Source organism: Pholis gunnellus (assembly GCF_910591455.1).
Source record: "Pholis gunnellus genome assembly, chromosome: 12".
In the NCBI taxonomy this organism is placed as follows: domain Eukaryota; kingdom Metazoa; phylum Chordata; class Actinopteri; order Perciformes; family Pholidae; genus Pholis; species Pholis gunnellus.
The window spans coordinates 24,706,356-24,993,855 of NC_136539.1; the positions used below are offsets into that span (position 1 = coordinate 24,706,356).

At 45.2% G+C, this 287,500-nt stretch overlaps 8 protein-coding genes across 13 annotated transcripts in view; 1 reads left to right on the top strand and 7 right to left on the bottom strand.

The window, feature by feature from the left end:
* Nucleotides 1–15,030, bottom strand: part of LOC306704115 (myosin light chain kinase, smooth muscle-like) — a gene marked incomplete at its 5' end in the record, with an annotated part of 34,953 nt that extends 19,923 nt beyond the window's left edge. The window contains 14 exons of the mRNA XM_079170327.1: nt 590–691; nt 2,562–2,606; nt 2,738–2,945; nt 3,204–3,401; nt 4,210–4,341; nt 9,148–9,239; nt 10,554–10,624; nt 10,780–10,939; nt 11,969–11,990; nt 12,098–12,263; nt 12,381–12,546; nt 12,729–12,774; nt 13,749–13,956; nt 14,878–15,030. Of these exons, the coding sequence (XP_079026453.1) occupies nt 590–691; nt 2,562–2,606; nt 2,738–2,945; nt 3,204–3,401; nt 4,210–4,341; nt 9,148–9,239; nt 10,554–10,624; nt 10,780–10,939; nt 11,969–11,990; nt 12,098–12,263; nt 12,381–12,546; nt 12,729–12,774; nt 13,749–13,956; nt 14,878–15,030 (1,769 nt within the window). The remainder of the gene's footprint in view (nt 1–589; nt 692–2,561; nt 2,607–2,737; nt 2,946–3,203; nt 3,402–4,209; nt 4,342–9,147; nt 9,240–10,553; nt 10,625–10,779; nt 10,940–11,968; nt 11,991–12,097; nt 12,264–12,380; nt 12,547–12,728; nt 12,775–13,748; nt 13,957–14,877) is intronic.
* A 6,436-nt stretch (nt 15,031–21,466) lies between these two features.
* On the top strand, nt 21,467–36,321 carry LOC306704116 (bone morphogenetic protein receptor type-2-like; the record flags this gene model as incomplete). Its single annotated transcript, XM_079170328.1, has 18 exons — nt 21,467–21,551; nt 24,505–24,693; nt 24,776–24,985; nt 25,146–25,253; nt 25,338–25,429; nt 26,669–26,896; nt 28,601–28,715; nt 30,910–31,070; nt 31,150–31,297; nt 31,493–31,629; nt 32,886–33,022; nt 33,116–33,293; nt 33,381–33,453; nt 33,562–33,641; nt 33,718–33,837; nt 33,918–34,097; nt 34,597–35,848; nt 36,026–36,321. The coding sequence occupies 18 exons, from the start codon at nt 21,467–21,469 to the stop codon at nt 36,319–36,321; spliced, it is 3,789 nt and encodes a 1,262-aa protein (XP_079026454.1).
* A 6,640-nt stretch (nt 36,322–42,961) lies between these two features.
* On the bottom strand, nt 42,962–156,024 carry ttn.1 (titin, tandem duplicate 1). Of its 5 annotated transcripts, none has more exons than XM_079169873.1 (165): nt 155,928–156,024; nt 155,323–155,605; nt 155,056–155,239; nt 154,518–154,598; nt 153,635–153,902; nt 151,474–151,539; nt 151,158–151,214; nt 150,992–151,048; nt 150,292–150,504; nt 149,823–149,912; nt 149,648–149,737; nt 149,327–149,472; nt 148,978–149,284; nt 146,861–146,947; nt 146,576–146,668; nt 146,326–146,385; nt 146,075–146,152; nt 145,843–145,932; nt 145,317–145,352; nt 143,196–145,106; nt 142,675–142,725; nt 141,518–141,916; nt 141,060–141,338; nt 140,005–140,274; nt 139,766–139,905; nt 139,543–139,669; nt 139,119–139,385; nt 138,740–139,006; nt 138,129–138,392; nt 137,898–138,037; nt 137,686–137,812; nt 137,043–137,309; nt 136,445–136,711; nt 135,894–136,160; nt 134,633–134,772; nt 134,421–134,547; nt 133,803–133,945; nt 132,859–132,982; nt 130,988–131,254; nt 130,344–130,441; nt 130,075–130,243; nt 129,349–129,618; nt 128,868–129,134; nt 128,506–128,784; nt 127,875–128,283; nt 127,492–127,616; nt 127,154–127,420; nt 126,792–127,061; nt 126,379–126,678; nt 125,991–126,293; nt 125,724–125,911; nt 125,516–125,630; nt 125,139–125,426; nt 124,742–124,893; nt 124,244–124,391; nt 123,977–124,154; nt 123,773–123,894; nt 123,107–123,394; nt 122,522–122,818; nt 122,141–122,327; nt 121,937–122,052; nt 121,564–121,863; nt 121,050–121,349; nt 120,421–120,526; nt 120,125–120,321; nt 119,724–120,032; nt 119,376–119,654; nt 118,838–119,137; nt 118,249–118,551; nt 117,954–118,156; nt 117,677–117,860; nt 117,069–117,371; nt 116,674–116,973; nt 115,971–116,089; nt 115,699–115,876; nt 114,930–115,214; nt 114,487–114,780; nt 114,080–114,379; nt 113,784–113,968; nt 113,445–113,574; nt 113,165–113,355; nt 112,021–112,450; nt 111,186–111,491; nt 110,885–111,066; nt 110,653–110,782; nt 110,382–110,533; nt 110,150–110,297; nt 109,833–109,998; nt 109,120–109,271; nt 108,738–109,034; nt 108,239–108,538; nt 107,549–107,863; nt 107,319–107,467; nt 107,079–107,229; nt 106,709–106,990; nt 106,325–106,627; nt 105,742–106,044; nt 105,283–105,564; nt 103,972–104,159; nt 103,709–103,820; nt 103,153–103,455; nt 102,714–103,022; nt 102,319–102,600; nt 101,900–102,199; nt 101,452–101,745; nt 98,380–101,349; nt 97,945–98,265; nt 97,508–97,792; nt 97,088–97,393; nt 96,810–96,973; nt 96,360–96,594; nt 95,872–96,147; nt 95,479–95,778; nt 95,057–95,359; nt 94,656–94,955; nt 94,217–94,504; nt 93,739–94,041; nt 93,185–93,487; nt 92,789–93,094; nt 92,100–92,387; nt 90,487–90,777; nt 90,110–90,397; nt 89,539–89,821; nt 89,092–89,399; nt 88,902–89,006; nt 88,239–88,436; nt 87,861–88,157; nt 87,160–87,747; nt 86,720–87,022; nt 69,240–86,573; nt 68,835–69,131; nt 68,018–68,605; nt 67,575–67,877; nt 67,152–67,448; nt 66,770–67,057; nt 66,341–66,646; nt 65,792–66,094; nt 65,403–65,708; nt 63,513–65,276; nt 63,049–63,342; nt 62,597–62,881; nt 62,191–62,490; nt 60,022–62,088; nt 59,606–59,908; nt 59,213–59,518; nt 58,687–58,977; nt 58,283–58,582; nt 57,846–58,151; nt 57,423–57,725; nt 56,896–57,177; nt 56,176–56,769; nt 55,601–55,888; nt 55,176–55,475; nt 54,774–55,076; nt 54,302–54,604; nt 53,619–54,203; nt 53,237–53,539; nt 52,708–53,007; nt 51,992–52,567; nt 51,596–51,901; nt 50,817–51,422; nt 45,622–50,678; nt 45,351–45,507; nt 45,045–45,254; nt 42,962–44,349 (listed from the first exon to the last, which is right to left on the bottom strand). In XM_079169873.1, the coding sequence occupies exons 2-165, from the start codon at nt 155,544–155,546 to the stop codon at nt 44,276–44,278; spliced, it is 69,903 nt and encodes a 23,300-aa protein (XP_079025999.1). In that variant the 5' UTR covers nt 155,547–155,605; nt 155,928–156,024; the 3' UTR covers nt 42,962–44,275. The 5 variants fall into 5 exon arrangements, with proteins under 5 accessions (XP_079025999.1, XP_079025998.1, XP_079026002.1 ...); XM_079169872.1 differs by having other exon boundaries at nt 151,474–151,542; XM_079169876.1 differs by lacking the exon at nt 143,196–145,106 and having other exon boundaries at nt 151,474–151,542.
* LOC306704117 (titin-like) lies at nt 155,896–174,353 on the bottom strand (the record flags this gene model as incomplete). The annotated part of the gene is made up of 27 exons (XM_079170329.1): nt 155,896–156,224; nt 156,712–156,999; nt 158,117–158,407; nt 164,616–164,894; nt 165,016–165,297; nt 165,377–165,655; nt 165,769–166,056; nt 166,161–166,439; nt 166,522–166,803; nt 166,893–167,171; nt 167,530–167,811; nt 167,984–168,262; nt 168,349–168,636; nt 168,725–169,003; nt 169,084–169,362; nt 169,443–169,715; nt 169,795–170,076; nt 170,159–170,437; nt 170,526–170,813; nt 170,905–171,183; nt 171,323–171,601; nt 171,755–172,033; nt 172,605–172,886; nt 172,981–173,259; nt 173,352–173,639; nt 173,723–174,001; nt 174,080–174,353. The coding sequence occupies 27 exons, from the start codon at nt 174,351–174,353 to the stop codon at nt 155,896–155,898; spliced, it is 7,644 nt and encodes a 2,547-aa protein (XP_079026455.1).
* An 88-nt stretch (nt 174,354–174,441) lies between these two features.
* On the bottom strand, nt 174,442–183,723 carry LOC306704119 (myosin light chain kinase, smooth muscle-like; the record flags this gene model as incomplete). The annotated part of the gene is made up of 8 exons (XM_079170331.1): nt 174,442–174,725; nt 174,812–175,093; nt 175,271–175,837; nt 176,047–176,325; nt 181,198–181,248; nt 181,632–182,129; nt 182,379–182,864; nt 183,693–183,723. The coding sequence occupies 8 exons, from the start codon at nt 183,721–183,723 to the stop codon at nt 174,442–174,444; spliced, it is 2,478 nt and encodes an 825-aa protein (XP_079026457.1).
* A 309-nt stretch (nt 183,724–184,032) lies between these two features.
* LOC306704120 (titin-like) lies at nt 184,033–190,979 on the bottom strand (the record flags this gene model as incomplete). The annotated part of the gene is made up of 13 exons (XM_079170332.1): nt 184,033–184,229; nt 184,383–184,502; nt 185,196–185,480; nt 185,788–186,019; nt 186,340–186,508; nt 186,592–186,733; nt 187,205–187,465; nt 187,613–187,873; nt 188,819–189,079; nt 189,164–189,427; nt 190,196–190,456; nt 190,541–190,801; nt 190,931–190,979. 13 exons carry the CDS (start codon nt 190,977–190,979, stop codon nt 184,033–184,035), a joined length of 2,763 nt encoding a protein of 920 aa, XP_079026458.1.
* Nucleotides 190,980–191,418: 439 nt separating this feature from the next.
* On the bottom strand, nt 191,419–212,279 carry LOC306704121 (titin-like; the record flags this gene model as incomplete). The annotated part of the gene is made up of 26 exons (XM_079170333.1): nt 212,110–212,279; nt 206,341–206,444; nt 205,087–205,290; nt 204,714–205,001; nt 204,388–204,473; nt 204,094–204,302; nt 203,288–203,564; nt 200,999–201,217; nt 200,435–200,548; nt 199,542–199,763; nt 199,008–199,070; nt 198,659–198,917; nt 198,405–198,474; nt 198,047–198,256; nt 197,471–197,613; nt 197,163–197,287; nt 196,680–196,907; nt 196,341–196,582; nt 196,031–196,263; nt 195,774–195,938; nt 195,510–195,678; nt 193,453–195,149; nt 193,084–193,362; nt 192,414–192,680; nt 191,806–192,078; nt 191,419–191,720 (listed from the first exon to the last, which is right to left on the bottom strand). The coding sequence occupies exons 2-26, from the start codon at nt 206,441–206,443 to the stop codon at nt 191,419–191,421; spliced, it is 6,447 nt and encodes a 2,148-aa protein (XP_079026459.1). The 5' UTR covers nt 206,444; nt 212,110–212,279.
* A 31,291-nt stretch (nt 212,280–243,570) lies between these two features.
* Nucleotides 243,571–287,500, bottom strand: part of gtdc1 (glycosyltransferase-like domain containing 1) — a 44,903-nt gene continuing 973 nt past the window's right edge. Inside the window, exons 2-12 of one of the 2 annotated variants that reach the window (XM_079169946.1) lie at nt 279,151–279,341; nt 278,629–278,796; nt 271,839–272,009; nt 266,311–266,379; nt 265,452–265,595; nt 261,254–261,363; nt 252,951–253,092; nt 246,185–246,255; nt 246,013–246,104; nt 244,575–245,276; nt 243,571–244,544 (exon numbers count right to left, since the gene is read on the bottom strand). In XM_079169946.1, coding sequence (XP_079026072.1) covers nt 245,202–245,276; nt 246,013–246,104; nt 246,185–246,255; nt 252,951–253,092; nt 261,254–261,363; nt 265,452–265,595; nt 266,311–266,379; nt 271,839–272,009; nt 278,629–278,796; nt 279,151–279,341 — 1,233 coding nt within the window. In that variant the 3' untranslated portion in view covers nt 243,571–244,544; nt 244,575–245,201. Of the gene's footprint in view, nt 244,545–244,574; nt 245,277–246,012; nt 246,105–246,184; nt 246,256–252,950; nt 253,093–261,253; nt 261,364–265,451; nt 265,596–266,310; nt 266,380–271,838; nt 272,010–278,628; nt 278,797–279,150; nt 279,452–287,500 lie in introns of those variants that run through there. The other variant, XM_079169945.1, reaches the window with a different exon arrangement.

Consider the following 287,500-nt stretch of genomic DNA (forward strand, 5'->3'; position numbering starts at 1 on the left):
TGTTGGAGACTGTTGTGGTGTTGATGGTTGTGGTGTTGATGGTTGTGGTGTTGATGGTTGTTCTGTTGTTGGAGACTGTTGTGGTGTTGATGGTTGTGGTGTTGTGACGTTAAAGCTCGTAGTTCTGCTCTGTGTGAACGAGCAGCTGGAGCTGCTGTGAGCCCCTCAAAGCTCTCACAGGTCAGTCTCACAGCAGCCTCGCGCTGCAGTCAGAGCAGAGAGGAGACGCTCTCTCTGCGTATTCATGTATCTGCACTCTGCAGTCAGTGTGTTTATAGGTGTTGAGCTTCATTTTTACACGAAACAAATAACCGTAGCGTCATAATGAGGACAGCACACCGGTCTCCCATACACTGACTATATGATGTTTGCTGGCTTGTATCCCACTGTTCTTGTTGTTATGTCTATGTATTGTCTCGCAATAAAAAATGATTTAAAAATATATATATATATATATATAATAATAATAATAATAATAATAATATTAATGAGGACAGCAGTGAAGGCCCAGGCATAAAATGCACGGCCCACCACTGAAATATTAACTTTTAAAGTGTTTATAACGTATAAAATCAGAGTGAAGCTTCACCTGTTGTCTTCTCCAGCTCGTCCTCCTCGTCCTCTCGTCACGTCCGTCCCTCCATCAGTGACAGACAAACAGGCTACAGCGCTGCACTCCCCAACCTTGTTCCTGACACACAGACGGGCAGAGGCTCAGTACCCGGACCCTCAAAGGGGCCTCCACTGAACTCCCCTTTCTCTGCAATATATACCAATACTACATACTCATACCTGATGCACTTTACAGTACCCTCCCTAGGTCCGTAGTACCCTCCCTAGGTCCGTAGTACCCTTCCTAGGTCCGTAGTACCCTCCCTAGGTCTGTAGTACCCTCCCTAGGTCTGTAGTACCCTCCCTAGGTCTGTAGTACCCTCCCTAGGTCTGTAGTACCCTCTCTAGGTCTGTAGTACCCTCCCTAGGTCTGTAGTACCCTCCTTAGGTCTGTAGTACCCTCCCTAGGTCTGTAGTACCCTCCCTAGGTCCGTAGTACCCTCCCTAGGTCTGTAGTACCCTCTCTAGGTCCGTAGTACCCTCTCTAGGTCCGTAGTACCCTCTCTAGGTCCGTAGTACCCTCCCTAGGTCCGTAGTACCCTCCCTAGGTCCGTAGTACCCTCTCTAGGTCTGTAGTACCCTCCTTAGGTCTGTAGTACCCTCCCTAGGTCCGTAGTACCCTCCCTAGGTCCGTAGTACCCTCTCTAGGTCTGTAGTACCCTCCCTAGGTCTGTAGTACCCTCCTTAGGTCTGTAGTACCCTCCCTAGGTCTGTAGTACCCTCCCTAGGTCCGTAGTACCCTCCCTAGGTCTGTAGTACCCTCTCTAGGTCCGTAGTACCCTCTCTAGGTCCGTAGTACCCTCTCTAGGTCCGTAGTACCCTCTCTAGGTCTGTAGTACCCTCTCTAGGTCCGTAGTACCCTCCCTAGGTCTGTAGTACCCTCTCTAGGTCTGTAGTACCCTCCCTAGGTCTGTAGTACCCTCTCTAGGTCCGTAGTACCCTTCCTAGGTCCGTAGTCCCTCTCTAGGTCCGTAGTACCCTCCCTAGGTCCGTAGTACCCTCCCTAGGTCTGTAGTACCCTCTCTAGGTCTGTAGTACCCTTCCTAGGTCTGTAGTACCCTCTCTAGGTCTGTAGTACCCTCCCTAGGTCTGTAGTACCCTCCCTAGGTCCGTAGTACCCTCTCTAGGTCCGTAGTACCCTCTCTAGGTCCGTAGTACCCTCTCTAGGTCCGTAGTACCCTCTCTAGGTCTGTAGTACCCTTCCTAGGTCTGTAGTACCCTCTCTAGGTCTGTAGTACCCTCTCTAGGTCTGTAGTACCCTCCCTAGGTCTGTAGTACCCTCTCTAGGTCCGTAGTACCCTCTCTAGGTCTGTAGTACCCTTCCTAGGTCTGTAGTACCCTAGGGAGGTTAGCACTAGCTTTGTAGTACCTTACCAGTTTTTTTCGGTAGCATCACGTTTGTACATAACTTTGTGCCACATGAGTAAATGTTCTTTATCGTGTTATCCAGTAACCCTGAAAATGATGCTTTCCATATCTCCGCTCCGTGTCCACATTACGTACATTTTGTATTCTTGTGTTGTCAAAATGTTTTGCCCATCGATAAGCACCGACTGAAGAATGTCGTACAAACCCAACCAGGTTAGGTTTGTTGGTTTCAGGAACCTTGATTCTGTTTTCTTTAGAGACCGAGCCCCTCCATGACCAGTGGGAACTCTCTATGTGTTCGTATTCTGACTTACATTAAATGAAGAAGTGAAACCATTGGGATGAATATGATGGAGGACCATGGAGGACAGTATGTGGAGAGGAGGATGGATAGATTATGGATGGATTTATGGATGGGGGAGGGCTGGTGTTTCCTCTTTGACTTTAATCCTCACTTCAAATGTATACTGTAGAGGATTATTTTAGCATGTTTCTGTCCAAAACCTCCATTAATACTTGTAGTTTAGTCAATATGTTGACTACAATATACATATAAATATATACAGTGTTTGTTCTCTGACCTGAGGGTGATCAGGTAGTCCCCAGCATGATGCTTTTTAACTTTCCTGAAGAAGAAGAAGAAGACAAAATAGAAGAAGAGGAGGAAGTATTACTATATTGACAGTATTGAGTATTGATTAGATCCTTGTTGGTCCAGGATCTAAAGATCTATTATCTGTAAGTGTAAATGTTTGACCTGATCAGCAGGGATACGACGTCCTCTTTCTGCAGCAGTTCGTAGTTTCCTCCGGAGGTCAGAGGTCGGCTCAGGCAGGCTCTGGTCCAGGTGAACTGGGGGAACGGGTCTCCGGCGACGGCGCAAGACAGGAGGACGTGTTGTCCCACGATGGAGCTCACTGGTTTGGGTTTGGTGATGAACCAGGGTTGGACTCCGTCCTGTGGTTCTGTAGCAAGAACACAACCAAGACCAGAACCACGATGACACGTGACACCTTTATCTGGGTGGTCCCACCAAACCGATCTGTTTCTGACTAAAATGTCTTTGTAGGTGTAACTGTTGTGTAGCTAACTCAGCTAACTGATGTTAGCTTGCTAGCCATTAACAGTAAAATAACTTGTTTGGATGCTGTTTAATAATGAGGTCAATCTGGGAGTAAATCTCTAGTTTGAAACTAGTTCCTGAAGAAGGACTTTGTGGTTACCCTCCACGGTGAGCCGGGACTGGGTGCGGTCCTCTCCGTACTGGTTCCAGGCCCGACAGCTGTAGGTCCCAGTGTCCTCGGGGAAAACCTCCTGGATCAGCAGAGTGCAGCGGTTCTCCTCCCTGAGGAGGTGGAAGTCCTCTGACTCCATCACCTCCTGCCCATCATGGAGCCAGACCACCTTTGGAGGGGGACGACCTGAGGACCACAAAGACTTACGTCAAGACGATCAATACTTTCAGCAGATTTCACCTCCACTACAGACAGAAACACTGCGAGTCTGGTTTCATCTTCAGAATTGAACTTTAGAGGAAAACAGTGAACAATCTTCACTTATAAATAGATTTATTCTGATCCTTCTAAAATGAGGTGAAACGTTGAAGCACTTTGGTGACAAACACAGTTCTCAGGTAGCAGCAGACCTGATCCTCACACAGCTTATATGGAGAAAACCCTCTGTGGAAAATAATTATGTAACACACACACACACACACACACACACACACACACACACACACACACACACACACACACACACACACACACACACACACACACACACACACACACACACACACTCTCTCTCTCTCTCTGCTGGGTTCATAATATGGAGCGTTCAGCTATAGTTCACTTCTATAGTACCTGATAACTAACCCATAACTCAAACCCAGTAACTAACACCCACACACACACACAACCACACACACACACAGAGGAAATGAAGAGGCCGGACTTGCACAGAATAAATCTGTCCTCATCTCATCTCCAACATCTCCCTGGAGATCTGACAGGAAATACCACAGCTAGCACACACACACACACACACACACACACACACACACACACACACACACACACACACACACACACACACACACACACACACACACACACACACACACACACACACACACGCACACACGCACACACGCACACACGCACACACGCACACACACGCACACACGCACACACACGCACACACGCACACACACACGCGTGGTCGTACCGGTCAGCTCCACCGTCATGGTGACTCTGCTGCCGTCCATCACCTTCAGGTCTGCGAGGCGGCGGAGGAAGCATGGAGCCTCACACACTCCTCTGACCTCGATGACCTGCGACCTGCGACCCTGCGGTCCGCCTGCAGCACATGAAGAAGAAACACATCACATGACACAAAGAAGAAACATCACATGAAGAAGAAACATCACATGGCATGCTCATTAAAACGTCTTTTTACAACAAAGTGACGCTGATGAGGCAGATTTATTCAATGACAATAAAAACATATGACATCATCAGACTAAGGACACAAACATGTGGACTCAGTTGCTTAAACGGATCAGTCAGACTGATCAGTTTAACTTTATAATGTACAACATTTTCCTGCCCCCCCAGGACCCCGTAGAGGGTCTCACAGAGTCCGGTGGAAACGCTCTGATTGGTTCTATGATGTTTCCCCTCCACAGAGTAAAGAGCTCACGGTCTGTTCTTAGTCTCCAGTGTTCGGATGGACTGAAATAATCTGACCACGCTTTCTACAAAGAGACAAAGTCCTCCTTCCTCTTCTCTCTTGTGTGAATTGAGGATTATTAATGATGTGTCTCCTCTCTGGTATGCCTGATATGTACACAGAAAAAAGCCTGTTTAAGCACACAAACACACACACTATCTTCACACATGCACACACATGTTAACACACACACACACACACACACACACACACACACACATACAGAGATGTTGACAGAGAGAAAAGGAAATCCAAACTCCATATAAGGAGGACGAGTGAGGATCAGACTGGAAACTCTCTCTCTGACACACACACACACAAGCACACACACTAACAGAAACTCTCACACACAAGCGCGCACACACACACACACACACACACACACACACACACACTTTTTCAGGCTTCTGAGTTCCACTGAAGGGAAATCCATTTGTCTTCTTCAACAGTTTATTCATGTTAAATCAGAGTCACAACCGATCACAGGTGAGCTGTGTGACGTAATGAAGCAACAATGTAGCCAATCAGACGACTCGTATTCTATCGATTCAATGAAGCAGCTCAACAACAAACAAAACAAACCTCACTGAACATTACATTACAAGTCCCGACTCGGTCTCACTGTTTATCTGACCTGTGGTCTGTGGGAACATCCTGGTATTTCACTGTGATGATGATGATGATGATGGTGATGAAGGTGATGTGATGATGATGATCGTGGTGACGATGATGATGAAGGTGATGGTGATGAAGGTGATGATGGGGATGATGATGATGATGATGGTGATAGTGATGAAGGTGATGGTGATGATGGGGATGATGATGATGGTGATAGTGATGAAGGTGATGGTGATGATGATGATGATGGTGATAGTGATGAGGGTGATGGTGATGATGATGATGATGGTGATAGTGATGAGGGTGATAACTCATCATAACTCATATTGATCTCTAATTGTCTTTACTTTCATAAGTTCAATGAGACTGATCACAGGTCAGTCAGACTCAATGGCAACATCACACTTCCTGTTTACATACCCCAAAGCATGATGGGAACTGTAGTTCCAAACCTTAGAACTTAGTTATCAATCAAATAGAAAGAATAATAAGAGGAGTAACAGAATCGTTATTGCCATAGCCTTTGTATTCATTATTTACCTTTTCACCTTTAGCAGGCTGTTCATTAGAATGTATTTAAGACAAAAGAACAACCAGTCAACATCTGAATAACCTCTGACCACTGACCTGGTCAAGAACAGACATCATCACCATCATCTTTGTATTATGAACTGCATCATCATCAAACACAGCTTATTTACATAGAAGGTGAAGAGTAAAGGGGCCCAGGATAGAACCCTGAGGAACCCTGATGATTTACTAAAGACAGTCAAACACTTTAAATATCATGTTTCCACGTTGTTTTCCATTGTTTGAGCTTCAATCGCCTCTTTTACCCGTTTGTAGTACATGTGTAGTAAAAGTGTAGTAAAAGTGTAGTACTTGAGTTGTACTTGAGTTGTACCTGTGCTGTACATGTGTTAAACATGTGTAGTACATGTGTTAAACATGTGTAGTACATGTGTAGTACATGTGTTAAACATGTCTAGTACATGTGTAGTACATGTGTAGTACATGTGTAGTACATGTTTAGTACATGTGTTAAACATGTGTAGTACATGTGTAGTAAAAGTGTAGTAAAATTGTAGTACTTGAGTTGTACTTGAGTTGTACCTGTGCTGTACCTGTGCTGTACATGTGTTAAACATGTGTTAAACATGTGTAATACATGTGTTAAATATGTGTAGTACATGTGTAGTAAAAGTGTAGTAAAATTGTAGTACTTGAGTTGTACCTGTGCTGTACCTGTGCTGTACATGTGTTAAACATGTGTAATACATGTGTTAAACATGTGTAGTACATGTGTAGTACATGTGTTAAACATGTGTAGTACATATGTTGTACATATGTTGATGTGTCTTTGAGCAAGACACTTAACCCCAAAAATTGCTGAAAATCTTAATTGTAAGTCGCTTTGGATAAAAGCGTCTGCTAAATGACTAATGTAATGTTTAGAACTTGTGTAGTACTTGTGGAATGTAGTAAATGTGTAGTACTTGTATAGTGTAGTACTTTCACAATGTAGTACATGTATAGTGTAGTACTTTCATAGAGTAGTACGTGTATAGTGTAGTACTTTCATAGAGTAGTACGTGTATAGTGTAGTACTTTCATAGAGTAGTACGTGTATAGTGTAGTACTTTCATAGAGTAGTACTTGTATAGTGTAGTACTTTCACAATGTAGTACATGTATAGTGTTGTACTTTCATAGAGTAGTACTTGTATAGTGTAGTACTTTCATAGAGTAGTACGTGTATAGTGTAGTACTTTCATAGAGTAGTACTTGTATAGTGTAGTACTTTCATAGAGTAGTACGTGTATAGTGTAGTACTTTCATAGAGTAGTACGTGTATAGTGTAGTACTTTCATAGAGTAGTACTTGTATAGTGTAGTACTTTCATAGAGTAGTACGTGTATATTGTAGTACTTTCATAGAGTAGTACTTGTATAGTGTAGTACTTTCATAGAGTAGTATGTGTATAGTGTAGTACTTTCATAGAGTAGTACGTGTATAGTGTAGTACTTTCATAGAGTAGTACTTGTATAGTGTAGTACTTTCATAGAGTAGTACGTGTATAGTGCAGTACTTTGATAGAGTAGTACTTGTATAGTGTAGTACTTTCATAGAGTAGTACTTGTATAGTTTAGTACTTTCATAGAGTAGTACGTGTATAGTGTAGTACTTTCATAGAGTAGTATGTGTATAGTGTAGTACTTTCATAGAGTAGTACTTGTATAGTGTAGTACTTTCATAGAGTAGTACGTGTATAGTGTAGTACTTTCATAGAGTAGTACTTGTATAGTGTAGTACTTTCATAGAGTAGTACGTGTATAGTGTAGTACTTTCATAGAGTAGTACGTGTATAGTGTTGTACTTTCATAGAGTAGTACGTGTATAGTGTAGTACTTTAATAGAGTAGTACTTGTATAGTTTAGTACTTTCATAGAGTAGTACTTGTATAGTGTAGTACTTTCATAGAGTAGTAAGTGTATAGTGCAGTACTTTGATAGAGTAGTACTTGTATAGTTTAGTACTTTCATAGAGTAGTACTTGTATAGTGTAGTACTTTCATAGAGTAGTACGTGTATAGTGTAGTACTTTGATAGAGTAGTACTTGTATAGTGTAGTACTTTCATAGAGTAGTACGTGTATAGTGTAGTACTTTCATAGAGTAGTACGTGTATAGTGTGAGGAGAGGAGTCCCCACAATGTGATGAACACACACACACACACACACACACACACACACACACACACACACACACGCACCCACACACACACACACACACACACACACACACACACACTGAAGCCGACCCATTAAGGGCATTACCCGGGGAATCTACACTGTGTGTGTGTGTGTGTGTTCACTGCAGCATGTTTTGTCTTTATATGGTTTCCAGCTCTCATATTTGTTTAACGGTCGCACGACACCAGAGAGCCCTGTCTCTCTCTCTGTCTGTCTGTCTCTCTGTCTCTCTTCCTGTCTCTCTGTCTGTCTGTCTGTCTGTCTCTCTGTCTGGCTGTCTGTCTCTCTGTCTCTCTTCCTGTCTCTCTGTCTCTCTGTCTCTCTGTCTGGCTGTCTGTCTCTCTGTCTCTCTGTCTCTCTGGCTGTCTGTCTCTCTGTCTCTCTGTCTGTCTGGCTGTCTGTCTCTCTTCCTGTCTGTCTCTCTGTCTCTCTTCCTGTCTCTCTGTCTGTCTGTCTGGCTGTCTGTCTCTGTCTCTCTGTCTGTCTGGCTGGCTGTCTGTCTCTCTGTCTCTCTTCCTGTCTGTCTGTCTCTCTCTTCCTGTCTGTCTCTGTCTCAGAGTGTTCTGCCTCCTGCTGGTGATGTATCTCCATCACAGTCTGAGTCTCTTCACATCATCAGCACACTTCAGATAAAAGGTGACTCCTAGAGGCTGAAAACAGTCATTACACCTCCTCCTCATCATCATCATATGAGAGGTATGAAACCAACTTCATGAAACAAGTAAAATATAAATCAATAATCCATAAAGCTCTTGATATGATCTTGTTATTTTACATCTTTTGTCTCTCATAAATATTCATGTATTTTATAATTCTAGTTTTGCTTTAATTTGGTAGAATACTGCAGGAAAGATTGAGGACAATGTTGATATTTTGATCCTTCTTGCTCTTCATGTTTATCAGTTTTTATAATCTGACTGAACCCACTGAGGTTTAACTGGACAGTTATTTAATCTATATTTACACTTTTACTCACTTAATTTAACCTCTGAACACAGACACGTGTGCCCTTCATGCTAGGTCTCCACACATTTAAATGAAATTAAAATCAGAACTTTTAATTACCTTGGCAGGTGAATGTGACCTGTGCTCCCTCTGTGGCCTGCTGGTCCAGAGGAACGGCCTCGAACCGCCGGTTGGTCCCCGACACCGACCTCCTGTTTACAAGAAAATAAACATAAACAACTTTATATTACTTTAATAACAATACTAATACAATAAATAGTAACATTGGTGAATGTAACATTAGCTACAGTAACATTAGTAAATGTAACATTAGCTACAGTAACATTAGTGAATGTAACATAAGTGAATGTAACATTAGTGAATGTAACATTAGCTACATTAACATTAGCTACATTAACATTAGTGAATGTAACATTAGTGAATGTAACATTAGTGAATGTAACATTAGTGAATGTAACATTAGCTACATTAACATTAGCTACATTAACATTAGCTACATTAACATTAGCTACATTAACATTAGTGAATGTAACATTAGTGAATGTAACATAAGTGAATGTAACATTAGTGAATGTAACATTAGTGAATGTAACATTAGTGAATGTAACATAAGTGAATGTAACATTAGTGAATGTAACATAAGTGAATGTAACATTAGTGAATGTAACATTAGTGAATATAACATTAGTGAATGTAACATAAGTGAATGTAACATTAGTGAATGTAACATTAGTGAATGTAACATAAGTGAATGTAACATTAGCTACATTAACATTAGTGAATGTAACATAAGTGAATGTAACATTAGCTACATTAACATTAGTGAATGTAACATTAGTGAATGTAACATTAGTGAATGTAACATTAGCTACATTAACATTAGTGAATGTAACATAAGTGAATGTAACATTAGTGAATGTAACATTAGCTACATTAACATTAGTGAATGTAACATTAGTGAATGTAACATTAGTGAATGTAACATTAGTGAATGTAACATTAGTGAATGTAACATAAGTGAATGTAACATTAGTGAATGTAACATTAGTGAATGTAACATAAGTGAATGTAACATTAGCTACATTAACATTAGTGAATGTAACATAAGTGAATGTAACATTAGCTACATTAACATTAGTGAATGTAACATTAGTGAATGTAACATTAGTGAATGTAACATTAGCTACATTAACATTAGTGAATGTAACATAAGTGAATGTAACATTAGTGAATGTAACATTAGTGAATGTAACATTAGCTACATTAACATTAGTGAATGTAACATTAGTGAATGTAACATAAGTGAATGTAACATTAGCTACATTAACATTAGTGAATGTAACATTAATGAATGTAACATTAGCTACATTAACATTAGTGAATGTAACATAAGCTACATTAACATTAGTGAATGTAACATAAGTGAATGTAACATTAGCTACATTAACATTAGTGAATGTAACATTAGCTGTTAGCTTTGTGTTGAAACAGGTCTGATTCTGCACCTGCTGCTGTCTGAGCTGCTCTGCTGGACTGAACTGGTCTGAACTGGATACTGACTCCTGACTGACTGGACCTGCAAACAGACACAGATGTTAAAGTCACAGTGAAACAGAAGTCAGAGCGCAATTGGTTCAAGTAAAAAAAAATCATAAAAGAATGAAAAATAAATAAATAAATATTGACCGGAGCAGCTGCAGTTCTCCTCTCAGCCACCAGAGGAAGCTGTACAGGAGATCTGCTGCTCCAGGAGGGGGCTGCCTGAGACGGGAGGCTCTGCTGCTCCTTCCCCCTGGACCTGTGCTGCTCTGCCTGACTAGCAGCACTGGGAGCACTGGGAGCTGTCAGGTGATGTCCACTGGTGTGTGTGGTCTCAGCTGGGCGGACGGTCCTGAAGGAGAAAATGTAAATTTTAACTTGTTATTGAAGCATCTTCTCATTATTGTGTGAAGATTCAGTGTTGACATGTTGATGGAAAGATTAGGTGATGGCGTCAGGAAGTAGGTCACGGCGACAGGAAGTAGGTCACGGTGACAGGAAGTAAGTGAGAATGACTAGAAGTATGTGACAGGCGACAGGAAATAGGTGAGGGCGAAAATAAGTAGGTGAGGGCAACAGGAAGTATGTGATGCTGACAGGAAGTTGGTGAGAGCAACAGGAAGTAGGTGACGGAAACAGGAAGTAGGTGACAGCGACAGGTAGTAGGTGAGGGTGACAGGTAGTAGGTGAGGGCGACAGGAAGTAGGCGACGGTGACAGGAAGTACGTGACTGCGACAGAAAGTAGGTGGGGGCGACAGGAAGTAGGCGACAAGAAATAGGTGAGGGCGACAGAAAGTAGGTGAGGGCGACAGGAAGTAGGTGAGGGTGACAGGAAATAGATGACAGCGACAGGAAGTAGGTGAGGGCAACAGGAAGTAGGTGAGGGCAACAGGAAGTAGGTGAGGGTGACAGGAAATAGATGACAGCGACAGGAAGAAGGTGAGGGCAACAGGAAGTAGGTGAGGGCGACAGGAAGTAGGTGAGGGCAACAGGAAGTAGGTGAGGGCAACAGGAAGTAGGTGAGGGCAACAGGAAGTAGGTGAGGGCAACATGAAGTAGGTGAGGGCGACAGGAAGTAGGTGACGGCAACAGAAAGTTGGTGAGGGCGACAGGAAGTAGGCGACGGGAAGTAGGTGAGGGCAACAGGAAGTAGGTAAGGGGACCAGGAAGTAGGTGAGGGTATCACCTACATCCTGTCGTGGTCTACTTCCAGGGTATGTCAGGTCAGGGCAGGTATGTCATGTAGAGTTCTCACATCATTGTAATGTTACACCAAAACCAATTGGATCAAATGTTACATTGTAACAAATGTGTGAACAGAAACTGATCTTTGGTCTGATTCTGTTAAACAGTAACTTATTGATGATAAAGGGGACTCACCTGGATGAGTCATCAGGACCACCTGAGAGGAGAAAACAGGAAACAAACATGACATCATTCAGTGTTTGTCTTTGTTTTATCCATGAAAGAACCTCAATCACATGTCTAACTTCTGATTGGTCGGCTCACCCAGGACGTGGAGTGCGGTGGTGGCAGTCGCCGTTCCGGCGCTGTTGGTGACCAAACATGTGTAACTACCTGCGTCCTCCAGAACCACTTCCTTTATCTCCAGGAAGTGAAGGCCAGAGCGCTCGTACATACTGACCCGCCCACAGCACTGAAGCTCCGCCTCCTCCTGAGGTGGAGATGATAAAGCAGCATCCATTAACAAGATGGCTGGTAGATAAATAACCCTCAATAATAAAAACCACCTCACAGTCTGAACACCTCATCCCAGTTAGGCTCCACCCACCTTGTACCATGTGATCCAGGGCGGTGGGCGTCCCGTTGTTTTGAACGTGAACTTCCCAGTCCGTCCCACCTCGGCGAACACTTGACTCGGTTTGGTGACAAACTTCGGCGGACTCTCGCCCCAAATACTGGGCCTGCTGTCCATCGCCGGGACCGGAGGGCGACACCTGGGGGAATTATGGGTGACGTAGTTCTATGAGCATCATTTACTTCCTATAACACAGAGTCACTTCCTTCCTGATACCTGATTCTGATCGTCCAATGAGAGCAAACATCTGATCTCCTCCAACACACCGAGTCTGAACCAGGATCTCCTCCAACACTTTAACGAGATGACAGAAGAACTCACCCTGTTTTCATTGAGGACAGGAGGCCATATTGTTTCCCAGAATTCTCTGCAGGTGGAAAAACATGAACATGTAAAATTATTTTTATCTTTATTCAAAAAAGATTAAGAAAAGACAACTTTATCTGAACAGATCATCTCTTGGAAAACAAGATATTTCAAAATATATTAATATATATATATATATATATATAATTTAAAGAAATTCCAAAATCATGAACACAAAGTGACCAAAGCTTTAAAAGAATGAGAGTTAAAAGTGTTGTGTGTTTTATGAATCTAACACACAACGAGTCACTTTACATATTTTCTCTTGTTCCAACTCAAGATATTAAAGAATTAATGAGAGCATTCATTATGACAACCTTTGAACACAGGAAGTTGATCTTAAATGAACTCTTCGTATTGAAATTTGGTTCAGTTTCACTGAGTGTGAAGAAACTCCGAGTCTGGTTGTGTTTAAAAAACAGGAAGCTGCTGTCAAGCTGTTTACGACGCAGTAAAACCTCTCTGTCTCTCTCACTCACACACACACACACACACACACACACACACACACACACACACACACACACACACACACAGGTTTCTATCAATGAGGTCATGTTTGGACCGTTAGAATCAGAGTTAACTGAGAGAACAGCTGACTGAAGACTTGAAGATGAAAGTTTGGAGCTTCATCGTAGTTAAATATTTATCTGTATAGATTTCATTAAAAAACAAAACACAAAAGATTATTCAAATTCAATTTTACACACAGTTGTCTAAAAACTGGAAAACTTAAAGAATTGTTCTAATTTACATCAGTTGTATTAGTATTATTAGTGTTATGAGTAGTATTATTAGTATCAGTTGAATTAGTATTAGTAGTAGTATCAGTATATTATCAGTAGTATCAGCAGTATTATGAGTCAAATGAGTACTATTATTACTAGTATTAGTAGTATTTAGTATCAGTATTATTAGTGTTAGTAATTATAGTAGTATTATAAGTAGTATCAGTAATATTATAGGTATTCAAACCTTCCAGGAGGATCTCCACGGTAACCCGCCGGCTCCCGGCCTGATTGGTCACCTGACAGGTGTAGCAGCCTACATCCTCCTCTCTGACTCCGCCCACCACCAGGCTGAAGTTGCCCCGCCCACCTTGCTCCACAACGCAGCGCTCCCCACCAATCACAGCCCTCCCCTCTCTGTACCATGTGACCTGAGGCTCAGGATGACCTCGCACCTGAAAGACCAACAAAGTGTTTTTATAAACAAAGGAACGAATTTGTGTCTCTTTGCATTTGTTTTGTCTTTTTGTAGTTGTTTTATGTCTCTTTGTAGTTGTTTTATGTCTCTTTGTAGTTTTGTGTCTCTTTGTAGTTGTTTTATGTCTCTTTGTAGTTTTTTATGTCTCTTTGTAGTTTTGTGCCTCTTTGTAGTTGTTTTATGTCTCTTTGTAGTTTTGTGTCTCTTTGTAGTTGTTGTATGTCTCTTTGTAGTTGTTTTGTGACTCTTTGTAGTTGTTTTATGTCTCTTTGTAGTTTTGTGTCTCTTTGTAGTTTGTATGTCTCTTTGTAGTTTTGTGACTCTTTGTAGTTGTTTTATGTCTCTTTGTAGTTGTTTTATGTCTCTTTGTAGTTGTGTGACTCTTTGTAGTTGTTTTGTGTCTCTTTGTAGTTTTGTGACTCTTTGTAGTTGTTTTATGTCTCTTTGTAGTTGTTTTATGTCTCTTTGTAGTTGTGTGACTCTTTGTAGTTGTTTTGTGTCTCTTTGTAGTTTTGTGACTCTTTGTAGTTGTTTTATGTCTCTTTGTAGTTGTTTTGTGTCTCTTTGTAGTTGTTTTTTTAGTGGTTTTGTGTCTCTTTAGTTGTTTCTGGTCACATTGTGTATGTTAGTAATCGTTTAGCATCACATTTTGTAAGTCTGACCCCCTGACCGTCTGCACCCCTGGTCTTGTCCCCGGGAGGCCCCTTTAGTGATCCATCCATGCACACACACTCACATATGTGTGTGTGTGTGTGTGTTTGGTTGACTGCTTCACATCAGGATTCAGACGATCACAAGACTGAAGATTAATCCTTCTGATCTCATATCTGCCTGTTCTTTCCTCGTCTCTTTCCTTGGTTACTCCCTTGTGTCCTCCTCTCCTCTGCTTGTTTCCTACCTTCCCCTCCAGTCGGGCGCCCCCCCCCAGGGTGACCCGGGTGTTTCGGGGGGGGAGGATAAAAGCTGGAGGCTCGTTGCCACGGGAACCGCATCCTGATGACAGACCTGTTACCGTGGAGACGGTGGAAGAAGAAGCCGACCGAAGGTTCATCTCACCTGAGAGAAAATATATATAAATATATATTAGTGCTGGGCAAGTTTACGCGTTATTATCGTGTTAACGCATTCATTCATTAATTATATTATAGCGCGTTAACGCAGTTTTTAAAATTTATTATTAAGCGACATTTTTAACACAAGAACTGGCCGGCAGCGAGCGGTGAACAGCTGTTTGTGTGGCGTCTCTTCCGTCTCTTCCTGTTTCCTTCCCCTACATTCCCCTGGGTCCTAAGTCCCTCCATGTACAGCTTCTCATCACCCTCTATGTACCAACGTACATTTATAACAAACACCACACATATTACGCTAATCAGCGTTACATAGTGTCTGACCAACATACCAACAAAAGCTAAAAATAAATTATTCATTTAAATTTTTTTTTAGTTTTTAAAGTGTTTAAAATGTAACAAACACAAAAACAAAAAAAGAGATAGGTTTGCAGGTTTCAAGATGTATATTTAAATTCATCTCTGACACACATGAAGATAAAGTTGTGAACACCGTCTGAATATCTATGATCAGAATCATTATAACTGTGTTATAACTGCTGCTGTGTGAAGAGAATCCTGCTGTTAACAAGAACCTGATGAGTTTAAAGTGTTTAAACCAAATGTTGTTGACCTTTAGTTCATAGAGCAGCACTTTAACATAGAAGAGCTCAACACACTACTTTAGATTCATTATGAACTTTAACATAACAATGAGATTAATCATGTTTAAAAATATATAATATATATATATATAAGTGTGTGTGTGTGTGTGTGTGTGTGTGTGTGTTGAACAGATCAAACACATGAAGATAAAAACATCATGTGAACATCATGTGACTCTTCAAATGTTTGACCGTATAAGGAGATCAGAGTCAGTTTACTTCCTCTTTTTAATAATAATAATAATAATAATAATAATAATAATATTTAATAATAATATAATCATTTACTTTCTTCTGTTCAGAGACGCTACAGTTATGACTTATTGATATATTGGTGTATTTAAAGTTCCTCCTTTAGTTTGTGTCAGACTCAGCTTTCAACCATTTCAGCTGTTCTTCTTCGTCCTGGTTCTGTTGGTTCCTGATGATGTCACAGTTAAAATATGCTGTGGCCTAAAAGGCTTTAAATACACAAAACTAAATCTGAGACATCATTAAATCCACATTAGAAACCAGAAGTCTGAATGTTAAAGTCATGAAGTGTTTCTGCCTCCAAAGTCCTGCTGCTGTCTTCTAACAATGCTAGCTATGCTAACAATGCTAACAATGCTAAACCAGCTCTTAGACCTTGAGGGCTACACAGATCATTAACAACATGTCAGTGTTGATCAGGTGAAGATTACACATCTACCACGCTCACGATCTGAGGTTAGCTAATGTTAGCATGCTAATGTTAGCATGCTAATGTCTGTCTGTCTGACCAGTGAAAGAGGAAACAGAGTTCCTGAATGAAGTTAAACAGTTCAGCTGAGAATCAATGAGACAGTTTGTCCTCAGATAAGAGACAACCTAACTACACACACACACACACACACACACACACACACACACACACACACACACACACTGCATCTGTTCTTCTCATTAACACTTTTTTTAAATTGTCAGGAAATAAATCAGTTCACCTTGATGACATCATCATCATCATCGTCATCATGATGAAGAACAGCTGTTCCAACGTTCTTCATCGTGTCATTATGATGAAGATGATGTTCTGGTCAAAACTTCCCAGCATGCACCAGAGTTCAGACTTCAGATTCCTTCACGGCAGCCGACCGTTTCACAAACATCCTCTAAAAGGTTCCCACAGTGACCAGTACAGACCAGGAGAGACCAGTACAGACCAGGGGAGACCAGTACAGACCAGGAGAGACCAATAGAGACCAATACAGACCAGTACAGACCAGGAGAGACCAGGAGAGACCAGTACAGACCAGGAGAGACCAGGAGAGCAGTAGAGACCAGTACAGACCAGGAGAGACCAATAGAGACCAATACAGACCAGTACAGACCAATAGAGACTAGTACAGACCAGTACAGACCAGGAGAGCAGTAGAGACCAGTACAGACCAGGAGAGACCAGTACAGACCAGGAGAGACCAATAGAGACCAGTACAGACCAGGAGAGACCAATAGAGACCAGTACAGACCAGGAGAGCAGTAGAGACCAGTACAGACCAGGAGAGACCAGGAGAGACCAATAGAGACCAGTACAGACCAATAGAGACCAGTACAGACCAGGAGAGCAGTAGAGACCAGTACAGACCAGGAGAGACCAATAGAGATCAGTACAGACCAGGAGAGACCAGTAAAGCTCAACCAGCAGAGCTGCAGGTATTGATTAATATCATCTGTGATTTTAATAATAACTTTAATAAAAACATGTGTTGTTGTTGAATCAGCTGATGAATGAAAGTCATTGAATATTATTGATGTATTAAAACATATTAACGTAATAAGAGGTCTCTGAACGTGTCATCATGAACCCTCTCGTGCTGTTTAGTGTCTCGTGCCTCACTAAACTACCGATCAGCTGTTTGTATCGATGAGAACCGACGCGAGCCGCAGTGAGCGCGCTGACTCCGCCCACCTGAGAGTTTGTGTCAGAAAACGAGGAAAAGAAAAGTTTATAAACTTTATAAAGTTAAAAACGCGACAGAATCAACACGAGACTGATGAAGAATGTAAACAAACTCACCTCCTCCTCCTCTTCCTCCTCTTCTGCTCAACTCCTCAACTCAACTGAGGAGCTTTTGTTTCTCACCACGTGGTTTTCTTCACCTGAATAATCAGAGCATTCATCACCGGGAGGCTCCTCCTCCTCCTCCCCCTCCTCCTCCTCCTCCTCCTCCTCCTCCTCCTGCTCTTCCTCCTGCTCTTCCTCCTCCTCCTGCTACTGCTGCTTTCTGCCTTTATAATGGGTGTGTATTGCGCAGCTTAGAGTGCGTGATGTCAGGCTAGAGTGAAGAGCAGCTTGAGATTCTTGTGTTTTTTTCCACTGACTCCACAACGTTCACTCTTCATGCATACTTTTTGGATGGAAGCTAATCTTGTCGTAGACAAATGACAGATTAACACATTTGGCACAAAAGCCTTTAATTGAGAGGAAAACCAACTTCCTGCTCCATAGAGACCAATGTTACATTTTACTTCCAGAACATCTTCCACAGAACACGGTACCCCATTTCTACATCGCCAGTTAAGCCACATTGTTTACACTACAGACACCATTTTCACACGATCTGTTCTTCAAGTCATCCTTCCTCTCCAGTTTTGGTAACGAGCGAGGACCATTTGGGGTTCCAGCGAGAAAGTTTAGCGAAGAGAGTGTCGTAGAATGCATGTTTCAGAAACGAATATAATGAATGTTACACATGTTATATACCCAGTTAAAGAAGAGAGTCTAGGCAACAATATTTGTTATTGTTACACACTCCAAACACAATTCTACTCAACTAATATAATCAGCTAGAAGATATACCGCAATATCACATATTTTTCGCCATGACTCGGCGAGCTACGCACTCCAGACAAAGCTACGAACACAAAGCTAAAGGCTAACATGGACAAACAATACATCAAAGCACGAGAATCCGACACAGATTCCAGAGATATCTTCAGAATTTCTCTCCGTGAAACCGTTAGAGCTGTGAGCCAACAAACGCCAGAACAACAAACCGATCGCCAGAAAGTTTGGCGCGCTTCTCCTCAACAGCGTTTCCAACACCTGCGCAAAAAATACATCAAATCGTGCGGCCTGATCGAGAATCGTGTGCAATTACTTGTATAAGAGATTCGCCCAGCGGTTTTCCCAAAAATCCCCAAAAACGGAGCAGAATGTCTCCATTCACTTGATGGGGTTTCGGCGTGAAGAGAGCTAAAAAAACACTTAACTTTGGGCCCACATTGACTAGCCGTACTTTAACATAGAAACATGATTCAAAGTTTAAAACGTAGAGAAAACGCAGCATTTTATTGAGCCAAATGGACATTTTGATAGCTAGCACAGTTTTTATTCAGTCACAGATTAAGTTTCAGGAACATTTTGGGTCCGTTTCAGATTTTATAATGGGTGTGTATTGCACGGCTCGTTAAGAGCTAGAGTGATGACATCACGGTCAGAGTGGAGCGGAGCAGGAAAATATTCTGTGATTTTTTCAAACAAATTGCTCCAGCTCCCACAATGTTTACTCTTTATACACCATTTTTGGCCCAAAAGCATAGAAATGTTGTGCTGGTCGCAGTCATGTGTCTGTGGAATCCAACAGAGTTACACATGTGGCTCAAAGAGCCGCAGAGCGACATGAACTCAACCAGCTGCTCCATCAGACTCCATGTTAAACCTCACCACTCATCTCAGAGAAAGCAGACGGTACTAGTTTTGTATATTGCTCTGGAGCTCACATTTATAACACCACAAACATAAAAAACACATCAGCGCGTTCGGCAGAGTCTTATCTTTCTCACGGTATCCATATTTTGGCACTCAGACTCCTGCTTTTTGTTAAAAGGAGGCAGGAGCTTTGTTCAAAATCACTGTTTACTGAAACGTTTCTTCATCAGTCTGCTTCTCCAACCAGGTGCGTCCTCACCATGGCAACTGTCTGTCTGTCTGTCTGTCTGTCTGCCTGTCTGCCTGCCTGCCTGTCTTTCTCTGTACCTGTCTGCCTGCCTGTCTGCCTGTCTGCCTGCCTGTCTGCCTGCCTGTCTGTCTGTCTGTCTGTCTGCCTGTCTTTCTCTGTACCTGTCTGCCTGTCTATCTATCTGGAAGTGGAGTATAGTTGCTTTCAAAATAAAAGAGCAGAATTTGAGTCAGTAGAGAATATATATTTTGGACTGTAAAGGCACCATGCACATATATACATATATATATATGTATATATGTATATATGTTATTAACAATATATACATATATATATTAATAATATATACAGCATATATGATCAATTGAATTAATGACCCTTTGTATATGTACCACGTGCTGTTTGAAGCAGCAGCTCGTCCCTACAAACCGGAAACACGCCGACGTTGCTGGGGCTTTTATTGTGACAGGGTCCACCGGAAGCTTAGTGTGTGGTGTCGTCAGGACTGTGACGCGTCTTTGAGGCTGCAGACAAACCCAGCCTCATTCTGGCTTGAGGAGCCTCTGGTTCTGGTCCACAGACCTGATCCACAGACCTGCTGCTGGATCCGGACTGATCTTAGAGAGGAGAGTCCGAGCCGAGCCGAGCCAGACCCGAACAGACCCCTAACACAGACAGAGACCAGACAGGCTGCTTCATCTCCTCCTGCAGAGCCGACCGGAGTCTTCCTCCCGGTAAGAACCACACACACACACACACAACACAAACACACGCACACTCACACAGTTAACGTGTGATGGACCGGTGAGTGAGAGTGTGTGTGTGTGTGTGCACGCGCCACTCCCTTCCGTCCTCAGCTGTCAGAACGCCGTCGTTAAATTTACCTGCAGACGAAGATCACAGGTGATCAATAATCTGATATCAGTGACTCTACGAGACACACACACACACACTCATACACACACGTATAGACGCACACACGCGTATAGACACGCACACACACACACACACACTCACACACACGTATAGACGCACACACACACACACACACACACACGTATAGACGCACACACACACAGAAACACACACACATACAGACACACACACAAACACACACGTATAGACGCACACACACACACAGAAACACACACACATACACACACGCACACACAGGTGTGTATTACAGGTGTGTTAGGGAGAGACAGATGGATCATGAAGGTCAAGCTGAAATATTAAAATCACAGCTGATTAAAGGTCACGTGATTATTGATGTGAATATATTAGTTTTTAAATATTATTATTATAATATGTATTGTATAATATTGTGAGGTCACTATTGAGTCCTTTTAGTCCAATAGAGGGATAATAATATTATAATTATAATATATTATACTAAAGTCTATTTTATTTATTTAGTAGACCATAATAAGAATATTAGACCGTATGTTTCATATAAAACAAGCTCACTATGAAGTTTTAATATTAAATGTGGGAATTCTATAAAATGTACCCTTGGCTAAGCCCCGCCTCTCTAGACTGACCAATCACAGCGTTGCGTTGTCATGTTGAACGTTGTGTAACAGTGAGACTAGCTAGCAGAGCACGTTAGCATTAGCATATCTATGCTATGCTATGCTAGCTACTGAAGGTCTACTGGAGAGACCCATCTACGTCCATGAGGATGTCTGGAGGTCTCTGCTAGACCTGGTTCCAGATAAGAGGTCCAGAATCATGGATGGACTTTAACTTTGTTTATAAAACTATTTTGTTTGTTTGTTATTTTCTCTGTTTTCTTTCAGGATAATCTGGCCCAGGATCAGTAATGTTTGTGTGACGTCTACGGGGACTCGAACATGCGAGGTGGATCCAACATGGCCGCCGTGGGTGGAGCTTCATTAACAGTGTATCTGTGTGTCCTGCTGCTGCCTGCTGTCACTGGTCAGTACAGATAACATAATATCTTCATACCTTTTATTACAATATACAGACTAATTTAGCCTAGCTTAGCACTAACAGGAAGCAGAGGGAAACTGTTAGCCTAGCTTAGCACTAACAGGAAGCAGAGGGAAACTGTTAACCTAGCTTGGCACTAACAGGAAGCAATAGCTTGGTCTGGATAAACTGCTAGAAGAACTTCAGCTCCCATCATGCACTGGTGTGAGCTCACAGAACCATTAGTTCGTCGGGTGTGTTACAGGAACACAGCTCACATTCCTGTTTATTCAACTAATTCCTTCTGCAATTAACTAATGATGCACACACACACACACAGACACACACACACACAGAGACGCACACAGACAGACAGACAGACACACACACACACACAGACAGAGACACACACACACACAGAGACGCACACAGACAGACAGACAGACACACACACACACAGACAGAGACACACACACACACAGAGACGCACACACAGACAGAGACACGCACACACACACATACATACATATATAGACACTGTCGTCAGCCAGTCTGTCAGGTTTTGTATTTTTCTTGTGATGTATTTGATAAGACACACACACACACACACACACATTCCACATTCCACCTTCCTGTCTTTGTATGTGTGTGTGTGTGTGTGTGTCTCTGTCTGTGTATGTGTGTGTGTGTGTGTGTGTGTGTGTGTTACAGTAGACTAAACAGTGACAGGGAGGGTCAGTCAGATTACTGAGACTGAAGGATTTTAGAATTTACAGAACAAACATGTGATGCGGAGATGAATGAACAGTTTGTCCTGATGGTGCCGTTTTAATTGTGCGACAGTTTCTGTAGTTAGTGGCACAGCGAGCTCATTATAAAGTCCTCTACATAGAACTCTACGGATAGTGAGAAGGAGTGATTTCAGACAGTGTGAAAAAAATGACCCAAAAAGATGGCGACGGTCATAAACAAAGATGGCGACGGCCATAAACAAAGATGGCGACGGCCATAAACAAAGATGGCGACGGTCATAAACAAAGATGGCGACGGTCATAAACAAAGATGGCGACGGCCATAAACAAAGATGGCGACGGCCATAAACAAAGATGGCGACGGTCATAAACAAAGGTGGCGACGGTCATAAACAAAGATGGCGACGGTCATAAACAAAGATGGCGACGGTCAAAAACAAAGATGGCGACGGTCATAAACAAAGATGGCGACGGCCATAAACAAAGATGGCGACGGTCATAAACAAAGGTGGCGACGGTCATAAACAAAGATGGCGACGGTCATAAACAAAGATGGCGACGGTCAAAAACAAAGATGGCGACGGTCATAAACAAAGATGGCGACGGTCAAAAACAAAGATGGCGACGGTCAAAAACAAAGATGGCGACGGTCATAAACAAAGATGGCGACGGTCATAAACAAAGATGGCGACGGTCATAAACAAAGATGGCGACGGTCATAAACAAAGATGGCGACGGTCATAAACAAAGATGGCGACGGTCATAAACAAAGATGGCAACGGTCATAAACAAAGATGGCGACGGTCAAAAACAAAGATGGCGACGGTCATAAACAAAGATGGCGACGGTCATAAAAAATATTTTATATCACAGCTTATAAAGTTTTATATATAGTTATATTATATATACAAAAACTACAGTTTGTTGTATTTATGAAATTATAGAATAAGAATAAAGACAATTCTTGACATTTTATTGCTATTTTACCTGTTATAACAATATCAAACTCTGATGAAGAGGAGAACTGCAGCAGTTGAGAAATCGCTCTTCATCGTTCATCTCCAGCGTGATACTTTTCAGCTCATGCTGTGTTTGTTCTGGAAGCATCTTTCAACTTTACATTTCTTGTTGTTTGCCAATTTCTCACCACATATCAAGCATACAGGTGAGCCAACATCGTTGGCAGTGAAAGCTAATTAATACTTCCAGGCAGAATTAAACTCTATTTTCCTCCGTGACTTGTCTTTTTTTGGATTTATCCATTGATAAAAATGCAAATCATGATGAGCCACCTGCAGAGAAAGGTGCTCGACAGCGACGTAATAGGATGTGACGCACATTTTAGTTGACAAAATATGAAAACATTTTTTATTTTCAGTGACAGAGTATCACCTCAAACTCCAATATAAGAGGTGTTCCCTTTGAATGACTGTCCACTGTGGAAAGAATTCAATAAACGGAGGACGTCCTGTCATTGATGCTTCTGTTGTTGTGAAGTCCACACATAAACTGTAAAGGAACAAAAGCAGTAATTGCTCTCCAGTAGGACGGAGACTTCAGCCTCCAGCAGAGCTACGAGTGAGAGACGAGTGTTGACCACAGTTATGATCATCTAGTCAACCTTTGTGTGTACGAGTTCATATTAAAGTAAATATGAGGTGAGAGATAAAGAGATAAAGACCTGCAGCGCTGTAGCTACGTCTGAAAAATAAAACGTTCCACTAAATGTGTGTCTGAGTTCATAGAGGAAGATTTCAGAGAAGATCTTAAGTATCAAACACAACCTTTCATTATTAAAGACTACTTCATTATTCTGTCGTATTATTTTAACTAAGCAACCAATCTACTTCCTGTTGACACGGCGCCATCACGCCCAGTGTACGTGAAGAGTGTTTTCAGGCGTTTTATTCTGGACGGAGATGGTTTCCGTATTAAATGGTGTTCGTGTGGCTGTGGCCTCAGGGAGCCTCTAAACCACTTCCTGTACAGAGCGGAGCTCCTCTGGTTCAGCGCTGCTGGTTTGTTGTTGACAGTGAATGAACTGGACAGACGATCGTTCTGTTGAGGGAACGTTCTCACTGAGATGTTGGGACATCGGACTAATGGAGCTCTTCAGCCTGAGGCAGGACGTCCTGTCGTCCTTCAGACAGAGAGGCTGCTGGGAGTTTTTACTAGTCAGATTATTATTATTAACCCTTTGTGTTCAGGTCTACAGTCAGAGGACAGACAGTGTGCCTTCACTGACCAGCTCCAGGGGGCGGAGCCTCACAGCGAACCGGCCAACGAGCTGCGAGGAGTGGTGCGAGACAACGGCACGGTCCGCTGCATCCGCGGCTCCCGCTGCTATGGATTGTGGGAAAAGAGACCAGATGGGGAAATACACCTGGTCAAGCAAGGTGAGACTCACACACTCACTCACACTCACACACACCTACACACACTGTCACACACACACTGAACAGGTTGCCTGTCCTCCAGGTTGCTGGACTCACACTGGCAACGAGCAGGAGTGTCACAGCGACCGCTGCCTCGTGACTACGACACCGTCTCAGATCCAGAACGGCAGCTACAGGTTCTGCTGCTGCAGCCGAGACCTCTGCAACGCCAACTTCACCGAGGCCCCGCCCACCGCCGACACCCCCGCCCTGCGGCCGATGAAGTCGGACGGGCAGGACGACAGACAGACAGGTGAGCGGTCACTGAACTGACCAATCACGCGCCTCGTATCGGTCGGGCAGAAGATTCCATTGGTGGTCTGATGCTAACGTTAGCTCAGCTTGTTTCTCCGATAACGTTTCTGTCTTGAGTTGTGATGTCATAGTGATGTTAGTAATGATGTCATCATCAGAACACCAGCCGCTGCGGCGGGAGGAGACGGCGCTCATCGCACTGGTAACCGTCGCCATAGCAGCCGTCATCATTGTGGCGTTGTTCCTGGGATACCGCATGATGAAAGGTGCTCACCCACACACACCCACACACACCCACACACACAATGGATTAATAAATACTAACCGTGTGTATTTGTTTGTGTATTCAGGGAAGCAGAAACACGGTCTGTCGGCTCTGGATGTGATGGAGGCAGCAAACACAGATGCTGCTGTCGACCTGGACCATCTGAAGCTACTGGAGGTACGCACACACACACACACACACACACACACACACACACACACACACACACACACACACACACACACACACACACACACACACACACACACACACACACACACACACACACACACACACACACACACACACACACACCCACCTTTTAAGTTGATATGTTGAACTTTATAAACATCAACACAATGACTCATCAGGAGTCTTTGTGTTTGTGTCACATGATGAATGTCGATCCAATATTCTCTCTTTTAGCTCCATTTTTGGTCCCCACCCCCTAAAACATGCTCCACTGTGTTCACCAGCTAGTCTCTGAGTCTGTCTGCTGTTTGATGCTGAGGTAGTGAACAGAGTACCTGAGCAGGTAGTGAACAGAGTACCTGAGCAGGTAGTGAACAGAGTACCTGAACAGGTAGAGAACAGAGTACCTGAACAGGTAGTGAACAGAGTACCTGAACAGGTAGAGAACAGAGTACCTGAGCAGGTAGTGAACAGAGTACCTGAACAGGTAGAGAACAGAGTACCTGAACAGGTAGAGAACAGAGTACCTGAACAGGTAGTGAACAGAGTACCTGAGCAGGTAGTGAACAGAGTACCTGAACAGGTAGAGAACAGAGTACCTGAACAGGTAGAGAACAGAGTACCTGAACAGGTAGAGAACAGAGTACCTGAACAGGTAGTGAACAGAGTACCTGAGCAGGTAGTGAACAGAGTACCTGAACAGGTAGAGAACAGAGTACCTGAACAGGTAGAGAACAGAGTACCTGAACAGGTAGTGAACAGAGTACCTGAACAGGTAGAGAACAGAGTACCTGAACAGGTAGTGAACAGAGTACCTGAGCAGGTAGTGAACAGAGTACCTGAACAGGTAGAGAACAGAGTACCTGAACAGGTAGAGAACAGAGTACCTGAACAGGTAGTGAACAGAGTACCTGAGCAGGTAGTGAACAGAGTACCTGAACAGGTAGAGAACAGAGTACCTGAACAGGTAGAGAACAGAGTACCTGAACAGGTAGTGAACAGAGTACCTGAACAGGTAGTGAACAGAGTACCTGAACAGGTAGTGAACAGAGTACCTGAACAGGTAGTGAACAGAGTACCTGAACAGGTAGAGAACAGAGTACCTGAACAGGTAGTGAACAGAGTACCTGAACAGGTAGAGAACAGAGTACCTGAACAGGTAGAGAACAGAGTACCTGAACAGGTAGTGAACAGAGTACCTGACCTTCTCCTTCCTCCTGACAGCTGATTGGTCGAGGTCGTTACGGCTCTGTGTTTCGTGGCTGTCTTAACGAGCGCTGCGTGGCCGTTAAACTCTTCAGTTCGGCCAACCGGCTGAACTTCTCCAACGAGCGCTCCGTCTACCGTCTGCTGCTGCAACACGACAACATCGCTCGCTTCCTCACCGCCGACGAGAGGACGGCCGCCGACGGACGACCAGAGTTCCTGATCCTCATGGAGTTCTACCCACATGTAAGAGTACTCTGGTAGAAGTATTCTTGAAGTACCAAAAGTACAAGTACCCACTGTGCAGTATTATATGATGTTATAATCATTGATGCATTCATGTGTTCATCATGTTAGTGTTGCAGCTCATTTATAGTGATCAGGAGGCTGTAATGCTCTCTGCAGCCTTTAGGGGGCAAACAGCCGTCTGTCTGACTCCTGTAATCCTGTTATTGTGCTGGAAGACGGCGCCTTCAGTCCTACTTCCTGTCTGGAACACACACCCTCACATACACACACACATAGATAGACACACACACACACACAAACATCAAATCTTCATTATCACTATCTCTCATTCACAAACTTACACATAAACAATTTTAGCTTCCTGTTTATAACCACACACTGTTTATTTACACACAAACACACACACACACACACACACACACACACACACACACACACACACACACACACACACACACACACACACACACACACACACACACACACACACACACACACACACACACACACACACGGTTGGTTCATTGCATTCGTCTGCAGCAGTAATTACCAGCTTGACCGTCTGTCTCACTTATTATTATATGTATATACATAAATATATATATATGTATGTATATATATATTTAGACACAGACACATATTTCAGCTGTTTAAAGTGTTCACACCTGTAATGCCGTGTTCACACCAAACGTGATGAACGCAGCGCTAATCGCGTTAATCTCGTCATTCGTGCCGCCGGTCTCTCCGGGACTATTTGTGTTCATCGCGTGCATCGCGCTGGACGCGCCAGAGAGGGGGCGTGGCTTATCGGCCTGAAAGCCGTTCAACTGTCCGCCATCAAATGTGGAAAAAATCACCTCTATTTCTGCTCAGTACGTGTTGTGGAAGTCCAGATATCACGGGGAACTAAACGCCGTCATGTCTGGTTCATAACATAGTCTGGAGGAGCTCCGTGGATTTCATCGAGCTCACTGTGTCTAGCGAGCCACACGTCTGTTTACTAAAGCTGTATGAACACACAATAAACTGACTTGGCTGTGATTTAACGGCAATAAACCGACAAAAAGGGACTCCGAAATAACTACGTAATGATGCTGATTTGTATTTGTTTTCTCAATGAAGCTCGGATCGATCGGTGCTAGGCTATGCTAACATTGTAGCAGCTCCATCAACACTCAACATAACGTCATCTAGACGTAAATACGGCAGCGTCTATTCATTGTTTGCACCATATGGTTTACACACACACACACACATGTACACACATAGTTCTGTCTCTACTGATATGAGGGGTCGTAGAGCTCTGGGTGAACACAGACGGCTACAGCGTTTATTTCCTGATTCAACAACAGCAGGACGTCAGTGATGACAGAAACATCTCAACGCTGATAGACTATTGCGCCACAGCGTCACGCCATTTTTTCACCGAAGTTTAAAAATGTCAACTCACGCGTTTCGCGCGAATTTGTGTCACTCCAGTCTCATCGTGTCTCTGCATAGACTTTGTATGTAATCTACTTGCGCGAATAATTCGGCCGTGTTTGGTGTGAACACGGCATAACAGACAAACAAGTGTGTTCTCTTCATCTATAGTTACAGATTTTTACATACAAACTCTGTCTGTCTGTCTGTCTGTCTGTCTGTCTGTCTGTCTGTCTGTCTGTCTGTCTGTCTGTCTGTCTGTCTGTCTGTCTGTCTCAGGGCTGTCTGTCTCGCTACCTGTCTGTCCACACAGTGGACTGGTCTACCTGCTGCAGGATGACTCATGGCGTGACGAGAGGACTTGCCTTCCTGCACACTGAACTCTACAGAGGAGGTATTATAATAATCAGTATTATCACTATTATTATTATTATTATTATCAGAATTCATATATTCTCCTGTGTTCAGGTATTAAATGAACAAACTTAGTTAATTAGTTGTAGTGTTTCATGGTGAACATCACTGCTCCCCCTGCTGGTGACTGGAGGAACTGTTTCTGTTTCTTCTTTCTCCTCCACATTAAAAGTTCAGTATTATTTGTCCTCTCAGACCAGTATAAAGACTGGTCTCTCCTCTGTCCCCCCTCAGACCAGTATAAAGACTGGTCTCTCCTCTGTCCCCTCTCAGACCAGAATAAAGACTGGTCTCTCCTCTGTCCCCTCTCAGACCAGTATAAAGACTGGTCTCTCCTCTGTCCCCTCTCAGACCAGAATAAAGACTGGTCTCTCCTCTGTCCCCTCTCAGACCAGTATAAAGACTGGTCTCTCCTCTGTCCCCTCTCAGACCAGAATAAAGACTGGTCTCTCCTCTGTCCCCTCTCAGACCAGAATAAAGACTGGTCTCTCCTCTGTCCCCTCTCAGACCAGAATAAAGACTGGTCTCTCCTCTGTCCCCTCTCAGACCAGTATAAAGACTGGTCTCTCCTCTGTCCCCTCTCAGACCAGAATAAAGACTGGTCTCTCCTCTGTCCCCTCTCAGACCAGTATAAAGACTGGTCTCTCCTCTGTCCCCTCTCAGACCAGAATAAAGACTGGTCTCTCTGTCTCAGACCAGTATAAAGACTGGTCTCTCTGTCTCAGACCAGTATAAAGACTGGTCTCTCCTCTGTCCCCTCTCAGACCAGAATAAAGACTGGTCTCTCCTCTGTCCCCTCTCAGACCAGAATAAAGACTGGTCTCTCTGTCTCAGACCAGTATAAAGACTGGTCTCTCCTCTGTCCCCTCTCAGACCAGTATAAAGACTGGTCTCTCCTCTGTCCCCCCTCAGACCAGAATAAAGACTGGTCTCTCCTCTGTCCCCTCTCAGACCAGAATAAAGACTGGTCTCTCCTCTGTCCCCTCTCAGACCAGAATAAAGACTGGTCTCTCCTCTGTCCCCCCTCAGACCAGTATAAAGACTGGTCTCGCTGTCTCAGACCAGTATAAAGACTGGTCTCTCCTCTGTCCCCTCTCAGACCAGAATAAAGACTGGTCTCTTCTCTGTCCCCTCTCAGACCAGTATAAAGACTGGTCTCTCCTCTGTCCCCCCTCAGACCAGAATAAAGACTGGTCTCTCCTCTGTCCCCCCTCAGACCAGAATAAAGACTGGTCTCTCCTCTGTCCCCCCTCAGACCAGTATAAAGACTGGTCTCTCCTCTGTCCCCCCTCAGACCAGAATAAAGACTGGTCTCTCCTCTGTCCCCCCTCAGACCAGAATAAAGACTGGTCTCTCCTCTGTCCCCTCTCAGACCAGTATAAAGACTGGTCTCTCTGTCTCAGACCAGAATAAAGACTGGTCTCTCCTCTGTCCCCTCTCAGACCAGTATAAAGACTGGTCTCGCTGTCTCAGACCAGAATAAAGACTGGTCTCTCCTCTGTCCCCCCTCAGACCAGAATAAAGACTGGTCTCTCCTCTGTCCCCCCTCAGACCAGAATAAAGACTGGTCTCTCCTCTGTCCCCCCTCAGACCAGAATAAAGACTGGTCTCTCCTCTGTCCCCTCTCAGACCAGTATAAAGACTGGTCTCTCTGTCTCAGACCAGAATAAAGACTGGTCTCTCCTCTGTCCCCTCTCAGACCAGTATAAAGACTGGTCTCTCCTCTGTCCCCCCTCAGACCAGTATAAAGACTGGTCTCTCTGTCTCAGACCAGTATAAAGACTGGTCTCTCCTCTGTCCCCTCTCAGACCAGTATAAAGACTGGTCTCTCCTCTGTCCCCTCTCAGACCAGTATAAAGACTGGTCTCTCCTCTGTCCCCTCTCAGACCAGTATAAAGACTGGTCTCGCTGTCTCAGACCAGTATAAAGACTGGTCTCTCCTCTGTCCCCTCTCAGACCAGTATAAAGACTGGTCTCTCCTCTGTCCCCTCTCAGACCAGTATAAAGACTGGTCTCTCCTCTGTCCCCTCTCAGACCAGTATAAAGACTGGTCTCTCTGTCTCAGACCAGTATAAAGACTGGTCTCTCCTCTGTCCCCTCTCAGACCAGTATAAAGACTGGTCTCTCTGTCTCAGACCAGAATAAAGACTGGTCTCTCCTCTGTCCCCCCCCAGACCAGTATAAACCAGCGGTGGCCCACAGAGACGTGACCAGTAGGAATGTCCTGGTCCGGTCCGATCTGTCCTGCGTCCTCGCTGACTTCGGTCTGTCCATGAATCTGACAGGAAGTCGCCCCTGTCGCCCTGGAGACGACGACACTGTGGCGATATCTGAGGTGAGGTCATGTGACAGGTGTCAGGTGATGTCCACAGGTGTGAGCAGAGACGTGAGGGCTCACCTGTGTGTGTCTACAGGTGGGGACGGTGCGCTACATGGCTCCGGAGGTTCTGGGCGGAGCTCTGAACCTCCGGGACTGTGAGTCGGCGCTGAAGCAGGTGGATGTTTACGCTCTGGGGCTGCTCTACTGGGAGAGCTTCAGGAGGTGCTCCCACCTGTTCACAGGTGAGTCACACAACACAGTACCATGTATTAAAGTCAAATACCACAAGTACTTTGTCCTCAGCTGTTCTCACCTGTTCTGTCCTCACATGTAAATACATAGAATCACACGTGGATCATGAGTCAAAGTACAGACGTATTGATGAAACTGAGTACTAGTATCAGTACTACATAATAATGTACCTGATGTGTGTACAGGTGAAGCAGTACCTGAGTACCAGCTGGCGTTCCAGGCCGAGCTCGGGAACCATCCCAGTTTTGAAGAGATGCAGATTCTCGTCGTCAGAGAGAAGTTCAGACCCAGATTCCCTGAAGCCTGGAAGGAAAACAGCCTGGTTAGTGTTCCTGTCCTCACCTGTCTTCACCTGTCTTCACCTGTCCTCACCTGTCTTCACCTGTCTTCACCTGTCCTCACCTGTCCTCACCTGTCTTCACCTGTCTTCACCTGTCCTCACCTGTCTTCACCTGTCTTCACCTGTCCTCACCTGTCTTCACCTGTCTTCACCTGTCCTCACCTGTCTTCACCTGTCTTCACCTGTCCTCACCTGTCCTCACCTGTCCTCACCTGTCTTCACCTGTCCTCACCTCTCTTCACCTGTCTTCACCTGTCCTCACCTGTCCTCACCTGTCCTCACCTGTCTTCACCTGTCCTCACCTGTCTTCACCTGTCCTCACCTGTCCTCACCTGTCCTTACCTGTCTTCACCTGTCCTCGACTGTCTTCACCTGTCTTCACCTGTCCTCACCTGTCCTCACCTGTCCTCACCTGTCTTCACCTGTCCTCGACTGTCTTCACCTGTCTTCACCTGTCTTCACCTGTCCTCACCTGTCTTCACCTGTCTTCACCTGTCCTCACCTGTCCTCACCTGTCCTCACCTGTCTTCACCTGTCCTCACCTCTCTTCACCTGTCTTCACCTGTCCTCACCTGTCCTCACCTGTCCTCACCTGTCTTCACCTGTCCTCACCTGTCTTCACCTGTCCTCACCTGTCCTCACCTGTCCTTACCTGTCTTCACCTGTCCTCGACTGTCTTCACCTGTCTTCACCTGTCCTCACCTGTCCTCACCTGTCCTCACCTGTCTTCACCTGTCCTCGACTGTCTTCACCTGTCTTCACCTGTCTTCACCTGTCTTCACCTGTCCTCACCTGTCCTCACCTGTCCTCACCTGTCTTCACCTGTCCTCGACTGTCTTCACCTGTCTTCACCTGTCCTTACCTGTCTTCACCTGTCCTCAACTGTCCTCACCTGTCCTTACCTGTCTTCACCTGTCCTCGACTGTCCTCACCTGTCCTCACCTGTCCTTACCTGTCTTCACCTGTCCTCGACTGTCCTCACCTGTCCTCACCTGTCCTTACCTGTCTTCACCTGTCCTCGACTGTCCTCACCTGTCCTTACCTGTCCTCACCTGTCCTCACCTGTCCTCACCTGTCCTTACCTCAGACAGACTCTCACCTTGTTCACCTAATGAGTAGCTTCTTTCTGTAGACCTTTTCTTTGTGTGAAGCTGCAGTACATGGAATACTACTGGGTCGTAGTAATGTCAGTAGTACTGTGTCAGTAGTACTGTGTCCCTGGCTTTGTGTATTTGTAGGCGTTGCGTTCCCTGAAGGAGACGATGGAGGACTGTTGGGATCAAGACGCTGAAGCTCGACTCACCGCTCAGTGTGCTGAGGAGAGACTGAGTGACCTCACACTGCTGAGTACACACAACGCAGTACACAACCACAGGTACACACACACACACACACACACACACACCAGTACACAACCACAGGTACACACACACAGAGTTAAAAACTACTTTACTGGTTTCTCTCTCAGGAATCTGTCTCAGGGCCGATGGCCTCCTCCGGTTGGCTCCGCCTCCTCCTACATAGAGGATCTCCAGGTGAGCGTGGTCAAGAATCTCCAGGGAGACGTCGTCAAGACGACCACGAGTGCAGCAGAAGGTTCTGAAAAGAACAGAAACTTTATAAACTATGAGAGACAGCAGACACAGGTAACAAAGCATCATATTTATTATATTTCATTCTATTTCATCATTTTTATTATATTTATTATTCGTCTCTCTCTCCGTCTGTCTCAGGCTCGCTCGTCCACTTCAGACATCAATGTGTTGACCAGCACCGCCTCCACCCTCTGCACCATTATAGAGTCCGGTGTGTCTCTCTCTCTCACACACACACACACACACACACACACACACACACACACACACACACACACATTGGAGTGTCCTCAGTAACTGTGTCCCTGATGTCCTCCAGGTGTCCCCGTGTCCAGTGGTCCAGTCTGTTTGCAGCTGACAGAAGAAGACCTGGAGGCCATCAAACTGGATCCCAACGAGGTCTTTGTTATTGATTACTGTAGTTTCTCCTTCTGAGCCAACACATCGATAACGTGTCCACTTTCTGTCTCCACAGGTTGAGAAGAACTTGAGAGAAAGTTCTGATGAAAACCTGATGGAACATTCACAGAAACAGTTTGGTTCAACGGAGCATGGACCTACCGGCCTGCTGTACCACCAGATTCTCCAGACCGAGGTCCAGTAGTCCTCCTACCTCACTGAACGCTGTTATTTAACGTTCGTAGTAACCGACCTCTGGTCCTGTCGTTCTTCTAGGTGAACCACTCTGTGCTGGTTCTTCAGGGTGATCGGGGGGTTCTTGGTCGGGTTGATGCCCCTCCTCCCTCTAAACAGCAGAACCTGCCCCAGAGACCCACCAACCTCCATCTTCTCCACAAAACCAAGGACACCTCCTCCCGACTTAAGCTAGGAAAGCTCAAGTCAAACCACAGACAGGTACAGTAGGAAGTGACCATATTAGGACTGAGGAGTGACGTAGAGACCTGTCAATCACTGTGTAGCCCCGCCCCTAAAGCATCCCCTGCTTTATGGTCTGTGTGACTCTAAATGGACCATCATTTACTAAATGAACATCATGCTGTATTGAAGAAGACTTGAAACTAGAGATTGAGACCATAAACTCATGTTTACAATGTTTACTGAGGTAATAAATCAAGAGAGAAGTAGAGTCATTTTCTCATAGACTTCTATACAACCAGAGGAGTCGCCCCCTGGTGGACACTAGAGAGAATGCAGCTTTGACACGTGAAGCTTTGACTTTAGAGAACCAGAGGTTGTCTCCTGATCGCAACAGGAAAGTAAACAGTATTGTAGAGAAGTGAGCCAAAGATCTGACACTAGAACTCCTTTCTGGTTTGGTATCACAACTTCATTCAAAGGAATCTCACACCGTATGTTCAGTTGCGTCACTGATCCAGAATGTTCTGTGTTTCAGGTGGAAACAGGTGTCGCTAAGATGAACACGGTAACGGTCGCCACGGCTGTAGAGCCCCATCAGGTAACCACAGTGACCAACAACATCGCCACGAGAGGCAGCGTCGAAACCGGTGGTCGAGTCGTCTCCAGATCGATGGTCGCCAACGGCTACAGCGCCGGCGTCCCCACCCTGGTGATGAACGGTGCGACAGGAGGAGGTCAAACCAATCCGGCGGGGCCGCAGCTGGAGGAGGAGGACAAGATGGAGGCGGCGGTGATCGGAGGAGAGGACAACTGTATGAACCTGCTCAACTGCAGTCCGGATGAACACGAACCGCTGCTGAAGAGACAACAGCTGCCAGCTGAGAGCGAGCCCCTTCCTCATCTGCATCATCATCGTCATCAGTCACAGACTGGCAACACCGTGTCGGGACAAGGCTCGAACTCCAACAACAACAACAACAGAGCGGCGTTGGGGTCAAATGTGAAGATCCAGGGTTTGAAAGTTGAACCCGAAAGAATGATCGGTTCAGAGGTCCATCAGGGTCGGAGCATCGACAATCCTGAACCTGAGCCACATCCACCAAGTCAGCAGAGGAGTGAGTCTCCTGTTACTGGTCCAGCTGGACCCGCTACATCGGAACATGACCCAAAACCACAGGATAGAGGTCATGGTTCAGATACATTCCCATGTGTCCAGAGAGCCCGTTTTGCAGAACCAGTACTGACCCCTGAATCACCCAGAAGCCCAAAGGCTCATCATCCTGTCCACTCTACTGCCACTGCACTGGTACCGGACCGTAGAAATACAGATTCTGGCTCAGATCCGATCCTGGCAAAAGCTCCAGTGCCAATCCCAGAGGCCCCAGGATCCCCAGCTTCACAAGCACAAGCCCCGGACACCTCAACCTCACGTTCAACAGCCCTGCTTTTAAATGCCCTAACCCTTAATCCAGAAGTTCAAGTCCTAAAACCTCCAGTCTCAGATCCAGAAGCTCCATTCCGAGAAGCTCCAATCGTGAATCCAAAAGCTTCAGTTTTAGAGTTTCAAGTCTCAGCAAATCCAGCTCCAGAACCTCCAGCTTTGGAATCTCAACATTTAGGAACCACAGCTCTTGCAGAACCTTCAGCTCCAGAACCTGCAGCTCTACAAAGTCCCGCCTTAGATCCAGAAACTCCAGGTCTGCTGCAGACCCAGATGGGAAAGGCCAAAGCCAAGAGGCGTCAGCGTCCTTGTTCCCTGGACCTGTCCTCCTCCTGCATTTCCTCAGGTGAGTCAAGATTAAGTGTTGAAGAATTGATTGGCGCCAAAGTAGTACATGCACAGAATCAGGGGATAGAGGTTCAAACTCCCAAAGTACCACTCAATAAATGTTGTGTATCTGTAATTTTAACTCTAATAATGTTTCTTCCTCTCTCTTCCTCTTCATAAGATTTTTCCCTGACAGATAACGACAGTCTGAGCGCTTCAGGAGAGAAAATAAAACGTCGTGTCAAGACTCCGTACACCCTTAAGAAATGGCGTCCGGCCTCATGGGTCGTCTCCATGGATACAGCTCTCGACCCGGACTTCGACTTCAACCCCAGTGGCAGTAGCAGCCAGACCCATTCATCTTCTGGTCTTCATGGAGCAGGGAGCATCTTCAAAAGCAATCAGTCCAAATCCAGCATGGCTGTGTTTCTGGTCGGAGGCAGAGCCACTGCGACCACGACCTCCGAGCCCGATGGAGTGACCTGCTTCTAAAACTGTCCTTTGATTAAGAAGGAGAGCAGATTCATTTTTTTCACTTCTTTGTCTTGCTTCTCTTTTTGTTTTGGAAAATGGAGTTCACCATTCAGCCTCTCCAGAACTGAACACTCTTTGAAGGACTGTTATCGAGCGGCCGAGTCCGGTGACCGCTTCACCCCTCTGACTTTCTAGCTGTGACCCTGTCTGTGTAGCATAAACGTCCATGATGTCCAACAGATGTTTCTGTTCGTGGATTCCCGAACTTCTAGATGATTGGTTTCTGTCGCGAATAGTCTTGTGGTTAATTGAGTATCGGTAAGGCCTTGACCCTACTTGGGTCACAAATTTACCTAGAAGGCCACTACAGTATGTTCCTCTCTAGCAGACGTCTGGGGTCCACTACAGTATGTTCCTCTCTAGCAGACGTCTGGGGTCCACTACAGTATGTTCCTCTCTAGCAGACGTTCGGGGTCCACTACAGTATGTTCCTCTCTAGTAGACGTTCGGGGTCCACTACAGTATGTTCCTCTCTAGCAGACGTTCGGGGTCCACTACAGTATGTTCCTCTCTCGTAGACGTTCGGGGTCCACTACAGTATGTTCCTCTCTAGCAGATGTTCGGGGTCCACTACAGTATGTTCCTCTCTCGTAGACGTTCGGGGTCCACTACAGTATGTTCCTCTCTAGCAGACGTTCGGGGTCCACTACAGTATGTTCCTCTCTCGTAGACGTTCGGGGTCCACTACAGTATGTTCCTCTCTAGCAGACGTTCGGGGTCCACTACAGTATGTTCCTCTCTAGCAGACGTTCGGGGTCCACTACAGTATGTTCCTCTCTAGCAGACGTCTGGGGTCCACTACAGTATGTTCCTCTCTAGTAGACGTTCGGGGTCCACTACAGTATGTTCCTCTCTAGCAGACGTTCGGGGTCCACTACAGTATGTTCCTCTCTAGCAGATGTTCGGGGTCCACTACAGTATGTTCCTCTCTCGTAGACGTTCGGGGTCCACTACAGTATGTTCCTCTCTAGCAGACGTCTGGGGTCCACTACAGTATGTTCCTCTCTAGTAGACGTTCGGGGTCCACTACAGTATGTTCCTCTCTAGCAGACGTCTGGGGTCCACTACAGTATGTTCCTCTCTAGTAGACGTTCGGGGTCCACTACAGTATGTTCCTCTCTAGCAGACGTTCGGGGTCCACTACAGTATGTTCCTCTCTAGCAGACGTTCGGGGTCCACTACAGTATGTTCCTCTCTAGCAGATGTTCGGGGTCCACTACAGTATGTTCCTCTCTCGTAGACGTTCGGGGTCCACTACAGTATGTTCCTCTCTAGCAGACGTCTGGGGTCCACTACAGTATGTTCCTCTCTAGCAGACGTTCGGGGTCCACTACAGTATGTTCCTCTCTAGCAGACGTTCGGGGTCCACTACAGTATGTTCCTCTCTAGTAGACGTTCGGGGTCCATTACAGTATGTTCCTCTCTAGCAGACGTTCGGGGTCCACTACAGTATGTTCCTCTCTAGTAGACGTTCGGGGTCCACTACAGTATGTTCCTCTCTAGCAGACGTTCGGGGTCCACTACAGTATGTTCCTCTCTAGTAGACGTTCGGGGTCCATTACAGTATGTTCCTCTCTAGCAGACGTTCGGGGTCCACTACAGTATGTTCCTCTCTAGCAGACGTTCGGGGTCCACTACAGTATGTTCCTCTCTAGCAGATGTTCGGGGTCCACTACAGTATGTTCCTCTCTAGTAGACGTTCGGGGTCCACTACAGTATGTTCCTCTCTAGTAGACGTTCGGGGTCCACTACAGTATGTTCCTCTCTAGTAGACGTTCGGGGTCCATTATGTGGCTCTTGGGTTTGGTAGGTCGGCGTGGCGTAGAACCCCCGTCCGAGGACTGAAATTGACTATTGATTATATATTTTTAAAGCACTTTAATAAAGAAAGTTAGCATTATTTAGAGAACTACACACTGGTGTGGTTACTATAGTTTTTGTATGATTTTGAAGATGTGTTCTTGCTTTAAAGCCTTTACTCTATGCAGTCAGTTCATGACTTATCAACACACTACTGTTGTGTGTGTGTGGGGGGGTCTTTGTTATTTATTCTCTAGTTTGCACTCTTTTGTGAAGTTTTTTAATCTGCCTTGTGAGGTCTGCTGTGACCGCCATGTTAGAGAAAGGAGAGAGGAACTGAGGAAGAAAGGAAAGGATAGATGAGCCTTGTGACCTTCGTAACCTCGGCCACGTTCAACCTCCTCAGGAACCTTTAACAGCGCTGATGAAGGCCGGAACCCTCACACATTTATTATTATTATTATTATTATTATTATTATTATTATTTAAAACATATGAAAAGTTGAGCAGAAGAAGAAAATAGACGCCTTCAAACGACTCGGAGCGGTCTCATATTTAAATGTTGTTCGTCATCCAGAGTCTAAGTGGGTTTAAGGAAGTATCATGTAAAGTGAATTAAAGATATTCTAGTTGACGCCTTCTCATTATAATAAAGCCCTCGAAAAAGTATTTATAAAAGCATTCAGTAGCACATTTCTACAATGTCGCATCTGTTTTAATGGAGTTTGGTGTGACTGTTTAAAAAAAAGAAAAGAGGAATTTAGTGAGAAAATAAACCCGACTGAATTCAAAGTCACTCCATTTTCTGCTTTTTTATATTCATGTTCTGAAATGGGTTTTTTTTTTAATGGCTGATTTCATGAATACCAAGTTGTGAGCTGATGGTTTGAATATATATGAGACAGACCTGTAACTGCTCCTTTAAATTAATTATTAATAATTATACTGATCATTTAGAGAATATTACACATTATTTCTCCTTACACTTATCAGATCTGTTTCTCCTTCCTTCCTTTTCCTCAACATTAATATCATCATACTGTTATTTTAATGTATTTTAAGATGCTTTCTAAAATGTTTCTGTTTTGTTATTTTTGTATTTTCTACTGTTTGTACTGTTTTTAAAAATGCTAATGTGTACAGATGACAATTATTTGTTTTACATGTAAATGTGTGAAGGCAGATGTGTGTGTGGCTTAGCTAACTCTCGTTTAACTAACTCTGGTTTAGCTAGCTCTAGTTCATCTGGTCCTGGTTTAGCTAGCTCTGGCTTAGCTAACTCTGGTTTAGCTAGCTCTGGTGAAGGTAGTTCTGGTCTAGCTAACTCTGGTTTAGCTAGCTCTGGCTTAGCTAACTCTGGTTTAGCTAGCTCTGGTGAAGGTAGTTCTGGTCTAGCTAACTCTGGTTTAGCTAGCTCTGGTGAAGGTAGTTCTGGTCTAGCTAACATTCAGACTGAGTGCGAAACACATTTCCACCTCGCGGTCAACGTGCAACTTACCAGTTATTAGCTGCAGCTAGCTAGCAAAGTATGCAATGAGTGTGATCAAAGCTAAATCTAAAATGTGCATCTGAACACACTCAGGCTGGATGTTGTGGATGATCCCTTTAAAGTAACTGTAGCTCACATCGTTCCCATAGAGCTCAATGGAGAGGACCTACATTTAGAAATAACATACTTTAACCATGTTCAGCATCCTGCATGAAATATCTCATTAAAATGTTTTATTTCTGACGTCTCTTCAGACGTTCTCTAAACTCTGAGTTACTGTATAATATTCTATTTGTGTATATTGTAGATATAAACAAACAAACATATTTAACTGCTATAAGTCTTCTGGGATGTTTGCCTGTCTGTTGTTGAATGTTCTGTGTATTTCTTTAGTTATCCATTTGTGTTATTGATAGTTTTTGACTTTCCAGTGGTGTAAATACTGTGTATCACTACTTTCATATGGGAACCACCTGTACTACTACTAGTGTGTTATACATAATACACCTGTACACAAAGCATGTAATACAGTCCTGTAGATCTCTGCTGGTTCATAACATGCAAACTTCAAAACATGATAACATCATAATATCATAATATCATATCATCAAATATCATAACATCATAACATCATATAATATAACATCATAACATCATATCATCATAACATCATAATATCGTAACATAATATAGCATCATAATATCATATCATCATAACATCATATAATATCATAACATCATCATAATATCATAACATCATATAATATCATAACATCATAATATAACATAATATATCATAATATATCATCATAATATCATATAATATCACAACATCATATAATAATATAACATAACATCATAACATCATAATATCATATCATAATATCATAACATCATATCACATGCCGGAGCTCATCATTGAATAAAGAGTTTTATTATGTCTCGTCTGGTGTGAAGCTTCTATTTGACTATAAATCAGAGTAGTTTAAGTATTCTCATATTATATATATATAATATATATATATATATATATAATATACTGTGTCGATGTACAGCTAGTATCTACAAGGTGTGGACATCAGGGCACGTGACACTGGTGTGATTTAAACATCTCTGAATATCAGATATTGTTGTCAGAGACAATAAGGAATCCTTCTCCTCCTCCAATATAATTGGAAGGTATTGATGACAGAACATTTATAATTTAATTAATTTAATAAGTTAATAAGTTACTTAGCTCATGTTTGTTCACTTCAGTTTTAAAATGTCTAACTTTTAAATGGAGTTCGGTGTGAAACCCTCTAGTGGCACTATTTATTAGACATCATGAAACAATAGATATGTGATGCAGATCATTACCATCCATGAATATGATTTCACAATAAGTTGCTTTTGACTTTTATGTGTAACTTTACCTTGTTTTCTTGCTGCTTCCATCTTTTCTAATCCTCTCAGTCCTCTCCTGGAGAACCACTCCACCTTAAATGTGACCATTGTTAGCAGAGGTTTGGTATATAAATAGATGTAATGTTTTATAATCTCAAATTTAGTTTTATTATTATCATGGTGTCAAAACCGTTAATCTGTTAAAACCGTTAATCAGCCGCACGTGGCATCAAATTAGTGTCAATGTCTCCTAAACCCCATAGACCTTCATGTACACAGTCTATATGAGTGCTGGTTTAAATATTAAGATTCCTCAACAAATAGATATAAATCAGCATTTCATCAGTTTTAAATTGACATGTATATGTATATACATACATATATAATATATACATATAATATATATATAGTGGTGGGCCGTGCATTTCATACCTGGGCCTTCTGTGCTGTCCTACTGAGCTACGGGTATTTGTTTCTAGGGGTGTAACAACACACGTATTCATATTAAAGCGTACGAGGCTTACGAACCGAACAATACATTTGAATAATACAGAAGCTTAAATTGTGGGAAATATAATGTTTTCGGTGGACTGCGCTCACGTAACAGACAACGGGCTGTGTGACCTTTTTAACCCAGAACAATAACAAAAAACAGCTGAGGCCCCACGAGTGTTCAGGGAGGCTAAGCTAAACTAGCTTATAAGCTAAACTAGCTTAGCGGGTAAAGAACAGCAGTTAGCTGTTCCCTACTGATTCAAACAGAGCATCAAATGTCCGAACCTAACCCCGCGATGACGGGATGCTTCGTCAAGTCGGACAAGTCAGAATCAATGTATTTAACACAATGACAAGATCAAACTCACAAGAACCAGTCACATATATTTATATGACAACAAATCAATCCAGCAACACTGCAGCGCTAGAGCACGAGCATTCATATGATTCATAAAAACGACACGATAGACAAATGAACACAGTAGTAACGCTGCTGCAGATGTAAAAACACAAAAGCAGTTAACTTACCAAAGCTGCTGTTCACTTCAAGACAAAGTCCATCCTCCTTTCTTTGTTAAAGTCAGTAACTCACAAATCCATTCTCCTCCTTCAGCCATTGAGTGTTAAAAAAACACAGCTAGTTGAAATAAAAGAAAGAATCTACACCAAGCAAAATGCTAAAAATGTCATAACTTCTCTTACATATGTTTCAACCTGAACTCTTACTAAACACTGAGATCTGCTAGCTAGCTTTCTGTTTGACAAAAGTCACGCTGGCCCACTGACCAATCACGGAGCATGTTAATGCAGACGTACTTAGAGGCTACCTGGGTGCCACTAGCACGTCATACGCCCAACATCTCAAACTAAAGATCTGATTGGTTGAAGAATATGACAATCAACATCGTCCCCATTCACTTAAACTGCAAAGGCTCTCTAGCAGGCAACTCTCCTTACATAGACATAGAGGCTAAATCTGATTGGATAACAGCTCTCCTTAAAACAAGCTGCAGGCTGGAAGCAGAGCAACAGAGGAAGACAGTAGCTGTGCAATGAGAAAATAAGATAATGGGAAATTATAATACATGTAGTGTATTTATGAAATATTATTAAATTATAAAATAGCTATAACTTTGTGATTCTGTTTAGGCCAACAGAGAAGGCTTTGCAGGCCCTGACGGCCACCACTGATATATATATGTAATATAATAAAGTCATGTGAACGTCCTCATTTAAATAAAATGAATCAGTGTTAATCGTGACGATAACAATGTGAATGTGAAGCTTTCGGTTATTTTACTAATTTAGCAGCTCGCTAGCTAGCTAGCTAACGTTAGCTTGCTAACTCCACCACGTGTTCAAGCTAACGTTACCCCGGTTACAGTAAATGAGCAGAAAACACACAATGAACAGCAGAGACGCGATGAGTAGTGCTGAAATCATGCTTTATTAAATCAGAAATGCATAAAACTCAAGGAGGATATGAAATATAGTTCTACATCAACAGATCAATAAAATAAATCAAAGAACAGAGAATATTTACTGGTCTCACAGGAGATGGAGTCGCTGTGGAGAACCAAGAAAACCCAGAACACAGACATGGTAAAACGACTAAAAGCTACAAAACACTCGCACTCTTTAACACGCAAACACGTTAGCTAGTTAGCTAGCTAGCTATATATTATATGTATGCTAGTTAGCTAGCTAGCTATCCTCCAAGAGACGGCGCTGCTTCTGCACCGCAGAGCCGGCGTTGGTTTCCTCTTTTCTTTCTTTCTTTTATTGCCAGAAGATGTTTTGTTTTAGAAGAAGCCGACCCGGCCGTCCGGTGCAGAAAACATCGCTCTTTTTAAAATAAAAAGGATCTCTAAACGCTGAGAGTGCAGGCCGTCGCACTCTGCTGGTCGTCAGATCCCGGTGGTACGACGCAGTCGGTCTGAGCTCAAGGCCGCTTATGCTGCTTAAACATGAGGGTACAATGCAAACAGCAATAGGGGTCTTAAACGCTCACGGTACAACTCATAGGAAATAATATCGTTTATATCCAAAGACAATATAACGTAGTCTTTGTGTTTGTAACGTCAACAGGGAGCCTCTCTACCTGTTGAGGCGATCTTTAGACTTCAACGTATCGTTGAGGCACAGAGTTTAGTTTCTCCGTTCGACAGGGTATTCGTTCCTCAGGGAACTTTCTCCTGTTTAAACATTTGTTCTTTTTTCAGTTTCGCTTCATATTATTGTCATAAATAACAATGCATACATTTCCCATAACCGTTAAATTCGGCTATATACATTATGTACATGTGTCACAGAAAAGTTGTTCAAAAATTCCTAAGTCATAGTTATCCAATATGGCACATTTTATAACAACGTTAGACTCTGAGTCTAGTTTGGCATAAATTAATGTCAAGATTGGTACAAAAATAGTTCATATTTACAAGAACAGAAATCCAGATCTTTAATCACGTAGATTATCGTTGCTAATTCACTAAATAAAAAGGTTCTGGAAGAGGGAAACGGGGGAATAAATTAACTTTCTTTCTTTTTTCTTTACATGGACCGAATGTGAACGTTGACGGTGGCGGAGTCGGAGCCCAGTTGGTTGGAAAGCCGGAGGGTGTACTCTCCGCCGTCGCCCTCCTTCACCGCATGGATCACCAGGGTGGAGAGGTCGGCGGCGTTCTCCACGTGGTACCGCTCGTCTCCGTCGGGTAGAGTCCGACCCGAGCGGACCCACTGGACTTACGGAGCCGGGTCTCCAGAGAAAACACTGGCACTGACATCGTGGGGAAGAGCTTCGATCTTTGGTGGAGCGCCTGGAGACGAGGAGAACAACGAGGTCAGAGAGATATATATATATATATATATATGTTATATATTATGCTATACAAGAGAGTTGTTTTGTTTTATAATATATAACGTTGTCTTATTTGTCATTTATCTATATTACTGTTATATACAATTATTTAACATTTAATGTATAATAAGAGTTATAAGTTTCCCATCATCACTGAACCGTCAAAAACAAGTATTAGCAACTTTGGTGGCCTTGAATGTTTTGATAAATTGAGTACTTCTGGTTGCCGTCTTTGTTTGGTTGATGAACGGACAATAAAGTTTCATCTAATCTTAACTTAGCTTCCCGTTTGTAGACTTCAACATTTTCATGTCAAAGTTTCAAGCAAATTCACTCACTTCCATTAAAATCTATTTATTTCAGGCCTTCGAGTCCCAGTTTGTGAAATGAGCCAAAAATCTGCTTCATTGGCAGCGGACTGATTATTTGTTATTATAAAAGATTACCAGCACTATGTGCTTCTTTTCAACATATTACAACATCTTATTTTTGGTAAAAACAAAGGCTTATTGTTTTGTAACCATCAATGCAAAAGTCAGGAATCCATCTCACATCACATTCATATTTACCTTCCACCTTCACTCACACAGATGCTCAGATCTTTACATCCTGTTACTGAAGTTTTGAAGTTACCAACAGATTGATGCATCTCACCTCTTTTAACCACGGCCTCAACATGCGAATGAGCAGACGTTTCCACCATTTGGCTGCTGGAGCTCATGGAAACCATGGAAACCATGGACTCAGACGTCATGGCGGACATGCGAGACGCAGACGTGCTCTCAAACGAATACTCGGCCTGCATGGAAGCCGCCTCCATAAGAGCCGATGAGCCAGATACATGTTTCTGCATGCTTTTGGAGCCTAGAAGGGGAATACATGTAAAGAGTTCATGTTAGGAAACAGTTTGAATGGTTTCAGCTGGAGGTTTATGAGGGATACTTGGATACTAGGTCTTACCTCGTACAGTGACTGTGCAGGTTGTCGACACCACTCCAGCACCGCTGGTAGCGGTGCACTTGTACAGCCCGCTATCAGAGACCTCCATTTCATAGATCTCAAGAGAAGCTGAGCCATTCTCCTCAAAGATTTCATACTTCCCTCCCTGAGACAGAGCCTGTCAATCATGACGATATGATTCAGTTCCTCACCAACGCAAACACAAACTTTATATATCCATAAATAATTGACAATAACAGTAGAACAGTTTCAGTGTTATAGAATCAGTTACCTGTCCGTCCTTCATCCATGAGATGGCAGGTTTGGGCTCTCCGGTCACCTTCACGGAGAGCTTGACGACAGATTCAGCGGCTGCAGTGACGTCGCTCAGCCCGACGGAGAAGGACGGCTTCTTTTCAACAGTTGGTGACATCACTCTCTTTGGTGACTTGATTGGAGAAGTCCCTGATTCCTTCTCAGTTGGAGCTGGGGATTTGGGAGTAGGGGACTTTGTTGAGACTGGAGACTTTATTCTCTGAGGTGACTTGAGTGGTTCAGGGGACTTGACTCTCTGAGGAGTTTTGACCGGTTCAGGGGACATGGCAAGAGGGGACTTAGCCTCTGGGGAGGTGATTCTGGGAGGGGCGACTACTTTCTCCTTGGACTCAGACTTGCGAATGGTCAGACTGAATTGGGCCTCTTGTTTGCCTCCAGCATTTTCCACCAGCAGAGTGTAGCTGCCTTCATCTGACGTCTCAACACATGAGATCTCGAAGGAGGAGCTGTACTGAGTAGAGATGATGTGGTGATGGGCAGAGGAACCGATAACTGCTCCATCATGCAGCCAGGTAATAGAAGGTGCTGGTTCGCCATCCACATCACACCCAAAGCTGGCGAGGCTTCCCTCCTCTACAGTCAGGGACCGTGGTTTGGTCAGGATCTTGGCAGGAACACCAGGCTTCTCCCTTGGCTTCTCAACAACAGTGGTGGTCTTTTTCACACTTTCAGTCACACTTTCCTTCACTGTTGTTTTGGAGGAGGAGACGTGATACACCTCTGTTCTGGTCATTTCTGGCAGATGGGAGGATGGAGGCTCCTCATCTTTGCGGAATGAAGAGAAGGCAGCATATCCTTCTCCTGCTACATCCAATGTGGCATAGTCGGTAGTCTCTCCTTTGGTGTTCTTGCAGACCACGCGGTAAGTGCCGGCATCTTCAGTCACACAGTTGCTGATCTTCAGAGTCAGAACCCCACTGATGTTGGTCATGTGGTACTTGCTTGTCTGATGAATCTCTTTGTCATTGTGGAACCACTTGACCTCAGGATCTGGTTTGGCCTGGACATTCAGGGTGAACTTTGTGCTGGACCCATAAGGTACGCGATGAGATCGCAGCCTGATGGTAATTAGTGGGCGGTGGTCAAGGCTGAATGGAGCCTGTGTCACCACCTCAAAGGTCCTCTCCACTGATCTCCTCTCTGATCTCAGAGCCTGCTTTCTCTCCTCATACCTGGAAGCAAAGTCAACTTTAGAAATGGTCACTTCAGTCTTGGCAGCCCGTTCTGGGGTAGGAGATCTCTTCACGAGTTCAGGCATTTGGAGCTTCTTGATTGGTTTAGGAACATATTCTGAGGTAAAAGATGACAGGTGCTCAGATTCAATGCCCTCAGAGTATGTTGCAACAGTGACAGTTGATTTCTTTTTGAAGGCTCGAGTCTTCTCCTCAAACTCCATGCGCTTGAGTTCACTCTTGTAAGCGGACATTCTCTGAGCAGTTGTGTGTGGGCGCAGCAGCTCCTGATCTTCCCTCTCTTCATACACCTTCTGCCTTGGAGGTCTGTATGTGGCTTTGTCGTGACGCTGGCGGAGGTCAACAAAACTTGGGCCAGCCTCGTATTTTGATGGAATTCGGTAGGAGTCATATTTGTGGATTTCGTCTTCTTCGTCATCGCTGTAGACTTTTCTTGGAGATGAAGGACGCAGGGCAGACAGCTCAAAGCGAACTGGGCTGAGGCTGGGTGGAGCAGCTGAGTAACCATACTCCAGCTCTTCCTCCAGACGAAGCCTGTCCTCCTCGGTTCTCTTCATGGACAGGTACTCATTAACAGGCAGCAGTAGCTCCTCATCCGACAGGTCACCCAGGGACCTCCTCCTGATCCTGTGGTAGGCGTCCATCTCAGGGGAAGGAGTGCGATGCCTTGCAGGCCTCACAATCTCCAAGTCATCCTGAGCCATGTCCGAGATGCGCCACTTAGGCTTATAATGGTCCTTGATCCTGATTGGCACCTCATAGAACTGCTCCCACCTGGAGAGGCGGATACGCTTCATCCTCTTCTGCTTGATTTTGTCCATTGGCTCAGGGAACTCATACTGGTCCCGCAGCTTCTTGTACCATTTCATGTCAGAGAGTGGCTGGAAGTGTTTTATTTCCACGTCCTCCTCAAGAGCAGCTGGGTTAATGACTCGAGGAGGGGGGACGTCATAAGGCATACGCAGCCTCTTCTCATCTGCCCGTTTCTTCCTCTCCTCTTTTTCTCTCTGTATCTCAGCCTCGGTCTTCTCACTTTTCTTTGTCGTCACAGCAGGTGTGAACATGGTGGCTGCCTCCCTGACAGCTTGTACTGCGATGGGTGGTAAAGGTATAAAGACGGTGTCAGACAAAATCTGAGACAGCCTAACCTTTTTGTCCAATTCCGCCTTTCCAGCCATCAATTTTTTCTCCTTTTCACTGGGCTCATATTCCTTCTTTACATGAGTGACGCGTTCTACTTTGAGCGTAGCCTGGCAACTGGCAGATCCAGCAGAGTTGGTAGCAGTAACTCTGTACACACCAGAGTCCTCAGGGAGAGTGTCTTTCACGTGAAGGATGAAGTAATCCAGACCTTCATGCACAACCTCAATAGATGGTCCAAAGGCTAAAGGCATACCATCCTTCTCCCACTTCAGTTGGGGATGGCCCGATACTCTAATCTCAAAGCGTACGTTCTGGCCCTCCCTGCACTCGACATTTGCGAGCAGACGTTTGAACATGGGCCTCAGGGTGAGGTCTGCCGGTTTAGGTCGAGGAACAACAGTAAGACGGGCCTTGCAGCTGTCGTCTCCATACCTGTTACGGGCCACAACGCTGTACTCAGCATCATCCTCATCATCAAGTTTGTGGATAATCATCTGGTACAGACCCTTGTCGCTGATGAAGGTGTATTTCTTGTCATCTTCTCCAGGGATGAGCTTCTGTCCGGATTTGTGCCAGATGACACGAGGCTCAGGGTGAACAGTGATGGTCACGCTAAAGCGCACATCCTCACCAATGTAGGCTGTACAGTTTACCAGAGGAAGGGTGAACTCCGGTGGCTTCTGAAGCATTCTGGCAGTGTCGACTCTGCGCTTTGTTTTCTTGACGACACGGGTGGTGAAGAAGTCACGGTAAGATCTAACCCCGTTGATAAACAGCTCTGCGTAGGCACTGTCCTCACCATACTCATTCACAACCTTGCACCTGTAAGTGCCATCATCTGCTCTTGTGACCTTGTTTACCTTGATTACAGCCAGACCATCCTCATACTCAATTTCATATTTGTCACCAGCTTCAAGTTGCCTGACGCCACAGTACCATGTCACTTCAGTAGTGCTATCATAGTTTTCAATGTTGCAGATAAATTTCACATTGTCGCCCTCATTCACCACTGCATGGCTGATCTGGCCTCCAACAGGACCGTGTTCAAACGGAGCGATCTTCACCTTGGCGATAAAGACACCACGCTGGGATCTGATGGAGCCCCCGCTGGCCACACGAGCTGCAGAGACAACAGTTTTCCACTCTTTCTTCACCATTGTCTGGTAGTATCTCTTGTGCCTCCCTGATGGGATGGCTCTGGTGCCGATCTCCTCTGTGGACTTGGTCAGCCATGGATGTGCCAGAGCCTCAGCAGCAGTCATACGATGCTTACGTTCCTTAGTCATTAAGCGGTCGGTGAAGTCTAATGCCTCGACACTGACCTGCTTGAAGGACTCGTCATCGTAGCTGTAAGCTGCATTTGAGATGTTGTCAATCATCTGTTGGTTGGTCTCAGCTGTGAATGGATTCAGTCCACTGAGGAGCACATAGGCAAGGACACCAACTGACCACATGTCAGTGACGGTGCTAACCATGTCACACTGGTGGATCTCAGGGGCAGCATACTCTGCAGCGGTATACTGGATCTTGATTTGGTCTCCAGGAGTCAGGTGTCTGGACTGGCCCAACTCAATAATCTTCACATTAGAGCTGGTTCTAGTTGTGTACACAATGTTCTCTGGTCTGATATCAAAGTGTCCATAGCTCTCAGCGTGCAGGAACTCAAGAGCTGAGCAGATCTGCCTGATGTAGTTGACGATCTCCCGCTCATTAAGCTCAAACTCAGCTGTGTTGAGGCGCTCAAAAATGTCTACACCGGAGATGAAGTCATAGATCATCACCAGCTCCTCAGGGCTTTGGTAAGACTCGTGGAGGAGAAGGTAGTTGGTATGTTTGGCCAGATTCAATGTTGCAATTTCCTTTTTGACAATTGCTTGATCAGCGCCTCTCACCTTGAAGAATTTAGCCATGTAGGTTGTCTCAGAGCTGATGTGGACACAGCGGTGGACAATGCCAAACTGACCTCTGCCCAATTCCTCTGCAATGGCATATTTGTTGTGCATGTTCTTGGCATCAGAGTGAGCCTTGCCCTTGGGGACACGTCCAGTGTCGTTAACCTCTCTGTCATAGAGCAGAACTCTTGATTTGTCCTCCTTGGTCATGACAGGTCCACTGGTCTCAGATGGAGCACTCTGTCCAAATTTGTTCTCAGCGATGATTCTGAACTGATAGCTGGTTCCTCCAAAAAGATCGGTAACGGTGTAGTGGGTGTCACGGGACTGGACAACGCGCTCCCACCTCTCAGCAGTGGTGGGGCACTTCTCAATGATGTAGCTAACGACCCTGCTGCCTCCATCGTTCGCTGGGGCTACCCAGTTCAGTGTGACCGAGTCTCTGGAGACGTCACTGGCTTTGAGACCACGTGGAGGATCAGGAACGTCAGCTACATCCAGCTCAACTGTCTGCTGGTCAATGCCAAATCTGTTCTTGGCACAGACAATGTAGAAACCTGCATCCTTCTTCTCGACTCCGTTGGTGAACACCAAAGAAGTAAATGATCTGGTGACAATGACCTGGTAGTGGCCATTGCTGTCAATAAGATCTTGTCCCTTCTGCCATGTGATGACAGGATCCGGTTTGCCGCTGAAAGGAATCTTGATATTGACGACCTCTCCACGCAGGGCAGGGATGGCTTCCTTGTCCTTCAGGTTCTTTGGCAGGTTAATCTTGGCAGGGACTGGAAATGAGAGACATTATTTAAGTCATGTTTTAGTACAAATTCAAAATTAGTTTAATATGTTTGAATTGGTCAGTGTTAAAGTCAGCGTGTAAAAACAATGATCAGGTTGGAGAAATTTGGTATCTGTGAGCTTACCTTCCACATCCAGAGAGACTGTAGCACAGATGGAGCCTCCTTGATTGGTGGCCCTGACCTGGTACACAGTGGAGTCTTCGTCATCCGCCTCTGCGATGACCAGCTGGTGGTAACCTCCCTTGAACTCCTGTATCTTGATCTTTTTGCCATCAGAGTGGATCTCCTTTCCTCGTCTGAACCATTTAATCACAGGCTTTGGCTGCCCTATGATCTTGCAGACAAGGGTAGCATTGCTCTTGTACTTGACGCTCATGTTCCTCAGCTCTTCCTTGAAAGCAGGAGCACGAACCTCAACTGCTGTGGCTGGAACGATGGGAGCGGTCTCCTCGCTGTAGTCGCTCTCTCCCCCCAGGTTCTCGCACTTCACACGGAAGATGCACTCGACGCCCTCGGTCAGACGCTTGACGGAGAACACCGTCTGTTTGATCTCGTCTGTGGTCACCGGACTCCAATCGCTCCATTCCTTCTTGTCCTTCTTGTGCTTCTTCTCAAGGCAATAGCTCTTGATCTTGGAGCCGCCATCGCTGAGTGGAGGTTTCCAGGAAACCACGCAGGAGTCCTTGGTGACTCCAGAAACAACTGGCGACACAGGTGGTGATGGTTTCTCTGTGGACCGGAATATATAAATCACAAACCATTGTCAGAACTTCTTCAGTTTACTGTACATAGGTATCTCTTAACATGTAGATTGATGCAGTGTATTACATTTATCTTGCATTTGAAGTCATGAATTGATGAAGTATTGAGAAACATTTATTGGATATTGGTTTAAAACTTACCCAGCTGGCTCTTGATAAGGATGGGGGATGTGAGTTCCAGTGGCTCACTGTTGCCATAGCGATTCTGGGCGTACACTCGGAAGAAGTATGCGCCGCTGTCAATGAGGTTGGGCACGCGGCAGGATATGCCATTAATGGATGACGACACCAGTTCCCACTCGGAGCCCTCCTTGTCCTCACGTTTCTCCACAATGTAGTTGGTAATCATGCAGCCTCCGTTGTCCTGGGGAGCCTTCCAGCTGATTATGACGGAGTTCTTCAGGAGAGCTTCCAGCACAATGGGACCCTGAGGCATCTCAGGTTTGTCTGGAAACAGGATTGATATCAATTATAAATCTAATACTTTCACTTTTATAAATCCAGTGCCCTCACTTCAATAAATACACAGTAACATACCGTAAATTTCGACATTGAATGCGGTGTCGGCCCTGCCAAAGTGGTTGTGCAGTCTAATCCTGTATTTGCCTCCATGAATTCTGCGCTGCACATTCTTGATCACCAGGTGTGTGTAGTGCTCAGTGGTCTCAATGCTGATGTCCTCTGAGTTCTCCAGGGTCTTTGCCCCATGCAGCCACATGATCTTTGGCTCAGGACGGCCGATGTAGACGGCATGGATACGCAGAGTGGATCCCAGGCCGGCGTAGTAAGTTTCCTTCAGCGGGTAATCAGGGTGGAAGGATGCTGCAGCCTCCAACACCAGAACGCCTGTGGTCTCGGCTTCTCCGGCTTCGTTGATGGCCTTGCAGGTGTACTCTCCCTCATCCTCCGTCTGATCCGTCAAAATAGTCAGCGAATGGTTGCGGCCATCAGAGCTCATCTCATGCTTGCGAGACTCAACAATCTCCTTGCCGGTATGGTACCACTTGATGTCAGGGAGAGGTCTGCCAATAATCTGGCACTTCATGATACCAGCCTGGCCAAGCTTGGCAGTCACTTCATCCATTTCCTTTCTCAGGCCTGGTTTAGTTTCAACTATACATACAAAACGAGGATGAATATTTTGGAAAGGTTTGTTACATTTAGAAATGTCTCATAGTAAAGGTCACTTTAGAAGAGCAAGTTGGGTAAATGCTTCCAAATAATGTTCACACAATATACTACAGTGTACTCACCACTCAGTTTGGTCTTGATGCATGTGGCAGTTCTACGAGGTCGACTCATTCCTGTCTCATTCTCAGCAAACACTCTGAACTCGTACTCTGTTGCCTCAGCCAGCCCAGGCATGGTGAACTCCTTTTCCTTCAGTCTCTGCTTGTTGGACTTCATCCAGGTGCTCTCAATGGACTTCCTGTACTCCACCCAGTAGCCCAAGACCTCCTTTCCACCATCGCACTCTGGAGCTTGCCAGCGGATGGTGATGAAGTTCTTTGTTACGTTCACTGTGTCGATCTCGCCTGGTTGACTTGGTTTGTCTGGAAGGAAAGAAACAACAACAAAAAACGTATTAATTCATTGTGTGACTTGCTGACACCAACAATAACCACTTTGCCTTTTTATTCTGATGTTGTTGTTTGAAAAACTTTGCTGTGAGAGAGTATATGTTCTAGCCAACTATTGGAAGTTGTCTTGATTAACTAATTGATTGAAGAAAATTCCAGCAACTATAGTGATGCTATTAATTATCAGTAAGTGGAGACTCACCGAATGGATCCTTGCATGTGACTGGGTCAGACACAGGACTAGCCTCACTCTCGCCGATGTTGTTGACGGCAACAATGCGGAACTGGTAATCTGCGTCAGGGGTGAGTCCAGGCAGAGTAAACATGGTAGAGGTGATCTTGGTCTGGTGTCGGGACCACGTTTCAGCGGACACTACCTTGTACTCAACAAAGTAGCCAGTGATGGTAGAACCACCATCGTGCTTTGGTCTGGACCAGGCCAATGCCACAGAGCTCTTGGTGACGTCCATGATCTCTGGTGGGGTGCTTGAATGCTCAGGGCGACCTGGTTTGAAAAATGCAGTGTTTTCATTACTAAATGGTCTCATACTGCTCACTTAAGACTGAAGAAGAGGAATACTTACAGAGAGGAGTCTTGGGTACCAGTGGCTGCTCTGACTTCAGAGAGGCGCTGATACCGAAGGAGTTTTCAGCCGTGACCTTGAAGTGGTACTCTGTTCCCTCCTTCAGGCCCTTGACAGCCAGATGAGTGTCAATCACTCTAGAGTCCACGGTGTACCAGGCATTTCTGGCTGCCTCGCGTCTTTCTACGATGTAACCCAGGATCTCTGAGCCACCGTCATCCGTGGGCGTCTTCCAGGACACCTTGACAGAGTTGGCCTGAATCTCTTCAAAGACCATTGGTCCATTCGGAGCACTTGGGCGGCCGATGACCTTCACCTTGATTTGGACCTTCTTCCTGCCAACCCTATTCTCCAGCAGGAGGTCGTACACTCCAGAATCACTCCTCTCGGCTCCCTTGATCACAAGCTCACTGGCATCCTCCGTGGAGGCAATCATGGCCTTGGTGGAGACTGCACCACCATCCTTGGACCACTTGCAGGTTGGATGAGGTTTACCCTTGATGGGCAAAGAGAGTCTAACCACACCTCCATGGCGTACGACGTACACGTCTTTGTATTTCAGCTCAAGTTCATAGTCAGGAGATTCTGGAGGACAAGGATAGTTATAAAAATGTGTTTAATTCTACATTACTTTTAAACAACTACAAGTGACAGCAGGTAGTTAATGTAACCTGTGTACTCACCAAGCATCTCAGTCACAGCCACAGTTCCAGGGACTTCAGCAGGTTCTCCAGAGCCACCAGCATTGCAGGCCATCACACGGAATTTGAACTCCTCTCCTTGTGGCATTTTGGTCAGTGTGTACTCGCAGATTAAAGATGGTGTGGTATTGCACTTGATCCAAGGCATGGTGCCCACCTTCTGCATCTCAATCAGGTAACCGTCCACCCTTGCATCTCCCTCATCATCGGGAGGACTCCAAGCCAGCGACACGGAGGATTTGGTGGTATCGGTGATCCTCGGGTTCTGAGGACAGCCAGGTGGCTCTGAGCGGGGAAGAGAAGCATGTCAGCATGTTTAGCTGCTGCTACAAAAGATACTATGAGTCTGTGCTTTCTCTTTTAAGACTTCTGGTACCACGCCACTGTAATTATGAATTCAGTTTTGTCTAAAAATCTAAATATAACAAGGCTTTCTTTGAAACAGTTGTCTTACCAATGGGATCTGTTGCCACTGCTGGTTTGGATAGCAGACTTGGTTTGCTAAGTCCTCTGGCATTGAGGGCAGTGATTCTGTGTTCATACTCCAGGCCCTCAATAAGCTCTGTCGACCTGTATCTGGTCATGGTGATGGGATTCTTGTTGGCTCGCACCCATCTGTCAGACCTGACTTCTTTGCGCTCGATGACGTATCCAGAAACCTCAATGCCGCCGTCTTCTTCTGGCGGGTTCCAGGCCACGGTCATGCCATCACGAGAAACATCAAAGATGGTTGGACGGCCAGGAGGTCCAGGCACATCTGTGGAGGAGGAGAAACATGTTACCATACCTCTGTTGACATAGTTCAGTCTGTATAATCATTAACTATTTCTGTAACCTTAAACACAGCAAGTCTTACTCTTCAAGCTCCTGCAGGTGATGATCTCAGATTGAAGGAATTCTCCAGTGCCGTAGCGATTAATGGCAGCTGCACGGAAGACATACTCATCTCTCTCAATCAGGTTCTCAAACTTGAAAGTTGGTCGGCTAACAGAATCGCAGACGGGCACCCAGCCGGGTCTGTGAGCATCACGCTGCTCCACTGCGTAGCCACTGATGGGAGCTCCGCCATCTCTGGCTGGAGGATCCCAGCTGCAGCTGACGGTGGTAGCATCAATCTCATCAATCCTGAAGGGTCCCGTTGGTTCATCAGGTTTAGCTGGTAAAAGGGGATTTACAGGATTAATTGTTACAGTCAACGTGATGGCCTGAAACAATGACTTTATTGCAACATGCTCTTGATGAGCATCAGTAATACTTAATAACAGAGAGGTGGTTCCTTACAGAGGATGATGACCTTGATGACCTCGGTGATAACACCGACAGCATTCTTCACCTCCAGGGAGTAGTCACCAGTGTCATCGATAGTGGTCTCAGACACAGTCAGTTTGGAGAACTTGCCAGTGCTCTTGATCTTGACGCGATCTGTGACTTTCATCTTGTTATCTCTGAAGTACCAGGAGCAGATGGGAGGAGGCCTGCCAATGAGGGGCAGGTCCAACTCCAGAGTCTTACCGGCCAGAACATTGACAACTTTCTGAGGAATACTGGAGAAGTCCACCACAGGCATTACTGGAGAAGGAAAAAGAGAGATGGAAAAACTATAGTTTACATCCCACTTTGGTTGGTAAATAGATTTGAGCTGAGCTGTGATGTTTTGCCGAATGTTGCTGCTGGGCAGAACATCTTCAACATTTCTGGAGCCCAAAGTAGCAACTTCATGTTTTCCTTGATAAGTATGTATTTCTAACTTTCCCTCTTTCAAACCCTCTTCGTTAAAGAGCTAAATGATAGCAGTGTTTTTAGTAAATGTTTCTGCTTTAAACATTTGTAAAAACATGTTGTTTTTGACTAGTTACCTCTCTGTTCCTGTACAGTGATGGCAGTAACAAGCTCTTTGGGCTCGCTGGCTCCTCTGCTGTTGATCGCTCTGATCCTAAACAAGTACTGCTCGCTCTCGTTCAGCTTCTCGATGGTGTGCTCAAAGTCAGTGGTCTTCAGCGTGGCCACCTTCATCCACTTGTCAGTGCCAAACTTGCAGGCTTCGATGACGTAGCCCGTCAGTCTGCTGCCACCATCGTGCTCGGGCTTCTCCCAGCCCAGGGTGACAGTGCTCTTGGTGACGTCGATCATCTCCAGCTTTTGCGGCTGCAGAGGCACCTCGCAAACCAGAATGACGTCGGGAGTCTCGCAGGGCTCACCGATGCCATAGATGTTCTCAGGGAGGACCCGGAAGTAGTACAGCATGCCCTCCATGAGGCTGTCGATCTTGTAAGAGGTCTTACTGCATTTGGAGGTGACGGTCTTGTAGGCTCTCATGGAGGCCTCACGCCTCTCAATGATGTAGTTGTTGACAGGAGCACTGCCATCGACAGTTGGGGCTTCCCAAGAAATGGTTGCAGACTCCTTGGTCAGCTCCTTGATCTTAATTGCTCCAGTTGGTCCAGGAGTATCTAACAATAAAAACAATACTTTGTCAATATATCACATTTCCAAGAGCTACTGTATCAGTCACATTTAAAAAATCTGTGCCCTATGTAATATGAAGATTCTGTTCGGTGACATCTTCATTAACTTACCATAGACCTTGACCAGAATGTTGACTTCCTGTTTCCCGGCAGAATTCTCGGCTACCAGCGTGTACTTGCCAGCGTCGTAGCGGTGGACCCTATCGATGATCAGCGTGGTAGATGTGGTGGTGACATCAATGAAGCCTCTGTTGTGGAGTTCAACACCAGGTTTGCTCCAAGTGATGGCGGGAGCGGGACGACCAGTAACGTTTACGAACAGGCGGAGGGATCCACCAGCGCGCAGACAGATGGTCTTCTTCAGGTCATCGTGGAGCTCAAAGTCAGGAGTTTCTGTGTGAAAAGGGAATAATTCATATATGGCAATATAAATGTTAACACACCATGAAAGACATAATAATATTTACTTTATTGGAAGAAGAAAAGTCAAGACTGAAACCAAGTTTAAACCTGTGCATGTGGATTTTGTATGTGAATGTGATTTTTGTCATAGGTAGCTAGTATTAAGGGACATATATTTTGTCTCTCATCTCTTTCTCTATAAAGGTATCAGATATTTGCTTTTCCAGATTCCTTACCAATTCTCTCTACTGGCTCAGTCTCAGCGCACGGTTCACTGAAGTCTCCTGTGCCGTTGACGTTGATACCGGCCACTCTGAAGCAGTACTTCTTGCCTGCTGAAAGTCCGGTCACCACGTGCTCTGCAGCACGTAAAGTCTTCTCATGGGCCTTCTTCCATTCCTCTGCTCCGGCTTCCTGCATCTCCAGGATGTAGCCCATCACATCAGCTCCTCCGTCATCCACGGGCCGGGACCAGGCCAGGCTGATGCTGTCGGCGTGAGTGTCGGTGATACGAGGGATGGAAGGAGGAGCAGGGGTGCCTGAGAGGACAGCATACAGGAATGAGGATCAATAGATCTGTGATATCTATAAGGATCTACTGATGTGTTTATAGACATTGTTACCCATTAGTCATGTTACAAAAGACAAACTGGACTTACATGTTGGCTCTCTGCAGACGACGTACAGAGAAACCTCGCTGGGTTCGCTCTCTCCGGCCTTATTGATGGCCGTCACTCTGAACTGGTAGATGTTGCCTTCAGTCAAACCGGACACCTTCAGCAAGGTGTCCAGGAAAGCTCCGTCTCTGTTCACCTTCACCCAGCGGGCACTCTTTCTCTCGCGCCTCTCCACCAGGTAGTGGATCAGCGGGCTGCCGCCATCGCTCTCTGGCTTCAGCCACTCGATGGTGGCAAAGTCCTCTCCTGACACCAGGATCTCTGGAGTGCCAGGAGGAGTTGGCACAGCTGGAGGGCAGGAAAGGTGTTCGAAGTGTTAGAAGTTATGAGAATTTCATTTGTTGTTTTATCCTAGTGGGGTACTTGTTTAAAGATAAAAGAGCAGTTTCTTTGGAATATTATCAACAATAATCCCTTACTGAAAGTGTTTCTGGCTACCATGGCCTCGGATTGCAGGAGGACTCCAGCTCCGTATTTGTTGACTGCCCGGACTCTGAACAGGTACTCTGTGTTCTTGAACAGTGCTGTGATGTTGCAGGTGAGCTCTTTGCACTCGGCATGCATGATGACCCAGTTGAGTCTGTTGGTGTCTCTCCTCTCCACGATGAAGTGGGAGATCTCGTCACCGCCGTCCTCGAGAGGAGGCTTCCAGCTCAGTGTGCACGACTCCTCTGTGATCTTGCTGACCTCAAGGCAGCCTTCACACACTCCAGGGGTGTCTGGAAAAAACCAAAAGGTGTGCTCATTGTAATACTCATAAGATAACTTTGACAAACTAATAAGTGTAATCTGCAATGCTGAAAAACAAAGCTCTCTCTCTTACCAAGCACTTTGACGTTAACCTCAGCAGTCTTGGTTCCGCTTACGTTCCTGACCGTGAGGATGTACTTTCCAGTGTCGTCTCTGTCACAGAACTTGATGATGGCCATGGCCTTGGTGGAGGTGTACTGCAGGTGGTACTTTTCACACAGCTCCAGATCCCTGCTGCCCTTTGACCAGGAAGCCTTGGGGTCCGGCCTGCCTCCCACTGCAGCGTCCAGAACCAGGTCTGAACCGGCTCTGACCCTGACGGTTTCAGTCAGGAGTTTGCTGTCCAGCTGGGCCTTTGGAGGCTCTGTTGGGTGGAAAAGGAACATGATTATGAAGCAATTTTTGATAAGATAGGACTCCTTTTCTGGGACTGTAATAAATGCACATTGAATTCATTCTACATGTTTAAGCCTTAAGGTGTTGCTCACGCTAACTTAGCAGGGCACATTAGACTGTTACATCTGAATGTTATTTTAATAAATACTTTTCATTCTGATGTATTGACGGTATTGTATCACAATCCCAGATGCAGATCTTACCGAAGTCGGTCTTGCACTGCACAGAGCCAGTGGACTGCGAGGGGATGCTGAAGACCTGGTTGGCGTTCTTGGCGATGACTCTGAACTCATAGGGCTCTCCTTCTCCCAGGGCGGTAACGGTGTAGAAAGTGTCCACCACATTGGTGTAGTTACACTTGAGCCAGTGGCCTTCACCCGTCAAAGTGTACGGCTTACGCTCAATGATGTAGCCCACAATCGGACTACCACCATCGTTGAGTGGAGCCGACCATTTGAGGGACACAGTACTTCTTGTAACATTTGTGACTTCTGGCTTACTTGGTGAATCTAAAAAAACAGATCAGACATGTTGGATTTATGGATTATTACCTAAAAGGTCACCGGATAGCGAGATCCTAAACTGTCAAAACTTACCAACTGGGTTTTGAGCAACTGCTCCCTTAGAGGCCTCGCTGGCTTTGCTTAGTCCACCACTGTTCATGGCATAAACCCTGAACTGGTACTCTAGGCCTTCAACTAGGCCTTCCATCTTGCTGTAGCAGTCAAAGCAAGGGATCTTGTTCTCCCTCACCCACAGGATATTGTTCCTCTCCTTCTTCTCGATCCAGTAGCCTGTCACCTTGCTTCCGCCATCATGGTAGGGCTCCTCCCATTTTATGGTCATTGTGTTAGCAGTGACATTGAAGGCTGAAGGCCTTGTTGGAGGGCCAGGAGGTGCTGTGATAAAAAACCAGATTGTGTCATTATGTCACAGTCATCTTAAGGCCAGCCTGATTCAGTAGAAGACTTTTTCACAGATATTAACAGTCTAAGAAATGTAGAGTACTTACTGAAAGGATGCTCTGCAACAATAGTCTCAGACTCAGTGTGCTTGCTGACACCAAATCTATTCTCAGCAGAGACCCTGAATGTGTACTGCATGTACTTAGTCAAGTGACTGACATCAAGAGATGTGCGCTTAACGCTGGAGTTGATCAGCTGCCAGGCGGTGGAGCCAGACTCTCGCTTCTCCACGATGTAGTTGGTGATTCCAGTGCCACCATCATCCTCTGGTGCTTGCCAGTTGATGACACAGGACTCAGAGGTGATGGATGAGATTTCGATGGGTCCGGTTGGAGGTGTGGGTTTACCTGTGACATTAACTTCAATAGTGAACGTCCTGGTTCCGGCCACGTTCTCCAGAGTCAGGTAGTATTTACCACCATCTCCTCTCATTGCCTCCTTGACTGAGATGCTGGTTCTGTCCTTAGTTGTTTGAATGGAGACTCTGTCTGAGTTCTTTAGCCTCATCTCTTCCAGCTTCCAGGTGACCTTAGGAGCAGGTCTACCAGTAATGGGAACATCAATGATGAAGGTTCTGCCAGAATTACATGTGATGAGCTGGTTGGTAATCTCACTGAGGTTAGCAGCAGGTTCAATATGAGGCTCTTTGACCAGCACAGGAGCCAGAGTTTCTCTGGGTTTGCTGGAACCCGATTCATTCTTGGCCTTCACGCGGAAGTCATACTCATCACCCTTGTTGAGCTTTTCAACCACATAGGTGAGGTTATTGGTGTTGCCAACTACTACCCATTTGTCTGCACCCTTTGGCTTAGCCTCAATGGTGTAACACTGGATGCGGCTGCCACCATCATGCTCTGGTTTCAGCCAGCCCAGAACCACAGAGCTGTCTGTGGTATCCAGGATGTCCATTCTCTTTGGAGATGCTGGCTCTGCGGTGGCAATGACAGGCTCAGTGAGCTCAAACGCCTCACCCACACCGTTCTGGTTCTCGGCTGAGACCCTGAAGAAGTATGGCACTCCCTCCAGCAGGTCCTGGATCTTCAGGATATGTTGCTTGCATTTGCCACCAGACTGCTGCCATGTGCGTCGGCTAGCCTCGCGCCTCTCAACAATATAGTGATGGATTCGTGCCCCACCGTCATTGAGAGGAGGCTCCCAGATAACTGTGACCGAGCCTCTGGACACCTCCTTCAAGTCAACACCTCGTGGAGGTCCAGGAGTGTCCAAAACCTTTACAGTGAATGTAATGGCCTTGCTGCCACTAGCGTTCTCCAGGTTAACAGTGTATTTGCCTGTATCATTTCTTGAACAGTTTTCAATGCTTAAAGAACTGTATCCATCTGTAGTTGTGACCTCTGACATGACACCCAGCTCGCCTTCTTCCTTCACCCATGTGGCATTGGGAATTGGCTTTCCTCTGAAGTTGATGCCCAAGCACACTGAGCCTCCAGGCTTGACAATGTGTGTCTGCTTGAAGGTGGCGTCAATATCCACGTGTGGTGGTGTTAGCCTGTCTACAGCCTGAGCAAGCTCTGGAATCTCCTTGTCATCGCCTCTACCCACATGGTTTACAGCTGCAACACGTAACTTGTACTCAGCTCCCGTCTGTAGACCAGTCACCGTGTAATTTGTTTCTGCCACTAGCTCCTCATTTACTCTCTTCCATTCGGTCTCTTCTCCCTTCACCATTTCAATAATGTAGCCCATGATCTCCATGCCTCCGTCCTCAGCTGGCCTGGACCATTCCAGGCTGATGGAGGTGTTGGTGGAGTCGGACACACAGACCACAGATGGAGCACAAGGAATATCCTTTGGCTCGGCAGCTTTGATAGGTATAGAGATGCTGCTAGGATCTCCAGCACCAGCATCGTTCACGGCCATGACACGGAACTCGTATTCCATATCCTCTGTCAGGTGGAGCACCTTGTGAGCACAATCGATGATGGGCTTCTTGGTAGTCACCTTGTAGAATCGGACAGTCTTCTTTTCCCGTTTCTCCAGGAGGTAATACTGAATGGGGTTTCCTCCGTCAGATGTCGGAGGAGTCCACGACAGTGTGATGCTCTCTCCTGACGTTTCAGTAGCGTCAGGAGTGCCTGGAGCCTCAGGAGTAGCTGAGGGAACATTTTTGATGGATTAGTTCAATAATTGAAAAATATAGAAAACTAAAAATATAATATTAAATTTAAAAACAGCTTTTCCAACTTTCCACTTACTGTATTGCATCTGTGCAATGACCGGGCTGGACTCCAAAGGTCTGCCAACTCCAAACGTGTTAACAGCAGAGGCCCTGAACTGGTACTCATTGGTCTTGATGAGCTTGGTTACATTGAACGTGCACTCTGTACATTCGTCAGACACCAAAGACCAAGAAATCTTGGCAGTCTCACGCCTCTCAATGATGTAATGCGTAATCTCTGAGCAGCCGTCATTCTCCGGTGGGTTCCAAGTCAGAGTGCATTTACCCTCTGAGATGTTGCTGAACGTCATGGGTCCCACCGGCTCCCCAGGTGTGTCTGTATCACATGGGAGTGTGAGATTGAAGTTAGAACATGAATAAGTAAATAAAGCGGTGTACAACTGCAATGTATTATAAAGAGTAAAAATGTCAGAACTGCGTACCTTGGACTTGAACAAGGATTCCCTCCTTTCGGCTTCCAGATCCGTTAGTAGCCTCCACAGTGTAGTGGCCACGGTGTGTACGATCAGCGTCCCTGACAAACAGGGTGCTGGATCCAGCTACATTGATGATGTCCATCATCCTTTTGGTGACCTCCACACCGTCTCTGAACCAGACGACCTTGGGAACAGGGCGTCCGGTGATGGTCGCCTTCAGCCTGATTTTATCTCCTGCTTTCACCGTCAAACCCTCAAAGTACTCTGGGCCAAACTCAATATTAGGAGTAGCTAGTTTAAAGGATAAAGGAATGGAATTAGTACAGTACTTAGCTTAAAACCTGACAACTCAACATTCAATGACAAAGAAAAGATGAAGAACACATTCAAGCTGCTAATATAACTCATATATTATTACTCATATAATATTAGTCATTCTCCGAGTTCTTTTTACTCACCGTTCTCACTTCTGACCACAATCAAGCCAGAGGAGTTGGAGGGAGGACTGACGACACCGATTGCATTTCTGGCAGTCACTCTGAACTCGTAGCGTTCATTTGTTGCCAACCCAGTGACGGTGTACAGGCAGTCATGTACATCAGACAAGTTGGCCTTGAACCAGCGTCCATGTCCTTGGCGTTTCTCAAGGCTGTAGCTGGTAATCTTGCTACCACCATCACGTTTGGGGGCATCCCATTTCAGTGTCACTGAGTCACTTGTCACGTCGGTGTAGTCGGGCTGACCAGGAGGATCTGGAAGACATCAGATGAATCTTTGAATTTATTTTTGTTAAAGTGCTGTCATTCTAGTCCAATTTATGAACAGAAATTATTTTGCTGAACTTGCTATTATTCCAATATTCTGCATGTTAGAAGTGTAAAAAATAAACAAAAATAATGTCATGGTCTAAATCTGCACTCACCAACAGGACTGACAGCCATGACTGGCTTGCTCTCGTCACTCATCCGGCTGAAGCCAGAGTCGTTCTGGGCGTAGACTCTGAAGGAGTACTCAAGACCTTCAATGAGCTCCAAGATTCTGAAATCCGTTTCCTTGATCAGCATAGTGTTCACCTTTTGCCACATGATGCTGTTCTTTTCTCTCTTTTCCACATGGAAGCCCTGGATGGGGGCACCGCCGTCATAAATGGGCTGCTCCCACTGGATGGTCATGCCATCGTTGGTGACGTTGTATACAAAAGGCTTGCCTGGCGGGCCTGGAGGCCTAAACTGGTGCTTGGCAATGACCGTCTGGGATACAAGAGGCTCGCTGACACCGTATCTGTTCTCAGCACGCACTCTGAACTGGTACTGGACACCCTTGATCAGGTTGGGGACCTTGAACTGAGTATCCACTACACTGGAGCAGGCCATCTTCCAGTCAGACTTGGAGGTGTCGCGCTTCTCTACAGCGTAGCAGGTGATGTCTCCACCACCGTCGTCATTGGGTTCATCCCAGGAGATCATGATGCTCTCACTTCTCACTTCATCCAGGCGGATGGGTCCAACAGGCTTTGATGGAGGTCCAAGTGTAATGACATGGATGTGGACTGATTTCCTACTGACTTTATTGTCAAGGGTCAGAGTGTATTTACCCTCATTCTCCTTGGTTACATTCTTAATCATTAGAGTGGCTTTGTTTTCTGTCTTCTTGAAGCGGATTACGTCACTCTCCTTCAGAGGCAGGTTGTCCTTCAGCCACAGGATAGAAGGTTTGGGTTTACCTACGTATGGCAGCTCGATGTGCACATTGTGACCCAGACGAACATTGATACGGCTACCTGGGTACTCTGCGAGGCTTGCCTCAGGTGTGATAATGTAGTCAATAACCGTGATAGGCCCAATCTCAACGAAGTCGCCCTTTCCCTTGTCATTCCTGGCAGCAACTCTGAAGAACACGTCTGAGTGCTCCTTGAGTTTCTTGACTTCAAACTCACACTGTCTGCTGGTTCCTTCCATTGACCAGTCCTGGTCCTTCAGCTTCTTCTCAATGACGTAGTCAGAGATGATGCTGCCGCCATCGTAATCAGGCTTCAGCCACTGCAGAGTGACGGAGGTCTTTGATGAATCCTTCATAGAAACCTCCTTCACTGGTCCTGGAGTCTCTGTGGCCTTCACAGGGTCAAGTGTTTCACATGGATCACCAACACCATTCTCATTCTCTGCTAACACGCGGAAGAAGAAGGATGTCTTCTCTGAGAGGTCTTCAATGGTGTATGTTGTGTCCGTGCATTTGCTTGCCACTGCAGAGAAGGATCTCTTGGAGGAGTCCCTCTTCTCAACAATGTAGTGTGTGATCTCAGCACCGCCGTCGAGAAGTGGAGGCTCCCAGCATAGAGTGACCTGTCCACGGGTCACGTCCTTCAGGACCAGGTTCCTGCACTGAGCTGGAGTATCCTGGACCTTCATGGACAGGGTTAGCGACTTTGGCTCTCCGACGCCATTCTCGAGCTTCACTGTGTACTTTCCGGTGTCCAGCTTGGTCACCTCACGCATCACAAGAACTGTGGTGGTGTGTGAGTGGTGGAACTCGTATTTGGGGTCACGGTCAATGCATTCTTCTCCCTTACTCCAGGAAGCAGTGGGAGCAGGTCTGCCCTTCAGGGGAACAGACAGCTCCACGTCCTTGCCAGCCTTCACAATATAATGAGTTCTCATGGCGACATCCGAGTCGATCTGGGCCTCCTCTGTGAAAATCATGAATACACATCGTCACACAGGGACTATTATATTTGAGCAACGTAAAAACGAACTAGACATATATGTTACATACTGAACACGCTTCACATTTTCAATATCTGTGATTAATTTACCCAGGATATCCTTAGCTTGAATGGGCTCCGTCATGGACAGAGGCTCTCCGAGGCCAGCACAGTTGACAGCAGAGACTCTGAAGAAGTAGTTGACATCTGGTTTTAAGTCGTGAACTGTGTATTCTGTTGTCTTGACCTCTCCCCTGGAGGTTATCAGAGCCCATTCTTCCTCTCCCTCTACAAGCTTCTCCACCATGTAGCTGGTGACCTCACTGCCTCCATCCCATTCTGGCTTGGACCAGCCCAAGGTGATGGATGTCTTGGTGGAGTCCACCACCTTCAGCTTGCAAGGCTCATCTGGTGGATCTGTAAGCAGAATGTATTTGTTTAGTGGCAGTGTTCTGTATTTATCTCTCTTGTTATGGCTCTGTGAATGTTGGACCACTTACCAACAGGGTCAGCAGCCTTGTAGTAGTCTGACGTATCAGAGAACGGTCCCTCTCCGGCCCTGTTAATGGCACAGATGCGATATTGGTACTCGTTTCCTTCTGTCAGATGGTAGACCGTCTGTTTGATGCCAGTGACAGGGTCTTTGTAGACTCTGATCCAGCGTAAGCTCTTCTTGTCGCGTCTCTCCAGGTAGTAGCCCGTCACGGTGCTACCGCCGTCTACACCTGGTTTGTCCCATTCTACCACCATGGTGGTCTTGGTTGCGATGTTCACCTCAGGAGTACGAGGCTGTCCAGGAGTTACTATAGAAATGTATGACAAAACATGTTTCAAATGATAACATAAGTTACAATCTTTTTTTTCTCATGAAATCAAAGAATTTGGAAAAAGACAATAGATAAGTTCTGCAGAGAAATGTATTTAGTTTATAGAGAGTGTTACCTAAACAGGAAACCTTAGAAAACTGAATCACTCAATCATAAAATCTCCTCTGACTTCACACTCACATCAACAATCAAATTCACAGCATCCTACAGCCCAAAACTTACCAAACGTGTTCTTAGCGATGACAGGCTCCGACACCAGTGGCTCTCCAACTCCGTACTTATTAACGCCCATTATGCGGAACACATACTCATTTCCACGCATTAGCTTGGTTACGCAGGCATATGTCTGCTCGTGGTGGTCGGAGATTGTCGTCCAGACCACTCGGCTGGTTTCACGCCTCTCAACAATGTAGTGGGTCACCTTGAAGCCTCCCTGGTCAGACTCAGGCACAGGCTGCCAGCTGAAGGTTATCCTGTCTGCCGTGACGGAGTTGAATACAATGGTGCCGGCTGGGGGTCCAGGTTTGTCTAAGGGGGGTAAAAAAAAATTAGTGTATATGATCATAAAATACAGGAATTGCATCTCCATTTAAATTGGATATGTACAGAATTATGGAAATATGAAAAGGTGAGGCAATAATTTGTAAATACCTAGGATTTCAATCCTAATGGTTGCAGATGCTGAGCCCAGAACATTCTTGATCTTGACCTCATATGAGCCCGTGTCAAAGCGAGCTGCATCCTTGATCAGCACAGCAGAAGAGTCGGTGGTGCTTTCGATAGACTTGGTAGAAGTTGCTATCAGCTCGTTTCCATCCTTGAGCCACTCAATGGTTGGCAGAGGCTTGGCGATGATTCCGACTCTAAGCTTAACTGAAGCTCCAGCCTTGAACTGAACCACATCCAGATACTCCGGAGGAAGGTCAATAGCAGGGGCACCTGTGGGACACAAGAATATCGATATAAATAATGTCCATATAAATCCAACAAATCAAATAAGACATGCAAACACAGATCTCAATCAAATACTCACCACACGCGTCAACACAAGTGACTGGGCCAGCAATGAGAGACGGGTTACTGACGGACCCAACAGCATTCTTGGCGTATACTCTGAACTCATAAGTCTCATCCTGGCTCAGTCCAGAAACACTGAAGCCCAGTTCAATGATGTTTGTGAAGTTGGCCTTCACCCATCTGCCACTGGGAGCTTCCCTCCTCTCCACACTGTAGCCGGTAATCTTGCTGCCACCATCGTACGGAGGCCTCTGCCAGGCCAGTCTGATTGAGTTCTTGGTGACTTCTGTTATATGGACATTTGCTGGGGGCTCTGCAACATTAAATTGTGAAAGATGCAATTTGAGTGAAACAACAGTCTTAGTGTAAGCTCTTATACCATTTAATGCTATGGGTCCCCTTAAAGCTGGTGAAGGAGATCCAAATTAAAGTCACTTACCGCAGGCATCAATAGCAAGCACCTCTTCAGAGGTCTTGCTCAACTTTCCAATACCGGCGGCATTTTCAGCTGCCACCTTGAATTCATAGATGAGGCCAGGGCAGATGTTTGCGACTCGCCACTGGTTTCCTGAGATTGGTGTCTTATTGACCTTCTGCCAGAGGATGCTGCTCCTCTCCTTCATTTGGAGATGATATCCAAACACAGTGTTTCCACCATCATTGACTGGCTCATTCCAGCAGACTGTGAGGTTCTCTCTGGAGACATAGCTGAGCCATGGTGTGGATGGAGGCCCAGGGATGGCTGTAATGAACAACACGTTAATGTTTATTCAGAAAGATCATCCATGAAACAAAAGTTGTTAAAGGAAATGGATAATTAAAAGAATAAGACCCCAACACACACACACACACACACACACACACACACACACTATTACTTACTGAATGGAAGCTTTATCATGATTGGCTTGGTGTCAATATGGTCACCGACTCCGAAGCGGTTCTCAGCCTTGATCCTGAACTGATATTCCTCTCCCTTGGTCAGCTTATTCACCTTGATTGAGCTTCGGGCAATGCTAGTTGACACCTCTGCCCAGTTAGGAGTGCTGGTTTCACGTTTCAGAACAATGTAGTTGGTAACAGGACAGCCACCATCATACTCTGGAACAGCCCACTTCAGACATACTGTGGTTTCTCCGACCTCACCGACCTCGACTGGACCAACAGGAGGTCCCGGTCTGTCCATCACAACGAAGATGAGGAAGATCTTGGTGGTACCTCCCACATTAGAGGCAGTGACTTCATATTTGCCATTGTCACTTGCAATGCTTTCATTTAGGGTGATGGTTAAAGTGCCCGGAGTCACTTCAGTTAGCAGCCTCTTGGATCCCTTGATGACAACATTGTTCTTGGACATAGTCACCTTAGCCATGGGCCTGGCAGTGAGAGGAATCTCAAAGGTTAAGTTGGATCCTGCTCTCACGTAAACTGTATTCTTGGGGTAATTCTTCAGGTCAAATTCAGGAGCCTCTGTTTAAGAAGAAGACATCAATGTAAAAATTCCATTGCTTTTCAAAAATACCTCTAAATATGCATTTTCATTACATGGAAATACAGAATTCCTATTCATTATTTTATATCATGTATACCTTTTAAAGAAAATAAATCAATTAGTTAAAATATATCTAATTGTATTCTATTGTAATTGTTTTCTCTGGACAGTAATAGTAACCAATATCAAATTGTCAAAAGATAATACCGTGTATTTCCTTGACGATAACGGGTACGATCATCTCCTTTGGTTCACTGAGTCCGGCATGATTCTCGGCACGGACTCTAAAGTAATACTCTGCACACTCCCTCAGGCTCTTGATGGTGTGGGTCATGGTCTTCACAGTGGCACACTTCACCCACTTGGTCTGTCCCTTCTCCAGGGCATCAATAAGATAACTAGTGACTCTGCTACCGCCATCGTATTCTGGTCTTGTCCAGGCAATCGTAACGCTGTCCTTGGTAACATTTGCAACTCCAAGTTTCATGGGAACACTTGGTACCTCTGGAAAAGACAGTGGGAAATTTCATGAGGCAAATTTTGTCAAATGGTAAAGATCGTATAAAATCTATTTCACAGCTGCTAAATTTAAACTGTGAGTTCATATATTACCTGTAATCTTTGTTCCAGCCTTGGCCTCCTGAGGGACACCCACTCCATACTCGTTTTCTCCAATAACTCTGAAGTAATACATGGCTCCCTCCTGCAAGTCTCTCACTTTAAACATCAATTCGTGACAGTTGCTGGTCACAGACACCCACGCTTTCTTACTGGCCTCACGTTTTTCAACATGGTAGGCCTTCACTGCATCACTACCATCATTCTCTGGAGCTTCCCAACTGAGGGTTGCAGAATCCCTGGTCACTGCTGAAACTTTAACGTTGACAGGAGGTCCAGGAGAGTCGAGCACCTTGACAACCATGGGCAGTGTTGCTGTTCCCAGTGGTGATTCAATAGTGACGCAGTACTCTCCAGAGTCGTTTCTGGTTGACTTTTCAAGGGTGAGTGAAGTGCTCGATTCTGTTGATTCAATGGTTCCTCTGACCTTTAGATCAACGCCCTCCCTGGCCCATGCCACTGATGGCACAGGTTTGCCCTTGAATGGTACCTTGAGAGTAAATGCTGTGCCATGCTTGACAACAAGTACTTTACGTAACTCAATGTCAACATCAAATGATGGCTCTGCAGTTCTATCCATTGCTACGGCTCCATCTGAATATGGGCTACGCACACTGCTGCCAACTTTGTTTATTGCCTTGACACAGAATTCATATTCTGCATCTGTCTTTAGTCCAGTGATTGTGAACTCCAAGCTCTTGGTAAGAGGGATAACCTCAACCCATCTTGCAAGTTCTTCGGGGGATTCGGTTACCTCCTCTTCCTCCTCCTCCTCCTCCTCCTCATATTCTTCCTCTTCTCCAACAACCTCAGGCTTTGGTTTGTGGATGTAGTCTCTGTATTCTACACTGTATCCAAGGATCTGAGAACCACCATCATGTCTTGGTGGTTTCCAGACAATGGACACACTGTCCTTGGTTGAACTGACAATCTTTGGCTTGGTTGCGCGAGAAGCAACAACTAGAGGATCGGCTGCTCTGAATGATGCAGATCGTTCACTTGGAAGACTCAGACCAGCCTCATTTTCAGCATAGACTCTGAAGTCATACTCACAACCCTTGCGCAGTTTGGTTGCTACTGTGGTACATTCAACAACTGGTTCTCTGTTCACACGGATCCAGCGCATACCAGTCTTCTCACGGCGCTCTATCACATATCCAGTGAGAGGGCTACCTCCATCACTGGCTGGCTTGCACCAGGTGAGGGTCATTGAATCAGCAGTTATGGCAGTGACATCAACACTAGTTGGAGCAGTGGCAAAAGTATATGGATCTGTGATTTTTACAGCATCACATTCCAGAGCCTCACCATGTCCATGCTTGTTGACAGCCAAAACCCTGAAGATATATTCGTTGCCCTTGAGCAGTCCTGTAACTTTGAGGAATGTTTTTGTGACGTCTCCCTTCACCACTGTCCATGCCAAGCGGCTTGTCTCACGCTTCTCAACAATGTAATGTGTGATGTCAGCACCACCGGCTTCCTGAGGAGGACCCCATGACAGAGTGCACGCCTCAGCTGTGAGACCTGTGATCTGCAAAGGTCCTGCTGAGGGTCCTGGCTTATCTAGAATCACACAGTGTATTGGCATGGTAACTGTTCCACCAATATTCTGTAGAGTCAGAACATACTGTCCAGAATCTGTTCTGATGCTATCCTTCACAATGACAGAAGTGCTGGTATCTGTGGAAACAATCTGGATTCTGGCTCTCAGCTCAATCTCTTTGCCATCCTTGGTCCAGGAAATGACAGGGGCGGGACGTCCAGCAAGATCAGCATTAATCTTCAGAGTTTCTCCTGCTTTCACAAGCAATGTCTCTCTGAACTTGACATCCATCATGATGCGTGGTGGGTCCACATCATCCTTGACAGTGATGGGGCCAGTGGTGTCAGATGGTTCACTGAACAATCCAGCTGCATTCTTAGCAATGACACGGAAGTCATACTGACTGTCCTCCGTAAGGCCTGTTGCATCATAGTGGGTCTCGGGCACATTGGTGAAGTTGCACCTTGTCCAGCGTCCCTCAGGAAGGTCTCTGCGTTCAATGGAGTAGCCAGAAACCTTGGCTCCACCATCATACTCTGGTTTATCCCAAGACAAGGAGACAGATGTTCTGGTAACAGCAGTGACCACAGGTGTGCCCGGTGGGTCACAAGGATCTCTGGCTGCTACAGCTTCAGAGGACTTGCTGCATTTACCAATACCAGCAATATTTTCAGCATAGACACGGTATTCATACATCAAGCCCTCTTCAATTCCATTGACTTTGTATTCTGTGTCTTTAACCATTCCTCTGTTCATCTTTGTCCAAAGAATGCTAGTACGCTCCTTCCTCTCCAGATGGTAGCCCACAACAGGACTGCCACCATCAGCGACTGGCTCATTCCAAGTCACCAACATGTAAGTCTTGGTGGCCAACTTCACTATAGGTGTGGAAGGAGGTCCAGGTTGTTTGAAGTTGTACTGAGCAGTGATTCCAGGTGAATCCACATATGTACTCTTTCCATAACGGTTGACTGCATAAATACGGAATTGGTACTCTGCTCCGTGTGTCAGGCGGCCAGCCTTGAAAGATGTTCTGGCAACGTTACTTGCTATCATCTGCCATTCTTGGGTGTTTGTGTCTCTCTTCTCCACAATATAGTTACTGATGGAGCAGCCACCGTCATAATCTGGTGGAGACCAGGACAGTGTGATGCTGTCTGATGTCACCGAATCCACCGTGACACCTTTAGGTGCACCTGGTTTATCGAGGACAACAACTCCAATATCTGCTGAGACAGTTCCTCCTGCGTTTGCCAGGGTGATCTCATACTTGCCAACATGTTCTCTGCTAGCCCCTTTGATGATAATTTTGGACAAGGTTGCAGTGTTTAAGATAGTAACTGATGATGTTTGCTTCAAGGGAAGGGCATCCTTCTTCCAGGATACAACAGGCTTAGGCCTGCCTCTGACTGGAACCTCAAAAGTGAGGTCACCTCCAGCCTTCACACTGTAGGTGGTAAAGAGTAAGTTGACCGATGGTTCAATTGAAACATCCTTTGTAACCACAGGCAAACCAAGATCCTTCGGCTCACTTTTTCCCTTCTCATTGATTGCAACAACTCTGAATAAATAGGCTTCATTGGGAGTCAGATTAGGAATAGTTGCTTCAGTCACCTTGACTGTGCATGCTGTGCCCCATTTATCTCCACTCTTGGGCTTAAATTCTACATTGTAGCACATAACTTTGCTTCCGCCATCATGTGCAGGTTTGTCCCATGTCAGTGACACGCTAGTCTTTGTCAAATCTACAACGCTGACGTTGTTTGGTGGCAGCGGTACCTCCGACACTTTGATTTCTTTGGTTTCAACCATCTGTCCTTGGCCATACGTATTAACAGCACAGACTCTGAAGTAGAAAGTTCCACCCTCAGGCAGCTCTTCAATCTTGAATGAGTTGAGCAAGCAGTTGCTGGTGACAGTGGTATAGGCCTTCCTGACAGACTCTCTTTTCTCTACAATATAGTTTGTGATTTTAGAACCACCATCAGTAAGTGGTGTATCCCAGGCAAGAGTCACTGAATCCTTCTTGAGCTCCTTCACAGCAAAGTTTTGAGGTGCACTTGGAGTATCCAAAATTCTCACTGCAACGATAGCGGATTTTGCACCACTGCTGTTTTCTAGTGTTAGTGAGTATTTACCACTGTCAAAGCGATTAACATTGTCAATCACAAGCATGGTATATGAACTGGTGGTGTCAATTCCAGCACGCTCTGTGAGAGCACCCTCAACTTTCTCCCATTTCACAGCAGGTTCCGGTCTTCCTCTGATGGCGACAAACAGACGCAGAGTTCCACCTGCACGGACAGATACCACCTTCCTGAGATCAGCATCCAGCTCAATCTCTGGTGCTTCTACCCTGTCAGAAGTAACCACTGTGCTGTGGACATTAGCAGCCTCCCCAACTCCCTCAGAGTTGATCGCACAGACGCGGAACTGGTACTCTCCGCCCTCCTTCAGGTCTGTGATAGTGAGTTTAATGGCTTGTGTGCCGGTGGGTGGAGTACACATGGACCATTCTTTTTCAACTGGTGCCTGTACTGCCGGTGCTACTTCTGCCTCCTCTGCCACTTCGGGCACTGGTGTATACTCCCTCATTTCAACAATGTAGCCCTTTACATAGGCACCACCATCAAAGTCAGGTTTGCCCCAGGACAGAGACACAGACGACTTTGTGTAGTCTGTCACCTTGGGATGGTGTGGAGGTCCAGGTGGTGTTGTGGCATCACGCGCTCTATGAAGTAGGGACATTTCACTAAGATCTCCCATTCCAGCCTCATTTTCAGCAGCAACACGGAACTCATAGAAGTGGTCCATCATCAGACCTGTGACCTGGAAATGGTTGTCAGTCAGCTTTTGTCTGTTGCATTTTGTCCACCTCACACTATCTTTGTCACGTTTTTCAAGGTGGTAGCCTTCAATTTCAACTCCACCAGTCTGTTCTGGAGCCGTCCATGACAGAAGCATAGATTCATTTGTGATCCGACTCGCTTCTGGAGTTCCAGGAGCACTCGGTGGCTTGTAAGGATTGCGTGCAACGATGGCTTCACTCTCGAGACAATCACCGACACCATATTTGTTGACTGCCCTGACTCTGAAAATGTATTCATTTCCAGGAAGCAAATTTTTTAGTTTATGGTACAGACCCTTGATATTTGGTGCAGCTACTGTCCAGGACAACCTGCTAGTCTCTCTCTTCTCCAATACATAGTGAGAGATACTATCCCCACCATCCAGAGTTGGTTCAGCCCAGGCAATGATGCACCTGTCAGCCATGATTCCTGTCATTCTCATGGGTCCAGCAGGTGGACCTGGTTTATCAAGGACTTTGACAGTGATAGGGAAGGTTTTTGTACCTCCCAGATTTTTGAGGACCAGGTCATAGTGGCCACTATCAAGCTTGGTTACATCCTTAATGGTAATGGCTGCACGTTTCTGTGTCGTTTTCACTTCAATGCGCAGGGCTCTGTTCATTTCCTTGCCCTCTTTTAGCCAGACAACATCAGGAATTGGTTTTCCATAGATGTCAGCATCAAGAAGCAAGTGTTCTCCAGCATTGATAATAATAACATCCTTGTATTTGGGATCCATTGAAGCCCTTGGTGGTTCAATTTCATCAGTAGCAGTAATAGGTCCAGAGCTGTCGGATGGCATGCTGAAGACTCCGGCTGCATTTCTTGCAATAACTCTGAAGTCATATTGCTCATTCTCTGTCAGGCCAGTGACGGTATACTCAGTCTCAATTATATTGGTGAAATTAGCTCTTACCCAGTGTACATCAGGGGAGGAAATATCTTTCCTTTCCACAATATATCCATTCACTTTGCTGCCACCATCATACTCCGGCTTGGTCCACTGAATCTTGATTATGGTCTTAGAAATAGACACAGCTTCAGGAGCACCAGGAGGATCACATGGGTCGCGAGCAACAAAGGACTCAGAGACTTTACTGCATCTGCCAATGCCAACAATATTTTCACCAAAGACTCTGAATTCATAGCCAATACCCTCCTCTAGATTGGAGATCTTGAACTGAGTGTCAGTGATAAGCATCTTGTTCAGTTTGTTCCACATGATGCTGCTTCTCTCCTTGCTTTCTAGATGATACCCAATAACTGTACTTCCACCATCATTGACCGGCTCATTCCATTCAACGATCATCATTTCCTTTGATGCAGATTTGATAAATGGTGTTCCTGGCGGCCCTGGTGGTTTGTATGGATATTGAACAACGATGGACTTGGAGTCCAGAGATGCACCCTTTCCATATCTGTTTTCAGCTAGGATTCTGAACTGGTATTCTGCACCAGTCTTCAGCTTGGTGACCTTGAAAGCTGTTCTAGCGAGCTGTGTGGTGACGGACTGCCATGTTTGGGTGGTGGTGTCCCTCTTCTCCACTACATAGTTCTTTACCTGGCATCCACCCATGTACACTGGAGGCTCCCAGGAGAGATGAACAAAGGTGTTGCTCACTTCGACAACCTTGACTGGACCTTTCGGTGGACCAGGCTTGTCAAGGATAATGACAGCCACATCCTTAGTGATCGTGCTGGTATTATTGGTTGCTGTGATGGAATATTTGCCAAAGTCCTCCTTGCATGCCTCAGTAATTTGAATTCCAGTTGTTGTTGGTGTCCTTATGACATTGATTCTGGATGTCACCTTTAAAGGCTCACCATCCTTGGTCCAGGAGACTTTAGGTTTGGGTCTGCCAAGCACAGGGAACTCCAACTTCAAGTCCTTTCCAGCTAATACATTGTAGGTGTTAAATTGCATCGTAATGCTGGGCTCCATTGTTACATCATTGGCAACAATGGGTGCAGCAAGTGCCGTTGGCTCACTCTTTCCCTTCTCATTGTAGGCAATGATACGGAATAGGTATTCTGCTCCTGCTGTGAGGCCTGTGACAGTGCCCTCGCATGTCTTTGTATTTGTTGCAACTCCCCACTTATCTGTACCCTTGGGTTGCATCTCAATTAGGTAGCCACCAATTCTACTGCCGCCATCATGCTCAGGTTTCTCCCAGGCCAGTGAGATACTGGCCTTGGTGACATCAGTGAGGGAGATTTTTCCAACAGGCAGTGGTACCTCGGAGGCCTTGAAAGCTCCCTTTGTTTCAACAGCCTGGCCGATTCCATAGTCATTCTCAGCCATGACTCTGAAGTAGTACATAGCACCTTCAATCAAGTTCTCAACTTTGAATGTTGTCCTGGTGCATTTCGTTGACACATTTGCATATGTCTTTCTGGTTGATTCACGTTTGTCAATGACATAGTTCTTGATTTTGGAACCTCCATCAATCAGTGGGGCATCCCATACAAGAGTGACAGAGTCCTTTTTGACTTCTTTAACCACAAGGTTCTGTGGGGAGCCAGGTGTATCCAGGACTTTAACAGCAACAAACTCAGACGCAGTGCCACTGCTGTTCGTCAGGCTGAGGGTGTATTTTCCAGAGTCACTCCTGTCACATGAGTCAATGGACAACTGTGTGAAGTTGAGAGCTTTCTCAACCACTGTTTTTTCGGTCAAGTCTCCCTCATCCTTAGTCCACTTAATCTCAGGTGTTGGCCTGCCCTTGAATGGAATATGGATTCTAACAGATGCACCAGCTTTCACAGTGATGCCCTTCCTCAGCTCAGAGTGTAGGTGGATCTGTGGTGGGTCCAACCTTTCCTCTGGCTTAGCTGTTCCAGAGGGAGCTGCTGGTTCACCAACTCCCAGCTTGTTCAAAGCACACACCTGTATTTTGTACTCCTGACCCTCAGTCAGTTTGGTAATTTCATACTTGTTGACACGCAGGCCAGTGGGGGGCGTAACCATGGTCCATTCCTCCTCCTCAGCTTTGCAGACTTCAACAATATATCCTTGAATCGTGCTGCCACCGTCAGACAGAGGCTTACCCCATGACACTGTAATTGAACTGTTTGTGGAGTCAATCACATTCACATATGCTGGGGCGCCAGGTTTGTACTTGGGATCGCTGGCCTTGTAGTATGAACTTGGAAGGCTTGGTTCTCCTGCTCCAACTATATTCTCAGCAGCCACTCTGAATTCATATTCATGGCCGGTGGTTAGGCCTGTAGCTCTGAAGGAGAGATCAGTGACTTTCTGTCTGTTGCATCTGGTCCATTTTATTCCATTTCTGTCCTTCTTTTCAAGGATGTAATTGATAATCTCGCTGCCACCATCAGTATCAGGGGCTGACCAAGTGATGGTCATACCATCATGAGCAATGTTTGATACATCCTCAATATGAGATGTACCAGGAGGAACAAATGGAGTCTTCATAACCACTCCGCTAGACTCCAGTGGCTCACTGACTCCAAAACTGTTAACTGCCATGACACGGAACATATACTCATTGCCTTCCAGTAATTTGGTGACTTTGTAGGATGTGGTTTCACAGCTGTTGGAAACAACAGTCCAAGCTAGACGGCTGGTCTCTCTTCTCTCAATTAAATAGTGCTTAATAGGACTACCTCCATCATGTAGAGGGGCACGCCATACCAGTGTGCATCTATCTTCAGCCACTCCAGCAGTGTGGAGGGGTCCTTCACATTGGCTAGGCCTGTCCAGGACCACCACCTTGAATGGAACAGTTTCACTGCCAGCCACATTTGTCAGCAGGAGTGTGTAAATTCCACCATCAATTCTAACAGAGTCCTTAATGACAATCATTGCATGGTTTTTAGTGTTTTTATTCTCCAGTCTGAATGTATTCTCTATTGGTTTTTCATCCTTGAACCACTGGATTGTGGGGAGCGGTTTGCCATGGACATCGGCATCTAGCTTAAAGGTCTCTCCGGCATTAACGGTGATGGCCTTGATGAATTTTGGGTCAATGGAGAATTTGGGTGCTTCCAACTCATCACTTACAGTAATCGGTCCACTGTTGTAGGATGGCTTACTGACGGTGCCTACAGAATTTTTAGCAATGACTCTAAAGTCATACTGTGCATTTTCAGTCAGACCAGTGACAGCGAACTGGGTCTCAATCACATTAGTGAAGTTTGCCCTTACCCACCTGCCCTCGGGCAGATCACGCCTCTCCACAGTATAGCCAGTTATACTACTGCCACCATCATACTCTGGTTTAGTCCACTGGATGACGATGGTGTCCTTGGTCACATGGATGGCCTCTGGTGCGCCAGGAGCATCACATTGGTCACGGGCAACACAGCCCTCTGAGACTTTACTGCACCTGCCAATGCCAACTATATTTTCAGCATAAACCCGGTACTCATACTCAATACTCTCTTCCAAGGGGTGACTCTTGAAAACAGGCTCATGAATAAGTGTCTTGTTGATCTTGATCCAGAGAATACTATTCCTCTCTTTCCTTTCCAGATGGTAGCCCAGTACAGGGCTGCCTCCATCTTGGACAGGCTCGTGCCACTCAACAATCTGGTGGTCCCTAGAGACAAAGGAGATGAAGGGAGTGCCTGGTGGGCCTGGCTCTCTGTATGGGTACTGAGCAACCACACTAGATGAATCCAGACCATGACTCTTGCCATAGCGGTTCTGAGCAATGATCCTAAACTGGTACTCAGCTCCAGTCTTCAGTCTGGGCACTTTAATGGTTGTTCTGGCATAGTTGATGCTGACATTTTCCCATGTTGCTGTAGTAGTATCTCTCTTCTGTACAATGTAGTTAGAAATCTGGCAGCCACCATTGTGCTTTGGTGGATCCCATGAAAGAGTAACACTCTGTGTTGTGATTTCATCGAACCTCACAGGGCCGGATGGAGGCCCAGGCTTGTCAAGTACAATAATTTCAACTGTTGTGTCTTTCTTTCCAGCTGAGTTAGCAACATGTATACTGTACATGCCACCATCATCACCTGCTGCCTCCTTAATGCTCAATGTTGTATGTGTTGGTGTGCTGAGAATGTTGACTCTGGTAGTGAAGTTCAAGGAGGCTCCATCTTTTGTCCATGAGACTGTTGGTTTAGGTCTTCCAAAGAAGGGAATGTCAATTTTCAGGTCTTTGCCCACGTTGACACTGTAGCTGCTGAATGCTGGTCGAACATCTGGTTCAAAGACTAAGTCCTTGGTCATCACTGGACCAGCAAGGACTTTGGGGTCACTCTTTCCCTTATCGTTGATTGCTGTAACTCTAAACAGATACTCCTCTCCTGGGTTCAGTTTAGTAACGGTAGTCTCCATTGTCTTAAATGTGTTGACACCAGACCACTTCTCCTGGCCCTTAAGTTGCACCTCGAGCAAGTACTGCATGACTCTGCTACCACCATCATACTCAGGCCTCTCCCAAGCCAAAGATATGCTTGTTTTGGTTTGATCTGTAACAATCAAGTTCTTTGGAGACTGGGGCACCTCTGAGACCTTAAGAGGATCGTTAGTTGCTGCAGGCAGGCCAACACCATGTCCATTCTCAGCAAGGACTCGGAAGTAGTAACTACAACCTTCCTGAAGTGGCTCAATCTTCCATGAAAGAGCATGACAATTTGTTACAACAGCTGCATACGTTTTGCGTGTGCTTTCTCTCTTTTCAACAATGTAGTTCCTGATCTTGGACCCACCATCCAACAGAGGTGGCTCCCATGCCAGGGTGACAGACTGGTTTGTTATTTCTTTCACTGTCAAGTTAACAGGAGCACTAGGTGTGTCGAGAACACGGACAACAACAAATGCGGATTTGGTTCCACTGGTGTTCTCTGCAGTGATGGTGTATTTTCCGCTGTCATTTCTGCTCATCTTGTCAATTACAAGGGATGAGAAACTGCTGGTCACCTCGACCTGAGCTGTCTCTTTAAGTGCAGCTTCATCTTTGTCCCACTTTATGGTAGGAGTGGGCCTTCCTTTGATAGGAATAAACAGTCTGAGGGAAGCTCCAGCTGTAATGGTCACAATCTTTCTCAGTTCTGGGTCAATGTCGAGGTCTGGCTCCTCTGCCCTGTCCTTGGCAACAACAGCTCCAGAAACATCGGCATGCTCACCGACTCCAACTTTGTTGATAGCACATACTCTAAACTTGTATGCCTGGTTTTCCTTCAGGTTTTCAACTTCAAACTTGGTCTTCTTGACACCTGTTGGAGGTGTGCACATTGTCCATTCCTCAGCAGGGGCATCTGTAGCGGCTGCCTCGGCAGCTGGGGCTTCAGCAGGAGCCTCGACTGACACCGGTGGCTCTGTGGTAGTGCAACACTCAACAACGTATCCCTGAATCTCACAGCCTCCATCACAGACGGGTTTGCCCCATGACAGGAATACTGATGTTTTAGTTGTGTCAGTTACTCTGGGATTGTGTGGTGGGCCAGGCCTGAAGATGGGATCAAGTGCTTTGAAGTACACGGTTGGGGAGCTTGGCTCACCAAGGCCTACAGCATTCTCAGCTACAACTCTGAATTCGTAACTATGGATTTCCATGAGTCCAGTGACCTTGAAAGTCAAGTCAGTGACTGTTTTCCTGTTACACCTGGTCCATCTTACACCTTCTTTGTCATGTTTCTCAATTATGTATCCAGTGATAGGACTGCCTCCATCTTCAGAAGGAGCCTCCCAAGTGAGCACCATTGAATCTTTTTTAATATCTGAAACTTCCAAGCTCTTGGGTGTTCCAGGCACTGCAAACGGATCTTTAATTGTGGCAGCAGCAGACTCAAGTGGTGCACCCACTCCAAACTGGTTGACAGCATGGACTCTGAAGATGTACTCATTTCCTTCCAGCAGCTTTGTGACCTTTAAACAAATCTTCTCCACTTTTGGATCAACAACAGTCCAGACTAGCCTGCTTGTCTCTCTCCTCTTTACAATGTAGTGAGAGATCTTGCTGCCACCGTCTTGTAGTGGTGGTTTCCATGCAAGGCAGCATCGGTCTTTGGTTATTCCTGTGACCATTAAAGGTCCCTGTGGTTCGCCAGGTTTATCTAGAACAACAACATTGACCTGTACAACCTTTTCTCCCCCCGGATTTTTCAGCAGTAGAGTGTATTGGCCTCCATCGGAAAGATTAGCTTCCTTGACAGATATATAAGCTTTGGTGGGTGTGTTCTTAATTTCTCTATGAATAGTGTTGCCCAGCTCCTGCTCTCCCTTCATCCAGTGGATAGAGGGCAATGGTTTGCCACGAACATCTGCATCAATCTTGAAGTTGTCTCCGGCATTAACTACCATAGTCTGTGTATACTGTGGGTCAATGCTGAGGCTTGGTGGATCAATCTCATCCCTGGCAGTAATAGGACCGGTACTGTAAGAGGGCATACTGAAAACACCAGCAGCATTTCTGGCAATGACACGGAATTCATACTGATTGTCCTGCACAAGTCCAGTTGCAACGTATTCTGTCTCAATGACATTGGTGAAGTTAGCCTTCAGCCAACGGCCTTCAGGAAGCTCCTTCTTTTCCACAATGTAACCTGTAACCTTTGCACCGCCATCATATTCAGGCTTGGTCCAAACAATGGTAATGGAGTCCTTGCTGATCTTTGAGGCCTCGGGGGTGCCAGGGGGATCACAAGGATCTCTAGCAACTCGTCCCTCAGATACTTTGCTCACTTTGCCTGTTCCGACAATGTTTTCTGCATAAACTCTGTATTCATATTCCATTCCTGGTTCAAGATCAGCGGTCTTGAAGGTTTGGTCAGTAATAAGAGACTTGTTGAGTTTGACCCAAAGGATGCTGTTTCTCTCTTTGCGTTCAAGATGGTAGCCCAAGATAGTGCTGCCACCATCAATCACAGGTTCATTCCAGGCCACCACCATGCTGTCTTTGGTGCAGACTGCAATGGATGGTGTTCCTGGTGGTCCTGGGAGCTTGTATGGGTATTGAGCCACAATACACTCTGAGAGAAGAGCTGGGCCTTTTCCATATCTGTTTTCTGCTGTGATTCTAAATTGATACTCAGAACCAGTCTTCAACCTGCCTGCCTTTATTTTGGTCCTTGCGAGGTTAGGGGATACAACCATCCAGGCAGTTGTGGATGTATCTCTCTTTTCTACAATGTAGTTTTTGATCGTGCAACCACCATCATATTCCGGTCTGGTCCAAGAGATGGTTACACTGTCAGAAGTGACCTCCTCCACCTTCACTGGACCCCCCGGCTGTCCTGGTTTATCTAGTACAACGATACCAATGTCTGCTGTTGTCTCTCCTGCTGTGTTGCTAATAGTAATACGATACTGTCCAATATCATCTCTAGTAGCCTCTTTTACATTGAGGTTCAGCATTGTCTCTGTTGCTCCAAAGTTTACTCTGGTAGTTCTCTTCATAGGCTGACCATCTTTTGCCCAGGAGACAGTTGCTTTGGGACGTGCAACATAAGGAACCTCTACTGCGAGGTCTTCTCCTGCTAACACACTGAATGTGTTGAACAACATCTTGGCAACAGGTGCAAACACAAGATCTTTTACGATCACAGGCACACCAATCTGTCGTGGGTCACTTGTTCCCTTCTCATTTCTTGCTGAGACACGGAACATGTATTCTTCACCTGCATTGAGTCCACTAATAGTAGCTTCTGTTTCCTTTACAATCACAGACTGGCTCCACTTATCGACACCCTTAGGCTGGATCTCAACAACATAACAGCCCACTCTGCTGCCACCATCATGCTCTGGCTTCTCCCAGGAGAGGGTGACACTGCTCTGAGTAACATCCTTAAGAGAGATTTTGCCAGGTGGCTGTGGTTTCTCAGACACTTTAACTGATTCACCAGATTCAATGGGCAGGCCAATGCCATATTCATTCTCAGCCAAAACTCTGAAGTAATAGTTGCATCCTTCCAAGAGATGGTCAATTGTGAAGGTGGTGTGATGGCAGTTAGCGCTGACTGTGGCATATGCTTTCCTTGTGGACTCACGTTTTTCAACAACGTAGTTTTTAACCTTAACTCCTCCATCATTCACAGGTGGTTCCCAAGTCAGAGTGACAGATTCCTTTGTTATAGCAGTAATCTTGAGATTCTGTGGGGCACTTGGTGTGTCAAGCACCTTGACTTGGACTGTAACTGTCTTGGATCCAGAGCTGTTTTCAACTGTAAGATTATACTTTCCACTGTCAAATCTGTTGACATTTCCAATTACAAGTGAGGTGTATGATGTTGTGCTGTCAATGGTTGCCCTCTCAATCCGCTCACCATCTCCTTTGGTCCATTTAGCCTGAGGAGCTGGTCTGCCTCTAATAGGCACAAACAGCCTGAGTGTGCAGCAAGCTCGAAGACTGACAACCTTACGGAGGTCAGCATCCAAATCCATCTCAGGTGGCAGGAGCCTGTCCTCTGCTTTGGTATTGTCAGGTACAGATGCTGCCTCTCCAACTCCTTCACTGTTGATAGCAGATATGTTAATCTTGTACTCCTGGTTCTCCTTCAGATTAATAATGGTGAATGAGGTGGCAATGAGTCCTTCTTTGGGTGTCACAATGGTCCATTCCTCCTCTTCCACCTTTTCAGATGGGATGCAGGTCTCCACAATGTAGCCAGTGACGTCAGAGCCACCATCATATACAGGTTTGTTCCAGGCGACAGTAATTGAGGACTTGGTTGTGTCCAGGATTCTGGGGTTGCATGGGGCCCCTGGCGTGTACAGTGCATCAGTGGCCTTGTAGAATGGGCTCGAGAGACTTGGACCACTCACTCCAGCAGCATTCTCAGCCATAATTCTGAATTTATATTCATGTCCGTCATGAAGGCCTGCTGCCTTGAATTGTAGGTCTTTAACCTTCCTCTTGTTGCATTTGACCCAGCGGAGGCCCATTTTGTCTTTCCTTTCAACATTGTAGTTGGTGATGGGAGTTCCACCATCACTCACAGGCACTTGCCACATAACAACCATTGAATCTTTAGTAATAGCTGTCACCTCAGGAGTCTGTGGAGGATCTGAAACCACATATGGGTTGTCTGCAAGAGTAGGTTCTGAATCAAGAGACTCGCCAAGTCCATATTTGTTTACTGCCATAACTCTGAAGATATATTCATTTCCTTTGAGCAGCTTGGTCACCTTATATTGTGTAACTTGCAAGTCTGAAACCACATTGGTCCAAGCCAGTCTGCTTGACTCACGCTTCTCAATCACGTATCCTTCAATCTTGGCACCTCCATCATCTGCAGGTGGAGCCCAGGTGAGTACACAGTTGTCAGCGTTGACATTGGACACCTCAAGTCCAACTGGTGGTCCAGGTCTGTCAAGCACTTTAACATTAAAGATGTGCTTAGCAAATCCACCAACATTAGTGGCAGTCAAAACAAATTCTCCTCCATCTGATCTTATAGAGTCCTTGTTGGTCAGAGTAGTTTCCAGTTCTGTGAACTTTACATCCAGTTTCATTGTGTTCTCAACCTCCTTTCCATTCTTTGTCCAACCCATAGATGGGGTTGGTTGACCAGCAATGTCAGCATCAAGCTTGAAGGACTCTCCCGCCTTCAGTAGAATAACATCCTTAAAGATGGCATCAACCATAATGCGTGGCTCAATAATGTCATCTTTGCAGGTAATTGGGTCTGAGGGCTCAGAGGGCAAGCTCACTGCACCTAATGAGTTTCTGGCTACAACACGGAACTCATAGGAGGCATCTTGAGTCAGTCCGCTGACAGTGAATGTAGTCTCAGTGATGTTGGTGAAGTTGGCTCTAATCCAGCGCCCTGCAGGCAGTTCTTTCTTCTCCACTGTGTAGCCAGTGATTTTAAAACCACCATCGTACACAGGCTTTGTCCACTGAACGGTGATGACATTCTTGCTGACAAATATTGGCTTAGGCTGACCTGGTGGGTCTACAGGGTCCAAGGCCAGTATTGGTTCTGAGGCCTTGCTGGCCTTACCAATTCCAGCCATGTTTTCAGCCATGACACGAAACTCATAGGCAGCTCCATCTTCAAGCCCCGTGGATTTATAGAGGTTTCCTGTCACAAGACTCTTGCTGATTTTCTGCCACATGATGCTGCTTCTTTCTTTCCTCTCAACATGATAACCAATTACTTCATTTCCACCATCAACCACAGGCTCATTCCAGCCAACTGTTATGGAGTCCTTGGTAAATGCAACAACACCAGGAGTACCAGGAGGTCCAGGGACTTTGAAAGGATAGGCAGCCACCACTGACAAAGAGGTGATGGGAGGTCCAACACCATATCTGTTCTTAGCCTTTACTCTGAACTGGTACTCTGATCCAGTGTTTAAGCGAATGGCCTTGAACACAGTACGGATGACCGTGGAAGACAGTTCTGTCCATGTTTGTGAAGTGGTGTCTCTGATCTCAACCACATAATTGTTGATTGGAACACCTCCGTCATTCTCAGGAGAGTCCCATGCAAAGACGCAATAAGTACGAGCTATCTCCACGATGTTAAGTGGTCCCTTGGGTGGCCCAGGTACATCATGTACTTTGACAATGATGTTGTCTGTCACAGAACCAACAATGTTCTTTCCTGTCATAGAGTATACACCACTGTCACCTCTGTTGCATTCACCTATGCTGAGGATAACAGTGGCAGCAGTAGTTTCCACATTGGTTCTCTGTGTGAGCTTCAGGGCTGCGCCATCCTTTTGCCAAGAGACAGTTGGTCTAGGACGTCCCATAACTGGAATTTCAACCTTGATATCATCTCCTGCCTTGGCAATAACAGTCTTCTGACATACACCACGGAGGTCAAACTGTGGCATCAAAGTAGAATCCTTGACAACAATGTGTTTGCTCTCACGTGGAGCGCTTCTACCTGAATGGTTGACAGCCATTACGCGGAAAATGTACTCCTCCATCTCATTAAGATTCTTTACTGTGAAGTCCATGGTCTTGACTGCTGTTACATGTGCCCACTGATCAGTTCCTTTCTTCTGGGCTTCAAGGACATATCCCGTAATTCTACTACCACCATCGTGCTTGGGTTTGGTCCAGGCCAGGCTCACAGAGCTTTTGGTGATATCAGTAGGAATAATGCTCTCTGGAGGAGTTGGTGCCTGTGATGCACGAATTGGATCAGCAGTTTCAGCCGCCTCACCAATGCCATACTCATTCTCGGCAGACACTCTGAAGTAGTACTCACAGCCTTCACCCAGATCACCGATCCGGACTGAAGTGGTTGGGCATTTTGTAACAACAGTAGCAAAAGCCTTGCGTGTTGATTCTCTCTTTTCAATGATGTAGTTGGTGATCTTGGCTCCACCATCAATGAGAGGAATCTCCCACTGAAGAGTAATGCTCTCCTTGTCAATCTTGACTGGTTTTAGGTTAAGTGGAGGTCCAGGTGAGTCCAGAACTCTCACATTTATACCGGCACTCTTCTTTCCAGCAGAGTTTTCGAGGGTCAGCTCATATTTACCCACATCAGTCCTTGAACTCTCTGGGATGATCAGCATTGTGAATGACTCTGTGCTGTCAATGACTGCACGTGGGACAGGACCACCCTCCTTAGTCCAGGTGACGGTAGGTGTAGGGCGTCCCTTGATAGGCACAAAGAGGCGAATGGAGCAGCCAGCCCTGACGACAAGGGTTCTTCTCAGGTCAAGATCCAGCTCCAAACCAGGTTCAGCTGCACGCTCCACAATCTCACACAGCTCCTGAGTTTCAGCAGGTTCACCTGCTCCCTTAGCATTCACAGCGCTAATCCTGAAGTGGTATTTTGCACCAGTTTCCAGCTTGGCAACAACAAACTCTGTGATCCTAAGTGGATATAAAGGGGTGTCCTTCACCCATTCTTCCGTTCCTTCCTTCTTGTGTTCAATCACATATCCAGTGACTTCAAGTCCACCATTATCAAGAGGTTTCCCCCAGTTCAGAGTGGCAGTGCTTCTGGTTGTGTCTGTGACTCTTGGATTGATTGGAGGTCCGGGCACATCTGTCAGACATAATAGAAGTGGTTAGTGTTCTTCACAACTAAATATAGCATTTTATAAAAAGTTATTCTAAGTATCTTAGCATAAGAATTAATGTATTATTGGATTCAGGTTGGCTTTCCACAGCTGAAACACTCTTTTTACTTACAGGCAACAACTATTGTTCTGACAGGCATAGATGGTTCACTTGGTTCTCCAAAGCCAGCTCTGTTCTCAGCAAGAACACGAAACTCGTACTCGATGCCCTCAGTGAGACCGCTGACATCATAGCTGAGCTCAGCAATGGATTTCTTGGATGCCCTGACCCATCTCATGCCCTTTTTCTCCTTCTTCTCAACACAGTAACCTATGATGTCACTTCCTCCATCCTCGGTTGGTCTCCTCCAGGTCACAGTGACTGAATGTCCATCAACGTTATTAACTTCTGGTTTAGATGGTGGACCAGGAGGACCTACATGCAAAATTAGAAGAAACACATTCATGAATCAAAGTGTGTATTCCTCTTCCAGAGACATTTGATCTGTATACAAATGAAGCACAAATGTAGGATGTAAGATGAATTAAGAAACATGAACTAACTGCACATACCGAATCTGTCAACCATCTTGACTGCCTCAGAGTGAGATGGCTCACTGGCGCCGTACTGGTTCACAGCAGAGACTCTGAAGAAGTACTCATTGCCTTGGATGAGCTTGTTGGCAACATAGTGACAGTCGATGACCTTCTCTTCCAGGATAGTCCAGAGCAGGCGGGTGGTTTCTCTCTTCTCAAGGGTGTAATACTTGATAGGAGAGCCTCCATCTTCCATAGGAGCTGTCCAGGTAAGAGTCACCTTTTCAGAGGAGACGCCACTGGTTTCAATGGGTCCAGGAACTCCAGGAACATCCAGAACTGTGACTTTGACGGTTTCTTCCTTTACACCGAAGGGATTGCTGGCAGTGATGATGTAGTCCCCAGAGTCCTTCCTGCCGGCATACTTGACGGACAGAGTGGAGGAAGTTGCAGTGGTCTCAATATGAACAAGATCAGAGGGTTTGAAATACTTTCCTCCCTTTGACCAGCATGAGGTCGGCGCAGGTTTGCCTAAAATGCTTGTGGCAGTGATGACAATAGTGTCACCGGCTCGGACAGTCAGACCCTCCTTCACATGAGCTTCAATAATAATGGTTGGGGCAGCTGTTGGACGAAATTGGAAAGACTTTATTGATCATGCATCATGCCAAGATAATCGTTGAAGGTATATTGAGATGCGAGTGAGACAACATCTTAGTGTTAGGTTTATATCTCACCATATTCATCTGCGCAGATTATAGTATCCGTCTGCTCAGAGGGCGGGCTGATGGCGCCAGCGGAATTCTTTGCCCTGATTCTGAACTCATATTTGCAGCCCTCCAGCAAATCGGTATCAGTGAATGCAGGATCCACAACATTGACGTTGTTGGCCTTCACCCAGATCTTAGAGGGCAGGTCGCGCCTCTCAACGATGTAGCCGGTCATTCTGTGGCCGCCATCGAACTGTGGCTCGGTCCACTGGAGGGTCACGGTGCTTCTGGTGATGCTGATCACATCAGGTTTCCCGGGGGCATCTAATGATACAGACACAAATATATGAATGCATTGTTGCATATTTTACAGAATGTATAACTTGTTGCCACTCTTACACTTACCAATGGGATCCAGGGCCACCTGTGGATCGGTGGGAGCACTTGGTCTGCCAATGCCGGCCAGGTTGTTTGCCATAACTCTGAACTGGTATTCCAGACCTTCAGTCAGACCAGTTACCTTGTGTTCCCTCATCCTCAAGGCAGACGGGCTCGCTCTCTTCCACAACATGCTGTTCCTCTCCTTGAACTCAACATGGTAGCCTGAAACAAAATCCACATCAAGCTCCATTTCACATTTAAGGCAGGGTTGGTAATCTTTTGTTGAAATGCTCATTACATCCTGAAAGCAATCAATGAATCAAATTGCTCTGACTAGAAAAATAAGAAAATCTGTGGAGGAGTGTAAGAAGCTGTCCAATCATTTCATTCAGAAAGACTGTAATGATTGGACGCGCTCCCGGCCTGTTGACCTGCCTGCACTTATTCTGTCCATTCACTCATTGCTCATTGCGTACTAACAGCAGCCATGTTAGTTGTTTACGTTCATAATGATCATTTTGGAGGGAGGCTCTTGGTGTTGACGACGTGAAGACTTTCTTGCTAGAATTTGCAACTTTTTCAGCAACTAGATTTAGTTTTTCAAGATTACCCTCGATTTAAAGTGAGTCAAATAATACAAAATAACAGACGTTTGACAGGTAAGTGAAATGTTCAAGCTGACTGCACCTGTGATGGGAGACCCTCCAGTCTTCCTGGGGTCAGACCAGGCCAGGTAAGCAGAATTGTGGCGCATGCTCATGATCTGAGGTGGAGGAGGAGCATCGGGAACATCTGTAGGAAAACAGCGATGTTGTACAGTCAGTTCAACATTTAAACATCCATCTTTTAAAATAAAATAAAAGTTTAAGTCACTTACTGAATGGATGTTTGGCAACGATTGGATCAGACTTGAGTCCCTCTCCAACGCCGTACTTGTTCTCAGCACAGACTCTGAAGATGTACTCTGTGCCCTCGTGGAGACCCGTCACCCTCATGGTGTTGGTCTCCACAGTGGAGCACACGGTGACCCACATGTTGGTGACTGAGTCCCTCTTTTCTAGGATGTAATTTGTGATCTCTGAGCCGCCGTCGTCCTTAGGAGCGACCCACTTCATGGTAGCACCATCGGCCGTAACATCTTTGAACTTAATGGGTCCGATAGGAATGCCAGGTTTACCCACCACCCTGAAAGGAGACGAAACATTCAAGTCTTTTTCTACCGTTGTTGCTTTTTTTTATACACAGCCAGTAATGTATGGATATAATATCCACTTATTCTTCATGTTCAATGATTGTCTCTGCCCTGGTACAGTTTGATTCCTACCTAATGAAGATAGTGGACTCCTTGCTTCCAGCACTGTTCCTCAGGGTGATGGTGTACTTGGAAGCATCACTCCTCTGGCAGTCCCTGATCAGGAGGGTGGTGTTGACTGCAGAAGACTCTGCGCACACTCGGCCGGTGTCTGTCAGGTTTTCCTCGTCTCCCTTCTTCCAGGAGACCTTGGGAGTAGGTTTGCCCATGATCGGGATCTTCAGACGGACGATGCTGCCCTCTTTGGCAATGTAACACATGTCGGGCAGCTGCCTCAAGTCACAGCTGGGAGGAACTGCAGAGAGAAAAATGGTACTTTAAAGGTTCTCTAAATGATATTTAGATCATTAATATCTCACCAAACAACTATTATCTGTGTAAATATATAGAGGACTAATCCTCCCTCGTGCCCACCCTCCAGGTCTCCCTCAGGTAAACACTGTTCGCTGCTACCCACTGGCTCAGCCATCGCCATGTTGAGAGCCGTGTAGAGGCAATCTCTATGCTCTGAATTAAGAACCTTGAACCTTTTAACAGTTCCTCAATAGTTATTTCTCTGTAACTTTTATGAATATAGACTTACTGATCTGGTCCTTGGCGACCACTAACAGCTCCTTGGCTGCACTCTCTCCTGAGTCATTCACAGCCTTGACTCTGTAGTGGTACTCTCTGCCCTCCACTAGGTCCTTGGCGCTGTACTGCATGTTCTTAGACCTCATTAGCTCCTTGTACTTGTCGTCACCGTTGAGAACCTCCAGCACGTAGCAGATGATGCGACTGCCACCATCGGTGAGGGGTTTCTTCCAGCTTAGAGTGCAAGAGTACTTGGTAACCAGCAGAGTCTTGAAGTCCATGACCGGCCCAGGCTCCTCTGGAAAAGTACAAATTTAGCGCAGTGAGTATAATATTTGCAAGAACAAAAAACGAAAGAAGCACAAAATCTGCTGTCATCAAACCCACCAGATGCTTTGACTGAGTCGGCTGTCTCGCAACACTCTCCAGTACCGAGCTGGTTAACTGCCGACACTCTGAAGCAGTAGCACCGTCCGGCGTCCAGGTCCTCCACCTTGAATGATGTCTTGGTGCAGTTGTTGGAGACGATGGACCAGGCCTTCCTCTCGGTGTCACGCTTCTCCACGACGTAGTGGGTGATTTCAAAGCCACCGTCAATCAGAGGAGTGTCCCAGTAGATGGAGGCGCTGTCTTTGTTTGACTCCTTCACCATCAGGTTGACTGGTGGTCCGGGAGTATCTGGAGAGAGACAACATCACGTCATAACAGTGTCTCAACCTCTTAAACAAGAGCCCTATTTTTAGGCCTCTGCTTGAAAATGTCATATCTATACTACTAAAGAGAGTGTACATCTCGAACTACAAGGTCTATTTGAATAATTTTGATGTTATAATAACAGAAACACTTGTGAGATTGTATCAGATGTGTAAATATCAGAGTATATGTTACTGGTTAATACTAAATGAAGATGGAACACAGCTCAAATTGAAAATGTTCAGGTTCGCCTGAAAAAAAGCACTTTTATTGATATTATTTATTTGAAATAATGCAGCTGAAAGCCTAAAAACTCTCCTAAATCATCGCACAACATGTCAGTAGTCAAAGTGAAGCAGGCCAAAGTTATAGAGGTTTCAGTACGGAGAGGTCACGCGAGGTCAAGCCAAATTCTCATTTTGGAACCAGCTGTTGCAGCTGTTCTATTCTAATTTTATATACTCTATAACTATATAATTCACTTGTTTTATCACTGATAGTGTTCAATCTAACCTAATACAGCAGTTTGGCATCATGTTGAGAGCCTGAATCCTCTCTAAGGCTGTAAACCATGGATCATCTCGTCTGAGCTCCAGTCCTCATGTGTGTGTTGGAAGCTCAGGAAGCCTATGATTGGTCAATTTTAGAAAATGACACCATTTCAGATGCGTCAGTGTCTTACGAATGCGGTAGTGAAAGCCTGGTGTTGATTGAGTCTTTAGCCAGTAAAAATCGAAAAAAGGTCCCCGAGCCTAAAATTCCATTCGCCAAAAGTCTGACCCCTCCCCCCGGGTCCCACACGTTAGGTTGACCCCCCTTTCACCAGGAAACAGAGGAGAGAGACACAGAACATATGTAGGAGCAGTGTTGAGCAGACAAACGGGGGATTATGCCGGTCTTTTTGTGATTCTTCGTGAAGGTAAGGTCCTGCTTGGAATCTTTTTTGGATAAGCAGTTTGTTGTTCTGGTGTTTGTTGGCTCACAGCTCTGTACTGGTTTCACGGAGAGAAATTCTGAATATATCTCTGGATTCTGTGTCGAATTCTCATGCTCTGTGATGTATTGCTCGGCCGTGTACATGTATACATGCATTTTTTTAGCTCTCGATATGTACATTTTTTCGACGGTATATGCTCCCCCCTCTGTCTCGCGTAGGAGGTTAAAATGTGGACCTGAACCTAGAACATGTTCCTTTTCCTGATGTTTCCATCCATGAGTGGCTAGTCAGTCAGTCTCTGCAGTCAATGCAAGCAAACTGAGATGAATGCAACCACTTAGTGAATAAACAATGAAAGTCCTTCACTCACCAAAGACCTTGACCACGACGGTGTAGATCTTTATGCCAGCCAAGCTCTCCAGGCTCAGAATGTATTTGCCAGCATCATATCTGTTGACGTTCTCCACCACCACCAGGGAGTCAGTGTTGGTGGATTTCATAACAACGCCCAGGCGGTCCTTGATGTTGCTGTTCATCTTTGCCCAGGTGCTCCTGGGAATGGGAGTGCCCTTGATGAAGGCATGCAGCCTCATGGTGGTTCCAGCACGCAGCTCCAGGCCTTCCTTCAGCTGCGCACTCAGCTCTGCCTCGGGAGGAACTGCATGAACACACACAGAGGATAGTTTTATGTGTGACTGTGTGAGAAAAGGCTCTTATTGTTATCTTATTCTGTTTCTATTATTGTCTTTTCTGTGAAAGCCTCATATTATACATGAAAATGGAGCAAAAACTGCTCATTGTGTGCTCTTTCATCATAAAAACATTATTATAATACATGCTTTGCTCAAGTGATACAGTGTATATTAACTATTCTATGTTGTTAATTGAAATACACCACAACCTTTTGATTTGGGCTAACATGATGGTCATAACCCAGCTAACTAGGAATAAGCTAAACCTTTAGATGAAGAGCACAGGTTGTATCTTGTATACCATGTTATGTCGATGATACGTCGTTCTACTTAAAAAATAAATGCAGTTCAAGAAAGTCATACGTACTGATGATGTCCTTGGCAACATGCTTGCCGGGTACTTCAACTGGCTCGCCGAAGCCGACCTTGTTGACAGCAGTGATTCGGCACTGGTACTCGGCCTTGTGGATGAGGTTCTGGATGGTGTAGCTGGTGTCATGCAGGTTCCTGGGGACGTTGCAACGGATCCAGTCTGTGGTGTCGGTCCTCTTGCACTCCACCAAGTATCCGAGGATGGGACTTCCACCATCGTTGGCGGGGGCGGTCCAGGTGAGGCTGATGGTGCTGTTGGTTGTGTCCGTCACACTGGGGTTCACAACGGGGCCAGGAGGAACTGGGGAAGAGCACATTTACACAGGTTAGTTTACATCCAGACAATCTTTTATTTCAGTAAGAAAAACACTAAGTGGTGTGAGTTACTCACTGATAGGATTCTGTGCAGTGGTGCCAGCAGAGGGCTCGCTGGGTTTGCCCTTTCCTGCCACGTTGACGGCACGGACTCTGAACTCGTACTCGGCTCCCTCTGTGAGGCCTGTGACTTCCAGGCTCCTCTCTGTCATGGGCTTCCTAGTAAATTTGGTCCAGTCCATGTCCTTGACCTCTTTCTTTTCCAGCAAGTAGCCCAGGATGGTGGACTTTCCATCATCGGCAGGCTCCTTCCAACTCACCGTCATACGATGTCTGGTCACATTGGTGATCACTGGGGCCTCGCAGGGGCCTGGGACGGCTGGAATCGACACCACAGTTCAGGGTTTAGTTTAGATATCAAATTGAGTATTTCAAGTTTGAAATCAGCAACCAAGTCTGGACTCATTGTGATGAGAAGCTTTAGATGTTGACAGTCAGCTGGTTTGGTGTAGCTGCTAACTTACATCGCAGGATGAGACCCAGTTTCAACTGTAGCACTGATTTCTAATATTCTTCACTGTCATTGATGTTGTAATGCAAAACCCAGAGAAAATGGTGGTAATGACTCACTGAATGGGTTCTTGGCGATGACGGGGTTGATGATGAAGGGGTCTCCGACTCCCCATGTGTTTTCAGCACGGATTCGGAACTGGTACTCGTGATTCTCAATCAGCTTCTCCACATTTAACTCAAAGACATTGCCTTTGATCTTGGCGGAGACCTGGGCCCAGTTGGCTCTGCTGGTCTCACGCTTGTCCACAATGTAGTTGCTAATGGGAGCGCCGCCGTCCTTCAGAGGAGCCTCCCAGGACAGCTTGATTCTGGTGGCAAACACCTCAACACATGTGGCACTGGCAGGAGGGCCAGGCACATCTAGGGAGACACGAAATAATGAAATATCACCCAACGGAGCACAACGTGTTGACGGTGCAGCTGTGTGCCCATCATGCATTAATGTGAATACAGCTATTAGACTGTAAAAGAAAGTTAACTTATATATTGGTAGAGTTTCAACAGACACTTCTAAAGAAAAGATGAAAGCACTCACCCAGGACGTTGACCTGGATTTCAGCGGTCTTGGAGCCACTAGCGTTAGTGGCCAGGATGGTGTATGTTCCTGTGTGCTCCCTCGTGACCGCCGTCATCTCCAGCTGGAAGCGATTCCTCTCCTGGCTGATGATCTGTCCTTCACCTGATTTCAGGCTGTCATCAGCTCTCTTCCACGTCACTCTGGGCATCGGCTTACCGAACACGTCGGCCTCCAGGAGGATTGTGGCTCCGGCCTTCACCTTCAAACCTTTCTGCATCTTAGCGTTGATCTCCACCCTCGGAGGAACTGTGTTTGTAACGACGACAGAAAGAAGAGTTCAGACTCAGATCTGTGAGAGAATCTTTGGTTTTTTGTTTCAAAGTCACAAGCTTAGTAGTTTAGCTGAAAACACAGTAATGTTGTGATTGTAGTGACTGGTTTAGTAAAAACCTCTCACCATTCTCAGCACAGACCAGGACAGGGTCTGAGGCCTCAGAGGGTTTGCTTATATTGACAACGGTTTTGGCGATGACTCTGAACTGGTACTGCAAGTCTCTCTCCAGACCCGTCACCGTGTACTCCTCTCTTGGGACATTCTGGCTGCTGGTGTTGCAACGTATCCAGATGTCTCCTGGCAGCCGCATGGCCTCAACGTAGTAGCCAATGATCTTGCTTCCGCCATCATTCTTGGGACGGGTCCAAACCAGAGTGACCGAGCTCTTGGTAACATCCAGGATCTCAGGTTTACCTGGAGCATCTGTGAGACAAAGAATCAAATATGCACAAGTCAGGAAACAAGATTACATGAATAGAATAAAGCTTGTTACGTGGGTGGTGTTGCGTTGGTGACAAACGTACCAACAGGCGTTCTAGCCGTGACAAAGTCGGTCTTCTTGCTTGGTTTGCCCTGGCCAGCACGGTTGATGGCGGACACTCTGAAGGTGTATTCCAGGCCCTCGATAAGGCCGGCACACGGGTACTCAGTGGTGCGTACGACAGTGTCGTTGGCCTTCACCCACAGCAGGCTGTTCCTCTCCTTACGCTCGATGTAGTAACCTGTGATGGGACTGCCGCCGTCGCTCTCGGGCTTATCCCAGGCAACGAACATGCAGTCCTTGTTGGTCTTGTTTATACGACAGTTGAGAGGCTCACTCGGCACATCTGGTGACAAAAGAAACAAAAAAAATGAATATTGTCTATCATGATACAACCTGTTAACTTTAGCCAGATGCTAACATCTGAAGCTAATCAAGGACTGCAAGGTGACATAATTCACTTACCGAAGGGGAACTTTGCAACCATCCTGTCGGACTGAATAGGGTCCGACACACCGAAGCGGTTCTCAGCACGGATACGGAACGCATACTCCTTCCCAGGGACGAGTTTCCCAAGCCTGCAACTGGTCTTCTGACCAGAAGAGGTTGCCATCACCCAGTCGCCTCTACTCACATCGCATTTCTCCACCACATAGTTGGTGATAGCGCTGCCTCCATCCTCCAGTGGTTTGTGCCAGGACAGGGAGCAGGCGTCGGAGTCGATGTCGCTGATCTCTACGGGGCCTTCGGGAGCACCGGGGATGTCTGAAACACAGAAACGTCGGATTTAAACATGAAGAATCTCCATCACGCTCAGTAATTTTATCCTCACATTATCTAATTGTGGGTAAAACTGACCTCTAATGATCATCTTCAGGGTCTCGACCACCTTTGCGGAGCTGTTCTCAGCCACGAGGCTGTACTCTCCGCTGTCAGTCCTCGACACGTCTTTGATGATCAGGACACACATGCTGCCAGACTGGTGCACGGCCAGACGGCTGGACGGGACCACAGCATCCTCACCACGCATCCACTTGCAGGTCGGGGTGGGTTTTCCGGAAACCAGCGCCTCCACCCTGAGCTTGGCTCTGGCTTTGGCACTCACCGTCTCTGGCATGACGATCTTTGGCTCCACTGCAGGTGTGGAGAGTTTGACTCATTAGAGATATTATCTAGCTTTGAGATCATAAACAGCGTACACACGTAGTGATGTTCCTGTATATCACTGTGCTACATGCTACTGCTATCAAAAGTACAGTAACCACGAATAATTAAGCCCTGATCATGAGAAAACTGGACAAAAGTATTTGTGAATGGTCTTTCATGAATCTGATGTAATAACTTACACATCTGTTCCTTGATCTCGATTGGCTGCCTGGTCGCAGTGAACGAGCTCTGGCCCATGATGTTCTTAGCAGCCACTCTGAACTTGTACCTCTTGCCCTCCTTCAGGCCGCTGATGCTGATTGTCAAACCTTTGACTGTAGTGTAGGTGTTCCACACTTCTCTTACAGGTTCTACATCCTCCTCCACCACTGGAGGCGGTGGAGGCGGTGGAGGAGCTCCCTCTCCCTCTGGAACCTGTGGCAAGTTGATGGTTGAAGAGTAATACTTTAAAATGTACTCAATAATATAAAAAAAGACTAAATTACTAATTTCTATAATATCATATATATTTGTAAAATGGCAGGGAGGATCGGGGTTTTTAGCACATGCGTCCTAACTTAAATACTTAAAGTACAAAAACAAAACAGAACAGGTTTTTGAAAATGTAATTAAATGATCACAAGACAAACCTCCACAGGTGCTGGAGGCTCTGGAGGAGGTTTGACCTCGATGTATTCAATGACGTAACCATCTATCTTGGCCCCACCATCTCTTGCGGGCTTCACCCAGCCAACTGTGGCACTGTTCTTAGTGATCTCCAGAACCTCAATCTTCTCACAAGGATCGGGTTTGCCTGAAAAATTAAAACAGACGTGTGTTCAAGTGGTTCTAAAGGAAAGGGTGAGGCTGTGAGCTGAGCTGCTCTGAGTTCTGGTGTCACATCGTGTGACTAAGAGATGATACGTACTGACAGGATCAGAGGCCAGGTAGGAAGTGGGAGACACCCGAGGAACTCCAGAACCATACTCGTTGACTGCTGTGACTCTGAAGTAGTACTCGGTGCCCGGCACGAGACCGCCGACTTTGAAGGGAATCTTATCCTTCTCAACTTCGGCCTTGACGGTTGCCCACGTCTTGCGGTCGATCTCGCGCTTCTCAACAATGTAGTGAGTGACTTCGCTGCCACCGTCGACCTCTGGAGGACTCCAGGCCAGCATGGCTGAGGTCTGTTTGATGTCGGTAGCTTCCAGATTCATCACAGGTCCCGGAGTGTCTGAAAAATACATCATGACATTTGGATTTAGTTTTGATTCCGCTGTTACATGACTTCAGCGCTTTTTGTGATTGTTGAGCTTATCAGCACAATTAAAAGAAAACCAGGACTCACCCAGAACCTTAACGTTGACGAACACAGCCTTCTCTCCGGCAGGACTGCGAAGGGTCAGGCAGTATTTGCCAGAGTCATTGCGGGTGCTGTCGGGGATGACCAGGAAAGTCATGGTGTCAATGATGTCGACTTTTCCCTTCCTGACCACGTTGTCAATACCCATCCTCCTCCAAGTGATGGTGGGAGGGGGTCTACCCCTGATGGTGGCGCATAGTCTGATGGGACAGCCGGCTCTCACTGTCAGGCCCTGCTTCAAATTTGCGTCCAAGTCAATCTCTGGTGCCTCTGTTGGAAGGAACAGTGCGGTTGTCAGCTTGATGTTGCAATTACAGATCACATATTGATGTTAATCTTTAGTTACTCCACCATATTATTAAGAGGGACTATGACCTCATCTAGTTATCATAAACACAACTACAATTCAACAAAGTACTCACCTAGAATCTCCCTGGGGATCACACCACCCTCCAGGTCACAGGGCAGGCTCATGCCCACCTGGTTCTGAGCCGACACTCTGAACTCATACACAAGCTGGTCATCCAGACTTGAGACTGTGAACTCGCACACGACCAGCTGAGCTGCCACATTGCACCTCTTCCAACCATCGTCTCCTTTCTTGGCACTTCCCTGCGCCCTCATCTCCACAACGTAGCCGATGAGGGGAGCTCCACCGTCGGATACGGGCTTGGTCCAGCCCAGGGTGATGGAGGACTTGGTGCTGTCCAGGACCTTCATGTTGGTAGGAGGTGCAGGAGGCTCTGTAAGAAGACATAAAGATGTTTAATGATCAAGCCGTGGATTTTGCGCATCCCACCATGAGCTATATTTGTTAACATGTGAACACAATGAAAGATGTATTAATGGGTACATACCAACTGTGTCCTTGGCAGTGATGGCACGTGAAGGCTTACTTGGGCTTCCAATGCCAATTTCATTGACAGCCTTGACTCTGTACTGGTAGTCGTGGAGGGGCAGGAGTCCAGTGACTGTGAAACGAGTTGTAGGGATTGGATCCTTGTTGACAGCCGACCACCTAACGGCATGCTCTTCCCTCTTCTCCAACAGATACCCTGTGATTGGCTTTCCACCATCTCTCTCGGGCTCTGACCATTGCACAGTCATCTCTTCCTTGGCAATCTTGGTGACCTCTGGTGCCTCAGGAGCGTCAGGTACACTGAACTGTGTGCCGGCGACAATGGCTTCACTCTGCACTGCAGGGCCAGGACCCATCTTATTCTCAGCACGGACTCTGAAGATATACTCATTGCCCTCAACGAGACGGGTGACGTTAGCTTTATTGGTGATGACAGCGTTGGAGTGGACCGACCAGACTCCCCTCTTGGTCTCACATTTCTCAATAATGTAGTTGTAGATATCGCAGCCACCATCATCCTCTGGGATTTCCCATGACAAATGGCATCTGTCAATGGTGATACCGGACACCTTGAGGTCGCTGATGGGGCCGGGTCGATCCAGTACATTGACCTTAGCATGAGCAGAACTGGTTCCTGCAGCGTTTGAGGCAGTAACAACATATTTACCGCTGTCAGTGCGCCTGGCACCGGTAATCAGCAGCTTTGAGAAGTCAGTACTAGTTTCGAGCTGAAGCCTGGGGCCCCTTCTTATCTCGTCTGTGCGCTCATCTCTGGTCCATTTGACATCAGGCTGTGGTTTGCCCTTCACTGTTGCCTCAATAGGAATGGAGTCTCCTGCCTTGACCACGAGTGTTCCATCCAGTTTTATCTTGATTTCAGGCATCACAAGCTGTTCCTTAACCAGGACTTCAGGTGTGGTCACCCAGTTACTCTCGCCTCCCTCGTTCTTCGTCTGAACTCTGAATTGATAGAGCTGGTTTTCGATGCACCTGTCAGCCATGAAGTAAGTCTCCTTGATAGCACCCTTATGTAGCCTCTCCCACTCCTCAGCCTCCTTTGGTTTCTTCTCAACATGATAAGCCAGGTTACGACTACCTCCATCATAGTCTGGCTTCCTCCACTTGAGGAAGCAGAAGGTCTTGCCAATCTCAGAGATTTGGAAGTCAATGGGTTCACCAGGCTTCTCAATGGGATCAACTGCCAGCACAGGTGTCTTGGTCTCAATGGCTGGACCAGCACCAATCTTGTTCTCTGCACTGACACGGAAGAAGTATTCACAGCCTTCAGTTAGAGGGGCCTTTATTTGGCGCTTGGTGCAGTCATTGGACACCACAGTCCATGCTCTCTGGCTGGGCTGACGGCACTCAATAATGTACTGGTTGATCTCAGTGCCTCCGTTGTCTTCAGGGTTCTCCCAGGAAACCATGCAGGAGTTCTTGGTCACATAAGCCACTCTCAGGTTCTGGCAAGCCCCTGGTGTGTCCAGGACATTGACAATAATGGTGGCTTGTGCCTGTCCACTACTGTTCTTGGCGTTGATGGCATATTTACCGTAGTCTGACCGGACGGCATCGCTGATGACCAGTTCACACAGAGGGTAGTTGTTGTTCACCTCAATGCGCTTGTCCCGGGATATGGCTCTGGCATCCTTGGTCCATGTGATCTCTGGGTCTGGTCTTCCTTTCACTCTAGTGATCAAACTTATGATCTGACCTGCCCTGACAGTCAGAGAGTCACGGCAGGATGCGTCGACAACGACATCAGGGGGCACCAGGATGTCCTTTGCTAAGACAGTCTCAGCCAGCTCCCTGGGTTCACTGTCTCCAACCTTGTTAGTGGCTCTGATGCGAATCCTGTACTCTAGTCCTTCAATGAGGCCTGGCACTCTGTAGGCACACATCTTGATAAGGTCCTTGTTGATTCTGTCCCACTGAGTGGATCCTGACTTCTGAATCTCAACAACATAGCCCAGAATAGGACTTCCTCCGTCTCTTGTAGGCTTGGTCCAGCAGATGTCAGCATAGGACTTGCTCCAGTCTTTCAATTTCAGATTGGCAGGGGGTCCGGGTTTGGTGATGGCACGAGCGGCCTTGATGGGATTAGAGGTGAGAGAGGGCCCGCTGATACCAGCAACGTTCTCAGCAAATACTCTGAACTCGTAGCTGTTGCCTTCAAACAGGCCTGAGACTCTGTATCTGAGGTCCAGCACCGGTGTTTTGTTGACACGGATCCACTTTCCTGTCAATTCTCTGCGGTCAATTACATATCCACTGATGGGGCTGCCTCCATCATAGTCAGGCAGCGTCCATTCCACTGTCACAGCATTCTCAGTGATATCAGAGCACTCTGGCGGGCCTGGTGGACCAGGAGGGTTAAACATGTGTTTGGCAATAGTGGGAGGACTCTCAAGCCCTGCACCGAAGCCAATCTTGTTCTCTGCACGGACACGGACAATGTACTCACGACCCTTCTCCAGCCTGGACACCTTAGCCTTGGTGCTGGTGCTGCTGGAGCTAACAACAGACCAGGGCTCCCATGACTTCTTCACATCCTTCTTTTCCACCACGTAGCTGGTGATGGGTGTGCCACCATCATCTTTGGGTGCCCTCCATTGGATTACCATGTAATCAGGGGTAACCTCCAAGATATTGATGGGTCCAATGGGTGGACCTGGAAGATCCAGCACCGTGACATGCAGGGCGACGGTCTTGCTGCCTGCAGGATTGGCCACAGTGAGGGTGTACTCTCCAGTGTCTCCTCTCTGGGTCTCAGGGATACTGAGGACGGTAGAGTCTCCAGCTGTCTTAATGTTATGGCGGCCCTCAGATGTGATTTCCTTGCCATCGGTCATCCATTTGGCAGTGGGAATGGGAATGCCTGTCATCTTGGCTGGAAGGGCAATAGCTGTACCAGCTTTGACAACAAGACCCTCAATAAGCTTCACATCAACTTCAATAGTTGGTGGCACTAAAAGAAAAAAAACAATATTATGATGTGTTCAGGCCTGTACATGAGAACAGGAACAGCATTTGCAATGAGAAACAACTCCATCAGAATAATGTTTCCTACATGTCTTTTCCTGACAGGTGACGGGGACGCTGGTGTCAGGACTGCTCACACCGATGGCGTTCTGAGCCTTGACCCTGAAGCGGTACGTCTTGCCCTCCACCAGACCAGTGACGTGGGCATGGTTGTTGCTGACGGTCTTGAATGTGACCCAGTCGATCTGGCCCTCTTCCTGGTGCTCCACAATGAAGCCGGTGATTTCACTTCCACCGTTGCGGTCGGGCCACTCCCATTCCAACCACACCTCTGTCTTGTCTGCATCAGTGTGGTGCAGGCTTTTGGGTGGGCCAGGAGGATCTTAAACATGTTCAAAAACAAAGTTATTTGGAAGCAGAAACACTGAGAATGACACTGTGGATCGTCAAAGAGAGTCTTCACAATTTACACAAAGTGATGAAAAATTATTATTTTGTTTAAAATAATAGGCAACATAGTTATAACTTTTACTCACAGAGAGGATCAAGAGCCTTGATGGGTGACCTGGTCACCACATAGTCACTCCTGCCGAACTGGTTCTCAGCAGCCACCCTGAACAGGTACTGGGTTCCTTCCATCAGGTACATGGCCATCAGACTCGGCTTCTTATTGGACGCAGCGACGGGAACCCAGTTCTCGGCGGCCACGTCCTTCTTATGCACGACGTAGTGGGAGATGACGGCACCGCCGTTGTCTTCGGGAACCTTCCACGTCAGGTAGGCAGACTCACCGGTTATCTCAGAGATCACCAGGTCTCTGGGAGGAGACGGCTTGTCTGGAGGAAACAAAAGCCAGTTTGAGTCAAATTTAAGCTTTTCTAAATTCAAACATCATCTTTAGAAATTGTTTCCTATGTTCAAAACCCATATTTGTGTTGGTGGATCTTTCACTTACTCAGAACAAGTACGGCAACGGTTGCTGATTTCTTTCCAGCAGCGTTCTCCACAGTGATGGTGTAGTTGCCGGAGTCGGCCCGGACGCTCTTGGGGATGAAGACTTTGCTGTTGGTGGGGGTGACAGCGACGGTGATGTGAGAAGGAACGTCGCCGTCGTTCTTCTTCCAGCTGACGGTGGGCGTTGGTATTCCCTTAATGGTGGCGCTCAGCGTGATGTCAGTGCCCAGCATGGCCAGGTGGTCGCGTGCCATGTTGGCATCCAGTAGCAACTCTGGCTCCTCTGTGGAGGGATAAGTTGATTTATCAGTTCTAAGGGTGTTTATGTTTATCTTTCTCTCATCCAATAATGCTAAACTAAACATAAACATGAATTTGTTGAAACTGTTGCCTTACCCAGTCTGTCATGGACCTTGATGGTCTGTTTCACGTATGCAGGGTCAGATTTGCCGGCGGCATTGACGGTGAAGATCCTGAAGTTGTAGTCCTGTCCATCGGCCAGGCCCGTCACCACGTAGTGGAGGTCCGGGCACTGCTCCGGGGTCTCGTTGGCCGGATTCCACTCCACGGCACCGGGCTTCTGGTACTCGACGAGGTAGCCGAAGATCCGGCCCTTCCCGTCATGACGGGGCAACTTCCACTTCAGGCTGACGGAGTCTTTGGTCTTATCGTAGGCCTCGGGGGTCACTGGAGGGCTGGGACGCACTGTGAGGAGAACACATCGTAGACCATAAATCAAACAAAACCTCGACACAAGCATTACTTTAATATAGAATAATATGAATGTAGAATAAAGTCAAATATGAAGAATGAATATATTTTGCGCTGCACTGACCGATGGGATCTTTGGCGAGGATGGGTTTGGAGGGGACACTCGGGTCTCCGGTTCCGAGCTCGTTCTCAGCCATCACCCTGAACTCGTACTCGCAGCCCTCGACCAGGTCCTGGACTCGGTACTGAGTGGCCGGGTACAGCGGGTCTCTGGTGGCTCTGGACCACCTCTTTGAAGTGGGCTCCTTCTTCTCAAGGACATAGTTGATGATGGGCTTCCCGCCGTCGCGAGGCCGGTTCCACAGCACCAGAGCGTTGGTGGCGTACACCTCCCTGACTGTGGGCATCTCAGGGGCCTCAGGAACTCCTGCAGGAGAAGAACTGGGTCATCAGGGCTCTTTCTCATTTAGAAAGGAAGGCAGTCGTTCTTTGCACGATTATGTTAAAGGGAATCTTTATTGTTGAATTTTGTATTCGTAAAATGTTGAATTAGATCAATTTGAAAATAAAATAAGTTCCTGTTTTGTTTAAATGTGATTATTCACAGTGATGAACATAAATAAACTCAAATTGAATTTCCTGAATTGCGTTCAGGAGAACTGAAACAGGAGAAAACGTACTGAAGAGATCTTTGGCTCTCATCTCCTCGGACTCCAGAGGGTCACTGATGCCGTACGTGTTCTCAGCGAAGATCCTCATGACGTACTCCTTGCCCTCCGTCAGCTTGGGGATCTGAGAGGAACAAATCACGCGTAAACATCTCTGAATGTCAGCAAACCCCCACCGCTGGGAAGAAACAGGTCTTTTTGGGGTCAGGTAGACCTTTCTGGACTCCTGCAGAACTAAAGTAACACAACAGCCAACTGGAGCTTGGCTGACCCACCTTGCATGTGGTCTTGGTGGAGGCAGACGTGACCGTGATCCAGGCGTCTCTGTTGATGTCTCTCTTCTCGATGATGTAGTTGGAGACGTCGATCCCGCCGCTGTCCAGAGGAGGTTTCCAGGAGATCACCATGTACTCCCTGTGCACCTCCTCAAACACCACGGGGCCAACAGGAGGAGATGGACGGTCTGCAGGGATGAAAAACAACGTCAGCGTGAAAAATACATCTCTCCGGTTGAGAACAAGCCTTCATGAGCAGAGCATTCTATGTTAGACCTGTTCTGTTATCTAAATCAATAACTGCTGCATCTTCACCAGACGTACAGCTGTGAGTTCTGCTGAGGACACGGGCTTCTTTCTTTCTACCTTCCATGTTTTATAGAAAACTTTATATTTCTCAGGTTCAAAGATCAATGTAGGTGTAATTTTCTCCTTCTGCAGCGTCACAAACTCAAGTGAACATCAGCAGAAGTTGAAATCAATGATTTAGTTGCTGCATCTTCATCTACAGCTCGTCTATAGACGTTTTGCAGAGGATACTTTTAGCTTTTATGAGCCTCTAGAATAGAGGCGGTCCGGACCCGGACCCAGGACCTAAAACCGATAGATAATTGAGAATTATGACATTTTGACGGAGCGCTTCTATTTTAACCGGCGCAGCTTTTCCAGCATTTACGGCGCAGGAAACACGGCGACCAATGCGCTGTAAATCACATCACGTGATACAGCTCAGCCAATCAAATGAGAGTATTCTGACAAGTTTCCTGAGATGTATACACACCGTGACATGCGACGAAAGAGAAAGAAGAGCAGGAACACGGTGATGTTGGTCTCTAACAGAGAGACGAGTGGACAAACTCGTAGAATTCTTCCAACGAGCAGTTTTTAAACCGTCGGTCTGATTCAGAGCAAACGTAAACCTGAGAGCCCGATGTCATCAGAATCTAACACATGATGTTAGCAGAGAGGATCGAGCTGAAACAAGTGCTTTAATAATCACAAGTCCATGAACACACATTTAGCTTTTAGAAGATGAGAAGATAATATCACTTCAACCTGAATGAAGTGAATTTAAATCTGCAGGATTCAGTGAAATTCTTTTTTTCTTTCTTTATTTGAAGATGCACGTTTTTAAAAGCTTCCTGTTCATCAGTTATTCTTTAATGCAGACGTCATTTTACTTTATTTATGTATTTCTATGTATTATTTATAATCCATCCAGTTACATGTGAAAGCTGAGATTGATAATAGTTGAAATATGATTGATGTGTAGAAGTGAACATCCTGCTCTAGAGAGTTCTAACGACATACCGACAACCGTGATGTTGCAGACGCCCTTCCTGGACCCGGTGCTGTTCTCCACCACCACCACGTATCTGCCGCTGTGCTGGCGCTCTGCCTTCATCAGGCCGAGCGACATGGTGGTCAGCGTGTTCTTGAACATGACGTGTTTGTCCGCCTTCAGCTCCTCGTCGTCTCGGTACCACATGATGGACGGGGAGGGTTTGCCGGTGTAGCGGCCCTGCAGCAGGCAGCTCTCTCCCACGCGGATGATGATCTTATCGCGGAAGTCCAGTTCGATGGTCGGCGGCTCTGCAAGACCAGAATAAAGTGTGAACACGAGGATTCTCCTTCTACCTGCCTTACATGTTGCTGATGGTTTGTTTCTATCAGCACGGATTCCTGAACTACAATTGTTTTATAGATTTCTAACAGAAAAGAACTCAAACAATCTAAAAAACCATCAAAACAAACACAACCGGTCCTCACCCAGTTCGTCCCTGCAGGTGATCGGTTTGGTGGAGAAGGACGGCTTGCTGGGTCCGACCTCGTTGACGGCGAGGACCCGGAGCTCGTAGGTCTCTCCCTCCCTCAGCCCGTCGTAGGAGAACTTCCTCTCCATCAGCGGCTCCTTCGTCACTCTGGTGAACTTGTCTTTGCCGATCATACGCGCCTCCAGGATGTACATGGTGATCTCTGAGCCGCCGTCAAACTTGGGCGCCTTCCAGGTGACGCTGATCAAATCCTTGGTGACCTTGGTGACCTCGAGCTCCTCTGGGCGGTCGGGAACACCTGAGATGAGCACAGACAGACTTTATATCTGAAGATGGGAACTCGTTAATGAAGACTATCTCATCTAAAAATTCACGTTCTGCCATTATTACCCTTCAGAATCAAGACTTTATTCTTTTGTTCACGTTCTAACTTTTGTGTTTAAATTATCTTCAAAATGACTTTATTCTCTATAATCTTATTATTCTGAATATTCTTAAAATGACTTTCTTCATCCTCCCATCTTTCAACTCTTCGACCTTCAGAGACCAGGGGTCACCGTGATTTAACTGAAACTCACTGATTGGTTCCTTGACGATGAGCTCGGCTGCGGTCTCCATGAAGGGTCCGACGCCGATGGCGTTCTCCGCGGCCACTCTGAAGAAGTAGCACTTTCCGATGGTGAGGCCGTGAGCCACGGCGTTCTGTCGGCTGGCGGTGAAGGACAGCGAGGTCCAGGCCTTGCGCTCGGCCTCGCGCTTCTCGATGACGTAGTTGCTGATGGGAGAGCCGCCGTCGTTCTCAGGGAAGAACCAGTTCAGCTTGCAGGAGTCGGCGGTCAGGTTCTCTGCGGTGAAGGGGATGCCGACGGCCCCGGGGACATCTGAAGGACACAAACGGGTTTTACTCTAAAGAATAACAACGATAAAGAGTCTCAAGACGTGTAGTCAAGACGGTGTTTTACCCAGAACTTCCACGGTGATGTTCTTCTTCTTCTCCCCGCCAGCGTTCTTGGCGGTCAGCGTGTAAACGCCGAGGTGCCTCCTGGTGCAGGGTTTGATCACCAGAGACGAGCTGATGGCCGTCGTCTCCACTTTGGCCTCGGGAGGCAGCGCGGCTCCGTCTCTGCTCCAGGTGACCTCCGGGGTCGGCTGGCCCGACACGTAGGCGATGATTCGGATCACGCCGCCGGCGTGGACCACCATCCGCTCCTTCACGGAGGCGTCCAGGTCCACCTCAGGGGGAACTGTGGGCAGGAAACGCAACGTTACAACCAAACAGGATGCATCCGTGCATGAAGGTCACGTCGTTGAGAGACTTTCAGACCGACTCACTGTTTCTGTCGTTGACCTCCAGGACCTCCGGGACTTCTCCTGGCTCTCCGTTACCGGCAGCGTTGAACGCAGTCACCCTGAACCTGTATTTGCCGCCGGTCTTCAGACCAGCGATCACAAGTCGGGTGCCACGGATTTCCGTTTCCTTGGCCTAAAGAAACACAAACATGGAGTTTATGAAGTCGCTCTCTCTAAAAACCATCCTGTCCCGAGATCAAGAGGATATAAAGACCAGCTCACCTTGACCCAGGCCTCCGTGCCCTCCTCCTTGTACTCCACCCAGTATCCGATGATCTTGGAGCCTCCGTCCTTCAGAGGAGGGATCCACTCAAGGTCCACCGTGGACCTGGTCCAATCAGAAACCTTTGGGGTCGGAGGAGAGGGCGGGGCTACAGGAGGAGGCAGACAGTTAACCTCCTGCTCTGTGTGTTTAAACATTAACTTGTGTGATTTCCATGTGCAACTCTTACAGATGGGGTCTCTGGCAAAGATGGGGTCTGTGGGGGGGCTGGCGGGTCCGGGTCCTGCGGCATTGATGGCGGATACCCTGAACAGGTACTGCGAGCCCTCAATGAGCCCGCCGACCACGAACGACTCGCCCATGCCCATTGGACGGATGGGGTCTCGGGAGACGCGGGTCCAGCGTTTGCCCGTCGTCTCTTTGCGCTCCAGCCAGTAGCCGGTGATCGGCGTGCCGCCGTCGTCCTCGGGCTCCTCCCAGCTGACCGTCATGGAGTCCATCGTGATGCCGGCGACCGTCGGCTTCTCACACTGACCGGGGACGGCTGGAGGGAGGAGGGAGGAGGGAGGAGGGAGGAGGGAGGTGAGAGGAGGGAGGAGGGAGGAGGGAGGAGGGAGGAGGGAGGAGGGAGGAGGGAGGAGGGAGGTGAGAGGAGGGAGGAGGGAGGAGAGAGGAGGGAGGAGGGAGGAGAGAGGGTTGAAAGAACCAAAGAGGTCGTACTCACTGATCTGTTACGAGTCTCTGCTGCTTTAAGCTCTTTTTCTTTTGTTACCTTCTGAGGCTCTCCTGGTTAAATCCATGTAAAAACACTATATTTGTTTTTTTATTAGTACATTAGTACAGTATTATATTAGTACACCTTAATGTGACATCAACGTGATGAGAGACTGAAGTATTGAACATTATGTCATAAACTCACTGTGGAGGTTTCTGGCGACCTCCGGCTCGCTGTCCAGCGGCTCTCCGACCCCGTACTTGTTCTGGGCCATGATCCGGAACACGTACTCGTGTCCGGCCATCAGATTCTCCACCGTCCAGATCCGGTCTTTGGGCTCGCTGGTGACGGGGACCCAGGTCTTCCTGTTGGCGACGCGCCTCCAGATCACGTAGTTTGTGACTTTGGAGCCGCCGTCGTCCTTCGGAGGAAGCCAGGACAGCGTGATCCTCTCAGAGCCGATCTCCTCGAACTTGATGGGAGCGGAGGGAGGACCGGGTCGGCCTGAAAGAAAAGCATCAGGTTCAGAGGGTAGCTCAGTGTGGCCTCGTGTTAACTGTCTCACTGAGCTTTCTGTTGTTGGTATTATTGTCAAAGCACTCTGTAAACTCTGTTTTTAAAGGATTCATGTATAAAGGAAGTTATTAAGCGGATAAACGCTGCGGTGTCTGGTCCATGAGCCGGCGTGGTCGGTGTTCCGTACCGAGCACGTTGAGCCTCATCTCCTTGGAGGCCTTGCCGAGGCTGTTGGAGGCCACCAGCGTGTAGAGGCCGGTGTCGGGCCGCTTGCCCTGCTGGATGAGCAGCGTGCAGCTGTCGTCGGACACCATCTTGTTGATGTGCTCGTCGTACTGGACCTCCGCCTTGTCGTCAGACTTGTGGGGCGGAGCCTTGTACCAGGTGAGCGTGGGGAACGGACAGCCGCGGATCGTGGCCACGATGCTGATGTCGGAGCCTTGCTCGGCCTCGATGAACTCCTTCAGCTCGATGGACGGAGCGCCTGCAGCACAAACATCAGGTTCATACATCTGAAGGATTCTCTGACTTCCTACAATGCAGACATGTCATCAGAGCGCTGGTCTTACAGGTCTGGTCCTGGACGACGATGGGTCCGACGGTGGCGGACGGTCGGCTGGGTCCGGCCTCGTTGTGGGCCACCACCCTGAACTCGTACTCGTCTCCCTCCGTCAGGTCCTCCACCCTGTAGCTGGTGGTGTCCACGTCCCTCCGGTTGCACCTGAAAGGTCACAGACGGTTCAACAGTCGAGCCTCCAAACTAAAACTCAAACCTCGGTGCTGAAGATGTTTCACAACGGAAGGAAACGGATCCGACTCATTCAAACACACGATGTTCAGCAGATTCATTTATGATTGATTCAAAACTCAAACAGAAAACGTTGAGAGGACCACAGACCGAGTGAGGAAGAACTGTGAAGGACCAGAAGATTCCAACAGAATCAAACATTATTCTTGAACACATTTCATTTCATCATATATATATATATATATATATATATATATATATATATATATATATATCATATCATTTCTGTCAATATTAAGATTCTTCTGCTCCAGATGTAAGTGGACAGATGTCAGAACGATGGATTGTTAATATATCTTCATGAAGTGATCAGTACAGAGACCTGGTCTGAAGTAGAGACTTGAACCTGAACGCCGTGGACCCAAACAGAGACAATAACAGAACTGAATATAACTTGGACCTGGTTCCTACTCGGCCCCCCCAGTTAGTAGGACCCAGGTGGACCCGTGTAGACCTCTGGGGTGCAGGGTTTACCTCCTCCAGGACTCCTTCTGGGCGCTGCTGGCCTCCCAGCAGAGCAGATCCACGCTGTAGTGGGTGACGGGTGAACCGCCGTCGTTCTTTGGAGCCTTCCACGTCAACTTCACGGCTCCTTTCCTCACGCTCTGGATCTTCAGCCTGGTTGGAGGGTCGGGAGGATCTGCAGACGAAAGAACGTCACATGTGACTCCTGAGAGGAAGTGTGTGGTCGGAGGTCTACGCGTTTGGATTTAAAGATTCAGTCTAAAACTAGAGAACAGATTTATAATCCAGCATAAAGAAGGTAGAATGAGTTCAGAAGGCAGACGTACGGATTGGATCTCTGGCTTTGGTGCCGTCGATGGTCTCAATGTGCGGGCCGAACCCGAAGCGGTTCTCAGCCCGGATGCGGAACAGGTACTCCTGACCGTTGATCAGGTCTGGAACCACCAGGGACTGAGCAGCACACGCCGAGTTCACCTGGAGAAGCAACAAGAGTTAGTTATCGGTGGATAACTTCAGAGCGCGTTCATCTGACCGATGTGAGCCGTGACGGGGGCGGACCTTGGTCCAGGCTTTGCCGTCCACCGTCTTCTTCTCGATGAAGTAGCTCTTCACTCGCTCTCCTCCGTCGCTCGCCGGAGCTTTCCAGGTGAGTCGGCAGGTTCCTCTCGTCACGTCGCTGACCTTCAGGTCTCTCGGAGGTCCGGGGAGGTCTGAAGACGGAGAAGTGATCTGTCTTCATTCTCTAATCTGTATTCTGACTCATTATTGTTGAGTCGTTTGGAGTACCCACAATGCATTTCACTCCACCAGCCTCTGAGTATTTACGTACCGAGCACGTTGACTCTGACTTTGACCACCTTGTGTCCGGCGACGCTCTCTGCGTTGATGATGTATCGGCCGCTGTGGTTGAGTTTGCTCTCTGGGATCAGGACCACGGAGGTGGTGTCGGTGGACTGGATCTGAGAGGGAACAGGTGTTATATATGTATTTATATATATACTTCATGAAGACATGAGATAACCATCACTCAGATGTTGCACCAACAAAGCAACGCGTCTGACCTCGGAGTCGACGGGCAGCGTGTGGAGGTCGTTCTTCTTCTCGGTCTCGGCGGTTCCGTCGAAGGTCCAGGTGACTTTGGGAACGGGTCGTCCGGTGACGGTGACGGGAATCCTGATGGAGGTTCCGGCTCTGCAGTTCATCAGGTCTTGAGCGTTGATGTCCAGAGACAACAACGGCTCGACTGGAGAACAAACACAAAGAAAGCAGCTGTTTACAGGCAGAGAACTAAATACATCCACAGTGACTGAGGTTATAACAGGAGGACCATAATAAAGAACCATTCAGGATCAGGTCTCTTACTCAGGATGTCCTGAACCAGGATGTCTCCCGTCTTGGCTGGCTCTGAGTTTCCGGCGGCGTTCACCGCGTAGATCCTGAACTTGCACTTCTTGCCCTCCTTCAGGTCCGGCACGGTGATTTCAGTTGACGGGTGGAGCTTGTCGGCGGGGTTCACCCTCCTCCAATCAGGAGAGCCCTCCTCGTGCACCTCGATGATGTAACCCTTCACGGGGCTGCCGCCATCTCTCTCTGGCGGGCTCCAGGTGAGCGTGATGCTGCTCTTGGTCTTGTCTTTAACCTCGGGGTTCCCAGGAGGGGTGGGAGGTTCTGAGGGGGGGGGGGGGAGAGGGAGAGAGGGGGAGAGAGAGAGAGAGAGAGAGAGAGAGAGAGAGAGAGAGAGAGAGAGAGAGAGAGAGACAGAGAGAGAGAGAGAGAGAGAGAGAGACAGAGAGAGAGAGAGAGAGAGAGAGAGAGAGAGAGAGAGAGAGAGAGAGAGAGACAGAGACAGAGACAGAGAGAGAGAGAGAGAGAGAGATTTAGGATGTCTACAGGAACTGTGATGTGAAGCTGACTGGACTGCTCACATAAATCTCCTCATTTGTCCATAAAATCACTTCAAATCCAAATCTATCAGACACATCTCATGTAATATTTCACCAACTGACCGATGAACTAATCTGAAGAATTGTAATAATGTAGAAATGAGCAGCTGACCTTCAGTTATTATATTAAATACATTAAAATAAGAGATAACGTTGTGCTGTCTTCATATAGATGTTGTCTTAATCACATCAGGGAACTAGTTCAGAACTAAACCGATGGAGCTGTGAGAACATGATAAGACCTGAACACTCACTGCACGGATCCTCGGCGAAGCGGCACTCGCTGGACTCGCACGGCGGTCCGACTCCCGCGGCGTTGCAGGCTGCGATCCTGAACTGGTACTCGGATCCCTCGATGAGCTTGAGCACGGTGTACTCGAGGCCTTTCACCGACGGCTTGGTGACCGGGCCTCGGTTCATGCGGCCCCAGTACACGGCGCCGCGCTCCCTCTTCTCCAGCCAGTAGCCCTGGATGGTGGAGCCGCCGTTGTCCAGAGGAGGGTCCCAGGTCAGGGTCATGGTGGTCGCCGTAGCCGCGATGATTTTGGGGTTACGCGGAGGTCCGGGGAGGCCGAACGGGTCCCTGAGCTGGACCTTCTCAGAGTCGCAGCCGTCGCTCAAACCGTACTTGTTCTGGGCTTTGATCCTGAACTGGTAGTTTCCGTTCAGGTTCAGTTTGTAGACCTGAAGGATCAGAACCGGGTCAGTGGTGGTCAGGTAGAGATGGAAACACATGAACATGGTTTATTTTGATACCAATTAAATAGAAAACATGGTTCTGTTGTTTGAGTTGAAATACAGATTTCAGGAGAAACTTTCTTTGAGATCTTTGAGATCTTTGAGATCTTTCTTCTACATTTGTAGAGCAAAGTTTGGTTTTAGAGGCTTTTTATCTACGGGATGAACACAGCTGAGCCCCACCTTCAGCCCCGAGCTGCACGTTCCCGTCAGGAGAAGTCTCTACAGGCGAGCGCTGCTCCTCCTCTGAGAGGAGACGCTTCATCTGATCAGAAGATCTACTTTCATTCTGACTCAAGACGTGTTTCCAGTGTTACGGATCAGAATGTTTGGTATCAGGGCGGCTGGTGGAACATGTTCTAGATCCATCCAATCAACTTCAGCAAACATCCCAGAATGATTTATATAAACCCTAACTGTCCGTGCTGGATCTGTCCCCGCTGTTTTAAGTTGTTAGCATGACAGCATCCAGCTAGCCAACCCTGTGTGGTGCAGCTAGTAGAGAAGCTTCATGTTCCGCTTCTCTTTCCCGCTAGTCTGCTGTGTGAGTGTGAGGTCAGGCTGATCTGGGATCAGATCTTTAACTGCAGAATCTCCTCAAACTTCTCCTCAGAGTGTGAGCTTGTTGTCACCATGAACGGATGAAAGACGGTGACTCACCCCGTATCTCCTGTCGATGAGGTTGATGGTCATGACCTCGAAGTCGGACTTCTTCTTGCTGGCGTCCCTGAACTCCACGACGTAGTTGGTGATCTCGCTGCCCCCGTTGTCCTCCGGGGCGTCCCAGGTCAGATAGCACGAGTCGGCCTTGATGTCCGAGACCACGATGTTCCTCGGAGGAAGAGGACGGTCTGAGAACGCAAGACGTTAGTGTTAACGTAAAGGCTCCATATGAACGAAGAGCAACGATAGAAACGAGGAAACAACTCAATGTTCTCACCGAGGATCTCGACCCGGATGACGTGCTCAGCTTTGCCGAAGCAGTTTTCAGCCACCAGCTTGTAGTTGCCCTTGTCCTGCCTGATGGTGTCTGGGAAGGCGATCTTCGTCCTCAGAGTGGTCCGGGTCAGCTGAAGACGAGACGACAAACATATTTATTTACACTTTACAAACATGGAGACTTCAGAAGCAAACACACTTTAAGAGATTAAAGAACAGAAGAAGAGGATGAAAACATATGAGGAAGGTCACAGAACGGTCATGGGGTCCACTGGAAGAGTTCATCTGTATCTGTTGAGATATTTATTCTCCGGACATGAACACACGAGTCAGTTCTCACCTCTTCAGTCTCCATCGTCATCTTCTCTTCGTTCTCAGGTTTCTCGATCACCACGTTGTTCTTCATCCACTGGAGCGTCGGCAGAGGAAGTCCCTTCACCTCCGCCGGGATGTCGATGGCCGAGCCTTTCCTCACGTTGATGGCGTTGCTCTTGAAGAACTTCAGGATGGTTATAACTGGAGACACTGTGGACAAACAAACATCTGTAACTCTAAACCTTTCACCTTTTGAGAGTTTAGCTGAACCATCAATCTAATCAAAGTGTCTTTCAAGCATCTTCAGAGTGAGTTTCTTACGCTCGTCGTCTTGGATCTTGGCGGTGATGGGCTTGGAGGGATCTCCGTCCCCGACCTCGGTCACGGCTCTGACTCGGAACTGGTACTCCTGGTCCTCCGACAGGTTCTCGATGGTCCCGCAGCACTCGGGGAAGAGCTTGCGGGTCGCCGGTTCGAACTCGGTGCCATCCGACCTCATCTTCTCCACGAGGTAGCCGAGGATGGGGCTGCCGCCATCGGTACGAGGCGGCTGCCAGGCCAAGGTGATGGTGCTCTTGCTTCTGTCGGTGTAGTGCAGCTTCTCAGGAGCAGATGGAGTACCTGGAACAATTAGGAGGAGGTCAGTCAACACCGAACAAATGTTCCGACAGACCTTCAGGAGTCACAGTTCGTCGTCTAGTGTCAAAGTCATATTTTGGTGGCTTTACCTTTGGGATCCTCTGCCAGGATGGGTCCCAGGTCGGCCGGAGCTCCGTCGCCGTACTTGTTCCTGGCGACGACCCTGAAGTCGTACTCCTCGCCGGCCAGCAGGTCCAGAATTTCGCACTTGCAGGACGCCGTCTCGATCGGCTGGCGGAAGAGTTTCATCTTGGCGTCCTTCCTCAGCACCTCGTAGCCGAAGATCTCGCTGCCGCCGTTATCCAAGGGGTCGGACCAGGTGAGGGTGATCTTCTTCTTGGTCACCAACACCGTCTTCAGGTCCACCACCGGTCCGGGGACGTCTGCAGAGACAAAGGCCAGTAGAAACGTTTGTTTGACTTCTTAACAATAAGAATCACATAGATGGCTGATACACACAGCTTGTTGGCTGGTTGTTAGTCCTCCTACTGAAGAGGTCGTATGTTTGGGATTCACTATATTCAACACTGACCCATGACGTCCACTCTGGTCTCGGCGGTCTTGGTCCCGCTTCCATTGGTACCGGAGACCCGGTACTTCCCGTGATCCGCCCTCACGGCCTTCTTGATGAACAGAGCGGTGTTCTTGCCCTCCGTCTCCACGATCATGCGCTCCTTGTCGATCTCTGCCTCGTCTTTGGCCCACTTGACCTCAGGCTGGGGTCGGCCGGTGACCACGGCGGGAAGCCTCAGCGGCTCACCGGCCTTGATCATCAAGCCGTTCCTCACGGAGGAGTCGAAGTCCACAGCGGGAGGTTCTGAACGACGAGGACAGCATTCATATTAAAACATCTCAGAACCAGCAGGGGCAACACTTCCTGTTGCTGTTTCACAGTAAAAGCACAAACAAGTTCTCCAGACTGGAGATAATTCACCATGAAGCAGCTGCAGGACGTGTGGAACTAGATTCTCAGCTTGTTTTCTGAGGCAGTTATAGAAACAATTAAACATTCTTCTTTTCTTAATTCCAAAAAACAATCTGACATAAAACAGTTTGTTAAAGTACACCACATGGAAAAGTTTTAATTAAAATGGTCGATACCTCCGAGAGGCTTTCTCGTGCGTCTCGACGTGGTGAACCAGTCGACCAAACATCATGCAGCTGAAACTACAACAAGGGGCTCTATTGTTCCTCACCGAACATTTTCACACAATCCTGATGGGAATGTCCACTGTGGTGAGTTTAATAAGTTAATAAAGATAAAGTAGCGTCTGGTCACGTGGATAATAAACCGTTCGTACCTTCAGGCTCCTTCACGGTGACGGGTTCAGTCACACCGGGAGCTCCGGGTCCGGCGTCGTTGATGGCGATGACGCGGATGTAATAATCTGCTCCCTCGGTCAGCCCGGTCACCGTGTACGTCAGCTCCTTACACCTGAACTCTGTGCTGCGAGTCCACTCCTTCTCTCCGGCCAGAACCTGGGATCAGAAAACCAGAGTTTAACATCAAAGGTCAAAGGACGTCATCTGCACCTTCAGATGGAGGAGGAGTCACTGGATGAACTTCCTGCACCTTCTCAAGGTGGTACCCCAGGATGTCTCCTCCGCCGTTGTACAGAGGGGGCTTCCAGGCCACGATGACCGAATCCTTCCCCGTGTCCACGATCCATGGGGTGGGGGGGCCAGGAGGCACTGGGAGGGGGAGGAGGAGGATTAATCAGACAGGATGATGTTTGAATGGACTACATGAAGAAAAGTCTTGAATTCATTTCAGTAACGTTAACCATTAAACCGAAAGCTGCCAAACTCCATTTCATGATAATTTGGGGAACCAATTTATTTGATGCCTCCAGCATCTTGGATATCACGTCACAGGGGGCGCTAACGCTACGAGCTAAAGATCAATGTGCTCTTTTCAGTCGGTAGTAATGATGGAAAACCGGAGCCGAACGCTCGTAATAAAAACTACTGGTGTGCTTTGTGAAGAGGCAGGAATGGTCCTTTAAATGGTTTCTTTTCGTCCCTCCATGTGCCGTAAAATATTTCAGCTGTAATTGATCTGTGAGCGGCCATAAGGGGGCGCTAAACACCAAGAAGTCAAAACGTTTATCAAACGTTTCACTAACACAACATACCGATGAAACTAAAATATCTGCTTCAGAAACAAGTAGAAGCTATAAAAACAGGTATCAGGCTATGAGTCAGTTTAAAATGTGAACTAAATGTCTAACGTGAGACTGAAGCCACGTGGACCTCGGTCCGGACGGAGGACTTACGGATGGCGTCCATGGCGACGGTGCGCTCGGTGGGCTCGCTGAAGGGTCCGGGTCCGGCCAGGTTCTCGGCACAAACTCTGAAGATGTAGGTGAGTCCCTCCATGAGGCCGCTGACCTTCACGTCCAGAGAGTTCAGGAGGACTCGGTTAACCCGGGTCCAGTGTTTGCTGTTCACCTCCTTCCTCTCGATCCAGTAGCCCAGGATCGGGCTGCCGTTGTCCTTCGGCTCGTGCCAGGAGATGTGGGCGGAGCTCGCCGTCACCTCGTGGACTCTGGGGGTGTTGGGAGCGTCGGGAGGATCTGAAGGGTTACAGCGCAACATGTACTGCATCAGATACCTTTAACTGTCTGAGGTCAAAGGTCATGCATCGGTTTCTTTCCCGTTCTTTACTCACCGAACTGGTTCTTGGCGAGCAGCGGCTCGGACACACACGGCGGCCCGCAGCCAAACTTGTTCTCGGCGGTGACCCTGAAGATGTACTCCTTCCCTTCGATGAGCTTGGTGACGGGGCAGCTGGTGCCCTTCAGCGTGGCGGTCACGGTGATCCAGCCAACCTCCTCGTTCTTGTTGTCCTTCTTCTCCAGGATGTAGTTCAGGATCTCGCTGCCTCCGTCGTCCTCGGGAGGCTCCCAGTGACAGACGACCGAGGTGCTCCTCAGCTCGTCGAAGGTGAAGCTAATCGGAGCGCCGGGTTTGTCTGCAGAAGAACGGAGTCAATGTTTAATCTAATGTTTAATGTTTAATGTTTAATCAGGATTAAAGGTGAGATGCTCTTTTATGGCTCTCACTCAACAAACACATTTAAAATAAATTACACGTTTTGTCATAAAGTCATTTTTCCGTTTCAATTCATTTTTACAATTCAATAATTACACAAACCGAACCCGAAAACATGTTGCTGATTTACATCTTATTCTCATTTGATTCAACACATCTTCTCTTCTTTAAGTTGAACTGATGAGCGAACTCAAGAAGTCATGTGACTATAAATGTCCGTCTCACCGAGGACGTTGACGACGCAGCAGGCGGTGGCGACGCCGTGCGTGTTCTCCACCTGGATGGTGAAGTCGCCGTGGTCGAGCCTGACGGCGTCGCGGATCATCAGTGCAGCCTGACCCCTCTTGGTCTGATCCAGACCCAGACGCTCACGCATCGGAGTTACAAACTCCTCCTCTGGTTCAGAAACCTGCAGGGAATAAAGGATGCATTAACTCTTTAACAACACGTCGGCATTCATTAAAACGTTCAGGACTCTCGTCGTCCCTCTGAGGACACGAACCTTGGCCCCTGTCTTCCTCTTCTTCTTCTTCACTATCGGGACGAGCTTCTTGGTCGGCTCTTTGGTGACGTCCTCGTTGTTCCTCAGCCAGCTGACTTTGGGATACGGGGAGCCGGAGATGTAGGCGTCGATGCGGATCTCCTCGCCCTTCTTAATGCACAGACCGGACTGCACGCGAGCGTGGAGGGTGACCTTCGGTTTGTCTGGAAGTGGAAGCAGAGTTATGAAATGTAGCTGCTTCTTATCTGGAGTTTTAAAGCTCATTAATAAATCAGTTAAATCTCGTCTTTCTTACCGACGGGGTCCGCAGCCTTCATGAGCTGTGTGCTGCGGGACGGCTCGCTGACTCCAGCGGCGTTCTCGGCTCGGACCCTGAACTGGTACTCCACTTCCTCCGTCAGGCCCGTCACCACGTAGGAGAAACCGGGGACCAGGCTCGGGGTGACCCTCTCGTAGCGGTCGCCATCTTTCTCCATCTTCTCCACGATGTAGCCCTGGATAGGACAGCCGCCGTCGTAGTCCGGAGCCTTCCAGGAGACTTTGATGGACTTGGAAGTCGGGTCTTGAGCCTCCACCTGGATGGGGGGGTCGGGTTTCTCTGTGGAGTTGATATCAACAACAGATAGTAACTATCTGAGCTGTTTGTATAGATCTATAATCCGAGAGTATAAGTTTCATCTCATTTAATAGGATCGTCCTGTTGGCTCACTCAACTGACCAGATGGAAACTTGTCACATCAATAAATGGATAATTTAATGTGATGTCAGGTCTCCAAATTATTAACCATTGACAGAAGAAGTCTACATATGCTAACGTCAGCATGCTAACATGCTAACAATGCCAAAACCGATCAGCCATCAAGTTCTTGAGCCGATAAACGTACGTTTGACTTCCTCCGTGATGACCGCGTTGCGTAGCTCCAGATATTTTCCGGCTCCGACCTTGTTGACGGCCTTCACTCTGAAGTAATACTCGCAGTTGACGTAGAGGTCTTTGACGGTGCGGGTCAGGAGGTTTTCTCCTGACGTGACGGGCATGTAGGTCTTCTTGGAGGCTTCGCGGCGCTCCAGGGTGTAGCTGACGATCGGGGTGCCGCCGTCGTCCTCCGGGGCCTCCCAGCTGATCCGGCAGGAGTTCTTGGTGACGTCGCCGGAGGTGATGTCTTTACACTGACCGGGGAGTCCTAGAAGAAAAGCATTGATGTGTCAGAGGATGAGTCTTCCTCGTCTGTTTCTAGTGAAATACGTCCAGAGACGGTGCTAACAGCAGCTCATGAAGTCCGCCAGCGCAAGAATGGGTCTAAAATGTGAAACTTAATAGAATTCATTGGTGGGAAAGTCTCTCTGGTTTACAAAAAGACATCCTTACTGGACTGCACCAGTTCAACGCTGTATAAAACCGTTACATGAAGCACATCCTACCGATGACTTTGACGTTCACGTTCCCGGTGGCGGTTCCCAGGTTGTTCTCCAGGGTGATGGCGTAGCTGCCGCCGTCGGCACGCGTGCACTTGAGCAGCTCCAGGTGAGCGTTGTTCATCTCCACAGTCATGGAGAGCCGGTCGTCAGCCTTACACTCCACCGTCTCCTTCTGCCAAACCATCTTGGGCGTGGGGATCGCCCTGTAAGGGATGTTCAGGTGCAGCTTCTGGCCTTCAACCACGACCACGTCCTGCGCCTCCAAATTCATGGTTGGAGCACCTTGAGAGCAGAGGACGGGATTAATAACTGGTAAGTGTTTGGATCAATTTAAACTCTGCTGATACTCACAGTCGGGATCCTTGGTGAAGACCTTGTCAGAGATCTCGGAGGGATCGCTGACACCGATAGCGTTGATGGCACGGACCCTGATGACGTACTTCTTCTCTGGTTTGATTCCGTCGTCGATTCTGAAATTGAGCTCTCTGATGGGTCTGTTGTTGACCCGGAGCCACTTCAGCTCCGGACGGGCCTCGGCCACCTCCACGTGGTAGCCGGTGATCGGGGAGCCGCCGTCTTTGGCCGGAGGCTTCCAGCTGACGTTGATGTGCTCCCTGCTGGCGTCGGGGATGGCCACTTCCAGAGGAGGAGATGGAGCGCCTGGAAAGAGAGGATGAAGAAATGTTTCTGACTGTGGCACAATAATAAACCCGTATAACCGTATCTGCTGTGAACATTCGATGGTCTCTTACTGGTTGCATCCTCGATGGTGAGGATCTCGGTGGGTTCGCTCGGATCTCCGACTCCGGCCTCGTTCTCGGCTCTGACCTGGAACTGAACCTCAGAGCCTTCGTCTACGTCCGTCACCTTGAACTGAGTCTGTTTGTCCGGAGTCTTGCAGCACTTCAGCCAGCGAGTTCCAAGCTTCTCTTTCTTTTCAATCACGTACCTGAGGAGCAGGTTACAGGTTAATCTCTGATTTCAACATGAGCTCATGTCCATCAGCTCACAGCAGGCTACACAGTGGTGCAGCAGGTTGTAGTCTTACTTGGTTATGGGTCTTCCACCGTTGCTCTTGGGAGCTTCCCATTTCAGCTCCACGTGTCTCTTGGTGACCTCCACCACCGTCAGGGCATAAGGAGGTCCAGGAGTCGCTGCAAAGAACAAGACAAACATGAATACCCATGACAGCTTATTGTCTCTGCAGGGTCTTAAAATGAAGATCTCTCAGTCTAAAGTCCTGCTAGCGTCCCCTCCAGCAGGAACAACCAACCTGTCAATGTGATCCACTCTCCATCATTTTGGATCGCTAAGAGTCTCTCAAAGAGGCCACGCCCTTCATTATGCCCAACTTTAAGCCTTGACATAATTCAAACAGCTGAGTTGTCATGAACGAGGATATTAGCTAAAAAGACCAAACTGTTGTTTGTAGAAATGTTTCTTTAACAACATGGAGGTCTAAGGAGGTCAACTCCTTATGACTTCTGGTGACTAGTAGTTCTCTTGAATACACTTCTTGTAAGTCGCTTTGGATGAAAGCGTCGGCTAAATGACTGTAATGTAATGTAATGTAATGTAACTCTCGTTTAGAGCCTCAAGTGGCCATTTGAGCAACTGCAGCACCGTAGGTTGCCACTTGATAGGAATCCATGCTGCAGATCACTGCTGTGAACTTACTGAACGTGTCTTTGGCGAGCACGGCGTCCTCCAGCTCACAGAATTCACCCATCCCCACGGCGTTCTCAGCGGCGACGCGGAACACGTAGAGCGACCCTTCGTTCAGAGGAGTCACGGTGTACTTCAGCTCCTTGATGGTGGTGTCGACGGACTGCCAGGCCTTCCGCCTCACGTCCCTCTTCTCCACCACGTAGTTGGTGATGGGCGAGCCGCCGTCGCTGCTGGGGAGCTGCCACTTCAAGTCGGCGTTGATCTTGGTGATGTTGGCCACCTCCAGCCACTGAGGAGCCGACGGAACATCTGTTGAACAGAAACAAGGTGAATGAAAGACGGGTTTGTCCGAATGTCTTGAAAAGGTTCAGCATGTTTGAGTCAATAACTCCTCGTTATCACAGATCAAAGGAACACATGAGATTCAGTAGCATTGTCTTTGTGTCTCCTGCTATATTGTCTTGTTGAGGAATGTTAGGGTATGCCAATATCTAGTATTTAAAAGACTCAATGTTGCACTTACAGAGTCTCTCTTTGCAGACCACGGGGTCACTGGGCTCGCTGGGTTCACTCTCGCCGGCCTTGTTGACGGCCTTGACCCGGAACGAGTACTCCTGCTTTTCTATCAGGCCCTGCAGCTGGTGCTCGGTCTGAGGAACGTCCTCCGCGATGCGGATCCACTCTTCGCTTCCCGTCTTCTGGAACTCGATGATGTAGCCTTCGATCTTCGCTCCGCCGTCGTGCTCCGGCCTGGTCCACGCCAGCAGGGCCGTCGTCTTGCCGACGTCCCTGATGACAGGTTTACCAGGAGCCCAGGGAGGGTCTGGAGAAGAGTGCAGTGTTGTTAGAAACGTTTACGCTCACTTCCAGTAGATCATTAGCACTGATTGACGTACCGATGGGGTCTTTGATGAGGACCGGATCGGTCTCTGCGCTGGGTTTTCCAGGTCCAGCTAGATTCTCAGCCAGAACACGGAAGCTGCACTTCTTCTTGGTGGGGAGTCCTTTCACCCTGCAGCCACAAGAACGCAGGGTGAGCAACATATTCCACATCTCTCCTTCACATACAAACGTCTCTCACATCATCTGTGATTATTCACCTGAAGGTCGTGTCCTTGATGGGCAGTTTGTTGCACCTGATCCACTTGTCGCTCTCCGGATCGAACTTCTCGATCCAGTATCCGATGATTGGACTGCCGCCGTCCTCGTCTGGCTCGAACCAGGTCAAGGTCACGGCGTCCTTGGCGATGTCGGAGGGAGTGACTCTGGTTGGAGGACCAGGAGGATCTGAGACCGGTGGAACATAAACAGACTTAGTTTCATATTAATTCTCATTATTATCTACCGAGGATCTGCCTCATGGCCAGTGTTTGTTTCATGTGATGAATGTGATTTATTATAAAATATTCATATTTTACATCACATCTTTAAAAAGGAAACTACTTTCATGGATCGTGACACATCACCGTGAAACAACTTACCGAAGGAATACTTTGCGATGATCGGCACATGCTCTGCAGGAGGTCCGATGCCGTACTGGTTCTCAGCACTGATCCTGAACACGTACTCCTTCAGAGCCGTGAGCTTGCAGGCCTTGAAGGTGGTGTGCTTCACCGTGGCCGACAGCTTCACCCATTCCTCTTTGTCCGTCAGCCGGCTCTCCACGATGTAGTTGGTGACGGGCGAGCCGCCGTCGTCCCTGGGGGGGTTCCACGCCATGAGGCACGACTCGTTGGTGATCTCTGAGATGTCGAAGGCGGCTGGAGGGCCGGGTTTATCTGAAGAAGAGGAGAGGAGACGTGAAAAGGACTCAAAATGTACATCCGGGTTGATGACTTTCAGACATTTCTAAAGTTACAAGATTAAATATTAACACACTGAATTTCATCTTCATACGACTGAACAAGTCTCCACAGTCTATATGACTGGAGACGACACGCTGACACTAGAGCGTGGAGGATGGCTGCTTAAACCATCCCATAATTATTTTGAGGAAAAACAAATGAAATGTGAAAGTTGCTGATGGAGTAAAGAAGTTGACTGAGTTGTTTATATAGTAACAGTACCGAGGATGTTGACGTCGACGGTGGCGGTGGCGCGTCCACAGGGGTTGACGGCCTCGATGATGTAGGTGGCGGTGTCTCCTCTCGTGCTGTTGGCTATGGACAGCTTGGAGTGTCCCGGCTGGGTGTCGATGGTGGTGCGGTCATCTGCCCGGAGCACCAGGTCGGCCTTGGTCCACTTCACCCGGGGATCGGGCTTTCCTTTGACGTCGGCTGGAAGCTCGATCTTGGTTCCGGCCCTGGCGGTCAGACCGGCCAGCAGCTTCACATCCAGCTGGATCTCTGGAGGCTCTGATGTTTAAAGGTCAAAAGGTCAGGGAGAACAACAGAAGATTACACACAGTCCTCCAGCTCCTTGATAACCCTGGTTCCTTTACTCCACTTTAACTCTTTAGTACATCTTTGTTCAAGTTAAATCACATTATTCTCCTGCATGGAGCTGATTGAGTGCAGGATGAATCTCTAACATTATATATATTATATATTAAATATCCTTTAAGTTCTCAGAGTGATGTCTAGAGATCTGTTCCCCATCACGTCGCTTCATCAACCCTCGTGAGCTGTAGAGGTTTAAGAATGACAAACCAAGGCTTGCTTTCCCATCCGATGCAATATTATTACTGTTCTCCTGAATCAGGATCTAGTGTGAAGCAGCACTAGCTCGCCCACCTCTGGCGTCGACGGCCTGGATCTCATCGGTGGCCCTGCAGGGTCTGCTGGCTCCCAGCTTGTTGAAAGCTCTGATCCTGTAGGCGTACCACTGGCCCTCGATCAGACCGGTCACCTGGAACCTGAGAGCACAGAACACGTTTTACACGAGACTGTTCCCAAGAACTACAGAACACGACGCAAGTGGACTCAAACAGGTCTTACTTCAGCTCGGGGACGGGTTCACCGCAGGGTTCCCACTTGTCGGTACCACGCTGACACTTGTCCACCACGTAGCCTTTGACCGGGGCGCCGCCGTCGTATTTCGGAGGCTCCCAGGACAGGAAGATAGTCTTTCCGCTCTTATCGCGCCACTTCAGGTTCTCAGGAGGATCGGGTATAGCTGTGACAACAAGAAGAGACAGGAAGTAGATGAGATTCTGGATATTCCTTTAAAACAATGTTTGTACCTCTGAGAGAATAAACACTGACTGGCAGGAGAGGAGACGTTGACGGGCTCGTCGATGTACGCCGGCTCTCCGGGGCCACACTTGTTGCAGGCGGTGACGCTGAACAGATACTCCTTCCCTTCAACCACGTCTGTGACGGTGTGCTCCAGGTCCAGGATGCCGTTTGCAACCTGGAAAAAACATCATCGCAGTCGTGATGAATTCACACACAGAGCTACAGGAGACTTATTCTCTGTCTAAACCTAGAGTTTGACTCTGATTTGATCTTCTTGTTTATTCATAATGTTTGGTGTTTTTGCAGGAAAAGGCTGATTTAAGGCTCACGAGGTGCAAAATGCTGGTTTTCTGCAGAGCTTTATTTGGGATTTGTCGCTGCGTTCACAGGCAGCCGTTACAGTTGGATCATGTGTGATATGTTGAATACACTGAATGTAAGTCGCTTTGGATGAAAGCGTCTAAATGACTGTAATGTACTGTAATGTAGATCCTCTGACATCACCACAGTTAAAACACGGTGTACCTTGGCCCAGGTCTTGCGAGACACTTCTCTCTTCTCGATCTGGAAGTGGGTAACTGGACTTCCTCCGTCGTGCTCCGGAGACTCCCACATCATGTGGACGTGATGTCGGTTGACCTCGGCCACCTTGAAGTCCTTAGGAGCACTGGGGCATGCTGGGAGAATAAAGGTAGCAGACAGCAGATTAATAAGTGCTTAAAGGAGAAATGTCATAAAGGTAAAAAGACTTTTGACCACCAAAGATGTAGAAAGTCTTGATTGCCCTGATGTGGTTCAGGTTCAGGGTAAATCCCACATGTTACACAATGCATGCTGGGTAAAGCCTCCAGTCAACAGCAACCCTTTGTGTCCACTTTTCATCTGCTTTTACTTTCTTAAATGAAAGTGAAATTGTCGTTACCGATGACGTTGACCTCGATGTCTCCGGTGACCGACGAGACGTCGTTCTCCAGCTGCAGGGTGTAGACGCCTTTGTCTGGACGCACGCTCGGCATGACGGTCAGCTCCGTGTACGTGGGCTTCGTCACCACGGACACACGTTCGTCGGCGGCGGTCAGCTCCTTCTCTCCGAAGGTCCACTTGGCGTTGGGCGTCGGGTATCCGGTGATGGGGACTCTGATGGTGAGAGGATGAGGGACGATCACCTCCAGGCCCTTCCTGAAGCCACTGAGGTCAAAGGTTGCGCCGACTGCCAGGAGAGAAACATGTTTTAGTTTTAGCGTCATTTAGTTCACCACCAGCAGCAGTCTGGTGTCTGTTCTACGGTTTGGCTCGTACCGTGAGGGTCGTCGGCAAGAAGCGGTCCGAGTTGCTCGGCTGGATCAGATAAGCCGGCAGCGTTCTCGGCACAGACTCTGTAGAGGTACTTCTGACCCGGTTTCAGACCAGACACCTGAGGAGAACAACAAACCCATACAAGCAACAGTCAGCTCTGATGACTCACAGCTGAAGGAATCAAAGACTACATGTAAACAGAGCTCTGTACCCGGTAGGACAGGTCCGGACACAGTCTGGCGTTGCAGCGGAGCCACTTGTCGGTGCCATCGTCACATTTCTGAATGATGTATCCGGTGATCATGCTGCCGCCGTTGCTGGTGGGCGTCTCCCAAGTCAGCGTGAGCGCCGTCTTGATTAGGTCGCTGAAGTTCAGGTTCAGAGGTGGGCTCGGCCGATCTGCAGTCACAAAAGGTCAAAAACAATCAGATTTGATCGTGACAACAAACCAGCGCTCGAGCTGCTGGTTTTCACTCACCGATCGGATCCATGATCTTGACGGGTTTGGTGGCAGCGCTGGGCTTGCCGATGCCGGCCTTGTTCTCGGCCCGGACTCTGAAGATGTACTCCTTGTTCTCCACCACGTCGCTCAGCGTGGCCGAGAGGTCGTTGGCGCCGCAGACCATGGCCGCCTCCCACTTCACGGCGGTCCTGTCGCGGAGCTCAATCACGTAGGCGGTGATCTCGGAGCCGCCGTCGAACTTGGGAGGCTCCCAGGTGACGGTAGCACCGAACCGGTTCACCCCTCCAACTGCAACGTTCTCCGGAGCGTCTGGAACATCTGGTGGTAGAAAACAATGAAGGATGAGATGGAAGCGAGGAGATGGTTGTACGAGTGTAAGTTGGACATTTTGGCCGTTTCTTACCAAACTTGTTCTTGGCCTGGACGGCGTCCTCTGTGGCGACGGCGGGTCCGCTGCCGACTCTGTTTCGAGCGCAGACTCTGAACAGGTACATGGAGTCCTTCTGGAGGCCGCTGACACAGTACTCTGGAGTATCAGCGCGGTCTGTAGCCAGCGTCCAGGTCTTACGCTTCACGTCGCGTCTCTCCACCACGTAGGAGACGATCTTGCTTCCGCCGTCGCTCTCTGGCTCCTCCCAGGCCAGACTGACCTCCCCGTCGGCGGTGTCGACCACCCTCAGGTTCTTGACGGGTCCGGGGACGTCTGAAAGAAACCAACACGACATTTAAAAACGGTTCTGACCTCCACAGATATACTTTGGGTCCATAATCTAGTCGACGTCCATGCAGAGTCACTGGTTTGATCCCAAGACTCACCGATCACGTCCAGGTTGATGAACGCCTCTCCCTCGCCGTGCTTGTTCTTGATCACCACCTTGTACCGGCCCCGGTCCTCCTTGCTGGGGCTCTTCAGGCGGAACTCGCTTTTGTCAGCGGAGGTGTCGATGTTCTGGACGGGCAGCCTGGCGCCCTCGTGGAACCACTCGGCGTCGGCACGAGGGTAGGCGTCGTAAGGCACGCTCATGATGAACGGCTTACCGGCGTCCGTTACCAGATTCTGGTCGGTGGTTTTGATCTTTGGAACAGCTGCAGAGGAGAAAGAAGGAGTGTTTACCGTTTCTTACCGCGGAGGAACCTCAAACCTACAGCCTGTGAAGGTCGCTGCAGCGTTGACTCACCTGCCAGCTCCAGCTTGGCTCTGGCGTCCTTGTCTTTGGCCACGATCCTGTACTCTCCCTGATCCCGAGGTCGGATCTCACAGACCTGCAGTCTGTGGATTTTACCCTCACTGATCATCTGGTATTTGTCTCCCTGGACGATGATCATGTTGTTCCTCATCCACTTCACCTCCACCCGGTCCTTGTTGAGCTCCACCTCGAACACGATGTCGGAGCCCGGAGGTTCGAACGCGTCCTGAGGAGGTCTGACGATCTCCACCGGGGTCTCTGCAGGACGGAGAAAACAATGTGAGGATTCAAAAGAGAAAGATTCACCTCAGGAGGCTTTAAGAGCTTACCTTCAACAAAGAGCCGGGCTCTGGTCCTCCTCTCATCCACACCACAGGCGTATTCACATTCATCATCCGGTCTGCACACTTTGACGATCAGTCTGCACGTCTTGCCTTCTTTTTCCATGTGATATCTGCAGAAAACACAAGGGTCAAAGGTCACTCAGCAGGTAATCAGACCCCGACTGCATCTTTTCATTCAGAGGTGCAGTTAGAGGTAACAAACACCATGACGTGCTTCTTTCCGTTGTTTCTTCATGTCTGACAGACTCCTGTGAGACTATATTAACGTACATAGAGTTCTAAATGACGTGTCACTTGTATCTGTTTGAGAAACACTGAAGTCTCCAAAGTCTCTCCAACGTCAACACAGACCGGTATTTCTTGTTTACCTCGGTCCTTCTCTGATCTCCCGTCCGTTCCTGTACCACTTGGCCACGGCCTTCTCTTTGCTCAGCTTGCAGGCGAACTCTGCGTCCTCGAACTCGGTGATGGTCTGGTCCTTGAGCTGCGCCGTGAAGTCCGTCGGCGCCTCGCTGATGATCAGCTCGGCGGCGCACTTGTCGTCCCCGAGGACGGCGTTGTACTCTCCCTCGTCCTCCATCTCGCAGTCCTTGACGGTCAGCGTGTGCTTGAGGCCGTCGACTCGGTAGACGACGCGCTTGCTGAGCGGCACCTCCTGGCCGGCCTTCATCCACTTCACCGTCACCTCGGGCCGGTTCACCTTACAGCTGAAGCTGATGGTCTTCTTCTCCTGAGTCTCCACGTCCTCGATGGGATCCAGGAACCTCAGCTTCTCCGCTGTGGAGGGTGAGAAAACATGAGCAGATCCACCATCAAATCTAATTTCTGTTTCACATATTGTTGTTCATGTATTCCTTGTTGCAGCTGTGATATTATCTTTATAGTTTCATTCATTACTACTGCTGAGGAGTTAAGAGGAGCACGTCAACACTGCACCAACAGAAACCCGCTGAAGGTTTGTTCATCTCTGACTGAGCTGCAATGCATTCTGGTCCTTACCGGTCACTCTGGCGCTGGCGGAGCTCTTGGCCTGCTCTGCTCTCTGATTGGTCAGGCTGATGGTGTAACAGGCCTCGTCGGCCTTCTGGGCGTCTCTGATCCTCAGCGAGAAGACGTTGTCCCTCTGAGCCATCATGTACTTGCTGCTCTCGAATATCGTCTCCTCGTTCTTCAGCCACTTGGCCTTCGCTCCCTCGGCGTTCGTCTCGCAGTTGAAGACGATCTCGCTTCCTTCCTTCACCTCCGTGTCTTTGATCGGCGTGACGATCCTCAGTTTCTCTGGAATGAAGAAACAAACCGGAGTTCAAGAAACTGAACCGTCGCTCTGAAATAACCAGAAAGACGAGAGAACGGGTTCTTACCAATCACATACAGCTCGGCGGAGGCTTTGACGCCGCCGATGTGGGCGACGTAACCTCCCTCGTCCTTCAGCTCGCAGCTCTTCACAATAAGAGCTCTCCTCTTCCCCTCGCTCACGATGACGTACTTGTCTCCGGCTTCCACCTCCTTGTCCCCTCTGAACCACTTCACCTCGTAGGTCTCCTTGGAGACAGAGCAGACAAACTCCGCCTTCTCGCCCTCCACCGCCTCCTGGTTCTGAGGACGAGCGATGAACTCGGCCGCCAGCTCTGGAGAGAGGAAGAGGAGGAGGAGGAGGAGGAGAAGCTCAAATCAAACGGCTGATCTGAACTGAAACATCATCTCATTCTCTTTGAGATGTTCAGACTAACACCACTGTCATACACTCTGTATGCTAAACACGAAGCAGCTTAGCTTAGCATAAAAACACTTTGCAAAAAGAACTCCACGTAAAACCACAACTCATCGTTTTCATCTCCTCACCGTTGAGTTTGAGCGCGGCGGTGGTCTTGACGCTGGGGCTCAGCCTGCAGGTGTACTCTCCTGCGTCCTCCATCCTCAGGTCCTGGATGATCAGGATCCTCTTGCGGCCGTCGAGGATCTGCTCGTAGCGTCCTCCCTCCGGCAGCTCCTCGTCTCCTCGGAACCACGTGACCTCTGCGCCGGCCTTCGACACCTCGCAGATCATCTTGACGCTGTCGGTCTCGGTTCCCTCCACGTTGGACAGGTTCTTGGTGAACCGGGCCGCCTCCTCTGTGACCAGACAGAAAGGGGTTAAAGCTGCCCTGAGCCCTGACTCTCAGGCTTTAACCTTTAACTCATATGTTTATAACCTTAAATAAATGAGAGATAAGCTTCATGTTTATGTTCCTGCACATTTCATTCTTGTTTCTGTAGATTTCTTTTGATATTTTATGAGAAAGTTCAAATCAAGAATAAAGTTTTTAATTTAATTTAATCAATATTAATAAAATGGTGACAAAGTTCTGATTTTAATTTGAATTAGTACCAGTCATTGATTTCTTTCTATTAATTTAGTTACACATCATTTTTTAAAGTTTGGTCGTATGAGGGAACACACCAGACTCAGAGCAGCGTCTCTGGTGTCTCCGGTCTCTCTCTCTGAATAATAATAATAATAATAATAATAATAATAATAATAATAATAATAATAATAATGATATTTATATGAAGAAGCAGGTTCCTCACCGATGACCGTGAGCATGCCGGAGGTCTTGGAGGTCCTGGCGTCACACTCGTACTCGGCCTCGTCGTCGAACGCGGTCTTGTGGACGATGAGGATCCTCTGGACCCCCTTAGCCAGGATCTCGTACTTCTTTCCTTTCCTGATCTCGTTGCCGTCTTTGAACCAGCGAACCTGAACCACAGAAATATCTCGTTTGATCGTCTGAGCGGTTTGAAAAGTCAAGCGGCGGCAGCAGAGGACGCTGGATGCCGATTGGTCGGCCGGTTCTCACCTTGGCCGACTCGCGGGACACTTCACATTCAAACTTAGCGGATTCTTTCTCTTTGACCTCCACGTCCTGAAGAGGCTTCGTGAACTCCACATGAGGGGCTGAGGACACATCAACAGGACTCATCATTGTCTCCACTTCACTTTAAATCAATCGGTTCATTGTTCTTGTTGACAGTACGGAAGCTGAAGAGGGCCAAACCCCGTTTAGAAGTACGGAGGCCCAAAACCATATGAAAGGTTAAGAATCATAGATGATGACTTATGTGAGATTTTACATCACATTACAGTCATTGAGCAGTAATTTACAGAGAACTACTAGTCAGCAGAAGTCTGCTTTCCCAAACAAGGGATTTATAAATCACTTATGATGATTAATATGAAGACAGTTTGAATGTGTGGAGGCTCATTTATCAGAAATATAGAATGCTAAAATTAAGATCTAATTAAAACAATGACTATAACACATTTAAGTTACTCTAAGTTTTCATTATATAATTCTCAACATTTTTTTCATCTAAATGCAAAATGAATCTTTTTTTAATCATTCAAATAAACTTGATTCTCTGATTCGTCTCCTTTAAGATAAACTGTGACTTTTGAGATCTGAACCAGAACTGAAGGTTCTGTGGAGGTTCTGGTTCTTACGTGTGACCTCCAGGAAACAGGAGGTTTTGAAGTCTTTGGCATCACACGTGTACATCTTGGCGTCGTCCGGCGAGCAGTCGTGGATCACCAGAGCTCTCTTGCGTCCGTCGACGATCATGTCGTACTTCTTGGTCTTTCTGATTTCCTGTCCGTCTCTGAACCAGCGGACCTCTGCCTTCTCTCTGGAAACTTCACACTCCAGCGTGGCGGTCGCTTCCTCCTCCACCGTCTGGTCCTCCAGAGGCTTCGAGAACTCCACCGCCGGCTCTGAAACATCACAACACAAGAACACATTAAAAACGTAGGCTGCAAGCAGCGACGTACGGGCCCTCGCACCTTCCTGCGTCTCTGGGGTGCTGGCGGGACGCCGGCAGAATGTCTTCGGCCGTCAGACAACGCGTCCCAGAGTTAAACGTATTTGTCCTGCGTGGACTGTGTGACACTGGAAATGATGTCGTGCAAATATTCTACTAGCTCCTGTATCCACGATGTGGTGCTAGAGAACACACGCAAACATGCGTTATGTTGCTCTACATCAAGTGTAGACAACATCATCTAAATGTCATGTGAATCGGATATTGTTTGTTAAATAATGCTGATTTCCTTTCACCAGTAGGTGGCTTTTTGACTTAGAGTGAACATTGGCTTGTAGACATCCCAGATTTGAACAAGTCCAGTGGAGATACATCAGCTTGCTGTTTCATGGGGAGTCACGTAAAATGTCCGCCACGGCTACGCCATCAAACGTAAAGCTTTGATCAACTTTTAATCACAAAGGTCTTTGGCTTGTACTGTCGAAATTTGAAGTGGCTCTGACAAAGTCCCTAGGAAGAGTTCATCAAAGTATAGCGCCTAGAAAGTGGCAAAAATCAAGGGTAAATTCACACAAAAATCTAAATGGCCGACTTCTGGTTGATTTTATAGCATGGTCCCAAGATACTTTTTTTAAAGTCTCCATGTGATACATGTGCCTCCCAAATTTCATACATGTAGGTCAAACGAGGCGCTAGGGCGGCTTTGTTGAAAATTTGCAGGGGGCGCTATCGAGGCAATTCATAACGACCAAGACCATGAAATCTGTCTTTTCTTCCCCTATGACATATGTACAAAGTTCTTGAGCTCTTGAGTATCCCAATTCACAGAAAAATCAGCTTGCATTTTGATGGCGAACAAAGCGTTGCCACGGCAACAGAGTTATCCCAAAACTCACAATATTCATGATGAACTACTATCAGTGTCTTAAGGCTTTCTTTCTAAAATGTGAGGTTGATCTGGTGAAATGGCTCGGAGGAGAACATCAAAGTGTAAAACTTGAATGTTTTCAGGCCTGGACCAGCATCCTGCACGAGACATTTTGTTACAACAACTTAGGTTTTCATGAAAAATTGCATAAAATGGATGCCACGCCACGCCAAGGGTGTTGCATGGAAACTCATGATTTTTATGACTCTTCATTAAAAAAGTCTTAAGATCGTGCTGACCAAATTTGAAGCCGATCGCATAAATACTGTAGGAGGAGTTTGTGAAAATACAAAGCCTGAAAACGGGAAAAATGGCCAAAAAGAGCTACTGCAGCGCTCCCTAGTGGCTGAGGGAAATGAAAATGTGAGGGTATGTTACAGGCTGCTATGTGGACATATGTCTCACATTTCGTGATGATAGGCACAGTGGTTGTAAAGTTAGGTTGATTGATGTACAGGGCCACGCCCCTTAAACGCCTGCCACATTTGGGGAGTTTTTGAGTTTGATAAAGCCCTGAACGTAATAATAATGATAATTCTTTGGATTACAATAGTGCCTTCGCCCGACGTTGTCGGTGCTCGGGCCCTAATAAACCAAGAGACCTCCCGCGGTGCGTTCGAGCGCCTCACCTCTGACGATGAGCTGAGCCTGAGTCTGGAAGTCGGTGGAGGTCAGTTTGACTTCTCCGGCCTCCGGCAGCGTGACCTCTCTGACCGTCAACGTGTGAACTTTTCCTGCCACACGAGGCTTCACCTGCAAACATGAATATTGATTTTAATATTCAGACTGATCGGCTTATTGATCACCTCGTACACACATTACTGATTAATATGTCCACGGACGTCTTCACTTTACACTGAAAGAAAAACCTGTTTAGTTTGATAAATATCTGAAATAATGAATCAACCATCAAACTGCTCACTGATTGATCTACTGTCATAAGTATTTACTCTTTTCATTCTCATTGCTCATGAATTCTTGTTTTAATGTTCAAACATTTAATGTTTTCATTTATAGGATTTAAATACATAGAATACAAATATAAATTGTTTTATTTTCTTTGACTTTAAACTGTTAAAAACTCTCTTTTGTGTCTCATCACTTGTCAGGTGGTTTGGCTGCAGGCTGATGCTAACATGCTAACATGCTAACTGTGGGTCCTTCTCCATATAAGGAGCTGCAGGTCTGTTTGTGTTCAAGATAACAGAAACTTATTTTTAACTGCAGCTACAACGCTGTAAAAAATACGTTAAAACATTACAGTTCATCAAAGTTTCTCTTCTTGTTTCATTAAATAACTTATAAATAACAAAACTGAATAATCTGCACAAGAATCAATAAGATGAGAAGAAAACAAACTAATATATATTAGTTGTATACATATATATACGTATATTAGTTTTTATACACACATATATACAGTATGTTCTTTTTATATTTTTTACAGTGTGTAAACTGGATTTTCAGTAAACCTTTATATATAAATACTTGTGTGTTTTGTTCTGAATAGTTTTTTAGATATAGACCGGTCTGAACTGGTCTGAACTGGTTTCTCTGTAGGAGCTGGACTCACCCGGTCGCTGGCCTCCATCCTCTTCCCCCCCAGGAACCAGTCCACCACGATGCCTTCGTACGACAGCTCGCACTCGAAGGTCGCCGTCTCTCCGGCCGTCACCGTGACGTCCTTCAGAGGACGCAGCAGCCCGATGGAGCGCGCTGGAGAAGAAGAAGAAGAGGTGAACGGACCAGCATGCATCTGGTCTGATCTGAGAGTGGAGCTCCTCTAATCAGAGAGCAGCTTCTCACTTCAGATAAAGTCCACGGCGGCTAAAATAAACTCAGCAGCTGATTGGCTGAAGACTGAAAGAGACACTTTAAGCTGCTGGAAACTCAAACAGGTTTGATGGAAACGTGAAGTTAGAAGATGAGAAATGAAACTTCATCGACTCTTTAACAATGGATTCAAGTTTTCAAAGAGTCTTTGTGCTTTTTGAACTCTTCCAACATTTGAATAATAAAAATCTTTTGAACAAACTGAAATACATTTGTATTGACTCCAGAGGAAACTAAATGTATACGTGTGTATTAAAATATAATTCTGTATTTTATAATCTGAATGAGGATCCGCTGTCTATCTGAGGTGTTTCTCTATTTCCCAGCATTCAGAGCTCTGAAGACGAAGGTCTCTCACCTTTCACTCGGAGCTGAGCGCTGGATTTAGCGTTGGCTGCTGAGAAGTCGACTCCTCCGGCCATGTCCATGCGGACGTTATAGAGGATCAGCATGTGTTTGGTTCCTTCCTCCTTAATCTCAACATCCTGAAAGACAATAGTTCTGCATTAAAACACTGGTCCTACAGAAGGATCTGATCCACGTTAGTCAGAAACATGAACCCAGACTCACAGGACACTGAAGCAGAGCTTCTCCCTTCAGCTTCCAGTTCCCGTGGACGTCCTCTTCTGAAATCTCCGTCTCAAACTTGGCTGTTTCCTTCTCTGTGACCTCGACGCTGTACAACGGACGGGTCACCTTGATGTCGCGCTCTGCAGGAGGAAGAAGACAAGAAACTCAGTAAGAGACAGAACCCTGACTCGCATCCTTCACCTCCATGTAGAAACCAACGACTCATCATCTCTGCTGCTTTGATGCTGAAGTCTCAGATAAACACCAAACCTCGAGTCTGTATTTATTTATTGTGTCTAGAACGTCACGCGCTAGCTGAATTCATCTGGTTAAATGCTTTGTTTCTGAATAGTGTTTGGTTCGATCAATGCTAGCCGATGCTAACATCGTAGCTGCTCCATCAACACTCACAATAACCTCATCGAGGCATAAAAACCACATTGACGTTATTGTTTATTTCCATGTTTCAGACGGTTGAAACATCTCAAGTCACACAACGCAGATCTGTTTCTTGTGAAGAAGGGAGGATCTCTGACTTATCTAAGAGAACAGTGGCTTTCCTTTGTTAATATCTACAGTTTTATATAATATATAGAGTATATAATACCTCTGTTCTTGTTTGTCTGTTGACATTATATTACATAATGCAGATGCTTTTGTGTCTTTAGATCTGATCTGAACCTGTCTCTAGGTTCAAACAACTGGTGTAAACGTTCGGTATTAAAACTAATTAGTTCCTCATAAAGTTGGATGAAATAACTCAATTAAACTGAAAGTAATTTAGTTTAATAAAGAAAAAGTGGTTTACTGAGAGATTGAGATCATTTAGTCCTAAATAAAGTAGGACGTAAATAGGTGAGCAAGTAGTTGAAATAAGCAGCAAACAATGGGTTAAAATAAGTGAACGTTAAAAAGAAAACACACTGATTGTGCCTTTAGTTTGAGCTCTTGTGTGTGATTGGTTACTCTAAGCATCATTGTGGTCACAGGGCGTGAATGTTTCTGTTTAAACTGTGGACAGAACTTCACGTTTAGAGTTTCATCTCAGCTGATTCTAAAGTGCTACGCTGACGATGCTGCGCTCTTTAAGGCAGACGAGGCTGTGAAAAGCTGGATGTCACATGACTTCATGTTCATGATCAAGTATCAGGAACTCTTGAGTGAGATCTTTGACAGCCAAGAACCTTGCTGTTATTTTGATCCTTGGATTTACAAAGAGTGATATTTAGACATTTGAGGCTGTGAAAGCGTCACAATGTACCTTCAATGTTGAGGTTGGCTGTAGTTTTATCTGAACCACAGTCGCAGGTGTATTCTCCGATGTTGGCCTTCTCTGCCTTCCTGACTGTCAGGATGCGCTTCTTGCCGTCGGTGCTGATGGCGATGTTCTTGGAGGGAGTGATCTCCTTCCCGTCCTTCAGCCATTTCACGTCTGCGATGGATTTGCTCAGTTCACAAACCAGCTTCACCTCGTCCTTCTCCACGGCAGTGTAGTTCTGCAGCTTGGTGGTGAAATACAGATCTCCCTCTGCAGAAAACACAAGAACGTCTTCATGTTAAAGACCAGGAGGTAACTCTTTAAATAGATCTGAAATAAATCTAAACTAATTCTCTGAAGGGTTTTTCTGTGCCGTTCTTTAGCACTTTTAGCATCTTTAGACACTTCAGGTTCCTTCTACAGCGGGGACTCATCTGGACTTCAGTGTGTAACTAATACCTTGAGCTTTCTTACAAGCCTAATCAGTTTGATCAAATAACTGAACACTGTGGACACAAGCTGAACAGGATTTAGCTTCTGACAGCGACACTGACCGATCACGGTGAGCATGGCGGTGACGGTCTTGTCCATTGCCTCCACTTTGATCATGGACGTGTCGTCGATGGTGACCTCCTTGAAGGCCAGCATGTGGACCTTTCCGTGATCGGACATGTGCACCACCTTGCTGGGGTGCAGGCGGACGTCGTTTTTGTACCAGACCACCGGGATCTTGTCGTGAGAGAGTTCCACGCTGAACTCGGCCGTTTCGCGCTCCTTCACGGTCACGTCCTTAATCGGTTTGACAAACTCCAGGCGAATACCTGAAATTAAGGATTCATCAGAAACAGTGTTGTTTTGTTAATAATTAAAGTTTCTATTCATGAGGCCTGTGTTTCTCAGTAAATGTAATGTATTAGAGCACAAAGTACACATTTAGTTAAAACCCCCAAATTTCTGCTAAAAGTCCAAGAACATATTCAAACTTGTACATTTGGGTAAAAACACAGAAATTCGGATACAAACCCAATCATTTTGGAAAATAAAACAAAGTCAGGGACAATTTTTTATATCATCATGAATGAATGAGACAAAAACTCCCGTTGAGAGAATTTAAAATGTTCCTTCAGAGCTGTTGATGGAAACCAGAGTTACCTTGTATGACGAGTTTGCCCGTCGTCCTCTTGTCCTCAGCTTCAAACATGTACTTTGCTTCGTCATCGTAGGCGGCCAGTCGGATCAACAGAGCGAACGCGTTTCCTTCCTGGATCATCTCGTACTTGTCGTCGCGCTGCAGCTCCTGGGAACCTTTCAGCCAGCGGAAAGTCTTCGGAGCTCTCGACAGCTCCAGCTCGAACCTCGCCTCGTCCTTCTCGTACACCTGAACGTCACTCAGCGGCGTGAGGAAGTTCAGAGGAAGTTCTGAAGGGAAAAAACAACCAGGGGACGTTTTTACTTTGATTCAATACGCAGGTCAAGTCATAATCAGTCAAATAAATACTCAAATATAGATACTGTCCGTAATTATTGTGCCCTAAAAAGACAAAAACATCTTCTAAAAAACACAAAATCTGAAGCATATGAATAAAATACGTTTGAAGTGTAAATCAGAGCTGTTTAGAATCAGACAGAGAGAGAAAGTAAAGATGGCCGCTGAGGTTTCTGTGAACTGGTTCATTTCATCATGAAAAGGGTGATTTCTTTAATAGATAGAACAAATTCCACATCCTCCTAAATAATGAGCTGCTTAAAAGTCTTTAAAGTGCGACTGAGAGGAGATGACGTAACGTTGATTCACCTTTGACCTTCAGGTTAGCGGAGCACTTGGCGTTGGCGGCGGTGTACGCCACCTCGCCGGTCATGGGGACCTTACAGTTGTACAGGATCAGCGTGTGTTTGCCGCCCTCCTCGATGATGTCAACATCCTGTCAAACAAACAAACAGCTGTTAATAACGGTGGAGAAGCTCGAGCGTGGACATAGTGACGGTGTAACCGTTGGAGCTGCTCACAGAAGAAGGACTGAGGACTTCTCCGTTCAGCTTCCACTGGCCGTGGACGTCTTCCTCAGAGATCTCCACCTCGAAGCGAGCAGTCTCTCCGTCAAACAGCTCCACGCCATAAATCGGCCGAACGACCTTGATGTCCCGAGCTGGTGGAGAGAAAAGCAACGAAGAAGACTTTAGATATAAAGTGGTGAGTTTCACCTCCACGTTCAGACAGAACAGTTTCACGCCGTCTACCTTCGATGTTGATGCTGGCCGACGTCTTGTCTGTTCCACAGTCACATACGTATTTCCCTTTGTCGCTCTCTTCCACTTTCTTCAGGACCAGAGACCTGCGAGTTCCCTCCGACTTCATGACCACCATTTTGGAGGCGACGATCTCCTTCTCGCTGCGATACCAAAGGACGGGCACGTCTTTGCTGAGCTCGCAGTCCAGACTCACCTCGTCCTTCTCGGTGGCCGTGTAGTCCTGCAGCTTCACCACGAAGACGGCGTCGCCCTCTGGAACAAGAACCAGGACCCAGAGTCAGTTAGTCTGTCGGTCAACGATCACTTCACAGGTGAGTCTTTGCACACCAAGAAGAGGTTAAAGAAAGAGTTCTTTCAAGAGTTATATGCAGCAGATATTTGGAGCAAATGGAAACTTGGCTTTATTCTTTTTGTTAATCTACAGTTTCAAAAACTAAAAGAAGAAACTATGAAAATAAAAGCCAAGCCAGTCAAACTGCTTCCTCCCTGTATTAAAATAGTTCATTCATTCCAGATACAAGCGTGTAAGGGAATCAATACTGGAATCAACACATGTTTGTAGCTGTAGTAGAAGCAGAGAGGACGAGAGGCGTTGTTACCTATGACAGTCAGCTTTGCTGTGGAGTGAATCCCTTTGGCCTCTGCCTTTACCTGGCAGGTATCATCTAGAGTCAACATCCTCATCTCTAGAGCGTGTTTCTTTCCTTCCACGTGTGTGATCACCGTTCGGCTCACGTGGAGTTTCACCTCGTTTCGATACCAAACCAGCGGCACGTTGTCGTGCGTCAGCTCGAGTTCAAACCGAGCTGTTTTACCTTCTTTCACCGTTTGGTCCTGAAGCTGCTGCACAAATTTGAGCCTCATGCCTGAAATGAACGAGGTCGGTGCACACAAACGGGGTTTTGTTGCCATCAGACACTTTAAATCCACAAAACATGAAAAGACAGCGAACATGAAGTGTTTCTGTCGACCTCTTACCTTCCACCGCCAGCTGAGCGGACGATCTGAGTCCCAAAGCCTCGATGGTGTACTGAGCCTCGTCATCAAACTCACAGCTGTTTATGATCAGCATGTGTCTCATTCCATCATCGATAATTTCATATTTAGGGCTCGGGGTGACGATCTCCGCCCCCCTGAACCACATGACCTTTGACACCTCCCTGGTGACGGTGCATTCAAACTTGGCCTGTTTCTTTTCAGGCACAGAAACGTCCTTCAGCGGGTCAACAAAGCCCATTTCGATCTCTGCGAGGTGCGAATAATTCTGCAGTTATTCACAAAAGCAGAAACACAGCCTTCCCTTTTCTTACCGTACTCCTTCTGAAAGTCCTTTGTTTTTCTGAGACCGACAGACGCAGCAGACAGAAGTACAAACAAAACGTTATTGGTGACAGATTCTTACCTTTGACAGTGAGCATGGCGCTGGTGACGGCGTTCAGGGCCTGATAGGAGACTTCACCGGCCTGATCCAGCTGCACGTTTTTCAACGTCAGGAACCGTTTCCTGCCTTCAGCTTTAATGTCGCAGGTCTGAGGAACAAAGAACAAAGAAATACTCGAGTTTCAGGACAAAAAACAAAAGGTAAGCGAACGTTTCTGTCAGACCAGGTCCCTGTGAGATCTTACCGGAGACCTCATCAACACCTGTCCCCTCAGTTTCCATTCGCCGACTACATCGTCCTCAGATATTTCAGTGTCAAAGTTGGCCTCCTCCTTCTCGACCACCTCCACGCTGGAGAGAGGCTTCAGGATCTCAGCTTCACGCTCTGAAACACCACAAACAGTCCGTCAACAGGAAACACTCAACAGATGAAGAGAGACCCTTTTCAGGCCACATGGTTTCTCTAATGAGGATCTGCACCAACCTCCAAGTGTGAGCTTGGCCGTGTATCTGCGATCCTCCACCACGATGGTGTAGTCTGAGACGTCGTCGGGCTGACAGTTCTTGATGGTGAGCGTCATGCCCTGTCCGTCTTTGTGGATGTCCACCTTGTCAGAAGGAGTGAGCTCGTTCTCTCCTTTGAACCACTTCCAGTTGGGAGTGTCCTTGAACAGCTCACATTTGAACGTGGCCTTGGCCTTCGGTTTCACATGCTGGTCCCTCAGAGGCTTCACCAGCCAGTCTTTGATGATTTCTAAAGGACGGAGAGTTCAGTAAAGGTTTACAGGTCTTACAGAGGCTGAAAGGAGTAACGCTGGTCATATTTTAAAACCACAAAACATATCAACAGTTAAATCAACGTTTTAAATCTGGAATCTACTCTCAAGTCCTTTATTTCGTTCAGATTAAAGGCCTTTAGCTTTATCTTTAACAAAACGTAATAAACATGATCTGAGAGTTTAGGCCCAGGCTGATGAAGACCAAACGTTACTCGTGCTAATGTAGTGTTTTCTGAAGTATTTCCTAAATATTCGCCATTGACAGCCAAGTACTCCTTCCAGAAAGGAAGAGGGGCTCATCTCCATAGATACGACATCAACCATGACAGAATAACCACGAGTACTTCCTCCAACCTGGTGTAAAAGTTCCAGATAGGCTGGAATATGAGACTGAACACTTGTTAACGTTAGCTAGCTAACATGTTAGCTGGCTAACATGTTAGCTGTTAGCAGTTCTAATCTGGTCATAAACTAGCTTGTTTTTCCTGATGCTATCGTTGTAAAACATGTAACCGGATAACATTGTCTTCTGAAGTCTTTGTCTTCACTTGGTTGTCAGCTCTAAGAGTGATGAGGACTTATTGTGTTGCCATAAATGGTAAAATGATGGACCTAATGGAAACTGAGATAATTCTGGCTCGTGCAGCTTCTAGTTAATGATTCATGACCTTCATTCAGGCGTTCTGTTGACTGAACTGAGTGGACATACACCTGGTGTTCAGTTTAAATCCATCTCTCCGTCCTCCTGCTGACAGCTTACCAATCACTTTGACCATGGTTGTGGTCTTGACTTCTTCCTGTCCGTCCACCTCACATGTGTAGGCGCCGGCGTCTTCCTCCAGGGCGTTCTGGACGGTCACGGCGTGCTGCATGCCGATGATATTAATGGCTATTTTTCCGGCCTGTGTCTTCAGGAGGGTGCCGTTACGTTTCCATATCACATCTCTCTCTTTGTTCAGCTCACAGGTCAGATACATGGGCTGAGTCTTAATACAGGTAGTCTCTGGTTCCAGCTCTTTCAGCCACTTCACAGGCAGCTCTGTACAAAGATGAACGTCGTTTAAAGAACAGTGTCGGCTCAACAATAACAGCTGGGTATCATTCAGTGTCCTCCATACCTGACTTTAAGAACGTTTTGATGCCAACAAAGAAATGAATTTAAACATGAAATACGTTTCTTTCTTAATGTCGTGACAATGTTTGTGTTGGATAGTTTACCTTCAACAATGAGCTTGGCTGTGCATGAGATTTCCTTGCCGGCGTTCTTGGCTATACAGGTGTATTCACCGGTGTCGGACAGCTGCACATCAATAATGTTCATCTTGCGATCTTTGCCGTCAGAGTACAACTTGTGTTTGGGGTCCTCGCGCAGGTTGTTGCCGTCTTTCATCCACTGGGCGACGGCGGTGGAGGGCGAGACCTCGCACTCGAACAAGGCGGACGAGCCGATGGACTCTGCTTCCTTCAGCACGATGTCCTGAATCTTCTTGATGAACTTCAGGGGGACGGCTTTGAGTTTGAACCCTGCGAAGGGTTCCTCTGGTGGCGACGGGCCCTTTCCACCGGGCCTCAGGCCACGGCCCCGGCCACCGTCACCAGGAGACGGGGTCTGTCTCGCTGCAACGCCACATAGAAAAACTCATCAAGTTAGTGTCAAATATGATGGAGAGGGAAGAAGAATCAGACATGGGACAACGGGACATCTTTAAGACCTACCGTGAATTCAGTCATTCAGTCGAAGTACATTAAAGAAACATCCGTTTCAAGCCAACAGTGTTAGAATAAACGATTCTGTAAAGACTATGAGCCATGCAGAGTCACTCTTTATGAGTGTCCAACAAGATTCTTTGAAGAACGTCACATACAACAAACCACACAACAGAGAGAAAGATGTGGAACATAGATAGATTACACTTCAGCTGTGTGACTGAAGAAGAAGTAAAGATCTGGTTCCTTTCAGTCTTTGTTGAGTCAACACTTATCAGAAGTCCTAGAATCAGGTGTCAACATCAAGGCCAAATGTTCTACACATGATGAATACTGGTGTGCTGAAGTCAAACAAAAGCAGCGCTCCTATTGGCTGGAATGTAAAACTCCCAGTTGAAAAGATCTGGGTATCAACATTTGAGTTTTGGTATTGACACATACAATACATTTACTTAGTTCTCCACAAGAACTTTGCCTGAACAGACCTTTGGTCTGCTCGAGGTTTGATACCCAGCCCTTTAGTCTAAAAGCTTAACACAAAACATCTGGTTATGTTTAAACAGGACAAGACAAGAACACTCATGAAGGGAGCGAGTGAAGAAGCGTCAGACGTTACGTCGCACAAAGAGCAAACCGTTAGTACACATGAGCTCTAACTGAATTCATACCCCCAAATCCTCGGCCTCGGCCTTTTGGTGGCTCCTCGGTCGGTTTTCCATCTGGACAAGAAACAATAAGATGAGTTTTAAGTGTCTCTATTTGAGATTGTTGTTTGACAGAAACCAAGATGAAGATTTAAAGGATGCTAACATGATAAATTAAACATTGAGAACATTGAGGGGACATCACACGGATGAAGAGGATGAAGATGGAGAGAAATCTCTGATAAACAGATGAATTATGAGACAAGATGGAAGACAAAGCAGAGGACTAAAGGTATTGTAGTGTAGTGAATAAGATGAACACGGGTGAAGAAAAACACTCAACACTTGATGAAGACACATTTGAGGACAGACACACGATGGACAACATGAGATCATCTCAGTAGACGGACAGACGGACGAATGAGCTCGAGATGAACTGATTAAATAAAGGATGGGATGAAGATTAGATGAGTCTCTTGAGATGGATGGATGATGGGGGGGATCCAGAGTCATCAGATGAGGAGGTTTGCCGGCCTTCGTCTCACCTCGTTTGCCGCCGGGCATTCCTGGAGTCTCCAACGCCCCATCGACCCCTTCACCTTCCCAGTCATCAGTGGGAACCAGCTCCCAGCCCCAGGCCTCCTCCTGTTCTTCCTCTTCTTCAGCCTCGTCTTCAAACACCTCCTCTTCCGGCTGGGTGGGCACCTTCTTCATCTGCACGGCTCCAGGAGAAACCTCCTTCACCAGGGGGATCCGAACCCTCCCAGGCGGCTCTGGTTGAGGAGCCTCCTCTGGTGACGGCTTCTTCGGGACCTTTTTAAGGGTCACAGAGTCTTTTGGTGAAACCGTTTCGGGAATCTGTTTGGCTTTTTCAAAAATTGGCTTCTTCTTGGTGGGGACGTGCTCAAGTTCTTTAGGTTTATCAACTTTTGGAGATGGAGTCTTCTTTAGCTCGACCCTCTTCAGCTGCTCGATAGGTTTGAAGGGCTTTTCTTCTTCTACCTTGTCTTTAGACACTCTGGGCGAAGGAGTCTTTTTGAGTTCGACAGCTTTCTTCAGGATATCGGTTTGTTTTGGTGGGATCTCTTTCTCTGCTGCTTTCTTTCCTGGTGGACTAGGCTTCTTGGGTGGAACAGCTGGCTTGTCTTTCTCCTGAGGTTTCTCATACTCTTTTTTGGCTAGCTTTGTTTTCTCTTCTTCTGGCTTTTCTTCAGGCTTGGAGACTTTGGTGAAAGGCTTTAACATGACCAGCTCTTTTTCTTTCTCTGGTGTGGAAATAACTTCAGGTTTTCTGCGAAGCTTGTCAGCAGCTGAAGGTGCCTCATCTTTGGGTACCCGATCAGGCTTTTCCCCCTGCTGGATCTCCTTCTGGTCTTTGCTGGCGTCAGGAGTTACCTCTGGACTCGTCACCGGAGCATCTACATCTTTCCTGTGTTTTATAGCAGAGGTTTGATCTCTCTGTGGTGTCTCAGCTCTCTTGAATGGCGTGCGTTCGGTATCCGTTGTCGCCTCACCTTCTTTCTCAGTGTTCTCAGGTTCAGCTCTCTCAGGTTTCTCTGGTTTTTCAAATGGTTTCAGTGTCACAACTTCTTGCTCCTCGTCTTTCATTGGCAACTTCTTTATTTTCCTTTTTGTTAAATCTGGTTCAGGTTGTTCACTTTTTGGCGTTTTAGGGGTTCTTATCCATCTTGATTTCTCATCTTCTGCCTCCAGATTTTCAGGTTCCTCCATATGACCCAGATCAGAAGCCTCTTCAGCTGCAGTGAAGACTCGTTCAGTTCTTCCAAGTGTTAAAACCTCTCGATCTGTTCTATCGCGAAGCTTCTGAACGGACATTTCTGTGTCGTAATGCCTCGTCACTTCAACTTTATGAGTTATGACTTCCTTCTCTGGCTCTTTGGGTTTCGTTGGAACCTTTTTTAGTTTGATCTTCTGTGGTTCTTCTTCTGGTTTCCCTGACTTTTCAAATGGTTTTAGTTTGGTTGAGTCTTTCTGCTCATCTGCCTTTGGCAGTTTCATTATTTTCTTCTTTTCTAACTGTGGAACCTCAGGTTCTTCCTCTTTCTGTGGTTTTGGGGTTCTTGTCCATCCTTTTTTCTCTATTTTCTGTACAACTTCAACCTTTTCAGCTTCTTCTTCATAATAGCCTAACTGAGCCGTCTGCTCCTCTGCAGTGAAGACTCGCTCAGTTCTTCCCAGAGTCATTATCTCTCGATCTTCTCTGTCATGAAGTTCATGAACCGCTAGTTCTTCATCTTGATGCCTCGTCACTTCTGCTTTTTGAGTTTCGACTTGTTTCTCAGGCTCTGGAGCTTTCACTGGAACCTTTTTCAGCTTAATGACCTCTGGTTCTGGTTCTGGTTCCTTCTCTTTGGGGACTCTGGTCTTCTTCTTCGGCGATTCGTGGGTTTTTGCCTCTTGAACTGGGATCTTACCCATTTGTGTAAGAGGTGGTGCTGTGTTTGAGGCAGTAGATACACTTTTATAACATTCACATAGAGATATACAGGAAACACAACATCTGACACTTTTACAACACAGGATTCACACACATTCAACATGTATATAAAAAAAGAGATATCTTTGTTGCTTATGAGAGAATATCTAACATAGCAATGTGGATCAATTGCTGCCCTTTAAAAATAAAGAAGCTACTATTTGTATACCTTTAGTTGGTCCAGGTGCTGAAACTGGTTCCTTGTCTGCAAGAATTTAAATAAGATCAAGATAAGTTTACACAATGCAAACCAAAGAAGAGGTTGATATATTTTTGACACAAACACTTGAGTTAAGAAAGTTTGGCATGCGTTGGTTTCTTGTTTCCAGAATTATTCCCACTTAAAGAAAGCTATGGATGCAATGACGTCATCAGGTGTTCAACAGGAAGTTACATCGTAGCATGAAAGTAATTCCAGATGCACCAAGAGATGTTTTAAAAAGCATTTCAATGGTTATTTGGCCTCATTCAACAGACACTGTTAATATGAAATACTTGGATTGGATTAGAGAACGTAGAACAGAGTTCAGTTCATACAAACAGACCAACAGACTCACACATAACTGGATATTGAGAGCATTTCTTAGATCAAAGCTCAGATTGCTTTGTATGAAAAAGCGGTTGTAAGAAATCCTTCAAAGGGGGAGACAAACAGAAGAGAGCAACATAAATAAAAGCTACAGAAGACATGTTACCTTCAGCCGGAGACTTTGTCTCTGAAACAGGAGAGGGTTCAGCCTTTTGGACTGTTGGAGACGGTTTCTTCACCACCGGAGCAACTTGAGCTACAAGAACGCCAACTTGATTAAATGACTGGCAAAGATCTGACCAACAAGCAACTGACAGATACTTAAAGAAAACAGACAATTTCAAGAGTTCGGACCAACAGGAAGTTAAACAACAGACATGACAAACAGAATAAAGTACCTGCAGGAGGTACAACTTCTTCTGCTGGAGGTTTTGGTGTTGGTTTTGTTGTTAGTTTCTTTTCTTCTGGAGGAGACACTTAGTACAAGATACCAAAAGGTCAAGACCAAGAGAAGACATTCACATAGATGAAAGATGTTAAGAGTGATGACAGGAACAGAACCAGACAACATGGAGTGTTTCTATCTTCAAACACACAACACAAACAGGACAGTGTGTTTCAGTTACACAGAACAAAGTGAAAGAAGTACCTGAAGGAGTTGAAGGTTTTGGTGCTGGTGCAGCTGGTTTCTTCTCCTCTGGACGAGTCACTTTAAAATACAAGATGCCAAGATCACGATCAAGACAACAACATGGTCAATGAAGAGAGACAGACCGAGGACACAGAAGACAGCAAGTGAAAGAGCAACTAGATAAAAGATCAAATCATTAGCCAGAAGAGAAAACAAACGGACATTTACTTTACAACAACATACAGTCAAAACCAAGTGAAGAAACTACCTGCAGGAGGAGTTACTTTCTCTGCAGGAGCAGGAGGAAGAGCTGAAGGCTTTGGTTTTGGTGCAGAGGGTTTCTTCTCCTCAGGGGGAGAAACTTTGGGAATACAAGATGCCAAAGTCACGACCAAGAAAACAAGATATAACGAGTGACACGGAAAGTTACAAATATGGCAACCCCAAGACAAGTGAGACAATAAGAACACAAACTATGGACAAACAGAAAAACAACATGGCTGACTCTTGATGAGCCAATGAAGAAGAGGAAAGAACAAAGTGAAGTGAATACCTGCAGGAGGAGCTGCTCTGGCTGCAGCAGCAGGAGGTGAAAGCTTTGGTGCTGGTGCAGCTGGTTTCTTCTCCTCTCGAGCAGACTCTTTAAAATACAAGATCCAAGATCACGACCAAGACAACTACATGGTCAATGAAGACTTAGTAGAGATTAACAGCACAAACAAGAACAAGAAGACGTGACAGAACTTCAGCTGATGAAGGACAAACAAAAACTCAAGAATGAAAGATGTTAATAGACCAGGTTTATACCTGGTGGAGTATTAACATAAAGAACATGTTCAAAGACAATAGACGAAGACAGATTAGTGTTAAAAGTTTTGTTTTTGTCATTGAAGATGGAAGATGTTAAAGTGACGTTAAACAGAGAAGTCTTTAAAAGAGGGTTGATCTGACGATCAGGAGCCTAATCGGCTCTGTTAAGAAAGAATACCTTTCTGAAGAGTTTGTTGTTGACTCTCCTGTGTTCCCTTCTTTGCTTTCTTGTCATCTTCTCTTATTGAAGGAGGTTTAACTGCAGAGGTTCTTCCTTCTTCAGGTGAATCCACCTCAGGCGTAATCACCTTTTGTGCCAGAGAAGCCGGCTTCTTGGAAGGAAGAGTTTCTTCTTCAGGGGTCGGAGCTTTCTTCTGTGGTGGTACTTGAGATCTTTTAGTTGGAGCAACTTTGGCTTTAGTGATGGGTTTCTTGGGTGGAGTCACTTCTTTAGGGGGAAAGTATTCTTCAGGAGCAACAACAGCTTTGTGAAGGGCAGGAGAGGCTTTCTTAGGAGGCAGAACCGGTTCTTTTGGCGGTGAAATGTCTTCCTCAGAACAGACTATTTTCTCAGCTGAAGGAATTCGTGCCGGTATCGATCTTGTTGCTGGGACAAGTTCTTCAGAGGAGGACACTTCTTCAAACACAGGAGTTGGTTTCTCCAGAGGTACGATGTCTTTAACATACATTTCTCCTGCTGCTTTGGAAGATTTCATGATTGTAGACTCCATCGTTTTAGGGATTATTACTTCTTTTTGGGGAGGAATTTCTTTTATAGGATAAGAAAGAGTGTTTTTGGGAGGAGTTTGTGGTAAATCTTCTGGTGTACGAGGTATCAATCTTACAGATCGAACTTCTTCCTCTTCAACAGAGTCAGCTTGCTTAAAAAGAGAGACAGCTTCATGCACTCTAGACTTCTCTTGTGCAGTGATTTCTTTAGATGTAGAAGAGATTTTATGTTGAACAAGATCCTCTATTGGAGAGACGGTTTCTTCTTCATCATGAAGTACCAACACAAATGATTCCGTGATGTCTCTCTGCTCGGCGTAAATTGAAGGAATTTCAGCTTCCACATGTTTCTTTTCTTGAGAGGTTTTCTTGATGGCCAGTAACTCTTTTTGGGATAAGAACCCAGAATCTGGAAGAGGAACTACTTTCTTCGTGGGACGAGTCATTTCCAGTGGAGGTGTGATGTCTCTGTTTGATGGAAGAAGGTCGGCTTCCTTCAGAGGTGGAGAGACGGACCTCAAAGACAATCCTTCTCTCTGGTCCACTGCTTTGTCTTCTGGAAAGTCTTCTTCATCATGAGGTTGAATTTCATATTCAGTGTATTCTGGCTCAATGTCCTCTAGTGGCTCGGTGTCTTCAACCTGCTGAACTTCACAGAACCATGTAGAAACCTCCTCCTCTTCCTTTGCAGAAACCATTTGTTGTCTTATAATTTCTTCTTTAACAATTGACTCCCTGACCTCTGCTCCCCTTTCATATCTCCTGACATCCTGTTGCTGGTGTCCAACTCCTTCTGGCTGAGGAATCTTCTCTCCAACACCCGTCTTTAGAGTCGACTTCCTGCTGTCTTCAAGCACTACGGTTGTTTGCTTAAGATCAGTCTTCGGGGGAACTGGAATAACTTTAAGAAGATTGAAGATTTGCACCATGGAGCGGTGGCCAAGAGGAAACAAGACAAAAACCATCAAGACACAAAAACCCAGATTTCAGTGTGAGCCTCATTTTATATCTGTATGTATTATGAATCACTACCTCTCGGCTGTGGTGAGTTATTGTGGTGAGTTACAAATTGTGAGTTAAAAGATCAAGAAGTAGAAGGATTAGTTCAAAAAGATGTTCAGACGTATCTACCTGGTTGTGAAGGCTTTTCTGTTTCTGGTACCCTCTTTGGTGTTTCTAAAACCTTCTTTGGTTCTTCTGAAACCTTCTTTGGCTCTACTAAAACCTTCTTTGGTTCTTCTGAAACCTTCTTTGGCTCTACTAAAACCTTCTTTGGTTCTTCTGAAATCTTCTTTGGCTCTACTAAAACCTTCTTTGGGGTTTCTGAAACCTTCTTTGGCTCTTCTGGAACCCTCTTTGGTGCTTCAGGAACCCTCTGTGTTTCTTCTAGTACTTTCTTCTTGGGTTCTTCTGGTACCCTCTTCAGTGTTTCTGAAACCTTCTTTGGCTCTACTAAAACCCTCTTCAGTGTTTCTGAAACCTTCTTTGGCACCTCAGCGACCCTCTTTGTTTCTTCCAGAACCTTCTTGGGTTCTTCTGGTTTTGGTTCAGACCTCGGTTCTTCTGGTTCAAGTTTACCAGCCAGCAGATGAGGTTCAGGTTCAGACGTCTTCGGTTTTGAGACAACTTTGAAGAACATTTATGTATAACATGATTATCTCGTTAACCATATTTTGAAAAATCAAACCCAAAGGTGTCACACTCTAACGAGTGCTTAGCATGCTTAAAGATATTCCTAGAAGATAAACACAGACAGAAAACACAAGAACAAAGAAACCTGATAAGAGCATCGTTTCAGTACCTTTAGGTGGAACAGCTTCAGACTTGGGTGGAGTAGCTTGTGGTGCTGATGGACGAACTACAGGCTCCTTTGGTCTGGGTTCATCTTGCACTTAAGAGAACATGATGTTGTTTAACCTACAGCTGATGAAAGATCACGAGAGGACAACTGAAGACTTGAAGTCACCGATCAATACCTTTAGCTGGAGGACGTTCCGGTGCTGAGGGAGGAACCTTGGTTGCTGCTGGCTGAACTACAGGTTCTTCTGGTTTTGGTGGTTCTGGTGCTTTAAAGAACATTGAACATGTTCAGTAACCTGCTGTAAAACCACTGAGACTTCAACAGTACAAACCACTGAGACCAGACTGGTTTGCATCACATGACATCACAAATCAAAGAGTACAAAGATGAGACACTTCAGTTCTCTGATGGTTTGACTCCAGCTGGCAACATTAAGAAGTTTAGTACAATAAGATTATTGTAAGAACAAGGTGAGGGCATCGTTATTGATACTCTACAGTCAGATACTAAGACAACGTGTGAAGAGGTTAGTAGAAGAACATCAAGAACAATCAAGATTTACATGAACGTGTTAGAAACCACTGCAACGTGAAACACAAAGAGAAACACAAAGAACACAAAGTCTTCCAGTTGAACCACTTTACCTGTCTCTTTAGGGGGGGCTGGTCTTCTCTTTGCAGGTTCCGCTTCAGGCTTCGTTTTTGGCTCTTTCATCTCAGGAACCTTCTGTTTCTGAGGAGCCACTTTAGGCTCAGGAGGAACCGTTTCAGTCTTTGGTGGACTAGGTTCAGGTGCAACCTTTCTGGGAACCGTCACTTTATCTTGTTCGGGTTCTGGTTCGATGTAAACTGAAGGTTCTTCAAGGTTAACAGAGAAATATTACTGAGAGTCAACAAGAGGCTTCAAGAGTCAAAGAGGTGAAAGAAGGAGAAGATGACTCAGCAAAACAGAAACAGACGTAACAGACAGAAAGAAGCTCTGAACGAGTTTAGACAACATGAAGTCAAACAGACAAGAAGAGAAACACCAATCTAAAGAACAAGATATCAAAGAAAAAGGATTTTATGATCTCTCTATATATAAAGTATGCATAAATACTGCTGTCATAAATCAACATCTATAAAATATATAGAAGTAATCATCATCAGATTTACCCCCAAAAAAACAAAAGAAACTCTGCAACTCTCGTGTAAATTGTCAGTTTCTTATCAATGAATATATGAACACTGATTCCATCATGTGTCCTGTTTGAAGAATGAAGAACGTGAGCCGATAGAGACTCTGTGAAATCAAGAACAAAGACAACGATCAACGAGTAATAAAATACTTTGATATGAACGTTACCTTCTGGAGCTTCTTCTCCTCTCTGAGCGCCGATCATCAGCTTCTTCTCTTCAGGCTCTTTAAAATATTAGCACCAAGAATCTGTCATCACTTTAGCTCTTTAAGAGGAACGCAAGAACAAAACAGGAAGTACATGAAGGATAAACAGGAAGTGGTGAAAAGATACCTGTGACTCGAGGCAGAGGTACAGTTTCTTCCACTGGTCCGAAGCAAACAACAGGAACTTGGAAGATGAAGAAAGTTCACGTTAAAAGTGTGAAGGCCGAGCTCTACTTTCTACTTTCTAGTGAACACAAAGCTCTGCTGAGGGTTAATACGAGCGTAAGAACAGGAGGAAGAAGACATGAAGAAGAAGACAGACGAGACTAAAAGAAGATCTACAGCCAATCAGCAAAGAGAAGCTTCTAGAAGCGTTAAGAGAGAAACAAACATGGCGGCTAACAGATCTGAGATCAGCGGCTCGGTAGCGTTGCGGTTTGTACCTGCAGGGTGTTCTTCCATCAGGACATGAGTCCTCTCTACTGTTTCTCCAACAGCTCCTCTCTCTTCTGCTAAAGGAAGAAAAGTCAACTTAGACGTGAGAGACCCGAGAGCCGCCTCTGATTACAGGAAGGAAGAACAATGAAGGAGGTTCACAGCAAATCAACAACATTCACGAGGAGACAAGGAGACGAGATGAGTGAAGGACGAACACCTGGGGATGGAGGATTATGAGGTAGAAGAAGAAGAAGAAGAAGAGGTTTGATACCTGAGACGAGGGAGACTCTTCTTCTACATCATTAAAGAACAATCAGAGAGCTTCTAATAACTTCAGAGACATTTATCAAAGGTTTGAGATCAGAACTCACAAAACGGGCTTTAATCTCAAATGTTTAAAAGAAGACTTTGATTTAAACTCACGGAATTATGAGAATAAAATCTGAAAATGTAAAACCTAAAATCTAGATTCAGATTTGAATTTAATCTCAAAGTTTTTGACTGAATCTCTCTGAATAATGTGATTTATTTACCTTTGACATTAAAACCAGAGTTCACACTAAAGCTCATGAATTTAACTTCCACATGAATCCTCTTCTGTCGATGAAGTTAAATCTTCACACGCTGAAGAACGACGTCTGAATGAATATGAAGCGAGTTGAAAACGATCACACGGTTATTGAGGAGGAGGATGATGATGATGAGGAGGATGAAGCTTTTAGGATGGTGAATCACAATTATTCACTCAAATTAAGAGTTAATGAAGTTTAAAGTTAGTTCTGATGTCTTTAAACGGTTTGTACCTTTAAGTTTAGTACCACTAACTCACCTCTAACAAACAGAGAAGCGGCTTCTGGAACAAGAACCGACGAGTCGGTGACGTCTGAAGGTTCATAAACACAACTTCAATCAGCTCTTTATTTAATATTCCTAATATTAAGTTCGTGATTCAAACGAGTTGAGTTTGAATGTAAGACTTAGTTTATTAAAGTACTCACCCTGAGGAACCTTTCCTAACTCAACCTCTGTGAAGGAACAAGTGGAATGAGATTAGCTCTGAGCAGAGAGGAGCTTCACAAACATGACCTAAAGGAATCGAACGTACGGACCTTTGTCTGACAGGTGAAGCTCAGCGGAGCTCCGAGCTTCTCCCATCGGCTCCAGACGGGCGATCACCGAGTAAATGCCTGACGGAGACATTCACCATGCGCATATTCATAATGCTCATTATATTAATGATGCTCATCATAATAACAACGTTCAGATTACAGCCTGAGTGGAAAGTCAAATATGAGTCAAATATGTGAAAAATATGTGAAAATGAAGTTAAATATTTGAAAAATATTTGAAAGAAAAAGTTTGTAAAATGTCAGAAAAGATATGTAAAATAAATAGTTAGTACAAATGAGTAAAATATGTCCCAAAACAAAAGTTTAAAATGTTAAAGGTATCAGATTATTTGTAATAATTAGTAAAATGTGTCTTTAGTCAGACTTTCTATTGCTTTTCTGTACATTTCCACATCTTAAAATGTATTTATAAACTGTTAATTATTTTATATTATGAAGTCAAACTGAACGCAGCAGATTGGGAACATTTTGATGTATTTTTGTCTTTTCGTTTGTAAAGATTAAATAATATATAAATACAAAGTTCAGCGTCTGACCTTCGTCCTCGGCCGTCACGTTACGGATGGTCATAAAGTGACGTCGGCCGTCGGTCTTGAAGTTATATTTGGGGCTCTCTCTGAGCTCCCATGAGTCTTTGTACCACGTGACGGTGGCGTCGTCGAAGGACACCTCGCACTCGAAGGTGGCGCCGTGGCGTTCGCTGACCTCGATGCTTCGGATGCGTTTTGTGAACTGAATTTGTTCGGCTAAAAGCAGACGATCAGAGTCACCGTCTGACTTCACAACATCAGACTCGTGTTACATTGATTGGATGTCATATAAGTAAAGTATTAATATGATATAAAAGAAACACAAAGAGAACCAGCAGGTTCTAAGAGGTCAGTTCTTGGGGTTAGTCTGGAGGACTCACCGGTCTTGGAAGCAGCTCCTGATAAAGACATAAAGACATAAAGGAGTCGGACATGAGGACACGTTACAGACGGACAGACGGACAGACGGCGTCCGTCGGACAGGAAGCGGTGGCGCTCGGACTGACCTGTGACGGTGAGCTTGGCGTTGGATATGTGGGCGCCACACACCACGCGGTAGTTGCCCTGATCTTTGACCTGGCAGTTCTTGATGAGCAGAGTGTGGCGCTCGCCGACGCTGCTGATGTCGTACTTGTCGCCGGCGTCCAGTTTCTGGGTGCCTTTGTACCAGGTGAGGGTGATCTCCGGGTAGTTGATCCGGATCTGGCACTCGAAGGTGGCGCCGTGGTTCTCGGTCGTAGTCTGGTCGCTGATGTCCTCGATCACGGAAACGGGCTGAGGATTCAGAACCTGGTTTAACCTCTGGTGAAGACTAAAGTGTTTGTCATTTGTAATCCTGAAACAGTTTAATTCTGGAGTCTGTTAAAGGGCCGTGCTTGGATTTTGCCAACAACACCAGAAATTAACACAAAATTCAAAATGGCTGACTTCCTGTTGGGTTTAGAGCAAGGTCTAGTCCCAATGATTTGTGGGTAATTCCCTTAGGCAAAGTCTGCATCTAATAATGACTTACGGAAAGGGTTCATAAAGGGCTCAAAACGTCTGCCAGAGACTCAAACACTCAATGATTTGACAGAGAGAACTGTGGAGATTGGGATTGGGCCAATGGCTCCAAGAGACTTTTAAAAAAGTTGACATGTGATACATGTGGCTCCTAAGTGGAGGAGCTTCCTTCAGCCTGAGAAGCGTTTATTCTCAGTGGACATTAACACCCTAGAGACAGACGTCCTCTATCTGCTCAAAGTGTCTCCTTGTCTCTCTGCCCCCTAGTGGCCAAACACTGATGAATGCAGCTTTAAATTATTCTTTATGTTTGTGAGGATCCAGGATCTGGTTCATGGACTGAATGTGAACTCCTGGTTCAGTGTTTGACTGGTTGTAGTCGGTTACCTCTGCGGTGGCGCTTCCCTCCAGCTGCTGGATGAGTCGTTTCATGTCCTCCTTTTCAACCCGGCCTCCCTGCTCCAGCTCCTGCAGCGGGAAAAACACCACGTTAGCTTACAACGTTGGCTTACAACGTTAGCCTACAACGTTAGCTTACAACGTTGGCTTACAACGTTAGCCTACAACGTTAGCTTACAACGTTAGCCTACAACGTTAACTTACAACGTTGGCTTACAACGTTAGCTTACAACGTTGGCTTACAACGTTGGCTTACAACGTTAGCTTACAACGTTAGCTTACAACGTTAGCTTACAACGTTAGCTTACAACGTTAGCCCCAGTCATTGTGGTTCATCTCCTGTGATGGAGGAACAGTGAACCCTGTACTCTCTCTCTCTGAGAGTCACATGATCAGATGGATACCACACTCATACAGCCAGCTGGTTAGCTTAGCATAAAGACTGGAAACAGGGGTAAACAGTTAGCTCTGTCTGAGTTTTGTGACCTCATAACTCATTGTTATTATAATCATAATACTCTCTCACCACTTTTCCGGTCTCGGTCTCCTTCTCCCTCTTGAGGAACTCGACGGCCTGCAGGATGGCGCGGAAGTCGTGGATGCCGTTCTCATGCAGGATCCTCTCGTAATCTTTGGGGTCCTGACCTCTGAGCAACTCCACGATATTTATCTCTCCCTCCTTCTTTGGACTCTTCTGCTTGGAGGGCGTCCTGACAAAACGACACAATCAGAGCAGGTATTTAAATCAATCTGTCCGCAACGTCCACGAGTCAAATAAAGAAATCCGTCTTACTTCTTCAGCCTCGTCCTTATGTCTCCGACTCCCGCCGCCGCTTCCTTCTTGGTGACCTCCATCTCTGCGCCGCACTCGATCTCTCCATGTTTGCTGGTGGCGACGCACCTGTAGAGGCCGGAGTCGGACTTGGTCACCTCTCTGATCTCTATCTTGGTGTCTTGGCCCTTGTGCTCGATGGAGATGCGACCACCGGGCGTGATCTGCCTCCACTTCCCCTTCATCCACTTCACACTGGGGATCGGGTCGCCTCCGATCTTGGCAATGAAGGTTGCGGTGCCCTCTGCAAAGAAAGAATCAGAAGACATGAAACTCCACGTGGGATCTGACAGAAGCGTCATCTGTCCTACGGTTCAGATCAGTTGGGAGTCCTCCGGAGATTTGGATCAACAAATTCATCTAACTTATCTTCTGGACGAATCATAACACATCTACACTTCGTACACCCGTCTGCCCATCATTCAACTTGTTCTAACATGAACTGCAATGTCTGAAAATTAAACACAAAAACAATAAACTATACACCAAAGTCTTTAAGAGTTGAATCCCTGGTTGAGGCCGTTCCTCGACAGATCAGGACACACGTCCTCTAACGGTCCACTTACTCTCTGTGATAGAAATGTTTTGAGGTTCCTCGATGAAGAACAGGTTGTCGAGTCTTTTGACCGGAGCAGCAGCAGCTGCAGGAGCAGCAACTGGAGCGGCAACAGGAGCGGCAACAGGAGCGGCAACTGGAGCGGCAACTGGAGCGGCAACAGGAGCGGCAACTGGAGCAGCAACAGGAGCGGCAACTGGAGCGGCAACTGGAGCGGCAACAGGAGCGGCAACAGGAGCGGCAACTGGAGCGGCAACTGGAGCGGCCGGGGCGGCGGCCTCTCTGGGGGAGACTTTGGCTGCTTTATCTGAAAGAAATCACAGAGGTGAGTCCAGTGTCTGACCAAAGACCAAAGACCCCAAAACCACTGATCCAACAATGACAAATGAGTTTAGAAGTTAACAAACTCAAGTTGACTTGTTGGTTCAGGTGGAAACGTTTAACCTTAAAGCGTCTTTCATCATAAAGCCGACCGAACAACAGATGTAATGAAGTACAATAATAGTAATAACTCAGTCGATCTCAGATTCCATTGGAATAAAACCTAAAGCGTCTCGTTGGGTAAAGCTAAACAGAAGGTTCACCGGCCCCATCGTGTCAGAAGGAGCCGGATCTGGGACCCCTGGTGGACACTTTACATGGTAAAAACAGAAACAATAAAAGCATTTATAATAAGAACTAAATCGACGACATAACGGTAACAACACGGAAAGAAAGAAAACATACAGAACTGACTTTAGTACTCCATCTTCTATAAACACTGAAACAACAGAATAAATGGCAGTGAACGTCACCTTTCACCGTGACCCTGGACTTGCAGAAGTTGCTGCCGGCGGCGTTGCTGGCCTTGCAGAGGTAATCCCCTGCGTCGCTCTTGGACACCGGGCTGACCTCCAGACACGCCGACCCGCCGACAAACGTGATGTTGGTGTTCCCGCCGGACTTCAGCTCCCTCCTGTCCTTCATCCACTGGACGGTCAGAGGAGTAGAGCCGCTGACGACGCATTTCAGGCTCATCCTCTCGCCCTCGCTCGCCGTCACCGGCTGCAGAGTGACGTCGAACTTCGGAGCCTGGCCGGGTTCTGAAGGAGCGACGGGAGAGAAGCAGCTACAGATACTCGCTCTTCAAACAGTCAACACTGGAGCCGTTCCTGCTTTAAAGACTCCAGCGCTTATAGTCAGACATGCAAATACTACAACTGTTAAAAATGACAATAATTCAGTCATATGTTTTCCTAAATGTCTCATCTAATGCAACGTGGTCTCACATAGAGAACCACGACCTCTTCACTGAGCAGGACCTGATCAACGTGTTGGCATCACAGAAACAACTACAATCAGGCAACAAAACCAGATTTAGAACTAACTTCATGAATCTACTTCAAATAAAGATGTAAACTAAATAAAGATGTAAACTAAATAAAGATGTAAAATAAATAAAGATGTAAACTAAATAAAGATGTAAACTAAATAAAGATGTAAAATAAATAAAGATGTAAACTAAATAAAGATGTAAACTAAATAAAGATGTAAACTAAATAAAGATGTAAACTAAATAAAGATGTAAACTAAATAAAGATGTAAACTAAATAAAGATGTAAACTAAATAAAGATGTCGTGAAGGTACAATAACTCAACAACCCTTCAGGACACGGACACCGGTCTCCTGATTTAAAGTCCTGCGATGGACCCGTCCACCTCGTCTCTCTCCTCTACTGTCGCACAGATATATATATTTATATATTTACATTTTTTTATGTAACATCCAGGTCCAGGTGGAGGTCTGTGAGACCTGGTCTCATGTAGAGGTCTCCGTCTGTGCAATCAGTTCAGATCTTCATGTGATTTGTCTCTATTTAGCTCAGATTGATCAAAGCATGAACACGACTCTCTGTTTCCTGTTTTCTACCTCTGAGCTCACGGGAACAGAAATAAAACTCTTCAGATCATGAAGGTTCACACAAGTCACCTGATGGACGTGACAGAAAGCAACATTGGCCAAAACATGTGTTGCTTGCATCCCTGCAGGATTGACTTCAGGGTGGTGGAGGAGATTAAAACCTCTGTGCTCCAGTTTCACAGTTTAGTTCTTTAGTTTAGAAGAGACACAGACGGTCGCTTCACAAACAGGAGTGAAGATCATCTCACTGTTCAGAGGAACACTCTTTAAATCAAACAGAGAAGACAAACCACTCGTACCTGCGATGGAGAGAGAAACCCGACAGGAAGCTTCTCCGGCTTCGTTGGTTGCCTTGCAGGTGTAAACACCTCCGTCAGAGCAGCCGGAGGCTCTGACGCTCAGCACCGCCAAGTTGTTCTTGAAGCTCACGTCGAACTTGTCGGTGCTGAAGATTTCCTGGTCGTCTTTGTACCAGGTGACCTCCAGCGGCTGGGAGCCGGACACCCGACCCTCCATCCTCACCGTCTTACCCACAGAGTCCGTCATGGACTCGGACGGCTTCTTGGTGAAGTGTGGAGGCACTTTGTGCTCTGTGAGCGGGGAAAGAGAAGAAAGTCAGACCACGTTGGGACTTTGGGAAATGGGTCGAAAGTGAAATTCAGCAGGCCACCGGGCCTTCACAGAGCGACAACACGCAAGACCACATCTAACAACCTGCAACACAAACACATACAGAACATCTTCCCTTTAACAAACTCTTCTGTCTATGAATCCCGTTTATGAGCAAGCAGATATTCATCTCATCCTGACATGGAGACATGCTGAAGAACCTCAAACACTTTATAGTCTCTTTCTCTCCAAACCCAACAAACACGGGACCAGGAACCCGGGACCTTTCAGATCCTCCTGGTTACCAACGAACACACGGACCACAGGATGAGTAGACCGGGGTTAGTGTTAGGAACTGGACCCACATGAGGGGATGATGGTTACCTATTTTAACATGAGCGTGACAGGTGTCACTTCCTTCCAAATTGGATATCTCACAAGTGTATTTCCCCGCCGCCGCGGCCCTGTCGCTGTAGAGGACCTCCAGAGCGCAGGAGTCTCTGCTGGTTTTGACGTTGTACTGGTAAGAAGCCCAGATCAGCTTGTCGTCCTTCTTCCACGTCACGTAGACCCTCTGGCTGCCGGCGTAGCGGCACTCCAGCCTCAGAGGTTTACCCAGCTCATGGCTGACGTCCCCGAGTTTCTTCACAAACCGAACGGGTTCTGAGAGAAGCAATGAGTCAGTCAAAGACGCCACTGATCTCTGCATGCGGAGGACGAACAGACTACGTGACGACGCAGAATCCAAAGGAATCCGTGGATGTTGACATGCGTAGAAAGTGAAACTATGTGAGTGGAGGAAGGTTTAACGGTATGTGAACGCAAGAAAGCCTACTGGCATGGACACACCTATGTGAGGGGCACGTCTAGTTACCTCGAGGACTTATTCACTTCATGCATGAAGAGACGAAACTACAAGCAGTTGGTTAGTGTTACCTAGCGTGACATTAGCATGGCAGATATCAGAGCCTTCTGCGTTGGAGATTTCACACGTGTATCTCCCTCGAGCTTCCTCTCGGTCGCTGTTCAGGACGTCCAGCACGCAGCTGCAGTCCGTGGTCTTCACGTTGTACTGATAAGAGGCCCAGATCGGTCTCCCGTCTTTCTTCCAGTTCACGTTCAGTCTTTGGCTGCCGACAAACGACACTCTAAGCGTCAGCGGCTCTCCGACTCTGAACCTGGTGTTTTCCAGCTTCCTGATGAAGCGAGCTGGTTCTGTGAGGAGCAGGAATGGTGTTAGATGCAGAAGAGACGTGAGCAAGCAGAAGCAAACACGAGTCCTTGATTATGAGTTGACTTTTGATAAGTGGAGTATGAAGAGTGCCATCATACTCCCGTCAGCTTCTGTTCCACCAGCTTTGACTCATTTAAGGTTCCGTTCATCTCTACGACTACAATCAAAGAACTAAAGCTTCATTCTGTATTTATTATTTGCAGCCCAGGTTGACCCAAACCTTTATCTATAAGAGGCGGGACATGAATCAGGGACACTGCAGATCCTGAGTCCACCAGAGACCCCCAGTATTAACCTGACTCTGACTCACACAGGTCAGCAGTCTGCATGATGTCAGTGTCCCTGTGGACTAAATCCAGTCCAGCCTTTCACAATTCAAACAGAAAAGCTTTTCAGAAAGGCAGATGGAAGACGGAAGCGTGAGAAGGAGTGGAACAGAAAGCAGCCTGGGAGCAGGACGGCTTGTTGTTAGCTAGTGATTGATGGTGAGAAGTGTGCTCGTACCTTTCTTAGCGGTTTTAACGCTGATGTAAGCGTTGCAGACGGCAGAACCTTCAGCATTAGAGAGTTGACAAGAATAAAGACCAGCGGCTTCCTCTCTGTTACTATTGAGGACTTCTAAAACGCACGAGGAGTCGCTGGTCTTCACGTTGTAGTTGCTTGAAGCACTGATTAGCTTGCCGTCCTTCGTCCAGCTCACGTGCACTTGCTTACTGCCGGTGTACGTGCACGTCAGGCTCAACGGATCGCCCAGACGATACGATGCGTCCTCCAGCATCTTCACGAAGCGCACAGGTTCTGAGAGAAGCAACACGGGTGTTAGGAGCCGTCATGAAGCCTGAACCGGCAAATCAGTGAGCGTGTTAGAGGTTACCTAGCCTGACACGAGCGTGACACACAGCGGAGCTGCTCGGGTTGGATATTTCACAGGAATATCTCCCAGCAGCCTCCTCTCTGTCACTGTAGAGGACCTCCAACACACAGGAGCTGTCTGTGGTCCTGACGTTGTACCGGTAGGAAGCCCAGACCGGTTTGCCGTCTTTGGTCCAGCTCACGTACACGGGCTGGCTGCCGGAGTACGTGACCCGGAGCCTCAGAGGCTGGCCGACCCTAAAGGTCATGTCCTCCAGCTTTGTCTCAAAGCGCACAGGTTCTAGGAGAAGCAAGGACGTTAGCGGTTAGTCGCATTGAGGAAGACGAGCAAAGTAAAGTTAGCAGGTAAGCTAATGAGTTAAACTACAAATGAGGCTCATTGTTTCAGTTCTTTACTCCACATAGTTTCAATCAAAGGGAAAACTAAATGTGTTCTGCTGCAAATAGTATTTCTGCATTTACGGTTTCATTATTAGTATTTATTTTTACAGTTTATAATATCCAGACGAGATAGATGATCATTAATAAACAAAGCTTATTGTTCTAAGGTGCATCCCAACACCAAGAAATTCCTGTTTCTGTTTGAAGAGCCAAACAAGGAGCCGTGGTGTTAACCGTTACCTAGTTTGAGTTGTGCGTAGCAGATAGCAGTGTTCTCAGAGTTAGTGATTTCACAGGAGTATCTGCCTGCTGCTTCTATGCGGTCGCTGTTGAGGACCTCTAGGACACAGGAGTCCTCTGTGGTCTTGACGTTGTACTTGTAGGAGGCCCAGACCGGTTTCCCGTCCTTCCTCCAGCTCACAGAGACCCTGGGACTGGCGCTGTACGCGCAGTAGAGCGACAGAGGCCGGCCCAGTCTGAAGGTGGCGTCCTGCAGCTCTTTGATAAAGCGCACCGGTTCTACAGGAGGTAATGTGATGTTAGTTGCATGTTTTCATAGGTTACAGCTGATCGGGTGGTGCGCTGCGTGTTAGTGGCGTTACCTATCTTAACCATTGCGTGGCAGATATCAGTGCCCTCGGAGTTAGAAATCTCACAGGAGTATTTCCCGACGGCCTCCCGGCGGTCGCTGTTGAGGACTTGCAGCGTGCTGGAGAAGTTGGTGGTTTTAACGTTGTATTGGTACGACGCCCAGATGAGTTTGTCGTCCTTCATCCAGCTGACGTGGATCCTCTGGCTGCCGGTCAGCCTGCACTCCAGAGTCAGAGGGTGGCCGAGCTTATAGGTGGTGTTTCTCAGTTTCCTCACAAAGCGAACCGGTTCTAAGAAATCAATTAGCAGTGGTGGTGTTAGAGAGCAAAGCAGTATCATTGAAACAAGCTGGTGACATGATGGAGGACGTGCAAATGAAGATCCTCACAGGGAGGCGAGCCGCTCAGCCGGTTTACCTAGTTTGACCTCAGCGTGGCAGACATCCGCTCCTGCAGCGTTACTGATTTCACACGAGTATGTCCCGACGGCCTCTTCTCGGTCGCTGTTCAGGACTTCCAGGATGCAGGTGTCCTTGGTGGTCTTGACGTTGTACTTGTAGGAAGCCCAGATCAGCTTGCCGTCCTTCTTCCAGGTCACGCTGATTCTCTGGCTTCCAATGAACTTGCACTTCAGGCTCAGAGGTTCACGGAGTCTGAAATAAGTGTCCGGCAGCTTTTCCACGAAGCGAACCGGTTCTGAGAGGAGCAATGGTGGGTTAGTGGCATGAAGCCTACATTACGTTATGCTAGCAGGCAGGAAGCAGTCTACACCAACAGAGATCATGTTCTAGTCCTAGAGGACCATTAAAAACCTACCGTGACCTTCTACACAGCAGCAGAAGGCCTCTGGAGTTGACCCAGCTAGTGATGAGTGTTCTGTGACTTTACCTAAGCTGACGCGAGCCTGGCAGACGTCCGATCCGGCGAAGTTGGAAATTTCACAAGAGTAACTTCCAGCTGCTTCGGGCCGGTCGCTGTTGAGGACGTCCAGCACACAGAGTGAGTCTGTGGTTCTGACGTTGTACTGGTAAGAGGCCCAGATCAGCTTGCCGTCCTTCTTCCACGTGACGTGGATCCTCTGGTTCCCGGCGTACGAGCAGACGAGCGTCAGTGGCTGACCCACCATGAACGTCGTGTCCTCCAGCTTCTTAGTGAAGCGCACCGGCTCTGAGAGAAGCAATGCTGATGTTAGAGATGCCTCATTGTTATGCTGCCATGCATTAGCCTGAAATGTAGCCCGTATCAAACGCAGAGAGAGCTGCTGCGGGGCGACTGTGGGGAAGTGGAGAGCAGGGCTGTCTCTCAATCAGAGCGTCGGGGGTTCGACCCCCGGGTCAACAATGTTGTCCTTCAGCAAGACACTTGACCCCAAACACGGTGTAGAGCTGTGATATAATGTGAATTGTAAGTGGATAAAAGCTAAATGACTGTAATGTAGCAGATATCAGTGCACCGCTCATACAGCAGAACAGACTACGTCTTCATTGACCCTTCTTCTCTTTGTCACGGAAGCTGAATATTCATCTATAATGGACCTGATCAGGCCGTGATGTTAGAGCTCAGAGGGGCTTTAATCACACGAGACTAACCGTCACCGGCTGACGCTTCTCTCTGTGAGTTGATGGATGAATGGATGAATCTTTAGAATCTAATAAAAAAGAAAGCGTCTCCCCTCCCTGCTTTGGGAAACACTGAAGGCCGTGATCAGAGGTGAGATGACGTCATATTCATCAAGAACCAATAAGAATCATGAAACCAATGAACACAGTGGAGGCTCAGTGCATCAATACGACTCATTATCAACGGGACAGGATGAAGCTGTTAGAATGGAACATGTCTGAACACGGAGAAGAAGATGGCCGCCTATTAGCGCACCAACTTCATGCCAACCTGCTGCCCAACAAATCCCACAAAGAAGGAAAGTAAAAGGTGAAGTAACTATGAACCTTTAAGGAGAAATGAATGAAACATTGACCTCATCTCACTCAGACCTGACATGGAACATGTTTACCTTCGGCTCCTTCCATCAACATGAAACAAAGACAAAGACTGAACTCCGTTTACAGCATCATGAAATGATGAAAGCGTTAACAGCGGTACGGCGTCTGGACCAGACGGCTTCCCAACAGAACGTTTTAAACTTTCTCTCAGAAATGATCCCCAATCCTCCTCCATCTGTTTCTAGACTCTTTGTCCTGTGAGTCACTGACTGAGGCATCAACTCTCCTCCTTCTGAAGCCAGTAGAGACGACACAGGATGAGGCTCGTACCGACCGTCTCCCTCTGAACACTGATGTTAAGATCCTGGACAAAGCTCTACGCAGAGAAACCACCACGAGTGAAGTGATCTCTGTCGACCAGCGTCCGTCAGCTTCTACACATCTCTCTCTCCTGCAGCGCTTCAATCTCTCTGGACGCAGAGAAAGCTTTGACAGGTTGAATGTTTAGAGACATTGGGTTCATGGATTAAGGCCTCTGTAGCTGATGGTAGGAGCAACGCGTCAGCGCCGTCCAATCAGCACGCTGGGATCTGACCAGAGAACCCTCGTCATCACAGAGGAGAGGAAGAGTATAATGATCTTTATTATTATATATATTCTAAGTGTACCTCTCATCATGTTCTGGGTATAAATTAAACTTCAGTAACAGTGAACACTACCCCGTTCAGGATAATGTATTAACGTTCAAAATGTCCAGAAATGGCTTTAAATACTTTAACATCACAAGAGACGTGCAGAAGAAGAAACGTCTGTTCTCTACTTGACAAAGAAAAACTAGATCTGAAGAAATGGAAACGATTCACTGACATCACATCAAGATGAAAGTGCTTCACCTGTTTCAAAGCCTTCCACCGTCCTCCATCTGTCACGTGTGGACAAAGCTTTCACTTCACTTCTATGGGATGTAAGAAGCCGAGGATACGTATATTCTACAGAGACCTACATTACAGGCTTCATGCTCCAGACACAGACTGGTGTCACCACGAAGCTCCATCCTGCAGCTCAACATCTGTTACAGCTCCGGTCACTTCCTGTCTTTAACACGGTATCCTTTAACCCGTGTGACTGTCACTGACCACGTGATGCACAACACAGCAGGATTCATCCTCACCTTTCACCGCCACGTTGCAGCTGGCCGAGGCTGAGCCGCCGCGGTTCTCTGCCTTGCAGACGTATTCGCCGTGATCGAACTTGGTTGTTTTGGTCAGTTTCAAAGTGGCGACGCCGTTGCTGAAGTCCATTGAGCAAGTGTTGGACTTGCGCAGCTTTGCGTCAGCTTTGTACCAGGTGACGGAGATGTCGGGAGTCCCTGAAATACGGCCTGTCAGAGTAACCGCATCGCCCACGCTGACCTCCACCGGCTCCATCCTCTCAACAAAGTACGGTCGCTCTGCAGGGACAGATGAGATGATTTAGTTTAACTACAGATGTTTTGATGAAGGAATGAATGACTGAATGATGATGAATGATTACAAATGAAACTACACAAACATGCACGTTGATGATTTTACCTAGAATGGACACTTGTGCTTCGCATCGGTCACTTCCGACTCCGTTGTTGACTTCACAGCAGTATCTCCCGGCGGCCTCCATCTTGTCAGAGTTAAGAACCTCCAGGATGCAGGAGGCGTCTGCGGTGATCACGTTGTACTGGTACGAGGCCCAGATGAGGTTCCCGTCCTTCTTCCAGATCACATTGACCTGCGGGGTTCCAGCGAACGTGACCTCCAGCCTGAGAGCCTTCCCCTTCTCAGAGGACACGTCCCTCAGCTTCTTCACGAAGCGCACAGGTTCTGAGAGAGGTCATGATCAGTTACTAAGAGTTAAGAGTGCACAGATGGTTCAAAAACGATACCGATCATGCTGACAAACCTTTGACAAACAGGTTGACGGGGCAGCTCTCCTTCCCCGCGTTGTTAATGATCTGGCAGGTGTACTCTCCTGCGTGGGACTTTTCCACTTTGTAAAGCACCAGAGTGGCGACGTCGTCCTTCAGGGCGATCTCGCAGCCTCTCCCGTGCTGCATTTCCTTGGCTCCTCTGAACCACTTCACCTTCAGGGGGGCGCTGCCCTTCACTTTAGCCGAGAAAGACACGTTTTTGCCGGGCACGGTTTCCTTTGCTTCAGGTGTTTCCACGAAGGATGGAGGTTCTGGGTTCAAATAAAAACAGTGTGTGTTAAAAGATGAGCTTTCTGTAAAGAGTCCCATCCCGAGCTGGGGAGAGCTCGTTGAAATAATCTGGACTTTGTTCACGTCTACTGACCCGTCACGTTCATGGGAGCGCTCGTCTCACTGGCTCCTGCAGCGTTTGCAGCTTTGCACGTGTATTTGCCAGAATCTGACATCCTGATTGTTGGAACTCTCAGTTTGCAGTTATTATCAGTGCAGCTAATGTCGTAGTTCGGTCCGCTCTGGATCTCCTGGCCGTTGTGGAACCAGGAGGTCGTTAAAGGAGCAGAGCCGGTGACCTTACACTCCATCTCACCAGGCTTACCGACGATCAGGTGGGTGTCTCTCAGCTTCCTGATGAAACTCGGAGGAATCAACTTATCTGTTGATGAAACACAAACAAGTCATGAAGCATTTCATCGCTAACTGCTGGAGAACAGGAACAGAAAGAGGAGGAGACACTTAGTGCAGCTCATGCAGACGAACCTGAGACGGAGAGCTGAGTTCTGCAGGAGGCCGAGCCGACGTGGTTCATAACCTCCAGCTTGTATTCTCCAGCGTCTGCTTTATCAGCAGAGCGAATCTTCAGGGAGGCGACCTTCTTTGTGAAGGAGATCTGGTACTTGGCACTAGCAGACAGCGCTTTGTTGTCCTTGAACCACTTAGTTTTCAGTTCTGGTGAACCAGACACCGTGACCTCCAGAGCTGTGTTCTCTCCTGACTGCACGTTCAAGGACTCGGGGCTATCCACGATAGCAGCGGGTTCTAGGAATGAAGGGAAGAAGATATGAAGCTGAAGGAATCCTCACACTGTCGCTAACGTTATAAAGTGTGGAGCTCTACGAACCTAGAACGGTCACTTGGGAGACAGACTCCACGACTCCAGCGTCGTTCCTCAGCTGGCAGGTGTACCGACCGGCGGTGGTGGAGTCGGCTCCGGGCACCACGAGGGTGACCACGTTATTCTCAAAGGTGATCTTCCTGTTGTCACCGTCTCTGAGGATGTGATCCTTGTCCTGGACCCAGGACACAGTCAGAGGCTCGGAGCCTTTCACCGTAGCCGTCAGCGTCAGCTGCTGACCGAAGGTCACCGACGCGTCGGACAGTTTCTTGACGAACGCTGGTTGTTCTGAACAATGATGGAAAGATCAGAAGTGAGGAGAGGTCTTCACACCAAGACTAAGCTTTGAGGAGACGGACACCGATCCTGAAACCAACCTTTGAGGCTCACAGTAGAGCTACAGGTTCCACTTCCCACGTTGTTGGACACTCTGCACTCATAAAGACCTGCGTCGTCTTGCTCCAGTTTCATAATGTGAAGTGTGACGGAGCTGCCGTCACCGACCATCTTATACTTCCTGCTCTCCTTCAGCGGCCTGTTGTCTTTGTACCAGTTAATCTGGAACGGCTGAGTGCCGGACACCTCACAGTGGAGGCTGGCGTCCTTCCCTTTGATGCCCTCTACTGGACTCGGAGTTTTAACAAAGGACGGGGACTCTGGAAGACACATCAAAGGTATGTTAAACTGAACGCTAGAATAATCCATCCAGACGTCGACAGAAAGATCATTAGTGGGAGAAAATCTGAGAAATGACTCAAGTCAAGGGAGTACTAAAGGGCAGCCTGAAGGTCAATGAGGAACAATGAGACTCCTGCTCTCTGACACACAGGAGGAGAATCTGCTGTTGATTCCATGCTGACGTTTGAAGACAGGGTTCTAAAAACACTCAAACTCAAGACAGAAAATCTAAATCTGCATCAAGAGAGTTTTTAATGGAGACTTTGTCATGCTACACAAGTTCAGAGGTGGAAAAGTCCACAAAACACCAACGACGCGTTGCAAAGACGTGGATACCTTGAACTGTGAGGACGGTGCTGCAGACCGCGCTGCCAGCGTTGTTGTGAGCCTCACAGGCGTAGACGCCGTTATCCTCAAACCTCGTGGAGTTCAGCTGGAGGTACGCAGTCGAGTCAACAAACATGGTTTTGTAGTTGCCTCCGTCGCTGATCTTCTGCTCGTCTTTGTACCAGCACATATCGAGGGAGTGTGCGGCGGTGGCTTTGCATTCAAAGCGGTGTCCCTCACAGAGCTTCACAAAGGTGGTGGGAGGAAGTCTCTGGATAAACTGAGGAGGTTCTGCAACGTCAACACAAGATCAAGTTACTATCAGAACAAAGGATGGGGACATAGATATTCCTGGTGAGAAAAGAAAACGTTAATAAAATGAAGACAGGAGAGCTGACAATGCAGAAAAAAAGATGGATTAGCGATGATAGTGGAGGACAAGAAAGAAGAAGAAGAGTCCAACCTTTCACCAACAGCTTTGCTGCACTCTTCACTTCGCCGGCTTCGTTGCAAACTTGGCACGAATAAATTCCACTTTGCCGAGTCCCGACTGAGTGCAGCTCCACAGAGGAGGAATATTCCTCCAGTCGGATCGTACAGGACGGCCCCGTGATGAGCTCCACGGCGTCCTTAAACCACTTCACCACGAACGGGGACGTTCCTTCAAAGACACTCCTGAAGAGCACAGTAGACTTCTGGACAACAGCCTGAGCCTCGGGCTCTGATACGAACCTCGGCGGCACTAAAACCCACACAGATAAATGATTAGCACACATGAGCCACAGCCTTTGAGCTGAACATTGAACAGAGAGCAGCTTGGTTGCTGACCTGTAGCTGTGAGGACTCCGCTGCACACACAGCTGCCTGCTGCGTTGGAGACCTTACAGGAGTATTCTCCGGTATCAGAACCTTCAGTCAGTTTGAACTCCAGAGACACCGAGTTCTCAATGTGCACAAGCTCATATTTGGAGCTCTTGGTGAGCTTTTCTCTCCCTTTGCTCCATTCAACCGATATGGGAAGAGATCCGGACACTTTGCACTCCATGGTCACCGCGGAACCCATGATCGCTTGAATATTCGTTAACTTATGAGTGAACGTCGGAGGAATTACTTCTTCTGTTTAATCAAAGTGACAAAAGATAATCAGAGTCAAAGACAATACACACACCTACAGCTTCAATCATCTGTTAGTATTTGTACAAACCTAGAACAACCAGCGTGACTCTACAGCTGCACGTCCCCACAGAGTTCGTGGCTTCAAACAGATACTCTCCGCTGTCCTCGGTCTGAGAGGACTTGATGTTCAGACTGCTGAGGTTGTTCTTGTAGCTGAGATGATGTTTTCTGCCCGACTGGAGCTCTTTGCCATCTTTAGTCCATCTCACGCTGATCTGAGGAGTTCCAGTCAGCCTGCACTCCAGACTAACCGGGTCTCCGCGGGTCATTTTGACTACTTCCGTCATCTCTTGGATCCGAGGTGGTTCTACAACAGCGAGAAGAAGAGGTGAGTGCACCTGTGATTGCATTAGCGCTACCTGTAATGTGATGAAGAACGATGGGTACCTTGCACTACGAGGGCGGCCGTGCACTTGTCCTGCCCGGCCTCGTTTACCACCTGGCAGGTGTATTTCCCCCCGTGCGTCGCCTCACAGGAAGGAATCCTGAGAGTGGCCTCGTTGTTCTTAAACGTTCTCTCAACCTTTGGATCCTCGGTGATCCAGTTCTCGTCTTTTTGCCATTGTACAGAAAGAGGCAGAGAACCTTCTACGGAGCAGCGAAAGACCGCGACAGCTCCCAGAACAGACGAGACATTTTCTATCTTCTGAACAAACGTTGGAGGAACTAATAGAAAGAAAAGATGTGGTTTTAAACACCGGAGAGAGTTCAGAGCCTCATGTGTGTCAGTGTGAAGTCAAACCAACCTTTCAGAGACAAAGATGCAAAGCCGGTACAACTTCCAACCTCGTTGGCTACCACGCACTCATAAGCACCAACATCTCCCGCTTTACAGTCCTGGATCTTCAAGTTCACACGTTCACTGTCAACAAGATGCTTTTTGCTGGATTTGATTGGCTTTTTGTCTTTGAACCATGTGACCTTGAACGGAGCACTTCCTGCCACTGTGGAAGAGAACGCTGCGGTGGAACCTTCAACCACTTGGAGAGCCGTCAGCTCCTCGGCGAACAACGGAGGTTCTGAAAGAAGAATGCACGTTAGTGATGTCATTCATAACGACGTCTCTGACAGGATGTGAACACGAAGAGGAAAACCAACCTTTCACTTCCAGCTCAACAGTACAACTCTCTGTTCCTGCTTCGTTGCAGACCTCGCAGAAGTATTTCCCGCTGTCACTTTCACCGACTTGACAAACCTCTAGGTTGGCCACAGAGTTGATGAACGACATCGTGTGTTTGTCACTCTGGTGAATCTCAGCTCCGTCTCTGAACCAATGCACAGAGATGTCTGGAGAACCAGCTACCTTGCACTCAAACACCTTGTTGTCTCCGACCTTCACTACTGAAACACCTTCAGGTTTCTCCAGGAAGAACGGAGGTTCTGGAAGAAATACGTACAGAAGTTACTTACGTGTGGTGATCACTGAAAGATAAAGAAAAGTGGGCGAGAGACCAATATTGACCTTTGACAAAGAGCGCTGCCTGGCATGAAGTGGAGCCCACGTCGTTCTGGATTTCACAGACATAGTCTCCAGAATCAGAGCTTTTAGCAAAGAAGAGCTCCAGAGAGCTCGAGGTGTTGTCTTTGACCACAGAGCGGTCGGCACTGGATAAAATCTCTTTCTTGTTTTTAAACCATTTGGTGGTCAGTGGCGGCGTGCCAGAGACGAGTACGTTAAACTGGACTTTGGAGCCCGGCAACACATTCATGGAATCAGGCTTTTCAAGAATGCATGGTGGTTCTGGAAGAGAAACAACAAAGATCCTTTAAGATGTGTAGCTAAACTTTGATGAAACACATCCACCTCCTGATAAACACCAAAAACAAACCTTTGACAAACACGTTCCCAGAGCACTGGACGGTTCCTGCTTTGTTTTTAGCGATGCAGGTATAGCTGCCGCTGTCTTTACTGTCAAGATTAGAGATTTCCAGGAAAGCAACATTCTCAAAGAAAGTGCATTTGTGATGCTCATCAGTCTGGATCTCTTTCTCCTCTTTGTACCATTGGATGGTTATCGGCAAGGAGCCGGAGACCAGACACTCCAGATGAGCAAACGAACCTTTGATACCTTCCGTCTGCTTCAGCTTTCTCGTAAAAGACGGTTTGATAATCTGATCTGTTATATACAAAGTGCAAAAACAACATGTTTAGTTGGTTGTATGAATAGAAGATGTTGTAAAAGACATGAAACTTGGGGATGAACTGACCTAAGACAGAGACGGTTGCCTCACAAGAGCCGCACCCAGCATTGTTTGAGACTTCAAAGCTGTATTCACCGCTGTCGCTCTGCTCTACTTTAAGAATCTGGAGCACAGAGCTTCTGTCGGCGCTCTGTACTTTGTACCTCCGGCCCGACGTCAGCTCCTTTCCCGCCTTCGTCCATCTGGACTTGAGCGGTTTGGTGCCTGAGAATCTGCACTCAAGCCGGGCTGGGTCGCCCTCTGTCACACTGATGGACTTTGCAGGTTCTGAAATATTTGCTGGCTCTGGGATCAGAAAAAAGGTCCAGAACTGAGTTAGCTGCTACCACTTAACCACTTAACGGGTTTAATGCGACAGACAGAACGTCAAAGCTTCACATAAAAGCAAAAGCAGTCGAGACAAAGAGACAAACGTCCTACAAACCTGTCACTGCGAGCACCGCGGCACATCTCTGAGTCCCGGCTTTGTTCTGGGCCTGACACACATATTTCCCGCCGTGTGATAACTGAGCGTTTTTCAAAGTCAACACGGCACTTTTGGTCTCATAGGACATCTTAACGTGCTCGTCTTCTTTGAGCTCATGACCGTCCTTGATCCAGGAGAGAGTCATGGGAAGTGATCCAGACAACAGACACTTCATAGAGACCTCAGAGCCCACCATGCAGGACACGTCCTCGAGTCTCTGGACAAATGATGGAGGTTCTAGTGGGAGAAGACCACAATCAAACACAGGTCATCCACATTGCAAATCTTTATTTCCTGATCTAATGAAAGAAAAAGCATGTGCAGCATCCTTATCTTATCTGTGCAAAGATAACCTGGGATGACAGTGTTTCAAACTGTCCTTGAACTGACCTTTCAGTGAAATCTGGCATTTACAAGATGTCTCCCCAACATCATTTGCAACCGTGCATCGGTACGTCCCAGCGTCTCCACTCACACAGTTTGACACGTGAAGAGTGATGGTGTCGTTCTCAACACTGATCTTGTGCTTTTTGCTGCTTCTGATCGGTTTATCGTTGAGGAAGCAAGTGATCTCATAAGGAGGGGAACCGGAGACGGTTCCTTCCAAGATAATGTCGGCTCCCTTTACAGGCTCAGCTGATTCAAAAGACCTCACAAACACTGGAGGCTCTACAAAACAAAGATGATCAAGGTTATATTTAAAGGCAATAGAAGGCTACGGGAGTGACCTGTGGTCTCATGAGGCCCGTCTGGTCCACAGAGTTCTTCTAGCTGCTCACAGCCCAAACGTTTCAAACGCTCATCAGTCTACTAAGTTCAGTCTGTTCAGACGGGAACTCTAGTTCAGCTGTAGAAGAAGTTAACGATAACCTTTAGGACTGAGAACATTGGAGAAGTTGATCTCACTGAAAACTAACTGAATGTAGAACAAATGAGTAGAAGCTGATGGAGATACGATCGTTTCAATCCTCAGAACGTGGACGACAGGAAGCATCTTGATTGTATCTCCAGCTCTCTTATTGTCTTTAGTCTGTTTGATGCTTTATTTTATACTTGTATGTATAACTTGTGAAGTTTTGAAGTTTGGTTCTCTCTTAGCTGGATGTTGAATGTAGTTGAGATTTGGTTGAAGAACTAACAGAAGATGTGAACGTGAGCAGCAGTGAACATGCCAAAGACCAATGTGGACCAGACTTCATCTCAAACGTTTGATTGAAGGACGACTGAAGACCGGACCGACCTTTCACTGTGACTGAGCAGCTGCTCTGGTCTCTGCCGGCCTCGCTGGACGCCATGCAGACATAATCTCCACTGTCCTCCACGGAGCAGTTCTCTACCTCCAGAGTTGCTATCGAGCCGTCGAAGGACATGGAGTGTTTGCGGTCTGAAGAGATTTCTGAGCCGTTTATGAACCATTTGATGCTGATGACAGGGGTTCCCTGCACTTTGCAGGACAACTTGAGAGGCTGTCCAGTTTTCAGCAGCTGTGAAGGCTCAAGCTTCATGGTAAATGTTGGGGCTTCTGTAAGTGGACAGTTACAGGAAACACAAGAGTTTAAATAAAGAGAAGAACAGTTCAGCATGTCACGTTTTAAAAAGGAAGAAGGAAACAGCACCTTTCACAAAGAGGACTGCGGTGCAGTCCACCTTCCCGGCGTCGTTGGACACTTGGCATGTGTATTTAGAGGAGTCACTGGGTTTCACTGAGTTCAGCTCCAACGAGCTGGAAGAGGCGTCTTTCTTTATGAAACACTTTCCTCCAGTGAAGAGCTCGCTCTCCTCTCTGAACCATTTCACAACCAGAGGAGCGGATCCTGTGAAGGCGGACTTTATGACCACGTTGGATCCCGGTGTGGCATCCTGGGATCCAGGTTTCACCGTGAAGACCGGAGGTTCTGGAGTTATTTGGGAAGACAAACAGCATTCATGTTCTGTTAGAGTCCTGTTTGATCTCAGGTTAAAGCTAAAGTAGTTCAACTCCTCTGACCTTTGATGGACAGAGAGCCACTGGTCTCTTTCTGTCCGGCATCGTTCGAGGCCCGGCAGGTATAAACTCCACCATCCCTTTTCTCCAGGCCACTGACGGTGAGGGAGGCTGTGCTCTCACTGAAATCAACCTTATATTTGCCATTGCTGTGGATTTGTTTCTGGTCTTTGTACCAAGAAACGACCATCGGCTGAGATCCAGCAACTCTGCATTCCAAGGTTACATGACTACCGACCCTCCCGTCCTCTTTCTTCAGAGTTCTGGTGAAGGACGGTGGAACGGCACGATCTGTGTGAGGACATATATCAAACATAAACCACCGGCCACGTCTCCACGCTGCTATTGAAGCTGTACTCTGGGCTCAAACTGACCTATAACGGTGACCGAGCATGTGCACTGGTCTTTCCCTACTTTATTGGACACCTCCATCTTGTACTCTGAAGTGTCTCCTTTATCTGCTGAGAGGATCTTTAGGGTGGTCGTGTTCTCCTTCACAGTCATCTTATATTTACGGCCACTGGTCATCTCTTTGCCGTCTTTGAACCACTTCACTTTGAGGTCTGGGCTTCCAGAGATCGTGCACTCCAACGTGGCAGAATCCCCTGCAGTCACACTGATGGACTCTGCTTTCTCTAAGATCTTAGCCGGTTCTATAATACAACGTGAGTGTTTTAGAGTTCAGAAACATCTACATCTGCATTTTAGAAATAGAATGAATGCGTTCTGACCTTGAACTGTTAACACAGCTTCACACTTCTGCTGTCCAGCCTCGTTGTCGGCGAGGCAGGTGTACTTGCCGCTGTGCTTCATCTCAACGGATGAGAAGGAAATGACAGCAATGTTGTTCACAAATGTCATTGTGACGTTTGGATCGTCGTCTCTGAGCAGCTCAGAGTCTGTCATCCATTTCACAGAGATGGGAGCCGAGCCCTTAATGGTTCCCTGTAGCTTCACTGTGTTTCCCAGCACTGCTGTCGCGCTCTCAACCCTCTTTGAGAACATGGGCGGCTCTGAAATAACATGATAATGATGTAAACAGCAGCCTGGAGGAGCACTAATAAAGAACACATGTCCCGTGTTTCTGTTCACACTAACCTCTCTGTTTAGCCAATGCCTTTGAGGTTACTGACCCGACCTCGTTGGATACGACGCATTCGTATTCACCAGCGTCAGCGCTCTCAAATGAGTGGATCTCCAGAGAGGTCAGAGATCCCTGAGACACGATCCTGTACTTCTTATCTGATGACAGGTGTTTCTTATTCTTTCTCCAGGTCACCTCGAACGGCACAGAGCCTGAAATCTCACATTCCAGAACGGCTACCGACCCTCTGCCCGCCTCTAAGGGGACTAGCTGCTTCCTGAAGGACGGCGGTTCTGAAGGGGAACACACAGCTCGGTTAGACCGGTTTTATCCGGACTGAATATTTGGCTCTGTACTAAAATAGTCTCAGTCTACACACCTTTCACTGTCGCTTTAGTGCTGCAGCTCTCACAGCCAGACTCATTCAGAACCTCACAGGTGAAGTTCCCACTGTCACTCAACATGACGTCCTTTATCTCAAGAGTTGTGACTCCGTCCTTCAGACTGATGTCATATCTGCCACCAGCAGACAGCTCGCTGTTGTTAAAGAACCAGCTGGTGTGGAGTTCAGGGGATCCTTTGACGGGGCATTGCAGCCGTGCAGTGCTGCCCTGCTTCCACACTGTGGAGGCTTCCAGCCTCTTCACAAAGACCGGCGGCTCTGGAGAGGTGTGTGTTTAAAGAGAGCCAAAATGAAGTCAAAGAAGTCATTTCAATCAAAAGAACGCATTGAAAGAGAAGAGATTAAAGATGTACATCTTAATTAGACACCACAGAATACAATGATGTTAATGTTCAGTCCTGCAGCAGCCAAGAACATGAACCAGACAGCTCTTACCTTGAACCTTCACCGAGGTGGAGCACGTTGCGCTCCCCGCGGCATTAGTCACCGTGCAAACATAATGTCCACAATCCTTCAGTGTGGTCTTTAGGATATCAAGAGCAACTGTCTTATCCTCAAAGGACAGTTTACAGTCTGGAGACTGGTGGACCCTTCTACCCTCTCTGGTCCAGGAGACGGTCACTCCGGTGTCCTCGTCCACCAGACACTCCAGCTGCAGAGGAGCTCCGACCACGGCCGCCACCGGCCCCAGAGGCTTCACAAAGCTGGGCTTATCGATGACCCGCAGCTCCATGCTGCACTCGGTCGTGCCGATATTATTGGACACTTTGCACACATAAAGCCCCCCGTCAGCCGGGTCGACGGTGGCGATCTCAAGAGTGTGCTTGTTCTTGTCACAGAAGACCTGGTAGTGAGCCGGCTCTCTGGGTAAGGCCTGGCTGTCTTTGAGCCAGACCACATTCAGAGGAGCAGATCCTGAGATCACACACTGGATCAACACCCTCTTTCCAGCGTACACAACCTGAGGGTCAGGTTTAGTTATGAAGGCAGGAGGGCATTGCTCTATAAGAATTAAGAAAAACAGAAACACATTAGTGGTCAAATGTTGCTGTTGATTTACTTCAACCAAAGAGATACCGGCAGCACAAATAAAAAAGAATTCACAATTAAGCAAATTAAAGATTTCGACCAGCAAAAGATGATTCTACGAAGGAAAAAGAAGTCACCATCAGTTCTAGATGAACCAGCGTAGAGAGGACAGACGCTCTTACCCGTTACGCTGAGGGAGGCGGAGCATTCGTCACCGCCGTGCCGATTGGACGCCTTGCAGGAGTATTCACCGCCGTCGTCCTTGTTTGGGCTCCGGAGCTCCAGAGAGGAGGTACTGGAGCGACTGGTGATCCGGTACTTATCGCCCTCTTTGATCTGGTTTCCATCTTTGAACCACTTGAAGCTCACATCAGGAGCGTCCACAGTTTCACATTCAAACTTGGCCGTGTTGCCGATGTTGATCTCCACGGGAACTATTCTGCGCCTGAACAAAGGTTTCACTGCGTTTATGGAGAGAAAGAAAGAAAAGAAAAACCACAAAGTTAACAAACAGAAGTAGTTGAAATGGAAGTAACGTGGAATGTTTCTGCTGGAGGTGGAGATGAGGAGTGAACCTGGGATGGAGAGTGACACACAAAGTTATCCTGTTGTGACTGTGGAGGAGAGAAATGGGTTTAGGAGTGATAAGAAGAGAAAGCATGCAAAGAAGAAGTGATGATATCTAAAGATATGAAGGTGATTCTTTAAAAGGACGAAGGAATGGATGAAGAGGTGATATGCAGGTGGAGGAATGGAGGAACTTGAAGGAGAAGTGAGGATGTCACTGCTGTCTGCTGAAAAGCTCAAACATCCAAATTTAATTTAGCTTTAACAATATGCAAAGACGCCTTCATTAAGAAGACCTTGTTTCCTTCATTTTAGTCTTACGATTCATTTTAACACATGAATTCCATCCTAAGTTCATTTAAAGTTTGAGTTGTTTGAGGTTTGCAGACAGCAGAATTCCACTGATGTGTGAAGTTAGTTGATGATGAAATCAAAGAATCGTCCATCATCAAACCTCTTGAGACCACAGTGAGTCGTGCAGATGTTGTCGTCTTGCCGGCTTCGTTCTCGGCCTCGCAGACATATTCTCCTTGATGCTTCTCTTTCACGACTTTGTCGATAACTAGTGTGTGTGTGTCGTGGTCTTTAGAACACTTGAACTCTTTGCCAGATTTCACCAACTGGCCGTTGAAGAACCAGTTAGCTTTGGTGACGTGCTTAATGGTGGCAGTAAAAACGGCCTTGCTCTTTTCCTCAACGCAAACATCTTCCAGAGAACCAACGACAGCAGGAAGATCTACCAGACTGTCGGAGGACTCGCTGATCATGATCGACTCCGAGAGATACTCCTCTCTAGTTTCTCTGTGGACAACAATGTCCACAGATCGCTCAACGGGAGCGTGACCCACAGGAACCGTGGTGGTCACTTCAGCGGTGCTGGCGTTCCTCTCGGACCGGACTGTCGTCATGCTCACCTGCCGAGACTCGTGGATCTCAGTCCGGCTCTGAACCGACGCGCTTTGGAAGGAAGTCCGAGCTTCGGTTTTGACGGCTGCAGACTGAGATTCAGCAGGAGGAAACCCGACTGCACTCTCGGCCACCATCTTGGTGTCCACCACAGACGACAGCACCTCCTTGGAGGGCGCGGAGCTGAGCAGCGCTCTCTGAGGCGTGTCCACCTGCATGGTGCCTAGCTGCTCCAACGGAAGACTCTGCTGCTCCTGGAAAACCATCGCATGCAGAGCTACCTGGAGCTCAGACCTGAGGTCAGCTGTCTGAGGGTATTCACCTTCAAAGGTCAGAGTGATCTCCATGGGGGCTCCTGGAGTTGTGATCAGGTATGTAGACGTGGCCCGTTTGGGCTCTCTCTGAACCTTCACCTCGTGAACCTCCACAGCCTGTAACCTTCCTACCACATCGGCCAGTAACACCGGCTGGTCGCTGGCCACGGCGGACTGGAGAGCGGCTCTGAGCTGACGCCGGATGTTCACGCTGGACGATTTGTGAATCTGAATCACAAAGTTGAGTTCTTTAGGAAGCGTCAGAGCGTCCTGAGACTCGTGAACAAACAGAACTTCTTTAGGCTGCGTCACGGCGCAGACAGTCGAGCCCTCACATGTGTGTATCTCACTCGACTGCTCTCCCATAATGACCTGCTTTTCTTCAAGCAGCACCGACTGCCGGACTGTCTGGCCTTCCTGGATCTGGACTACAAAGTCCTGCTCAGCGGCTTCTAAGATAGTACAGCTCTCATTGGCAACTTCCTTCTCCTCTATAAAAACGGTTCTTTTGGGTATTTTAGGCTCAACTTTTGTCTCAGACTTGAATTTCTCATCGGTCTTTAGGTTACTGGTGTGACCCTCCTCGAGGCTGTGAGTGTCCGTAACGTTCAAAGAGTGCATGATGTTCCAGTAGTCCTCTTTCTGGACCAGCGCTCGCTCCTGCTTGACGTCACTAATAAAAGGCTTCTCCTTCTGAAACTGCACTGTCTGGAAAGAGACGGTGAGGATGCTGGAAGGCTTCGGCTCAGTGCGAAGCTGCGACTGAACACCGGTCACCGACACATCGAGTTCTCTGTGATAATCTGCTGTGATCTCCCTCCTCTCTTCTGAGGTAGCTGCATGCTTTCTAGCCTTTTCCTGTTTCTGCTTTGCCGTCTGTTGGTCAGGTTTAGTGACGGTAAGTATCCCTTCCTTTGGTAGAACTGATACCGAATGAACTGACTGAAGGTATTTTGTCGGCGGTAACACTTTCTTCGACTGAACCGACGTGGCTTCGGTCTTTGCTGAGAACTCTGAGGTTGCCTCACAAACCGTAGTTCTTTGCTCTTCTTGAGTCACCGAATGCAGCACAGTGGGACTCTTCCTGGCCTCGGCCTGCTCTGGGGAAGCTCTGTCGCTGCTGAACCTTCCCTCAGACTGTAAAACATCCTGATCACTGATAACCTGCAGGTTCAGGAGTCGTTCCCCTTCCTGCTGAGGCTGCAGACACACAGAAGACGCTATACTCGGCAGCTGTCCTGTCTGCTCACCTTGGAGTTCGTATTTCTCCTCAGTGGTTATAGCTGACTTATAAAAGAGGTCTTTTTGTGGGGAGATGCTCTCCTGCTCTGGTCGGTGTATTTCAAACGCCTGCTCTTTGGATAAAGCCATTCTATCTTCACTAACTGGTGCTACTACAGGTCTGGGTTGCTCTTTCTCAATCAGGGGCTGAGTGGCTGCATCTAAAGGTGGCAGAGGCTCAGAGTGTCTCTCTGTGATCGGCAGTTGTCCTGCAGACTGAGCCGAGTATAAGATCTTAACCCCCTCTTTGACCCTAAAGCTCCTCTCTTCCTCGGGCCTGTGGGCCACACCTGAGGTTGCATCAAGGATGAGCAGACTGGACTCTACTTGGTGACCACTAACAAGCTGCCTGGGTTCATTGGAGCTGTTCCCGTGCTCCGGGGCCCGGTCCGTCAAGGCCTCGGCCCTCACCGTGTCGAGTGGGACGACCTCTTCGGACGTGGCCGACGCGAGTTTAGACGGCTGCTCTTTGGCGAACTGGAGTTCTACGATCTCAGGACTGAGAATGCGTATGGAGTGCTGCTCAGTGATCTTTTGTCTCTCCTGGACCGAAGATAAGAAAGTGGCCGTGTGAAGCTGCTTCATTGGAACGGCTGAGACCTGCGGTGGATGAGTGGGAGCCAGAGAAACCCTCTCCTGTATCTCGTGAGCCTGCAGCACCGCGGCCTGCTGGGTGAGCTGCTCTCGATGGAGCGTGGCCGCTGAGATGTCGAGCTCTCGGAGGGTTCCCACCTCCTCGCTGGGGATGATCTGCCGGTCCTCGGTGCTGATGGTGTAGATCATCTGATCGGACAGAGTTCTTTTCTGGTATAATCTGGATTCGGTGGTTTGTTCAGTCATGGATATGTTCAAACCTTGTGTTTTCTTAACTAGCGTCTGCTCTTCCTGGACTTTCTCGCTGACCACCAGCAGCTTGGCGCTGCAGGAGGCTTCCCCGTGTTGGTTGGAGGCCTGACACGTGTACACGCCACTGTGCTCCTGTTTGACACTCTGAATATTAATAAAGCCGGATCCATCTGGGTTGTTCACAATGATCCAGAACCCACTGGGCTGAATGTGTGCGCTGCCTTTGAGCCACTGAACCTCAGGAAGAGGCTCTCCGGTCACCACGTACCTGAAGAAGGCCTGACCTCCCTCACACAACTGAAGACACTCAATCGTTTGAGTGAAATCTGGGGGTTTGCCAGTTGAGACAAACTTCCTCCTGTCAACTTGTTCCTCCTTCTCTGGCTCCTTCACCTCAACATGCAAATAAGAGGTGCAGGTTGAATGGCCAAACCTATTGCTGACAGTGCAGGAGTACTCTCCTTCAGACTCCCTCTGGACTCTGTGAATGACCAAACTGTACTCGTCTCGCTCGTGAACGAACGTGTAAACAGAGGAGCTGGCTATCGTCTGCCCGTTGTGGAACCACTGAACGGTGGGTTTAGGGAACCCGGACACCGTGACGGTAAATGTCGCGGTTTCTCCGACAGTCACGGCTGCTGGAGAGAGTTTGCTGAGGAAAACTGGTTTTTCTTTTTTCTTCACCAAAGTGCTGGAGAAGCGTTTGGACTCTGGCTTGAGTTCAAGTGTTCTGCTTTTATCTAAGGACTTTAGTTCGGTGTAGTACGAGTCCTGGGTTTCCTCTTCCACTGTGACGGTTGAGCTAGAAAAGGCTGCGTGGAATAATCACAGTGAGACACAAGGACTTATGCATCTACAGGTTCCACTGCAAAGAAAACCTATCAATCAACACTGTTTCAGCCAATTTACCCCAAAGTGCATTTACTTTACATGACATTAGAATAACGGTAAAACACACAATCTGACTCCAAAAAGCATCTTTGAACAGAAACTGTTTTTATGATTCCAGTCTCACATTCTTCTAAATGTGAAGACAAACTCCACTAATGAAGACGGACGCAGTTAAAAGTTCTATAAAGATGGTTCAACCTTGAGTTAAAATAAACATCGTCAAACATATATTCAGTCAAATATTGTATATTTTAATGAGTAAAATAATTTGTAGAAGCATTTATAATTTGGAATTGAAAGTCAATCTGAATACCAGTAAAACATTGTGTCTGTGAATATATAATATGTAATGGTGTTTAGTGACCTCTTGTTATATACAGCATGTGAACACTGTGCTGCTGTGATCCTGTACACTCATAAAGGTTTATCTTATTTAACATTCTGAAACGTCATTTCTTTTTTAAATCAACATGAATTTCTTAAAACAGAGACACGTGACGGACAAAGACGTCCTGACGTCATATTTACCTTTTCCCTCCTGCTGCACCTGAATCACATGCTCCTGGTCCACTGTCGTCACTGTAAAGACACAAACGTTCATGGATTAAAAAACACACTCAAACCTGAACATAAAGGTTCATATGGTGCAACACTGTTAGAATCAGTGACAGGTCGTGCATCCATATCAACTGTGTTTTTATCCTTCTAACTGAATCCTGCATGCGTCCTTTTGGACTTAAGTGTGCCGAACCGCCGGCTTTCTCTTGGAAAGTGCTCAGTGATATGAGTGATCTCTTAAACTCCGTGTTTTTAGTCAGTGAAGCAGGACACAGAGGCGTCCTCTCCTAAACACAGCGGTTAAACCCTCAGAAGAAGAAGAAGTGTGCCTCTGCTGGCTGAGTGGGGAAGCAGTGAAAATGAGCCGGAGCGAGCAGAAGGACCAAAAGCATGCAGATGCCAACCTGTCGTCACCGCGCTGCACTCAGCATCGCCGGCTGAGTTGACATTTTTGCAAGAGTAAGAGCCCCCGTGTCCGGGTCCCACAGTGTTAAGATTTACGCAGCACAGGGGGCCGTCGTGTTTCAGAGAGTAAGACACAGAATCCTCAACATTCAACCGATTGTTAAGCCAAATGACGAGTGGCGTGGGGACCCCCTTCAGCACGCAACACAGGGAGCTGCTGTCTCTGGTTCGGACCAGCAGCTCGGGGGGCAGTTTGATCAGGAACTCGGGGCAGCTGGAGAGGCCTCGCTTGTCATGAGGCGGGACGTCAGGGAAGTACAGGTGGCTGATGAGGCTGTGGGGTCTCTGGGAAGATGGAGGAGACGGTCCCGGCTTCTCCGCCGTCTCCTGCCGGTCTCTGTCCGGAGGACCTCTAGCGGTCCCCGTGTCTGTCTGAGACACTTTACGCACAGAGTCAGTAGGGATTGGGGTTTCTGCTTTGAGATTTGCTTCCTTTGCTGGGTGAGGATAAAGTTAGGGAGAGTAATTAGGGGTCAGAGCGTATAAGGCTACGACTCTAAACACTCAAGGGGTTAGTAGGATGAAGGATGGGGTTAGCGAGGCAGCAGGGAGAGAGACTACACGGGTTATTCATTACATTCTAACGGGTTACAGGCTACATATTAACTCTGAGGGGAGGGGACCAAGCAGGAAGAGCAGGTGGAGAGGTGGATGGACCAGATGGAGAAACAGAAAGAAAGATTAACCTTCAACAGTGAGCTGGGCGGAGGAGCTGTTCTGTCCGTGCTGGTTGGTGGCGGTGCAGCAGTACAAACCCTGGTCCGCCACGCCAACACCCCAGATGACCAGGGACAACAGGCCCCCGGTCTCGGAGCTCCTCACCCGCTCCGTGTCCGCCAGACTCTGGCCGTTATGATCCCACTCCACCCCGGTGAAGGGCCGCCCGTCGAACGAGCAGCTGAACTCCGCCTTCTCGCCGCTTTTCACCCGGACGTCGCTCATTTCCATCAGCAGTTTGGGGCTGGCGGAGAGTTTGATATCAAAGCTGCTCTGGGAGCTCGTCTCCACGGAGCTCACGCTCTCCATCTGAACCTCCACCGTCCTCCAAGACACGGAGGAGCTCTCAGAAAACTCTCTTTGTCCCACGGACAGAGAGCCGAAGGTCTCTGAGTGAGCCTTCAGCTGACTTACGTTAGCCTCAGTGCTCCACACACTAGCTAAGGCTTTGTCATCTGGGCAGTAAGAAAGAGTAGAAGAATTAGGTCAACACATCATTCTGGTGACTTCTTCAGGTTACAGCTTGTTTTGCCAAGAGTGCAGCTGGAGTGGCTTGTTGAGGATCAGACTGATGAGAGGTAGAAGACAGCGGCTGCTCTCCGATTCAATCATGCAAGCTCCACATAACATCAGTGCTCGAGCATGAGGAACCCGGAGAGCTAGATTTCCATGTTCTGAGCATGAGATTCATCACTTAAGAGCTCTTCATGTAGGAAGAGAAGAGTCATGCTTCACCTGGAGGAACCTGGAGGATTCACACCTGAGCTCACGGTGAGGACGTCACCACAGAAGCTCCTCTGACCTACATTACAGTGACAGTCTATGTTTGTGCTGCGTGCCCACAGAAACAACATGGAGAAGACTTTCTGAAGGCCGCTCGCACAAAGAGAAAGAAAAGTCTCTTCAACTTAAATGAGTTTTAACAGACAGGAGCACAAACATAAGAGGAAACTATAGAAGTCTCTCAAACTACCAACACAAAGCTAAAGACGCGTTTCATCATTAGTTCATTCTCTGAACAGAGATGTCAACGAGCTAATAGCTAACTCAGATGAATATATACAATAACTCAAATAAAATGAGTGTTTACCGTCTCTGCCAGAATCAGATGTGAAGACAGTTAAAAGCTGTTTTTAGGATTGTTGAACACGTTCATGTTCTCATGTGATTATTATGTCTGTGAATGAGTAAACGTTCTTTAGTTTCCCCCTGCTTTCAGTGTTTGTGCTAAGCTAAGCTAAGCTAGGCTAAACTCTGATATTTAATCATCTAAAGCAGCAAACCTCCTGAGCCATGCTGCTTCCTGTTAAACATGCTTGGTTGTATATTTGACAGGTGTTGACGTCGTTATCTCCGGAGGGAAACAGAGACTCTGTAGTTAAGAAGCTCTGTGTTGATGAGCAGCGCCGCCGTTAGCTACCCGGCTAACGGAGAATTCCAGGTTCTGTTTCCAAATGAAAACAGACTTTAAGAGGATTTATTTGACTGGCATAGTGTTGATTTAACATGTCAGGTGTTTAGCTGACAGTCAGAGCCTCCTCAAGTCAGAACCATCTCCAGAGAAGATCCTAGTCTGACACCTGAAGCACATGCGGTGCTAATAGTTAGACCTGAACCTCTGAATTACTCACTGTCGATGTTCAAAGTCGCAGCACATGTGACCATTCCTGCCGCATTACTGGCAGCACACGAGTAGTCTCCCTCGTAGTCCAGGAGAGCTCTGGAGATGTCCAGCTGGCAGGTTTCACCGTAGCGAGACATCCTGAAGACGTCCGACTGTCGGACCTCTCTGTCGCCACGGAACCAAGAAACCTGCAGATCTGGAGACAAACGGTCAAAGTGAGGATCATCTCATGTGTTTGAATAACACAAATACAATGTGTGAACTATCAGAGCGTTTAAGCTCAACCAGCATCTAAACTTCTGTAGTTCTTCTTCAGACCAACAACCAGAGGAGGAAACGGTGTCACTACCTTCCCCAGAGACGGTGCACTGGAACTGGACCGGGTGTCCCTCTGAGACCAGCACGTCCCGCATGGGAGCGATGAGGACCGGAGCCGACACCCGAGCCACGGTTTCAACCACCTCGGGAACTGTTAGACAGACAACCAACACATCATCAACGACAGCATCTTCAACCAATCAGGATGAACTATGTCTGGAGACTGAGAAGGTAACGTTGGGCTTTTTGTTAAAATAAGAGGATTCTTTATTTTAAAACATTAAAAAAAAAAAATAATGAATGGAACCAAAACACAAAGCGTCAAACCTGGAATCTGACTTTTGACATTGTTTACAAAAATGCCCATGAATATATAATGAAACATTTGCAGGAACCCCAAAAGTTAAATGTCCTGTCGGAGCGAAAGCCCAAAATCTGAGGTTATCCCGAAAACACAAAGCCACTGATATACGTTATTTAACTTTGTTCACAGAAGAGCTGAGAAAGTTAAATAACCCACAAAACAAGAGGTCTTTATTCTCTTTAGTGGTAAATAACCTGAAACCTGCTGGAGTCACAATGTTAACTGTTCTCATCAGCACCTGTTGGTTACTGATCATAGAACCGTGTTAGAAAAACAGGAAATAATGTGCAATCAAATTTAAGGGCAACAATGGAAATAATGTATGATTCATGTATTATTTTATTCATCCTTCAGTTTAATGTCTAACACTTTGTGCTGTATGTTAATAATAGTTTGTTTCATTTAATGTTAGATTAATTTGTCTTTATGTTGGTTTAAAGTAATGAGTGAAGCAGAGCGTCTGGCTCAGAGTAAACGTACCTTCCACAGTGAGAGGGGCGGAGCTTGTCGCCTCGCCGTAGTCGTTCTTGGCCTCGCAGCTGTAGACAGCGGCGTCCTCGGGGAAGACTTCCAGCAGCAGCAGCGTGTGCTCGTCTTCGTCGTGGAGGAACTTGCACTTGTAGCTGGTGGACAGAGCCTGAGAGTCTTTGTACCAGGACACCTGGGGCTTCGGGAGGCCGACCACCTGCACCGAGAACCGGACCGACCGACCCGACGTCGCCGTCTGGGCCTGAATCTGCCGGACGATCTGAGGAGGCTCCGGCACTGAAGACAGCAGAAGAAGGTTAAACTGCAGAAATACTTTAAACGTTGTCAGCAACGGGAACATTACTTCCTACAGTTCTTCCATGTTTATCTCCATTAGTGAGCTCGTTCCTCAGGTTCATTAAACCTTAATAACGTCATTTAAATATGATGATGTTATTATTAATTACTTCATCACCAGAACTTTGATTTCACTCATCTTCCTATTGAAACGGTTTGTGAATTGTTGTCAGTGAAATTCATTTTCAGAAGACGTCTGAGATCAAACTAATACGAGAGAGGAGTGTCCGGTCAGCAGGTCTCTTACGTCGGACGAGGAGGTTCATGGTGCTCCGGTTCTTGCCGGCGATGAAGGTGTACTCTCCGGCGTCGCTCCGGTAGGTCTCAGAGATGGTGAGGCGGTGCAGCTTCCTGATGGTGGCGTAGTTGAACCTCTCCTCCACCGAGAACTGGATCTCCACCCCGTTCCTCAGCCAGCGACCCTCCACGTCGTCCTCGCTCACGTTGAACTCGAAGGTCGCTCTTTGTTTCTCAACAACCTGCAAAGATGGAGGAAAGGTGCGTCTGAATACCGGGAGTTCCAGTTCTAGTATTTCTCATTAATTCTTGCTGGAAAAATACGATCAGGAACCTCCCAGAACTCTATATTTTTAGAAGATAAAATGTTTACTGGTTGCCTCAAAGGTAGAGAACTTTTGAAGGAAACTAATGAACATTAAAATCAAACATCAGAAAAATGTAAAACACATAATAACTGCAGGAAATGATCAGCAGTGTGGTTAAAATGTAAATGAGTTTATGGCGAGAAATGTGAAACATAATTTGAAACATTTGTGCGTGGACCATAGTAAGAACTCACGGTGATGCTCCGGGTCGGGGGCTCTGAGATCTTGATGTCTCGTCCTTCCACTCCCAGCTTGCCCTTGGACATGCTCGACCCGGCCACAGCGGTGTATTCACCGGCATCGGACAGGCGAACCGACGGCAGAATCAAGCGGTGTACGAACTTATCTGAGGTCATTTTATATCTGCAGAAAAAAGATTTTCTGCATTTATTCATTTTCTTGATATATTGGTTTAATTAATAAGAGTGTTTTAACAGCTGCTGTACCTGTCGGACATCTCCAGCTCCTGACCGTCCTTCATCCACATCACCTGGATGTTCGGTTCAGAAACCTCACATTCAAACGTCGCTCTCTTCTTCTCGGTGATCTTCAGGTCCTTCAGGTCTTTGGTGAATTCAACCACGCGGGCTGCAGCGGAAAAAACAGGGGCATCAATCAAAAGGGGTTGTTTAGATGAGATGAGATTTTATTCTTCAGGAGGCTCTACTTGTCCTTGAGGAGGTTCTACTGGTCATTGGGGAGGGTCTACTGGTCATTGGGGAGGGTCTGCTGGTCATTGGGGAGGGTCTACTGGTCATTAGGGAGGGTCTACTGGTCTTTAGGGAGGGTCTACTGGTCTTTAGGGAGGGTCTACTGGTCTTTAGGGAGGGTCTACTGGTCTTTAGGGAGGGTCTACTGGTCTTTAGGGAGGGTCTACTGGTCTTTGGGGAAGAGTCTACTGGTCAATGGAGGGGGGGAGGGTTCTACCACCAAACAGCAGACAGGCTCAGTTGGAGACTATCTGGTTTAGAAAGTGGAGCCGCTAGTACCTGATCAGGAGTCGGTGGAGACCCAACCTGAGCTAAAGGTAAAAAGGTTGAATCACAATGCAAGTCTTACCCTCAACATAGAGTTTAGCTGTAGTGACTGCAGACCCAGACTTGAAGGTGTAATCGGCGCTGTCCCCAAAGTGAACGTTCCTGATGCTCAGAGTGTGACTGAGCCGTTTGCAGCGAGCCTGGCATCTGTCTGTGGACCGGATCTCCACGCCGTTCTTCAGCCATTTGTACGTGATTCCCTCGTAGTTAACGGTCACCTCGAATGTGACCGTGTCTTTATCCTGAGCGTTCAGGTTCTTCAGCATCGTTGTGATGAGGATAGCTGGTAAACAACAACAAAGCTGATGGTAAGTTCACTGAAACTAAAAAGTATTGGTGAGCGTTCCTCTGGAAACACTGGAAACAATGCCTTTAACTACAATGAATGTGGTGTTGCCATCAGTGACGGTAGCTAAAGAAAAGAGCTTACGGCTGACGGTGACCGTTGCAGACACTCGGTCGTTCCCGCAGACGAAGGTGTACTCTGCAGAGTCGTCCCTGCTGGTGTTCATGATCTTCAGCTGGTGCAGTTTTCCCTGAACCACGATCCTGAACTTCTCGCTCATCTCGATCTCCACGCCGTCTTTCAGCCAGGTGGACGGCACGTTGAAGTGAGAAACCTCGCACTCCAACGTGGCCACCTGGGTCTCTGGGACCTGGACGTTCTTCAGGGGTTTGGTGACTCGCAGGGCTGGAGAGAAATACCCAAATATGAACAATCAGGGTGGTTCCTCCATGAGGTCAGTGCAGGGAGAAGATATTCTATCACCGAGAGTGAGATGTTTGTGTTTCATAAAAATAATTGTTAGCTGTGTTACTTAAACTACTGAACTAAAAGTTTCATTTGGAAAAACATACAAAAGGCCGACCCAAGGGCTTGGAGGCGGGGCTAAAGCTAGTGCTCCTGCTCTATGGGTCCCAAGAGCATCTGGAGATCTGGATCACTTTATACTCAGAAGTAATGAATGTAGCACTGACCAACATCAATAGAAGCTGGATCCGTCTTTATACATCCATGATGTAGCTTCTTTATATATTTAGCTGTTTTAGTTGAGTATTTGTTTCATACGTAATGTGACATAGCTTTGAGCTTTGGTCACTGTTACCTGACAAACAGCATTTAATTAATGCTTTAGAAACCTCTTGAACCCTAGCCCTAATGTCATAGCCATACTCAAAGGGCCTTATCTCTAACTATTGTCTATTTGAATCATTTCAATGGAATACACTAACACATAGATAGTTTGTTAACATGTGTACATATCAGTGTATGTGTAGTAACTGGTTAATGCTGGATGAATGTTACACACAGCTCAAATTGAAAATGTTCAGGTTCGCCTGGAAAAAAAAGCACTTTTATTGATTTGAAATGATGCAGACGAAGGCCTAAACTCTCCCAAATCATATCACCACACGGCAGCAGTCCTTCTAAAAAAGAATTGGCTTTGATAGAGTGAAGCAGGCCAGCGATAGAGGTTTTTGTCAGCCGACGTCAATTCTTTTTAATGGTTTGAAGGAGAAGAATTTGGAAGACTTGGTTGGATTTGGAAGACTTTTCATCTTCTAAGACTGCTAATGTGCCGTGCTATGGTAATGAGTCGTGCTATGCTAATGTGCGTGCTATGCTAACACTCACACTCGACGATGAGGCTGGCGCTGCACTGGAGGTGGCCCACCACCGCCGTGTACTCTCCAGCTTTGCTGTCGTCCACATCCTGGACGATCAGCTTGTGGGTCTTCTTCTCAGAGAGCATCCTGTAGTTCCCGTTGGTCTTCAGCTCCACTTTGTTGAACAGCCACTTCACCGGGATGTCGTCCTCCGAGATGCCCACCTCAAACACGGCAGTCGCACCCAACAGCGACGTCACGTCCTTTGGCTTCTTCAGGATCTTGAGGGCTGTGGGGGGAAAAACATGTTTACAGTTTAAAACGATGGGTTTTCTTTGGACCTGTACTTGTTAAAGAATCAGTGGTTTCTTACTTTCAACGTTCAGCCTGGCGTTTGCTGACAGTTTTCCAAGTTTGAACGAGTAAACGCACTCGTCCTGTGCGCTGCAGTTCTTGATTTTCAGGACGTGCACCGTGCCTTTGATTGTGATCTCGTATTTATCGCTGGACTGCATCTCAATGCCGTTCTTGATCCACTGCGCTCCCTTCACGTCCTTGTGGGTCAGCTCCAGGCTGAACACGGCCTCCTGAGTCTGGACCACGTTCAGGTTCCTCAGGGTCTTCTTGATCTTCACAGCTGCAGAGACAAACAGTTGTTAATCTAGGGTTTGGTCATTTCCATCTGTTAGTGGGTGATCAGCTGTAAACAGCCATTGCTATGGAGAGATATTTACCAAATATTGGAGTAAATTTGAAGAAGATGAATCTTAATTTGCGTTTAATCATTTTGAAGATATACTCCAACATCTTGTGAGATAAGCTTGTTAGCCATCCTACTGTAAGCTATTACGTTGACTATGTTAAGAGCTCTCTAGGAAGCAGTGTTCCTGTGTTTGGTGCTTTTATTGTGGAGGATGAGATGGAAGGAGTGAGAGAGGAAAGAGGTTCAAAGTGTGTGAGGAGTGAATAAAGCCTCGTGTTTCTTATTATCCTAAAGTATAGACGCAACGTAAACACTCGGATACACGACCATCTCTACGGGTCTAAGACCTTTCCTCAAAAGAGTAAAAGTACACCTTTTAAAATACTCCAAAATTATGCAAATAAGACAATTCATGTTTGATGTATCTTAAGCTGAGTTTGTTTTCAAAGTCAGATTTATATTTTTATGACACAACAAGCACAGATGTAACTGATTACATGTATATGTGTACATATTTGATACCCTGTCACTCCATAAGATTTAATTGAGATCAAACTTTCATCACTGGAAACATTATTAAATATTATTAAGTACATGAAACTCAATTTCAGTTCCTCAAATATCTGTCCTTTAATGGCTCCTTGATAAAAAAGCTAAAACCGGTCCCGTCTGGTTCGTGTCCCTCATGAAACCTGGACCTACCCTCCACTTTCAGGGTGGCTGAGGTCTTGGAGGTGGCCACCTGGTAGGTGTACTCTCCCACGTCGGTGGCTTTGGTGATCACGATGACGAGGCGTCTGACGGCGCCGTTCACCTCGCTCATCGTGTTCTCGTTGAAGACCACGCGATGGCCGTCTTTCAGCCACTTGCCGTCGGCGGAGGGATTCGCCACCTCACACTCCAACACTGAGGTCTGGGAGTCGGCCACCACCAGATCATGCAAGGGCTTCTTGATGGCACCACCTGGTGGCAGGAGGAGGTAGTTCCAGTCAGTTAACGCTCGACCAACGGCAACAGAAGCCATCTTTAATACAGATTCAGACTTACCTGATACGGTGAGTGAAGCGCTGCACATCTTCTCACCGGCGGCGAACATGTACTCGCCCTCCTCGTCCTTCATTGCGTTCATGACGGTCAGCTTGTGGAGCTTGTTCTTGGACTCCATCTTGTATTTTGGGCCGGCTTTGATCGGCTGCCTCTTGAAGGTCCAGAAGGCGTCGATGCCGGGATGTGAAACCTCAACGTCGAACATGACGTGCTCGGACTCGGAGCACACCGTGTCCTTAATCGGTTTCAGGATCTGGACAGCTGAGAGACGGAACAAGAGTCAGTCCGTTTGACTAAAGAGCAACGCATCACATTCATGATCATTAACATTAATCACAAAGATCAGTTTTAGTTTTGGGTCTTTTGATTCTTTTGATTAAAATGTCCAACAGATGTGCTGTTTGAGTGAGATCAGCTGTTTCTGCATCATGTCCTGCATTCTAACTGTCGTTTGTTATTCTAGACTTCTTTAGACTTCTTTGGGCTCTGGGAATATACATATTACATATTTCACTGCTAAAGATCCCAGGATCCTGCAGAGAAACTGAGAAAGATTTTTCTCAGGATTCAAAGTAAATACCAGGATTTCATTTCCTGGTACATTGAACATTGGTTTCACCAGTAAATCTAAAGCTTCTGCTGTGTTTACCAGTTAAGACTTTAACGACCATTTCCTTTAAATTTGGTATCAATCTAAACAAATCTCCCACTTCTCTTCTCTTTGGTGTCTTTTGAATGTAGCAGAAAATCAGTTTTTGAAGTACGACTTCTTGTGTTACTCACTTCATTAATGCTGTGCTATAATTCCTCATGACAAATTCAGATTTTTCATTATTCATTATTATTATACACAAAACTAATTGAAAGATGCTGTTAACTTACTCGTAGTAACACATGCTTATACAGCAGAACTTACTCTGAACAGAGAACCTGCAGCTGGTGTCGGCTCGGCCGACCACTAGTTTGTATCGTCCTTCGTCTGAAGCGAAGGTCCTGTTGAAGACCAGACGCTGCTTGGATCCCTTTGCCACCATCTGGACCCGGTCGCTGGGCGTCAGCAGATTGTCGTTGTGGAACCATTTGACCGAGCTGACGTCTTGGGCAGAGATCTTGCACTCCATGACCGCTTTGGTGCCCTCAACGGCGCTCGTGTCCTTCAGTGGGTTCAAGACACCAATGGCTGCAACCCAAGATAAAATCTTTAGTAACATTTTACTTTGGAGCATTAAGTCCTTTAGAAAAAAAAGACATCCGAGGTGCCTTACTCTGAATGAGCAGCTTTGCAGAGGTTGAGATCGCCTGAGCGGGAACCAGAAAGGAGTACGTTCCAGCGTCGTCCTTGTTGGTGTCTTCGATCAGAAGTTTGTGGATCTGTTTGTCGATAACAATGTGCACACGGCTCGAGGCCGTGACCGGCTGTTCGTTCTTCATCCAGGTTCCTTCGACATTCTCCTGGGAGAACTTGACCTCCAGTTGAGCGATGTCGCCCTCGCAGAGGGTCATATCAGTCAGAGGCTGCATCAGGGTTACGGGACGCACTGAGACATCAAGACAAACGTGTGAGGAACCAGATAAAAGCAGAACAAAAGAGCTGCAGTATTCCTGACACCCCAATCTTTGACATTGAGGTACATTGTGGTGCTACAAGAAAAGACATGAAATGTCCAAACTCTTAACTGGACAATTTGGCCTGAGGGTTTTCCGAGAGGTTCAAGGGGTCACAGAACGTACTAGGAGTCACCCTCTGGGAATCATGAACTCTGACACCAAATTTCATGGAAATCTGACCAGAAGTTTCATTTCATTTTTGGATAGATTGACGGGCTTTGACCGAGCTAAAAGCTCCAAACTTTAAGTTACTTCCATCACTCACATTTCATCTTCAGCGATGCACTTGTCTTGAAATTGTCCACTTTGAAGGTATATTTTCCCTGGTCCTCCTTCTTTACGTCTTTGACGGACAGGGAATGTCTTCCACGGCGGGAGGACATGACGTATTTGCTGCTGGGAGAAAGCAGCTTTTCTCCGAGGAACCAGCTGCCTTCAGCGTCCTCGCGGGACACGACGCACTCAAACTCTCCAGAGTACGTCTCAGGAACCTCTGTGCTCTCGAGCTGCTTCACGATCTCCAGCGGAGCTCCTGTTTATGACATAATACAGATGGTACATCAGTGCAAAGTGAAAAGTCCATCATGCACTAGGACACAGTGACGGTGGAAATCCATGTTAATTCACATCCAACCTGAGCAAATGCATCAGGGCAGATCAAGTTCATTACAGTTTCCCTGCATGATTATGTATCAACGCGGTTTCTCTTGTATAATGTGTGCATGGTGTGGCTGTATTTAAGTTGCTCCTCCAAAAGATGTTATACCATTTCCTGCATAAACTAGAGGTTAAAAGATTACGTTTATTTTCAAAGTTTTTATGTGACTAAACCTCAGGACCAATTCAAAACTAGGAGCCAGATGATGTGTAGGTACATGTGGGCGTATGTGTACATCATCTGTGAAGTAGAAGTTAATGTTGAGGTATCTATATACCTTCCACATTGAGCTTGGCGGTTGTGCTGATGTCCTCGTCCACCACCATGCAGCTGAATTCTGCGTCATCCCTCATGTCAATCATCAGCACAGACAGGAAGTGAACCTTTCTGTCAGAGTGCATTCTGTATTTGTCTCCGGAGAAGATCTCCACGTTATTCTTCAGCCATTTGACCTTGACAAAAGGCTCATTGGTATCACACTCAAAGGTCGCCATGGTGTCCTTCTCATTTGCGTTTACGTCCTCCAGCTTCTGCGTGAAGGAGATGACTGTCTTGGCTGCAAGAATAACAACAAAACCTTTGTTACAAAATGCACAATTCAAATGTAGAATTTACATGGACGTTGTAGAAATTCCAGAGCTGTTACCTTGCACCAGCAGGAAAGCATGGCTGGAAGTCTCTCCGGCAGTGCTGGAAGCTTTGACCATGACACTGGCAGAATCCTCGGCTACGACGTCTCTGATCACCAGTTCACACACATGATCCTCAGGCCAGTACCAGTTAATACGATCAGACTTCTCAAGCAGAACACCATTTTTGAACCACTGGCACTCGGGTTCTGGTCTGCCGACGACTCTGACTCTGAACTTGACTTCGTCGCCCTGTGCGACTGTCTGGCTGGTGATACGCTCCAGGATCTTGGGAGCTTCCATGCTGGCTGAGAGCTTGACCCTCTCTGGTTTCAGAACTTTAGCTGTAACCTTGAGGCGCTCCTCTTCCTTCTTCCTCTCAGCCTCCTCCTTCGCCATGGCGCGGTGAAGCAGTTCCTCCTTCGTTTTCTTCAGGAGATCCTCGTAGGACTCGTCCTTCTTGCGTGACTTGAGCTCCACGGCAGTGATGGACTCGTAATAGCCTTCCTCTGTCCTGCGCTTGAACTTGCCCCTAAGCTCGTCCGATTCCTCCGTGGATTTCTCATGGACGATTCTGTGAGCCTTCTTCAGCTTGACCACCTCTTTTAGCTGAGAGTCGTCTGCAGGTTTCTCAGCCTTCACAACCTCAAATTGTACTTTTCCAGGTTCGGGTGTGGCCTCGGCTGCCTTACCCTCTGGGGCACGGCGCAGATGAGTTCTGAAATCCTCTTTTTGCTGAACCTCCAGCTTCACGGTGTGCTCGGCTGAGCCCAGGTTGTTGTCAGCTACTATTTTGACCTCTCCAGAATCATAGGATTTGATTTCAGTGATCTCCAAGTAGTAAATACCATCGTAACGAAGTCTGTATCTCTTGCTCTTGCGGATCAGTTGTCCGTTGAGGTACCAGTTAACCTTGGGTGCTGGATAACCGGTCACTCTGCAGCGGAATCGTGCAATGTCGCCCTCCAGCACTTTGGCTGGGTCAGGAACGAGGACAATCTCAGGTTTCATTTTGTCAGTATCTTCCTCAGTAGTGACTCCGTAGGGTCCTCCCTCATGAGCTATGCGTTCAATCTCTTCGATTCGGTGTGCTCCCTTGATGCCTTCAGGGAGCTGCGACTCCTCAACAAGACCTTTCTCGTCCTTGACGATCAGAGTGGCCGAGTTTTGGTCCGCTCCGTACTTGTTCGTGGCTCTGCAGGTGACGACACCGCTGTCTCTGGCGTAAGCGGCTTCATAGTCGAGACTGCAGTAGCCAAATTCATTGACCATGCGCAACCTGTTAGCAGCTTCCAGGGGTTTGCCGTCGTGCAGCCACTCCACCGCCATGGTGGGGTCACCGATAGGGGTCAGTCTGCACTCAAAGTGAGCCGGACCAAAACGCTTCATTCTGATGGAAGTCAACTTCTTCTTGAACTGTGGTTTCTGTTGCTTCTCTTTGTCGTAAAGGTCGCCCTCCTCCCACTGCTCTTGACCATATCGCAGATGAAGGGGCTCCAACTCGGGAGGGGCGATCTCCTTGGCTTTGTAGGTTCCTTTGGGAATAATGAGTTTCCTCTCTGGTTCAGGTTCAACATGGTCCACCTCAACGTTGACTCTGCAGCGGGTGGTGTCTCTGCCGGCCTTGTTGATGGCTGTAGCTGTGTACCAGGCGCTGTCTGAGCCCGCTGGTGAGGGAATCTGGAATTTGGCCTCTCCTCTCGTTCCTTCAACCCTGGAAGATGGATTCATCAGAATATCTTTAACATTTTCAGATCTTATATATTCTATATTCTCAGACCTTGTGAGGTATCTCTCAATGACCCAGCTGACTACAGACTTTATCATAATGAGCAGGCAGAAAGTGTGAAGGAACCCTATGTTTTACCTCTCAGAGAGATCGTATGTGTGGTACATAGTGTTCAAGGACAGAACAAGATATTCTGTCTGAAAGCTCAAGATAATGTGTAACTCGTCAGTTCTCTCTTCCTCAAAAATCTCCGGTGTATAAAACACGGCTGCTCCTCTGACCTAAATGAAAATACTGAACAACTCAATTCATAAATACTGATAACACAGCCAATAGAAAACACACCTGATGTGCGGGTGCTTGTGTGGGGTGATGATATCACTGTTCTTCAGCCAGACGATGTCAGGCAGGGGGTTTCCAATGGCTCTGACAGCCAGTTCAACCAGAGTGCCCTGTTTTACACTGATGTTCCTCAGCTTCTCAATGAACTGAGGGCGCGTTAAGGTTTCTTTAGCTGAAAAAGAAAGAAAATGAATTGGAACCTTAAAGTCAATAAATGTTAATTAGTATAAGTGTTAACAGGAAGTCCATAGTGAGCTGCAGACATACCGTCAACAGTAAGAGTTACAGAGACTGAAGTCCGTCCAGCTCTGTTCTGGGCGACGACCGTCCACTCTCCAGAGTCTTGTGGCAAGGCCGGCACGATGATCAAGGACTGGACACCGTCCTCTTTGACCACTATCTTGTGGGTGTAGTCGCTAACCACTTGTTGTCCTGAGGAGGCGATGTACGGATATTGGTTATTGTGAGGACAACAAATCTCATGCAATAACACTTTAATGAAGAAGTACTAGTTTTTTACTCACCATTGAGGAACCAGTATGTGTCGGGCATCGGTCTGCCTACGACCTTCAGGTCGAATCTGGCAGTTTGCCCCTCAGAGCATTTACCCGAGGAAGGTTTCAGGACAAACACAGGCTTGTACAGTCTTTCCAGCTGAGCCTCGTCCGTCTCGTCGAGTCGGCGGGCCGGAGAACGTCCGGGAGAACGACTAGAAGAACGTCCGGGTGAGCGGCTCAGAGAACGAGGAGAAGTGGATCTGAGAAAGCAGCAGAGTCGTCAGTATCGAGGTCAATCGTTAAGCAGGGAGCCTCGAGACTGACATGTGATCCTCACCTGATCCTCTGCATCGCTGGCTGTGGCGTGTATCTCTGAGGGGTCACAGCTCTGGACGCCTCCACGTAGAGCTTCCCAGAGCTGATGGCGTTTCCCTTCATGTTGGAGGCGAAGGCGGTGTACACGCCCTCATCCTCCGGTAGCACCACGGGCAGACGGAGGCTGGCTCGTCCGTCCTGAAGAACCTCCATCTGGTAACGGTCGCCGGGCCTGATGCGCTGGCCGTCTTTGTACCAAGCAATCTAGGAGAAGACAAAATGTTACTGTCAGACTACTGTGGACACACATGTCAAATTCCAATTTCTATCTTTAACCCCAACTTATTTAAAAATGCAGCACCTTGGGGAGCGGTATTCCAGCCAACTTGCAGTGGAAAGTGACGCCCATTCCGTCCATAATCCTGTAGTTTTTGACGGGAGTGTCGAAGGCCGGCTGTACGGCCTCAGTGGTGTCAACAGTCACCATCAACTCTCCATCCTCTGTCACGATCTCTCTGTAGGTAATCTTCATAATGCAGAGTTCAATCTCGTGCATGATCCTCTGCTCAATGACAGAAAGATGGAATTCCTGCAGATGAAATGAGACGTTAGATGTTTGAACTGGACTTGCTCAGGTTCTCAGGAGTTCTATGGCAGTCATTTCATTGTTTTAACGGTCAATCAGTAATCAGGGTTATCTAAATATTGGCAAAGTCAGAGCGGCCAAGTAAGTGTTTGAATGAAAAGAAAACATTGTAAATGATGCAGGCAACCTTGATCACATGTTTATAAAGTGAGTCCATCATTGCTACAACTTGGACCTTTTGGCTCATGATGCTCGTACCTGTCCAGAGATAATGGTGGTGGTCATCTGCTCCATGGTCGTAATGACAACGGGAGGAACGTCTCCCACTGTCATTTCAGTCTTAAAGGTTGCTTCATGTGTCTTCATGTAGACTTCGTATTCATCTGTTAGCAAAACAAAGCATTTAATGTCATGTGAACGCAAACCACTTATTTCTTTGATACATCCTGACGTCAGAGGAGAAGCAGTCATCTGTGATTCCTGTTCTGAAGTTGATGCAAACATGACTTCTCCTCCTCCTGCCTTACTTCACTAACGTGGTGAAGTCGATGGAGATGTGTACGTACCTTCGTCCAGCAGACTGGCGGAGGCCGAGACTTCTCCGAGCTGGTTCTTGACAAAGACGGAGTATTCTCCGGCGTCATCGGCAAAGGTCATGGAGATCTCTAACTTGCATTCTCCAGTCTCCTTCTTGTAGGCGACTTTGTATCTGATGGACCGGGGAGAAGAAAGAGCGCGTTAGAGGCAATGATGGTGAGTGGCCACTGGAGGCAGCAGAGTTCATTACAGTTCACACTCAAATGATTTATCACATGTTGTCCTGAGGGTCACTCAAGAACAAAATCACAGATCGAGCAGCAAAAGAAGCTGAAGAAATGTTAGGAAGAGGAAGGGAAGACCATCACAGTATAAGTTAGTATTATATATTATATTGAATAGTATTTCTACTATTTAAGTGTAGAAACTTTCCCTTTCAACTCCCTAAGAGAAGCTTTAAGGTCAGAATAATGTTGTTCCACACTGTCTAACTGTAAAATAGATATTACAGGTCAACTTGTGTTAAATATTCAAACCCAAGAAAGTAAAAATGGGCAGAATCATTAATAGATACAAAATAAATCACATGAAAAGATATTACATACCTGTATCCGGTAGTGAGCGGTATCCCGCTCTTCTTCCAGATGATGCGAGGTTTGGGGCTTCCCCCGACTTGACATTCAAACAAAACACTTCCTCCTTCCACCAGCTTCTGGACGCTCGGCAGCTTGATGAAGAAGGGAGCGGCGGCGGCAGCGTCTGACTCGGCCACGCTCACCTGAGACGTGGTCTCCTCTCTGGCTTCTCCGCTTACTCTGAAAATACAAAGTTCCTTTAGAATCAACAATGTCCTTAAGTTCCAACAGTTAGAAAATAAAGAAGCTGGAAATATCCTCTCTTGATTTAATGTTCAACCCGTATATATATATATATGCAAACTTTAAAGGAGCTTGATCGACTCACAGTTTCTCTGCAGTTTCAACATGTTCGGTGACGACAGCGATCTCCTCTCTGCTCTCGATGTCCTCGGACACTGGAGGTAAGAAGACGATAATATCTTTATATAAAGATGAAAACAGAAGAGACCCCACAAAGAAACCTCAATGGTCTCAAGAGGTGCCTGCACATCCAGAGGGGCATTGAAAACGTCTTATCTACAGTAGGTCACATGGGATGCAAGCTGTTGATTATTGGCTGTTCCTCCTGTTTGTACTGACCCTGGACGAGCAGGTAGCAGGAGGTGCTGACGGTTCCCGCCTCGTTTGTGGCGGTGCAGGTGAAGCGTCCGCTGTCTTCGGCGAACGCCTCGCGGATCACCAGCCGGGCGAATCCGCTCACGTAGCTGACCTGGAAGTCGATGGAGGTCTCGATCTTGTAGTCCTCTCTGAACCACATGATGACGGGTGTCGGGTGACCGCTGATCTGGCACTCCAGGGTCACCGACTCACCCTCCGTCACGTTCGTGTTCTTCAAGCCCTGCACACAAAACAAAAACCTTTAGAAAATGTTTTCCCACGAGGGCATGAATATGTTCAATGGGCTTTGAGGGAAAACTAGACCGCTTACCGACACCAGCGTGGCCGGGATCACAGCGCCTCCTGCAGAAGGTACGGCTGCTGACTCCACCACCTGTCGAATAGTCACGGATGGGTTAGCACCGGAAATACACGACTTCTAAAATCCACGACACAGCTCATCAAACACACACTGGACAAGACTTCAGACATAAGAACAGACGACACAGCAGAGGGATGAGAGGAGGCTGGATGGACTCGAGAGGTGAGAATGAGGTCAGTGGCGTCGATGAGCATGTTTTTATTAGCAAGATATTAAATCCTGGATTTTAACACAAATCAAGAAAACCTGACTTAAAACTAGACTAAAGTTTGGAGAGACGCCCTGTAGAAATGTGGGGCGGTGCTTCAATCAAAAGGGTAAAAATAAAGAGATTTAAGCAGAATTACACTAACAGTGGAATCTAAAGTCTACGACCAACATGGATTCTTTGCCGGTTTGGACTCCAGAAGTCATCTGACCTTCATTTACTCATCAGGTTCTCTTGTCCGGTTAAGATCCAGCCCACTACACTAGATTACACACCTGGGCTCCCCAGTCCTCAAACACCACCCCGGTCTGTACCTCAGAGACTAAATGACTCTGGTACTGGTCTTTGAACGGGGGAGGGACGGCCTCCAGAGTCTCTCGGGTCCCGACCGTCGTACGAGACGGACTGGGAGACTTGACGGTCCTGATGATCTTTCTAGTCGAGGATGAAGAGAACCCTTTCTGCAGAGAGGCGATCGCCGAGCCGGCGATGGAAACCTGACCGACCCAAAGGACAGGCACACCATCGTCAATACCACACGTCGGCTCGTTCTAGAGGTTTGTGTTAAACCACAGCAGGACGAGTCTAAAGACCGTTAGTTTCATTTCAGGTACAAATGGAGGGAGTTTTATTAAAGCCGTGTTAATAAGCGGGTTCAGAACTGTGATTATTATAAAAACATTGTTACGGTGGATTCTGTTCGTTATTTTATAATTATTATTTCATCACTTCAACACTAAGGTTCACAACAAGTTTGCATTTCAGGCAAGCAGTAATAACACTAAACCCCCAACAGCAACTGTGATGTCTTTATACTGAACTAACACTTCACTGAAGCAGAAGACCAATGCTGTCTTCATGTCTTTATGTTAGCTTTAGCCTCAAGCAGTTAGCACGTTAGCATGTATGTAGCCATCACGTTCATATCTACGTTAAAAGGTTTGTTTATTTAAGAAAACATTTTAAATTAATCTGGACGTTGAGTTGTCCTCTCATAATTGGTTCACTCACTAAAAGAAATGAAATCTTTCAGTTTTAAAGGTTGATTTAACAGACAGACTGACGGGTTAGCAGGAACAACGTTTGTTTCTCTTCATTTGAAACGTTTCTCATGTTAAACTCGTTCCATGCAGGTTATTCTACTGCTCGCCTGGTGTTCCTCTCTTACCTCAGAGCTAGCCTCATGTTTTGGGACAGAAACTTTAGAAACTGTGAAATGTGGAACTGGAGACGAAGCGAGATCAGAGTCCACATGGGAGGAGATTTCTGTCGCTCTCTGAATCTGGAGTAACCAACACAGTTCACAGGAGCGTTACGACCTCAGCAAGTATATATTTATATAAATGTACAATACTTTAGTCCTATATAATCACACGGTTATCAAGAGTCATTATTTCAGTGTTTTAGCATTAAATCTTAAAGCACTGGCAAATCATTTTGTACATTTTCAGAACTTTTTACTGTCATGAACATGTTATTTTACGTGCTGGTTATCGTCTTTACATGGACTCCTGGGAGTTATTATTACAGTCTGTTATAATGCATTACGCATATTTGATAGGAACTCTTAATAAATCTGATAAGAACTGTTGAGATTGTTTCTGAAGTTCCTTTAAGCTTTGAAAGGTCTAAAAATGTTTTGCCAGTTCAACAGATGGAGACCAAACAGATGTTAGCAGACCGAGTTGATCTGATGATGTTTGTGAGTTGTTGCTCTGGAGGCCGAGCTAACCTGAGCAGCAGTAAGCGTTTGACCAGCCTGCCCTCCGGTTGTTGTCCAGCCGGCTCGATACTGTTGCTCGACGGCGGCGGCCTGCTGCCTTAACTCCGCTTCTACAGCCTCCTCCTCTTCAGCTCCACCGCCCTCCACATGCAACGGCTGACGGACGCGAGCCAGGTCCACGGCGGCCAACACTTTGGCCACAGCCCCGGCTCTCTCCCCTCCCTCAGCCTGGAGACACAACCAGCAGCACATAGATATCAGGACATCCATGGCAGCACACAGACAGGAGGACGGGGTCTGGGTCTAGTTTTAGTTAGTTCCCTCAAAAGAACACAAACTCATTCCATTTGTCCTAAAGTCTATTTTAATTTAAAAGACGAGTGGTCCAACATTCTGGGAAACAGACTCTCTTCCTGCAACCAACAGAAGCACGAGTCTGAAGATCATGAGAATCTTCTTCCCGTCTTCATCGGTTGGGTCGGTGAGGTTTCGGCATGACGAGGGAAACATCTGAGTGATGATGTCATTCTGCATGATAATGAACCACGTGCTTTTGCTCCTCCCACCTCCTCTAAAGCTCAATGATTGTTGGATCACGTGTGGCGTGTTTGTTTCTGTACACAAATAGAAATACAAAAAACCCACAAATAGTGGTTTTAAGGGGAATTTCATCCAAGAACCTTCATTACTGAAATGAAGGGAGCGTAATAAATGAATCACTCATCTGTTTAAAGATTTGTCCCCGTGACGTCCTCTCTGAACAAATCAGTCAAGATTACAGTTTACATGTTTACAGACGGACGCCAGCTTTACTTCCTGGTCAGTGAAACCTGGATCAGAACTTGCTCTGAAGCTGAAAGTCTGATCCTGGTTTTGGATCAAGGTCCACTATGTGGAGTCCTTTAGGTCATAAACTGTTACTCTGAGGTTTGGAAACGTCACGGACAAAGCACTAGTGTGTGTGTGTAAATGTGCTCACATTAACACTAATCATCTGATGGACATGAGAAACATGACGAGTGTTTAAACTGAAGTAGAAGAGCTGACGGGGCAGGAAAGTGAAGCAGCAACCAAACTCAAAGAAAGAGGCGTGAACATGTTGAAACAGATAACAGAGCATCAGTGATGTGTTCACTGGTGATGATGAAGAGCTCCCTGCTCCTCATCACAGCGACACTCCTCCACTGAAGAAGAGTCAAAGACAAACCGGACAAACCGTCCCGGTTATGAGATGTGAAGGTTTCTTTGTGAAGAGGAGAGATCTCTACAGATGATGGACTCAAACACATCTCATCTGTTTGTGTCTCCTTCTTCTACTGAAGTCATCATCAGGTCTCCTGGTTTGAGCTGAACTCGTAACCAGATGACTTCATGTCCGAATGATGGACCTGAAGGTCACATGGTATCTCCATCAGGCTTTCCCGATGATTCTCCATCTCAACAGTCTGAGGCTAAAAACCAAATCAGAAGGATGAACTCTGGTGTTCATTTGGCTGTTTAGGGCCCAAAAAGCAAAAGTGTCACAAACCAAGAACGACGAAGAGGTCGACACAATATGGTCAGAAACAGACCTGAGTGACGTGATGGTGAGACTCAGTTTCACATCATTTCATGTGAAACTGTTGTCGGGACACTACATGTGGACCTCACAGCCTTTTAAGGGTCTTTGTTCACCTTCAGATTATAAGAAGATCAACAGAGCAGTGCTGGGGCCAACAAAGATATTACAAACGATATAAGATCATAGGAACCATTCTAGAGTGATGAAGAGTGAAAGCATCCTTAGATCCAGTCCAACGGATTCAATGATGGACGTCCAGCTAAACAGAATTAGTCACATTTAAAACAATGAGACGGAAACAGAACAAACAGAACCCTCAAAGACTCGTCAGGACCAGATATTAAACAGATCAAACATTCCGTATGTCGGGTCACTCACGTATAACTCTCACTCACTCCGGAGCAATTTGTTCAACAAGAAGCTCGACGGTTTGAAGAAATGTTTTGCTTTTATTTCTCTTTCTAAAAACTAATAAATGTCACATTCAGAGTTTTAGAGAAGTCTGATTTTCTAATGAACCTCAACACAGTCAGAGATCTCCAGGATTCACCCTCTAGTGGTGTGTTGAGGAACTGCAGCTTCACCCATTGAACTTCATTTCCAGACTTTTAGCACCTCTCACCACTCCAGATCCTCAGATCTCAGAATCATTTAGAAACTTAAAAATCCCCGTCTGTCCTCCAGGTTTCTCAAATTGCTCCCTGGATTCAGCGTGCTCCCCGCTCAGCCCTCCTCACCTCCTTCACGCCGGTGACCTGCTGCTGCCAGTGCTGCTCCTGGCCCAGCTGGGTGACGGTGCTGCTGGTCCGACTGCTCACGCTGGCCATGCTGGCCATGCTGCTCATGCTGCTCATGCTGGTCATGCTGGTGTAGCTGGCCTCGGCCACATAGTCTCCCCGCTTCCAGGGCGGCAGGACGTCGCCGGCGGCGGCGGCCTGCAGCTTGCGGGCGGTGATGGGGGATTTGACCGGCCTGATGGAGGAGACCGAGAGTCTTGAAGAGGGAGAGACAGACCTGCAGAGGGGGGATGGAGGTCTGGTTACAGGCCTGTAGGGGGCCAAACTCTGATGACTGATCCTAAATCTCTTTACTACAACCGCTACAACCACTAAACCTCTTTCTGTAAGATCTTAAATAAAAGCTGTTACGTAGTTAGTGAGTTCATTTGTTACCTCCAGACTAGATTACTGTGACTCCTTATCATCAGGCTGCTCTAACTCTTAAACCTCTCCAGCTGATCCAGAATGCTGCAGCTCGTGTACCAACAGGAACTAAGAAAGAGATGATGTTACTGCTGTGTTAGCTTCTCTGCACCTGCATCTAGAACAGAACTCAGCTACAAAGCCCTGATAGGTCAGACAGCACCATAAGGAGCTGATAGTACGATGGATCATGGTTTGACCTGGACCGTGGTCCTGCTGACACCCACTGATACTCATTATTACTCTACTATATCCACTGCTGTTACTACCAGTAGTCATAACTGATGTCCTATGCACTGAATGTGTTAGAACTCTTTGGAACACCTTGAGGCTCCACCCACCTGCCGAGTGTCGGCGTCGGTGCCTTCACGTGTCTGACGGGTGACGGCGACTGTTGGCGTCCTCCGGTCACCTTGGCGACCATCAAGGACTGAGTCGGGGACTTGGACATGGGTTTGGGAGGAACTCTGGGTGGAGTCTTGTGAGCCAGCATGTGAGTCAGCTCGGCTCCCTCCACCTGCATCTCCATCATGGCGCTGGCCTCCATCCTCTGAGGACCACAGAGAGAGAGCAGGTTAAACTACATTCACATGTTTTCAACGGGAATCAAACCATGTTTGTGGATTCTCTGGTACCTTTTCCACTCTGGTCTGACGGGTCTGTGAAACCTGAGAGGTTGAAATCATCGTCTTGGTTTTCTTTGCTGGGACGGCCTCTTCACCTGAACACACTCGTTAGTTCAGTAGATTAAAGACTCGACATCATGTCAACAAAACCACAAATACACTCAATGCACGTCTCACCACACTGGTTCAAATGTAAACTAGTATTTCATTTCATTTATAGATTTATTATCATTTATATATATATGACTTTAATATCAGGGGACTGGAAGATGCATCACACATCCTCTTTGAACGAAGCTGGACTGTTTTATATAGAGACTTTAAAAAGGCCTCACCCTGAACCAGCAGCTCACAGGTGGAGGTGGCTCGTCCACTGCTGTTGGAGGCGGTCACAGAATATGTCCCAGAATCCTCGGGGAAAGCCTCGGCGATCAGCAGACTGTACAGGTCTCCCTCCTGGAGGATCCTGAAGTCGGCCGAGCTCTGGATCTCGGCTCCCTCTCGGTAGAACTTCACGGCGGGCGGCGGGATGCCGGAGACTCGAACGTCCAGCTTCACCCGGCTGCCTTGTCTCACCGTGGAGCTCTGCAGCCTCTGGAGGAAGTTAGGGGGCGCGGTCTCAGCTGGAGGGACAAGAGGAGACGTCTCATCAGCTCAGTTCTATTACCACATGTGAGATCATCAGGTCTACATCTCTTCGTGTCTCACCTGTAACGAGGAGTTCGGCGGTGCTCGTGGCTTGTCCAGCTCCGTTGGTGGCTCTGACAGAAAACCTTCCACTGTGTGCGGCGGTCACGGCGGGGATCCTCAGAACAGCGCGGCCGTCGCTGAACGAGATCTGAATGCCGGGCAAAGCCGCAGTGGAAAGAACCTGACCATCACGAAACCAGCTCACCTCAGGAACCGGAGAACCTGCAGAAGAGACAAGAACCAGACCTGCTGTCAGAGAACAACAACCACCGGACCTCCAGAACACTGAGCGGTGACCTGATGATGAAGTTAACTTCTAGTCAAAGATTTTTTACCTTATTATTATTCTCAGGATTAAGGAATGTGAGAATAAAGACAACAACATTAAAAAGATAAAAGAATAAAGTTTGAATCTTACAACAAAAAATTACATTTAAGTAAGAATTTGATGGAAGAAAAGTGAAAAACAAAAAAAAGAAATATGTCAAATTTCGATTTTGGGATCAAAAATGATTCTTGAGTTTAGATTCCAACGTAAAATAAATCTCTAAACCTCTAAAAGACAAGAACACGTTTCAGAATGTTTTATCTTAAACATTTAAGAAGTCTCTGGATAGAAATGTGAGTAAATAGTTAAAGTCGATAGTTTGAATTGTTCATATTATTTTTCTCCAAATATGACAATTATATAAAAAATAGTTTATTGTCGTGTTGCCTTTATTTTGGTAAAAGTTACTTTTTAATCTCAGATGTCAGAAAACACGTGTTGCTCTTAAAAGCTTTCACACAAGACGATGATGAGACAAATAATAAAGATGACGAAACAACGACCGACTCTTCTTCCTGAAGCAAAACGTTGATTTTCTAAGTTGAAAATAAAGTGAAAATCCTGAAGAAATAAAATCTTAAAAACTGATGATGATGCTCAACGACCAGGAAGTGAAGTAAACATGATTTACTGAAACATGTTACAGTCATTGGACCACTGCTGACAATGTTTCATTGACTTTGTCCTCAACGTAAACGGTTGCGGTTAGTGAATGAATCTCATTGGCTGACTGGTTGTCACGTGTATACAGGTAATTCAGACTCCATGTCACAGGCTCAGGGGAAGTCATGTCTTTATGAACGTTGAGGTTTCATGATCATGACACATTCTGGACTACTTATGTTATTCAAATCTAAAGAATAAAAAAGCAGAACAGTTTTCTCAGACACGATAATCAAAATGAGAGTTTGTGTTGAACCAGAATGAAGAGAAAGCTTTCTTACCACTAACTTGAGCCTCGAACGTCGCGGCACTACCCTCTAGTGCCACGACGCTCTGCAGCGGCTGCGTGAACGTCGGCGCCTGTGTTGACATGTTGGAGGTCATCCTGCAGACAAACAGAAAGAAAGGTGTTCCAGTTATTCTATTATTATTATCAATCAGCAGCTTCAACACATTCATCAAATCAAAGTCCTCAGTCTGACATCACAGAGTGGATGTGTGTTAAACTGACGAATCTGATCAGAAGAACTTCCTGTTGTCTTTCCTTCACTTTCTGAAAACACAGAACACATTGTTGTCCCACAATTCATCTCTCTAAGAGACGACCCAATGTCCAAACACCAAGAACCAGCGGTGACAAACACTGTTCATTCAATTAACATCAGCAGTTAACAGACCCGACTATGACTCTGACATATCAGTAAGTTATAGAATCTATGACTCAGACTATGACTCTGACATATCAGTGAGTTATAGAATCTATGACTCAGACTATGACTCTGACATATCAGTGAGTTATAGAATCTATGACTCAGACTATGACTCTGACAAATCAGTGAGTTATAGAATCTATGACTCAGACTATGACTCTGACAAATCAGTGAGTTATAGAATCTATGACTCAGACTATGACTCTGACAAATCAGTAAGTTATAGAATCTATGACTCAGACTATGACTCTGACATATCAGTGAGTTATAGAATCTATGACTCAGACTATGACTCTGACATATCAGTGAGTTATAGAATCTATGACTCAGACTATGACTCTGACATATCAGTGAGTTATAGAATCTATGACTCAGACTATGACTCTGACATATCAGTGAGTTATAGAATCTATGACTCAGACTATGACTCTGACAAATCAGTGAGTTATAGAATCTATGACTCAGACTATGACTCTGACAAATCAGTGAGTTATAGAATCTATGACTCAGACTATGACTCTGACAAATCAGTAAGTTATAGAATCTATGACTCAGACTATGACTCTGACATATCAGTGAGTTATAGAATCTATGACTCAGACTATGACTCTGACATATCAGTGAGTTATAGAATCTATGACTCAGACTATGACTCTGACATATCAGTGAGTTATAGAATCTATGACTCAGACTATGACTCTGACATATCAGTGAGTTATAGAATCTATGACTCAGACTATGACTCTGACATATCAGTGAGTTATAGAATCTATGACTCTGACATATCAGTGAGTTATAGAATCTATGACTCAGACTATGACTCTGACATATCAGTGAGTTATAGAATCTATGACTCAGACTATGACTCTGACAAATCAGTGAGTTATAGAATCTATGACTCAGACTATGACTCTGACATATCAGTGAGTTATAGAATCTATGACTCTGACATATCAGTGAGTTATAGAATCTATGACTCAGACTATGACTCTGACATATCAGTGAGTTATAGAATCTATGACTCAGACTATGACTCTGACAAATCAGTGAGTTATAGAATCTATGACTCTGACATATCAGTGAGTTATAGAATCTATGACTCAGACTATGACTCTGACAAATCAGTGAGTTATAGAATCTATGACTCAGACTATGACTCTGACATATCAGTGAGTTATAGAATCTATAACCATCATTGTGTGGAGTTGTTTTTGTCGTACAGATTTAACATGAGCTGGATGAAAATGTGCTGAGTGTCTCTGCAGGTTTTAGTTACAGAAAAAAGAGACCGGGGCTATAAATGTGAGGGGGCGGAGCCTGTTGGAGGGCAGATGATGCTGAGGGATGGCAGCAGCTGGAGGTCAGCTGCATGTTAGAGTCATCAGAAGATAAGAACTCAGTTTAAATGATCAGTAGAGTTCAGACAACACAATGAGCTCCTCAATACAATCTAATATAAGTAAAGAATGTGCTCTCATATTAACAGAAGCAATCATTTCTAACGTTTACCATCAAATTCATCAGTTTCAATCAATCAAAGCTTTTGCAACAACAAAACCTAAAAGTATGAAAACATTGCAGAGAAAAAACAACATTATGATCAGAAAAGAGACGACATGAAGAAGAAGAAGAAAACTGAATGAAATGATAAATGTTCTAGTCTTTCTATTTTCTAGTCATCAACCTTCTAACAACATTCACACACCGTAGGAACAGCTCTATCCTTTTGCCCAATGACACATCAACGTGGACGACTAGTGGATCCGGGGATCAAACCACCGACCCTCTGATTGAAGGACAACATTACTCTACCACTGAGTCACTGTCACCCCGAGAAGAGGACGCAAAAAGAAGAAAAAGACAAAAGTAGAAGAAGAAGAAGTCTGAATGAAAATAAATCAAACAGCCAATAAAAGTTTTCATATCGAAGTGTCTAAACGATTCAAAGTTCCCGATCAATAACTACTTATTAAATATCAGGACCTCCTGAGACCTGTGACCTCAGTATAGACCAGGACTCCCTGTGGCCCCTCTGCATTCTGGTTTTAGGCTCAGCTCAGGAGCCACATTTAGCTTCAGCTGGCCTCTTTTCACCAGCTGCTCAGACCAATGAAGAATAAAATAATATATTATAGCATAGATAGTATAATATATGTCATATAAAATATATTGTATTATTATATAATGTATAATAGAATAGAATATACATAATACATTATAATATTCAATGTCTTTGATATAAAAAAGGCTCATTTTTACATCTATTCTGGTTTAGTGCGCTGCAGTTCATTTAGAGTTGTTACAGATGTGTTATTATGTCATCATGTGTTTTGTGTATCTTAGAGTGACGTCTGTCTGTTGACGATAAAGTTATTTGAATAAAGTGTCGCTCCGTCTCAAATCTTAAATAAATAAACTTGATTTCATATTTGTGAGGGAAGCCGAATGTTCGAGGAGGAAACAAACACAAATGTCTCGACTTCCTTACGACTTCCTTACGACTTCTTTACGACTTCCTTACGACTTCTTTACGACTTCCTTACGACTTCCTTACGACTTCCTTACGACTTCCTTACGACTTCTTTACGACTTCCTTACGACTTCCTTACGACTTCTTTACGACTTCCTTACGACTTCCTTACGACTTCTTTACGACTTCCTTACGACTTCTTTACGACTTCCTTACGACTTCCTTACGACTTCTTTACGACTTCCTTACGACTTCCTTACGACTTCCTTACGACTTCCTTACGACTTCTTTACGACTTCTTTACGACTTTTTAACCAACAAATGAAAAATCATTTATATTGTTTTTGTAGATTTGAAAGCACACTTTTAATCTCAAAGATCCAAAAGACTTTTATTTCACAAAAAATCAAAGTGACATCACAGGAGGTGTGACCCCCCCCCCCCCCCCCCCACACACACACACACACACACACACCTTCACCTGAAGTCACTGAGGTCCAAACAGGAAGTTCTCTGATAAACTTTACAAACTGTTTCCTTTGTGTTTTATTGTTTATTCATTTGTAACATGTGAACATATGAATTCTATTATAATTCTACTTTTCGCCTATAACTACATTTTTCATATGATTCATGTTTGTTAACTTTAATTATTATTATTTCTATCATTGTTATTCTCTTATTTGAACGGAACATGTTTTTTTAATATTGAGATTTGTGTTCACTTCTTTTAATTTTCAGAAAAATTCATAATATTAAATTCAGTTTGTTGGTTTTATTTATCTTCTATGAAAATAATCACAATATTCTTTAAATAAATAAAATGAGATTTTTATGTCATCAACTTCGGCTGTAAAAGTTTATGAGATTATATTTTTTATTTTATGACATTTATGGACAAACGATCAGCTGATAAATCCAGAAAATAATCTACACATTGAAATACTGCAGTACTGTACTGCATATAGTAAAGTACTGCATATAGTAAAGTACTGTATATAGTACTGTACTGCATATAGTAAAGTACTGCATATAGTACTGTACTGCATATAGTAAAGTACTGCATACAGTAAAGTACTGCATATAGTAAAGTACTGTATATATTATAGTACTGCAGTACTTCAGGTACTGTAGTACTCGTATCTCCAACCTTCTAACTGATTCAGTGCCTTTAGGACTTTATTTAAAGACTTTTATTTTGAAATACATTTTTCTCATTAAGAGTTCACAGGCTGAACAATCAATTATTTTAATGTTGTATCATTATTATTGACTATTATTGTTGTATTATTATGATAATATTGTAATAATATAACATTTAATGATATTCATATTTAATAACTAATAACACAACGGGAAATAATAAAAAAGAAAAGATGAAATATACAATAATAAACAAACATTTGGTTGATATGATGAACTGATCCGAGGTTTTCTTCTGTGTTTTTACTACTTTTACTACTTTCACTGCAGTACATCAGAGTACTTTTACTGTTTGGTTATTATTAAGGTATTATGTGTTGTTCATTATTTATGTGTTTTTCTCTGTAAACGTTTACATTTTTAAAAACATTTTAATGTGTTTTGGAAACAAAATGTTAACTAGTGATGTCATCAGTGTTATTGATCTGTGATTGGACGATAATCACAGAAACAAAAGTATATTTCACATGAATGATGTCATGATTCAGAAATCTTTGAATAAAGTTTGATTCAAAACGCGTTAAACATGAAAACACAAAACTATTAATTATGACTTCTGTAACATCAAAGATTTACAGCAACAATCATAAATCATAGAGAATCTTTATAGTGAATATAAATATATGATATTAGATATATCTTGTTACATATTATATATATATAATGTATTTATATCACATGTAAATATATTATATGTATTATAAATGAGTTTAAAGAAGACAAAACCATGAAACTGTAAATAAATATGACAAAATATTAGTGAAATGTTTGTGACTCTTGTCCATAAACAACATGAGTGCTTCTAAAAGATGAAGATGAAGATGAAGATGAAGATTCTAAAACAGTTTGAATCTGATTTTCTTTTCAAATAACTTGAAATAAAAACAGCGTTTCCTTCAGATTCTTAGAAACATTTCGTCTGAATGTGTTCCAACAAGCTGATAATCAATAATCAAGAAGAAGAGGAGAGGACGTCTGTGATTTCTTTTCTTTCTTTAGGTCTTTGAACGCCTCACGAGAACAGCTGAGAGGTTTCTGTCATCAGCTGATTTGAGCTGAAAGGTTCTCAGTTCATTCACATCAAGAACGATCCAATCAATCAATCAATTAATCGCTTACTATGTTTGCTTTATATACTGTGTATATATATATATATATATATATATATATACACATATATTTATATAAAGACATACATGTATATGTATATCTAAATATCTGTGTTTTCCTGTTACTGGTCCATGTTTAATGTTCTTGTTCTTAGAACAGAAAGATGTTAAATAATAAATCAGGTTAAAGTACTCAAAGAGAGTAAACTATTTACAGTGACAGTCAGATATGGCCGTGGTTATAAATACACTGCCCCCCCCCCCGTGACCCCCCTGGTTTGAGTGACAGCCACCATGTGCACATAGCTGAGCAGCATCTGATACCAGCGCTGCTGATTCCCTTAAAAAGCCATCAGCCCGACGCTCCTCTCTGCTGCTCTCAGCTGCTATTCTGGGCTTCTTCTTCTTTCTACTGCTGCACGAGGCCGCAACACACACACACACACACACACACACACACACACACACACACACACACATCTAACACACCAAAACCACCACAGTTCACCTTAAAAACATCCCCCCAACATGAACCCAGGTGACCAAGGTGCTACTCACGGTCTCCTCCGTAGAGGACTGATGGGCTGGAGCCCAGCTGACTCTCAGACAGGAAGTGGCCTCCTTATCCACGAACAGTTTCCAGACAAAAATCCCAAAGATGAGAACAGAAGAGCCTACGATTCCCCCCCGACTCCAACAAAACTACCGGCGTAGTTCTGCTCTGACCCTCCACCCGAGGCTGGGAAAAGCTGCTCAGGAGGGCCGGTCCCGGTGCTGTAGGTCTTTATACCGGGGGGGACGACCTGCATCATCAGTGATCCAAGGCTCCCCATTGGCCGCCCCTCGGGGGGGGGGAGAGGGGGGGGGCATGGCGGCCATTTATGCAACCGCCACCCTAATGGGCCCTCTGGGCTGTGATGGGGGTCGATCATGTGATCGCGTGACAGAAGATCTTTGATAAAGTCTCTCTGGACCTGATCAGTGAAAGTAGTCAGAGACAGTTCGGAGGACTTACAGAGACCTGTTCCTTTAAGTCCTGGTAGACCTGCAGACCAAAAGGAGGCAGAGGCTGTTCCTGTCACTCAACAGCCCCCCCCCCCCCCCCCTCTCTGTTTACACACTTCTTCTTCTACTGCTTATATTGATGCACTCTAAGTCTCAGTCCTGCAGCTGCTTCATGGTTTGGTAACAAGCTTTGGTAAGAGTCACTCAGCTGTCAATCCATCTCTCGGCTGACTCAGCTGATCTCTTTCTAGAGTCACTCAGTATTTAACAGCAACTGAAAGAATCAGGAAACAAGTTCTAGTTAGAACACACACACACACACACACACACACATGTTGGTTGTACAGGGGGTTGCTGGGGACGATGGTGGTGTTGGTCGTACAGGTAATGCTGGTGGTGTTGATGGTTTTAGTGGTGTTGATGGTTTTAGTGGTGTTGATGGTTTTAGTGGTGCTGGTGGTTTAAGTGGTGGTGGTGGTTTAAGTGATGGTGTTTTAGTGGTGGTGGTGGTTTTAGTGGTGGTGGTGGTTTAAGTGGTGGTGTTTTAGTGGTGCTGGTGGTTTTAGTGGTGGTGGTGGTTTAAGTGGTGGTGTTTTAGTGGTGCTGGTGGTTTTAGTGGTGCTGGTGGTTTAAGTGGTGGTGTTTTAGTGGTGCTGGTGGTTTTAGTGGTGCTGGTGGTTTAAGTGGTGGTGTTTTAGTGGTGCTGGTGGTTTTAGTGGTGCTGGTGGTTTTAGTGGTGGTGGTGGTTTAAGTGGTGGTGTTTTAGTGGTGCTGGTGGTTTTAGTGGTGCTGGTGGTTTAAGTGGTGGTGTTTTAGTGGTGGTGGTGGTTTTAGTGGTGGTGGTGGTTTTAGTGGTGGTGGTGGTTTTAGTGGTGGTGGTGGTTTTAGTGGTGTTGGTGGTTTTAGTGGTGGTGGTGGTTTTAGTGGTGGTGGTTTTAGTGGTGGTGGTGGTTTTAGTGGTGTTGGTGGTTTTAGTGGTGTTGGTGGTTTTAGTGGTGGTGGTGGTTTTAGTGGTGTTGGTGGTTTTAGTGGTGGTGGTGGTTTTAGTGGTGTTGGTGGTTTAAGTGGTGGTGGTTTTAGTGGTGCTGGTGGTTTAAGTGGTGCTGGTGGTTTAAGTGGTGGTAGTTTTAGTGGTGCTGGTGGTATTAGTGGTGTTGGTGGTTTAAGTGGTGGTGGTTTTAGTGGTGTTGGTGGTTTAAGTGGTGGTGGTTTTAGTGGTGTTGGTGGTTTAAGTGGTGGTGGTATTAGTGGTGTTGGTGGTTTAAGTGGTGGTGGTTTAAGTGCTGGTGGTTTTAGTGGTGCTGGTGGTTTAAGTGGTGCTGGTGGTTTTAGTGGTGCTGGTGGTTTTAGTGGTGTTCAGAATCAGCATCAGAACCGTTTATTGTATGTTTAATGTATGTTTCACATAGAAGGAGTTTGTCATGGCGGGTGGTGCATAACATTAGACAATCAATAATCAACAGTGCAAGAAATAGAAACATTAAAATTTACAATAGAATATAGAAGAATTTAAAATAAAGTGCACAGACAAACAGATAACAGTGCTTTGAACAAGTGTAGTGTAGTGTAATGTGAAAGTGACAAGTGTATTGAAATATGAAGGGATGTGCAGGGGAGTAGTGGGGAGGGGAGGAAATTGTTGCTGCAGCGTACCAGAGCGTGATGGAGGAGCAGAGGATGGACTCAATGATGGCTGTGTAGAAGTGCACCATCATCGTCTTTGGCAGGTTGAACTTCTTCAGCTGCCTCAGGAAGTACATCCTCTGCGGAGCCTTCTTGGTGATGGAGCTGATGTTCAGCTCCCACCTGAGGTCCTGGGATATGATGGAGCCCAGGAAGAGGAAGAACTCCACAGCGTCGACGGGGGAGTCACACAGGGTGATAGAGGGAGTCACACAGGGTGATGGGGGCTGGTGGGGCTGCGTTCTTCCTGAAATCCACAACCATCTCCACCGTCTTTAGAGCGTTGAGCTCCAGGTTGTTCAGACCGCTCCAGGTCACCAGATGGTCAGTCTCTCACCTGTAGGCGGACTCATCCCCACCAGAGATGAGTCCAATGAGGGTGGTGTCATCCGCACACTGCAGCAGCTTGACGGACTGGTGACTGGAGGTGCAGCTGTTGGTGTACAGGGAGGAGAGCAGAGGGGAGAGAACGCAGCCTTGGGGGGAACCGGTGCTGACGGTCCGGGAGGCTGAGACGTGTTTTCCCAGCTTCACGCGCTGCTTCCTGTCAGACAGGAAGTCTGTGATCCACTTGCAGGTGGAGTCGGGCACGTATAGCTGAGAGAGCTTGTTATGCAGCAGAGACGGGATGATGGTGTTGAAAGCAGAGCTGAAGTCCACAAACAGGATCCTGGCGTAGGTTCCTGGGGAGTCCAGATGCTGGAGGATGAAATGAAGGGCCAAGTTGACTGCGTCGTCTACAGACCTGTTGGCTCTGTAGGCGAACTGCAGGGGGTCCAGGAGTGGGTCAGTGAGGGTTTTAAGGTGGGACAGGACAAGGCGCTCAAAGGACTTCATGACCACAGAGGTCAGGGCGACGGGCCTGTAGTCATTGAGTCCTGTGATCCTTGGTTTTGGGGGAACGGGGATGATGGTGGAGACCTTGAAGCAGGCTGGTACGTGGCATGTTGGTGGTGTTGGCAGTATTAGTGGTGTTGATGGTGTTGATGGTGTTGGTGGTTTTAGTGGTGTTGGTGGAGCTGGTGGTGCTGGTGGTGGTGGATTTAGTGGTTTTAGTGGTGCTGGATATAGTCAGATTTTCTCTGCTGATCTGTTTCTGTCTTGGTGCTTCGGGGGTTCAGTCTCTGGTCGTCTCAGGTGTCGACAGACTGAACAGCTGCAGGACACTAAATCCTGCTGAGAGTCCAGAGAGACTCAGAAAGACTCTGAGACCCTATCCTATAAACTAGAGACCAGACCACCAGCACCCCCTAACACCACCCACTGGTACTGCAACAGTCAGATACTTGACCTCTTCTTAAAGGGCCAGTAGTGATGTTTGAAGTGTTAGTCTGAGGTTCTGATCAGAGTCTAGTTTTATTTTCAGGAGATGAATCAAATCAATGTTCTGTTGTGGATCAATAAAGAATCAATATCAGTTATAGTTACAATATGTTCACCTCTTTACTTTGATGACAGAACTGAAGCTGCTATCTCTGCTCTCTTCACACCAGACGGAAACACTGATAAAAATAAGTGACAAACAGTGTTTTAGGGATAAATAAAAGTCAGTCAATATAATATATTACTTTATAAATATTACTTCACCAGTTACTGAGCAGTAAAGGTACTGTGTACTAGTACTCGTTACTCAGTATCTCCATCAAAGACTTGAAAGGCAGAAACAGGAAACGAGACATCGAGTTGACAAAGGTCACAGTTTGTAACAAAATCTCTCTTTATTTGAACTGATTGTACTTAAACAGACAACAGAGGTATTAAGAGAGATTAGTGAAGTACAAGTACATCTTTAAAATAGTAGAATAAACATTCAGGATGAAGAGAAGCTTACTGTGAGGTGGTGGCCTGTAAGAAGAGACCTGGATCAGGTCTACAGAGAGATAAGTAACTCTGGCGGTATAACAGCTGACGAGGGGAAGTGGAAACAGGTGAGCAGGAGAATGTAGGAGCCAGGTGACTCTGGGTACATCCCAATTCTCTTAATTGTCATTTCCTCGCTCCTCACTTGAACCGGAAGTTGTTCTGCGCCGCCATATTGACGGCCGTCCCAAAGCTCTTATTTAGCTCAGAGGAGAGAGGAGGGAGGAGAGAGGAGGGATCTCCGAGGAGCCATGAGTGAGGACGCACCAGAGATGAGTCCAATGAGGGTGGTGTCATCCACACACTTCAGCAGCTTGACGGACTGGTGACTGGAGGTGCAGCTGCTGGTGTACAGGGAGGAGAGCAGAGGGGAGAGAACGCAGCCTTGGGGGGAACCGGTGCTGACGGTCCGGGAGGCTGAGACGTGTTTTCCCAGCTTCACGCGCTGCTTCCTGTCAGACAGGAAGTCTGTGATCCACTTGCAAGTGGATCACAGACTTCCTGTCTGACAGGAAGTCTGTGATCCACTTGCAAGTGGAGTCGGGCACGTGCAGCTGAGAGAGCTTGTTATGCAGCAGAGACGGGGTGATGGTGTTGAAAGCAGAGCTGAAGTCCACAAACAGGATCCTGGCGTAGGTTCCTGGGGAGTCCAGATGCTGGAGGATGAAGTGAAGGGCCAAGTTGACTGCGTCGCCTACAGACCTGTTGGCTCTGTAGGCGAACTGCAGGGGGTCCAGGAGTGGGTCGGTGATGGTTTTAAGGTGGGACAGGACAAGGCGCTCAAAGGACTTCATGACCACAGAGGTCAGGGCGACGGGCCTGTAGTCATTGAGTCCTGTGGTCCTTGGTTTTGGGGGGACGGGGATGATGGTGGAAGTGGTAGTAGGTGGTGGTATTAGTACAAGATCAGAGTACTTCTTCTTTCTCTGATGGTCTGATGGGGAGAATGTTTGGGGGCTCATTAACAGCTTCACTGTAACGTTACATCAACCTCCAGCGCCGCACGAGTGGCAGCCTTTTACAGCAGCTCCTGCTCACCACTGTGCTTTTTCTTTTATATTAATTTTATTTTTGTTTCGTCACACCAGGAGGAGACGTTTTAAACTCGTCCTGCCCACCATCATCATGGGAAACTTACGGTCTCTCCCCAACAAGATAGACAAGTCATCAGCACTGACTCGCCATCAGAGGGATTCCCGGGAGTGTAGCATCTGTCATCGGGGTGGATGACGCTGTCATCTACCTGCTACACAGATGCCTCTCTCACCTGGAAGAGGCTGGAAGCTCTGTAAGAATCATGTTTTTTGGTTTCTCCAGTGCCTTCAACACCATCCAGCCTTTGCTTCAGAGGGACAAGCTGGAGCAGACCGGGGTGGACCACCACCTCACTGCACGGATCCTGGACTACCTCACCAACCGTCCACAGTATGTGCTGATACGGGAGTGTGAGTCCGACCTGGTGTCCTGCAGCACGGGGGCCCCACAAGAAACCGTCCCAGCTCCGTTCCTCTTCACCATCTACACCTCAGACTTCAAATACGACTCTGCCACCTGCAGAAGTTCTCTTACGACTCTGCAATCGTCGGCCTCATTTACGCCAATGATGACGGGAATACAGAGAACTGAACCAGGACTTCATAGGATGGTGCCAGCAGAACCCCCTCCAGATCAACTCTGGTAAAACCAAAGAGCTGGTGGAGGACTTCCGCCGCGGTAGACACTCTCCTCCGGTACCAGTGAACATCCAGGGAAAGGACATTGACATGGTGAGATCTTATAAGTACCTGTGTGTTCACTTGAAGAATAAACTGGACTGGACTGACCACACACATGGACTTTATAAAAAGGGTCAGAGCAGACTCTCTGCTGAGGAGACTCAGGTCTTGTGGAGTGCAGGGAGCACTGAGGTGTCTAACTAACTAACTATCACCGGCTGATTCACCCCAGTGTGTGAAGGAGAGGTAGCGCAGGTCCTTCCTTCACACACCGTATATACATGTATATATATATATATATATGTATGTATATGTATATACGGTGTGTGAAGGAGAGGTAGCGCAGGTCCTTCCTTCACACACCGTATATACATGTATATATATATATATATATATACATGTATATATATATATATATGTATGTATATGTATATACGGTGTGTGAAGGAGAGGTAGCGCAGGTCCTTCCTGCTGCTGTCAGGCTGCACAACCAGCTGTGCTCCCAGTAGAGCACACAACACTAGACCACCAAACACAAAGAATCTGTGCAATACTACAACTATTCTGTCTGTATATATCATATTTTTTGTTTTTTAGTTGTAGTTATTGTGGATTTCTTTTCTTTTTTACTTACTGTTTATTACAATAATTACTTAAGTTATTTATAATACTTGTCTCTTGTTTGCACTATACAGTATATATATACTGTATATATGTATACATGTATACAGTATATATATACTATGCTGCTGTAATCCTGGACATTTCCCCACTGTTGGACTAATAAAGGATTATCTTATTTTACATCAATGAGGAGGAGGAAGAGGAGGAGTGGATATTAATCCAAACAAAATAAATATATCTCTATATGTGACTGATTATGTTTTAATAATTTCTTTACATTCACATGAACTGATGTTTAAATCAGCTGAACAACATTATTATTAATAACTGCAAAGTATAACTGTTGTCTGTCCAGCAGAGGGCAGAACAACACTGTGGACGGGTCACTGTTCACCTGACGAGAGAGAGAGAGAGAGAGAGGGAGAGACAGAGAGAGAGAGAGAGAGAGACGGAGAGAGAGAGAGAGAGAGACAGAGAGAAAGAGAGAGAGAGAGAAAGAGAGAGAGAGAGAGAGACAGAGAGAAAGAGAGAGAGAGAGAGAGAGACAGAGAGAGAGACAGAGAGAGACAGAGAGAGAGAGAGATTTGACTTTAGAAACATTTATTTCTTAAAACAACATGTAAGAACAAAATATCGTTGTCATGGCATTACATAGAAACAAATAAAAAATAAAAAAATAAAAAAAACAATCAAAACTGTTTCTCTTCACAATGTTTTTAAGGAGCGTTGAATATTAGTTCATCTCCAGACACACAGCATTTTGCTTCATTGTTGCACCGTTTCTTATGAAATCCTGCCTGTTGTTCATACTGTTGTTCATACTGTTGTTCATACTGTTGTTCATACTGTCGTTCATACTGTCGTTCATACTGTCGTTCATACTGTCGTTCATACTGTCGTTCATACTGTCGTTCATACTGTCGTTCATACTGGTGTTCATGTTCAGGCTCTGTCTCCACACAGTGTCGGCTCTCTGGATCAGTTTGCTTTTGTTAAGCACCTTTACACATTTTGTGTCTGTTTCATTAAATACGGGTCCTGAGACCCCGTTCAGCTCTGGAGTAATCCTAGATCTGGAAATAGGTCTGTAGAGTCAGGAGCTCCTCCTCCTCGTACTCCTGCAGCATCTCGACCTCGTCCTCCGTCAGTCTCTCCGCCCACCTCCTCAGGATCCTCCTGCTCTGCCGGATGGAATCCAGCCCGAGTAGAGAAGCCACTGCAGGTGCGTCTGTCAGTCCAGGACCAGCTACACCCACCAGTGTCCTCAGGGTGGTGGTCCCAGAGGAGCACAGACCTGGAGTCGTGCCGTCCTGGATGTCCATGCTGGCTCCGTTCACCAGCGGTTCTTGAAGCAGCCAGTGTAGTGAGCACGTGGGCTCCGGTCTCTTTACCTTTAAAACGTTTAAATAAATAAAAACCAACAAACAGAACATTATCTTTGACTTGCACTTAGGCTGTGAGATCTTATTCATAATCATCTCCATCATCGTTGTTCAGCTCTTTGCTTATTTTCTGAACTATTTTCTTTAGTCTGTAGACTTCCTGGTCTGTGAAACCTCCTCTGTCTTTACTGTGACCTGGCAGAGTTGGAGAGCTTCTCTTTGTCAGAGAAGTATTCCTCCACTTTAAAACCTTTTAACCTCGAGGCCTATTTTCAGGCCTCTGCTCGAAAATGTCATACCCGTACTCAAAGTGGCTTATCTCTCTAACTACAAGGTCTATTTGAATAATTTCAATGGAATTATAACTCTAACACTTGTGATAGTTTGTTAATATGTGTACATATCAGTGTATATGTTACTGGTAAATGCTGAATGAATATAACACACAGCTCACATTGAAAATGTTCAGGTTCGCCTGGAAAAAAAAGCACTTTTGTCTTTGAAATAATGCAGCAGTGAGCCTAAAACTCTCCACAATCACAGCACAACATGTCAGCAGTCCTTTTTAAAGAAGAATTGGCTTTGATAAAGTGAAGCAGATGGTCGATTTGCACATGTGATACGTCTTAGAATGCAGAAATGAGTGTAGAATGCAGTGGGCCGGTCAGTCAGGTGATTGACAGACTTTCAAGCCACTAAAACTCCAAAAGAGTTGCGCAACAGGCCGAGCGTCGAAATGATTCGCTGAAAAGTAAAAGGAGGACTACCTATGCATAAATGCCTCGATTATCTCTATTTTACTCTCAAACGAAAGAGAGGGACCGGGTGGATACGTAGCGAAAGGATTTAAGTGTGTGTATTATCTCTATAATACAGCAGTGATGCCTCTAGTGGACACCAGGAGAATAACATGTATTATCTCTATAATACAGCAGTGATGCCTCTAGTGGACACCAGCAGAATAACATGTATTATCTCTATAATACAGCAGTGGTGCCTCTAGTGGACACCAGGAGAATAACATGTATTATCTCTATAATACAGCAGTGGTGCCTCTAGTGGACACCAGGAGAATAACATGTATTATCTCTATAATACAGCAGTGGTGCCTCTAGTGGACACCAGGAGAATAACATGTATTATCTCTATAATACAGCAGTGGTGCCTCTAGTGGACACCAGCAGAATAACATGTATTATCTCTATAATACAGCAGTGGTGCCTCTAGTGGACACCAGGAGAATAACATGTATTATCTCTATAATACAGCAGTGGTGCCTCTAGTGGACACCAGGAGAATAACATGTATTATCTCTATAATACAGCAGTGATGCCTCTAGTGGACAACAGGAGAACAACATGTATTATCTCTATAATACAGCAGCGATGCCTCTAGTGGACACCAGGAGAATAACATGTATTATCTCTATAATACAGCAGCGATGCCTCTAGTGGACACCAGGAGAATAACATGTATTATCTCTATAATACAGCAGTGATGCCTCTAGTGGACACCAGGAGAATAACATGTATTATCTCTATAATACAGCAGTGATGCCTCTAGTGGACACCAGGAGAATAACATGTATTATCTCTATAATAAAGTCTGATATACTATAATACATGATTTCATGTTGTAATAGTTATAGTGGTTTAATGGGACATGTGTGTGTCTGTCTTTTGGCTGTACATTTTATTATGGGTTTATTATTATTAATGTAGGAGCTGAGGCTCTTACGAATTAAAAAACAACGCACCCCCTTTCCAAAATGTCTACCATACGCATTAGAAGCCTAAATGATGGAGGCATTAAATGAAGGATTAATCTTCACCTGAATGTTTACAGGTGGTTTAGATGTGAATCTCTTCCTCATAAAACCTGGTTTCTGTGGTCCGGTTTGTGTTCACAGAGAAACAAACACAGAGAGTGATGAGAGGTTTGGAGGGGGAGGGGGGAGTCTCTAAAATGAGCTTTCATGGTTTTTAATGAAGCTCGGAGGACTTAATCAAAGCCCTCTCTGAGCCCCCCGAGTGTCACACTCTCTGTCCAACACTTCATTATTACAGAGCGACAGTCTGGGTCACATCACTCTGCTTCTCTTCTGGAGGGAAGTCATCGGGGGGAAAGAGAAGCTGTCTCACATCTCAACACACTGTTTGGTTTGAGTCTCAGGTGTTTGTTCAGTTCAACCAAACGTCAGTGAAAATAACAACGATTCTGTGTTCAGATTAAAGGAACTCTCACCTGAAGGCTTCCTGATAACCCACGAGAAGCATTCAGAGGACGAAACACATCAGCACACGTTTATATGCTTTAAATACCAACAAGTTGTTCTACTTAAACCCTCCAAAACTACCACAGTGTATGAGGTAGATACATGTACTGTATATAAATATACATATATATGCATATGTATATATACATATATCTACATATGTAGTGTATTTATGAAACATTATTAAATTATAAAATAACTATAACTTTGTGATTCTGTCAGGGCCGCCACTGATATATATACATATACACATATATATACACATATATATACACATATATATATACATATGTATACTGTGTACTGTGTTTCCGATGTGTACTGTGTGTGTACTATGTGTACTATATGTACTGTGTGTACTGTGCTCAGAGAGTCAATGACATAATAATGAAGCAGTTTGTACTATATGTACTCTGTGTACTGTGTATACTGTATGTACTATATGTACTGTGTGTACTGTGTGTATACTGTATGTACTATATGTACTCTGTGTACTGTGTATACTGTATGTACTATATGTACTGTGTGTACTGTGTGTATACTGTATGTACTATATGTACTCTGTGTACTGTGTATACTGTATGTACTATATGTACTGTGTGTACTGTGTGTATACTGTATGTACTATATGTATTCTGTGTACTGTGTATACTGTATCTACTATATGTACTCTGTGTATACTGTATGTACTATATGTACTCTGTGTACTGTGTATACTGTTTGTACTATATGTACTCTGTGTACTCTGTGTATACTGTATGTACTATATGTATTCTGTGTACTGTGTATACTGTATGTACTATATGTACTGTGTGTACTGTGTATACTGTATGTACTATATGTACTCTGTGTACTGTGTATACTGTATGTACTATATGTACTCTGTGTACTGTGTGTATACTGTATGTACTATATGTACTCTGTGTACTGTGTGTACTGTATGTACTATATGTACTGTGTGTACTGTGTGTATACTGTATGTACTATATGTACTCTGTGTACTGTGTATACTGTATGTACTATATGTACTGTGTGTACTGTGTATACTGTATGTACTATATGTACTGTGTGTACTGTGTGTATACTGTATGTACTATATGTATTCTGTGTACTGTGTATACTGTATCTACTATATGTACTCTGTGTACTCTGTGTATACTGTATGTACTATATGTACTCTGTGTACTGTGTATACTGTTTGTACTATATGTACTCTGTGTATACTGTATGTACTATATGTATTCTGTGTACTGTGTAAACTGTATGTACTATATGTACTGTGTGTACTGTGTATACTGTATGTACTATATGTACTCTGTGTACTGTGTATACTGTATGTACTATATGTACTCTGTGTACTGTGTGTATACTGTATGTACTATATGTACTGTGTGTACTGTGTATACTGTATCTACTATATGTACTCTGTGTACTCTGTGTATACTGTATGTACTATATGTACTCTGTGTACTGTGTGTACTGTATGTACTATATGTACTGTGTGTACTGTGTGTACTGTATGTACTATATGTACTCTGTGTACTGTGTGTACTGTATGTACTATATGTACTGTGTGTACTGTGTGTACTGTATGTACTATATGTACTCTGTGTACTGTGTATACTGTATGTACTATATGTACTGTGTGTACTGTGTGTACTGTATGTACTGTATGTACTATATGTACTCTGTGTACTGTGTGTACTGTATGTACTATATGTACTGTGTGTACTGTGTGTACTGTATGTACTATATGTACTCTGTGTACTGTGTATACTGTATGTACTATATGTACTGTGTGTACTGTGTATACTGTATGTACTATATGTACTCTGTGTACTGTGTATACTGTATGTACTATATGTACTCTGTGTACTGTGTATACTGTATGTACTATATGTACTCTGTGTACTGTGTGTACTGTGAAGCCTCGGTCAGAGTCGATGACAATGAAGCAGCAGACTGAGACTGAGCAGCAGGACTCGTCCTCCTCCAGCTTCCCTCCGAGGCCTCGACACCATCAGGGATCTTTGGACTAATTGAGGAACCCGGCACACGAACACAGCCGGGGGGGCGTTCCACATCGGGAGCGAGGGCCCATAAATCTGAGATGAGTCCGTCGCCTCCTGTGCAGCCTGCTGAATGTGGAGGAGAGCTGATGGACCGGGACTCTGGGGACGGGTGTTTAGCCATATGGCCCTTCAGAGTGGACCGGGTCCAGGAGCCGAGGTCACTTCCTGTCCTCATGAGGGACCTGCAGACTGCTGATCTCAGGTCAGCAGAGAGGTCGACCTCCACCAGGCTGACCCTCCGTCAAGCTGCTGACGGCTGACCTGACTCAGGATTACTGTGTGTGTCTGTGTGTGTCTGTGTGTGTCTGTTTGTGTGTGTCTGTGTCCGTGTGTGTGTGTGTGTGTCTGTGTGTGTGTCTGTGTGTGTCTGTTTGTGTGTGTCTGTGTCCGTGTGTGTGTGTGTGTGTCTGTGTGTGTGTCTGTGTGTGTCTGTTTGTGTGTGTCTGTGTCCGTGTGTGTGTTTGTGTGTCTGTGTCCGTGTGTGTGTGTCTGTGTGTGTCTGTTTGTGTGTGTTTGTGTGTGTGTCTGTGTGTGTGTTTGTGTGTGTGTCTGTGTGTGTCTGTTTGTGTGTGTGTGTTTCTGTCTGTGTATCTGTGTGTGTGTCTGTGTGTGTGTCTGTTTGTGTCTGTTTGTGTGTCTGTTTGTGTGTGTCTGTGTCCGTGTGTGTGTTTGTGTGTGTGTCGGTGTGTGTCTGTTTGTGTGTGTGTGTTTCTGTCTGTGTATCTGTGTGTGTGTCTGTGTGTTTGTCTGTTTGTGTGTCTGTTTGTGTGTGTCTGTGTCCGTGTGTGTGTGTGTGTGTCTGTGACTGTGTGTGTCTGTTTGTATGTGTGTGTGTGTGTGTCTGTGTGTGTATCTGTGTGTGTGTCTGTGTATGTGTCTGTGTGTGTGTCTGTTTGCGTGTGTCCGTGTGTGTCTCTGTGTGTGTGTGTCTGTGTGTGTGTTTGTGTGTGTGTGTGTCTGCGTGTGTGTGTCTGTGTGTGTGTGTGTGTGTGTGTGTGTGTCTGTGTGTGTGTCTATGTGTGTGTGTGTGTGTCTGTGTGTGTGTCTATGTGTGTGTGTGTGTGTCTGTGTGTGTGTCTATGTGTGTGTGTGTGTGTCTGCGTGTGTGTCTGTGTGTGTGTGTGTGTCTGTGTGTGTGTCTCTGTGTGTGTGTGTCCGTGTGTATCTGTGTGTGTGTGTCCGTGTGTATCTGTGTGTCCGTGTGTCTATGTGTGTGTGTGTCCGTGTGTGTTTATTCCTTTTGAATTTCACTAAAATATAAATAATTATTGTCCACAGAAATCATCACAGATCATGTCATTCAATAGAGATGCTGTCTGTTAGTGTATAGTAATAATAATATGATAATAATATGATAATAATAATATGATAATAATAATAGTAATAATAATATGATAATAATAATAGTAATAATAATATGATAATAATAATAGTAATAATAATATGATAATAATAATAGTAATAATAATATGATAATAATAATAGTAATAATAATATGATAATAATAATAGTAATAATAATATGATAATAATAATAGTAATAATAATATGATAATAATAATAATAATAATAATATGATAATAATAATAGTAATAATAATATGATAATAATAATAGTAATAATAATATGATAATAATAATAGTAATAATAATATGATAATAATAATATGATAATAATAATAGTAATAATAATATGATAATAATAATAGTAATAATAATATGATAATAATAATAGTAATAATAATATGATAATAATAATAGTAATAATAATATGATAATAATAATAGTAATAATAATATGATAATAATAATAGTAATAATAATAACAGTAAGACCAGAACCTCAGCAGTGAACCAGTGAAGTCATGATTCGTTCATCAGAGTGTTGCTGCTCCTCAGGAGATGATTTAAAACATGAAGACTCAACGAGTCAGTCCGGCTGTGAAAGCAGTGGAAGTGACTTAAAGAGTCAGAAACAGAACTGATGATGTCAAATGATGTGAACGAGTGAAAGCTTATTTTTTGTCTTGAAAGCAGTGGAACTGTCAATTAAAGTGTAACAAAGACTAAATCAGCCTTATTGAAAGCAGTGAACGTGTCAGCTGACGGAAGGAACCAAAACAACTGAACGCTGAGTTTAAAGGATGAATATTAATCTCTGAAATTAAATCGTGGGAGCAAGAAGAGTTTGAACAGTTGAAGCGTGTTCTTCCATCGCGGCTGAGAACCAGGAAGTGAAAGAAAAGTCAAACAAACACAAAGTTCACTCTTTGAAAAACAACAAAGGTCTTTAACAAACCTTCAGACCCTCAGACCTTCAGACCTTCAGACCTCCAGACCCTCAGACCTCCAGACCTTCACACCCTCAGACCTTCAGACCCTCAGACCTCCAGACCTTCAGACCTCCAGACCTTCAGACCTTCAGACCTCCAGACCTTCAGACCTTCAGACCCTCAGACCTCCAGACCCTCAGACCTCCAGACCTTCAGACCTCCAGACCTCCAGACCTTCAGACCTCCAGACCTTCAGACCTTCAGACCTCCAGACCCTCAGACCTCCAGACCTTCACACCCTCAGACCTTCACACCCTCAGACCTTCAGACCTCCAGACCTTCAGACCTCCAGACCTCCACATATTTAACATGTGAAACATGAATTATCTCACATGTGATACTGAACTGTAGATACTGTACTTAAGAGCCCCATTTGGGGTTCAGAGCGAGATTATTAACCGAAGAGAGCGTCGTAGAAAGCAAAGTTCATAAAGAAATGAAAAAAAGAAATTAAATTTTTTTTTTTTATCGAAAAAAGTCTCCTTAACTTCATCACGTTAACCATTTTACACACTGCAAACACCGTTATAAACTATTCTACTAACTAACTAAGAAGATTCGCCACAATATCATGCATTTTACGGCGAGCCAACAACTCAGAGAATGCTTCGTGAATCTCGGGCATAGCGTCTAACCCGGCTTAGCACACTGCTAACAACATTAGCTCTTCACACAGAGTTCAACGGTATCGTCCAAACTTCTCTCCGTCAAAGCGTTCAGGAGTTACAGCCAACAAGCCACAGAAAGCACAACTCCCACACTGACAAATATTATAACTGTATCATACTTTGAGTCAGTTTTGAGGGCCAAAACGGTAAAATCCGCAATTATTCCTTATTAGTAATGTGCTCGTCTGCTAAGTAGGTACGTCTGGAACTTAAAATGGAGTTTCTCTGTTCATCTGAGCCAAAATGGTGGTCAGAATGCCAGCGGCGAATCATACAGGGGGCTTGGGGCTTGGGGGCTGACCGCTGCACGGTTTTGGAGTTTTATTGGCTGAAAATTCTGTCAATCACTTCATGGAACACACGAGTGTGTTCGCTTTGAGCACCTGGTTGTAACGAGTGGTCACATGACAAGATCCGCCCAGCAGAGCCTGAGCAAGGGCTCCAGACAAACAGACAGAGACGAGGAAAATGCATCCAGGAGAGATATGAGAGGTCAAAATGGGTCACAATGGGTCAAACAGCTCCGTTAGGACAGATTGTACAATATGAGTGATAAACAAAGTGAAATATAGTGAAATATATAATTATAAAGTATATAAAAGTACAATGGAACAGCTGTACTTTTCTGGTTCGAAAATAAGAATTTGGCATGTTTGTTTTAGATAAACACCTATAACTGAGGTTTGCTTCACTTTATTTACACCAAATCTTTTTGTGAGGTTCCTGCACCCTTTGTGCTATGAATTGGGAATGTTTTTAGGCTAGCCAGGGCCTCATTAAAATAATTACAGTGCTTTTTCTTCAGACGAACTTGGGAATTTTCCCTGTTTGCTGTGTTCAGTCTTCAGCTACTATTAACCAGTAACATATACACAATATTTACTCAAATCTCACAATCCCTCGTGTTATTCAAGCATCAACATTTTTAAAATAGACCTTGTAGTTACAGAATTGTAGTCTCTTTTGTATGGGTTACAATATTCGACAAGAGGCCTAAAAAAAGGCTTAGGGTCCAAGAGGTTATTAACTTATTACTTATTATTACTTTATACTTTGACTCCAGTACATCTCAGAGCGATATGTTGTTCTTTTTACTGCCCAACATTTATCTGACAGCTTCAGTTACTTCACAGATTCAGATGATTCAAACTAAGCTCCTCGGTCTCGTAGTCGGACTCTAAAACTTGGTGCTCTGACGGGCAAAGACTCCGGTGGTGGATGAGGCTGCTGGACAGACTTGGTAAACCAGAGGGCCTGGTCCATGAGGTCTTCAGCTCATCAGTTTTCGTGCATCCTGGGGAGACTGGTAATCAGAGAGGGTCGTGTTCAAAACCTCCACTGTGGAAGCAGCTGAAAGGAGTTGTGGTCGGAACCTGGCCTTTGAAGGCTTCAGGGTTCATCAGGAGGACCTGGAAAAGGGTTCTGGAGAGAAGGACTTCAGGAGTTCTTTAGGATGCTGCTCACACAGACGACAACAAATATAAAATAATAACCCAGCTGGAGGGTTCAGGTGACATTTCTCTGTTTGTTCAGTTTGTTTCATTGTGAACCGTTTCAGTGACAAACTGAACCACATCCTCACTGCTGAACATCTAATCCCATTACCCCCCCCCCCCCCCCCCCCCCTCATCAAGGCAAATATTAGTAGAAAGCAAATAATCCTGCAGGTTGAGATTAAGATTTTAAATGGGTTCCAATTGTTTGCTCTTTGGTTAATGAATAACAAAGTCTTGGAGGCCGGCGTCTGTAATTTATTAAACATGAAAAGCTCCTTGATGAAATATAGAAACTGGATGTGTTTTTGCATTTCAAATGATTTGCATGGCCGACTCGCTCTCATGCTAATGAGGACGGAGTTTCAAAGACTTATAAAAAGAAATGAGTTTGTAGCTGAATTCCCCTGTTTGACAGAAAAAAAGGTGTCCCAGAGTTGAAATATAACCTACAAACACTGCAGGAGATTATAAAGATAATTTATTCAGTTCTCTCATCAACAAACAGAATTACAACTCCAGTATATTAAATATTCAGCCTGATTGATCATCTGCACACAAACTGGAGATGTATTCTACTAAAAGGAGCGGTTGGAGCTAACTGGAGCCAGTTAGCATCTGGGTCCTGTTAGCTTAGAATTAGCTTCTAGGTCCCGTTAGCTTAATTAAAATTAGCTTCTGGGTCCTGATCTGATCACTTCTGTCTTAAGATCTGATTTAAGAAACAAATCAGATTCATGTGCAGTCTGAACGTGGCCTTACAGTGTTATAGTTTTACAGTGTTACAGTGTTACAGTTTTACAGTGTTACAGTGTTACAGTTTTACAGTGTTACAGGGTTAAAGTTTTACAGTGTTACAGTGTTAAAGTGTTAAAGTTTTACAATGTTGCTGTCTTAAAGTGTTGCTGTGTTACAGTGTTACAGTGTTGCAGTGTTAGTGTTACAATGTTACTGTTACAGTCTTACAGTGTATTGTATTCCTGTTTAACTCTCACAGTTTCACAGTGAGGTGTAACTGCTGGCTCAGCTGGTTGACATGTTGAATGTAAAAGCGTCAAACTGGAGGATTGTGTTGTTTTTCTTCATGGTGTAATGAAACCTACAGAAATATGAAATGAAGCTCCGCTCTCTGTTCTCGCCTCGTGGCCCACTTACGAACTCACATGACTCTGTCTCCATGGTTACTGAAGACACCAAACAACCAGGGAAAATACGCCTAATTACCCAGAGTATGAAATATGATGAATATGAAATATGATTGAATCAACAGTGAAGTTTTCTCAGTGATGCCTTCGATGTTTAATGTTGAATAAACCACTGGTCATCTACCAGGTTTGAATATTTCATGATTTGAAACAATGTTACACTAATTAACTACACAAAGCTTTTTATTAAATATCTTAACAGTTACATGATGTCGTTCTAAATATGTGAAGAACAATAACACAATAAAACTGTTATAGTAAATAATATAATCTCACTCTTTAAATCAAACAGTAATTATACAACAAATATTCATTTGACTTCTCAAAGGATTTCTTCTTTTCTTCCTCGTCGTCTCAGCTCTGATATCGTTTTGTGTTGTAATGACGATTTAATTCATAATAATTAAACTCAGTAAACCCATTTTAATTATATGTGAACTCAGACAATCTTTTGACACGATTCATTTTAAAGTATGTTTTTTTGGAGGTTTTGTTTTTTACATTTGATAAACTTGAAATGGATCCGTTAGATTAGGGAGTGTTTCAGAGAACACAGGTTATCATTCAGGTTACAGGTTACTATTTATTATTAAAATGAACACAGAATAATAATATTAAATGATGTTTTTCATGTTAACACATCTGAGTTACATGGAATCTTAGTTCACATTAAATCCACATTATCTGGAGTTGATCAGTCTAATATGTAATAACATATAAAATCCCAACAAACCAATCGACATGATCAGGTCTAGTACAGACCAGTAGAAACCAGTACAGACCAGTACCTGTGGTGGACTGTGAGGTCCTGGACTGAGGTGGATTCAGGGACCCTCTGAAAACACATTACTTTACTTATTAAAAAGGTATTTTTTAGCAGAACATTGTGGGTTTACTGCTGTTCACTCAGTCACATGTTGATAAATGAATTGTGGATGAAGTGCAGGTTTTATTCTGGACCTGTTGTCCTGATGAAGACTTTAAACAGAGAACCTGTTATCAGAGTGAAGAAGACGAGCTTGTTGAGAGGCGGTTCACTCATTAACCTGTTAGACTTCATCAGCGTCTCCTCCTCCTGATGATGAGAACATGCAGCCGCTCTAATTATCCTCTGAATGATCTCCTGTGATCACCTGCAGGGGCTGCTGGGTAAACTGACCTACATCTGTGTGTGTAAACATTTATCATCACATTAAACAGTCCACCTGGGGACCGTGAGCTGGAACAGCACACTAAACTTCAGTTTAACGTCAGTTTAACGTCAGTTTAACATCAGTTTAACGTCAGTTTAAGGTCAGTTTAACGTCAGTTTAACGTCAGTTTAACTTCAGTTTAACATCAGTTTAACGTCAGTTTAACATCAGTTTAAGGTCAGTTTAACGTCAGTTTAACATCAGTTTAACATCAGTTAGTTTGTTTTCAGTTTATCGTCAGATATTATATATAAATACAAATATATATATAATATCAATTAATGTTATTCTTTTGTTTTTATTTGTACACGTGCTGCTTTATTAATGTGTAAAATAAAAGAGAGTTTCAGAGAAGAACAACATCATCTCTCGTATGGTGGAGATGAGATCAGAGAGGCTTTGGAGGACTAAAGTGATCCAGCAGGACTCTCAGTAAACAGGATTAAATCTGGTTCACCTCGGGCTGAGTATCACACGGTCTTCAGTATAAACAGACTGAGGAAAGTTTAGGAGGATTCAGAGGAACAATAGAGACCTGAACCATTAGCTGTATGTGGACCTCGTGGACCTCGTCCTGGCTCGGGTCCAGGATCAGCTCCTCCTCTGAGGGCGACACAGGAAACAACAACACGGCTTTAATTGGCTAAATTCACTGAGGCTAATTACTATGCTAATGTTTAGCATGAAGAGACAGCGGGGCCGCCCGGAGCTCCAGCTCACATCGATCTGGATTAATAGATCTGAGACCAGAGACCCCCATCACACAAGCATCCAGCTGGAAGCAGAGGGCATCATGGGAAATATTCATATCAGGCTGAAAAGTGGTGTTTTTCTGCTGTCTTCTGCTTTCAAAGTCAGCGGAGAGTTTCAGGTGAAGGACACGTCGGGACGGGTCCCACTGAAGCCAACGATACCAGAATACCAGGAAATACATAGAATACTAGGGAATACATAGAATACCAGGAAATACCTGGAAATACATAGAATACCTGAAAATACCAGAAAACACATAGAATACCTGAAAATACATAGAATACCTGAAAATACCAGAAAACACATAGAATACCTGAAAATACATAGAATACCTGAAAATACCAGAAAACACATAGAATACCTGGAAATACATAGAATACCTGGAAATACCTGGAAATACATAGAATACCTGGAAATACCTGGAAATACCTACAAATACAGAAAATATGTTAATATTTGCTTCCCCATAGTTCCGTGTTGTATTAATACCTTGTATTGTTTGTACTGCAGCAGAATAAACACACTTTATTATTATTATGTAAATATTCTCTCAGATTCATCGGAGGAAACAGACCTGAGGTCAGCTGCTCATCATGTGTACCAGATACATACTGAGGAGCGAGTTCCCTTCACATGCAAATACTCCCCCCCCCCCCCCCCCCCCCCCCTCTCTCCCCCAGCGGTGGGCTGATAACAGAGCAGCAGAGGAGGGGGGGGGGGGGGGGGATCCTGTAGGAATTCAAAGCAGCCCCCGTCGCCTGGATTTAATTTGCATAGAGAGCAGCGATAGCGTGGTTGGAGGCGTCGGTCTGAGCGCGCTCAGTGAGGCCCTCAGCTCCGCCTCAGAGGACGGTCTGGGGGCCACCTGCCCGTCTCTCTAATCCACAAGTCCTCGTTTAGGGCGTCAGGACGTCCTCTGCCTTTGATGTGCGTTTGTCCCGTGGACACAACATTAAAGACTCTCCTTCAAGCCGGGGCAAATTCAAATACCGTTACCTTCTTCTAAGGATTGCAAATGTGCTTAAATATGCCCTTTAATGGTGTGTTTTCCTCCAACCGTGAGCTCAGTAAATCAGCTCCCCCTGTGAGGAGGGGGAGGGGCTGCTCGCCTCTCATTGGCTGCTGAGTCGGGAAGAGAAGCAGCAGCTTCAATTATCTGTTTGTTCTCCGAGTTTAATAAAGACGAGGAGACACAGACAGTGATCACCTACCGGTTCACCTGTCAGGACCCGGTTCACCTGTCAGGACCCGGTTCACCTGTCAGGACCCGGTTCACCTGTCAGGACCCGATTCACCTGTCAGGACCCGGTTCACCTGTCAGGACCCGGTTCACCTGTCAGGGCTACCTTCACCACTTAGGGGCAGGTTCACCAGTCCCCTGACAGGTGACCTGAAGATGAGGATGAAGATGCAGATGAAGATGAGGATGAAGAGGAAGATGTTACTTTGAGCCTCCAGTGTTTCTGTGTCGGCGCTGAAGTTGACGCGATGGACTTGAAGTGCTCACAGGAATTAACATAATTGCTGCCTGACACATGCTAACATGCTAATTAGCATGTTAGCATGAATAATGAAAATTAGTTTTTGCTTAAAAACATGGCGAGGAGAAAAACCCTGTGTGACCCTGAACGCCTCGCGTGCTGTTCAAGGTCAGGTAATGTATGTTCAAAACTGACAACCATGAAAAGCATGACTTGTTCACTTCCTGTCCCACAGCCCATTACCCACAATCCCTCAGTGCCGCAATGCATGATAGCAGGGCAGGTTAGACTGCTGCGTTCAAAGACTAAAAACTGTGTCGGAGTTGATTTTAGAGAACGTAGTTCACACTTTGTAGTGTAAGTACGTACTCCGATGTTTTACTGCATTAAAGTACTTCTACCACAGAGTAGAAATACTCCTGTAACGAGTAAAATTCCTGCATTCTTAACTTAAAACAAAAGTATTAGCATCAAAATAGACTTATAGTACTTTTAAAGTACCAAAAGTAAAATAGTACTCATGATGCAGAACATGTCATTAACTCTTTTTATTGCATGTCTATAATCACAGGTCATCATTTATTAGTTGATTATATATTGTGTTAATAATCTGAATCTGTTCAGGTAAAGAATGTACCTCTGAGCTGTAGTAGAAGTACCTTAAACCTGAGTAGAGTACGCTGCTCTTTGTGCTTCATATGAATACTGAAACATTTCATCGACACCTGGAAATCTGAGAAAACATGAACAATTCTAAAAAAGCTCAAAACTGATCACACACAAACGTAATCATTTAACAAATGACGGATTCAGGAAGAAACACAAACACGTGGATTCAAAGCCTGAAATGTGAGAACTGAGACAAAAGTGATTTGATCATAATTATATATAAATGTAAATATTTGACTGTTTGGCTCCTGGAGAAGAAAATAGTTTGTTCAGTGAAGTCTGAAGACAAACAGATTCAAGTGGAATCAGTCAAATATAAATAACAGATTTTGTAGTAATAATATGTAATATGAAGTAAAACCAATAATGAAACGTAAAAGTTATTATATTTATGTATATATATACAAAACACAGTGACTAAACTACAAAACAAGATGTTAGAGTGATGAAGGTCTTCATCATCACCAGTGGGCAGAGAGGAGCCTCGGATCTGACCCAGGACCAGCTGAACAACAGAGTTTAACGTGATGTTCACTTCATCTTTAAATCCTCTTATGTCTTAAAGAAAGCAGCAGCTGCGTGAGTGGATGATTAAACAGCCGCAGTCACACAAACTTTAATCACTTCATAACTCATGAGATGTATTAAAGATGAGGACGTCCCACTCTGCTCCTTCTACTCACTTAATGAAAACGGGAGATAAGCTGCTGACTGCAGCCACATCACAGCCAACATGACCTAATCTCATCAGGGACAAAGGTACGGAAACACGCCATCGACACGTCAACGACACGCCAACAACACAGCCAGTGATAACATGCCCTAATCTCATCAGGGACAAAGGTACGGCAACACGCTGAAGACACGCCAACGACACAACATCACACCAGCGACACACCAAAGACAGGCCAACATCACACGAACGACACGCCAACGACACGCCAACGACACACCAACGAGACACCAACGACACTCCAACATCCGACCAACGAGACACCAACAACACGCTAACAACACACCAATGACAGGCCAACATCACACCAACGACACGCCAATGACACGTCAACGACACGCCAACATCCCAACAACAACACGCCAATGGCACGCAGATGACACACCAACGACACGCCAACATCACATCAACTTGCCAACAACACACCAACATCTCAACAACAACACGCCGACGGCACGCAGACGACACGCCAACATCACGCCAACGACACGCCCACATTACACCAACATGCCAACACCAACGACATGCCAACCACACGCCGATGGCACACAACATCACACCAACATGCCAACAACACGCCGACAGGCCAACATCACACCAACATGCCAACAACACGCCGACACGCCAACATTGCACCAACAACACCCCAACACGCCGACACAAACCAACATTGCACCAACATGCCAACAACACGCCGATGGCACGCCAACATCACACCAAGATGCCAACAACACGCCAACAACACACCAACAACACACCAACATTCCAACGGTAACACGCCGATGGCCCGCAGATGACACGCCAAGATGACGGCCACAGACTGCAGGAGTCATATTAATTTGTGTATTGTCCTGTAGTATTTTGTGTATAAGTTACAGTACATTAAACGCGCCCCTCTTGTCTTCCTGAGGACAGAGTCCTGAACATTAAACCTGTTCGTAGTAAAGAAGTAAAGTTCAGAGTAGAACGAGTCACATTGAGCTGATTCTCATTTAGAAAATGAAAAAGAATAAGAAATAAATGACTTTTCTTCACAAAGGATGTGGACTCATGAATATTTAAATATGCAGAGCAGATTCACAGTTAGTCTTTTATACATGTGGCCTCTTAAATGAAACATTAATTACTCTCTTCATAAAGAAACAATCACAACAACAGTCGCTGAAACATTCTGCTGTCGCACACTTCATTATTTCAATTTACAACAAAACATCTGTGAACGTGTCAAACGGAAGATTTAAAGAAAACAGAGTTTCATCAGTTCGTCTTCCTCATGTGAAGACATGTTTGTTATTATCAGTCCTCTGTCCTCATTCCTCATTCCTCTACTCTGTCCTCATTCCTCTACTCTGTCCTCATTCCTCTACTCTGTCCTCATTCCTCTACTCTGTCCTCATTCCTCAGTCCTCGTCTTTAGTGATAAATGAAGCTGTTTGAGGTGTTTGTCTTTAACAAAGTACAGATGATTGAGGATTCCTTCAGAATAAAAGCCTGTGAGTTCATGAGAAGTGTGTAATCTGCGAGTAAATCCTCTGCATCAGTTTCTCTCAAGAACCAAATGAAAGTCTCTTCAGTCTGTAAGCAGCTTTCAGCACAAAATACCTTTTCTCTGCTGAAGATCAAGAGATTAACTTCCTGTCGCAGGATTTCATCTCATCTGGATGTTTGAAAGGTAACAAACAGCCTGATGGTGGTGATGAAGATGATGATGGTGGTGATGAAGGTGATGATGGTGGTGATGAAGATGATGATGGTGGTGATGAAGGTGATGATGGTGGTGATGAAGATGATGATGGTGGTGATGAAGGTGATGATGGTGGTGATGAAGATGATGATGGTGGTGGTGATGAAGATGATGATGGTGGTGATGAAGATGATGATGGTGGTGATGAAGATGATGATGGTGGTGATGAAGATGATGATGGTGGTGATGAAGATGATGATGATGGTGGTGATGAAGATGATGATGGTGGTGATGATGAAGATGATGATGGTGGTGATGAAGATGATGATGGTGGTGATGATGATGATGATGATGATGGTGGTGGTGATGATGATGATGATGGTGGTGGTGATGAAGATGATGATGGTGGTGGTGATGATGATGATGATGGTGGTGGTGATGAAGATGATGATGATGGTGGTGATGAAGATGATGATGGTGGTGGTGATGAAGATGATGGTGGTGATGAAGATGATGATGGTGGTGGTGATGAAGATGATGATGATGGTGGTGATGAAGATGATGATGGTGGTGGTGATGATGATGATGATGGTGGTGATGAAGATGATGATGGTGATGATGATGATGGTGGTGATGATGATGATGATGGTGGTGGTGATGATGATGATGATGGTGATGAAGATGATGATGGTGATGATGATGATGATGGTGATGAAGATGATGATGATGGTGGTGATGATGATGATGATGGTGATGAAGATGATGATGATGGTGGTGATGAAGATGATGATGGTGGTGATGAAGATGATGATGGTGGTGATGAAGATGATGATGGTGGTGATGATGAAGATGATGATGGTGGTGATGATGAAGATGATGATGGTGGTGATGATGATGGTGGTGATGAAGATGATGGTGGTGATGATGATGATGATGGTGGTGATGATGAAGATGATGATGATGGTGGTGATGATGATGATGGTGGTGATGATGATGATGGTGGTGATGATGAAGATGATGATGATGGTGATGAAGATGATGATGGTGGTGATGAAGATGATGGTGGTGATGATGATGATGATGGTGGTGATGATGAAGATGATGATGGTGGTGATGATGATGGTGGTGATGAAGATGATGGTGGTGATGATGATGATGATGGTGGTGATGATGAAGATGATGGTGGTGATGATGATGGTGGTGATGAAGATGATGGTGGTGATGATGATGATGGTGGTGATGATGAAGATGATGATGATGGTGGTGATGAAGATGATGATGATGGTGATGAAGATGATGATGGTGGTGATGAAGATGATGGTGGTGATGATGATGATGATGGTGGTGATGATGAAGATGATGATGGTGGTGATGATGATGGTGGTGATGAAGATGATGGTGGTGATGATGATGATGATGGTGGTGATGATGAAGATGATGGTGGTGATGATGATGGTGGTGATGAAGATGATGGTGGTGATGATGATGATGGTGGTGATGATGAAGATGATGATGATGGTGGTGATGAAGATGATGATGGTGGTGATGAAGATGATGATGGTGGTGATGATGAAGATGATGAAGATGATGAGGATGATGGTGATGATGAAGATGATGGTGGTGATGATGATGATGATGATGGTGATGAAGATGATGGTGGTGATGAAGATGATGATGGTGATGATGAAGATGATGATGGTGGTGATTATGAAGATGATGATGGTGATGAAGATGATGATGATGGTGATGATGATGATGATGATGGTGGTGATGAAGATGATGATGGTGATGAAGATGATGATGATGGTGATGATGCGTTGACTGTTCAGACTGAGAAGACATTTAACGGATCAATAACAGTTTTTGTTTTGTAAGAATAATGTGAAGGTCAGGAAATGAAACAATGAATCATTTATTAGATTCTATTGTCCATTGAACACCTGAATGTTTATATGATGTGAACAATGGAACCGGTTCAACCTGTAAACGAGTCCTGAACCAGGAGAAGATGAGGCCGAGAGCTTTTCTAAAGCATGAAACACAAAGAAAGTCATAATATAACTTTTCATTGTTTAAAAGAGAATGAATATAAACGAAGAACATCAGTTCTGATGATGAGACAAATTATTGATGATCTCACAGAATCTGTTCTCTGGTCCAGTTTTTGGCTGCAGATCTGATTCGCCGCTGAAATCATCAGGAAGTAATCTGCCACCGGTCGCTAAGACGGATTTCATTAAAGTGCTCAGGTCAGAGGATTATATCCTGCAGGATCAGGATCAGGTCCACACGGGACTCTGACTCAACCTTCAGCCATCTTCAGAACCTCTGGATCCCCAAAACCTGCTCCAACCTTCTGATCTGATGTCGGGTGGGTTTTCCACGGATCTGATCCAGAATTCTATGGAGTCAGATTAATCTTTATTTTATTGAGTCAGATTAATCTAGAATCTGAAAGCTAATCGATGAACTGAAGAGATCTAAACTTCTAATATTTCATGTAAACAAACAGAACGTTTCATAACCGTTCACAAAGAAATCCTTCATTTAAGCTCCAGCTGATCACAATGAAGATATGAGTTTGTGTTCATGTAAGTTAGTAATAAAATGAACATAAATGTTTACAATAACTAATAACATTGTCATATTGACCTCAGCATTGAACGTCTCTATCTTCTGGGAGCAGCGAGCTGCTGAGGGAGCGGTTCAGGGTTCAGGGTTCAGGGTTCGGGGTTCGGGGTTCAGGGTTCAGGGTTCGGGGTTCAGGGTTCAGGGTCTTGCTCAGGGACCCTTCGGCACAGGACGCGTAGCTGTGAAGAGACTTCTCTGATTCATGAATCCTCGTTTCTGAACATGACGTTTGATAAAAACACAGATATAAGGTGTCCTCTGTGTTTCCACGGAAACACGTTTCCATCGGCTCATCTGAACCTGAGAGGTTCGTGGGGGAAGCCGTGCCCTGATCTCAGGTCTGCAGGCGGCTCACGCTGACCTCCAGCAGCTCCGGTTGTGTTTGTGTTGGCGGTTCAGGACTCAAAGAGGCTGAACCTGGTCCACTGAGACCACAGTAAAGAGGGAGGGTGAGGAGGTGACGGGACGAAGGACAGCAGCTGAGTAAACACTGTCATCCTCCTCCGTTTCCCATCAGCCACCTCTTCAGCTGCTCAGATCTCATTTCTATTGTTTGACTCTGAGCATCACGTTCTCACAGTCCAGAGTCCAGAGTCCATCCACTGACCTGAGGTCTGTGAAGGAGCCGCATTCAAAACTAAGACAATGAATGAAAAGGTGTTTCTTCTTCATCTCCTCCTTGTTCTTCCTCGGTCTTTTGTGAGGACAGTTTAGAAGGTGAGACGAATGAACTCTGTAATAATTATTGTCTTCATCTCCAGATTGTTTTTCTTCACCAGATAATCTGAGGACGAGCTTTTTCTCGACAGCAGCAGGATTTCACTGCTCATCACATTTTCCACACTTCATGACAGAGTGAGACTCTCCAATCTTAAAGCGCCGCAGATTAAAAGAGGAATTACAAAGTAATCTTAAATAATCCAAGCAGAGTTATTCTGAGGTCCGACACTCTGTCAATCACCCAGATTACACTTCAAATTAGCACGAAAACGCTCCGCAGAGACGATTACAGCTCAGAGAACTGTGATTAAACACTTCAACGTTTACACCCGATGATCTACATCAAAGCTCTCACAGGAAGTCAACGAAACTACTAAATAATACAAACAATAATACTTCCTGTTCTATATTATATTATTACTATCTACTGAGGTCCAGATCTCCAAAACTATGTGTTTACTTTGAGTCTAAATGGACTTCAGGTGGAACCTTAACGGGTTCTTGTGGTTCAGAGGATGAAGAGCAGCTCCTCCTCTTCCTCTGCTCTGTGATGAGGTCACATGAGCACATGATGACTATGGTCACATGACCACATGACGTCAGTCTATAGTTTTTATGATCCTGTTATTATTGCAGTCTTTGTTGTGGTCTCTGTGGGTCTGGATTCTATATGGTTCTGTGGCGATGTGGTGGAGAACCAGACCCTCTGAAGTCTACCTTCACAGAGACCAGCAGGTCTGATTTGCGTCTCCACGTCTCTCTATATATAAATGTTATATTTACACATCCACCTCTTCCTGTCAGCAGCCGTTAGCTTAGCTTAGCATGAAGACTGGAAACAGTAGGAAACAGCTAGCTGAGCTGCAGCTTCAGAAGGTAAAGACGCATTCAGCGTCAGGTGACCCACTGACTCCATATTTCACCATTAATTATAAATTAAAATGATTATTTTATGTTATTATGATAAAAGCTGCAGGTCTTCTGGTCTGAACCGGTTGACAGATTTAAATAGAAACTGTCTCTTCATCACAGCTTCACCCTCCTCCTCCTCATCTGCCTCCTGATCCTGAACGAGTCCATGATCCTGACCCAATTAGTGGAGCCTTCCAGGCGAAGAGGGGGGTGGGGGGGGCTCCCATGTCTCGTCATGCCCCCCCGCCCAGGAAAATTAGATGCTAATTAATTATCATCTTCAGCGGCACACGTCAGCTTCACATCAGGAGCCCTGCAGGCTGCCGAGTCCTGAACCTGATCCATGACACGCTACAGTCCTGATCCAGGAAACGCTACAGTCCTGATCCTGGACAACATGCTACAGTCCTAGTCCGGATCCATGACACGCTACTGTCCTGATCCAGGAAACGCTACAGTCCTGATCCTGGACAACATGCTACAGTCCTAGTCCGGATCCATGACACGCTACTGTCCTGATCCACGACACAGTCCTGATCCTGATCCACAACACGCTACAGTCCTAGTCCTGATAGCTTAGACTTCTTTTCCTTCAGACACTTCCTGTTCTCAGAGTTCTTTTCCTTCAGACACTTCCTGTTCCCAGAGTTCTTTTCCTTCAGACACTTCCTGTTCCCAGAGTTCTTTTCCTTTAGACACTTCCTGTTCCCAGAGTTCTTTTCCTTTAGACACTTCCTGTTCCCAGAGTTCTTTTCCTTTAGACACTTCCTGTTCCCAGAGTTCTTTTCCTTCAGACACTTCCTGTTCTCAGAGTTCTTTTCCTTCAGACACTTCCTGTTCCCAGAGTTATTTTCCTTTAGACACTTCCTGTTCTCAGAGTTCTTTTCCTTCAGACACTTCCTGTTCTCAGAGTTCTTTTCCTTCAGACACTTCCTGTTCCCAGAGTTCTTTTCCTTTAGACACTTCCTGTTCCCAGAGTTCTTTTCCTTTAGACACTTCCTGTTCTCAGAGTTCTTTTCCTTCAGACACTTCCTGTTCTCAGAGTTCTTTTCCTTCAGACACTTCCTGTTCTCAGAGTTCTTTTCCTTTAGACACTTCCTGTTCTCAGAGTTCTTTTCCTTTAGACACTTCCTGTTCTCAGAGTTCTTTTCCTTTAGACACTTCCTGTTCTCAGAGTTCTTTTCCTTCAGACACTTCCTGTTCTCAGAGTTCTTTTCCTTTAGACACTTCCTGTTCTCAGAGTTCTTTTCCTTCAGACACTTCCTGTTCTCAGAGTTCTTTTCCTTCAGACACTTCCTGTTCTCAGAGTTCTTTTCCTTCAGACACTTCCTGTTCTCAGAGTTCTTTTCCTTCAGACACTTCCTGTTCTCAGAGTTCTTTTCCTTCAGACACTTCCTGTTCCCAGAGTTCTTTTCCTTTAGACACTTCCTGTTCTCAGAGTTCTTTTCCTTCAGACACTTCCTGTTCCCAGAGTTCTTTTCCTTTAGACACTTCCTGTTCCCAGAGTTCTTTTCCTTTAGACACTTCCTGTTCTCAGAGTTCTTTTATTTCAGACACTTCCTGTTCTCAGAGTTCTTTTATTTCAGACACTTCCTGTTCCCAGAGTTCTTTTTCACTGAACATCTTCAGTGAGAAGTGACTCATGAGCTCAGAGACGATAATTATTCGTAATAATGTGTCGGGGGGAATGAGCGTCATGACGGAGTCTCAGTAATGAGCTGAAGGAATATTCACGGTGTGATGATGACATCTGGCAGAACAAGATGTCGTCCATCAGACTCCGTTAGTCGTCTACGAGGAGAGTCCTCCGAGGTGACGGATCCGTTCGGATGCTGACCTTATTAACAAAAACCCTCGAGACACATTAAACTAAATGGATCGTTTACTGCACAGCAACACGTTCACTGACATTCAGGAAAACACACGCTTCACAATCAGGAGATTCAGATTTAGTCAGATCCTCATGCATTTCATGTTTTTATATATTTCTATATATATATATATATATATAGAACCAGTTTCAAACAAATAAACATATATATATATATATTATATATAAATCATATTTAATATATATTTATTATAAATCATATTTAATATATATCTATTATATATCAAAATTATATATAATAACGTCTCCAAATGTTGTATTATATATAGTATATATGTTGTGTATATGTTTAAAATGTTGACTGAACAACCTGCATTCTCTCTAGTGTCCACCAGGGGGCGACTCCTCTGGTTGTATAGAAGTCTATGAGAAAATGACTCTACTTCTCTCTTGATTTATTACCTCAGTAAACATTGTAAACATGAGTTTATGGTCTCAATCTCTAGTTTCAAGTCTTCTTCAATACAGCATGATGTTCATTTAGTAAATGATGGTCCATTTAGAGTCACACAGACCATAAAGCAGGGGATGCTTTAGGGGCGGGGCTACACAGTGATTGACAGGTCTCTAGCAGAGACGTATACGGCGTCTCTGGTCCTATATGTGTATATATATATATATATCAGGATATAGTTCACCAGGAACATAAAGTTGGGGCAAAAACAAGAGGTTCAAATGATCCAGAAACCTTTTCCTCTTCTTCTCTCTAAATTATTTTCTCGTCTCCATCTCTGGTGTCCATATAAGAAGAGTAATTATGAGAAACCTTTTCTCTGTTTCATTATTGCAGAGAGCAGCGGCCAACGAGCAGCGGCTAACGCGTAGCAGAGAGCAGCAGCTAAAAGCAGCTAATGCGTAGCAGCAGTAAAAAGCTAACATGGAGCTAATTACGGCTCCTTTACTGCTCTGATGTCTCCTCTGCTGGTGAACTGAGGCCGGCCTTCATTTAAAAATGGATCTTTCATGTTTAAGTGAATCCCAGGAGAACAGCTGACAGTCTGCTCTTTGATGCTGAAGGTTTCTTTTATTTCTTCTGTACTAAACAGTCCTGATTACATTCACACATCAAACACACATTTAATGAAACATCCAGGGAAGTGTTCACGGTAATGTATCAAAGGCTGGGGGCAGGTGTGACAAAGCATCTCTCTGTGGGGGGTAAAAAGGTAATATTAACATACCAGAGCACTACGCTAACGTTAGCAGGGCTAAGCTACCAGTTTAATCATTACAACAGGGCACTAAGCTAACGTTAGCTAAGACGCTACAGAAGCTTGTGTACAGTATATACTGTATGTGTGTGTGTATGTATACATATATATATATGTGTGTGTGTGTGTGATGCTGGAGGTGTCTGAGGACCAATCACATCTCTCCATAGCTGACAGGAAGTCTCTCCTGAAGCGTTAAATTAACGTTTCTGTTCTTTGTTGATAATCCGCTTTCTTCTAAAAAGCCTGAAACTAAACGACAGAAACATTCCACCCTGAAATGAAACCTCATGAGTTAAAGATATTAAACCACACGACTCCCTCACTAAATATCATAGTTATAGTTATTACACTTTATATACTTTATATGAACGCTTCTCAGTGAACCAACTCTTTTGTTTTATTGTGATGAGTCATCATTTTATGGACTTTAGTTTTGTGCAAATAAAACTAATAAAAATAACTATTCTAAAATAAAATTGTCTAAATATGTACAGATGTATCATGAATATTTTTTACATGATATATATTATATACGGAATATAATATAACATTAACAGAACAGCATCAAAGAGTTCATAAAGCTTTCCTCTTCAGTGTCACATGACCCAGTGAGGGTGATGATGTCATCTACAGGTCACATGTTCCACCTGACTGTGTGCTGCTCTGAACACATGCTGCTTCCTGTGGGTCAGAGGGGGGGGGGGGGGGGGGGGGGGGGGGGGGGGGTCTAGATGAACCTTCTGAGCGTGCTCAGTAGCGTCTAGATGAACCTGAGCGTGCTCAGTAGTCTAGATGAACCTTCTGAGCGTGCTCAGTAGCATCTAGATGAACCTGAGCGTGCTCAGTAGCGTTGCTGCTGTCTCTCTGGATCAGCGCTCTGACGAACAGTGACAGTGATTAAAGCGCTCCATCCTCTGGCCGGAGGTCAGATATTAACACACAGTGGTTAGTTCCTCTGTAGCTGCAGGAGATGAATCACTGACCTGAGAACAGCTGCTTAAACATCTTAACTTCAAACATAAACACTCAGACTGAACCAGGATCAGTCTTTATGCTGCTTTAACAAACACATGACTCCTAGTTATTATTACTTCTGAATGATGTCATCAGTATTTACTATTGTCATAAAGTCTGCTTTGGTTTTATTGATACTTTATTTGATGAAAGACAAAAGTCATTTATCAGATTGTAGGTTTTGCTGATGAAGCATATTCTCAGTGTTTGATGGAGCAGATCCACTTCAGTCTGGTCTGAGTAGAGACCCTGACCTGGTCCTGGACCTGGCAGCTCAGGTGGAGCAGCAGAGAGAAACCACCGTCTGGCCTCCGCTCAGTCCCCCCCCCCCCACCACCTCCACACACATAAAACACAGACGTCCTCCAGAGGACGTTTACGGGTCCAGACTCTGAGTCAGACCTGAACCTGAACCACCAGAGCTAATGGAGGCAGGCGGTGCGTTCAGGGACACTCGGCTGACAGGAGAGTCTCAAACCGCTCCTTCAGTGACGTCCAGGAGAAGGAGGAGGTGTCCACCTGCAGAACATATTAGCTCCACTTTAATATATTTATGTTTCAACATGTTGGGGGACATTACAAACACAGGATGTTAGCTACACTTAGCTTCTAGTGCTAACTGGAGCTAACTGGACCTGGAGGGTCACAAGTTGTGACGCGGTGGAGGTCATGTGAAGTTAATTATTCGGTGCATTGTTAGGTAACAGTTGTGACTTTATAATATTAGAAGATGTCAAAGGTAAAGGTTCCCATCAGCCTCCTCTGTACTAAATACCAAATGTTAGCAAAGCGCTATGACTGTGCATTACATTAGCCGCTCGCTAGCTACATTGTTAGCCGCGGTGGCTTCTAGACACCGACTGAAGCTAACTCTGAGCTAACTGGACGGAGAAGCTAACTCTGAGCTAACTGGACGGAGAAGCTAACTCTGAGCTAACTGGATGGAGAAGCTAACTCTGAGCTAACTGGACGGAGAAGCTAACTCTGAGCTAACTGGACGGAGAAGCTAACTCTGAGCTAACTGGACAGAGAAGCTAACTCTGAGCTAACTGGACGGAGAAGCTAACTCTGAGCTAACTGGACAGAGAAGCTAATTCTGAGCTAACTGGACAGAGAAGCTAACTCTGAGCTAACTGGACGGAGAAGCTAACTCTGAGCGAACTGGACGGAGAAGCTAATTCTGAGCTAACTGGCTCCAGCAGTACCCTGATGCATCATGGTAAACATAGTGTTCCAGTTGTAAACAGTGGGTTACCTTGACTATGTGTCTGCGGGCGACGTCGGGCCTCCTGCAGAGCATCTGCAGACGTTTACACAGCTGCTCAGGTGTGGAGTACAGGTACTCTGCTGCATTAGAGAGCAGAGAAGAAGAAATCGTCGCACCATCACTGAATTAGGGTTCACTGTAACATCACAGGGTTTATTACCTGGGAATATCTCTGGGTACACTAAGGCCTTCGGACACAGAGGATAACAGCCACAGTGAACAGCTTCTAGCCTGTAAAACATCACAATATCAAAGGGTTAGTGCATAGAAATAATTATTTATTCAGACCAACAATGAAGAGTAACACCACAGATCATCTGTGGGACTAGATCTCTTCTCCTGGACCCTGATGACCTCAGACGCTTGTTATTTAAATATTCTGAAGATCATTGATGAATAATTAAGGACTTTTCCGTCTTTGTGTTGGAAACATTCATATTTAAAACAGTTCTGACTGAAACTGTTCATCAGAAACAAAGATCTGTTCTGGTCTGAGGGTCTAGGTTCTTGTCAGAGGGTCCAGGTTCTGGATCTCTGTGATCTTGTCTGAGGGTCCAGGTCCTAGGTCTGTGTGATCTGGATTATTGAGGTCAGTCCAGCTCTGTGATGTGAGTAAATGTTAATCTCAGATATAATTATCATGACTGGAGGGCTCCGTGATGATGACGTTAATCAGATTAAACTCAGAGATAATGAGGAGGAACTATTCTGCTCTACTGTTTCTACTCTGATGGAACAGACGGGACACCGGCTGGCTTTTATTCTGTGGACCTGAGCAGTTTGACTTTAATAACATTAGCTTCCCAATGAACTTATTAAGGGTTAATATGTTACAATGCTAATATTCATCATGTTTACAGATAGCATGTTCATATTAAAAACACTAGCATGTTAGCCTGTTACTATGCTAACATTAGCCACAGAGCAGTTTCTGTTTATTTAAATAAATGATGAGCACAGGATTTGTAGGAAATTATAATAAAATGTCATATATATTAATATTAATATGTATAAATAGAGTTTGTGGTCGTATAAAAAGATCTGAGCGCTCACAGAACTCCATGTAAATATTGAACCTTTTAAAGTGTGACCCTTCAGACTCAGGGGGGGATCCCTTCTGGTTTACAGACTGGGGGGGAGAGAACCCTCCTGGTTCTGGATCAAACACAAACATCACTTCCTCCTCAGGGACAACACGTCCTCTCATTGCTAACATAATGAGCTCCTGACTTCATTATCACAGTGTGAGATCTCTCATTATAAAACTCTCTTTATTCTAATGAAGTACCTGAATTCTCAGACTGCTGCTAGCATAGCATACTAACTTGTGCTCCTTCTATTCCTCCACCCTTTTTCTGTCAGACTGCTGCTAACATAGCATGCTAACATGTGCTCCTTCTATTCCTCCACCCTTCTTCTGTCAGACTGCTGCTAGCATAGCATGCTAACATGTGCTCCTTCTATTCCTCCACCCTTCTTCTGTCAGACTGCTGCTAACATAGCATGCTAACATGTGCTCCTTCTATTCCTCCACCCCTTTTCTGTCAGACTGCTGCTAACATAGCATGCTAACATGTGCTCCTTCTATTCCTCCACCCTTCTTCTGTCAGACTGCTGCTAACATAGCATGCTAACATGTGCTCCTTCTATTCCTCCACCCTTCTTCTGTCAGACTGCTGCTAACATAGCATGCTAACATGTGCTCCTTCTATTCCTCCACCCTTCTTCTGTCAGACTGCTGCTAGCATAGCATGCTAACGTGCTCCTTCTATTCCTCCACCCTTCTTCTGTCAGACTGCTGCTAACATGTGTACGTCTCACACAGTAAAATACGCGCCGGCTGGATCTCATTTGCGCTCTCGGATTTTGACAGTGATTTGCCTTCATAGATGATTATCATGTAATTGACAGACAATGTTGATATTGGCATTATCAGTTATGAGGTACACTACCGTTAAAAAGTTTGGGGTCACTTAGAAATGTCCTTATTTCTCAAAGAAAAGCACCGTTTCTTTCAATGAAGATAACATTAAATTAATCAGAAATACACTCTATACATTGTTAATGTGGTTAATGACTATTCTAGGTGGAAATGTCTGTTTTTAATGAAATATCTACATCAGAGTATCTGGAGCATCACATGTGTGGGTTGGATTATACTCTCAACATGGCCAGAAAAAGAGAACTTTCATGTGAACCTCGCCGTCTGTTCTTGTTCTTAGACATGAAGCTATTCCATGAGAGAGATTGTGAAGAAACTGAAAATTGACACGAAATTGTCTGAGTGACCCCAAACCTTTGAACGGTAGTGTATGTTTCTAAATGTCAGTGGCACGGTGTTTAAAATAAAAACATGAATATATCAACCTGTGTATTATTTGAATAGCTTAGTATTGAATAGAGAGGTATGTTTATACATGGCCCGGTTTAATATAAAACATTTGATACGATATATAGTCGAGGGTCGCTGCTCTCTCTGTCAGTGTGAAGGCCCCTGCTGTCAACAATTTGTTGTTATTAAAGTAGGTTTTTATTTCTATTATAAATAATTAGTTGTTGAAGTATTCTATTTATTTCTACTGTATAGTATTAGTTGAAGTATTCTATGTATTTCTACTAGTATCAGTTGAAGTATTCTATGTATTTCTACTCGTATTAGTTGAAGTATTCTATGTATTTCTACTCGTATTTGTAGAAGTATTCTATATATTTCTACTCGTATTTGTAGAAGTATTCTATGTATTTCAACTAGTATTTGTAGAAGTATTCTATGTATTTCAACTAGTATTTGTAGAAGTATTCTATGTATTTCAACTAGTATTTGTAGAAGTATTCTATGTATTTCAACTAGTATTTGTAGAAGTATTCTATGTATTTCAACTAGTATTTGTAGAAGTATTCTATGTATTTCAACTAGTATTTGTAGAAGTATTCTATGTATTTCAACTAGTATTTGTAGAAGTATTCTATGTATTTCCACTAGTATTTGTAGAAGTATTCTATGTATTTCAACTAGTATTTGTAGAAGTATTTTATGTATTTCAACTAGTATTTGTAGAAGTATTCCTTCAGACTGAATTCATTATAAATATTGAAGCACAAACATGAATCAGGAGCAGATCACAGATCAGCGCTGCAGGCCGACACTCACAGAGACGTTTGATTGGCCGAGCTTCAGAGAGCGGAGCGTCTGATTGGCCGATCGGCCTGCAGCTGCTGCAGAGTTCAGGTGACTGAAGTGTGACTGAAGTCTGGTTCACAGAGTCCACACCTGCAGGTCTCTACAGGTCTCTGCAGGTCCACAGAGACCTTGATGTGAAGAGACTGCTGGTTCAATAAAGTGTATTCAAGCTGTCGCTGAGGTGAGAACACTGAGCTGTAAATAAAGTATATTATTATATTATATATTACAGGTAAAGATTAATATACTAAGTGTTACGCCAGGATCCTGTTTGTGGACTTCAGCTCTGCCTTCAACACCATCACCCCGTCTCTGCTGCATAACAAGCTCTCTCAGCTATACGTGCCCGACTCCACTTGCAAGTGGATCACAGACTTCCTGTCTGACAGGAAGCAGCGCGTGAAGCTGGGAAAACACGTCTCAGCCTCCCGGACCATCAGCACCGGTTCCCCCCAAGGCTGCGTTCTCTCCCCTCTGCTCTCCTCCCTGTACACCAACAGCTGCACCTCCAGTCACCAGTCCGTCAAGCTGCTGAAGTGTGCGGATGACACCACCCTCATTGGACTCATCTCTGGTGGGGATGAGTCCGCCTACCCCGTGTGACTCCCCCCACCTCCCTGTGTGACTCCCTCCATCTCCCCGTGTGACTCCCCCCATCTCCCCGTGTGACTCCCCCCATCTCCCCGTGTGACTCCCTCTATCTCCCTGTGTGACTCCCCCCATCTCCCTGTGTGACTCCCTCTATCTCCCTGTGTGACTCCCTCTATCTCCCCGTGTGACTCCCTCTATCTCCCCGTGTGACTCCCCCCATCTCCCCGTGTGACTCCCCCCATCTCCCTGTGTGACTCCCCCCATCTCCCTGTGTGACTCCCCCCATCTCCCTGTGTGACTCCCTCTATCTCCCTGTGTGACTCCCTCTATCTCCCTGTGTGACTCCCTCTATCTCCGTGTGACTCCCTCTATCTCCCTGTGTGACTCCCTCCATCTCCCTGTGTGACTCCCTCTATCGCCATGTGACTCCCTCTATCTCCGTGTGACTCCCTCTATCTCCCTGTGTGACTCCCTCTATCGCCGTGTGACTCCCTCTATCTCCCTGTGACTCCCTCTATCTCCCTGTGACTCCCTCTATCTCCCTGTGTGACTCCCCCCATCTCCCTGTGTGACTCCCTCTATCTCCCTGTGACTCCCTCTATCTCCGTGTGACTCCCTCTATCTCCCTGTGTGACTCCCTCTATCTCCCTGTGTGACTCCCTCTATCTCCCTGTGTGACTCCCTCTATCTCCCTGTGACTCCCTCTATCTCCCTCTATCTCCCTGTGACTCCCTCTATCTCCCTGTGTGACTCCCCCATCTCCCTGTGCGACTCCCCCCATCTCCCTGTGTGACTCCCTCTATCTCCCTGTGACTCCCTCTATCTCCCTCTATCTCCCTGTGACTCCCTCTATCTCCCTGTGACTCCCTCTATCTCCGTGTGACTCCCTCTATCTCCCTGTGTGACTCCCTCTATCTCCCTGTGACTCCCTCTATCTCCCTGTGTGACTCCCTCTATCTCCCTGTGTGACTCCCCCCATCTCCCTGTGTGACTCCCTCTATCTCCCTGTGACTCCCTCTATCTCCCTGTGACTCCCTCTATCTCCCTGTGACTCCCTCTATCTCCCTGTGTGACTCCCTCTATCTCCCTGTGACTCCCTCTATCTCCCTGTGTGACTCCCTCTATCTCCCTGTGTGACTCCCTCTATCTCCCTGTGACTCCCTCTATCTCCCTGTGTGACTCCCTCTATCTCCCTGTGTGACTCCCTCTATCTCCCTGTGACTCCCTCTATCTCCCTGTGTGACTCCCTCTATCTCCCTGTGTGACTCCCTCTATCTCCCTGTGTGACTCCCTCTATCTCCCTGTGACTCCCTCTATCTCCGTGTGACTCCCTCTATCTCCCTGTGTGACTCCCTCTATCTCCCTGTGACTCCCTCTATCTCCCTGTGACTCCCTCTATCTCCCTGTGTGACTCCCTCTATCTCCCTGTGTGACTCCCTCTATCTCCCTGTGACTCCCTCTATCTCCCTGTGTGACTCCCTCTATCTCCCTGTGTGACTCCCTCTATCTCCGTGTGTGAAATGACGTAGATAGGTTTGCAGTTTTCAAGATGTAGATTTCAAATTGCATCTCTTACACACATGAAGATAAAGTTGTGAACACCGGCTGAATATCTATTATCAGAATCATTATAACTGTGTTATAACTACTGTGAAAAGAGAATACTGCTGTTACCTGATGTGTTTAAAGTGTTCGCAAACCAAATGTTATTGCACTTTTGTTCATATAGCAGCACCTTTAAAATAAAAGTGTGCAGTACACTACTTTTGAATTCATTATTGAATTTTGCGCATAACAATGCAAAAACATCATGCGATTAATCACGATTAAAAATGTTAATCGTTGCCCAGCACTAATATAAATATGTTTCTACTTTTTGCACTGTGTTGATTGTTGTTGGTTGTTTAATGTTATGCACCACTCGTCATGTCAAATTCCTTGTATGTGCAACATACCTTAGCAATAAATGTTTCTGATTCTGATTAATATTATATATTACAGGTAAAGATGAATATATTAATATTATTATATTATATATTACAGGTAAAGATGAATCTATTTATATTATTATATTATATATTACAGGTAAAGATGAATCTATTTATATTATTATATTATATATTACAGGTAAAGATGAATATATTAATATTATTATATTATATATTACAGGTAAAGATGAATCTATTTATATTATTATATTATATATTACAGGTAAAGATGAATATATTAATGTTATTATATTATATATTACAGGTAAAGATGAATCTATTTATATTATTATATTATATATTACAGGTAAAGATGAATATGTTAATGTTATTATATTATATATTACAGGTAAAGATGAATCTATTTATATTATTATATTATATATTACAGGTAAAGATGAATATGTTAATGTTATTATATTATATATTACAGGTAAAGATGAATCTATTTATATTATTATATTATATATTACAGGTAAAGATGAATATATTAATGTTATTATATTATATATTACAGGTAAAGATTAATCTATTTATATTATTATATTATATATTACAGGTAAAGATGAATATGTTAATGTTATTATATTATATATTACAGGTAAAGATGAATCTATTAATATTATTATATTATACATTACAGGTAAAGATGAAATGATTAATATTATTATATTATATATTACAGGTAAAGAATAAATGATTAATATTATTATATTATATATTACAGGTAAAGATGAATATATATTAATATTATATATTACAGGTAAAGATGAACACATTAATATTGTTATATTATATATTACAGGTAAAGATTAACATGTTAACATTATATTAATGATTACAGGTAAAGATTAACAGATTAATACTAATATTAAAAAACATGTTTTGGTTTTATTCCAAATTAAAATGAGTTGATTTTTAAGGTTTGATTTGAATATTCAGTCTTTTTTCTTCAGTAAAGTTTTTGAACAGTTTAATGTAAACATGTTTTTTTGAGGTGAAACTTTATGAAAACAGAATAAATGAACAAAGGTATTTTACTGTTAAATGATAACTGATCCACATGTGATCCTGATCCATGTGATCCACATGTGATCCACATGTGATCCACATATGATCCACATGTGACTGTCTGGTCTTAAAGAGACAGCATCCCTCAGACTCACATAGCAACCCCGAAGAACTCGTGTCGTGCGGTGGAGACGACCACGTCGGCCTGAAGAAGAACCTGCAGGTACTGGTCTCTGGACAGGAAACCCCAGTTCTGGATGTGAGGGTCCAGCTGAGGTCTGGCCTCCGAGAAGATGTCTGAAGAAAAGACCACAGAAGAAGAGAGCCTCTGCTTTATAAAAGACATGTTTATTCAGAAACTCACTTAGCATATAATGTCTGTTAGCTTAGCATATAGCATCGGTTAGCTTAGCATATGTCTGTTAGCTTAGCATATAACGTCAGTTAGCTTAGCATATAATGTCAGTTAGCTTAGCATATAATGCCTGTTAGCTTACCATATAACGTCAGTTAGTTTAGCATATAACGTCAGTTAGCTTCGCATAAAGACTTGTTTCCTCTCATAAACTATGAAACAGCTCTACATAAGTGCACACAGAAGAGAAACTAATAGTTATTGTTGTTATTGTGGGAGAAAAATGTATTTGTTTCTTGAAATATATTTGTGTAAAATCAATCATATGTTCTTCACTGAGACAGGGAGTCTAGTATAGAGCCGTTAGCTTTTGAGTTTTAACATAAAGTCATAAAGTCAAAGAACTGCTCATCAACAGCAACAAAAAACTCCAACATTTGGCGAGCCAGCCAGGAGGAGGACTCCACGGGGATCTTTGCTGTCTCACAGACTGAACATGAGCTCAACATGAAGCTCGTGTTCATCGGTGGTGTTCGGGTTAGTTTAGTATGTTCTGTATTGGTGGAGTCGGTCTGTGAGGAGGAAGGGATGGCTGTGAAGGTGTGGAATGCACCAAAATTGGCACACTTGTCAGGCCCGGTGGAAATAGACGTGATATAGGTGCCATATTTGTGTGTAAAAAAATGCCACTCCAGCGCCCCCTACAAGTTGGACCGGCGACACCCCTCTGCCAGTATGTCCGATTTACTTGAAATTTCTACAAAAAAGCCTCAGCTCCACCGAATTTTGTGAAAAACTCATTTTTGCGAACTCCTCCTAGAGGCTTGGTACGATTGCTACCAAATTTGCTGTGGATAATAAGTGGATTGATATCATCTAAAATCATTCAAAGCTTGTTGATACCACATTGCGTTTGGAAGATTTAGACCAATAATCTTCGTAGGGGCGTGGCTTGTATATCAATACACATAAATTTCTAGGACTGCCTTTTATCTCTCTCTTAAATCAGCTTGTGTACTAACAACTAAGAAAAGAGATCATATTACTCCTGTATTAGCTTCTCTGCACTGGCTCCCTGTAAAATCTAGAATAGAATTTACCTCTTGAACCCTAGGCCTATTTTTAGCACTCTGCTCGAAAATGTCTTACCCATACGCCAGAGAGTGTAAATCTCTAACTACAAGGTCTATTTGAATAATTTAAATGGCATAATAACACAAATAAATGTGAGCTTTGTTAAGATGTGTACATATCCATGTATATGTTACAGGTAAATGCTGGACGAATGTTTAACACAGCTCAAATTGAACTTTGAGCTGAAATTTTCAGGTTTGCCTTTTTTTTTTTGCCTAAAAAGCACTTTTATTGATTTGAAATGATGCAGAAGCCTAAACTCTCCCAAATCAGCAGTCCTTTAAAAAAAAAATGGCTTTGATAAAGTGAAGTATGCCTGAGAAATCAAGGTCAGCTGAGGTCGGCCAACGTCAATTCTGATTTTGGAAGCAGCCGATATAGCTGTTTTATTGTACTTTTATATACTATCTAACTATATATTTCACTTCTTTTATCACTAATAGTGTTCAATCTATCTAATACAGCAGTTTGGCATCATTTTGAGAGCCTGGGCCCTATAATAACCTGTAAAACATGGCTCATTTTCGTCTGAATTTCAGTTTTACGTGATGTATTTGAACCTTACTAAAGCCTGTGATTGGCCGATTTGCGCATGTGACATAAGATTTGAACCGGAAGAGTCTGAGGAGTGTATGATCCAATCTTTGAGTTGTTTGACAGAATTTTAAGCCAATAAAATAATTGAAAACCGTGATCCGCCCCCATGGGTCAAACCCATTTGCCAAAACTGAAATAGGTCAAATGTTAGTTTCCCTAAGAATTAGATTGATCCCAATGTCTTCAGGAAACAGTTCAGAGCCGTCACAGGATGTTGATAGAACAGTAGGACCCGGAAATATGCCTTTGTTTACATCAGAACAGCACAAAGGTAAGGAGTTTATGAAATATTAGCGGTGAAGCTGGTGTGTTGTTCTGGTGCTTGTTTGCTCACAGCTCTGTGGTGGTTTCACGTAGATAAATAGTGAAGATATCTTTGGATTCAGTGTGTTATTGGCGTGTTTTCTGCTATTTAGATTTTCCGTGTTAGCATTTAGCTTCTTCTTATTAGCGCCTACCGAAATGTGTGGTCGGCTCAGCCATGGCGAAAAAAGAGTGATATTGTGGACATTCTTTGAGTTGTTTATTTGAGTTTGTGTAGAGTTGTGTTTGGAGTGTGTACACTGGCTTGCAGGATAGTGTTGAACAGAATCTCTTCGTTAATTTGGTATGAAGCATTAATAATATTTTTGTATGAAAAGTCCATTCTACGACATTTGGAACAGAGCCTCGGAACAGAATGGAGACCTTTTTGGCATCTTCGGGTCCAAAGGGTTTTAAAATCCTTCTCCTTACCTACAAAGCCCGAATTGGTCAGGCACCATCATATCTTAAAGAGCTTATAGTACCATATTACCCTACTAGAGAGCTGCGCTCCCTAAATTCAGGGTTACTTGTGGTTCCTAGAGTCTTAAAAAGTAGGATGGGAGCCAGAGCCTTCAGTTACCAAGCTCTTCTTTTGTGGAACAAAGCTTTCCGTTTCAGTCCGGGTGGCAGACACACTCACCACATTTAAGATTAGGCTTAAGACGTCCTAGGATACACTGAGCTCCTCTCTCCTCTCCTTCTGTATGAATCGATGTCCCATTAATGCTCATTACTAACTTTGCTTCTTCCCCGGAGTCTTTGTGCTCTCTCTCCTCACAGGGTTCCATGGATCGTGGTTATATCTGGACCCTGGTCCTTCCTCCCGCCCTGGCCCTGCTGACTCTCACTGCTAATATCATTTTTTCTATTATTACTCGCATTACTATTTTATATTACCTATACCAGTGGTTCTCAAGTGGGGGTACGTGAAGGCACTCCAGGGGGTACGTGAGATTTTTTTTAAATAGATTTAAAATTAGCATCCATTCAAAAATCCTTGAAAAATAGTTATTTAATAAATATTCAAGAAAATATAAGTGTAAGTTCATAAACTGAATTTTATATTCAGTAGGCTATTCAATTTCATTATCCTAAACAATGCAATCTTCAGTGTTAACACTTTAATAAATCAGACACTGATTTTTCAACCATAAATGCTTTGCGCTGGTTAGCGGGTACTCATATATATTAAATGTTCCACAGGGGGTAGGGTTACTGAGAAAAGGTTGAGAACCACTGACCTCTACCATTAACGCACATTACTGACTTTGCTTCTTCACCAGAGTGCTTTCTCACCTCACAGGTTTCCGTGGATGCGGGTTATACCTGGACCTGGTCCTGCCGTGGTTCTGTCATATACATTGAATGTGTTGTAACTCTGTTATGCTGTTCATTCTGCACACATGACATTATTGCACTTCTGTCCATCCTGGGAGAAGGATCCCTCCTCTGTTGCTCTCCCACAGGTCTCTCCCTCTTTTCTCCCCATTAATGGGTTTTTGGGGAGTTTTTCCTGCTCCGCTGTGTTCCGGGACAGAGGATGTCGTACGTGCACAGATTGTAAAGCTTTGTCATTTTTCATCGTTTTCTGCCTTTGTACTTTAACACATTCCTACAGAATTTATGAGATCGACTTCAAATTTGCTCTTTAGACCTTTGTGATGAAAAGTTATCAAAATCGTGAGTTTTCTTGGAAGAGCCTTGATGTGGCGGCCATTTTACCTCATTCGACATGAAAAAGGAAGTTGTTATAACTCCAAGGCACATTATCCAATCCAACATTTTCAATAATGTATAGCGCCACCTACTGGCAAAAGGAAAAGTCACATTTTATACTTTTATTTACTCTTCTTAGCCAGTTGACCACATCAAACTCAAATTTGGTAAGTATAGCCTTAACACATTGAAGATGCTTCATCATGAATATTGAGATTTTTCATTGAACCCTCTTGCCCAGGCAACGCATCATTCGCCATGAAAAAAGAAGCTGATGGTTCACTTGGGATGCTCCAAAAGTCATGTAACTTTGTACATGTGTCATAGGTGATGGGAGGACATATTGTACAAGGGTTTTTGGCTTGGCCGTTTTAAATTGCCTCCACAGCGCCCCCTACAAATTTTCAAAATATCAGCCTCAGCGCTACGTTTCACCTACATGTATGAAATTTGATATGTATATGTGAAGTCTCTTGGGACCATGCTCTAAAACGTACCGGAAGTCGGCCATTTAGATTTTTGTGTCATTTTTGGATAGATCTTTGAACAATTCTAGTCGCTATACTTTAACGAACTCCTCCTAGGAATTTTGCGGATCCACTTCAAATTTGGTCAGTACAATCTAAAGACCTTTGTGATTAAAAGTTATCAAAAGCTTTACGTTTGATTGAATCGTGTAGCCGTGGCGTGGCGGCCATTTTACGTGACTACCCATGAAACAGCAAGCTGATGTATCTCCACAGGACTTGCTCAAATCTGTCCCAAACGTGCCATGCTTGATAACAGTCGTGGCTTGATGTCTACGAGCCAATTTTACATCTAAATCAAAGCGTCACCTAATGGCGAAAGGAAATCAGCATTATTAGACAAACAATATCTGATTCACATGACATTTACATGATGTTGTCTACACTTGATAGAGCAACATAATGCATGTTGACGTGCGTTGTTTAGCGCCACACAGTGGTTACAGGAAGTAGTGGACTCTTAGTAGTAGTGGTCAAATACTCCAAGCAGGAAGAAAATGTCTAACTCGTGGTCGCTATCCGATGGCCGCAGACATTCTCGGCCGCGTAAGCTGAGGTCTCGCAAGTACCCCCGACGTACGCAAAGGTGGGAGGGCCCGTTCATCATTCATTATAGGGCTGCAACAACGAATCGATAAAATCGATAAAAATCGATTATCAAAAGAGTTGGCAACGAATTTCATTATCGATTCGTTGTGTCGCGCGATTATTACGCCACTCAATAAGTCGTGGAGATGTTTGAGTGTTCACAGCAGCTCGGAATAATGGAACAGGACTCCGGTTCTGTAGCTGACGCTGACCGCCGTATAAACGTTGCCATGACAACACCGGAAGTTGATTTACGCGATTTGTATTATTTTTTGTTTATTTCTGCAATTATAATACATTACATGTATTGCCATTTTGGGTACCTTGTGTTAAACTCGTAACTGCTTCGCCGTTGTTTTACTTATGATAGACGAGCTTTTGTTTTTGTAACATGACCATTAAACCGGAAGTTAAGCGGAGCTCAGAAAGATGAGAAATGGCGGTGAAAACAGCAAATTTTTTCTTCCCATTCTGTTATTCTACTGCTGGTCTACCAGGCGAACACGGTAAAGTTTATTCAGTTAACTCATTAAAGTACTGTTATACTTGTAGGTGATGAGAGACAGAGTATTTTGGGTAACCCACTGAACCCCACTCCTGATATTAGTCCATTTCTTTTTTTAAATTATTACTTTAACAGCTCAGGGATGTTCAAGCAACCTGTTTGTGCACTTTCTGAAGATGTTTTGCACTGTGAATTTACACTGTCAGCTCTGTTTTTGAAAAAAGGGTTAGAAATTAATGCTTTTGTTTTTTTATCCGATTCATCGATTAATCGAACAAATAATCGACAGATTAATCGATTATTAAAATAATCGTTAGTTGCAGCCCTAATTCATTATCATTCTTATTATCATATTATTATCATTATTATTATGTTATTATTATTATATTATTGTTATTATTATCATTATTATTAGTGAGTGAGCAGCATGTTCGTCTTTTCTATAATAACATAATATAATAAAGGAGTTGAAATGAGTTAAAATGATAATATGTCATAAACTAAAAGCTCTAATTAATAGAATATAAGTTTCTTCCGTCTGAAGAGAAATAAAGAGTGATTTTTTAAGAAGCGTGACGTTTGTGTCCGTAGCAGAAAGAACAGGTGAACGTAATCAATAACCTTATTAACTACATCACAGTCCTAATGGATTAACTTCATAAACATCTTCACAGACATCAAGCTTTACTGTCACACTGTTTATGATGCAGTAAAACTTTGTCTTAATATCTCAGAGTGTGTTCATTAGGTTAAAACACACACACACACACACAGTCATTAATACACAAACACACACACAAAAACACACACACACAGTCATTACAGCATCATCAGCTGATCCTGTGACCTTCACATCATCTAATAACACAAACACACAGAAGGTGAAAGAAGTCAGACTTCATCAAACTAATGTGATGAAGAAACTCCTCATCATCAATATTTATCTGTTATTATTATGAGCTTCTGAAGACTCCGGTCATGTGACCTCCACGTCTAACCAACAAACTTAGAAAAATCATTTTCTGTGTGTGTATATGTGTGTATTAGTGTGTGTATGTGTGTGTATGTGTGTGTGTATATATGTGTGTATTAGTGTGTGTATGTGTGTGTGTATATGTGTGTGTATATATGTGTGTATGTGTGTGTATATATATGTGTGTATTAGTGTGTGTATGTGTGTGTATATATGTGTGTATGTGTGTATATATGTGTGTATTAGTGTGTGTATGTGTGTGTGTATATGTGTGTGTATATATGTGTGTATTAGTGTGTGTATATATGTGTGTGTATATATGTGTGTATGTGTGTGTATATATATGTGTGTATTAGTGTGTGTATGTGTGTGTATATATGTGTGTATGTGTGTGTATATATGTGTGTATATGTGTGTGTATGTGTGTGTATATGTGTGTGTATATATGTGTGTATTAGTGTGTATATATGTGTGTGTATATGTGTGTGTATTAGTGTGTGTATATATGTGTGTATTAGTGTGTGTATGTGTGTGTATATGTGTGTGTATTAGTGTGTGTATGTGTGTGTATTAGTGTGTATATGTGTGTGTATATATGTGTGTATTAGTGTGTATATATGTGTGTGTATTAGTGTGTGTATATATGTGTGTATTAGTGTGTGTATATGTGTGTATTAGTGTGTGTATGTGTGTGTATATATGTGTGTGTATATGTGTGTGTATTAGTGTGTATTAGTGTGTGTATATATGTGTGTATTAGTGTGTGTATGTGTGTGTATATATGTGTGTATTAGTGTGTATATGTGTGTGTATATGTGTGTGTATTAGTGTGTGTATATATGTGTGTATTAGTGTGTGTATATATGTGTGTATTAGTGTGTGTATGTGTGTGTATATATGTGTGTATTAGTGTGTATATGTGTGTGTATATGTGTGTGTATTAGTGTGTGTATGTGTGTGTATATATGTGTGTATTAGTGTGTATATGTGTGTGTATATGTGTGTGTATTAGTGTGTGTATATATGTGTGTATTAGTGTGTGTATATATGTGTGTATTAGTGTGTGTATGTGTGTGTATATATGTGTGTATTAGTGTGTATTAGTGTGTGTATGTGTGTGTGTATTAGTGTGTGTATATATGTGTGTATTAGTGTGTGTATGTGTGTGTATATATGTGTATTAGTGTGTATATGTGTGTGTATATGTGTGTGTATTAGTGTGTGTATGTGTGTGTGTATTAGTGTGTGTATATATGTGTGTATTAGTGTGTGTATGTGTGTGTATATATGTGTGTATTAGTGTGTATATGTGTGTGTATATGTGTGTGTATTAGTGTGTGTATGTGTGTGTATATATGTGTGTATTAGTGTGTATATGTGTGTGTATATGTGTGTGTATTAGTGTGTGTATATATGTGTGTATTAGTGTGTGTATATATGTGTGTATTAGTGTGTGTATGTGTGTGTATATATGTGTGTATTAGTGTGTATATGTGTGTGTATATGTGTGTGTATTAGTGTGTGTATATATGTGTGTATTAGTGTGTGTATATATGTGTGTATTAGTGTGTGTATGTGTGTGTATATATGTGTGTATTAGTGTGTATATGTGTGTGTATTAGTGTGTGTATATATGTGTGTATTAGTGTGTGTATATATGTGTGTATTAGTGTGTGTATGTGTGTGTATATATGTGTGTATTAGTGTGTATATGTGTGTGTATATGTGTGTGTATTAGTGTGTGTATGTGTGTGTACCTGGTACATCAGTGAAAGTCTCTCCGAGCACCGACAGATGAAAGTCGACTTGTTTCTCTTTCAGTTTCATTAAAGTGGAGAAAAAGAGTTCAGGGTTCTTGTCGTGTTCCCTGAAAAACACACAAATATTAACTATATATTAGTGCTGGGCAAGTTAACGCGTTATCGCATTTATTTTTTATTAAGCGACATTTTTAACTCAAGAACCGGCAGCAAGTGGTGAACAGCTGTTTGTGTGGCGTCTCTTCCGTCTCTTCCTGTTTCCTTCCCCTACAGTCCCCTGGGTCCTAAGTCCCTCCATGTACAGCTTCTTATCACCCTCTATGTACCAACGTACATTTATAACAAACACCACACATATTACGCTAATCAGCGTAGCATAGTGTCTGACCAACATACCAACAACAGCAAAAAATACATTTAGTTTTTAGAGTTTTTAAAGTTGTGAAAACCGGCTGAATATCTATGATCAGAATCATTATAACTGTGTTATAACTGCTGCTGTGTGAAGAGAATCCTGCTGTTAACAAGAACCTGATGAGTTTAAAGTGTTTAAACCAAATGTTGTTGACCTTTAGTTCATAGAGCAGCACTTTAACATAAAAGAGCTCAACACACTACTTTAGATTCATTATGAACTTTAACACAACATTATTGAACAATGAGATTAATCGTGATTAATCGCAAAAAAATCATGCGATTAATCACGATTAAAAATTGTAATCGTTACCCAGCACTACTATATATATAGTTAAACTTAAGCATGATTGGACATACAGTGGTGTGTTTGTGTTGCTCTTCTTCTGTGGTAATGATTGGACATGCAGCGGTGTGTTTGTGTTGCTCTTCTTCTGTGGTAATGATTGGACATACAGCGGTGTGTTTGTTGCTCTTCTTCTGTGGTAATGATTGGACATACAGCGGTGTGTTTGTGTTGCTCTTCTTCTGTGGTAATGATTGGACATGCAGCGGTGTGTTTGTGTTGCTCTTCTTCTGTGGTAATGATTGGACATGCAGCGGTGTGTTTGTGTTGCTCTTCTTCTGTGGTAATGATTGGACATGCAGCGGTGTGTTTGTGTTGCTCTTCTTCTGTGGTAATGATTGGACATACAGCGGTGTGTTTGTTGCTCTTCTTCTGTGGTAATGATTGGACATACAGCGGTGTGTTTGTTGCTCTTCTTCTGTGGTAATGATTGGACATACAGCGGTGTGTTTGTGTTGCTCTTCTTCTGTGGCAATGATTGGACATGCAGCGGTGTGTTTGTGTTGCTCTTCTTCGTTGGTGTCATGTAATCTGCTCTGAACAGATGGATTATTGCTTTTATTCCTCAGAGAGTTAATCTGTGTTTTAATCTGTTTGTGACCTGGATCCTCAGATTACTGCTCGTCTTATTGCTGCTGGAGGGGGGGGGGGGGGGGGGGGGAGACAGCTGTTTCAGGTGAAGAAGCTGGAGCACCATGAACCAGAAAGCATCAACTACACAACTCTCTGATTTCACTGCTCTTTAGATGGAAGTGTGGAGCTCTTTGATCTTATTAGTAACTGAATATCACATGTGATCCCAAATGAATGAATTATAACTATTATTAAGTCCATTATATTTAGACTTTTTCACAATAAAGTGTATTTTATTTAGACTTTTTCACAGTAATTGTAAATCTTGATTTTGAAAATCACCTCTTCGTTCAACATGAAGCAGAATAATTAATGACATGTTAATGAGCTCTCTGCTCCCACTGAGCATGCTCAGTCCTCTGCATGTTAATGAGCTCGTCACTGAGCATAAACAGTGTTTTACTGTGTTTATGAATGAGATGACGCAATAATTAATACTCACTAACTGCTGTTAGAAGAAGAGGAGGAAGAAGAGCACAGTTATGTGTTCGTCATCATCCTCTCTGTATGTGTATATATATATATATATATATATATATATATATACATCCCACCACTGATATATATATCAGTGGTGGCCGTCAGGGCCTGCAAAGCCTTCTCTGCTGGCTTAAACAGAATCACAAAGTTAGAGCTATTTTATAATGTTTCTTAAATACACTACATGTATCATAATTTATATAAATATTGTTCCCATTATCTTATCTTCTCATTGCACAGCTACTGTGCTCCTCAGTTGCTCTGCTTCAGTGCAGCTTGTTTATAAGATTTATATATTATATAGATTTGGACTATATGCATTGTCCGTTAATTATGAAGCATACCGTCATGCACAGAGTTATTGTTTGTTACGCTAGTTTAGCGTAGCCTCCCAGAAGTGCGGGGCCTCAGCTGTCTTTCTGTTCCGGGTTCAGAGGTCACAGTCCGGTGTCTCCTACGTGAGCGCCGTCCACCAAAAACATTATATTTCCCACAATTTCAGCTTCTGCATTTTCCAAACGCACTAGTATTATTCAAACGTATTGTTCGGTTCATAAACCTCGTACCGAACGGTTTAATACGAATACGTGTGTTGTTACACCCCTAGAAACAAATAACCGTAGCTGTGGCTCATCATGAGGTTATTATGGGGTGGTTCAGATGCAGGACAGCACTGAAGGCCCAGGTATGAAATGCACGGCCGCCTCTGATATATATATATATATATATATATATATATATATATATATATATATACACACTATATATATATATATATATATATACACACTATATATCACACACACTATATATATATATATATATATATATATATATATATATATATATACACTATATATCACACACACTATATATATATATATATATATATATATATATAGCTATACATATAATAGAGGGATGGTGGCTCACAGGAGTCAGAAAGGTTTTGTAGAAATGAATAATCTTTGAGTCCAGAGGGAGAAGCTGAGAAATGAAATAATCTGTTCAGTTATTCTTCACCTCAGGAAACATGGAGGATCTGTTTGACCTTCACACTCTTCTACTGTCTGTTCACTGTATCCAGCATCAGACCAGCAGCTACCAACACACAAATATAATATCATAGAAATATAAAAACAGTCAGCTCACTAACTCATGGAAGTATACAAAAAACCTTTAGCCTGCAAATCAAAGGAATAAATACATGTTTTAATGTGAAGAGTTTGGTTTCATTGACGGCAGTAAAGAGAAACAAACCAGTCAAATATATATATATATTAGTGCTGGGCAACGATTACAACTTGTGGTCACGATTAATCTCATTGTTGTGCGCATAGTTCAATAATGAATCTAAAGTAGTGTTTTCACTCTTTTATGTTAAAGTGCTGCTCTATGAACTAAAGGTCAACAACATTTGGTTTAAACACTTTAAACTCATCAGGTTCTTGTTAACAGCAGGATTCTCTTCACACAGCAGCAGTTATAACACAGTTATAATGATTCTGATCATAGATATTCAGCCGGTGTTCACACCTTTATCTTCATGTGTCAGAGATGAATTTAAATAAACATCTTGAAACCTGAAACCTATCTACGTCATGTTTTAATGTTTGATAAATTCTCAGTAGTGATAACTAAATGATGTGATTATTATACATATTACAAACTAAACACTTTAAAAACTCTAAAACAATCATTTAAATGAATCATTTATTTGTTGGTATGTTGGTCAGACACTATGCTACGCTGATTAGCATAACATGTGTGGTGTTTGTTATAATACTATAGTACTATGAAGGTCTACCCTGAGCCTTCCTCTCAGCACTGGTTGTGTTCATGCTAGTGTGTTTCTGTACGTCTGCTCTGGTTTCTGCTCTGAGATGTTTAAAGGAGATGAACTCATGACTTCTGGTGACTAGTAGTTCTCTTGAACACTATGTTGAACACACTGACTGTAAGTCTCTTTGGATAACAGCGTCTGCTCAATGACTGTGATGTGATGTGATGTACGTTGGTACATAGAGGGTAATAAGAAGCTGAACATGGAGAACCTAGGACCCAGGGGAATGTAGGTGAAGGTGAAGAAAACGGGAAGAGACAAACAGCTGTTCACCGCTCGCTGGCGGCTGTTCGGCCGAACAGTTCTTGTGTTAAAAATGTCCGCTTAATAATAAAAATAAAACTGCGTTAATGCTCGATAAAATAATTGTTGGCGTTTGTGAGTTAATGCGTTAACGCGTTAATAGCGCGTTAACGCATTAACTTGCCTAGCACTAATATATATATTTATATATAAATATATAAACAGATGTAACTCACCACCTGTGAGGCCAGACAATGTGAAGAGGTTTCATCTGGTCTCCAGTGTCCCCCTCACTAACTGGTCTCTGGTCTGTTCTGGGTTCACTACTGGACTCATGAGGATCTTCCTGCTGGTCCCCCAATGATGGAGACTCACCAGACCTGTAAGATTATAATAAAAACATTTTCATATAAACCTAAAACAATGCATCAACAAACCAACTTTAAAGTCTGAAGAAATCAGATTAAATTAGTGCTGTTTGGCTGTAGTGGAGTTTACAGCCTGTAGGGGGCGCTGTGAGAGATTATTATTATATCAATATCACACTAAATATAATCTATATTCTCTCTATACTACAACGATTTATAGTAGTACAGTAAAGAGTATTTACAGTAGTATAGTAAAGAGTGTTTATAGCAGTATTAGTAGAGTGTTTATAGTAGTATTAGTAGTGTTTATAGCAGTATAGTTAAGTGTTTATAGTAGTATTAGTAGAGTGTTTATAGTAGTATTAGTAGAGTTTATAGCAGTATAGTTAAGTGTTTATAGTAGTATTAGTAGAGTGTTTATAGCAGTACAGTTAAGTGTTTATAGCAGTATTAGTAGAGTGTTTATAGTAGTATAGTAAAGAGTGTGTATAGCAGTATTAGTAGAGTGTTTATAGCAGTATAGTTAAGTGTTTATAGTAGTATTAGTAGAGAGTGTTTATAGTAGTATAGTAAAGAGTGTGTATAGCAGTATTAGTAGAGTGTTTATAGCAGTATTAGTAGAGTGTGTATAGTAGTATTAGTAGAGTGTTTATAGCAGTATTAGTAGAGTGTTTATAGCAGTATTAGTAGAGTGTTTATAGCAGTATTAGTAGATCATGTATTTTACCGTGGAGTTTGAGCTTCATCATCAGGCGTCTCTTCCGGCCTGTCGAGAGCTTTGTGTTTGAGCAGCAGCCTGAAAACCAACAAAAGAAATGTGTTAACACATGAAGACATCTGCAGATTCCAACAGTCCTGAATGCTCCTGAACGCCTCACCACTACTGAGGGAGAAACAAACAACAGATTTCATTCAAGTTATCAGTGTTTTAATCAGCTGCTCAGGGAATCTTGTTTTAGGATCCGTGACAGCAAACACCAGGTCTCATTTGTTAACAGACGACATCATCTTCTTCATCATCATCATCATTAGTCTGGGCTTTTAACTTTCTCAACCCTCCAAAAAAATCTGATCTAAAAGACATGTTCAAAGTGAATCTCAGGAAATGATTCACAGAGACGCTCTGAAGCATCAAAGATCAGATCTGAGGTCTGATTAATCAAACTGATGACGGTAAAAGGAAGTGACGGAATACTGAAAGAAAAAGACATTTAAGACAGAGGGACTTAAAGGACTTAAACAACAACATAAAACCAACACCACCCACTGTGAGAGCAGCTCGTGGGTCCTTTAGACAAAGAGATCCGGCTCGGAGCCCTGAGGCCTAAAGCTGACCTGGAATCAGCCGGGTCACACTGAAGGTCTCACAGCTTGGAAGTTTCCGTCACTTTAAAACCGTCTCAGCTCTGGATCCGGTGGACTGGAGGAGTCTCATCAGGTCATTCCAGCTCATTAAGATCCACATTAGAGTCATTAAAAGGAAGTCCACCGATGGTCACGTGTCTCCATGCTGCTGTCTGAACATGATGTAACGCTCATATGGAGGGAAAGCTGTGACATCCGGAGCGACGGGATTATTACCAGAGAAGAAGAAGCATCTGCTGTAAATCTGTAAAAGCCCCAAACAAAACAAGTTCAACCTGCTGCTTTCATCTGCAGGTTCAGCTGGGACACAAAGACCAGACCTGATCCATATGTCTGTTTGCAGTCATTTAATTATTAATAATAATTCATTTTAATGAAGAGGAACAAATTACGGATCAAACCTCTCAAACACTCAAGCTGCTTCTCTTTATAGATCTCCATCAATCAGCTGTTCACGTATCAACACTTCTGCGTCAGTCGATAGAACACCAAAGAAGAAGTCAGAGGTGGAGCTACAACACCTGATGGACACTTAGTCATAGACCCGGTCCATAATAGACCCAGTCCGTCATAGACCCGGTCCATAATAGACCCGGTCCGTCATAGACCCGGTCCGTCATAGACCCGGTCTGTAATAGACCAGGTTCGTAATAGACCCAGTCTGTAATAGACCCGGTCCGTCATAGACCCGGTCCATAATAGACCCAGTCCGTCATAGACCAGGTCTGTAATAGACCCGGTCCGTCATAGACCCGGTCCGTCATAGACCCGGTCTGTAATAGACCAGGTTCGTAATAGACCCGGTCCATAATAGACCCAGTCCGTCATAGACCAGGTCTGTAATAGACCCGGTCCGTCATAGACCCGGTCCGTCATAGACCCGGTCTGTAATAGACCAGGTTCGTAATAGACCCAGTCTGTAATAGACCCGGTCCGTCATAGACCCGGTCCGTCATAGACCCAGTCCGTAATAGACCCGGTACGTAATAGTCCCGGTCCGTAATAGACCCGGTCCGTAATAGACCCGGTCCGTCATAGACCCGGTCCGTCATAGACCCGGTCCGTAATAGTCCCGGTCCGTAATAGACCCGGTCCGTAATAGACCCGGTCCGTCATAGACCCGGTCCGTCATAGACCCAAAGACATTGAGACCAGGTCTGAAATACAGCCAACAACAACAACAACAGACCCGGTAGAAATAAACCCAACGAGAAAAAAAGAGTCCGTCTTTATTATTTAAATTCTACTTTATAGATCTGCTTTAGAACAGGACCCACCTGGACCCAGTTAGACTCTATGTAACTTAGACCCAACCCGGATTGTGGTCCCAGATCTGGTTTCAGGTACCAGGAACCAAATGGACCCATTCCAGAAGAGAACCAGCAAGAACCTGGACCTTAAGTGAGGACCAGAGGACAGATAGACCTGAACAAAAGGGAAACTTATTACTAGAATAAGTCCAGAGACTCATTTAAAGACCCAGATTCAGGTCCTAGGTCAGGTTCCAGAAACAAAGAGGACACATGAGATCTGTACCAGGTTGTAAAAAACAATTCGTCATCGTCAGAGTTCTTTAGAGAACAAAACCGTGATCAGGATTAATCCGGTCTTCCTCCGCAGCACCTGACGACCAGCAGAACCGCGACAGCTGCACAACAAACTGGCCCCACCACAGAAGAAGAAAAGGCTTCTGGGACACCTGCCGGTCACGTGGGGGTCCACATTGATCCGGTTTGACTCGGCGGTGATGGATGTGATGTCTTTGTTTCTGCTGGCTCAGGTCAATCACTATTAAATTAAAGTCGTCCACTCAAAGGCCGGTTGATAGATGGACGCCACAGAGAGGCCAGAGGGCCTCACAGACTCACAAAAGACCCGCTCTGGTTTTGTTCTCTACTTTTGGGTCGACGGATTCTTCTTCTATGGAATCTACCTCTGACGTTAAAGGACTAAAAACTAAACTGCAGTTTGAGTCCGAGGAGATTTTTCTTCTTTGTGGGTATTAAAGAGGAAACAACTAGAAGAACTGAAGTGTCCTTGATGGTGTTAACCCTCACACTGTTCAATATATAAAATATAAATGGTTAGAAGATAGTTTCTCTCAAATGAATGAATGAATTCTGAGTTCAGATTTCAGAAGAAGAGTTAACGAGTTATTATTTCAAGCATCAGAGGAAACTGCTCAGAATTGAATTGAATGTTTTATTGTAGGTGAAACCTGCTGAGGTCTTGTATCACAATAAATTCAATGTCTGGCTTTTGGACCGTTGGTTAAACAAAGAAGACGTCACTTTGGACTCTGAGAAATTAGGACATGTTTTATGTAATATACAAAAATCTGTTTTCTACATTAAAGGGAATTGTTAACTTTTGACTCTGATATTTTACAGACAAAGTGATTCAATCAGCACATGAATTAATAACGATAATAATCATTAGATTAAGATTTAGAATAAACAGTTTACAGATAATTATTAACTGATGGTGTTTATGAACACATTAATACCTCCTCCTCCATGTGAACATATTAATACCTCCTCCTCCATGTGAACACATTAATACCTCCTCCTCCATGTGAACACATTAATACCTCCTCCTCCATGTGAACATATTAATACCTCCTCCTCCATGTGAACATATTAATACCTCCTCCTCCATGTGAACACATTAATACCTCCTCCTCCATGTGAACACATTAATACACATTAATACCTCCTCCTCCATGTGAACACATTAATACCTCCTCCTCCATGTGAACACATTAATACCTCCTCCTCCATGTGAACACATTAATACCTCCTCCTGTAACGAGACGATCGTGCGAGAGCGAGAGAGAGGACAGTGACGGACGTGTGGGGGGAGAGCGGCAGCAGAAGGAAGTGACATCACACAAACAGCTGTTCACCGCTCGCTGCCCGATTCTTGTGTTAAAAATGTCCGCTTAATAAAACAAAACTGCGTCAATAACGCATTAACTTGCCCAGCACTAAGAATAATCTATAATCTAATGTAGTCCATTTTAAAACAGACCAGAAGAAGTTAATTATTATTATTAATCTGATTTATTTATTTTCTGTTTCCTTCTTTATTATTTGTGTCTTGTATTAAACAACCTTTGATGTTTCCTAGGATCAGGCTATTGGTTGTTAGAGCTGAACATGATTCCTCCTTTAGGACACGTTCACTCTTATTACTTATTAGTTATAATATACCAGTGGTGGGCCGTCAGGGCCGTCAGGGCCGTCTCTGCTGGCCTAAACAGAATCAAAGTTATAGCTATTTTAGAATTTAATAAATCTCTTAAATACACTTGTGACGACCCTCTCTGCGCTGTCTGCCTGTTCGTTTGGCTGCTCTCCTTGCAGGTGTTGGAGTGGGTGTGGCAGAGTGGCAACACCTGAGGCCATTAGCCCTGTGCGCCAGGGCGCCCTGTGCGCCAGAGCGCCCTGTGTTAACAACCCTCTGGATTCTCAGTGGGTCGCTCTCTCCTTCCTGAGACACCCATTTTGGTTTGGGTTGTGGTTGGTTTCTACACTATACAACACTGCATATACACTTTACACGCACCCACACAGCTGAAACTACTGACTTCACATGTCACTGTTAGTTTATGTTTGTCTTTTTTGTTACTTTAAATAATAATAAATAATTGTTAAACTGCTTCATCGAACGCATCTCCCTTTTTTGTGATGGTTGTTCGGCCTGGTTTGTGACACACTACATGTATTATAATTTATATAAATATTTTTCCCATTATCTTATGTTCTCATAGCACAGCTACTGTGCTCCTCAGCTGCTTTGCTTCAGTGCAGCTTGTTTTAAGTAGAGCTTTGATCCAATCAGAGTTCACCTCTGTGTCTCTAGGTAGAAGAGAGGCCCCAGGCCTGCAGACTCACCAGTGAATCCATGTGCAGGTTAAGTGAATGGAGACGATGTTGTTGATCGTCATAGTGTTCAACCAATCAGATCTTTAGTTTGACATGTTGGGCGTATTCTTTGACGTGTCAGAGCTGCTAGCTGGCCTACAGCTACGTCAGTATTAACACACAGCTCAGTTTTCAGCAGCAGCTCTGCAGTGAGGTGCAGCGTGTGCTGTGATTGGTCAGTGGGCGAGCACGTGGCTATTGTGAAACAAAACTTAAAGTAGCAGCAGAGGCTTAGTCGGAGTAGTAAGAGTTCAAATTGAAAGATATGGAAGAAATGACATTTTTTTGCATTTAGCTTGGTGTAGATTATTTATTTTTTACCTAGCTTTGTTTTTTTAACACTCAATGGCTGAAGGAGGAGAAACGGATTTGTGAGTTGGGATTTAACTCTTTGTCAACAAATTTGGTAAGTTAGTAGCTTTAATATGCTTGTTTATATATTATTATTTGTCCAACTTGTTTTCATGAAGATGGATTTTTGTTTGGTTTTATATGTGATAGGAACCATTGTTACGTCCAGTGTTGCTCTGGGGACATATTTAGCAGGTGCCAGTGTTGCCAACTTGGCGACTTTTTCGCTAAATCTGGCGACTTTTTTTGACAAAAGCGACTAGTGACAAGTCTAGCGACTTTTCCTGGTGTCGTTAGAGACTTTTCTGGTGTTTTGAAAGCACGTAGCGTTCTGCACGCGGGAGCTGCCTCAGAGCAGAGACGAGACTCTCTGCGTATTCTATGCAGTTAGTGTATTTTTGTTTTAGCTGCAGGACAGCAGTGAAGGCCCAGGTATAAAATGCACAGCCCGCCACTGTAATATATATATATATATATATATATAATATATATTTCATGTAACATGTTTGTTTCAGACTTCTTCTGATAGAAAACAGGCCTCAAGTGAGATCTTACAGCTGATATTGATCATATATTGTTTATCTTCAAAACAACAATCTGTGATCTCACTGACCTCACATCAGGGAACTGGACTGGGTAGTAGAGGACCACACACTTGGGCCGGATCAGCAGGTCCAGGTCTTTGGGTCGGTGGTCTGGGATCTTCTTCATAAAGGAGGAGATGGAGGACAGGAAGGAGTCCATGTTGAAGACCGAGTTAAACACCACGACATCTGACACCAGGCTGCAAACACAGGAACACCACTTCTGATCAGGGACAACAAGGTGGCTGATAGTAGAAGAACCGTGACTAATAATAATAACAACAATAATAACACCATCCAATAACAACAATAATATGATAAGTGTAAACCTGAGCCAGCCCTAACTATAAACCTGAACCAGCCCTAACTATAAACCTGACCCTAAATATAAACCTGAGCCAGCCCTAACTATAAACCTGACCCTAACTATAAACCTGAACCAGTCCTAACTATAAACCTGACCCTAACTATAAACCTGAGTCAGCCCTAACTATAAACCTGACCCTAACTATAAACCTGAGCCAGCCCTAACTATAAACCTGAGTCAGCCCTAACTATAAACCTGACCCTAACTATAAACCTGAACCAGCCCTAACTATAAACCTGAGTCAGCCCTAACTATAAACCTGACCCTAACTATAAACCTGAACCAGTCCTAACTATAAACCTGACCCTAACTATAAACCTGAGCCAGCCCTAACTATAAACCTGTCCCTAACTATAAACCTGAACCAGTCCTAACTATAAACCTGACCCTAACTATAAACCTGAGTCAGCCCTAACTATAAACCTGAGCCAGCCCTAACTATAAACCTGAGCCAGCCCTAACTATAAACCTGAACCAGCCCTAACTATAAACCTGAGCCAGCCCTAACTATAAACCTGAACCAGCCCTAACTATAAACCTGAGGTGAGGACGATTTTAAATTCTATTCTGGATTTTACAGTAAGACAGTGCAGAGAAGCTAAGTGGGTGGCAGTTTGCATTGTGTTTGGCTAACCGCTAACAGAACCACCAGTACACCACTGTTGTACCTCTTCACCACTCAGCTGATGCTACACTTTAGACAGTTTGGTGAGTTTCTTTTAGTTTTTGTTGAGATTGTTTGATGTTCGTGACCTGGAGGAGATCTGCTCTTTACTGAGTGAACCTCTGTAGTTTTGATAGAAAACACTGATACACTGAGCTTCACAGGCTGATTTGAGTCTCATAATGAAATGAGTGAATGTGGCTTCGATCCAATCACAGTCTCTTAATGATCAGCTGTTTTTAATGCTGCAGTAACGACGTTAGAGGATTGTGACTTATTGATATGCTGCCCTGTAGATCAACAACAATCAGTCTTCTGCTCTTTACTGTTAGACGTCTGATTAATGACAACTAGACCCACAGCATCAGAGCAGCTCGTTCACCAATCATGTGCAGTCTGACACGCTCATTAAGACAAACAGCTGAGAAGAACAAACATCTCATTTATTATAGTACTTATGTGTACTTATTAGGGTTTTCATGATACCAAAATTATGACTTCGATATGACAGCTGTTAGGAGTGGGGGAAAAAATCTATACAGCATAGTATCGCGATATTTTATCGATACACGGAAGCCAAGTATCGATATTTTATTATAGAAACTATAAACTCTTTGGTACTAGAAAAATAAAATCAATTGCTTTTTCAGTCCACTAGATGGCAATGAGTTGTTTTCTGGTGAGGTCAGCAGAGGTCATGGGTCAGCTTGATTGGTAGGAAGTTGGTCAAAACAAAGATGGAGACATCGGAGAAAGAAATCAGAAATGCGCCGTCCGCTTCGGACGTTTGCGCGTTTAAATCAAACGCGGACATTTGCCGCCGTGCTTCCGTTGAAAAAGCCAGTTATGCGCCGCGCTCTCCCCGTGAGCCTGCTGCTGTTGGCAGATGTAACGCCCGCTGTGAGGCCAGATTGAGCGGGTGAGCGAAACACTTCACATGCAGGAATCCCGCTAACTGAACAGCGACGCCCACGTTAGAAGTGTTGTCGGTTACAACCACCAGGGTTTTGTCGGCAATCCCCGATTCTTATGCTGCATTTTTTTTACAAGTTGCATTGTTAATACCTGTAATAGTACAGCTGTCCTCACACATTTGCATTCAGTTAAGTTGGACTATGTAGACCAGGCATGGGTAAGCTACGGCCCGCGGGCCATATATGGCCTGTTGGGCTTTTTAATCCGGCCCGTCAAATATTGGTTCAAAATTGTCCAAATTATAGTAAAGACGCATTCATTTTGCCTTTCTCCTGCAATACCCGGTGTTTCAGTTGATCCACTAGATGGCGCACTCCAGACACACTTGAGCTCTGCTGGTCTGGTCTCTATGACGCCCACACCGCGTTCACTGATTGGTTCTTAGCAGTCACGACTGTCCTTCCCTGGTTCTTCACAACCCTATCACGTGACCCGTACCCGGAAGATCACAAACAACAGCCTCGATTACCGATCAACTACCGACCGAGTACAGGTGCTGCTGACCGTGTTGTCTTTACGAGCAGCTGTTGTTCAGTTAAAGTCTGCTTTATTACGGAGGAAGCAGGAAGCAGCTGTTAATGGAGCGATTAGCGAGCAGCGTGTCCAGCGGCGGTATCAGACCCACGGAGCGGACGTCTGAAGTCACGTTAGCAGCTTTAGGGAGGCTGATGGACACACAACGGAGGACTTTCCTGTTCTGATTAATGCTTATTTTGTTCTGCACAACTATTGTGAAGTCTGCAGATAAAATGTAAAGGAACTAAACAGGAAATGCTCTCCAGCAGACAGAGAAGACTCCAGCAGAGCTACGAGTGAGAACAACAAGGAACCTGAGGCAACGAGTGAGAGACGCGTTGACCACATTCATTGATCATAATCCAGTAAACTTGTACGTGTAAGTGTTCATTTTAAAGTCAATTTGAGAGACAGAGCAAGACCTGCAGAGCTGTAACTAACGTTAAGTCTGAAAAATAAAACTTCTAAAACTTTCCACTAAATGTCTGAGTTCATAGAGGAAGATTTTAGAGAAGATCTTAAGTAACAAACACGACCTTTCATTATTAAAGACTACTTCATTACTCTGTCGTATTTTGTTTAGCTAAGCAACCAATCTACTTCCTGTTGACACGGCGCCCACATACCCAGTGTACGTGACGAGTCACGTGATATTGGTTTTCAGGCGTTTTAGTCTGGACGGAGATCGTTTCTAAAACGATGCTGAAACGCCGTGTTCAACTCCCTTAAACTGGACGAGTTTGATGCTTCACTGAGCCAAGTTAAGCTTCCAAACATCAGGAGGACGACACAGAGGATGCTGCTGTTGTTTGGCTCTACCTACGTGTGTGAGCAGACGTTCAGCGTGATGGACATCAACAAATCACAGATCCCAGTGAACTGATGAACACCTCACATCTGTCCTGAGAACACAACCAAAGTCACACCAAACGTTGATGCATTGTGGGTGCTCAAAGGGTGATCAACAACACTGTTCCCACTGAAATTAAATGTAAGTTCTCTTTACTTGTTAGGTGATGGCTTTTACTTGTAATTTATATTAGTTCACACAAACTTTCTTCATCCATCTGCTACTGGCCCGGCCCTGATGTAGACTGTAATACAAACAGTTCAGTTTGTCAGGTGCATGCAACATTTATGACAGGTTTTTATGACAGTGTTGGTCAGTCTGTCTGCTTGACAATCCCATTTTGCTGCAATAAAAATGATTGAAGTGAGATGAACAGACTGAAATCTTATAAATCTTATTAGATAAAACATAATTTGCAGTTGAAAAAAGGTGATACATTGCAATATATCGCAATATATGTTATCGCAATACTCAGCATATCACAGTATCGTGACCCAAGTATCGTGATAATATCGTATCGCGGGACCTCTGGTGATTCCCACCCCTAGTAACTGTGGCGTAATAATGAGATCATTAGGAGATGGAACTGTAGTCGGGCAGGTCCAGGTATAATGCACGGCCCGCCACTGCTGTAATGTAATGTAATGACATGGGTAGATGGATGATGGATGGATGATGGATGGATGATGGATGGATGATGGATGGATGGATGAGTGGATGGATGATGGATGGATGATGGATGGATGATGGATGGATGGATGGATGAGTGGATGGATGATGGATGGATGGATGAGTGGATGGATGATGGATGGATGAGTGGATGGATGATGGATGGATGAGTGGATGGATGATGGATGGATGGATGATGGATGGATGAGTAGATGGATGAGTGGATGGATGATGGATGGATGAGTGGATGGATGATGGATGGATGGATGAGTGGATGGATGAGTGGATGGATGAGTGGATGGATGATGGATGGATGGATGGATGTTGGATGGATGATGGATGGATGAGTGGATGGATGATGGATGGATGAGTGGATGGATGAGTGGATGGATGATGGATGGATGAGTAGATGATGGATGAGTGGATGGATGATGGATGGATGAGTGGATGGATGATGGATGGATGGATGAGTGGATGGATGAGTGGATGGATGAGTGGATGGATGAGTAGATGGATGAGTGGATGGATGAGTGGATGGATGATGGATGGATGAGTGGATGGATGATGGATGGATGATGGATGGATGAGTGGATGATGGGTGGATGAGTGGATGATGGGTGGATGAGTGGATGATGGTGGATGAGTGGATGATGGTGGATGATAGATGGATGAGTGGATGGATGATGGATGGATGAGTGGATGATGGGTGGATGAGTAGATGGATGAGTGGATGGATGAGTGGATGGATGAGTGGATGGATGAGTAGATGGATGAGTGGATGGATGAGTGGATGGATGATGGATGAGTGGATGGATGAGTGGATGGATGGATGGATAATGGATGGATGATGGATGGATGATGGATGAGTGGATGATGGGTGGATGATAGATGGATGAGTGGATGGATGATGGATGGATGAGTGGATGATGGGTGGATGAGTAGATGGATGAGTGGATGGATGATGGATGGATGAGTGGATGATGGGTGGATGAGTAGATGGATGAGTGGATGGATGATGGATGGATGATGGATGGATGAGTGGATGGATGATGGATGGATGAGTGGATGGATGATGGATGGATGAGTGGATGATGGGTGGATGAGTAGATGGATGAGTGGATGGATGATGGATGGATGGATCAGTGGATGATGGATGGATGAGTAGATGGATGAGTGGATGGATGAGTGGATGGATGAGTGGATGGATGATGGCTGGATGAGTGGATGATGGGTGGATGATGGATGGATGAGTGGATGGATGAGTGGATGGATGATGGATGGATGGATGGATGATGGGTGGATGATGGGTGGATGAGTGGATGGATGATGGATGGATGAGTGGATGATGGGTGGATGATGGATGGATGAGTAGATGGATGAGTGGATGGATGATGGATGGATGAGTGGATGATGGGTGGATGAGTAGATGGATGGATGAGTGGATGGATGATGGATGGATGAGTGGATGGATGAGTGGATGGATGATGGATGGATGAGTGGATGGATGAGTGGATGGATGGATGGATAATGGATGGATGATGGATGGATGATGGATGGATGAGTGGATGATGGGTGGATGATAGATGGATGAGTGGATGGATGGATGAGTGGATGATGGGTGGATGAGTAGATGGATGAGTGGATGGATGAGTGGATGGATGGATGATGGATGGATGATGGATGGATGAGTGGATGGATGATGGATGGATGAGTGGATGGATGATGGATGGATGAGTGGATGATGGGTGGATGAGTAGATGGATGAGTGGATGGATGATGGATGGATGAGTGGATGGATGAGTGGATGGATCAGTGGATGATGGATGGATGAGTAGATGGATGAGTGGATGGATGATGGATGGATGAGTGGATGATGGGTGGATGATGGATGGATGAGTGGATGGATGAGTGGATGGATGAGTGGATGGATGATGGGTGGATGATGGGTGGATGATGGGTGGATGAGTGGATGGATGATGGATGGATGAGTGGATGATGGGTGGATGATGGATGGATGATGGATGGATGAGTAGATGGATGAGATGAGTAGATGGATGAGTGGATGGATGATGGATGGATGAGTGGATGGATGATGGATGAGTGGATGAGTGGATGGATGAGTGGATGAGTGGATGAATGATGGATGGATGATGGATGAGTGGATGGATGAGTGGATGATGGGTGGATGATGGATGGATGAGTAGATGGATGAGTGGATGGATGAGTGGATGATGGGTGGATGATGGATGGATGAGTGGATGGATGAGTGGATGGATGAGTGGATGGATGAGTGGATGGATGGATGATGGATGGATGATGGACGGATGAGTGGATGGATGAGTGGATGGATGAGTGGATGAGTGGATGGATGAGTGGATGGATGATGGATGGATGATGGATGAGTGGATGGATGATGGATGGATGAGTGGATGAGTGGATGGATGATGGATGGATGAGTGGATGGATGAGTGGATGGATGATGGATGGATGATGGATGGATGAGTGGATGAGTGGATGGATGAGTGGATGGATGAGTGGATGGATGATGGATGAGTGGATGAGTGGATGAGTGGATGAGTGGATGGATGATGGATGGATGAGTGGATGGATGGATGGATGATGGATGATGGATGGATGATGGATGGATGATGGATGAGTGGATGGATGATGGATGGATGGATAATGGATGGATGATGGATGGATGGACAGATAGATGTCAGGCAGCTGTTCACTCCATGACCCCACTAACATACATCATTGTAAAGTATTAATGTTTACCATGAGAGGACCTGGTTGTATCCGTACTGGAAGTCTCTCTCCTGGTCTTTGCGGACCGGATACACCAGCTGGTTCTCGTGGAAGTACAGAACCTTCTTCAGACGTGCCAGATCTGGTCTGAGGGCCACCAGCTCACACAGGTTCAGGACTGAGCTGCTGAACAGGACTCTGAGGAGTAAACACACAGAAATAAGATGTTAATGAAGGGAACTACAGACAGAGAACAGTCCTGAATCAGGAAGCAGGATTTGTGGTTCATGAGGTATCTTCAGGGTTAACTCTGGGTGTTCAGTCCTACGACGAAGACTCTGGTAGGTCACCATGGTAACTGATTCTGTTTGTCAGGTTTAATAACCCTTTTTATTCATATAATAATAATAATACATTTGTATTCATATATACTTATAATCGGACAAAAACCACAACGAGCCACCGCCCCTTCCAAGTACTGCACATCAACATGTATGGAGAAATGACCCCTGATGATGTATGAATGACCTCAGAATGACCTGTGAGACTCACCTGTATGAGGCACAGGTGGGGACGGCCTGGCTGAAGTGCAGCGCCGCCGTCCTCGCCCTCCAGTGCCATTTCTTGGCGGGGAGCGTGAAGACGGAGCAGCCGGTGATGTTCTGCTGCAGCAGGTCGATCAGCTGTTTGTGAGAACCTCCGTAGAACGGTTCCACCAGCAGAACGCTGGGACCCTGAGAGCTCTGCCAGAGAGACACGTGATCACATTGATGGGCTGGAATCAACATTCACTCTGCATTTATTTAGTTGTTCTTTCATCTAGTTTTCACTTTCTAAGAGTGGATTCTAATAAATGTGAAATAACTTCTTGTAATAAATTATAAATGTATTGTTTTCATCATTAACTGATTGTTTTTAGGCATAAATGATCGATAAGTGTAAAGTTTGAGCTATTTAAAGGATTTCATCTTTTATTGTGATAATGTGGTTATTAAACTTTAATATGTTTAGCTGCAGCAGTAACAGTCTATAAGTGATCAATAATGAGAACACATCCTGTCACAGAAACAGTCAAACATGAAAAACTGTCTTTATTCAAACGTCTCCTCTGAACAGTAATAACTTCAATGAGTTCATTTCTAAATATAAAGACGGCTCAAAGTTCAATATCGGAACTAGTTTAGTTTAACATGTGGTGAGAATGTAATATATCTAAATATTTATTAGAATAAACTGATGAATTAAAAGCTTTAATTAGCTCAAAGGTGAAGTTTCTGAAAACAGTCTAAAAATACTTTAAATACATCCAATACCTTAAAAAACAGCTGTCGCTTCAACATCTGTACTCTGAAGTCAAACCATCAGCCTCATAGATAATAATAATAATAATAATAATAATAATAATAATAATAATAATAATACTCTGGATCCCCCAGTATGAGCTGGAGAATGTTGCGATGGAGAGAAGTCTGGGTCAGCCTGCTGCCACCGCGACCCGACCGATAAGAGGAAGATGGATAATAATCCTGTTTATTATTGAAGCTGTTACACCAGGCGTGGGCAAGCTACGGCCCGCGGGCCATATACGGCCGGTGGGCTTTTTAATCAGCTGTTAATGGAGCGATTAGTGAGCAGCGTGTCCAGCGGCGATATCAGACCTACGGAGCGGACGTCTGAAGTCACGTTAGCAGCTTTAGGGAGGCTGATGGACACACAACGGAGGACTTTCCTGTTCTGATTAATGCTTATTTTGTTCTGCACAACTATTGTGAAGTCTGCAGATAAAATGTAAAGGAACTAAACAGGAAATGCTCTCCAGCAGACAGAGAAGACTCCAGCAGAGCTACGAGTGAGAACAACAAGGAACCTGAGGCAACGAGTGAGAGACGCGTTGACCACATTCATTGATCATAATCCAGTAAACTTGTACGTGTAAGTGTTCATTTTAAAGTCAATTTGAGAGACAGAGCAAGACCTGCAGAGCTGTAACTAACGTTAAGTCTGAAAAATAAAACTTCTAAAACTTTCCACTAAATGTCTGAGTTCATAGAGGAAGATTTTAGAGAAGATCTTAAGTAACAAACACGACCTTTCATTATTAAAGACTACTTCATTACTCTGTCGTATTTTGTTTAGCTAAGCAACCAATCTACTTCCTGTTGACACGGCGCCCACATACCCAGTGTACGTGACGAGTCACGTGATATTGGTTTTCAGGCGTTTTAGTCTGGACGGAGATCGTTTCTAAAACGATGCTGAAACGCCGTGTTCAACTCCCTTAAACTGGACGAGTTTGATGCTTCACTGAGCCAAGTTAAGCTTCCAAACATCAGGAGGACGACACAGAGGATGCTGCTGTTGTTTGGCTCTACCTACGTGTGTGAGCAGACGTTCAGCGTGATGGACATCAACAAATCACAGATCCCAGTGAACTGCCGGCCCGTCTGTCACATTTTAAAACTCCCTGTGAAGGTTTACCCCCCGCTGAGTTACACCAACATCCACCATGTGACAGGAAACCTCTTAAAGTGACCTCAGAGGATTCACGTTTTCTATTCAACATGAGAATGAAGATAACACAACAATAACATAACAATAACATAACAATAACACAATAATAATAATAATAATAATAATAGTCTGAATGACGTTAATGTCACATAAACTTTAACATTATTCTGAAGCAGAAATATTTAGCTGTTCATACATTTTCTTTTTGTTCATTTTTGGATGAATCAGACAACAGAAAATGTTTTATGGTCCAATAATAAAGTTTATCAGAGAAGCAGAAACTCATTGTGTTCTATAGAAAAGTGCTGACAGAAGAAACCATGTGAAGCAGAGGTTCTCAACCTGAGGGGCAGGACCCCTCGGGGGTCCCCAGATAACGTGAATACAAATGTTTATTCTCGTGTTTAGATGGAGGAAGAAGAAGAAGAAGAGCTGATCCTCTCAACGTTTACACAAATGGAAAACTATTGTTGCAGAAAGTTAACTCTGCAGCTCCAGACCACAGCGAATGAGCAGATAGGAGTCCATTATGAGGAGGAGGAAGTGGACGTCTCCTCGTCCTCCCACTGACTCACAGTCCTCGTCCATTACCACGGCCACAATGGAGCTAATGCGCTGCAGCACTCAGACTCCCCACAGACGGTCGATATCTGGAGCTCCCATCAGAACGAGGAGATGAGCTGTGACCATGTGACCATGAGGCACAAAGAGAAAGTGATTGGAAACACAAGCACAATGTCTCCCATTGTGTTCAGAGCGGACCAGTGAGGAAACGAGGCCTCAGCATGTTTCTACAGAGGACCCTCTCTGATCACCATGTGACCCCTCAGGAGGTCCTGGACCACAGGTTGGGAACCACTGGATGAAGAGACTTCATCATTTCACATCAGCTTCATTAGTTTAGTTAATATAGATATGATCATATTTCAACCTCAAGTAAATAACTCAAAGTCAAAAGTAGTCAAAATGATATTAAAATGTTCAAAATAAAAACACTAAAAGTGAACAAATGATGAACGAACAACGAATAAAGACAAAGAATGAAGACGGAATAAAGACGGACTAAAGAAGGAATAAAGACGGACTAAAGACGGAATAAAGACGGACTAAAGACGGAATAAAGACGGACTAAAGATGGAATAAAGACGGAATAAAGACGGACTAAAGACGGACTAAAGAAGGAATAAAGACGGACTAAAGAAGAAATAAAGACGGACTAAAGACGGAATAAAGACGGACTAAAGGCGGACTAAAGACGGAATAAAGAAGGAATAAAGGCGGACTAAAGACGGAATAAAGACGGACTAAAGACGGAATAAAGACGGACTAAAGACGGACTAAAGAAGGAATAAAGAAGGAATAAAGACGGACTAAAGAAGGAATAAAGACGGACTAAAGACGGAATAAAGACGGACTAAAGGCGGACTAAAGACGGACTAAAGAAGGAATAAAGACGGACTAAAGACGGACTAAAGAAGGAATAAAGACGGACTAAAGAAGGAATAAAGACGGACTAAAGGCGGACTAAAGACGGACTAAAGAAGGAATAAAGGCGGACTAAAGACGGAATAAAGACGGACTAAAGATGGACTAAAGAAGGAATAAAGACGGACTAAAGACGGACTAAAGAAGGACTAAAGACGGAATAAAGACGGACTAAAGACGGACTAAAGAAGAAATAAAGGCGGACTAAAGACGGACTAAAGAAGGAATAAAGACGGACTAAAGGCGGACTAAAGGCGGACTAAAGACGGACTAAAGACGGACTAAAGAAGGAATAAAGACGGACTAAAGACGGAAAAAAGACGGACTAAAGGCGGACTAAAGACGGACTAAAGAAGGAATAAAGGCGGACTAAAGACGGACTAAAGAAGGACTAAAGACGGACTAAAGACGGACTAAAGACTGACTAAAGAAGGAATAAAGGCGGACTAAAGACGGACTAAAGAAGGAATAAAGGCGGACTAAAGACGGACTAAAGACGGACTAAAGAAGGACCAAAGACGGACTAAAGAAGGAATAAAGACGGACTAAAGATGGAATAAAGACGGACTAAAGGACTAAAGACGGACTAAAGATGGAATAAAGACGGACTAAAGAAGGAATAAAGGCGGACTAAAGACGGACTAAAGAAGGAATAAAGGCGGACTAAAGACGGACTAAAGAAGGAATAAAGGCGGACTAAAGACGGACTAAAGACGGACTAAAGAAGGACTAAAGACGGACTAAAGGCGGACTAAAGACGGACTAAAGAAGGAATAAAGACGGACTAAAGACGGACTAAAGAAGGAATAAAGACGGACTAAAGACGGAATGAAGACGGACTAAAGGCGGACTAAAGAAGGAATAAAGACGGACTAAAGGACTAAAGATGGACTAAAGATGGAATAAAGACGGACTAAAGGACTAAAGACGGACTAAAGATGGAATAAAGACGGACTAAAGGACTAAAGACGGACTAAAGATGGAATAAAGACGGACTAAAGAAGGGCTAAAGGTGAACTAAAGACGGACCAAAGAAAGACCAAAGACGGACCAATGGTTGAGGTGGAATGGAGCGGCCTACGTTCAGTCTGACTCTCTGCTACATGTGAGATCCATCATTCCACCTTCAGACCACGGGGGGGGATTCCAGAGACTCATCTCAGATGAACACCTTCACTCTTCACACCCACTGACGCTCACATGGAACACCGAAGGGTTAACGTCAGGGAACCCCCTCTGAGCCCATCGAGGGTTAAAACCAGTCAACTGGAAACTCACTGGAGTCAGTCTGCTGACTCATGATGAAGATGATGTAGATGTGAGTAGCAGAAATCCACGTCCTCCAATAATCAATCAGATTAGAACAGTTTGAAAACAACTGACGCACTAATGATAATATCAATATGTGGTATTACTCACAGTACACTGAGGTAACCCTAACCCTGTCTTTAACGAAAAACTATTAAAACATTAAAACATTATTTAAATACACTTTTACATTACACTTACATCTCACTTGTCTATAGTCCGGTTATCAGTTCGTTTGTGCACTTTATTTTATATTTCACTTTATTTTATATTTTACTGTAAATTGTAATATGTTTCTACTTTGCACTGTTGCTTGTTAAATGTTTTGCACCTCCCGTCATGTCAAATTCCTTGATTGTTCAACATACCATGGCAATAAACGGTTCTGATTCTGAACAAACTCACAAGAACCAGTCACATATATTTATATGACAACAAAGCAACAAATCAATCCAGCAACACTGCAGCGCTACAACACGTATTCATCCAAACACTGAAGAGCACGAGTAATATTATTCACATCAGAGGAACAACATCAACCGTATCATCAAAACGACACCAGAGACAAATGACCACAGTAGTAACGCTACTATGTAACAACAAAGCACTTCATTTACCACAGCTGCTGTTCACTATTTAAAGACAAGTCCATCCTCCTTTCTTTGTTAACAAAGAGTTCAATACCGCGGTTGTTCAGAACATCGGTGCGGTTCTGTTCCAGCCAGAGGTCCTCCAGCGAATGTGTTCGCTGAGTTGTAGATCCACTCGGGTCTCAGCTAAAGTTTTTAAAAGCATCGTAGCTTACAAGTGTCCTGTCGTGCTATGGTGTCGTGTTGCTGCCTTGGTTAGCCACCTCAGGTTAGCGTAGCGTAGCTCCAAACACCAAGACGCTCAGTTGCAAATAAAACGCATTCTTGGCCATAACATGTGCAACGCTTCTCCGACGCTGTCAGCCAGGAATACCGTTCATTAGGGGTGGGAATCACCAGAGATCCCGCGATACGATATTATCACGATACTTAGGTCACGATACGATATTATCGCGATACTGTGATATGCTGAGTATTGCGATAACATATATTGCGATTTATTACTTTTTTTCAATCAAGCAAATTATGTCCCCAAAGGAAAACTGTGTCAACATGTTTTATCTAATAAGATAAAGTTTTCTGTTCATCTCACTTCAATCATTTTTATTGCAGCAAAATGTGAGTTAAGGCATCGGTTCAGGGATGAAGCTTGTAAACTGTGCAGCGCCCACAGTCACACTTTGCCTTGAGTGTCATCACACTGGAGGTCTATCAGCTCCATGTGGTTGTGCACAGGTGCTCTTTCCACTTCAACTGCAAACGGATTGCTGAGCAGGTCAGATTTAAATTTCTGAGCTGCGAAGTCGGCAAATCGCCGAGTGAACTCTGTGTCAAGTGCGCCAGTTTATAACAAAATGCGCAGTCGTGAACACAGCGGTGGAGACTTTTACTGCATCACATGTCTGTGACCACACGTCCCTGAAGCTGGAGGTTTAGCGCAGTGAGATGCTTCGTTATGTTGCACATAAAGCAGCTCACATCGCCATGTGTCGTCCCGGAGCTCTGTGGTGTTCAGTTATGATGAACATGATGTTCTGGCGGGCCGTTGTACCGAGGGCCGGATACATGCTGACAATTTAATGACAAGTGTCTCAATGTGTTGATCCTCACGAGGCTTTTCATCTGGGTTATGTTGTCCAGGGCCCAGTATTTTTCCTTTTCAAATATTTCTCCATCGCTGTTTGTCTCGTCATCACAACCTCTCCCGCACGTCATTTAATTCTACTGTCAAGGTCATTACTGCGCTACCTACTGCCACCCACCGGCATGGACGAGTATTATTACTTAGCCAGACACTATTGCAGCTCACACGTTCAACGATGGCAAAGTATTTGCAACAACTAAATCATTTTTTTTTTTCAATGAAATTCAGTGAAATTGGACATTTTCCCATTTTCCCACCTGGTGACCTCTCACGGCACAGCGGTGGAAAATCACTGTTTCGGCTACGCACCGGTATGACGGTGTATAATACCACAGTACACTGTCTATAATACCACAGTACACTGTCTATAATACCACAGTACACTGTCTATAATACCACAGTACACTGTCTATAATACCACAGTACACTGTCTATAATACCACAGTACACTGTCTATAATACCACAGTACACTGTCTATAATACCACAGTACACTGTCTATAATACCACAGTACACTGTCTATAATACCACAGTACACTGTCTATAATACCACAGTACACTGTCTATAATACCACAGTACACTGTCTATAATACACAGTATACTGTCTATAATACCACAGTACACTGTCTATAATACCACAGAACACTGTCTATAATACCACAGTACACGGTCTATAATACCACAGTACACGGTCTATAATACCACAGAACACTGTCTATAATACACAGTACTATGTCTATAATACACAGTATACTGTCTATAATACCACAGTACACTGTCTATAATACACAGTATACTGTCTATAATACCACAGTACACTGTCTATAATACCACAGTACACGGTCTATAATACCACAGAACACTGTCTATAATACACAGTACTATGTCTATAATACCACAGTACTGTCTATAATACCACAGTACACTGTCTATAATACACAGTATACTGTCTATAATACACAGTATACTGTCTATAATACACAGTATACTGTCTATAATACACAGTACACTGTCTATAATACACAGTACACTGTCTATAATACCACAGTACACTGTCTATAATACCACAGAACACTGTCTATAATACACAGTATACTGTCTATAATACACAGTATACTGTCTATAATACCACAGTACACTGTCTATAATACCACAGTACACTGTCTATAATACCACAGAACACTGTCTATAATACACAGTATACTGTCTATAATACACAGTATACTGTCTATAATACCACAGTACACTGTCTATAATACCACAGAACACTGTCTATAATACCACAGTACACTGTCTATAATACACAGTATACTGTCTATAATACACAGTATACTGTCTATAATACACAGTATACTGTCTATAATACCACAGAACACTGTCTATAATACACAGTATACTGTCTATAATACCACAGTACACTGTCTATAATACCACAGTACACTGTCTATAATACCACAGTACACTGTCTATAATACACAGTATACTGTCTATAATACCACAGAACACTGTCTATAATACCACAGTACACTGTCTATAATACCACAGTACACTGTCTATAATACACAGTATACTGTCTATAATACACAGTATACTGTCTATAATACCACAGTACACTGTCTATAATACCACAGTACACTGTCTATAATACCACAGAACACTGTCTATAATACACAGTATACTGTCTATAATACACAGTATACTGTCTATAATACCACAGTACACTGTCTATAATACCACAGAACACTGTCTATAATACCACAGTACACTGTCTATAATACACAGTATACTGTCTATAATACACAGTATACTGTCTATAATACACAGTATACTGTCTATAATACCACAGAACACTGTCTATAATAC

Bases quoted from the DNA above. Each gene is read 5' to 3' on its own strand.
- ttn.1 (XM_079169872.1), bottom strand. From the start codon at position 155,546: ATGAAGGGGAAGTGGAGGCAGATCACGCCCGGTGGTCGCATCTCCATC. The intron at 129,135-129,348 runs GTGAGGAGATGA...TCCTCTCTCCAG, and splicing joins CGCCGCGCTCAAACTCAACG to AGCTGGCGGCCGAGTTCATC. The intron at 94,956-95,056 runs GTACGTTTGTCA...TTTGTCTCACAG, and splicing joins CACGGCTAGAACGCCTGTTG to ATGCTCCAGGTAAACCTGAG.